Raw genomic sequence first — 202,248 nt, forward strand, 5'->3', positions numbered from 1 at the left:
CTTCTTTTAAAGACTGGCTTATCTTCGATAACAGTTTATTAGTTCCAATGGGGAAATAGCAAGAAAATATGATCACAACCCAAGTCTTGAATTCTTTATTTTCTTTGAGTTCACAAAGTTATCAGTTCAGAGAAGACTGTTTTAATATAAAGATGTTATAATCTTTGCTTGGTCTAAAAATGAGCTGCTCACATATCCCAGAAGGGGGCAATTTAAGCATCTGTCAGGAGTGATGGAAGGAAATATTTATTCTGTAGGATCTGTTACTTTTAATCTAAAAATGAAAGATCTCAAATCTTCCCCCTGAATCACTTATCTGCCACTGATACTAAAGGACCCCTCTCTCCAGATGTGCGCTTGTATGAGATAAAGGAACAGAGCCAAATTCTTCGACTATAAAGGTCTGCCCATCCAACTTGCAAACGTCAGTGGATCCTGGTGCATGACCAGCACACACAAAATTTACTAGCTTCTCCTTTGATTTTCATGGTGATAGGTAATGTTGCCAGCTATGTTGTCCTGCCAGGCAGACCAGAGCCAAATTCCGTGCTTATGTATGTCCCAGTTTGATCAGTGGAATGGCCTGGGGTATAAATCAGCATGTAATTTGGCCCACAATATTTTACTCATATTTATCTTGAGTTGGGTTTCTAATTAAACATGGCTGTGTAAACAATGGGTCTCATTCTGGCTGCAATCGAGACTTTCTAGTTTTTTGTCTGTAATATAATAATGTAATTAGCATAATGGGTCAGATTTGGTCCTGTGCAGAGAGCCAACTTGAGGCCTGTGCACCACTGAAGTCTTAAGAGGTGTAGATGCCTTGTGCTGGCTCTCTGTACAGGGTGAATTTCGACATCTGTGAAGAATAAACAACTCTCAGATGAAAGAGCAGGGTCCAATCAGCTCAGCTAATGTATAGTTTCTGTATATAGGTAAGAAATACCATATGCTTATTGACCCCAGTTCTTACACCCTAGTCATGAGTTCTATAAAGAGAACTTACAAGGGGCTGTAGGGGCTGATCAGAAGTGAGGCTCAGAGTGGAAGGCCAGTCTTCATTGCATTATTCTGTTCTATACCTGACCAATGTGTGTTACAACACTACAAGTAATAGAGACCGCAACATTTTATGCCATGTGCCATACATCTGGGTGAAGTGAAAGGCATGTCATATGAGAGTCTTTTGGCTGTAGCCCACTGACTTGCCTTTTGCTGTCCTGCCACAAAACACTGTAATACCATCTCGCACTTTGCCTAATTCTTATGTTATGTTCCATGGCAGCTGAGTAAAACAAAGGAGGATATTTGTCTCACAGATGAGAACTGTACTGATAAATCAAAAACAGTTGGTTGCCTTTAAAATCTTGCCAATTTTCCCCTTGAACAAATAGGTACCATTACCTCAGTAATTGCAGTATTATTTTGCCTTCACCCAGGTTTGCATAGGGAATGCTGCAAAGACTGCTGTAAAATTATTCGAGGCAACCGAGGTTTTGTTTTGTTTTTTTGAATGGGTGAACATGGTGATCCATTCATGATTTCTGGACTCTGAAGCGCTCTGCAGAATGTCACAAATCAATATACTGGACTAAGCCTTCTGTCTGCTTGCATGGGTTGTAAATAGATGTTGAATTTGGCCTGATGTACCTACATCCTGGAGTTTGCACTTGGCTGTCAGATTTAGCTGCAAGGTATTTGTACTGAAGACCCACTTTTGGCTAATCCTGCCCTGTTTTGATAAGTAGAACCCTACTTTTGCAGAAATCTGAGAATATTGGTGAACAGATACTTATGCTGCAAAAGTTACAGTTAACCCCTCAAATATATAGATAATGCCACATTTAAAAAAAAAATATTTTCAGTGCAGATTTGGTGGGACAATTGACAGTTTTCCCTTCCCTTTCAATTGTTTGGCTTACATAGCATAAATGTGTCATTCATTTTTTAACAAGGTGCTTATCCTATGATAGTTAATGTCACAATTTGCCCCACAGCTTTTGCACTCATACATCCTGTGCAACTTCAATAACTTATCTGGGGTTGCATGCAGTGTTACTGTGTGAAGAATTCAGCCCAGTTGCTTTAAAACTCTTTTGTGTGTGTGCATAATAGAAAATGCTCAAGCAAGTACAGTGGCTCTCTGTTTCAGCTGATTCAAAAAGTAAATTTGAAACAGGTAGGCTGATGGAACCTTTATAATCTGAGACCGATCTTCTCATGTTGACCTGCTGTTCCTCTATAAAGCAAAGTTTAAGCAATAAATTCGTTAACCTCTTTAGTCATTTTCATGAGTCCATCCTATTAGCGTCAATATTCTCCATATAAAATTTCTGCTAACAGAGTATGAAAATATTTCAAAGAAAGCTCTTTCTTCCTATGGTACAAGTATAGTATCAAAAGAAAGCTAAAATATCCAATGAAAGGCAAATCCTTCTTCACTAGGAATAAAATGTGAAATGTATATTAAAAATATGGCACTAGCCCTCTCCTCATGTAGAGAACATGCATGGGAGTGGGACGTTCTCTCAAACTCATGGACTATTCCCCACAGCGGGGGGGCGGTGGGGGAGGTGGGGGTTGCCATCCTATCAGTCAGGAAGGGAACCTTAGTGACTGAGGATCCACAGGCTGATTCCACGCTCCTTAGGGTCTCTGAGTAGTCAACCCCTCTGTTGTGCTGTCTGACTAGTTCCTCCCCACAGCAGCATAATCCCTTTTGAACCAACGCACCTATTGGATTGCCCACCAATGCAGGCTGAGAAAACAAACCGTTCTAATGTAGTGTGGCCATGGAGCTCCCAGCAGCATTAATCCAGGGGTTTCCAATCTCATGGATCTTGTGGAAGGGTTTCAGTTCGTGGCAGAGGAGAGCAATGTTACTGAATCGGAGCACCCACCCCAGTATTGGCATAGCTGTGGGGAATTTCTGACCTATATTATTGTGCTTTGCTCCCCTCCTTGCCTTCCAGCAGAAGGCAGCATCCGAGTGTAAATTCTGACTGTTCTGTAAATCCTTGCCCCACTAAAGTCAGTCGCAAAATTGTAACGACTTTAATGGGAACAAAAAGAAAAGGAGGACTTGTGGCACCTTAGAGACTAACCAATTTATTAGAGCATAAGCTTTCGTGAGCTACAGCTCACTTCCTCAGATGCATATCGTGTAGCTCACGAAAGCTTATGCTCTAATAAATTGGTTAGTCTCTAAGGTGCCACAAGTCCTCCTTTTCTTTTTGCGAATACAGACTAACACGGCTGTTACTCTGAAACCTGTCCTTAATGGGAACAAGATTTCACCAAGCTTTTCCAATCTCACTAATGGCATCCAGCTAGCTGGACAGTGACATTAGTGATGATGCCAGTGTAGAAACTCATCAGAGGAGACTAGTAACCAATTTTCAGGCTGCTTTATACTGATTTTAATGAGTAGATACATTTAGAAATGTAATTCAGATTTTAACTGCTTAAACACTGAATTTTTTATGATTGCTTAAAAAAAGAATCCCTGTACTGCTTTGCTGGCTCAGTAATCTCTTCCAGGGTCTCCTGAATTGCTAAAATCCCAGTCACTTCACTTTGAGGAAAAATGTCTGCCACTGGTAGATGGCTTAGCAATGCCAAATATAATTTAAACTGTTATATTTCTATGTATTTCACATTTTATGCCTGATATGAAACACTCCTCATTTTTCTGAGCTTTCTTGGCTAAGCAGAAAATGGGTAATCTTACCATTCTGTTTGAAAAGCAAATTTGGGCATGTCCAGCCTTTCTTAAAAGAGAAGATCATCTTCAGTCCATTGTTGTATTGCCTGGCTCAGTGTTATGAATAGATTTGGATGTTTTTTTAATTACTCTGTTACGCAATGATATTCACATCTTGTACCAATCAAAGGAATCGCAGACTAAGGCAAATGACTTAGATGCCTTTATCCAATTTCCTTTTTATTTCTGGAACACTGAAAGAAGTAAGATATAAAACACATCTTCAGTTTAGCTGTTCAGTTTTCAGAAGTGCCCTAGTTGGTCTGTTGCCTATTCTGCAGGACAGTCATGGGTACAAATTCAGAGCCATTGATTGTAGTGGACATACAGAACATATTAATTGACTTAACCCATTTGGTCTATACTGCTTAAGTTACAAAACTAAGGAGAGAGTGCTTTCATTTTAGATAAAAATGGCCCTTGCTAGGTCCAAGGAAAACATTGGGTCTTCTCTACACTGGGAAACGTTGGAGCCATTTTTCAGCACAGGTGTAGTCCCACCTATGGGTGAGGTCTAGTGGAGACAGCCTGCAGGTTGTCATTGGCAGTATGACCTGTGCATAGTCTGCACTAGCTCTTACATCTTTGGCGGCATGAGTGGAACTGCACCAGTGCTGAAAAGTCTACAACATGTCCTAGAAAACTCCCACCCTTAAGGCCTTGAGAGTAACAATAGATGCCAAGTGCTTTTAAAAGTCTGGCCATTAATTTGGCCACTAACTTTTCATGTCCTGCAATGGAGCATGGTGTGGGGTGGGAACAACCTCCCAAGAGTCAGCAAATATTAGACATTTAAAAATCAACTTGTTTTTAAAAACAAAAAGGTGATTTGATGACTCGTTTAGATCCCGCGAGATCTTTGTGTGTATTGTGGGAAATCAGAAGTCTTAATGAAAAACGTTTGTTTTTAAAAACTTTTGGGAAGTGTCCTAAACTGAAAGCTTACACCAATTGGGTGAAATTCACCCCTGTGTAGAGAGCCAGCATTCAGGCCTAAGCATCGCTTATGTCTCATTATTTGAAGAGGCTCTGCGGCAAGAGCCATTCTGTTGGTTCTCTGCACAGGGTGAATTTTACTCATTGAAACGTATGCTTCTTTGGTGAGGCCTGATTCCTACCACTCCTTACGGTCCCTTTCTGCAGCAGAAAATGTGGTTTCGCTACTTACAACTTCTTTCGTGCAGTGAGGTGGCATTTTGGACTCTGGTAAACTGTCATTGAATATGGTTTCTGGTCTGTAAAATAAGAGACAATCTTTCGAGCTTACACAGAGCTCTTCTTCAAGTCTGGGAAACGTATTCCGAGTGTCACAGCTAAATACAAGATGAAACAGATGGTTTAGCCAAAATAGTTAACACATTTCATGGGACCATTCAAGGTGAAGTGGCCTATTAACTATTTTTGCTAAACCATCTGTTCCACCTTGTATTTAGCTGTGACTTTCTGAATATGTTTCCCAGATCTGAAGAAGAGCTCTATGTAAGCTCGAAAGCTTGTCTTTCTCACCAACAGAAGTTGGTCCAATACAAGATATTCTCACCTACCTTGTCAGTCCCAGGATAGTAGAGACATGGCTACAACAACACTGCATACAAGTTTTTATTACATTATTTTCCCTTTTGAAATTGAGCAGTGATCTAAATGAACACTCTTTGACGTAACTTCTTATCATAGTATATGGACAAGAAATACAGTTTGCTGTATTTTACCTCTGGCACATTTTAAATAGTCTTTTATTTTCTTCTTGTACCTTCAGAAATGAAGGAAGATTTCTTTTTTAAAACAGGGAAGGTAAAAACTGGATGTGTAGCCCCTTTAACAGAATGTACCACAGTCCTGCTGTTTGCTGTGTTTAATTTGTTGTTTATAATGCCTTGAGTGAGCACATTCACCATGTAATGAAAGTGTGTGTTTGGGGACGGGGGGCAGGGAGGGGGTGATAGAGGGGAAATCTTTTTATGGAAAAAAGTTATGAACATAACAAACTATGAAGCAACATCTAATGAAAAGTTTCTTTTAAAGTGCAATATATTTATTTCTGCTAGAAATATAATATCAATATTATGTAATATTTGAAGCATTAAATGTTTGTAAACAGCTTAAAATTATATATATCACAAAATTGTACATAAGTGCAAATGTGTGGATATCCATTTTCTTTCATTAAAATATTGGGTGTTTTGATATAATCCTTATTTATACAAAGCTTCCTCCTTCTGGTGGTCTCCAGTTAATCACTGATGCACTTCTGTGATGGCATGCAAAATTCACACATCAGCCGCCATGCCTATCTTCTGATTGAAGCCACAGTCCTCATAGAGTGGTAACTCTGCTATAGTTAAGTGTAGTTGAGACTTGACTACTGTTCAGTAGAAATGTTGCTATAATGTCTGAAATCCACCCGCTTGCTTCGACTGTCTGAAAAATTGCTGTGCCTCATAAGGGCCCAGGAGAGGGTTAGTAGCTGATATTTGGGGTGGTTTGAGCAAGGGGTTCCCTAGATTAAAAACCCCTTTGAAAGCCTTGTGACAATCCTCTAATCCTTCTAATGTCTTTGTGCACACACCTGTGGCTCAGGCTAAGGTTCTGATCCTCCCCAAACTGATATCAGCCATGTGGGATTTCTCAGCTAGAGCACAGCACCCGCTGGCCCCTGGGGAAAGCAGTACTGGAAAAGTTATTGAGGATCAAAAGATTATTCCAGGTTTGCAAAGAACTCCCTTGTTGGGTCAGACCAGTAGTCTGTCTAGCCTAGTATCCTGTCTCTAACAGTGGCTAATAACAGAGCTTCAGGAAGCATGTACAGAACAGGGCAGTTAGAGGTCTTCCCTATCTGTCAGTCAGAGGTTTAAGGTTGCCCCAAGCATAGGGTTGCAACCCTGACCATCTTAGCCATTGATGGACCTATTAGCAATCTTCCATGAACTTACCAAGTGCATTTTTGAACTTGGTTGCACTTTTGGCCATCATAACATCACATCATAAACTTTAAGGTCAGAAGGGCCCATTATGATCGTCTAGTCTGACCTCCTGCACAATGCAGGCCATGGAATCTCACCCACCAACTCCTGTAACAAACCCCTAAATTATGTCAGAGCTATTGAAGTCCTCAAATCGTGGTTTAAGACTTCAAGTTGCAGAGAATCCTCCAGCAAGTGACCCATGCCCCACGCTGCAGAGGAAGGCAAAAACAAAAATGAGTTCCACAGTTTGTGTGTTGTATGAAAAAATATTTCTCTTGTATTAAATCTGCTGCCCATTTAATTGGGTGACCCCTTGTTTTTGTATTGTGGGAAAAGGTAAGTAACACTTTTCTTCACACTATTCATGATTTTATAGACCTTTATCATATCCCCCTTAGTCATCAGTTTTAAACGGAACAATCCTAATCTTTTTAGTCTCTCCTCATATGGAAGCCGTTCCATATCCTTGATCATCTTTGTGGCCCTTCTCTAAAACTTTTCCAGTTCTACTATACCCTTTTTGAGATGGGGCAATAAGAACTGCATGCAGCATTCAAGGTGTGGACACACCATGGATTTATATAATGTGATATTTTCTCTCCCTTTCCTAATAGTTCCTAACCTTCCGTTTGCCTTTTTGACTGTTGCTGTGCATTGAACTGCAGTTTTCAGAGAACTATCAACAGTGACTCCAAATCTTTCTTGAGTGGTAACAGCTAATTAAGAATCTATCATTATATAGGTGTAGCTGGGATTATTTTTTCCAATGTGCATCACTTTGCACTATCAAAGTTGATTTTTCACCTGCCATTTTGTTGCCCAGTCTCCCAATTTGGTGAGATGCCCCTGTAACTCGTTGCAGTCAGCTTTAGAGTTACAAAAACATTCAAGATAGTTATTGTGGACCATGCCTGGTGTGGGTCACAGTTGAGAATGCCAAATTCAGGACAAGCTGATAAAAACCAGAACAGGTACACCCCAGAATTGGTGAGTTCACCAAGCCAGTAACAAAAGTGAGCTCCTGTATCACTACACTGATTAACAAGAAGCTAAAACTACAATCTCCTTAAGCAATCCATCCCCTATCACCACCCAGACATCTGGTCTTTATGATGAGAAGTTACTGAAAACCAGATTCATCATACATAAGGTTCTTCTAGTCCCAGAGGATCAGCCACTCCCCCAGCCAATATGTACACTTGAGATCTTACCAAATATCACGCTGTTGCCAATTCCTTTAGTAACTAAAAACAAAAGGTTTATTAATTTAAAAAGAAAAGAGTTATTAAATGGTTGAGTCCTACACATTACAATTGATTTCAGAGTTTGCAGTCAGGATAATAGCAGTGATGTTAAATCTGCTAGCTTGTAATAAATCACCCAAGCAGATTGGGGGTCATTCAGTCCTTTGTTCAAAGCTTCCTTAGAAAATCAGAGTCCAGAGATGAAAAAAAGCAAGAATGAAGATAAAACAGTTATGTTACAGTTGCAATTTATAGCTCAGCCCAAGTGCAATGGAAAGTTATTGGCCAATATGGGATCCAGGGTCACATGAGCATGGAAAGTCTTATCACATGTCTTGTTGAGTTATGAGACATTCATTGAGTACATGCTTCTTGAGCAATTTTCAGGAGGCTCCCTCGAATAGTTGATTGTCCTTAATGGGCCATCAAGCAGGCTGGCTAGGGTTGATGCAGATCTGTCTGGGGGCAGGTGTCACGCAGGAATACAACACCTGTTTTAGACACAAATACATAGCAAATATTCATAACTTGAGATACAAAAATGGTATATGCATATAAACAGGATTATCATACTTAACAATCTAACTTTTCCATTGATACCTGACATGACATACTTCATAAAAGATTTTTTGCAACTTTGTGACAGTGGTGACTGTATCAGTGTAACTAGTTAACTGTGATGCTGTACAAAAAGGAAGATATCTGCAAACTTTGCCACTTCACTGTTCACTCCCCTTATCCAGATTATTTATGAATATGTTGAACAGCACAGGTCCCAGTACAGATCCTTGGGGGAGCCTGAGGTTTACTGCTCTCCACTGTGAAAACCAGACCACTTATTCCTACCCTTTGTTTCCTATTTTTTAACCCGTTCTTAATCCACAAAAGAACCTTCACTTTTATCCCAAAATTTCAGAGACTTTGAGGGGTCTTTTCAAAGGATTTCTGAAAATCCAAGTATACTAGCTCAACTGGATCACCCTTATCCACATGCTTGTTCACTTCCTCAAAGAATTCTAATAGACTGGTGAGGCATGACTTCCCTTGACAAAAGCTGTGTTGACTCTTCCACAACAAATCATGTTAATCTATGTGTCGGATAATTCTATTCTTTACTATAGTTTCAACTAATGCTCTCAGTACTGAAGTTAGGCTCACCTGCCTGCAATTGCCAAGATTGTCTCTGGGGCTGTTTTTAAAAATCAGCATTACAGGTTGGTGCAGAGGCTTGTTTCAGAAATAGGTTACATATTACTGTTAGTAGTTCTGCAAGTTCATATTGAAGTTCCTTCAGAACTCTTGGATGAATACCATCTGGTTCTGGTGACTTATTACTGTTCAATTCTCACTTTGTTCTAAAACCTCTTCTGTTGACAGAGCAATGTGGGACAGTACTTCAGATCTGTCACCCAAAAAGAATAGCTCTGACGCGGGTATCTCCCCCACATCTTCTGCATTGAAGACAAAGCAAAGAATTCATTTAGCTTCTTTGCAATGGCCTTCTCTGTCTTGAGTGCTCCTTTAACACCATGGTTGTCTATTGGCCCAGTTTCCTGTTTGGCAGGTTTCCTGCTTTTGGTATACTTACAAACGCTAACAGTAAGATTTCTTTTATCTTTAACAAGTTGCTTCTAAAATTATTTTTTGGCCTGCCTTATACTTAACCTTCCTGAGTTTGTGCACCTTTCTATTAGCCTCACTAGGATTTAACTTCCAAATTTTAAAGCATATCTTTTTTTGCCTCTAATGGTCTCTGGTACTCTACTGTTTAGCCATTCTTTTGGTCCTCTCACTGTCTCTTCTGATTTGGGGTATACATTTAGTCTGAGCCTCTATCACGGTGTTTTGAAATAGACCCCATGCTCATAACAAGCATGTTCATTCTCATGTAGTTCCCCTTTTTAAAGTTAAATGTTACCATGGTGGGATTTGGGCATCATCCCCTCTATAAGGATGTTAAATTTAGATATATTATGGCTGTTATTACCGAGCAGTTCAGCTATATTCACCTCTTGGACCAGGTCCTGTGCGCCACTTAGAGATAGATCAGGAATTGCCTTTCCCCTTTTGGGTTCCAGGACAAGGTGCTCCAAGAAGCAGTCATTTATGGTGTCTAGAAATTTCCTCTCTGTATCACACCCTAAGATGACATTTACCCAGTCAATGTGACATTTACTCATCACCGTCACCATCCTGGTCAGGAGGTTGATAGTATATTCCTGATGCTATACTCTTTTTATTCAAGCATGGAATTTCATAAAGATTCAATGGTAGTGTGTTTCATGTAAGATTTTTACCTTATTTGACTCTGTGCTTTCTTCAACATATAATGCCACTTCTCCACCAGCACAATCTACTTTGTCATTCCTATATATTTTAAACCCTAGTATTACCATGTCCCATTGATTATCCTCATTCTACCAAGTTTCCATGATGTATATTATACCAATATCCTCATTTAATGGCAGGCACTCTAGTTCACCCATCTAGTAGTTAAGCTTTTGGCATTTGTAACATAAGCATTTGTTACTTGTCCATTTTGTCAATATTCAGTTGCTTGCCTTCATGGGTTATATTTAAATAGGACTCTGTTTGGTTTAACTGTTTCTCACTAGCTCCTACCTGCATTTTACCAACTTTCTCCCATTCTCTTTATTCAGGTGTAGCATTCCCCCTTTAATAAATTCATCCCTAATGGGCATCTCCATCTGAACCATGTGCTCCACTGCATCTGTTGGCTTTCCCCCAGGCATTAGATTAAAAATGAGCTAAACTGATGCACCAGAGAGTCCATTATGGTTGGTTGGGATGGAGAAAATCATGTAGAAGCATATTTAATGTCAGTCATAGAGTAGGTAAGGGTAACATGCTGTAGTCACTGAATCTCAGCCCTCTTCATTGTCTGTGAATTGAATTCCTTCCATGAGCAAATAGCTCAGAGTCACTACAAGGCATGGTGCTACAAGCCTGTGGGAAAGGGGCTTTAAATTTTTTTTGGGGGGAGAACTTTGACTCAAGTAGCACAGATCCTTAGGAAGGGTCTATAATTACTTTATTACTGCCTAATACATATGTATAACGTATCATTTTTTGAATTTGGCTTGAGTAGCACAGTTCCTTTCTTAACATTTCAATATGTATCACTGCTCATAAGTCCATATTTATGGACAAAAAATCCATAGAGTTCAGATTACCTAATCATGCCTCATGTCCTTCTAGAACATTGCATTCAGCTACGCTCCTCTCTAAAAACCAGGAAATGAAGAGTTATAGTAACACAAATGTAAACTTTTGAAAACCAGGCAATATAAAGTTAAGGGTCACCCGCACAACACAGCCTTACCTCTGCCCCCTGGAGCTGACAATAGTCCTGGGAATGGTTCAATAAGAGTGAGTATTAGTACATAATTACATAAGTACATGAACAGCAGCTAAGTGAACATGACATCGTTTGTGTTGTGCTCCACAGATTTGGATCCCAGTACTTACCTGCGTGTACTCTAGCTGCGTTCTCTGTTAGGTGTAACTGTATTGAATGGTGGCAGGATTAGTTGGAGCAGGATGGCAGAACTATTACTGTGCTATGAGGAGGGGTGGGTGCATGCGTATGTGCCATGAGGGATCCAGTCTGACTCATTTTAGCCCTGAGTTATATCGGTTTTGTCCACAGCTGCGCCCAGGGGTCTTCTTACCATGGGGATTGTCAGGACTTTCATGGCATCCAGGGCAGTAGTCTCCAGGGCTTAGTAAGGGGTCAGTGAAAACAATGTCTCAGCAGGAATCCTCAGGGCAAAGGTGAAGATAACATTTAGCAAGTCTGGGGTGGTTTGTGTAGAGTCAGTGTTTGAGTGTAGGCCAGGTGAAGGTAGGTAGCTGCTGTTTGCTACACCTCACTTACCTTATGTTTTACCTTATGAAAGAGAAAGTGTTAGTTCTACAGAGCTCAGCTCTGTTCCCAGAGTGTTCTGGAGCAGCTTTAAAGACAGAATGCTGATATGTGTCATGTTGGAATGGTGGGGCATCACATAAAAGGGCAGAGTTAAGGTTGCAGTGTGGGATGGTGTGTACCTAAACTCTTCCATTTCTAGTTTTCAGAGGCTTGAGTGTAGCTGAACTCAGCATTCTGGAAGGACATGAGGTACTACCAGGCAACCTGAACTCTACATTAACAAATATTTTTGTCCATAAATTTAAATGAGAAGAACAGCATGAAATCCACTACACCAGTTGCATGAAGTAATTCAAATACACTTTTGGTTGCTTTTCAGAAGACAAGATATCTTAGAGAGCTGGCAACGGCATGCAGCATCTTTCACATCTGTTGCATTTTTTAATCCTGCATGGATCATTAGTAATAAAACATCTAATTAACAGCTATCAAATATTCAGTGGCCTCCGATTCTTAGGCCCCACTTTCATCAAAGCCTGTGAGCACATACTTAACTTTAATCATGTGCTTGAGGGCTTTTCTGAATATAGATAGACTTAAGTGTCTGCTTCAGTGATTTGCTAAATCAGGGTCAGTGCTATTACTAAGCACTATGTCCCTGAGCCAATGAAGAACATGGTCAACTTTAAGCATGAGTAGCCACACTGAAGTCAGTAGTGCTGCTTACCTGTTTAAAATTAAGCACATGCTTAAGTGCTTAGTATCTTGTAGGATCAAGTCCTTAGTAAGTAGATGTCCATACAATACACTATTGCAGTTGGTACCTTTGTTTTCAGTCTCAGTAGAGAAGCCAAGAATTAAATCAAATATTGATCACTGATCACCGTCTTCAATGAGAATAGGATCACTCTAATTTACATTGGGTACGTGGGTCAGCGTATAAATAGCTCCACTGGAAGGATACAGTTATGGAGGAGATAAATGCTCTGGATAGTGGCATACTGAGTTTCTAAACTAATATGTATACAGTGAACACATTTTAATACTATATGTTAAGAATGCTGAGCAATACAAAAATGCAATGCTGAAATATCAATAAATGTATTGAAATATTAGATTCTACAGCATTAGTTCAATAATTTTATTAATAATAATAAACAATGACAACATTCTATCTAAAAACAGGAAGTTAATTTCTCAGTGGCTTTTACTGTCTAATTTTCTGATCTGCCCCTACTGAAGTGAATCATGAAGTGATAGTCAGTGTTGCTCAATGAGGCTCTAGAGGTCCTTGGAGAACTGTAGGCTATAATATGCAAGCCGGTCTATGTCAATGCAGTGAGGGTACAATGAGTCTGTAACAGGATGGAGGAGTTTGCTAGTGCTGCTTTTCATCTCTCAATGAAGCAGTTATTAGATACTGGCTCGCTAAGCTTTCTCTTGACATTGATAATATTATTCCCCAGTCTCTAACATTCCTTTTAGAGGAAGGTTTAGAGAAGATCATTTCAATGCAACTCTGGCAGTAGCTGAGGCCTCTAGGCTTCTTTATGTTGGAAAATCCATTTGTAGAATGGAGACTGCGCTGGATTTCTTAGTTAATCTCCTCCTTCTAGTTATGAAAGAAAATCAAGTATCCATGCTGATTCTTTTAGCTCCATTAGTTGACTTTGATATGATGAGCTGTTTCTTTTCTGAAAATCTCTCAACAGCTTGATGATGCCTTTCTAGAGGCCTTTGAGAACTTACACATTGGTAGCCCTGTGGGGGGTAACTCTATCACGAATCAGCTGTTTTTGCTCATGCCTGAGACACAGATCTCAAGAGGACAATTCCAGATAAGAACAAACTGGCAGAATGAATCAGCTTAGACCACCAAATGGTAGGGGTTACAGCATAGCTGCTGGAGCTAGGTGTGCTGGGGGTGCTGCTGCACCCCCTGTCTTGAGGTGGTTTCCATCATATACAGGGTTTACAATTTGGTTCAATGACTCTCAGAATCCCCACTATACAAATTGTTCCAGCACCCATGGGTCACAGCATCGATTTTTCCATAGACGGCTGTAAAAGGGTGTGTTAAATGAGGTGATTAATAAAAGTTGTTTAAATTTGTCACTGTGAATGTGGCCTCCCCATACTTGTGTTAGTAAAAGACATTACAACTACAAGCACGTCTACACAGACGGCTCTGTTAAAGAAAATATATTACACCCTGGGAAGTTGGGAGCTTCGGAGGAGCAAACCTTCTTTTTCAAGAAGCCAAAAAGCATAGTAATACTTTGAATAGAAGACTGGTAACAGCCTGACTTTCCGACCAGGATGCTTACGCTTGACACAAACCAGTTCGGATACTTTTTAAAAGAAACAAGACTTGTTTCAGATATGGATGCAGAAAGGCAGGCAGATTTGGTGGATATGCACCAGTTCTCCAAGCACGACAGTGGTTTAAACTATATCTAAACAGTGATAGATATTGTTTCTAAATATGACTGGGCCTCAGACTTAAAATACCAAGACAGGCAGTGAAGTATCCAATGCCCCTAAAGCTATTTTCAGTGAAAGTCACATGCCTCAAAAATTACAAACCAATTGGGGGAAAAAGAATTTTTAAACAAACCTTTAAGCAGATTGTTAAAACAGCATGCTGTCACCATTTTTGGCACCTTAAAGACTAACCAATTTATTTGAGCATGAGCTTTCATGAGCTACAGTATGCATCCGATGAAGTGAGCTGTAGCTCACGAAAGCTCATGCTCAAATAAATTGGTTAGTCTCTAAGGTGCCACAAGTCCTCCTTTTCTTTTTGCGGATACAGACTAACACGGCTGCTACTCTGAAACTTGTCACCATTTTGTTACTACTAATGAAGTCAAAGCCGGAGTTCTGGAGCAATTTAAAAGAACTTTAAAATCTAGAACGTGGAGATATTTTACATCCCACAACACCTGTCACTACATCGACATGTTACCTGAAGTACAAACAGAATTTTCACAGAACTATACATACCAGACCCACTGATGTTAACCCCTCAGATTCTCTGAATGTATGGAAAAAAGTTTGCCCACCCCTGCACTAGACAATTACAAGATCCCTGTTCTGTCACCTGTGGCTATCACTGCATGTTTTTCTTACATCACTGTAGCAAAGATTTATCTTTTGACCAGATTTTAAAATTGTATTGTAATGACTGTGATGCTGTTTTGGAATCTGGGGGATACTTGAGGATATTATGAATATTAATATTATAAAATTGCAATGAGTTATGCCAAGTATGCCATGTAAGGTATCTGCAAAAATGTTATAATTTGCCAGATACGATAACTCATTCATGTGTTTGTATCATCTTACTATTATGAGTTATAGCTATGTGTAAAAAGAAAAGGAGGACTTGTGGCACCTTAGAGACTAACCAATTTATTTGAGCATAAGCTTTCGTGAGCTACAGCTCACTTCATCGGATGCATACCGTGGAAACTGCAGCAGACTTTATATATACACAGAGAATATGAAAGAATACCTCCTCCCACCCCACTGTCCTGCTGGTAATAGCTTATCTAAAGTGATCATCAGGTGGGCCATTTCCAGCACAAATCCAGGTTTTCTCACCCTCCACCCCCCCACACAAATTCACTCTCCTGCTGGTGATAGCCCATCCAAAGTGACAACTCTTTACACAATGTGCATGACAATCAAGTTGGGCTATTTCCTGCACAAATCCAGGTTTTCTCACATCCCCCCCACCCCCATACACACACAAACTCACTCTCCTGCTGGTAATAGCTCATCCAAACTGACCACTCTCCAAGTTTAAATCCAAGTTAAACCAGAACATCTGGGGGGGGGGGTAGGAAAAAACAAGAGGACACAGGCTACCTTGCATAATGACTTAGCCACTCCCAGTCTCTATTTAAGCCTAAATTAATAGTATCCAATTACCAGCAGGACAGTGGGGTGGGAGGAGGTATTGTTTCATATTCTCTGTGTATATATAAAGTCTGCTGCAGTTTCCACGGTATGCATCCGATGAAGTGAGCTGTAGCTCACGAAAGCTTATGCTCAAATAAATTGGTTAGTCTCTAAGGTGCCACAAGTACTCCTTTTCTTTTTGCAAATACAGACTAACACGGCTGTTACTCTGAAACATAGCTATGTGTGTATGTCAGTATTTCAAACTTGGGCTATGCTTCTGGGGGGCACCCCCAGACAGTTTGGGCGTCAGCTCTTCCTAGCCTACTTGATGGCCCATTAAGGACCATCAGATGCACAATTGACCCATTGAGAGAAGGCAGATACACCTTACGACTCAGCAAGGCATGCAGGGACATGCCTATGGACAGAACTCTAAGGCCTCCAAACCATGTGCTGGGCAGCTTTTTGTTTGAAATAAAGGAAGCACAGGCTGCATGGCAAAAGACTATAAAAGGCAGCTGTATCTTCTCCATTTTGTCTTCAGCTTCTGGAGGAACTTTGCTTCAAACCTGAAGCTCTGAACAAATGACTGAATGACCCATCCAAGCTGTGGGTGTATTCCAGAGGGACTTTCAAGCCAGCAAACTCACCAATACTGCTAGGAACCTGATATATGGACTCTGAAGTCTTTGTATGTATGTGACTGTTTTACCATTTAACATCTCTCTTCTTCTTTTTTCTTTATAATAAACCTTTAGTTTTAGACTGTAAAGGATTGGCTGGCAGCGTGGTATTTTGGGTAAGATCCAACCCCATACTGACCCGGTGACGTGGATGACCCTTTGGGGTCAGATGAACATTTTGTATATGTGAGCAGAGTTTTAAAGTAACTTCTAACTGTACTGGGTGCTAAATGGGAGCCAAAGAACTGGAATGCAATAAGTGGGCTGTGTGATTTCTTTTCTTGCTTCTTGATAATCAGCGTGGGGAATCAGAAGCACAGTTGGTGACTGGTTGGGGAGTCTAGCTTCAGTGTTACCCACCAGTCTTGGGAGTATCTGCTCTCCCTTTTGCAGCCTGCCCTGACCTTGGCATTTCAAGTGAGGGCTGCCATGGGTCACAATGACAATGCAAACTGACCAGATGATGATGAATTTTGTAACAAAAATAAACAATGTAAAATCCCTAGTGTGTCTAGGCATGCCCAAAATGTGTTTCAACAAGCCCAGATATATATATCTTGCAATGACTTTCATAACCGTGTTTTCAATAAAGCCCCACAAGTTAGAAATAAAGCCCCCCAAGTGACGGCTCTAAAGACAATAGATGTTTGGTGGGAGTTTTTTGTTTGAAATTTTTACAATGACCAATTCAGAGACAGTACACATAGATAGTTAATGTTTTTTGAAAAGTATAGAAGTGTTTTATTTAAAGCAAAGCATTACCATTTTTAGAATTATTTTTTAAAAGCATGAATAACATTAAGCATTGAGCCATTTGGGTCTTTTAGCCAATCTTTGCTTTTTTCGGAGGCAAAAAGTGGGATGGTAGTGTTGTTTCTTGATCACCCCTGGTGTCGGCAGTCAAGGCCTTAGGGGTTTCAAAATATTTCTGTTGGCTGTGTTGCCCATAATGAAGATGGTATGTTCAGCTCCACCGTGGCGTTCAGAAACACGTCCCATACATTAGGTGCACATCTAATGGGAACTGTGGGTGACACTGACAACCCTAAGTAGAGCATGTTAGAACCATTAACCACCAAGCCTTTGTACACAAAAGCCCCTTTATCTTTCCATGAAGAGGTATTTTTATCCTGGCCCAGTTTATTTAGCAATACTAACTTATTTTTGCATAGCGCCTAGTCATGGTATCCGACGTCTCCTGAGCAACAGAGGCAGAGTTCTTTGGTGTTTCTGGGAGTTTTGCAGTCATGCTCTATTCATGTTCCGGTAGAAACAGACTTATCTTCCCTTTATTCACATCACCCTGTCTCATGTGGATTAGTTATCTCTGAAGCATGGCGGAGTAAAGTTTAGCCTTTTCATATTCAGCTAAATCAGTCCTTTGAAGCGTAGACTTCATTTCAGTGTCCAGTGCGTTGCAGTCATTCTGATGTTTTCCTCTGATGGAGGAGAAGCCCTTAACTGCTCCAACCTGCTGGATGCCAGGTACATTTTTAATGCATGCCTCATTATTGATTAGTTAAAAGTCCTTTTATCAGAGGGATAGCAAACTTTAACAGTGGTCCGATAAACCCCCTAGTCTGCTTCATCAGATGCTTCTTTCTTTTAAGTGAGACCCTTTTATTACACAGAGTTCTTATAAATTTTCATATTTTTCAGCACACACACTTGATTCTGTGTCAAAAGTATGTTTCCTTTTAAGGTATTGAGTGCTATTTCTGAGATGGCTGCTACTAAATTGTCAGAGGCCCAAACACAGTGTAGCCTTCCTTTGCTGTGGGGGTGATTTGCTAAGTAATTTTAAAAGGACCAGATTTCTCTTCACACAGCTAGACATATTTTTGGTTGGATATTAAAAAGGAGCTGCTGATAATTCATCTCTTTTTATATTCAGCTGTTGTTTATACTTTGAAAAGAACTGCCGGCCAGTCTGTAGGAAAAAGACCAGTTCTTAATCTATAAGCCTCTGGTGCAGTAGCATATAAATCCACCACTATGTACCTATAAGATCTTTTGGTGGCATCCTCAAAAGCTTCCAGGAAGAATTATGTCTTGTTTGGGTACATTTGCAGAGCAAGCGTAGCGATTTGTAATTTATCCCTGGAGTTTGTGAACAGAACCAGATACTTTGTGTTTAGGTTAACTGTATGACTTTTTCCCCAGACAAAATAAGTTCTGAACTATTTACATAATTTTCAGGTTCCTGTGATGCACATACTTGATTCTCCTCTACATCACTTTCACAAGTGGAGTTCATCAAATCGTCTGCAATAATCATATTTACTTTATTGGTAGGAAACAAACCATCATTGTTAAAAGCATCAGGCTACCCATCCACAAAACTGATAGAAGGGTGTTTACAAAGCAATTCTTTACACAAAGGCTGCCAGCAACTGCAACACAACATACTATTCTTAGGCGTAGCAGGCAATGGTCACTCCACATTATCCAACACATTTTTTATAAAGTAACTTTTCCCACAGGTGCTAGGCCCTGCAAGAATTACTGGAAAAGGGGTGTTTTCACCACGTATCCATTTACAAAAGCCGTAGGATTTTAAAGCCTTCTCTGGTGATCCTCTTGTTGTAAACTACTTTCTGTGTTTTCTTAAGGGTCTTTGTCGCTATTTGTCACTTATTTTTGTTCCTTACAATATAGGGCTGCTGTACCCCTAACTTTTTTTTTTTTTAAGTTCTCTCATGGGGTCTACATTATAGTCCAGGACTAGATCTTTCAAACTGTCACAGCTGATCTTTTCACAGTTTGCTATGTTCAGGGTAATCCCTTTGACTTTCACGCAGGCCTTTCCTCCTGATAGCTTGTACCCGTATGTTTTTGAACCGGTGACACAAACTCTAATGTGTTGATATGGTGGGATCTTGCTTGTGAGGTTCCCTTAAATAATCCTCCAAAGGGGGAGTTCCAGTCACTCTGCCTTTTCACATATAGCACCTAACCTGTGTCAGGATAGAGTTCATGATTCGAAGGAATGGTAGGAGGGAAAACAGCACAATAAAGAAAATGGATTTCAAAAAGGCAGGTTTTAGCAAACTCAGGGAGATGGTAGCTAAGATCCCTTAGGAAGCAAGTCTAAGGGGAAAAACAGTTCAAGAGTGTTGGTAGTTTTTCAAAGAGACATTATTAAGGGCACAAGAACAAACTATCCCACTGCATAGGAAAGATAGGAAGTATGGCAAGAGATCATGCTGGCTTAACAAGGAGATCTTCAATATCTGAAACTCAAAAAAGAATCCTACAAAAAGTGGAAACTAGGTCAAATTACAAAGGATGAACATAAACAAATAACACAAATATGTTGGAACAGAATTAGAAAGGCCAAGGCACAAAATGAGATTAAACTAGCTAGAGACGTAAAGGGTAACAAGAAAACATTCTACAAATACATTAGAAACAAGAAGAAGACCAAAGACAGGGTAGGGCTGTTACTCTCTGATGGGGGGGAAATAGAAAATGTGGAAATGGCAGAAATGCTAAATGACTTTTTTGTTTCAGTTTTCACTAAAAAGTTTAGTAGCAATTGGATATCTAACTTAATGAATGCCAGTGAAAATGAGGTAGGATCATCACCTCCCACTCATGCTCCTAGACATACCCATGTCTTTACAGATAATCAGTCTTGAGTTGTGTCTTATAATAAAGAAACCTGAAAGTTGTCCCTGTCATAGGGTTCTGTGCTTTTTCATGATAACAGGTGACACAGCTGTGGAAAAAAACCCGTTAAACTCAAAGGCCATTTGTTCCCAGTCAACAAAAGCAGAACAGTCTAGAAAGTAGTGTCCTACCTGTAATTCCGCACCCTTCTGTAATGCATGCCATATCTGTATATTTTCTTTGTGAGCCATATCCAATAGTCACTGAATAGCCAGGGTCAAACATCTCTTCTTCTGCCTGTGATAATTGTCTGGAGGGAGAAGAGCTACGGTGTTAGACTGTAAAAACATAAACCTGTACATAGCCATGCAGACGTGCCAGTGTTATGTCCTGGAAAGGAGCTATATGCAATTTTACCTCTATGAATTTATTAGGACCATTCTCTACAATATCTCTCATTCTCTGTCATTTGCAGGATCTCTTCTCTGTACAGGATACAGGCCTGTCTCAAAATTTTGACATCCTGCTGACAATAATACGTGAGCTCTTTCTGCAAGTCAAATGTCTTATATGGGTATCCCAATACCAGTCTAGAAATTCTGCTTTCTCACCAAGCATTATACTGTCAATGCCATAGTGCTCCACCCTGCGCATAGGCCCCACATAATTTTGTTTTCCTAAAGTGTTAAAAAATGTGGTAAATAAATACCTTTTATGACCTTTAAATCCCATTGCCTGTGGGAGCTTGTTAAGCTTCGAAGGCAAGAAATTTAGAGAGTCTATAAAACGAATGCCCAGGGCCCTAACTTCCACATACATTAGTTTACTACCCTGAGTTATCAGTTCTATGCACATCTTTTCCTTCAGTAACTGTGGAATTGCTATGAATGTGTAGTCCTGGAACTTTTTGCCAATAAAGGTCTTAACAATGGTAGAAAGACACTTTTCATCCTTAAATTCCCAGGATTTTTCTGGCTTTAGAGACATAGCAAAAAATGTAATTTGGCACATACATGCCCTCCGGCATGCAGTCAAAATGGTAAAAAATATGCTTTTCTGATGATTCAAGCTTTCTAATGTTGTCCATACAACACAGATGATTGTCTACAGCACCAGTGAGCAAACCCTGCTTAAAGACATGCTTAAAGTGCTTCCTTTTGCATTTGTGCCCCTTGTCCACATAAAAGCACATAAAGTTTTAGACAGATATTCAACTTTTTTTTAAATGAAAAATCTGCATGTCTGACGAAACACTCTTTCTGGAGCAGCAATACAGCCTACAGCTAGGACATCTCAGCTGCACCGCCATACTGTGCACAAGCTCAAGCAGAAACAGCAACAATATCGGCAAGAGTGGTTGTGGCAAAACTCACTGTACACTGTGTGGCAAAACTCACAATAATTTCTCACACCAAACAATTTTTTTTTCACATCCAGAACCCCATAGTAGTGTTCACTGTGCAGCAGGGTGACAAAGTTTTCGGGTACACTGGGTTCCCTGTTTAAAAAAAATACCCCCATTTTTCCACATAAAGCCACCTGTATGTTGACTTGTAAATGCTGTTCAAACACTGCTATGTCACTGAGCATAATCTTTTTTTGATCTGACCATCCCAGTTTCTCATGCAGCTTTCTCGCCCCGTCTAACAATTCTGTGTCTGTAAGTTTAGAGTCGGACATGACAGCCAAGAGCCCGCCTGCAAAATACAGATTAGTACTGGTGTAAGGCAGGTCTACTAAATACTGTCTCTTTTTATGGACATTTTGACGATTGAGGATGCAATTTAAAACTTTATGGCTACCCCTGCCCATGTATTTTTACAACTGTCACAACAAGGCGTAATATCCCATTAACTTGTACCTCTCTATTACTCTAACAGTTTAGAGACCTGATTTAAAAAATCTTCAGCAGACAGCTCATCCCTAGTTCTTCTTACTAAAAACAAAGGATTCGTTAAATTATGACTCTCTAAACATAACTAAACATATTCATCCGAGGGCTAGCCTACCATTAATGTCATCAAGAACTAACATGCTGGGTTGAATTTATTCACTCAAGTTTGACAAAAGGAAATTCCTCACAATACTCCTCACCCCTAAATCTAGATAATTCCCATTGCCAGCTTCTCACTCACTCCATATTCACATCTGTTTGCAGGGGTCTGCATCTGCATTTCCAGGGTTGTTTGAGGGTTCCTCTACAGAACGATCAGACACTATTTGAGAGTCAGCCACCAGAAGGATCATCAGAAGTAGATAGGAACCCATCTACAGAGTCTTCTGGGGAATTTCTAAATCAGACTCTGTGTGAGAGTCACCACCTTCCCACAGAAGCCTGGCTCCAGATCCTGCCTCCCCATTCTTAGACACAACAGTCTGAGAGCCTCCACTAGGGGGCATCTCTCTGGTTCTTTTTCCTCATTACCTCTTCAGACTTTTAAAAAAAATTTATGACGATTTTGGCCCATAACTTTTTGGTAGCAGTCTGTTTATCCCCCATATGCTGACCCCCAGTTTGTTTACCCTTCAGCTGATGTGTACCCTTGAGGATGCCCCTTTTACCTGTCCCCCTTTCCACGAGTAGTCATGCCATCTCAGAATCAGAACCATCCTCCTGCAAACTGAAATATTTTTCAAAGTCACCCACAAACTCTTCAGCATTTCTGATGTGGTTTCCAGTCATCCTTTCTTTTAGAACCTCAGAGGAAACCGTGGCCATCAGTTTTCTGAACAGTGCACTATGTTTTTCCCAAATCTTTTCAGAATACTGAAGAGCTATGCCTAGTTTATGGAGGCAGGAGAATAGGTCGTAACAATTTTCAGATACTTCATAAGGATATATCCCTGCATTGAATGAGCTTTAAGTCCTTGATTTTTTTTTTTTTTTTAGTTCACAATCCCTAAAGTGTATCCTCTGGGTTTGTGAATGTGTGTTTTCGCTCAGTTTTCTCAGGCTTGGTGTGGTGTTGATCGCTGAGGAACGAGATTTGTGTTTGTATTGGTGCTTTTTACCAGAGTCTTTTGTTTTGCCCTTTGGCTTGATATATCTGAGCTTTGGACAGTTCTGGTGCTCTGTCTGTGGATTGCTGCTGTTTTGTGTGGGCTTTGTTGTAATTAAAGGTCTCAAGAGCAGAGTCCTGGTGCTTTAGTGGTTCTGCTGGAGGTGTCTCTCTAGCTCTGACTATGGCATTGTCAGAAGAGCTGCCCAGGCCTGATTAGGAAAACAGAGATGTTCCAATTTAGCATCAAATAAACATTTTACAAAATTCATCAAAAACACAGAACTTAACTCTACAATCTTTCTCACCAAAACCCACCCACATCTATGTATTTGCTTAAAATACAAAACTGCTTAAGCTACAAAACAAAAAAATAAGCAAAATATATGTACTAGGGAGGCATTATAAAAAAGGCATTAGTATTGCTAAATAAGCTGGGCCAGTATAAAAATACATCTTCATGGAGTGATAAAGGGGCTTTTGTGTACAAAGGCTGGGTGCTTAACGGTTCTACCATGCTCGACTTAGTCAGGGCTGTCACCCAGACATGCTCTGTTCCCACTAGTCATGCAACGAAAGGATGGGATGTATTTATGAATGCGATGGAGGAGCTGAATATATCATCTTCTGCCATGGGCAATGTGGCCAATAGAAATCTTTTGGAATGCCTGAAGGCCTCATCCATTTCTGTTTAAAAGTTTTATAATGCTTCTAGGAAAGAACACGCTGTTTAGGGGGCATCCGTATGAGTCAAAAAACTCTTTGCAGTTGCTCTCCACCAGGTACAAGGCATACCTGTGTTCACACAGTTGGTTGTGTGGATGAGTGTTGACCACCAAACTTAGGGGTCTCTGCGGCGGCCTACCTCCTGGAAGCCAATCGCAAGGGAACACATCTAAGAAATTCTCTTTTGTGTAAAAGTTCGCTGTTAAGACACATGATAGTTGTGTGGTGTCCATATTCACATGTAATCATACAGAACGTTTCTCCTCTGATTTATGTTCGACAGTATCAAAAACTCTATACACAATCATACTGATGGTGACTGTCAAAGCCTTCCCAAAATGTATTTCAGCTCTGAGGTTCCCAGTTTTAATCAGGGAATAGCAATTGGTGCATTCCTGGTTGGGAGACAGGTCAAAGGCAAACAAGGTGTAACCCTGTGCAAACTCCTCATGGTTGATTAACGGAGAATGATCTTTCATGTGTTTACCAGCCATCTGTACCAGATTTATGTACTCTCTCACACAGCTCCCAACCTTGAAGTTTGGTTGCAGAGGCTTGACTGGCATCTGTTCACCATCCACTTACAAGGCCACAAAATTACTATTGCCATTCAATAAAAGTTTTTCTTGAAAAAACAAGTCTCTGTGTAGATGACCCAACAGTTCTGTCATCCCACTCTAGATTGTTAGGTTTGCCCTCCTCCCAAACCCTTGATTCTCACCATCCAGCTCATTGCTTCTTGTCTTTGTAGAGCAGGCCAGCGGAAAATTGTCTGATGAGGGTGTCATAGGGTAACTGAGCACCAAATCTATAAAGGCGCTGTAAGGGTAACAGTTGTTGCTTTGGCTTATGAGACAGTCTTCCAATGTGACATCCAACTGATTGAAAATAAAGGCCCCAAGGTAATTCACCAGGCCCACTTCAGCCCCTCCAGTGCAGGCGATTCCGTCTTCTCTTACAATCTTGCAACAAAGGTACATCAACCTGTTGTTTAAATCCATATAATCTATGCTATTCCCTGCTATAAAAAGGGTGATGGGGGCTGCCTCTGTAATGGCTGATAGATGTAGATGCTTTTCTTGATGCTGGTCTGTGTAGGGGCTATTTGGAATATGTCTAGTTTGGATCTGGTGCATTCCACAGTGAAAAAAGCCATGTTGATTAGAATATATCTCTTTTACCAGGTGGAGAGCATCCCCTCTTTCTCCTGGGCTTCCTCTTGGTCTTTCACTTATGGTCAGTTCTGTGCATCAAAACCTTCTTTTAAAGGGTTTCGGGGAACCCATGCATTGCTGGTATGAAACATTTCTCTTTGCCTTCCTCCTTTTAATGTACATCAGCCCTGATCCCTCCTATATCAATGGATTATCTACCTTCCCCAGAGCAGCTCAGGAGATGTGACCTACTATGTCTATGTTTTGAAACCTGTTTTTACTTTTAATAATCTCTAGCCCCCTCCTCAAAAGTGGTATGGCTTTTCAAAAAAGGCTATGGAATATTCCACCCACACCAGCCCCATAAATTGTGGGGGCTCCATGATATCCAGGAAGGGTGTATTCAGCCTGGGCTTTGTAATAGTTTCTGTAGATGGTGGGGGTCCCCATAACTTTTTAGGGTCACCGTAGCATTTTGCTTTTTAAAAACCTCGCTCTCTCAAGGAACATAGGTGCAGCTTGATGACCACCTTGCTGAGGTGAAATGAGATGTGTCTGTTCTGATAGGTCTTCACTTCCCTGTCAGTAATCACCACACAGACACCACTACCACTGAAATAATGTGGTTATTGTAGGTGATGGTCACAAACTTGTTCCTGCCTCAGATGGGGAAGCAGTATAACAGGGGAACAGAAAAGTCCCCCATTAACTCATATTTTACAATATCTGTCTATAGATTCAAAGTGGAAACCCCCTTGTAATGTCTGATGAGAAGAGGATTTTTTGGACACTGTGATTGGGGCCCAAATCCAAAATATTACTGAGTTCCCTGCCGGTAGAAAACGTATAAGTAGCATCGGGGGATTTAAGTCTAACTTTTATAACCACAGGGTCATAGTTCATGATCACCTCAGGCGGTCCAGGATGACTAGCCATGGCACTGTTCATATGATCCAGTAATTTGGGTATGGACAAGTAATGGCCCTTGTGACAGAAATTCCTCACTTTTACAAGACTATGATAAATGTTGTACAAAGTATGCCTTGTATCATTTGAAAACTCATAATCTACTGGAATGGTAAAATGTGTATAGCAACATTGTATGTAAAGCTATAAGATTTTACTATATGACATTGCTGAGACATGCTCCAAGTTTAGAAAAGCAGCCGAGATCAGTTCCTCAGAGACAAAAGGATAGCCAGCACCTCAGCTAGGTGTCAACATAATCAAGTGGACTATTACTGGATTGAGTGGCCATTCTTTGGTAGGAGGAAGGGTGTGAGCAAGAAATTCACATCTTGGCAGACAGACTTGCTGTCACCTGAACCCCAGCTGGAGATGATTCTCAAAGAAGAGAAATGTTATAAGAAAGGAGAACAGAGGACATAAATCACCTCTCTCCCCTCATCTCTACTCACAATATCAACAATGTTTGAAAGGCAAAGGAAGCATCAGTGAACTGGGGGAGTGGTCCTGACTGAAGGAATTCAGCCAGTAAAAGCATGTGGTAAGAAAAACCTTTGCTTTGAATTCATTTAGCTTGTTAAGTTAGTATTAGTTTGCATTTTACCTTTTATTTCTTTGTAACCAGTTCTGACTTTTATGCCTTATTACTTGTAATCACTTAAAATCTATCTTTCTGTAGTTAATAAACTTGTTTTATTTAAACCACTGTGTGTTTGGACTGAAGTGTTTGGGAACCTCCATTTGAGATAACAGGGGTGTGTATATAATTTTCTATTAATGAAATGATGGACTTTCTATGGGCTTGTGTTGTCTAGAAGGAAAGAGCTGAGCAGTACAAGATGCACATTTCTGGGGACAAGTCTGGGACTGGGAATTTGCTGGTGTCATTCTTGAATACAATTCAGGAGTAGCTGGCTAGGAACACTCATATATATTCAGCTGGGTGTGATATTGCATGCTAGAGGCTGTGTAAGAACAGACCAGGAGTGGTTGTTCTCAAAGCAAAGCAGTGTAAAGGCACCCCAGATTGGAGAACACAGCTGTCTGTCAGTTCAGATTGTATCATAGGGAACGTCATGACCTTGTTGTAGGATGAAACTGCATTTCTTAGCTCCAAAGGTGATTTTGAAAGGGGTGTCTTCATTGATACTGTGTGGGTATTGTATTTCCACTAACCCCACGTCCCAAGCCCCCAGGAGATCCAGGGGCTTAATGAGCTGAATTGTGAAGTTTGAGCTGATGTTTTGGGGAAAATCCCAGAGCTGGCATTGCTGGGCAAAGTGATGTAAAAGCTGCCATCGCTCTTTTCTTTTCATTCTCTCTTTGCAGAAGTAATCGTTTTCTTTCACATCTAAATTTCACAGAGTTGGGAAGCTTCCACCCAGCTGTTGAACTTATTGGGCCACCCCAACCATTTCACGAGTAGTCAATTTTTATTTCCTTTTCCTTTCTCAGCTAGAACTTTTTCAATCCTGTAAATCCTGTCCTGTTTAGGGTTAACCTTCTGTAATTCTTCAGGGTAAAAAGATCCAGTAACTGTCTGACCCCTGTAATCTTTTAATTGGTAATAGAGGTCTCTGGCCCTTGGTTAAGGCTTCATCCACTATGAATATCTCATCAGTAAACATTTGTTCATAAATGTTTTCGAAAGCTCCTTGATTTTAAATAGGCTCACATGGCCACCTTTTCTAAAAGGAGCAACGACCAGGTTTATTTTAAAACTGTCTCAGTACACCATTTTCCATATTGTTATGAGGTGTATGTACCCCAGGCTACCCCAGCAACCAAAGGGTTAATACACGCACCACCAGCCAATGCTGATTGGCAGCTGCACAGCAGCTGGGAGGATCAAAGGACTGGGGAGCAGAAGGGCGGGGAGGCTACAAGAGTGAGCAGGCAGAAGAAAGGAACTCCTGTCAGCAGACTGCTAGAGAGCCGCCCAGGGACAACACCCCAGAAAGGGACAAACAGGCCAAGAGACTGAAGAGCCTGCAGAGGCCTGAGGGAAAGTAGGAAGGAGCTCAGGACGCTGTCAGAGTTGGCAAACCCTGACTCTCCTTGTCTAGCTTGAGAGCCCTGAACTGAAGTGGGTAGGCCTGGGTTCCCCATTAACCCCCTGATGGACTTGAGAACAGTGTTTCCAGATTCCTGGACATGAGGTATGGACTGACAGTCACGCTGAGTTGAGTGACTTGGAGCCCTGTTTGGCCACCGGTGAGGGGCACCGTTGCACTGACTCACACGTACCTTCAGAGAATTTGAGGGATTAAAATCTGCAGGTGTGGTACACGTAGTTCTGTGAAAGCCCTGGTTGTAACTCTTTATAAGTTCAGGTAGCACATCAACATAGTGAAAGGTGTTGTGCGATGTGAAATATCTCCATATCCTAGATTTTAAAGTTCTGTTAAATCGCTTCACAACCCTCACCTTGACTTCATTATTAGTTACAAAATGGTGAACATCATGCTGCTTTAACAATCTGCTTAAAGGTTTGTTTAAAAATTCTTTCCCCCCACTGATTTGTAATTTTTGAGGTACCCCTTTTACAACTCACATATTAGTAATACTGAGGAGATACATGGGCCTGACTATTTACTCATTCCCATTTATGTAGCCACTCCAAGCAGTGAATTTTGAGATTATTAGACTTTTCAGATGGTTAAAATGTTTGGCCTTCTTCACTCTTTCACTTCACAACACACCAGAAATGCCATGCATTATTGTATGCAACTATTAAAGTCTAACATTTGTGCCCCTGTTTTAATCATTTTTAGTTGTCTTTAAATGAATTAGTATGTACCATATGAATTAGTATGTACCTTACCTAGCACTCAAGACATCTTGGCATGGTTTCCAGTACTGCTGGACAGGCAGCTACTTGAGTTTTCAGTCAGTGAAAATGTCTTCTGGCTCAGATGCCCTCTGAGGGAAAAGACTAACAGATATATAGGCTAAAAGATATATAGATGAGTGAGATCATATCTTTTATTGGACTGACTCCTATTGGTGAAAGAGACAAGCTTACACAGAGCCAGAGGCTTATGGCTGGAGCACCCACAGAAAAAAATGAGTGAGTGCTTGGCACCCACTGGGAGCCAGCTCCCCTCCAGTGCCTCCCACCCACTGGCATCCCCACAGATCAACTCCTTCCCCTCACTCCCAGAGCCTACTACCCTCTGCAATCAGCTGTTTTGTGGTGTGCAGGAGGCTCTGGGAGGAAGGGGGAGGAGTGGGGATGCGGCACACTTGGGGAAGGGGGCAGAACTGGACAGGAAGAGGAGGGACAGGGGTGGGAAGGGGAGGAGTAGGGGGTGGGGACTTGGGAAGTGGGGTGGGGGCAGGGCCTGGGGTGGAGCAGGGGAGGGAAGAGGTGGATGGGGGTGGCATCTTGGGGGAAAGGGAGGTTGGGGCGGGATCTGTAGTGGAGTGGGGAAGAGTTGAGCACCCCCTGGGCCCAGAAGAAGCTGGTGCCTATGCACAGAGCTCTTCTTCAGGTCTTCTTCAGCTCTGTATAAGCTCAAAAGCTTGTCTTATTCACCAACAGAAGTTGGTCCAATAGAAGATAGTACCTCACCCACCTTGTCTCTCTAATAGCCTGGCACAAACGCCGCCAACAGATATATAGACTGACTTTTTCAAAACCATCTAGGGCAGTAGTTCTCCAACTAGGGTCGCCGCTTGTTCAGGGAAAGCCCCTGGTGGGCCAGGCCGGTTTGTTTACCTGCTGCGACCACAGGTTCGGTCAATTGCTGCTGCCACTGGCAGCGGTTTGCCTCTCCAGGCCAATGGGGGCTGCAGGAAGCAGCATGGGCCGAGGGATGTGCTGGCCACCCTTCCCGCAGCCCCCTTGGCCTGGAGTGGTAACCGTGGCCAGTGGTAGCCGCGATCGGCTGAACCTGTGGACGCGGCAGGTAAACAAACTGGCCCAGTCCGCCAGGGGCTTTCTCTGAACAAGCACCGGCCCCAGGTTGAGAACCACTGATCTAGGGAATTTAGATGCACAGCTTCCACTTATTTCAATGGGAATTGTGCATCTAAATCCTCTAGGGCAGCTTTGAAAATGTCAACCATAATATTTTTCAAGGGACTGCTATGTAGTTTTCTGGTTATAAAAGCAATGTTGGGAAATTGGTGGAGTTATGTTAAGGTGTAGTCAATCATTGTAGTGCTGTCTTATTTATAAAGTGGATCTAATGCAGAGTAGATCCAGCAATGTTAAAGGTCCAGCAATCACACAGCAATCATTTCTTGAAACTAGCATTTTGTTCCCCATTTTCAGTCATTAGAACATAGGAATGGCCAAGCTGGGTCAGACCAATGGTCCATCTATCCCAGTATCCTATCATCTGACAGTGGCCAGTGCCTCAGAGGGAATGAACAGAAGAGGGCATGGGTGATGGGTATCGTAGGCAAGGGGAGGCCATGCCTTCCCAAACAGCCTACGGTGGCCCTGCCCCCAGGCCAGCTTGCCTCCTGCAAGGACTCGGGCTGCCAGGGCAACTGGTGGTGGGCCATGCTGCCTGCCCGGCACTCTGGGGCTAGCCACCTGAGCACCGGGACTGGAGGCCTCCTGGAGCCCCGGGGCTTGGGGTGCAGCAACCGTGCTGCCCACCTGCCTGAGCGCCAGGGCTGGGAGAGCTATGGCCACGCTGCCCAGGGGCTATGGGCGCTGAGACTGCGGTGCACCGATGCTGGGGCCTTGCCTCCCCACCCCCAGCCGTCTGGTGCTGGGGCTGGGGTGGGGGGGGCGCAGTGGGGTTGCTTGGGGCTCTTGTGGGGGAGGGGGAGGGAGGAAAGCGGGCAGAAGGGGAGGGGCCGGGGGTTAGCTTCCCCAGGCGGCGGGGTCACCAGCTGCCCATGGAAGAGGGCAATAATTGAGTGATCCATCCTATGTTGTCCAGTCCTGGCTTCTAGCATTCAGAGTTTTAGGGACACCCAGAGCATGAGGTTGTGTGTCTCACCATCTTGGCTAGTCGCCATTGATGAACCTATCCTCCATAAATGTATCTAATGCTTTTTTGGACTCAGTTATGCTTTTGCTCTTCACAGCACGTTTGGCAACATGTTTCACAGGTTGACTCTGCATTGTGTGAAGAGATTTTTGTTTTGTTTTAAACTTGCTGTCTATTCATTTCTTTGGGTGATCCCTGGTCCTTGTGCTATGTAAATGGGTAAATAACACTCTCCAATTCATGTTCTGCACATCATGGCAGGGATACCCACCTGGGAGTCGACCTCCTTACCTTTCTCTCCTATGCCACATACAAAGTTCCTATTGGAGATTCTGGCTGAATGGTTAGGAGATAATGTTGAGGCGTCCAGACCATGGATGCTTTGAAAACCCACACCTAACCCCTACAATGGAAGGTGCCAGCTAACATGACCAGCAACAAGGAAATATGAATAGGAGCAACTTTTCCCCAAATTTTATGAAATTTTCAGTGTTTCACAAGAAGCTTCTCATGTTTCTTCCTGCAGCAAAACTACTACAAGATTTTGTTAGCCTCAGCAGGAGATACACACCACCTTTGTGTCACGTAACCCAGCCCCATAGAGGATCCCATGCAGGCATTCAACAGCTATTTGAGGACCTGGGTAGGCAAGTGGCTGTGCCCGTGGACCTATTATTGCACTTGGAGAGCTCCTGTGCAGTTGAGCTTCAGTGGAAAGAGCAGGCTTTGCCCTTAATGCAAAGAATCAGCATATAGTCCAGACACTGAAGATTATTTTAATTATTCTTTGGTTCTTTGGGCCATTTCATAATTTCTATCTGAGGTTTCTAGAGTCAGCTAGATACTCACCAAAATCACCTTCATGTACCAGGGCATCTGTGGATTTTCAGGTTGGTTTATTTTTTTAAGACACCATTTGCACCTGACTCACCAAAGTACAGCTATAGAAAAAATATTTAATAACTACATGTAATAACATTTTAAAAAAAGGAAAGAAGTGCAATGGATCAGTCGTGAACTCTATATTCAAGTCCTGAGTCAGTGAATCACTTAATCATGCCTCAGGGCTTAATGTGAGCCATACTCCTTCCTCAGACAAAACTCACACTGAAGATATGGGAAGAGTTTCAATCATATTGGTTCTTTTTTAAAATCTAAACTTCAGAGCAAATTTGTTAAAGCAATATTTCACAAAAAGGGAAGTCTTGTTTGTAAAAGAAGATGTGAAAAAATGAATTGTGAGTTTTTTAAACTTGAGTTACTGGAAAAATGAGTCACCAATGTGAATCTCACGAATGGAGACTTTCACCAAAATGGAAAAAATAGGCAAAAGTCCCCAACTGAGAGAAGGAAAAACCCAGATTTTTACCATACCACTATGGAAATAAATCAGAAACACAGCATCAGAGCCAGTGTTTAGTGTGAATGTAGGTGTAGATACTAAATTAAGCAAATAACATGCCATTCCCACAGGAATACTTTTGCATGCCAACAGCACATAAATGTGTACTCAGGGAAACTGGAAGGCAATGGAGACATTTATGTAACAGAGTCATAAGAAAACAGTGGGAAGAAGAAAAATTACAGAAGCCACATGATTATAAACAAATTGTAAGTTGTCTAAAGAAGACAACAGTAGCCCAGCAAGAAGACTTTTATAATAATGTAACCTGAGAAGAACCAGGGCATGCAACAAAATTTTAGTTGCACCAGTTATCATGGCTCTGATTCAGCAAAGTACTTAGGTTCATGCTTAAGCTGACTCAAGACTCAAAGGCAGGAAAAACTAACCGTTACGAACCTGATTCTGAAAGTTACAGTGTGCTGGTGGATCCCTATTGATTTCATTGGGATGCTGCACAGATGCAGGGGTCTGCCTGCATGGAGTTATTTGCAGGACTGCAGCCGAAATCAATGATTCAAACACACAAAGATAATTAATGGGGCCAAAATAATGGCTTTCTATCACATCCATGTTTCACAACATGAGATGAGCACGCATCCAGTGGAGAGATCATTCATACAGACAGAAATACAAAGAGCCCCAGAAAAGGAAGTAGAGAACTGTATATCATCTTAGTTTAAATAATGAAAACCATAAGAATTAATAAGTGCAACAAGATGTTGCAGATATGCAGAGAAAAGAAACAGACCCCTGCAAAACATCCACTAGCAGAGTACATGAAATAAATAAGTTTAAAACAAATAATGACTTCACTTTTGTTCTGTTCTAAATGTCACTGATGTTGAATTAATGGCATATTTTTGTAAATAGATTTCTCACGTGAAATGACTTTGCAAACACAGTGCTTACAAGAGCATATGGAAGTAGTGAGGAGATTCTAAGTGTTTTGTAAAAATCTTACAGACCATGCTGCACTTAATTAGGGAAAATAATTCTTAAAGAATAAAGACACTTTGACAGAGAAGACAGCAACCTGATTCTCAATGAAGAAATTGTTCTTTGTTTATGTAAGACAAAAGTACAGCTTAAAAGGTCTCTCAGTGTCTTTTCTGCAGCAAGGAAACCAGTTCATGAAAAGTAAGTGTAGCTTCAGCTCTTCTTACTGGGCTTCCAGCATAACAATTCAAAGAGCATATGAGTTGGTTGATTTACTTTGCTTGACCCATGGTCACATGACTCTGTGATCCTCTATAGTTCTGAACTGTTGTGACTCAGGAAGCTAATTTTAAATCTGAATTTGAGATGGCTACAATAATCTAAATCTAATCTATAAACCAAAACGTTTCATTTCAGAATTAAAGCAACATTTTCAAAAGCACCCAGTGTTTCCAACTCTTGTGATTTTTTTCCCAAGTCTTGTGATATTTGGTATGTTTTCTTAAAGCTGCAGCTGCTGGAACCAAGACTTTCAGTTTTCATTAAAAACTAAATTTCTAGCCTCACAGGTGCAGAGAAACGCTGAAAAATGTGGACCACATGCACCCTAAATGTTCAGAAATGAGAAGGCAAATAAAAGTACCCCCAATTTATTATTTTTTAAATCTTGTAATTAAGATAATCTCATGATTTTTGGGGGCCCCTGACTCATAAGTTTTGAATGCTTGGGATGCCAGTGCTGAAGTAGAAAGGGTTTGCTGATATAGTTCAAACCAGTTTCCTGAACAAAATAAGCTGTATCAGCAAAAGAATTTTTTCTCTTACATGTCTACATCACTTTTGAAAATGGGGTGGTAAGCTCCTAAGTCACTTAGCCAAGTTTGAAAATTTTGCGTGTAGTCTGCATAGTAACAGTTTCTTTATAATATTGCAATATACAATATAATACAAAAATTATACTAAACTACAATTTTGTTTTTTGCAATATGTGTCACAATAAATGACTGTTTTAGTGTTCTTGTTTGTAATTCTAAAACTTATAAACAGTAGGAAATAAAATCTTGGTATGGCATTTTTCCTTGCCTACTAATGTTTTCAAATTAACAAGTGCCCCCTGAAAAAGAATGAATACATCCTTTAAAATTACTATATTGTGTTTATGCAGTGTAATTGTAGCTGTGTCAGTCCCTGGATATTAGAGAGACAAGCTGGATGAGGTAGTAGTATCTTTTATTGGACTAACTTCTGTTGGTGAGAGAGAGAAGCTTAGAGCTCTTCTTCAGGACTATTTATTTAACAGACTCCCAGTGCCATCTGCTGGTTGCATAATGCCATTTTCACATGTAATGATTACTGACAGACCTACAGAGGCAGTGGAGCATATATTATGTGAGCTCCATGCACAGGGGATTAGGTGTGCAACTCCTATTTTTATTTTAAATTTTATTGTACACTGTTCAAGGAGGAGAGTGGGTAAAATGTGTGCAAATAGGGGTGTTCCTGCACCTGAGCTCACCAGTTTATTACTTTAAAGACTAACAGATTTATTTGGGCATAAGATTTTGTGAGTAAAAAACCCACTGCTTCAGATGTATGGTACCATGCAAGGCACCGAATTTAGCCGTATGAAGTGGAAATCCATCAACTTCATGAAAAAACTCACACAGATACAGACAGACATGTTTTGGAGACTGTAAACAGGCAAAGAAGGCAAAACATTTTTTTCCAGACAAAGGGGAAGGCAAAGACCACTTTGACTCAGGTGTAAACCGAGCCAGGTGTGACCAGACACAGAAAATGGGCTATTCATTTGTATCAGAGACTTCAGGATGATCATTTGCATCGAAGACTGCAGGACAATCATTTGCCATGTAAATCACAGGAGACTGCAATATTAACATGGCGTCAGCTCCCTGGTGGGCAGAGCAAGCTGAGCTGAGCTGAGTCCCCAGGAGAGCGTCCTGATTTTGAAGTCAAAGATAAACTTTGGGCGTATAAGGAACTTTGGGGCTCCATCTCCTGAGGGAACAAAGAAATCAGCTCTTTGATTTTGTGATGGCTGGATCCTGGCTGGAATAGCCAGTCATGCTGGAGAATGCTAGTGACTTGGTATGAGAAAGCAGTTATGTTAGATAAAGCTATATCGTGCTATAATTGTTTTAGGCTCTGGAAAGTGTGTTTGATGCTGGTGATCAGGTGCCAGCGCATGTGCTTCTAAGCCCCCTGAGTTTAGGTAGTGACTGATCACTGTTCCTAGCTCTAAGGGTCTCAGGCTCACTCCCAGCTGCAGGCCCCATGCCTGACACCTTTGTTGGGCAGGGGGACCATGCAGTCCAGCCAGCTAGACCTGGTACCCATGCCTCAGCCTTCCTAAGACCCCCAGTTGATTAAAGCCATTCTCCCAGAGTGATGGAAAGTGGGTCAAGTTGTTTTCAATAATGAATGTAATAAATGGGGGCAAGAAAACCAAACAAAGAAACTAAATTAGTCCAAACAAAAAGACACATTGATATAATTCAAGGACTATGCTGAAATCATGCTTAGCAAAAACAGAAGATGTGGAACCAGCAATTAATGAATGAAAATTGGTGTGTCAAATATGAGGCCTAATTGATGAACAAAATAATAAGAGAATGGGCTATTGAAACCATCACTCCCGTTTTTGGGTCCTTACAGAAGGAGACTTTGGGGGGATTATTCAGAAGAACACATGGAGACTAGTAGAGCGAGTTTCACCCTCAGGGCTGCCACCCTCACCATTTCCTGGGACTCCAGACCTTCTTCTTCTTAATCCAGAGAGATATCCTGACCAGACCAAGCTAGAAAGAGAGACCCAGATGACATCACCACCCTTATCAGCTCCCGCTGAATCCCAAACAGCACCTGAAATGAACTGGGATCAGACTTTAACAACAGCAGCAACAACAGCTTCAGCTCATCTCAACTAACTTCTCTTTTACCCAAAAGGAGAGTTATTACCGTCTTTGACACCATCTAAGAGACTGTCTAACAAGGGGGCTTTTTCCTTCTAAAATTCTCTGAGCAGTGTAGTTAAGCCAACTTAAGTCCCTGTGCAGACAGTGGTAGGCTGACAGAAGAATTCTTCTGTAGGCCTAGCTACTGCCTCTCAGGGAGATGGATTACCTACATCAACAGGAGAATCCCTTCTGTCAGCATAGGTAGTGTCTATACTGAAGTGCTGTAGCATTTTAAGTGTAGATAACACCTAAGTAAATGAGATGTAGGTCTGACATATTTGAGATCTGACTTCTATCCCAGCAGTGCTTTATATAATGTCTCAGCTATTTTCTTTATAAAAGCTGTACAATGTTAATTCCCTGCCATTGAAGTTGAGGTATGAAGTTTAGTCAATTATAATTGCTATGAGTGAGGTGCGTACAAATACTCAAAGAAGTCAGATGAGTATTTTCCTTAAATATTTTCCTTTGTTGGTTTAATTTAAAGTAGCTGCAATTCTGGCAAAGCATTCTTACTAGGTAGCAAATAATCTCCCCCCCCAACATCCCATTTTCTGGACAGTAAAAAATCGATAATGCTCTTCAAGTCAGGTACATAGTCGCATGTAAATGTGTCTTGAGACAGATATGGATGTTTTGTCCTAGAAAATTTTGTATGCTCCTACCTGATTTTCTTTATTGAGTACATTGTCTCAAAAGCTGCAGCACTCTGTTTTACTTGTAAAATGATGTATAACACAGTCTCAGAAATAAAGAGGATGCCTTTATCAGGAAAGGGCACTCTAACTTCAAAAGAGCCCCTAGAAAGCAGCCAAAAGGCTCTTTGTGATAGTTTAACAGTTCTGTCTGTCAGAGCTCATCTGCTGAGGCATTGACAGAGATTATCTCTGCTAAAAGAAAACAATAGATGTTTGGTTCCCTGTGGTTCAAGAAATTGCTTTATTGGTGGGAGAAAAAGAGAAAAGGCTGAATAGGCAGTAAATTGGCAGACATTTGGACTTCATAAGGATAATAAGTAAGCTAATTGTTCCATTTAGATACCATAATGAAAGTGACAAAAGTGAAAATAGAAATGTTGTTCAGACAGCTTTTTAAGTATATGGGCATAATAATTTTTGCAACCTGGCTCTAAGGGTTTGAATTTTTCAGGTCATGGGACTCATAATGAAATAATCAGCAAGACAATCCAGACACAGACTACCAGACTAGTGAAAAAGATAGAGGGTATTTGTGGTGATGATGGATGAAACTGCTGACATTAATCATCAAGAACAAGAGTTCAATGTGTGTTTGATTTGCAAATAATGAATGGAAGGTAGAAAAAGTATTGTCTGTAGTCATAGTAACTGAGGCAAAAGCAGCTGCACTTTGCAATGCCTGGATCAATGTTCTTGGAAGGCCAAGATTATGATAGAATCATAGAAATATAGGGCTGGAAGGGAGATTGAGGGGTCATCTCATCCTTCTCCCCATGCTGAGGCAGGACCAAGTATACCCAGAGCATCCCTAACAGGTGTTTGTCTAACCTAGTTTTAAAACCCTCCAATGCCACAGGGATGCCACAGTCTCCCTTACTAACCTATTTTAGTAATTAAGTATCCTTATAGTTAGAAAGTTTTTCTTAATATCAAACCTCAATCTCCTTTGTTGCAGATTATGATGATTACTTCTTATCCTACCTTCAGTGGACATAAAGAACATTAGACCATGGTTCTCTGTATAACAGACCTTAACATAGCCAAAGACTGTTATCAGTCCCACTTCAGTCTTCTCTTCTCAAGACTGAAAATGTCCAGATTTTTTAACCTTTCCTCATTGGTCAGGTTTTTAAATTTTTTTAAATCATTTTTGTTGCTCTCCATTGGACTCTCTCCAATTTGTCCACATCTTTCCTAAAGTGTGTTGCCCAGAACTGGACACAATATTCCATCTGAGGCCTCACAAGTGCTGCGTAGAGTGAAATAATTACTGCTTACTTATGACATTCCTGTTGATATACCCCAGAATGATGATAACCTTTTTTGCAACTGTATCACATTGTGCTGCAATGAAAGAACAATGTGCAACTTTTAAAAGTTGCATATACAGCATAGAAAATAAGAATACATAACAAATGTATATAACAGTTGTACAGATTTGGATTGTTTCCCCCTACTCTGTCCTTAATTTGTTGATTGTCTTAGCTGCCACTCAGTTCTCCCCCACAAACAAATGGAATTGAGAGTACTGGTGCCTATTCATCTCCCTGTGATGGTCTGACAATATCCTGAATAAATTTTACTGAATTAAGTTAAACCTTATTGAATTAAGTTTAATACCTTTGGGGTCCATTGTATTAAAAATGTAATTGTGTATGTGTTATCATATGTACCTTCTCTAGCAAGCGGGGATGCTAATATAATTTCTCCAGTATGAACACTTTGAGGCTACTACCCACCCATGGAGAGGTGTGCATATATTAGTTCAAACTGGATTCTCCAGGGACCAACAGATAAAGAAAGGATATTTGGATAAATAGCAAGGTATTAAACTGGTTCAGAGCTGCCTTCTTGACCCAGCAAATGGACAAGACCCCTAATCCTTAGAGAAGGATTGGAAGGATTTGCCCTACAGAGGCCCATAAGACTGGGTGTTTTTTCTGAGCTGTGGCTATGATGAACTTGTGACCACAAAAGAAACCTCTTGAAAGGGGTTTGGAAGGACTGTTCCAGCCAGAGCCCATGTTAGGGTTGGCGTGATCTCTGGTAGGCTTATTAGCATGTAGGTCTTTTACTGTTTTTAATATGTTTTCTCTGGAGAGATTTTACCTTAATAAAATAGGCTTGTATAGAAGAACTGTGTGGTATTTATAACTGTTGACAATCCCTCTGTTACCAGTTTATGAAGAGAAAGCAAGCAGGTGTGCTTGCTTAGCCTGTCTCTCTGCTGGGAATGACACGATGAAGACCGGGAACTGTGCAGGATGGAAATACTCTGGCTGGAAGGGAGTGAGGTGCCAAGAAAGGTAACAGTTGAGGAGCTGGAAGCCTGGAGCGGGTGCCCTTGCTGGCCCACCAAGGGGAAATACAGGTGCAGTTGCCCTGAACTGTGATACTCCCAGACTACTTTACTTGTGTGTTGTATCCTACTCTGCATCTTTTTGTTGGTTCCTTGTTCGTTGTAGATTGTAAGCCCTTTGGGGTATGGACTATGCCTTATGATGTACTGTGCCTAGCACATTGGAACCCCAATCTTAATTAGGGTCACCAGTAACCCCCACAGTTCAGATAAATAATATCTTCTTATCTTTTGTATCCATGGAGCTTCAATGAAGCTCAGTGAAGCTACTCGATGACTTAAATGAAGTTCCTCCTGATTTGTACTGGTGTATGTGAGTGAAGGGACAAGTGTGTTCCCCCTTATTCTAGGTATGTCATTGGATTTTTATAGTTTAAATTGTTTTGAAATCAGCTTAGCTAAAGGACCATGTGGCTCTTATTAGCCTTTTGGACCATTTGTATTTGCTAGAATCACTATTTTTAAAAAATCAACTTTGGATTAAAAAAAAAATAAAGAGGTTCCATCCAACATTACTTCTTGGGAATCCCAGAAAAAACATGTAATGATTGGTAAGCCGTTTCAAGACAATAAGATGCAGCGGGCATTGGATCAGGTACAGGAGCAGTACAGTACAGGTGCTTCTCAATTTCGACTGTATAGAAGAATGACAAAAATGTCATCTTGCTCAGATCTCTAGAGTCTAGCTGTTGTAACTTGCACAGTTCCCCACTGTAGATTATTATATACAATGGCCTTGAGTCTGCTGGTTATATCTGCTTAATGTGAATACAATTTTAGCAAGCTGACTATTACTAAGACCAGGTTTTAATGGTGTCAGTCGAGCATTAGAAAGACAAAGTGGGTGAGGTAATAAATTTTATTGGACCAACTTCTGTTGGCGAAAGAGATAAGCTTTAGAGCTACACAGAGCTCTTCTTTAGGCTAGTAGAGCATGACATTTCTACAAATTTGGATACTTAATGCACTCACAGATCCATTCAAACCCTGAAAACCTGACGCTAAATAATATTTTAATATATAAAGAGCTTAAATGTAGAAAATTCATTGACATGTATTTCAGTCAGTTTCATTTCCAGCTTTCATCCATTAGATTTGATTTACTACTGCAGGTTAGGGTGCAAATTACACCTGCAGTAGTAAATCAAGAGGGGGATTCACCCTCCAGGGAAAGATGCTAATACAGGGAAATACAGTAAGTGGCATTTTCCCCAGTTACTCTTTTCTTGACTACAATGGGCTGAATTCATTCCTGGTATAACTCTCCATTGATCAGTGTGGTTGCACCTGGGAAGAATTTGACCTAAATTCTATAATAGCTGGAAAATCTGTGACTCAGTGGATTTTCATGCTAAAGGTTAAGCCTGTTTTATTTACTCATTAATTGAGAAAAACATCAGCTGCAACCCACAGATGAATTGTTCTTGCAGCTCCGGTTTCAAAAAGGTTGGAAGTCTGGATCAGGAAGAGCACAGCTGGGTGGAGGATCCCCACACAGAAGAACTAGGGACCACTCAACTTCTAAGCCAGGTAAAATCAGTACAGCCATCTTTGTTATTAATATTAAGGATATTACAAGATAATTGGGTAGGTTTAGCCTATCACTCATAGATTCATAGAATTTAAGGCCAAAAGGGACTATCAGATCATCTGGTCTGATCACCTGTATATCACAGGCAATTAAATTTCACCCTGTTACTCCTGTATTAAGCCCAAGAACTTGTATGACTAAAGCAAATTTTCCAGAAAGGCATCCAGTTTTGATATGAAGACATCAAGATATGGAGAATCCACCATTTCCCTTGGTAGTTTCTTCCAATGGTTAATCACCCTCACTGTTAACATTTAGTGCAGTGATATGCAAACTGAGGCTCAGGAGTTGCAAGTGATTCTTAAATGTGTCTCCTGCAGCTCATGATATTAAAACACTGATTTAATTATTAGCTAATCTAAGTTATTAACCATCTACTATGTTATTAAGCAACTGTAGAATTTTTGGTCTGTCATTTTGCTGTGAGAATATATATATGTATGTAAATGAAGCAATGAATTCCTGAGACTATGGCTCTTTTAGGTAATGTTGATAGCTAGTTTGGCTCCTGAACCACTGAGGTCTGAGTATCACTGATTTAGTGCCTTATTTTCAATTTGAATTTGTCTGGCTTCAGCTTCCAGTGATAGGCTCTTGTTATGCCTTTCTCTGCTAGGTTAAAGAGACCCTATAGTACCTGGTATTTTCACTTTGTTAAGGTACTTATACACTGTAATTAAGTCACCTACAAATTTTCTTTTTGATAAGCTAAACAGATCAAACTCATGAAGTCTCCTTTCTCCAACTCTCATTTGTGACTCTTTCCTGCACCTTCTCCAATTTTCAACATTGCTCCTTAAACCATAGACAACAGAACTGTACATCATGTGCCAGTATCAGTCTCTCCAAAGCTGGATATAGAAGTAAAATTACCTCCCTCCACCTGCCCTTTTTGCCACAGCATTGGATTGGGAGCACATATTGATTTACTTGTCCACTATGATCCTGTGGGACAGTGCATCAGTGCAATGACTCTCCCTCTGGACAAGCATGGCACAGCCCTTAGGCTCACATAGCCTAGCAGGACTGTCAGTCTATTCGTGGTTCTCAGGAATCTAAAAACTCGTTCTTCACTCCCAAGTCCATCAGGGGGTTAGATGAGGAACTCAGGCCCACCCACTCCATTGCCTTCCAGTTCAAGACCCTCAAGCTAGATAAGTAGGTTCAGTGTTCTTCGACTCTGACAGTGCCCTAAGCATCTTTCTACATTCCCCTGAGTTTCTGCAGACTCTCCAGCCTGTCTGTCAGTTCACTCCCTTCTGGGCAGCTCTTTAGTAGCTTGCTGGCAGGGGCTCCTTTCTCAAACCTGCTCACTCCTCTGGTAGCCACCCATAGATGGCCGGTGACCCAGCGGTTGAGGGAGGCTAGCCCCTGTCCCCACTCCTTGTATCCGATGCTCTGCCCCTTCCCCTCCCATTCTGTCCCCCTCACCCGCAGGAGCCCAGAGCACCCTCCAGCCCCAGTCCAGCGCTGGGCAGCCAGGTAGTGCGGTGTAGCACCCCCAGCCCTGGTGCACCGGGTGGCCAGCTCCAGAGCACCGGGCAGTAGCCCCGGAGTGCCAGGTGGCAGCGCCCCCACCCCCAAAGCACCAGGCAGCATGGTACGAGTGCTGGGCGGGCAGTGCGGCCCCGAGTTCCTGAGGGAGGCAGACCAGCCAGCCCAGCCCCAGCCAGCCTGGGCCAGGGCAGAACGCCAGGAACTACAGAAGGAGGTCTGGGGGCGGAGTGTGGGCAGGGCCACACCAGGCTGTTTGGGGAGGCACAGCCTCCCCCAGCCTATGATACCCGCTGCCCACGTAGCCACCCCATCTGTCTGCTTCCCAGCCCTTTTTTTTCCCTCCCAGCTGCTGTGAGACTGCCAATCGGCAGTGTCTCACAATGCCTGTATTAACTCTTTGGTCGGCAGTGTCTCACAATGCCTGTATTAACTCTTTGGTTGCTGGGCTAATGTAGGGTACATACACCCCCTGACAGACCCCTTAAAAGCTTTTTAGAATCGCTGCTTTCTGGATACACTCCCCCTACTCTGTAGATGTATAATTTTGTAATTTGTCTATATTAAACACATTTTGTTTGAATTAGTCCAACTTAACAAATGATCCAGATTGCTCTGTGTAACTCATCCTCATCATTATTTATCATTCTGACAATCTTTGTGTCATTTACAAAATTTATTAGCGGTGATTTTATCTTTATTTCCAGATAATGTTGTACAGTGTGAGGCCTGGTACTGATCCCTGTGAAACCCCATTAGAAACAGCCCCATCTTATAAGGATTCCCTAATGACAGCTACTTTGGGATGTCATTTAATGTTTGCTTTATTGCTATTGTATAGTGCTAATTTTAAAATCAGAATATTGTGCATTGCTAAGACAAACACCTTACAAAAGTCTATTGCATCTAAGTAATTTCCTTTATCATCCAAACTTGTAACCTCAAAGAATGAAATCAGTAATTGACAAGACCTATTTTCCATAAAATTATATTGACCAAAATTAATTATATACCGTTCTTTTAATTCTTTATCAACTGAATCCTATATCAGCATTTGAGTACTTTGATGTCAGGAATGATTTGAGACTGATGTCAGGCTAACCAGCTCATAGTTACTTGGGTCATCCTACTCTTCCTTTTTGAATATTTGCACATTACATGCTTCCAGTCTACTGGAATTTCCCCCAGTATTCAAAGATTTATTAACAATTAACACCAGCAGGCCAGCGATCTCTTCAGTCAACTCTTAGGTCTTGCATGTAAGCAGGGGTGATGGATTCTTCCTAAAAGTGTGTGTGTGGGGGGGGGATGTATCCTGCTCCCTCTGTGGCCCCACACCTGTCCTGCCTCTTCCATGGAGGCCCATCCTCCAGCCAAGCCAGAAGGCAGACCTGGAGCCAGGTCATGCAGTCCAGGCCCCTCCACCTGCCTGGGGGGCCAAAGACCAGCCCCCACCCCTCCCAGGACAGGTGAAGTGTCTGCAGCTCCCCACAGCTGCCTGCACGGCTCTTACCTTGACCTGGCTCCAGCTTATGGCCTGGGAGTGGGGCCTTGGGGGCCAAAGAGCCATAGCTGGGCCATGGTAAGAGCTGCCGGAGCAACTGTGGGGAGCTGCAGATCTCCACCTGCCCTGTGTGGGGACTTGGGGGGTGGAGACATGGGCTGGGGGGCTGCTTTTGGGCCAGTTCACTCCCTTCAGGATATGAACAATTCCAACTGATTTAAAGAGGAGTTATTTGTATCCTGAAGGGGAGAATTGAACCCCAGGTGAATATGTAAGAGATCTCTGCTGTCACAAATATACGTAAAAATTGCATCTCTCTCCTATCACTTTTTAAATAATAATTGTGGTTAGATCTATCGACAGATGGCTATTACTTTATTTAAAAAAAATCTGGCTCCCATTAGAAGCTGATGGAATAGTGAGAGTGAGTGTATGCCAGCAGGCTGACTCAAAACACCCTCCAGCTAGAGGATTCCAGGCCTCTTTTTATCATGACTTCAATTTTAATTCTTCAGAATAGTACAATGTCAATTGTATCAGACATGTCCTTTTCCCTTCGACCTAGTCAGTCTTATATAAACTGGGTTCTATCCCCTGACCTAGGAACTCCCGCAGGAGTTTGCTCCTCCCTACAGTTCAACTGAGCTACTTGCTGGTTTTTATGAGGACCAGGTGATCTGGTCAATAGACAAACATAGCTATGGTTTAAGGCAAACCAGGATGACAAAAATCAGATGACAGGAAGAGTAGAATAGAATTTCACAATATTCTTTTTAGCTGTTTGGTCTCATAAATAGCCTTGTTTTTATTTCAGACAAATCAAAATGCTTTAATTATTTTTCTTTTGTATAAGCTTCATATCTAATAAGATGCAGCCAAAGGGCAGAGAAATCTATCTTTTGTGTTTGATTACCACAAGTACAATTTGGAGAAGAGTTTATTTAAAATCTTAGGCTTTAAATAAGAGAAATCATTTAAAAGTCCTGGATTCCCATTTCTTGTTCCCCATCTCCTATGGTACACACTGCATAGCATATAACCCATATTAGTAGTTATCAATGGACAGATAAATGCATGTACGCAGAGCTAAGACTACTAGAATAAACAAGAAGTGGACAGAGATATAGGGAAGAAAGGACACAAGGATTGCTGCAATCGTCCAGGAGGATTTTTACCCCCTCTTCGGATACCCCTTACGGCACAAGAAACGTAAGTCCTTAGCACTATCTAGGTACAAATTTAAGAATAAAGAGCCAGGTTGTTATTCTGGGATCTACTATGGCCCCATAGACTGCTGTGGCAGTACATAGGAGCTGTAAAGGGCCTGGAGCGAGCAAACAGAGAGTTACCCCAGGACAGACATTGCATACGGAAGCTGCAGTGTTCTCTATGTTGCCTTTCCCGTAAGCTCCAGTGATAGGTTTGTTGGGGGCCACAATTCTAAGGTAATTCTGGGTCGTACTGTTGCTCCTAGGCTGGGCTGCTTAAGTTACATTGTGGGCCTAGAGCAGTCCAGAATTGGATGTGCATATATCCGCCTTTGGTGCCTCTTCCCTTTGGGCAGGAAAGTTCATGTTGTGCCTCTAAATGCTGCAGCAGAAAACTGCACTCCCAGCTGGTAAGTAAACTGGTGGTCTCCAATGGTAGGGTCTGACATAGTGTATGGCTGGAGTTGGGGTGAGGGTGTGAAAACAGGTTGCATGGGAGAATGGAATGATGGGAGGGAGGGAATGGAGTGGAGCTGAGGCTGGAGGCCCAGGTGTGGGGGACTGAAGCAGACAAGAGAGCTAGAAACACCACAGAGCTAGGCAGGAGGTCCAGAGTCTGACATGGAGAGGCATGGGTTAGATCAAAGAGTTGCAGAGCAGAGTGAATTACTGCACCCCTTTGATGTTCAGATGAGCGAGGGGTCCAGGAGGGCCCAACACAGGGAAGACTCCAGTTGGCATTTGCCCACTATTAAATCTGCTGCTGCCCATACTCCATCTTTTCCTTCTCTTTGAGTCAGACCCACTGTCTTTTCAATTGTCATGGAAACCTCTGGTCCCATGTTCCTTTACTTATTAAAAAAACATTGCTACCCTCCCTCTCCCAAATATTTTCCTGCTATACAAGAAAAGAGTTGTTCAAAGTGTGGATGCAGGGAGTGTGTGATTTTGAAATTGAAACACAGGACTACGAACCAGGAGAGCTGGAGTTCTGGCTCTGTGATGGATTTCCTGTTTGACCTTGTGTAAATCACATAACTTCCTGAGGCCTCACTTCACCCAACTTCTCATCTTAATCTTTTTACTATTTTTATTGTCTTATATATTTTTTTAACTTACATTATCATTGTATCTTTTATAATTTACCCTTTACCTTGGTAGCTGAGCCTGAGATGCAATTGTTTACTCATGCTGCTGATATTATCATGCATTGATGGAACTTATTGATGAACAATATGATGTTGAAACTCTGAATTCCAACATTAAGATTCCTAAAAGATACTCAGGAAACAGGAGAAGCACATGAAAATTGCAACTGTTTTGGTAGTTTTAGGTTGCAAAGCTGCTGATGTGGAAGGAGAGACGTGCAGGAACCCATGAACAATGTAGGAAGAGAATCAAGAGGAAAGACAAATGCAGAGAAAATGTAGAAAACCCAGAAGCAGAAGGATATAGTAGAGAGAGAAAGAGGGGACCAGAAGATAGACTGAACAGAGATAACATACAGAACAGGACCAAGGAGTGTAAGTGGTTGGAGTAGACGTAAGTTACAGGACAGACAATAATCAGGGACCAGAGAAAAACAATGAAAGGAATCTGGGGGAGAAGCTACAGTAAAGGAATATGTATTCGTGGGTGGGGGCCCTGCCCCGTGTTCTAATTAATTATTCTAAAAATGTAAATTAAACAATATAGATTTTAACATTGTTTTCAGATCTGATACTATTTGGCCTCAGTAGTCCCCTGGTCAGATAAGCACAGTTGGGATGTAGAAGGAGAGTTATGCTGCAACACAGTCTCCTATGACAGTAGTGCCATATTTGCGCCTCTAGAGAAAGAGGAATTGTAATTCTTCCTAATTGTAATTATTGGTGTAGGAGGTGCAGTGATAGCTGTTGTGATTTACTTAAGAAGACTGATTTAGAAAGCTGTGAAATAGTATTTCAGGTTCCAGAGGTACACATACACAACAACCAGACAGACATTATGTGGGATTATCCCTGTTTCCATGCAATCAGTTATACTGTGTGCCGCTGTTATGCTACTCTCGCCATCCCCTACAAAATGAAGGAGTCAGAGTGCTTAGTAAAAAAGCCTAGAACTCAGATATTCTTTAATACAGTCTTCTGGTACCCCAACAAGTGTCCCAGTCCTACAGCACAGTACAGGCTATAAAGCGTTCTCTAGATGTGACAATTTGCATGAGTAAGATTTTTTTTAAAGAGAGTGAAGCTTAAAATGACTCACTGAAACCCATTTGAAAAAAAAAAATCCTTTGCCATGAAAGCCAGAGACTTTAAATCCTGGTCCAAACTCTTAGCTGGTGTAGCTCTACTGATTTCTTTGGAGCTGTGCATATTTACACCAGTTGAGCCTTTGGCCCTCAGAAACAGCACAAAGATCTCAAAGCTGTGGGAGGACATAACTAGGCTGTTGCAATCGCTGTAACAAAAGATCACGTAAACCACAGCCAGCCACGCAGCGGAGGGCCAGGGGAGCCATCTCCGTTGGCTGGGGGGCAATTGACAATTTAGCTCCGGCGAACAAAGCGAGACTGCCCGCCCCCAGGTGACATTTAAAAGCAACCTAAAGCCTAAACCGTCCCAGTTTATTGAATCAAAGAAAAGGGTTTAACGAAATCCACCAAGCAAGAGGGAGCCAGGAAGAGGGGTGGGGCAGGAGGAGAGGGGCAGCCCCGAGGAGGGGCTCATGGCAGCCAGGGGACCCGGAGAAGCTTCCCAGCAGCCCGAGTGAGGCAGGAGGCTCAGGGGAGCAGAAGGGGCAAAGGCAGGAAGAGCCGCGCGGGCTGTCAGGGTCAGAGCAGCGGGGGGGTGGAGCGAGAGGAAGGCGGGGCAGAGCCGTTGGCCTCGAGGGCGGCGCGCGGGCGGGCCCGGCGTCCGGCCGTTGCGGTGACAGTTCCCCGCAGAACGCCCGCTGCCCGTTGCCGGGGGGGGGAGGGAGCGAGCGAGACTCGGCCCCGGCGCCCCGCCTGCTCCACGTGGCCTCCGGGGCGGAGCCGGCGGCGCGGCCCGGGCCAGCGCCAGCGATTGAGATTCGGCAGGGCAGGAGCGGCGGGTGACCGCCCCGGGGCGTCGCCCGTAGCCCGTCCCGCCCCCCGCTCGCGGGGACTATGCCGAGATGGTCGTGCAAACCCGAGGCAGACACAAAGAGTCGCCGCTCAAGCCGCCCGGCGCTCAGCCGCCCCCGCCCCAAGCCGCGGGGGCGCCCCAGCCCGGAGCGAGCCCCAGGAGCGGCCGCGGGCTGCAGCAAAAGCAGCCAGGCAGGCAGCTGTCCTACGGGGCCGGCGCTATGCGGAAGGGAGGAGCCGGGAGGAAAGGGGCCAAGAGCGAGCCCCAGAAGCCCAGCCGCCCCCTGGCCCAGAGGGTGAGGGCGATGCTGGGCCTGGGCCAAGAGGGGTCGCTCCGGGACTGGAGACACGGGCTCCAAGGTGAGCGGGATCGCGGGCGGGGCGGGGCGGGGGGCTGTGCACAAAGCCGCTTCCATCTTGTGCCCCCGTTGGGAAGCGGGGTTAACGGGATTTGCTCCCCTCAGGGGGCATCAGCCTCGGGGCCCCTCTCCCAGCCACGTCTCCGTGCTCCTGTCCCCAGCACACTGGGGTGCTGCTGGGCCGCTGCTGCCACAGCCACCCTCCCCGACAGGCAGCGCAGCCCCTGGGGCAGGAGAGGCTTTAACCCCCCCCCCCCTTCACATGCCCTGCTCGGGGAGCGCTCCCCGCTGCCCAAGGGCCGCTGGCAGGGTGGAAACCAGTTTGCCTGACAATTGTGTTTCAGGGTAACCCTCTAATTGAAAAAGTAGGGGGGAAACGTTTCTATCTCCCGCCCCCCTCCGTATATTTAACGGGAGTTGACAGCAGTCAGAGGTGTGTGGTCAGTTTCACTGTTCCAGCTCTAGAGTCAATTGCCCAAGGAGAAAGGACCCTGAAAGTAGTCGTGAGGAAGCAGGAGAAAAAAAAACCTTATAATGTTGAAGGTTTTTATGAAAACAATACAGGACATCACACACCATTTATACAGCATCAGAAACTACATCTTTTTTAAAAAAACGTTAATTTTATTTAGCCTCATTGCTGTTGGGATAATCTACCTGGCACTTGACTGTGCCTTGATGAAGGACTGTGGGGTTGGTTGGTTCAAAAGAAAAAAAGTCAAAACTTTATGCTAGAAAGTTGTACAATTCAAATGTAAAGCTATTTTGTTAAGTATTCTCTCTTTTGTCCAAAGTGTTTTTAAGGCACTCTGTAGAAATAAAATATTTATTGTAGTCTTGATTTTTGTTTTTAAATAGGTTTAGTCACTCTGCATCCAGTTTATCTCAGCTCTTTTGAAGCTAAGTCAAGGTGGCTGTAGAATATTAATGGTGCAGCCTGAGAACAGTCTCTTTAAATGAGCTTGCTTTTCATTGTTTGAAGTTTAAAACTAAATACTGCTAAGACAGTTATTTTCTTTTTACAGTATTTATTGAAGGAAAAGGGGCCTTCATCATGAGAGCAGATAGCAAGATATGGTTCACTTTTATCCTAGGTAAGGAGGCAAACATACCAGTTCTTAAGGTCTCACTGCTTTATAAAAATGTACTATATCAGAGTTTGTCTGGAATGTAATTTAGGGGGGAAACCTCATGCTTCTTTGCATGTTAGTTATCATTCCTATTGCATTGTATCTCTGGTGCCTGTGCACGCACAACCACTCACTCTCACAAATAAACATCTAGGATGGGATTTGCAATAATGTTTAGTGGTAAAGAGTCCTGTGGCACCTTATAGACTAACAGATGTATTGGAGCATAAGCTTTCGTGGGTGAATACGCGCTTCGTAGGATGCCACAGGACTCTTTACCACTTCTGCAGATCCAGACTAACACAGCTACCTCTCTGATGCTTGACAGTAATGTTTAGTGTTGACTTAAATGAGAGCACAGTTAAGCCAATAATAAAATCCTTTATGCAAGCTAAAATACAAATTAAAAAAAATGTATTTGTATTTGACTGATACTTGTTACTTTTTATTAGGTGTGCATATATATATGAACATGTGCATATGTGTGTACACTTCTGATTTTTCATAATTCCCTAGAAATGCACCTGGAACTTGTAATATATTACTAATTATTCAGTCAGTTAGGTCTTTTGATTCTTAACATACAAACATTCTCTTCCTCTAACAACTTACACAAATTATTACTCTGTTAGTGTACAAGTTCAGTATGTAACTTTGGAAAAGGAGGGGGAAATAGCCCCATATTTTTCAAATTTTTTAATTTAATTTATTTATAACGCCATTGTTCCAGGACACTTGTGGGAGAAATTAATAACTGGCTGAGGTTAATGGTCTAAGATGGAAGTTTAGGGTGATCAGCTTTCTTTTAGCCAGTCATTATTTTCCAAGAAATGCCCTGGCTTGTGACCTTTATTGCTTCAATACTGTAATCTGTGGAACACTTTGTTAGTTAGCATTATTAGCTTAAGAGCATTTAAATATATGTGGATATAATATCAAACTTATTATATTTTGGGGGAGGAGAGGAAGATGATTCCTTGACATACTATGCTTGTGAGACAAAAATTAAATTTATTGCCACACTACTGGAAATCATTGTAAAATACCTGTTTGCTATGTTAAATGAAAATGCTGGATCTTAAAGTTAAAGTAAAATCAACAAACATCAAATTATTTATCTGTTAAATATCTTTAATCTTATTTTAACACCAAATAACTTCAATGTATTGTAAAATTTTGGGTGATATTTACTGATATCTCCTAAACCTGGCTAGATTCCAGAAGAAATTGTATCAGAGAAATAGGAAGAAATTTGCTATTTTTATAAGTTATTACGACGTAATTGATAAGTAAATTGTCAATAAATCGTTTCATTCACCAATGACATACAGCATCCTCTTAGACTGAAACACAACTGTTGTTTAAAAGGCTAAACAACACTAAACAACCAGTTTCAGGCAGGAATCGAATACTTTGTTCAGCTGAAATTTCAGAGGGGATTTAGGTAGGCAGAATATTATTTCCAGAGCTGAAATTTGGCCGTGACGCCAGTGCTAACAAGTGAATGGGTCCAAGTATAAATGTCATACCCATTTATTCCTACAGAATATAAATCCATACTAATGTAAATATGTGAGGTCTACTTCAAAATCTGATTTAAAATGTGAACATTTGACAAAAGCTTGGTTTACAGTTTTGTTGGTTTAATTTTGTAATCTTAATCTTGAAAGGGCCAGACTTTCAAAAGTACTGAGCACCGACTATTGGAGTGAGATTTTTCACAAGAGCTCAGCTCCTATTTAGGCACCTAAATGAAGTTGCAGGACTTCTAAAAGTGCTCAGCGTCCTGCAGCTTCAATTGTCCTTTCTTTGGAAAATCTGGTCATTTCATTTAGATGCCTCACTGGGAGCTGAACTCTTGGAAAACCTCACCCAGTTGAATTTTCAATAAATCTTTATATAGTGAGCCTGAAAAATAGTTCACCCTTATTCTTTTGTCATAATTAAGTTTCAAGACAGAATATAACAAATTACAATATGATTGCTATTCCTTCTTGAGTTCTTGAAAGCATAAGTCATTTACCAGTACATTTTGACACTTGTATGAAGAAATCTCAGCCTCTGTTCTGGAGGCAGATCTGTGCCAAATGTTGTGACTTAAGAATGGCTTCCCTTTTCAATAGTACTTCATTCCCAAATCATATTTATGCTTGGATGCTAACATGTTTATGCTTGAATGCTAGTATGCCATTCAAGTTCTGCTGCAATAGAGTCCTTTTACATAATTATTTCTAAATCTTGAAAAAATGTGTATATGTGCTTACCGTTAAGCATGGATGTTGTCCCATTAAGCAACCAAATAGTTCTGTTGAGCTCAAAGATTTAGTATGTGCATAAATCTTTGAAGAATGGAGCATTGGGTGTTTTTTTAATATTCCAAATAAGAGCATTAAAAGCACTACAACAGGAGAACAGAAAAATGGCCATACTGGGTCAGACCAAAGTCCATCTAGCCCAGTATCCGGTCTTCCAACAGCGGCCCATGCCAGGTGCTTCAGAGGGAATGAACAGAACAGGTAATCATTAATGGTTTACCCCTATCACCTATTTGCAGCTTCTGGCAAAACAGAAACTAGGGACAGCATCCCTGCCCATCCTGGCTAGTACCCACTGATGGACCTATCCCCCATGAACTTCTTTCTTTTTTTTAACCCAATTATAGTTTTGGCCTTCACAACATCCTCTGGCAAAGAGTTCCACAAGTTGACTGCATTGTGTGAACAAATACTTTCTTTTGTTTGATTTAAACCTGCTGCCTATTAATTTCATTTGGTGACCCCTAGTTCTTGTGTTATGAGAAGGAATAAATAACACTTCCTTATTTACTTTCTCCACACCATTCACTATTTTATAGATCTCTATCTTATCCCCCCTTAGTCGTCTCTTTTCCAAGCTGAAAAGTCCCAGTCTTAAATCTTTTCTCATATGGAAGCTGTTCCATATCCCTAATATTTTTGTTGCCCTTTTCTTATCCCATGACAGCTTACTTTGCTTAAGAGCCTTTGATGAGGGACCTTGTCAAAGGCTTTCTGAAAATCCCCACACACTATATCCAGTGGATCACCCTTGTCCATATGCTTGTTGACCCACTCAAAGAATTCTAGTAGATTGATGGGGCACGATTTCTCTTTACAAAAACCATATTAACTCTTCACCAACAAATAGTATCAGAGCGGTAGCCGTGTTAGTCTGGATCTGTAAAAGCGGCAGAGTCCTGTGGCACCTTATAGACTAACAGACGTATTGGAGCGTAAGCTTTTGTGGGTGAATACCCACTTCGTCAAATGCAACAAATAGTGTTCATCTATGTGTCTGATAATTCTGTTCTTTACTATAGTTTCAACAAGTTTTCCTGGTATTGAAGTTAGGCTTACTGGCCTGTAATGGCAGGGATTGCCTCTAGAGCTTTTTTTAAAAAAAATTGGCAACACATTAGCTATGCTCCGCTGATCTGCTACAGAAGCAGATTTAAATGATAGGTTACATACCACAATTAGTAGTTCTGAAGGAACTCAAATGTGAAATTGTAGAACTCTTAGGTGAATACCATCAGATATTGGTCACTTATTACTGTTTAATTTATCCAGTTGTTCCAAAACCACCTCTAATGACACCTCAATCTTGGACAGTTCCTCATATTTGTCACCTAAAACGAATGGCTCCGGTTGAGGAATCTCCCTTACATCTTAAGCTGTGAAGACCAATGCAAAAAATTCCTTTAGTTTCTCCGTAATGGCTCTTCAGTGCTCCTTTAGCATCTCGATCGTCCAGTGGCCCCACTGGTTGTTTAGCAGGCTTCCTGCTTCTGATGTATTTAATTTTTTTTGCTGTTACTTTTTGAGTCTTTGGCTAACTGTTCTTCAAATTCTTTTTTGGCCTTCTTAATTATATATTTACACTTCATTTGTTAGAGTTTATGCTCCTTTCTATTTTCCTCGAGAGGATTCCACTTTTTAAAGGATGCCTTTTTGCCTCTAACTACTTCTTTTACTTCATTGTTTAGCCACAGTGACACTTTTTTTGGTCCTCATATTCTGCTTTTTAATTTGAGGTATACATTTAATTTCAACCTCTATTAGGGTGTGTAGAGAGGTTAGCCAGGGCTTGTCTCTCTCCGGAGCGGCAGGGAACCCCACCGCCTCACCAAATTGGGGAATAGGTCTTGCCGGGAATTAGTCCGACTACATGAGCCTTCCTCCGTGGCCTTTGTGAAGGTGGAAATACAACAGTAAGCCCAGGCCCTGGGTCAGGGCAGGGCACTGGTGAGTCAGGCGCTCAGGCAGGGCTGAGCAACAACAGTATATAAACAGTAGGCCCAGGCCCTAGGTTCCAAAGGGCCTGGGAGAAGGGGAGACTGCCACCCACGAGTTGGGTGGCCGGGGGACACAGGCCCTCCCACTCCACTGCATCCCAGCCCGGTGCCCTAGCAGCGGCAGAAGACCCGCTGGTGTGTCAGTGGGGATCCTGGCCACAACACACTGACATGGGTTCTGGCAGTGCTGCAGCCAGACTAGGGTCGGCTGCCCCCAGGCTACTTCCAGACTCCCCCTCTTGAGGTACCTGGGTCAGGGTGAGGTCCTCAGGGGGGTCCAGCACCATGGGATCCTCGGGATAGCTGGCCAGGGGTAGACTTGGCAACTCCTCTGGGTAGCTGGCGTGGGGCAGGTTGGGCCAGTCCTTGGGCTTTCTGCAGGCCGCTGGGCTTTCCCATTTGCGAGCTAGGCTGGAGGTGTCTGGCCTCCCTGCCAGCTGCCTCCCCAGTGAGCCCTGAGGTCGGGCTTTTATCTTTCCGGGGCAACGCCTGACCCTCTGGGGTGTGGGTTCAGAGCTCCCTGGCTCCACCCACTCTGGTGTCTGGAGGGGCTTGTTTCTCTCCGGGGCGGCAGGGAACCACACCACCTCACCACATGGTGTCTTTAAAAAGTTTCCGTGCAGCTTCCAGGGATTTCACTTTTGGCACTGTACCTTTTAATTTCTGTTGAGCTAGTTTCCTCATTTTTGTGTAGTTCCCCTTTCTGAAATTAAACGCTACCATGGTGGACTGGTGTGGTGTTTCCCCCCTCGACAGGTATGGTAAATTTTATTATGTTATGGTCACTATTACCAAGTGGTTCAGCTATATTCACCTCTTGGGTCAGATCCTGTGCTCCACTTAGGACTAAATCAAGAATTGCTTCTCATCTTGTGGGTTCCAGGACAAGCTGCTTCAAGAAGCAGTCATTTAAGGCATCAAGAAACTTGTCTCTATATCCTGCCCTGAGCCTGAGGTGACATGTACCCAGTCAATATGGGGATAGTTGAAATCTCCCATTGTTGAGTTTTTTATTTTTATAGCCTCTCTAATCTCCTTGAACTTCTCACAAGTTACACTAAGGTGACCTTTTTTATAAATATACTAAGTATATATTTCTGATGTAATTTAAAATATCCTGGGCCAGATCTGTAAATGGAAAACATTTGTGTAAATCTGGAATAATTCCACTAAAGTCAAGGAAGCTACTCAAGTTACAATGGTGTAAGAGAGCAAAATTGCTCTCACCACCTTTTGAAATGCAGATATGGAGGTAATGACTGCAAGCAAGCATGATATTATTGACATAGTTTCATCATAAACACACAATAAAGAATGGCATTTGTGAAGTTGAAAAAAAGAGCTATAAGAAATTATTGTAAAACCTAATGTGAGTGAATGTATTTTTTCTGCTGAATTAAAGAATATGCTTCTGTATGAAATATATATAGTACCTTTGATGGAAGTGAAACACAATTTCAGTGCTTTGTTTTAATATGTAATTAATTTCAGTTTTAAAATTGAAATACTGTAAAATTGGCTTTAATGCATTGTGAAAAACAATTACAGGATGTATGTAACTATGTGCATCTCTTCTCTTTACACTGCTCATTGTAGATGTATGTAAGGTTAAGTTAGTGGGTCTAATTATATTCAAAAACCTTTGCATTCTGCAGCGTCACGGAATCTACTCTTTGTAATAGCTTAGATTCTGAAACAAAATTTTCTTGCCATCATGGTTGAGGAGAAAACATGTTAAGGTTAACTGAATATACAATAATGCAGTGTTGTCTTACTGAGTTTGCAAACAGACTGATGTAGTAGCTTGTGGATTTTGAACTGCCCCATTCCTCTCAGCATAATTAACTCTAAAACATACTGTTGGTGATTTAAATATTAGCTGTTACATTGCTGACACACCTTATGTATAGCTTCCCTTGCAATCAAAACTTCCAGTTTTCCACTAGAATGCATGTAAACATTGTCAGTACAAAAATCTGTGACAAGCTAAAACTGTAAAATTGAATTTAATTCAAAAATAAGACCGGGACTAATAGATTACCCTTATATGTAATTTATTCCAGAAGTATTTGTAAAAATATTCTAAATTTAAGGATGGAGTGTAAATTTTATATGAGCAAACAAATATTTAAGTTTTTATTAAAAGCTGCATGTAACGTCATTGTCAGATAAATGTTTTTTCAGCTGCATTTTGTTTGCTGGGGAAGGAATGTTTTTCTGTGACATTTATATTACAGATTTTCATAGTAATTGTAAGTAACATTTTTCTTCAACATAAAACAAGCACAATGTATATGTATTTTCCTTTAGTCATACAGACTGTTTTGCATCTAGTTTTTGTTCAATGCAAGGTATTTTGTGACATACAAGATGCTAACGGTAGAATATATTACTTTAAAAAAATCTGACTAGTATTGCTGTCTTAGATGTATAAAGTGTACTGTGTCAGCAAGTTAGATGTGACATTTGGCTTTTACAGCTTATTATTTTTCTTTCTTGCCTTTTGAAGTAAATGGCTTGAATTCTAATTGGTCCATTTGAATGATCCATGGTATGTATTGAAGTATTATGTATTAATACTGTCCATTTAATTCCAGATGCTTAAGTGTTGGCCAAAAAAGTTCATCTCAAAAGCAGCACAGGTTACTCCTATCCTTCCTTCTCCTAGAAGCCGAGTTGAGCACAGTGTGCAAGCCCATGATAACTGTTCTGTAATTATTTTAAAGAACATTTTTTAAGTTTAAATGTTTGATAATGAAGACACTTACCTCCCTTTTTTTTTTTTTTTTTAAAACAGCTGCTTTAGCAGGAGTTTTACACTGGTAAGATTATTTTTATTGGCTTAAGGTTGATATAAGTAATTAGAAATATTACCGTTTTAAAACAACGGGAAGCATCATATATATGGATGGATGGATAGATAGATAAGCCACTGGGGTGACTAATTTATCCATTATCGTCATATCTTTCAGTGAAAGTCATCATCTTTAACATAGAGTTGTTCTGTTTTTGTGATTCTGGACTTGAAAGATTTCCCCCTAAACTTTTTGACCAAGGGCGAAGTCTACTGTCTGGGTGAAAAATACCTATATGGCTGTGACCCTCAAAGCCATGCATATTTTCACTGGTACTCCTTCCTATCCTCCAGTCAGTTATGAGGGCCCCCAAATAAATCCTTTCTGTTCCCTATTTAATTCTGCCCATTAATAAATGTACTAATTCTGTATCCCATTTTGCCTCTTGTCAGGGCTTCTCTGCTTCTTCTTGCTCTCTTGTGTGCACAGTAGGCTCTTGGCCTCCCAGTTACTACTGTTTTTCCTAAGACCTCAGCTCCAGGTCTCACTCCCCACTTTTAAAAGGAGCAATATCTGTGAAAGGATCAGTGACTGCTTTTCTACGTATCTGTGGAAAAAAATTTAGCAACTCCAGCCATTCTGCTCCCCTAGCCCTCCTTCTTCCCTCCTCCAAAAAAAACCAAAACAAAAAAACAGTCCACCAAAACCCATAACAAACCCCCCGAAACTAACAGTATCTAGTGCTGTGTTTCTTGCAACCCCCCTCCTCCTAATAAAGGGATAGAGTCACTTGGCTGTTCTGTTCCTTTCTTCTCCCCTCTCTTCCAGAGAAGGAGCCAACCCTACTCAGCATGCTTGCAGAGGCAAAATATATATTTCCTCTGGCAAGTGGGGTTTTTTTTTTCCCCCCTCACGATCTGTATCCTTTTTTAAGATTAAAATCACCGTTTGATATCCTCATACTGGTACATAATTGTACTTTAGTAAAAAGCATTGAGCAGGGAAAACTTCCCTGGGCAAATATAAAGTACTTCCATTTAATTGCAGCATTTGCTCCACTTTTTTAATCTTTCACTGATTTGGTAGGCATACATCAGAATTTCCTTCCCTGAAGTCAGATTTGCTCATTCTAAGAGCACTTAGCTTTCGATCCACGTGTCTCTTGCACTTTATTATAAAATATTTTTTATATATGCATTTGATTTTTAAAAAAAAATCCCTTTTTAATGGTATTGCAAGAGACCCTTGTAGATTCACATTCTCTTTATTTTAGTTAACTCACTTAAAATGGATAGTGTGAAGAGAGGAGACTGGAAAGTAATCATCAGTACAACAGCAGACTGAATTACAAGTAGCTGCATTAGGTCTGCTGTGTTTTCTGATGTGAAAATATTTACTAAAAGTTTCCTAGTGTGTATAAATCAGTACTGGTTTCAAAACCTGAAAATTGAAACTGAATAGGTTTTGTTCATGCAGGTGTCATATTACAACTCTTTTTGAAAATGACCGTCATTTTTCTCACCTTTCAACGCTGGAAAGAGAGATGGCTTTTCGCACTGAAATGGTTAGATCTTTTTTTCTTCTAAATAATTTAAATAAAAAGCGACACTGCAGTCTTTAAAACTTGTCTGGAATAATTGATCTTATAATTTCCAAAATTCCACAGCAAGAAAAAATAACACATACAAATACTTTATAAGTAACATATATTTATATGTTAATTTTGAGGTACCAATTTCATATATAAATTGAGTTCCCTTTCAAATGGGTTTCAAATATATTTTATTTTAAACATGATATTGTGACCTAATATACAATAAAATATGTAAAATTTTAAATACCCTATTTCATAACTTTATAAAGTTACTAATTTAATGAAGCACACATTTAAAAAGTGAACATTTACCCCCATTTACCGGTTTCTCTGTCACTTTGTTAATGAAACATATGTCCTAACTGCATGGAATATTTTTAACTACCTTTCTCTATAGTATTTCATGCTTCTTTTGAGACAAAATGGAAGTTCTCTGGGTGTTTTGCCCAACTGAGTTTCGAAATGGTACTAACATGAAGAAACTTGGAAAATTGTGTAGTTGTGCTTACTAGCTTTGTCTGAGTCTTATAATAATGAATTCCGCTTAAAAGAAGGAATCTTATGTAGGACAATACAAATGGTACTACCTGATTAATTTCTGCTAAATTATGCATCCTTTTAGGGCCTTTATTATTCCTATTTCAAGACGATTGTTGAAGCACCATCATTTTGGAATGGAATGTGGATGATTATGAATGATAAACTAACTGAATATCCTCTGGTGATTAACACGTTAAAAAGGTTCAATCTTTATCCAGAGGTAAGCCATATTTTGAAAGGAGTACCTGTTTCTGTGAAAACTCTGGTTAATGTCCTAGTGATCAGCAACCTTTGGCATGCGGCCTGCCAGGGTAAGCTCCCGGCGAGCCGGGCCGGTTTGTTTACGTGCCGCGTCCGCATGTTCAGCCAATTGCGGCTCCCACTAGCCGCGGTTTGCCACTCCAGGCCAATGTGGGCTGCGGGAAGCGGCGGCCAGCACATCCCTCAGCCTGCGCCACTTTCTGCAGCCCCCATTGGCCTGGCACGGCGAACCGCGGACAGTGGAAGCTGCGATCGGCTGAACCTGTAGAAACGGCAAGTAAACAAACTGGCCCAGCCTGCCAGGGGGCTTACCCTGGCGGGCCGCATGCCAAAGGTTGCCGATCCCTGTCCTAGTGTTTTATTTAGAAAGTAAAAATTGTGCTGAAAAGAGTGATACTGCTATAGGGCAGAAAGAAATCTTCCCTGAAATATACATTTAATTATATTGTAACTGAATTTAAGTATTGTATGGTAACTTCTTTGTTTAAATTAGGTAGCTATTATATGTTTCTATGATTTGGTTTCCTCTGGGGTGTACCCCCTAACTGATTTCAAGCAGGCAGCAGTCAATCAAACTGTAGGCATTTTTCACACCTTAATTTTCCACTCTTCAGTTGCAATCTGTTTTCATTCTTCCCTTGTTTTCTTCCCTCTCCTGAAGACTGGCAGGTTGGTGATGCTGCTTAACTTCAGGGTAACCTGTTTCTTTCACATCACCAACAGTTTCTTTAAGAAACCGTTTAGGAGGCACCGTTGGTGAGCAGGTTGTGCATGTGAACAACATATCTCAAAGGACCACAATTACTATAGAGTAAATAACAATTCTTTATTGGCTTGATGCAGAGATCACCGAGTGAGGATTTTTGGCTGGTGGTACGCAGGAGGTTAGATTAGATTCTGACCTTGATCTATGAATCATAGTTTGACTTCTGTGTTGAGAAATAAATGCAAAACATGGATCTCTTAGGGCACACTGCCTGCTATTACTTTGTATTTACTAATATTTGAGACTATTTCATCAGCTGACTAAATCAAGTTTTTTATGAATCTAGCTTATATACAGAATAGGAACCTTATTCCTCATACAATTTTCCCCCTCCTTTGGTTACAAAATATGCCAGTGTATAACATTTATACACTGTTCTGCTTGAGTGATACAAAGTTCCTTTCATTCTGAAGCAGTAGAGAATTTTGACTTCAGCTAAAGAGTGACCTAGCAAAGTTGAGCCTACCCGATCAAATGTGTATACTTAATCTGCAATTAGTGGTTAAAATGAAAGATGGCAAATAAGTATCATAAATGAGGACATCAAGACCAGGGTCAATCAGATACACAGTGGTGGCCATGCTATAAGAGCATGAATAGGCTACAGTTCAAGAAATGTAGATCCTTTTGGAATCTTGTTGGCATAACCCAGATCCCAAGCTTTCATTGACGAAGTATTTGAATGTGGTCCAGGTAGCTAAGAGGCTATAGATGTGTGATTGACACAGCAGTTTTCCTGCATCTAATTTTCCTCCATTTACATCAATCATAAGTAATGCTGCGAGTTTGTCACAGATTCCGTGACCTCCATGACTTTTGCAGCAGCCAATGCGCCTGGCTCAGGGGCGGTTCAGGCAGTACCTGCGTCAGTCACACCAGTCTTGCCCCCCTCCCCCCAGCAGCAGAGTTTGGGTGTGGGAGGGGGTTGGGGCACGGGACGGTGTGAGGTGGGCTTTGAACAGCCCCCCCCAGGTAAGCGCCACCCAGAGTGCGCCTCACCCTGTCCCGTGCCCCAACCCCCTGCTCTCTTCCCACACCCAAACTCTGCTGCTGTTGGGAGGGGGGAGGCACAGAGCCAGGTACGGAGCCTGCAGGCCCCGCCAGCCCCCACCCCACTCCCAGCACCAGTTGGGGTCCCAGGCTGAGCACCACTGTGCCCCCTCTCCCTCCAGCACCAGCAAGGGTCCTGGCCATGCGCCGCCTGATTCCCCCCCCCCCCCCCCCCCGCCCAGCACCTGGGCTGCCCTCCCGTGGCACCCATGGGAAGCCTCTCGCCCCCCCCCCCCAAAAAAAAAACAAAAAACCAAACCCTAGTCAGGGGTGTATAGTAAAACTCATGGACAGGTCATGGGCCGTGAATTTTTGTTTATTGCCCATGACCTGTCCATGAGTTTTACTAAAAATACCAGTGACTAAAATGTAGCCTTTATAATTAGCCATGTCATCTAAGGAAGCCTTTGACAAGAATATTGTTAGTGTTTAGTACCAGGTACATGAGTAGCTGTGTCTAATAATTAAAACTAGTGCAGCCCTTGAATGGACTCAAGAGTTTATTCCTGATAAAGGTCATTTACAACTTAAATAGAATTTCTTGTGAAGTATTGATGAAACAGCAGGGTCTGTCAGACAGAATTTTCAAAGGAGCCTAACTAAGATACTTACCTCACCAAGGGTGTTTGAGAATCTCCTCTGTAGTATTTATTGAGTGTGCAGTGGCACTCAGTAACATTAGCGGATGACATGCTTCATGACAAAAGTATATCAGTGGCTCTTTAAGGTCTGGTCGACCATTTAGTCCTTTGAGAGACATTAGAGTTGGTAGCTAAGGAATCTAATTCCCACAAGCCTCAGGTTTCTGCAAGGAGGGCTGAAAAAGAGAAATGTCCTTTTTAAGAATGTAAGTTGATTTGTTTCTTCTGGTGCATACAAAGGAGATACAAAAGGGGAACCTGTGCTAAAATCCTATCTCCTCTGAAGTCAGTGGCAGAACTCCTCTTGACGTCAGTGGGGCCAGGATTCATCCCTGAAGTGCAACTTTCTTTCAACTACCTCTTATGTTAAGTCACAGTTCTCATTGTTTGGAACTTTAATTATGAGTGTGCCTGACATTCTTGCACTTCAGAATTTGCTTTTCCTCTAGTCAGTTTAGATGTTCTTTGTGATGGCAATTGGATAAATGATAGCCTTGTGATTTAAAGGTCACTTGTAATTAAAGCACAGATCTCAGTGATGAGTAGCCTAGGTTCTGTTCTCAGTTCAGCCAGACTTTGTCTTGCCTTGACTTTTGTGCCTTAGTATTATCCCCATTTTACAGATAGAAAATCTATTTCTTATCTCTCAGGAGTGTTGAGGCTTAATTCATTCTTGGTTGTAAAATGCATTAAGATCTTTGAATGGAAGACAGCACTATGGAAGTGTGGTGGTATTGCAAATTCTGAGGTCCTTAGTAAGATAAATTCCAATTCACTCTATAGGAATTAGCTTGAGTAAGAAGGGAGTAAAAACTAATACAAAACTTAGGATTTGTCCATTACTGTTATTCTGGCCATGCCAAGAGGTAGCCTTATCGTGTTCTCCTTACTTAGTGATCCATAAAGAACATTATGCAGTTTTTCATGTCTGTGTGATTATTTTCCCTAAAGAGATGTCTCAGTTTCATGTTAACCATCTCTCTGTATCAGATATCTAGAGGTTTCCTGGTCAGATGAATTTGATCTTGTATTAGAGGGGTGTAAATAGGGTATTTGGATACTTTGTTTGACAGCTTGCTCTATGTGTGCTTTGCCAACTTTGTGGGAAAAATTTGGGACCATCTGAGAGACATCTGCTAAGCAAAGTTGGCTCATAGAGCTCCTTCCATAAAATGTTCAAATATACCAATTCCTACATGGTTCTGAATACAGTGGTTCCCAACCAGGGGTATGTAAAGATCTTCCCGGAGATATATCCACTCATCTCGATATTTGCCTAGTTTTACTACAGCCTACATAGAAAGCACTAGCGAAATCTCTATAAACTAAAATGTCATACATACAGACAATGGCTTGTTTATACTGCTCTATATGCTGTGCACTGAAATGTAAGTACAATATTTATACTCCAACTGATTTTTATAGTTACGTGGTACAAATGAGAAAGTAAGCAATTATTCAGCAATAGTGTGCTGCGACACTTGCGTATTTTTATGTCTGATTTTGTAAGCAAGTATTTTTAATTGAGGTGAAACTTTGGAGTACGCAAGACAAATCAGACTCCTGAAAGGGGTACAGTAGTCTGGAAAAGTTGAGAAGCACTGCCTTAGGTTGATGGGGGTATATAGACTTCTGATGTTAAGCAGGTATAGTGTTAAGACTAATGCTGAGCAATAGAGCTATGTTGGGTATTCAGAGTGAATCATCTCAAAAACCCTTAGTTTTGTAGAAATTAAAAATGTAGAGTCTTGGAAACACTGTCATGGCATTTTACTAGTTCCTGGCTGTTTGAAAGGTTGCCGTAGGTATTGAGATAATCTGTAAATCTAAGTTCCTACTTAAACTTCAAATCCTATTTTCTACACAGGTGGTCCTCGCCAGCTGGTACCGCATATACACAGGGGTAATGGATTTTATTGGTCTTCAGACCAAGACATGCTGGACTGTAAACAGAGGAGAAGGGCTTAGTCCTGTTGAAAGCTGTGAAGGCAAGTTTTTTTCCCCTAGTATATTCTTGTGGTTTTGCATGTATTTTGGTTAATGTGTGTTCATCACTGGCTCATTTTCATTTAGTTAAGCCTGTGTTTTAGCTAATTTTGCAACATAGTATATGAAATACATGGAAAAGGAGGGATTTTGTGCTGTGCCTCGTAGAGGTATAGCACAGAACTTGTAATCCAGGTAGTGAGGACTAGGGGCTTGTCTTCACTGCAGCACTAGCTTGAGCTATAACTTGAGTTTTGCCCCTAACCCAACTCTCATCCATGTGCAAAAATGTGTAGCTTGAGCGAATTGCCTGTTGAAGAGGATGAGTTGAAGCTGCAATGCTGCGGACATGGGAGTTGGTAATATAGTGGGCATGCAGCAGTTCGAATTGTAATTCCTCAGCTGCTAACCAAATTAGATTGTGTAAATGGAATGTGTCGCATTTCGGTCCATCTCACTTGAGCTAGGCTAGCTTGAGTGCAGTAAATCAAGTGTACTAACTCAAGCAACTGTTGTAGTGACAAGCCTAAATTGGTTTTAAGCCATCTTTGAGCCCTCCCAATCCTGGGTTGTTCTGAGGGCCACAGTGGCCCCTGACATAATTTAGACAAGCCTTTGGGGCTGTGTAAGTTAGGCAGCCTCCCTGGGTTGCCGTCTGAGTGACAGTGCTACTCAAATATCTGCAGTGCTGCGGCCCTGCCCTCTACATGTTCCATACACCAGTGCTTGTGAGGGAATTTCAGAAGGCAGCCTTCCATAGTGTCTTCCATAGTGATTGCACTGGGGGAATCCTCCCCTGGGGTAATCTGGATCTTTCACCCAGTTTAAATGGGCTGGGATGGATGTGAGGATCTTGTATCTGATCTTTAGTTCCCAGAGCTCAGGCATGACCAAGTGCTATTTCAGATGTGGAGGAACGTGCTTGATAATGTGTGATAAAGCTTTTTATAATACCTTAAGTATAAAAGGTGTCTTGTAAAACAACCTTTTCATTTTGTCTTTTGAAATTTAGAAATATGCTATAATTTAACTGAGCTGTATAAATCAGATTCACATTTAATTAAAAAAATCTTTAAAAACTTTTATGGAACAGACTTTAAATCCAATTTTACCTTAAGAGGTGTATTCTTTGTTTTTAAAATAAATGTAAAGGTTAAAACTACTGGTAATGGAATAAAAAGTTAATGGATTAGTTTGAATTGTAAATATATATTGTGGGATTTGTGCACGTATGAACTGCCCTATATTAAGAGAAACCTAATTCACTTTTGCTGTAACTGTTTTAATGCTTCATTATTCTTAAGCTACCCCAAAAAATAAGGGCTCTGTTCAGAGTCTGCACAGTTCACTTTTTATCTAACTTAATCAAAAGCAAGATATTTTGAATTATTCTCCTAACTTCTTTAAGAGGCAGTATATTGATGCTTATCAGGGCTTCCATACATGCCAGCCAATTCATCCTCAGTTTTGAAGAAATTCCCTCCTATGTTTTCAGCATGTAGGGAATAATGTCTGCAGACCCGGGTGTCATCTTTTCCTTGCCACCCCTTATGGATTGAACATGGCTCTTTTTTAAATTGCCTTTATTGTAGGAGAAAAGAGCTCACTTTTTATTTTTGAATGCCTTGAGATTGCATCTGATTCACACGTTTTTCTGGTGGTGCATTCCTCTTCCCTACTCCCTGTGTTAGCTTGGAGATATCAAAAGATAAATTATTTTTATTTTTCTCGATAGACATGTAGTAAGGTTACATGCTATATAACGTGTTATTCTGACTTTTTGTTGCTAGAATATACACATATAAAATCTGTCCTATTTTAGTATATTTTTGTCAATATCTGTATGTTAATTGCTGTTTGTTAGGATTGGGAGACCCTGCTTCCTTTTATGTTGCTGTGATCTTTCTTTTAAATGGAGTAATGATGTCATTGTTCTTCATATATGGCACATACCTCAGGTAAGACAGTTGAGCAGCAAGTAATTTCAATGGTAACAAGTTTTTCGTAAAATTATAGTGTTTGTAAACATTTTAATAACTCTTTAAAGTAAAAATGTGTTTTTTGGGATACTCAGTGAAGCAATTATTTTGGGGCATTATTTACATGTTAGTATTAAACATATACTGTTTTTGTAGAGGAGCTTGTTAATCCCTTAATTTGGATGACAACTAAGCAAATATGAGAAGATAAAAATATCAAGGAGGTAGCATTTGGAAATCAGTAAGCAGGATAGTATACATTTTTAATAATATTTGACATCATGACCTCAGTTATTAATGTAACACATTTTCTTTTAAAATGTAGTTGTTCAGTTATACCTCTAACCAAACCCAGAGTTTTAAAGTGCTTTGGCTGCAGCTATACTTTGCTCCTTTGATTTAAGCTTCTTATCTAAAAACCTTAAGACTGAGGTTTCTTTCCTTCTCAGTTGGTGCAATCTTACAGAAACAAAGAGTTGCATACATTTCCTCTTGTTGTGAATTTCTGTATTTATTTACAGTATCTGTACTCAATTCAGGAACCAAACTGGACTTGGTTTTGCTTCTGTTTTTTCTGTTGAAAATGATGTTCTTCCCTTTATTCTTATAAGACTGTGGTGCAAAAACAAATAATTGAGCGGGAGATGGATGAATTGGTCTCTTACTTCACAGATACCATACTTCTCTGCTCTTTGCTTCCCCCCTCCTCTCCTTCTGTACTCTTCTGAATATGGGATGGTGGTATAGAGAAAATGACTTGTTACACTCTGGGCACTCCCAACTACAAGTAGCTGCAATGAAGAACAACATTGGTACGAACATAGTAGTGAAAATGGGAAGTTGCCTAGTTCAGCTAACAAATTTCAGGAGTGATATTGTGTCTCCTCTGCTACAGTGGGTTCATCTGATTTTTGGTGTATATATTTGATATTGTAATGGATGAATGCAGCATGTTCTAAGACAACAGATAACCTTTACGTACAGGGGAGGCCTGTCAGGTTGAGGATACTGCAGGGCAGTTTAAAGTGAAATCCACATTTATGTTAATGTCACTCAAAGTTCATTATTGTCTTTTAAGTTCTCAGTATTTTGTCTCCTGAGTTGGACTGTGCTGGATGTAAATTCTCAAATTAGAGATTTAGTAGTGAAATTAAATAGTTTAATTTAAACACAAGCCACCTGCAGTTCAAGTTGTATAGAAGTTTATATTTCTGAAGTGTTTTCTATTGAGACACAAGATAGGGCAGGTAATATCTTTTATTGGACCAAGTGCTGCTTTTGAGCTTCAAAAAGCTGATCCTCTGGACTTTCCATTGTCATCTGTAAAGGAAGGTGGTATATCATCAGTGTTAAAATAATGCAAGAGAGAAAATACGATGCTCCTATTTTCCCTCTCCCATAATATAAGAACAGGAGATCATCCAATGAAATAAAAAAGCAACACACTTAAAACTGGTGAAAGGATTTTTTAAAACCTTCCCCTTTCCCTAATCAACCAACCAATTGAATTCATTGCTACAAGATATAGAAGCTAATAACTTGGTAGGATTCAACATTTTTATTGAGTATGAGAGCATTCATACTCTCATATATACATTTACACATACAAATAAAAAAAATTAAAGGTAAAGATGAATAAGGAAATTAAACCCTTGTTTCAAGGCATAAGCCAACCAGTAGCTACTAGGGATTATGAAAAAAAATTCCCCATGGCAAATGATTCCATAAATGTCCATTCGGGGTTTCTTGTTTTTTTTCCCTGAACCATTTGTTGTTGCCCTTTCTCAGAGACAGTATACTGGACTAGAAAAACCATTGGTAATCTAGTATGGCTATAATTTTTGACTACCTGGAGATTGAGGGGGCTTAGACATCTGCATGAGACATGAAAAAACAAAGGGAATCATGACCATTTTGAAGTGATTAGAATAGGTTGGGTGAGGTAATATCTTTTATTGGACCAGCTTCTGTTGGTGAGAGACACAAGCTTTCATGCCCCACAAAGCTCTTCTTCAGGTCTGTGTGGCATGAAAGCTTGTCTCGCTCACCAACAGAAGTTGGTTCAGTAAAAGATATTACCTCACCCACCTTGTCGTCCTAATATCCTAGGACTACGGATGGCTACAACTACACTGCATAGAATTAGCAGTTTTGGCTAATCAGTGATGGAGGAAGTGAGAGCAGAAGATCACTTAATCACCAGAAAAAGCTTATCCATCTTCCTCCATGCTAAGTTCTGTTCATGAAATAGTTCGCAGGAACCTTCTGGTTGTAGGATGCAAATGATTCTATTTGTGTAGGGTGTTCCAGAACATGAAGAACCTGGAAGCAGTGAGGTCTTGGCTGTCTATCTTTGCCGCTCTTTCAATTGACTGAAGAGTTGCTTTAGGATAATAAAAAGTACCTACTCTAGTGCCTGTGCAGTTTGTGGGGGTTTCAGTCCGTCTATACCTCTAGCCAAAGTGGTGAAGAACAATAAATTTAGGCCTTGTGTTGTACCTCGGAGAGCTACCACTGTTTGCTCTATTCCCTCCGCTACCTCTAAACTACAGCTTATTTTTATATTCTTTATGTACCTTGAATAATTAAATAATTTTTCTTTAATTAAATGTCTCTGTACTTCAGCGTAATGTATCTAGGAAGTCAAAATAGCAGTCCCTTCATTGCTTTAGTGCTGGCTCTGCCAGCAAGTGGCCAGTTGAAACTTACCTAATTAGGTCTTCATTATTTCAGTACAGAACACTCATAAATATGACTTACTTAATTAAACTAAAATTTCTAGGTTTCAGAAGCCTGGAGTATGCAGCTTCCAGCTGAAGGGCCTATTTTTAAGAGTCAGAAAAAACGTAATTTTGTGTCTCTGCTCCTTCAACGCTAGCCAGTGTTTGGTCAAGAGATCCACAGTGTGTATAGTTCCTACCCTTTTTTATGTGCATGTGTGTGCTGTCCCCCTTCTGCAACTTGTGCGTAGTAGTATGACATCGTTATCATCAAACCACCAAGTTAGCAAAGTCTTTAGTATAACCTTCCTTCTCTTCCTCCAATAAACACCTCCAATGCTCTCCCCAAACAAACCCTGTAGTAACTTTTTTCCAGGAAATGATTATGCTTACCAGCAGTTCAATAGTATTCTGTGCTTCAGTATTCTAAACTGTCTTCTCATGTGTTAAGCTAATGATCCCTTTAGGCATATATAATGCTACAGCATGCATAATGCAATTAGGAGTTGGTACTTACACTGCAGTATTATATCATGGATTGTTTACCTTCAGTATATTCCTTAAACTGTATTTATCTTTACTTTGCATAGTTCTTACTTTTAATTTGTTTTTTGAAGGCAGCACAATTGTTTCTTTGTTAACCATGTGTTTTTGATCTTGAAATTTTTAGTATTAATGTAACAGACAGGTTACATCTTAGATGCAGCATTGTGTAGTTCTGTAAGAGATTTATTTTTGTGACTGTTTCAGCACCCCGTTGATTTGTTTAATCCTCCTCACAGAGTTGTACCCGGAACTCATTGACTCTGCATGACTTGTGGTTTTTGGTGGCTGCAGGATCTTTGAATATTTATCTGATTTTTTTTTTAACCCCTAACTGCTTCTACAGAAGTTTTTTTAACTGCATTATTTTACTGATTTTTATTGTAACAGAAAATAAACTAGGATTTATCCTTTGGTCAGCATAATTAGTTTTTGTATTTTAAAAATGTATATTGCATAACTTAAGAGCTAGTTAACAATTGGACAGAAAGTATGCAAACTGAAAACACAAAGGAACATACTTTTACAGTTCTTGACCACAGTTCATGCTTTAAATGTTTAATATCCTGACCATTTTTACAATAATTTCCCAAGACATAAGTCCATGTTGTGGACCAATTTTGCAGCTTGCAAAATTTCATTTTTAAAATCCGCAATTTTTTGAGCTGTTTAAAGACAAAATGATTTCAAAATAACCACTGTTTATTCTTGGGCAGGTTTTATACTCTTGTAACTTCAAAACTCCCAAACTAATATAAATAGTACTGGTTTAAAAAAACATTACTTCAGAGCTAAACCTTCCTGTCTCTCTTTTGACCCACAACACAATTATATTTCTGAATTATAACTCAGTAAACCCTATTTTTTAGCATAATGAAGACCTTATTACTGTACGGCCCCACAAGAGGGCACTGCTGTAGTACTTCCATAATTTCCGGAAAAACAGATCGTACTATCTAGCTGCTTAACACTGTTTTTGTCCACATCAGATTATTTTTTAGTCAGTCTGTTTCAGTACTAGATTTAGTACTAAAGTTTTGGTGTAACAGTGTCCTACTTTAAAACAAATTTGTTTGGTCTGTAGGTTTGTTCAAGTGGTTTAATGTGAAGATGATTTTTGACAAAGAATACCAAGCTAACAGAGTAATCAAAAATGAGCAATGTTAGTATGGTGTTTATTTGCAACAACTTTGGTTTTTTGGGGGGGAAATAATAGAGGGAGTATAGAGTAACAAAATTATAACATAAAAGCAACAAGTATGGGGACCATTCATGGTCCAGATGAAGGTACTGGCAACAACTCACATTGACCTCAATGAAGGAGGCCTGGGCTTCTGTCACCAAAAAGTTTGATCTAGGTATTACCACGCTACTGTAACTCACTGTTCCTATTAATATAATACACTCACATATTAGTCAATTTGTGAGGAAATTCAGTGATCTGTGTGAGAAATTTCTTTGTTTTTCAGCTCAACTTTGTGACACTGAAAGTATTGGTATCAGGAGTCCATTTCAACACCCAGAAGGAAGTTTCCATCTTAGTTGAAACATTGTTCATGTTTGGAGACACAATACTCCTTTCCTTTCTGACTATTCTGCATTAGCAATTTCTTTTGAAATATTAGTGTTCTGTTGGACCCTGGCAGTTCTCTGGGATATAGCAGATAGGAGATACATTGTTCTTGGTGCATCAGTGAACTGGGTGTTGCTCTGTGAGTACAGTTTCACTTCAGTTACACGCTGCTGTTACTCCAAATAAACCACTGGATTTTATTTCAATCGAGTTACTTTGATGTAAAACTGGAGTAGTGAATCAGGCCCTTAAGTTCTTCTGTTGAACAAATGAAACTCTAGAGCCAACAAAAGTCAGTTCAGTCAGTTATAGGCCCCTTCTAAATGGTTAATCACAAAATGTAACTTCCATCTTAGCCTCAAGTTTTCAAGATGCAACATCTAAGAATTCCAAATGTACGTTGTGTACAAGAAATGTAAAAACTAATTTGTCAAGACCTTAATTATAATATTGGCTATTTCTCCTTAAGAGTGAAAATTAGGTACCAGAATCCTAGATTAGGTATAAGAAATCATTGACACAAAAATGCTAATATTGAAATGTAGTTGGTTGTGTTAAACAGAGAAGTTTAATTTTTTTATTATTGTTCCTTTTACCTCCTAGAAGGGAATGTTTGAAAATTATTTGGTGGCTTACTTTCAGATAAGTACTCAGAAAAACTGTAGCCTTTCACATTTTTTTGCTTTCCCTTTCAAATTGGTAATTCATCAGTTCAATTTAGAACACAAAACTAATATTTCAGTTTCTATCCCAGTTTTATAGGATATAAAATAAGGTATCAGATATTTATCAAAACATTTAAAAGCTGAACTTGCATACACTTATTCCCCATAGATAGTTTGTACCCTTCCCCTTAAATTTTTCTAATGTTTGCCTTGTAAGAATAGAATATTAAGCATAGGAAAGTGGTGGTGGTGGGGTGGAAAGGAAGAAGGGTTTTTTCTGTTGTATGCATGTTCTAGCAATATTCAGTTGTGGATATGACAAAATCTGAAGAGCACACACGCAGGTGTTTCATGAGAAGAAAGTGAAGGGTGAACATTTAAAATATTGTAGAAAAAGCATATTTAAGTAGCTCAAATGCAATTTTGTGTTTGGACATTTCATTACCAAATTTAAAAGAAAAATACACTTTCAGACAGCCTTTAATATTTTGGTTATAGTCTTTTTATATTTTATTAATTGATTTGTTTTCATTTACTTAAACTTCACATTATAACAGCAAGTACCCCCAGGTGTTAGGATATGTCAGACTAATGCTGATGGGATTGAAAAATTCACTCACCTATTCACAGCTGGTTAATAGAAGGCTTTTCTGAATGAAGAGGAGGATCATTGCCACCCCCTTTGCAGATTTATGTAAAGCTTTCATTAAAAATAATGTCTTTGCCTTCTGGTTGCAAAGATAACTTTGGAAATATTAACTGACTGAATATATACTTTATCATGCATCTGCAGCCTCCATACTTCTGCTACTGCTCATAGTTCTACTAAGTGAAACCTAATCAAAACCTTTTGTGCAGCGCTAGCAGTGATAATCATGTCAGTTTCACTCTGCTGCTTATCCTTGGCAGAGCAATGAGGAAAGGCAGGTGCTGGAGCTGTTCTTCAGTGAGAAAGATGCAAAATGGGGATTGGAAAAGTCCTGTACAGTGATGTGGACATGCCCCTTGTAACTGCCAGGCTGCTGTGGAAGAAAGGGTAGAGTTGTAAGACAGTGCCTTGGAGAAGTTGGGAATCTCTGATGTGGAGAACAGAAATGGAGTTTATTCTCTCACTCAGAAGCAGCTGTGCTCCCCCACCATATTTGTCCTACTTACTAGGCAGAGGCTGATATCAGAGATAGACAGCATCCTCCTCCTTCCCAAGAGGTAGGGAGAAGGCGTGTGTGTGAGAGGCAGAGACTGACAGATTTACTATTTTTTTGTATGTGTATTCATAAATGTGTCTTTTGTATTTTTATATAGAGAAGCCCAACAGTCTAGAGAGGAGTGTCATGATTTCATTAACCCTCTTTCCCTGTGACAAGGTGCTCCACTCGCTACTAGGCTTGAATGCCTTTGTCCTAGCACCTCTGGGAATTAGCTCATGTGGTCGATGACCCTTCCTACAGTTTCACACTGTCACTCCATCTCTCTCTCTGGTCTGTAGCTCGTTCCTGGAACCACAGTGTCCTGTTCATGACTTGGCCCTCCTGCCAGCTCACTCAGTGTTTTCCCCCCTTCTTGGATATAGTCCTTCATAGTCTCTGTCACTCCAGCAATGACTGAGGGAGTCTTCCAGTTCGCTGCCACACCAGTGCCACTTCCCTAGTAGAGGGTAAGGGAACCCAGGCCTGCCCTCTGCACCAGGTTACAGCCCAGGGTCCCTACAACACACAGCCAAGGTCTGCTCAGTCCCCAACCATGCTGTTTAGTCCCTGGTCTGAATCCTTACCTCCAGGCCCTCCCCACTCTTCTGGGTTTACTTGCTTCTCGACACCCACCTCCCAGGGAGCAACCATGGGCTACTTCTCTCTCTAGCCCCCAAACCTACCTCCCTTCTCCCAGGGAGTGACTGCTGACTACCTCCCTGTTGCCTCCTTCCTGCTATCAGCTTCCTGGTTTTGTAGAAGCCCTGCCTATTCCCTCACAGGTGACCTTCCCCTAATTAGGGCTTTCCTCTCAACCTTCAGCCTAATAGGTTAATTGGCTCATCTGGCCTCCATTAACCCCTTCAGGGTGAGTGTGGGGTGGATACCCCATCACATTCCCCAAAAACTTACACACACACACACGAATGTACAATGTAGTATGTACTTAAAATATTGTATACAGGGTGTTACTTCTGTGCCCAGTATAGAGTTGTGGAAAACTTAGATTTTCCTATTTATATTAAATACATATTGGAATATGCAAAAAGAAAAGGAGTACTAGTGGCACCTTAGAGACTAACAAATGTATTTGAGCATAAGCTTTCGTGAGCTACAGCTCACTTCATCGGATGCATTCATATTGGAATATGGTGACTTAAGTATCCTCAGATGCCACTGCTTTCTCGTTTGTCTTGTTTCCTTTAATCTTCTTTCATTATTCCTTTAACTGGTGAGAGAGAATTTAGCACTAATGAAAAGTACAGAAATGATGGTCCTGAAAACTGAATCCTCCATATAAGAGGTACAGCTAAAGCATTAACAGTACAAGATCCTTAACTGCCCTGTCAGCTTGCTTCAACTCTGATCGGGACAGATTGCCTTGTGATTGAGAGGGTTATTCTGTCTCCATGACCATTCAAACTTTAATCTTTCAGTTGAGACTAGTATCAAGGAGGTTTTTTTGTTTTTTGTTTTTTTTATTGTGGTGGTATTTTCTGAAACTGATACATTTCTGTCAGAATAGGTTGTGACCACAAAATAATTTTTGTGAAGGCCAATAAACAGGTCTTGGTGAAGTGGCAACATACAGCTGGTGTGTTGCAAAGTTCCTATCTCCCATTAACGTTCCTCAGAACCATGCATTGCTTCATCCCATCACTACTGACTATGCTATAAAATGTGAGTGTCTGTGCACATGGCTCAGTTACAAAATCCTAGGATTATTCTTTGCTTCAGTGCTATTGCTAGTTTTTCCTTTGTTTTAATCTTTTACTCATGCTCTATATATCACGAATGACAACACTTTCTTTCTCATTTCTGCTTGTATACCTTGTTTCACAGAAAACCATATGATTTAGTTAACTTTGGAAAGCCAGAATTCAGTGTTAATATCTCCTGAATTACACAATTTTTCCACAAGAAGTTTGCAAAAAAACCATATATTCATAGTGTTGGTAAAGTGCACATTCTAATTTCCATTTCTGATAATTTATAAATTGTAAACATGTTACTCAGGTTCTCGTTAAAGCAGTTTTTATTATGAATGGAAAATTACTCAACATTTTCAACCAGTTAGCTAGGAAAGTGGGGCCAGATCCTTCAGCTGGTATAAATCATCATAACTCCGCTGAAGTCAATGGAGCCACACCACTTGTACCTACTCAGCTGGACACTGCTTTCAGTCATAAATCCTGATGGCAAATCTTGTTGGTTTTTCAGATGAAGTCTTTGCTTTTTAGCGTCTGACTTAAAATATTAAGCAATTGACAGGTTTTGACTAGTATTCTTTCTCAAAATATATCCAGATGCCTTTACAAAGACATGCTATTATTAACTGTAGCACAAATTTAGTGTGGAAGATATTAATGTAATTTATAGATATTCAGCACTGTTAATGTTGTCTTTGTGCTGACTTCTATACCTTTTTAGTGTTTTGTTTGGATACATGTTTGTGAATGAAACTTTGAAGTCATTTAAGTCTTCTGTGAGCATTTATCATGTTCTATGAACTCTCAAATCTGTCTTCAAAGGAAAACTGTTTCCACTTTGCTCAGTTTAGCAGTCTCAATTTTAGAAGGTAAGCAATGCTTTGTACCATGAATAAACCTATGAAATAATTTTCAATATAATTTCAATTGGCAGGTGTTCCAGAACCTATGACTGGTGGGTGGGCATCAAGCTAAAAATGTGGTCTTATTTTTGACAATAGCATTTGGGGTCTTATTTTTGACAGTAGCACAATAGCTCCATTTTCTCTTCTCTCTCCTCTTCAATATTTGTTTATAACAGTCCCAGAAATAATTTTGTTTAAAAGTAAGATTTTATTTTCAATACAAGTTTAAAGCTTAATTTTTGGCAAGCAGGAGAACTTGTGCACCTACTTTGCATGTATGGTTGCAAATACAAATAGTATGTAGGTATATTTACACATGCCAATCCCTGATTTGTGGTAAATGAACATGCAAAGTAGCCACAAATATTTGTGGACCTTAGATCTCAGACTTCTGAGTTTGACATATTAGGCTAGTGTCATATCACTCTGTTATCAAAATGATGACTAACTGAAGCAGGTATAATTATTTATATTATAACTAGAAACTTTTAAAAAAATAAATACATTGTTTATTCATGCAGGCAAGACTTTTCTTATTACCTGAATTTTGACTACTGGATTGTGCAAAACAGTGCAGTTTTTAAGGCATCTGCATTTCTTCAAGAGCCTCTGTGCATTACCATGTGGGATTTGGTAACCCTCCTCTGGAGCTGCTTCCAAGTGCTGTGTCTGAGTGGTTTGGAAATGTTCTCATGAAAGGATGACAGTAGCACGCTACTGTGTATGAGGAAGCACCCTCCCGCCCCCCACCCATCTGCCTCATTTTCTTTGCTGCTGTAGGATTAATCCTCCTGATCCTAGTGACCAGATCTTTAATCTTTTTTTGGAAATAATAGTTTAGTGTAGATAGTTTAGGTAGTTAACAGATAAATATCATTCCCCTTTTCCCTTGGGAGCCTCCAGGTTCCTTTCCTGGGACTGTGCTGGTCCTTGAGCCCCATAAGGTCTTCCAGAGGGTACCTCATGCCTTCCTATTTTACTGGAATCTGACTTCCATGTCTGATACCTGTTGTACCTGCATGAATTGCAGTCTGCTGTGCCTTTATTGCCCAAACTAGAAAGCAAGGGATGAGGCTCCGGGCTCTTTTGACATCAATGGCTGTAGCCTGGGACTCTGACAGATCCATTGCTGGCAATTAGACCATTTCAGTGCTGAGATCCTCAACAATGGGACCCAAGACATACCCCCCTGTTTTGGTTTAGCACCACTTCTACCAATGGCTCCAGTCCTGAATCTCTCAGCTGTGTACAAGCTGTTGGTTTTGTGTGCCTCAGTAAATCTCCCTGAAAGAGACATGAGATTGAGCACTGGAGCAGAAACTGTTGCCACTTGAAGAAGTTGCCATCTCAGTACCAAACTAACAACAATTGACATGGCCACCCTCTGGACAGGTTGCAGGGCCCACAACTGCAGTCTGGAAGACCCATCAAAGGTTTGGCCAGGCAAGAAGAAGAGGAAACAAGGTCTTCCCAAAAAGGGACCCAAACAAAAGAGAGAACACTATCTATTCCCTCTCTACTACTGCTCAAAACCTGTGTCAATGGAATATTGACAGTTTTAAAGAATTGTTCATACTGGATATCTTTTGAGGCTTCAAGTGTTGTATTTTGTTGAACCTTCTCTTGCTACTTTAAGAACTTGCAAATAAAAAAAGGAGGGACTTAATGTAGGATGATGTTGCTGCAACCCCATAAACATTCTTCACCCGTGTTTAGTAAGACTTTCGTTCTACTATATAACACACTAGTTGGGTCATTTAGTAATTTTGAATGCTAAAATGTAAAAGTATACTACTGATTTCAAGTAAGGAATGTGGGTGAAGCTAAGCAGCAACAATTAAGATGTTTGTACACCAATGCAAAGAGCCTGGGTAACAAAGTGGAGGAACTAGATCTACTGTTGCAGGAAGTGAAACTAGATATTATAGGGATAACAGAAACATTGTGGAATAGTAGTCATGACTGGAGTACAGATATTGAAGGGTATATGCTGTTCAGGAAAGACAGAAATAAAGGTAAAGGTGGTAGAGTAGCATTGTATGTTAATGATGAGATAGACTGTAAAGAAAATAGAAGTGATGGAATGGATAAGACAGAGTCTGTTTTGGCCAAAATCATGTTGGGGAAGAAAGCTAGTAGAGGTTCCCCTGATGTAGTGCTTGGGGTATATTAAAGATCACAAGGATCTGATTTGGTTATGGATAGAGACCTCTTTAATGTTTTTAATGAAATAAATACTACTGGGAATTGTGTGATTATGGGAGACTTTAACTTGGCAGATATAGATTGGAGGACAAATGCTAATAATAAGAGTAGGGCCCAGATTTTCCTGGATGTGATAGCTGACAGATTTCTTCACCAAACAGTTGCTGAACCAACAAGAGTTGATACCATTTTAGATTTGGTATTGGTGAGTAGTGAAGACTTCCAAGAAGAACTGGTTGTAGAGGACAGCCAAAAGCAAGGAGTGTGCTAATAAAATGTGGATAACACGAAGTTGGGAGGTATTGCCAATACAGAGGAGGTCTGGAATATCCTACAAGAAGGTCTGGATGACCTTGTAAACTGGAGTAATAGAAATAGGATGAAATTTAATAGTGCAAAGTGTAAGGTCATGAATTTAGGAACTAACAACAATAATTTTTGCTATAAGCTGGGGACGTATCAATTGGAAGTGACAGAGGAGGAGAAAGACCTGGGTGTTTTGATTGATCACAGGATGACTGAGCCATCAGTGTGATGTGGCCAAGAAAAAGGCTAATGCAGTCCTAGAATGCATCAGGCAAAGTATTTCCAGTAGAGAGAGAGAAGTGTTAGTACCATTTTATAAGGTACTGGTGAGACCACATCTGGAATAATGTGTGCAATTCTTGTCTCCTAGTTAGACATAATCTTTCTTAAACATGGAACAGGTGCAGAGAAGGGAACAGATATGATCCAAGGAAAGGAAAACCTACATTATGAGAGAAGACTCAAAGAGCTTGGTTTGTTTAGCCTAAACAAAAGAAGGCTGCGGGGAGATATGATTGCTCTCTATAAATACATCAGAGGGACAAATACCAGGGAGGGAGAGAAATTATTTAACATAAGTGCTCATGTGAACACAAGAACAAATGGATATAAACTGGCCATTGAGCAAGTGTAGGCTCGAAATTAGGTGAAGATTTCTAACCAATAGAGGAGTGAAGTTCTGAAACAGTCCTCCAAGAGGAGCAGTGGGGGCAAAAATCCTAACTTGCTTCAAGACTGACCTTGATAAGTTTATGGAGGGCATGGTCTGATGGGACTGCCTACAATGGCATGTGGCCCATCGGCGACTGCCAGTAGCAAAAATCCCCAACAGCTGGAGATGGGACACTAAATGTGGAGGGCTCTGAGTTACTACACAGAATTCTTTCCTAGGTGTCTGGCTGGTGGGTCTTGCCTACGTGCTCAGCAGTCTAACTGATCGCCATATTTGTGGTTGGGAAGGAATTTTCCCCCAGGTCAGATTGGCAGAGACCCTGGGTTTTTTGGCCTTCCACTGCAGCGTGGGACTAGGATCCCCTACGGACGAATGGCTAGGCAGCAGTTCTGCAGAAAAGGACCTAGGGGTTACAGTGGACGAGAAGCTGGACATGAGTCAACAGTGTGCCCTTGTTGCCAAGAGGGCCAATGGCATTTTGGGATGTATAAGTAGGGGCATTGCCAGCAGATCGAGGGACGTGATCATTCCCCTCTATTCGACATTGGTGAGGCCTCCTCTGGAGCACTGTGTCCAGTTTTGGGCCCCACACTACAAGAAGGATGTGAAAAAATTGGAAAATGTCCAGCGGAGGGCAACAAAAATGATTAGGTGGCTGGAACACATGGCTTATGAGGAGAGGCTGTGGGAACTGGGATTGTTTAGTCTGTGGAAAAGAAGAATGAGGGGGTATTTGATAGCTGCTTTCAACTACCTGAAAGGGGGTTCCAAAGAGGATGGATCTAGACTGTTCTCAGTGGTAGCAGATGACAGAACAAGGAGTAATGGTCTCAAGTTGCAGTGGGGGAGGTTTAGGTTGGATATTAGGAAAAACTTTTTCACTAGGAGGGTGGTGAAGCACTGGAATGGGTTACCTAGGGAGGTGGTGGAATCTCCTTCCTTAGAAGTTTTTAAGGCCAGGCTTGACAAAGCCCTGGCTGGGATGATTTAGTTGGGGATTGGTCCCGCTTTGAGCAGCGGGTTGGACTAGATGACCTCCTGAGGTCCCTTCCAACCCTGATATTCTATGGGGCGCAGGACACTTGCACGTTTAAAATGATGGTGAATTCTCTGTAACTTGACGTCTTTAAATCATGATTTCAGGACTTCAGTAACTCAGCCAGAGGTCAGGAGTCTTTTACAGGAGTGAGTGGGTGAGGTTCTGTGCTCTGCAAAGGAGGTCAGACTAGATGATCATGATGGCCTGACTGAGCTTTTGGTACAGTAATTTCTCGCTTAACTTCGTAATTATGTTCCTGAAAAATGCTACTTAAGTGAAATGATGTTAAGCAAATCCAATTTTCCCATAAGAATTAATGTAAATGTTGGGGTTAGGTTACAGGGAATGTTTTTTCTCCAGACAAAATACTTATATATACACACACAGTATAAGTTTTAAACAATTTAATACTGTACACATCAATGGTGATTGTGAAGCTTGGCTGAGGCGGTGGAGTTAGAGGGTGGGATATTTCCCAGGGAATGCCTTACTGCTAAATGATGAACTAGCACTGGGCTGAGCCCTCAAGAGTTAGCACATTCTTGTTAATGTAGCCTCACGCTCTACAAGGCAGCACGGATGGAGGGAGGAGACACAGCATGGCAGAGCAAGATGGAGACGCAGCCTGTGTGTGTGTGTGTGAGTGAGAGACACACACACACACACACACACACACACACACCGTGTGTGTGTGTGTGTGTGTGAAAGAAAGAGAGAGATGCACATTGTCTCTTCAAGTTGAGACAGCAGCTGCTGCCAGAAAGTTCCCTCTGTCCTGAGCCCTGTCGAGTTTCCCCCTGCTGCCCCTGCTCTGTGGAGATGGGGTATAGGAGCGGAAGGAGGGGGACACCCTGTCAATAGCACCCCTCTTACCATCCTCCTCTGCACAGCAAGCAGGAGGCTCCTTGGAGCAGGTCCAAGGCAGAGGGCAGGAGCAGCAGACGGCAGTGGGGGATGGGACAGCTGAACTGCCAGGCAATTGATAGCCTGCTGGGTGGCTGCCGCACAGGGAACTTAGGGGAGCTGATGTCCACTCTGGTTCCAAGCCCCCACCAGCTAGCTCCAACGGGCTGCTCTTTCTGCAAGCAGTGGACAAAGCAGGTGGCTGCCAAACAACGTTATAAGGGAGCATTGCACAACTTTAAACGAGCATGTTCTCTAATGGATCAGCAACGTAACAACTAAACAACATTAACCGGGACGACATTAAATGAGGAGTTACCGTACAGGTTTTCAGTTAGGTTTTCCTACAATCTGTCATTGCTGAGGAAAGATGTAATTTAGCTTATAGGCTGATGGTTTTCACATGACTCCACTCCCATGGAGCTCTGTGTGTAGTATATTCCATTTTGAAAAAATGTGAAAGAATGATGGGAAGGCTGCAAAGTCAAGCACTCAAAAGTTAGAAAATATCAGTTTTCATGTAGTCAGTGCAATCTTAATTCTGCCCCTTGTTCATTATGGCAATCTAATTACATCATGAGACCCCTGTCTCTTTCAAGGCACAGGATGTACTGTGCTTAGCAAAGGAGGCAGCTGTTAACGATTTATCTTTGTCCTCAACATTCAGTGTGTGGATCCCATGCCTTATTTACTTCACACCATCCAAATGCTGCAATGAATCTGACATTGATTTTTTTCATGAACTTTTCTGTGGTGCCCATTAGCGTGGCCACCTGAGTGCCTCCTACACATTAATGAATTTATCATCTTAATACCTCTGAAGTAGGGGAAGTATTATCCCTCATTTTACAAATGGGAAAATGAAGCATGTCATATCCTAGCAAGTGCCACTCATGAGGGCTGTTGTGAGTAAAATCCAAGTCTCTGCTGCTCTGGATTCTTAACAGGTGTTTCAGGCTTCCCTCAGTCTCAGTAGGCTACAGCCCTGTTTCCTCCTTTGGCTCCTCTGGCACATTTCCTGGGCACAGGCTCAGTCTGCTATGCTTTCATGGAAAGGGAGCATCTCAGCTCATCTGCCCTAGACCCCCAGGATGAATGCTGGCCCCTGAGATAACCCAGTTACTTAAACATACCCTTCTCCAAGGACTCCACCCAAAAGATGTGAAGTTTCTAGTTACATTTTAACTCTCAGGAATGTGCAGCAGTTGTGAAACAGTGAACACACACACATACACTGCACAGGGTGTAATACATTTATGCTCTTTACTTAATCATGTAAAGCACCGGAGAATACAGATCATACAAAATAATAAACATCTGAAACCACAATATTCCTCACTAGCTCTCCCTTCCTTTGTGAGCCCTTGGGGAACCATGCGGGTCCAGAAGGCAGCAGGCTTTCTAGAAGGCCCCTCCACAGACTATCCATATGCAACAGCCTGCATTTCTCTTGTATACCCAGCTTGTGCAACCGTCCTCATTCCCCAGGCTTCCTCTTCCTGTCACACTCTTTGTTCCTGTGTGTGTATGTTTAAACCTTTCCTGGTCATCTGGCCTGTTCTACTCCTGGTAAGTTTGCACTGCTTCTCCCTTCCCCTTCCCTTCTGAGGAGTCAGCTAACATGTTTTTTCTAAGGGTGCAGCTTTCCCATTGTCCCAGGTGTTTGCACCTGAATAGGGTCATTGATAAGGCTAAGATTTAGTCATGGGTGGGTATATGTAGCAAAAGTCATGAACAGGTCACGGGCAATAAACAAAAATTCACAACCTGTGACCTGTCCATGACTTGTACTATATACCCCTGACTAAATCTTGGGTGCCCTGGAGAGGGGGCGCTGCAGGTCATCGGGGACAGGGGGCAGCCTAGGGGCACCGTGGGTGCTCAGCGGTGGCCCAGGGACACTGCAGATGCTCCGGGGTAGGGGGGCGGCCTGTGCTGGGGTGGGAGAGGAGGGAAGGGTGGCCTGAGACTGCCCCAGTAGTGGCTAGTCAGTCACACTGGTCACTGCAGAAATCATGGAGGTCCAGGAAAGCCACAGAATCCATGACTTCTGTGAATGACTCGCAGCCTTAGTCATTGAGTCCTAAACACTCTTCATGGAATCTGTCTTGTGTGTACCTGCTGCAGGACCTGTCAGCAATGGTAGATCTACATACATATAGGTACTAATAATACATCAGTTTCTTGTAATAGAACTTCACAATATGAACCGGTTTCAGAGTAACAGCCGTGTTAGTCTGTATTCGCAAAAAGAAAAGGAGTACTTGTGGCACCTTAGAGACTAACCAATTTATTTTGAGCATAAGCTTTCATGCATTCGATGAAGTGAGCTGTAGTTCACGAAAGCTTATGCTCAAATAAATTGGTTAGTCTCTAAGGTGCCACAAGTACTCCTTTTCTTTTTACAATATCAACCAGAATTCATAAGTTGTACAGAGAGAGTCCCAATTCAACACAAGGCACAGATTCAGACCAAAATTTGCAAAAGTGTCCACCAACTTTGAGTGCCCATTTTTTGGGTGCCCAAACTCAGACACCTAGGACCTAATTTTTTTTTCCCAGAGGTGCTGAGAATCTGCAGCTCCTATTGACATCAGCTGAAGTTGCAAATGCCCAGCAGTTCTGAAAAGCAGGCTCTGGCTGGATCAAGTTTTGGGCCCTCAGAAAATGAGGAACACCTAATTAGTTGCTGCCTCTAAAAATGTTGGTCTAAGAGGGAAGCCTGCAGCAGAGCTAGGTAACCAGATTATTCCACTGGATGTATATTAAAGGAAAATTCAGAGGAGTTCTGCAGGGAAGACATACAATACAAGGGTGCAGAAGAAGGGTGGACTGTTCTAAAACTAATATTGTTTGCCTATCTAGACTCTTAACTGGTTTACATTGTAATTCTCTCTTCTACCTCCTCCCCTCAAAATAAGTAAACAAATAAAAATGTCTGTCACAATGTCTGTTTAAAAGTGAAAGATTAAATATTCTGGGGTGTGGACACATCTTGTGAATTTGGGTTTCAGAAGATATTACTTGAATATTATGAAATTCTGTTGCACTCACTTTTCTTTTTCTTTTCACAGTGGGAGCCGTCTAGGAGGCCTAGTTACGGTATCGTGCTACTTTTTCAATCATGGGGAGGTAGGTCTTTTAGACTTCGAAATTTTTGATTGTTTTAGACTAAATCAGGTGTGTGACTTTTCTTTTAAAAATAGAGAATGCCTGTAGTTTACATCTCAACATGTGCTTAAAGGTAAGAAAACATTATTGAAAAGAAAAAAATGTAGTATTTTGAAAGTACCTCTGAATGTAAACTTTTTGTGGTATTTAAGATGCCATTATAGATAGAGCTTTTTTTCACTGAATTTCAGTTTTAATTTCCCATATACCTACGTGTGGATGAACTCTTTATAGAAATCCCCTACTTTAAACTCCTTCGTTACGAAACATCAATCTCAGTAACTAATATTGTGCACTGATGTCATTTATCTTTCAGCTAACTATTTTTAATGAGGGAAGGTAGAACATATAAGAAATGTTGGAACCTACAAACATAAATACTATTTAGTCATTTCTTGTTTTCTTAGGTTGGCTTAGCATTCTTGGTTGGTTTTGTTCTACTAATGCCCTTAAACTGAATTTAGATGAACAGCATTCTTATTGTCTAATAATATAATCCAAGGTTTCAGGGTAGCAGCCGTGTTAGTCTGTATTCGCAAAAAGAAAAGGAGTACTTGTGGCACCTTAGAGACTAACCAATTTATTTGAGCATAAGCTTTCGTGAGCTACAGCTCACTTCATTGGATGCATAAAGTGAAAAGTACAGTGAGCAGATTTTATATATACACACAGACCATGAAAAAATATACATTGTAAGGAGAGTGATCACTGAAGATGAGCTATTACCAATATAATCCAAGTTTATTTGAATATAATTATGAGAGCTTTCCATCAAAGTGTAGTTGGTGGTTTTTATTTGAATAATAATCTTCTGGCTTCGCTTTTCTTCCCCTTAAATATAAAAGAGATGGTATTGGAAGTGGATTGTGGAGAAATGTAGTCTGATGTATGTGTCAGGTTGAGATTTTAATTGCACAAAAGTCAGGAAATTAAAAACTGATTTCCATCTCCACCCAAGAAGTAAATTGGTTACTGTATATACACTGTATATTATGCATAACTCTGTATTCAGAAGACAATACTATGTGTGAAATCCTAGCCCCAGTGAAGTCAGTGGGAAAATTCCCATTGACTTCTCAGGGGCCAGGATTTCAAACTATGTTTGCATAGTTATTGTTGCTGTAAGAATGAAAACTGTAGCTTTGAACACCATCTCTGGCGCTATTAAAATGTGTCCCTAATGTTGCATTAACTTTCTTGTGCCGAACATAGTTGTTTAATGTATATTCATACGGTTGTATTATTCTATAAGGCACTTAGACCACATTTTCAAAGGTATTTAGGTGCCTAAGGATGCAGGTAGGCACCTGGTAGAATTTTCAAAAGCATGTGAGTAGGTGAGGTGCCTCACCAGCATAGGTGCTTTTGAAAATTTCACTAGGAACCTGCATCTTTAGGTACCTTAACACCTTGGAAATGTGGCTTTGACCCCTCTGGTCAGTAGACATTTCACAAATAAATGTGTTCATTCTGATGTCTAGAATATTTATTTCTCCAATTTGTAAAACTGCACCTTTCAATCTCGAGGTGCATGTACAAACCTCTAAAAATCACACTATCACTGACGCAATGAGAGTGAGTTTGTTTGACAGCCACCACTGTTGCTCATCAGTATCCTTTCAAATACCTCTTCTAACAATCCCTCATAGTTTTAGAAAACACAATATATCTTTCTTAAGAAACACACAAATGGAGCAAGTTTTATATAGATTACAATATCATTTTAGTTTTTGAAAGTAGATAATGAATACTTAATAGATAATTCAGGTTCAGATAGCCACAGTTGAACTGTATTTTCTGTCAGTATACTGATGTTTAGTCTACTATAGCCTCTATCAGGCTACACATCATGTAGAAACTGTCTACGTCTATGCAGAAAAATAATGCTAAGCTTTTGAAAAAAGCTTTATTCCTTTAGAAAATAAACATGGGATTTTTTTTCCACCACTATTGTCATCTCTCTTGTGTTTTGAAAGAATAAATGATTTTAAGTGCCCTTTGGCTGTGTTTTCTGGTTTTTTACTGAGAAACGTGTGTTCTTCTTCGAGTGATTGCACGTATGCGAACCGCTGTAGGTGTGTGCACCCTGAGCACAGTCACCAGAGATTTTTCCCTTAGTGGTATCCATCACGGCAGCTCAAGTGTCCTCTGGTGCCGTGCGCACATAGTGCAGGTATAAAGCGGCCAGCCGATCTTACGCCCCCTCAGATCCTTCTTACTGGCCATGACAATCGCTGGGACTATTCTTGCTTCGGCAAGCTTTCTCAGTGGTCTTCCTTTTCCTATAGTTGTATATAGTTGTAAATAGTCAGTTTTTAGTCAGTTTAGTGTAGTTTGTGTATCTCATTTAGTTAGCAGAGTTTGGTCTGTTACCTGGTGCCGAGGCATGTCTGGTCGCTGGGCTTCAAGCCCTGTGCTTCCTGCAACAATGCTATATCTCCAACTGATTTGTACGCTACTTGCCTGAAGTGCTGGGGAGAGGCTCACATCAGGGACCACTGCCAGATCTGCTGGGACTTTGTCTCACACAAAGAAGGACCAGGAGGCCAGGGTGAAGTTTTTACTCATGGAGGCAGTGTTGAGACCTTCCTCCAAACTGAGGAAGTCAGATTTGGCACTGAGTACCTTTTTGAACCTGTGGGGGTTTCCCCTCAATTACGGGATTGTATTCAAGATCCTGCTATTTGGTGGCCTCCGAAAGAAGAGCACTACCTCCCCATCAGGCAATACCCAATCCAGACTTGGATGCTGAACCCAGTGCTGAGTTCCATGAACTGGTTCTGCAGGACCCTCCAATGTGGAAAGGGAGGAAGAGTGTCCTCAGCTGGTGCTGGCCGCCTCCTCCTCTGTGAGGCTGTGTCAGGAGCGGGCATGTCACCTCCCCAGGATGACTATAGGGCTCACCAAGAGGTAGTGAAGGAGTCCTCCCATAATCTGGTTGACATTTTAGTGGTGGCAGGCCCATCAGAAGTAGCCCTGCCTCTTAATCAGGCCATTTTGGACCCTGTTAAAGCCCTGTGGCAGACTCCTGCTTCCCTTCCCCCCACATTAAAAAGAGCTGAATAGAATATTTGTGCCTGCCCATAGCTATGAGTTCTTGTGCACTCATCTTCCCCCTCCGCACCCGGCTCCCTGGTGGTACCCGCTGCCAATGGAAGAGAAAGGCAGGGTCATCAAGGTACAACACCAAAAGCAAAGGACCCCAAGAAATTGGATTTATTTGGTAAGAAAGGTTTATTCTACTGGGGGGGTTGCAGCTCTAGGATTGCAAACCAGGAGGCCTGCTGGCCAGATCTGACTTCAAGATGTGCAACACATCTTGAAGAACAGCAGGTACGGAAGATTAGTAATTGTTTTTTGCCTGACTTACCTTTGTGTCTTGTTGTTCAGATTGAATCTAGTTGCCATATGGCTCCATCCTGAGTTGAAATTAGTTTTGCCTTTTCCAGTTTGCTCAGCTGAGCTTGGTAAAGGTCTTTGAATATGTTCAACTACATTTAATTGCATTAGCGCTTCTTTAACTGCTTGATAATGGATGTCAGATCTTATTGAAACAGTCTTGGTTTTTAAGATTAATTAAAAACCTGAGGAGCTAAATGGCTAATACAATATCTTTCAAATGGAAGTTCAAAAATAATTATTCTCTGAAGATACCATTTGTGCAGGATTCTCACTTGTGTGGGACAGGCACAACTTCTCAAGTTCTAAAAATGTCTGATTCCTAAGGGTAGCAGACAGGTATAAATGTGCCGCACCCCACCATGCAAGTTAACCATTGTCCTTTGACTTTTCCAATTAGTTCCTTCTACAGAGGTGCACACAGAAATTTTTCACATAGTTCATAAAACCAAACCCCTTTGTGTCTGCCCCATCCAGGCTTCCCCACCACTCTTCTCCTGGCCAGCTCTCCTATGTGGGCACTCACCACATCTCCCTGTACTAGCAGGTCTTGAGGCTGTCACTAGTGAGTCCTGCAGGCAGAGCAGGGGGGACACAGCCGCTGGAAGTGGGACAAGGCTAAGCAGGCCCCTGGCGGGGGAGCCCTGATGCAGGAGCCAGCCCCATGGCTGTAGTGAGGAGGAGCAGTGCTGGTTGCTCAACTGCCCACTCAGTTTTGGCCCTGAGGCCCGTCTGTCATGATAGAGGAGCCATGGGTCAAACCTCAGTGGCACTGTGACCCCCATGCACCAGATTGCAATGCTGCTCACTCAGTATTGGTCCGATAGTCTGCCTCCCTGTCATGACAGGGGCTGCAGGGCCAAACCTGAGTGGGCATTGAGACAGCCAACACTGCTCCTTCTTGCTGCTGCAGTGGGCCTGGCTTCGGTGCCAGGGTTCCCCACTGGCACCTTGCCCAGCCGCACCTTCCAGCAGCCTGAGCCCTGGGTGCCCTGCCAATGGTATGCTCTGTGTGTGACATGCATACAGCTGTGGGCATCACTGTCCTTGACCACAGATTAACACTGTTATAGCTTCAACAAAATGCTAAAGGAGTCACATACGTGTGTGTGGTGTCTGCGTGTTATATCAAATAACTTTTGGCATAAAATAAAATATGCTGCTTTGGGCTATCTTGAAAAAGAAACATTTACCTTACAGCGATATTACATTTCAAGCATTGGAAAATGGCATAACTCATGGTAAAGTCAATATAGCAATAAGGTAAATGCTCCCTTTTTTTGGTTGCTCATCCTATGTATCACTTTTTGCTTTTACAGCTTTTTTCCTTTTTCCTTTCTATATCTTGCAGGTTAGGTACATTTTAAGTGTGGCTGTACTCTGAAAAATAACTAAAAAATGAAAGCACTTAACAGTATTTGTGCTTTTAACATAATATCTACTTACTTCACCAAAAAATAAGCATTTACATGTTTGTGCTGCAGAGCCAATACAGCTGAGCATGAGCGTGATTCAGTTCCTGCTTGCTAATTCTTAAAAGAATTGTTTACTAAGTTCCAGTTGATTACACCTGTTAAAAATCATTTGAAGACTAATGGGGTTATACAGATATTACTGAGGGTTTAATTTGAAGGTAATCTGGATGAATAGTTGTAAACTGGGGAAATAATTTGCTCTAAAGATCCTTTTTATTACTTTGGTGATACAAGAGTAAGAGAAAATCCAGGCTGACCCTGATCAGGAGTTGTTTGCATGGCTGACAGTTAAAATAAATAAAAGGGCGAGAAAAAAATAAATCTGTCAATTGAACACATTTGATTTGGAAATTAAGGACAAACATGGAGCAGCACAGTATTGTGTTTAGTCACTATGCTGAGTGAAACTGCACTTTAAAATGTTTTTCTTTTCTTCATATCTTTTCAATAAACTGTTTCTTATTTTCTAGTTTTGCTTCCGTTTCAACAGCTTGTTCCTATCACTCCATCTGTGTGTGGTTCCTTTTTTCAGCTGATGTTTTAATATTTCATAATCATTTTCATTCCTTAAATCTGGGTTTTGTTCTCTTCCCTTGATTAAACCACTTCCTCTGTTTAAATTCTCTACCTCTCTCCTTCCTCCTTTGTACAGCATCTGTCCCTTGAACTCTGTGTCTTCCTGTCTTGCGTGTTAGCAGGGGACATCTAACAACTTAAATTTGTTCCTCCACATTCTGCCAAGTTTGAGCTGCCTTTGGGCTCGTACTCTGTTTCACTGTTTTCTCTGATATTGGGAATTGCTGCTGTGTGAGAGCACAGCATATTCAGCACTAATTGGCCTCTTAAGTATGATTGGAAAGTAATATGTCAAATTTAGGTGGGAGCTTAGGCCCTTGTTGGTTGCGATACACATACTCTTGCTGCAGATTAAATACTACCATAATCTGTGCAGTCTAATCAGTTATTAATCAAGACAGACATAGATGGGGGTAGAGAGAAAATATTGCTGATACCTAAGTTAACATGAGAATAAAAGTCCATAGAAACCCTTTGATTGCTACCAGCAGTTCCTCAGTAAAAGTCTCGGTACTAGTAAAAGTCCAGCAAAGTCATTCCCCTTCCATTGCCACAGTAAATGCATACAAAGGAGAAATGTTTGTCTGTTCAAGATTACTTTTAAAAATGTTGGATGGGAAAATACATACCTGATAGGTTTAATTACCGACCGACAGCTTTCTTCTAGCTTTGCTTGTATATTTCATGTAGTTATTAAAAGGTTTTATATTTAGATACTGTATTGAATTTGTAGTACATCTTACAGCAGGTTCTTTTCAAACAAAATTTTCTCACACAGTTAAATTGCTTATGTATAGGAAGGAACATCTTTCAAAAGTTGAAGTAACGTGAAGCCTGTTGTGTATAATTGCACAATAACATTAATTTGAAATGGAAAAATGCTGCAAAGAAATATTCAAGTTATATAAAGTTTTAGTTAACTCCTGGGTGGAATTGAATTTTGAAAACCAAGGATCTCATTTCTGCAAATCCTTGTGTAGGACTGAGCCTAAAGGCTCAACCTAGCCCATATGCGGTGGCACAGCTACATGCTTTGCTACCCCAAAAGCATTCTGGGAAGAAATTGTGGTTCAATCACAATTGGTTTGCCTTCTCATCATTTGCTCAGCGATGTGGGGGAGTAATTTACAGCATCCATATAACAGGTACACTTAGTTTCAGCTGCTCAATGTTACTGGCTTATGTGTTGGTGAACAGAGCCAAGTTTCTGTACATTCCACACAGCTGTTGGGTGCACAGTCTCTGCTTTCTTCTCTCCATGCTTAAACCGCAGTGTGGGAGACCTAACAAAGGCACACAAGTGTGTTGGCTTTTCCCTCACGCTGCTCCCCTTATGTGTACTCTTATGTGTAACTGCATTAGCTAGTCACAATCTTGCTGTTTGAGTAGTCCTTATTCACATGCATAATTCATTGATTTCAGCGAAGACTGTTTTTGTAAATAAGGGATTGCAAGATAGGAGAACCTGTGCTACTTTGGCATCTTTGTTCTTGGTGGACAAAACTGCTCCCAAGCTGTCAGATTTTTGTTATTGCAAGAGTAAGATATTGTTCTTGCTTTAGTTCTCTCATGTCAAGAGGAGGAGCCAGTAGTAGTGGTTAAACCCCCCAAACCCTCTCCCCCAACCGTTAGAGACCCGAAGCTGCATCTTCACTCAAGCATGCATGCTCCTTCCTTCCATCTCTTGTGTTTTGTTTTGTGACACACTATTTTATTGACTTATGACTGAGTCTTCATCTAGTTTGTTTTTGTACTATTTCAGTTTCCGTAGTTGATCATTTTAAATCATAAATGCATTGCTTTGTGGGGAAAAAATGAAAATGTAGCAGAACATACTATGAACTAATTTAATTCTTATTTTCAGTGCACACGTGTGATGTGGACTCCACCCCTCCGTGAAAGTTTCTCATACCCATTCCTTGTGCTTCAGATGTTGCTTTTGACCTACATTCTCAGGTACCAAGTATCAGAGGGGTAGCCGTGTTAGTCTGTATCTACAAAAACAATGCGGAGTCTGGTGGCACCTTAAAGACTAACAGATTTATTTGGGCATAAGATTTTATGGGTATAAAAACCCACTTCTTCAGATGCACGGAGTGAAAATTACAGATACAGGCATAAATATATATTGGCACATGAAGAGAAGGGAATTACCTTACAAGTGGAGAACCAATGTTGAAGGCCAATTTAGTCAGGGTGGATGTAGTCCACTTCCAATAATTGATGAGGAGGACCCCACCACACCAGCCACACCATCAGAGGCTCATTCATTTGTACATCTACTAATGTGATATATGACATTGTGTGCCAGCAATGCCCCTCTGCCGTGCACATTGGCCAGATCAGACAGTCTCTACGTAAAAGGATGAATGGACACAAATCAGACATCAGGAATGGTAACATACACAAGCCAGTAGGAGGACACTTCAATCTCCCTAAACACTCAATAACAGATTTAAAAGTAGCCATACTTCAACAAAAAAAAAACCCTTCAAAACCAGATTTCAAAGAGAAACTGCTGAACTACAATTCATTTGCAAACTTAACACCATCAATTTGGGCTTGAATATGGACTGGGAATGGTTGGCTCACTATAAAAGCAATTTTCCCTCTCTTCATATTGACACCTCCTCATCAATTATTGGGAGTGGACTACATCCATCCTGACTAAGGGCTTGTCTACCTTGGCAATTTACAGCACTGAAACTTTCTCGCTGAGGGGTGTGAAAAAACAGTGAGGCAAGTTGCAGCGCTGCAAAGGGCCAATGTAGACAGTGCACCAGCACTGGGAGCCACACCTCGCATGTGTGTGTGCGGTTTTTTTTAGAGCGCTGGGAGAGCTCTCTCCCAGTGCTGCACTGTGACCACACAAGGCATGTTAAAGTGCTGCCAGTGTAGACTAGCCCTGCATTGGCCTTCAGCACTGGTTCTCCACTTGTAACTCCCTTCTCTTCATGTGCCAATATACATTTATGCCTGTATCTGTAATTTTCTCTCCATTCATCTGAAGAAGTGGGGGGTTTTTTACCCACGAAAGCTTATGCCCAAATAAATCTGTTAGTCTTTAAGGTGCCACCGGACTCCTCGTTATTCTCAGGTAGCTTCCAATTTATGTGTGGTTATTAAGAGTGAAGAGTTAAAAAACAGAATCCCTGAGACAGTGCATTCATTTATAGGCTATGGTCTTGTACGTACTAGTTTTTTCCCCTCAGACATTACCCATTATTGCTAACACTAATGGGTCTCCACCATTGGTAGCGGAGGTGATACTACTGGTGTAGGCCAGGCTCCCATGATCACAACATTTTTAACACTGGGCTAGTGGAGCTACATTGGTGTTAGCAACATTGGCAATGAAATAAACTCATAGCTTAGACACAGCCTTACTGTACAAACAAGAAATCATATATATGATTCTTTCAGTGATTGCCCTTGTCATTCCACACTAGATGTGTGGGCACCAGTGCATCAGAGTTGGATAACTTTTTCCCATAGCAATACCCTTTGTGGGGGCTCATGAGCCCGCCGTGTGCTTTTGCTAATCACAAGAGCATAAAGGGGCCGGGGGGGGCGGGGGCAGAGCTGCCCTGCCCCCCCACCTTCTCCGCCCATCATCAGTAGTCATAACAAGTCTGAATGCCTCACACTTCCCCTTTGTGCTTTAGAGACCTAAATTTCAGAACAAGTGGATAAAGTGAACAAGGAATTTAAGGTTTTTATAGTGAGGGTTGTTTGCCCACTCCTCTTCGGGGTCTGTGGTGGATGAAACAGACTCAGCGACTCGTGACAGCTATCACTATGCACCCTGTTTCATGGCTGCAGGTATCGAGCATACCAGCTGAAGTCCCACACCCTCTGAAGGTTCATATTTGTTTTGGGGAAAAGCAGAGGAAGCTCTGAACACTAAAAGATTCCAGGATAACCCTGAAATCAATTGGTATTTATACCCCTGCTATAATAAAGAAGCAGTTTTGGCCTCAGGCCCAGCAGAGGTATCCATACTACCCAGTGAGACAGCCCAAAAGCTCTAGAAGGCATTCTAGGTCTCAAAAGAAGAGACCCCTGTCTTCACCTCCTTCAACTTCTGCGACCTTCAGACAACTTTAAACTTCCAAGCAGTCTTTTTGATTCTTTGGTCGAGGGCAGCAAACCACTCCCAGAGATCTTCTCTCCCTTTGGCAACAGGTTGTCCCACTTCCTAAATGCCTGGACCCACATTACATCAGATACCCTAAGCATGCTGGAACTGGGATATGCCCTGCAATTCATGAATATTCCTCCATTCCTCCTGCCCCCTTCCCTGACCCTTTTCACAGACCACTCTCACAAGGTTATACTAATTCACTAAAAGATGCTGACATCCGATTCCCCAGATGTACATGGGCAGTGGTTCCATTATGCAGCTCTCTAATCAAGTCCAGCAGAGTGGTTGTGACATCTATGCCCTTTAAGGCCTTCTATAGTGCTGCTCGGCCAACTGAATCAAATGCAGCCGTAAGGTTGACATATGCTACGTGCAGGGGTTTTTGAACTCATAGTGTATCTCTGACTACAAGCGGAGAGCTGGTGGCATCTAGTGTGGAACTGTTCCTCGTAAAGCCTGACTGTTGGGAGCAACACAGAGCAGGGGCTCCAAACGTGCCAGCAGAACATTTGCAAACACCTTCCCTGGCCTGGACGATAAAGTGATTGGCCTATAGCTCTTACATTCACTGCTCAGTCCCTTTTCCTTATAAAGTGAGATCACAATACTGTCCTTCCAGCTGGTTGGCAAGGTTCCAGTTCTCCACAACAGATGAAATATGGCCAGAAGATGGCTGTTCCATGAAACTTTAATTGGTGGTCCCTGTCACTCAGACAGAAATCCATGGGGGCATTTTGAAACTTTGACAGTTTTTCATTATGAAATATTTATTTGGTGACTGAGGTAACTGAAAAATGGAGTCAGAGGACACCATGGGTCAGTACAAATTCAGGTGAGCGTATTAGAATGTTTCAACTAGATAGTTATTGCCTCACCTGCCTCATAGCCTCATATATAGTTTTGTCCCCAATTGTCCTCTTGTGGAGGAGTGGAAACATGGCAGCCATTCGTGGGCTACAGGGCTCTGCTCTCAGGCATCACTGGCACCACAAAGGGGCATGTCTGTCGGAGAAGGAGTAGAAAACTTTCCTGCTGACTTGCAGCAGTTTGGGAAAACGGGCAACCATCCAAGAGGCTCAGAAACTTCCAAGGAAGGACATGTGGGTCAATTCACACAAGCGATTATAACTATAATCCTCCTAATAGATTAAATTAAAATTTTTTGTGACATTAGACCCCAATAGAAAGTCTGGCTGCAGCTGAGTTATCTAGTTTCTTTGCTGTCTTCTAGCAGATGGAACAGTTTAGTCTGAATGAGCTGGGCATTCTTCTCTTTTTAGCATTATATCCCATGGAAACAGTTTTCTTCTTTTATGGAACTGATTGTCCTTCTTTGGAAGTTCTTGAACCTCATAGGTGGCTGCCTCCGTTTTCCCAGACTGCTACAAATTGGCAAGAAAGTTTCTACTCCTTTTCCCATAGATATGCCTTTTTGTGATGCCAGTGACCCTTGAGTACAGAACCCTATATACTCCCAAATAATTGCCATATTTTCACTCCCCCATAGGTAGGTAGACAAGTGGAGATTAAATAATTATATATGGTGAGGTCAAATTCTGAACTCTTGTCCTCAAATACCATTGATATCCCTAGTGTTTATAATACGGTACTAGAAGTATTGCACAAAATATTTGTCTGTCACTTGAGTGGTGCATCATTCTGGCTGTCATGTTGTCAATGAGACTGAGGCAGTCTGGGCATCTTTAGAGAAACCTGAAGAGTTGGAACACTTCATAAAGCCTGAAAGGAATTCTAAACGAAATACTGCAGTTTTGAGATGAATGTTGAGATGAATCATGACTTATTTAGTGGGGCCACTCAGCACATTTTTTGTTTACTTCAACTTCTACTTTTATTTCAAAAGGTGAGCTATGAAATAACGAGGGTCAGAATTAATTATTTTAATTATTCTTATATTCTATATTCTTATGGAATTAATACAAAAGTTACTTAGACTGTTTTGTTCACAGTTGTCAATTTATATTGCAAGTCCAGTTACAAAGCAATTTTTAATTTTTTGATACTATTTTCTGCTGCTCTTTTGGATGAAATGCAAAGGCCTATTATAGTTTAACTTACTGGTATCTGTTCTATTTCTTTTTTCCCAAGGACTCCGAATATTAATAGAGGAAGCTTGATTGCACTGTGTGTTTCTAATGTCTTTTTCATGCTTCCCTGGCAGTTTGCTCAGTTTGTCCTTCTGACACAAGTAAGACCATTTTTATTGAATATCAGTGTATTAAACACACCTCTGTTCCTGTACACCGGACAATAGCTTAGTGTGTATGTAGCTTCAGAATAATAAGTTCAAGCTTTATAGTGGGACACTATACACAGTATGTTTAGACAAGTGTGTAGTTCATTGCAAAATTAGATTCAGGTAGAATCTTTACCTTATTTAGATAAATTGATTGCTTTGTACAGGCAAGTGAATTCATAGGACTTCTGATGTTTTTAGCAACCATTGTCATTCTGTAGCACAGTAACCAAAATTAGATTTTATGTTCATTCTTAATATCTGTTCTCTAAACAGAGTCCAGAATTCAGCAGCCAGACTTCTCTTGCTCTCAGGTTCATATTGCACCATCACATTCACTGCTTGTCCTAACATCTCCAAAGTTATTTCAAAATTGTCTCCTTCTTGTCCCACAATCTCAATCACCTTAGAGAGAAAACCCCACAGTTAAAAGTATACCAGAATGTTTGTCCTTATTAGAACATAGGTCTGCCCCTTTTAAGCCCTTCCCAGATTTCTCTGCCTCCAGAGAAATAGAAATAGTCCAAATGTAGTTTTGCAAAACCATACGTGAAAACAAATATTTTTGTGATACTAAATCAAATATTTCAGTTACAAAAATTTTGTAGGCATGGAAATTCAAGTAATGTGCCTTTTAATCCAAGAAATGCATATATTAAGAAAAAACCCTCCATCGTTAGACCCAGAAAGTGAAATTAAAATGTTTAGTTTCACTGCCCAAATTGTTTGAAGTGTAAAAAGTAAAAATAAAAATATCTGAGTACAATAACTTATTAAAATTAAAAAAATATTTTAATAAACTAAGGTGATTAATACAAATAGGGAATTATTTTAAAATGTCTTGGAACATTTTTTTATGTTTAACATATATTCCAGCATTAATTTTATATGGATAGTGTTGACTTTTGGTGTACCTACTGCTACCAGGTACAGTAACTACTGTCTGAGAGCAGCAAAGAGCTCATCTGATTTAATTGGCTTCAGAGTAGCAGCCGTGTTAGTCTGTAGTCGCAAAAAGAAAAGGAGACCTTAGAGACTAGCAAATTTAAGTACTCCTGAGGGAATTCTGTGCCAAAAAAGAAAAATTCTGTGAACTATATTTTAAAACTCTGCCAGTTTTATATGTCAATAAATAAATGTGGAGACTCCAACATGGCAGTGGGAGCACAGGCCACTGGATGCACAGAAGACGGAGATCACCCTGGAGCAGTCCCATCCTCCCCACAGGACAGGGGAAGCAAAGAAATCTGTGGGGGGAATGAATTCTGCACCTATGCAGTGGCACAGAATTCCCCCAGGAGCATATAATGTAGTTTAAAAGAGTCTGTTAAATATATCTCTAGGCAGCACATACTTATCTTTATGCATTTGTATTAGAGAAAAATGTAAGCCCAGAAGTGCTAATTAGCACAAATTAAAAAAAAAAGTTCTGTAATCAGGGGCTTTTAAGAATATTTCAGTCAATAGAAGGTAGATAAGCACTTACCTCTGTTTAGGAAAAGTAAGGGCTTGGATTTCACAACACAAAGCATTGGTCATCATATCTAGCTTCCCCACTGAAAAATTACTCTTTATGTGTAGCTTCTAAGCGCAAGTGCTCTGATTACCTGATTCAAAGGGTTGCTGCAATTCATAAGCCATTAGCCATTAAAAGGAGCTACAGATGCTGAATAATGTATTTATGCTGTATGAATGTATACTTTTCAATTAGTTTAATCTTCTCTCTTTAATTCCAGATAGCCTCGTTATTTGCTGTGTATGTTGTTGGTTACATTGACTTTCTCAAGTTACAGAAGATACTTTGTGTACATATGGTAATACTTCCTTTTAAAAAATCTAGTCAAATCAGCTAGTCAAGAGAAGTTAGTTTTAGATATTTTGATTAGTTGTGTAGTGAGTATAAAGAGTTACTGTAAGTAAGACTAAGAGTGAAGGGAAAAAAGGAATAGAACCCTGTCCATATATAGACCTTGAGATGCACAAAAATGACATTTTAAAATACACCACTGAGTATTTTCTGCCTTTACTAATTGTGTATTGGAAAAAAAAGAAAAAATTACTGGTTTTAAAAGAATACTATCAAACTTGGTAGACCAACATTTTAATCTGTCGTAGAAGTAGATATTTTAGAGATGCCTTGCTAATAAATAAATCTTTTTATGATTTAGACAAATATGTAAATGTAAACCAAGTATTTTAATATCCTAAATCATTAACAGTGCACGGATTTGTTTTCCCTTTATTGTAAAAGCTAAGTTCACTTCTGCTACAATATCATGGCCAGTTCAAAGATGTTAATTGGAACAAGTCATGAACAGGGCCGGATTAAAGCGGGGCTTTAGGGGCTGCATCCCAGGGCCTCTGACTAAGGGGGGGGCTCCGCAAAAATATATCCATAGTGATATACAATTCAGTGGTCACCAGCCTGCCAATTGCGATCGTCTGGTTGATCCTGAAGCCTCTGCCAGTTGATGACGATCTCTGGGCCGCTAGAAGTCCGGTGGCACAGCAAGCTCAGGCAGGCTGCCTGCATGCCTTGGCCCCACACTGCTCTCGGAAGCAGCAAGCTGCTGGCACGTCTCTGTGGCCCCTCGTGGTGGTGGTGGGGAGGCTCTGCGCGCTGCCCCCGCCCACAGCACCGTCCCCGCAGCTCCCATTAGCGGGGATGGCACTTGCAGGTGCGTGCAGGGCATGGAGACAAGCTGTCCCCCTCCCCGCAGGGGTGCACCGCCCTGGACCCTGCATCCCCCTGAAGCTCAGGGCCCCCCAAAGCGTGGAGCCTGGGGTGGTTGCCCTGGTCTGTCCTATGGACAGGACAGCTCTACTTGGACCTGTTCTGGGCACCACCAAAAATTATACAAACCTGGCACCCATGGATATTGGTCATGCATTTACAGGTTTCTGTATTTGTGTATTTTGAGAAACATCTGCTACCACATTATTTTCTGGATTTTTCCATGGTGTTCAGGATCTTCCTGAAGAGTCTAATTGCTGTAATACGCTTCATTGTCTGGGCATACCAAAAGGACAGGATACACTTGATATGGATTTTAATCAGGCTGCAACTTTATTATATAGAGATCTGGGACTACCAGGCAGATAAAGTGTACAGTGCAGGCAAATCGATGTTTATTCAAATCATTATCTGGGGCTTTCTCCAGCCCCACTTCATTTTCCATCCAGGTCCCTCCAGCCAACCCATGGTTTGGACCTTACTATCCACCCCCCTCATAGGAGGGTTAAGGTAGCTATGAGACCGGGGAGTGGGGGTTGGCTCCCTGTTGTACCAATCATAGGAGTCCCCAAACCTCCTTCCCCCGTTCTGTTCCTTTACCCAGCACCTTCTTATGAGTCCTTTACCAGGCCATTTATTTGGTCACTGGATGCCTTCCCTATGGAGTATCCGCACTGGACATCCACCACACACTTACAAAATAAGTTGCGTCATATAGCCTACCACCTTCTCTTATCAGAAAAGGTCATCCCTGACACCCACTCTGGGGAAGGCAAAAAAACCTCACTCGACCGAAGCCAATCTGGTGGTGCAGGAAAAATTCCTTCCCAGCCCCCCTTAAAAAGGAGTGACTAGCACAATGCCCACAGCAGGTCCTAACCCGACTTGAAATTTGCCTCCACTAGGGGAGGGAGGGTGGGTGCTGCCTTGCCTGCTGCATGGAAAAAAGGGGCTTCCCACGCCGGAGCTTGCACCTTTATGGCCTCAGACCTCACATTCCTGGGGGATGAGTCAGCACTGCGAAGCTGACCACCGTTCACCTTTTGTAGCAGTCTCGGACCGCCTCCACCCACCCCCCCCAGCCATAAAGCACAGCTGCCCTCCCTCGGCAAGCCCAGCCAACGTTTGCCCCGCTTTAAATGCGGTGCAGTCATTAAGACTTAAGAAATATCCTATTATGCATTGTTGAACAATATACTGATTAGGAGGAGATTATTGAGAATCCAAAGATCTATAGTTCACCTACTAGAAGAAACAACTTAATATAGGCTTATGATTATCTTTCCCCCATTGGTTCTTTCTGTCCTTCTCTTGAATTCTTTTCTCTCTTCCCAGGAATTGATTCTCAATCTCCATCCTCCACTTCTCCCCATTCCAATATGTGTTAGTGCCTCCCCATCTCTTCTATAGATTTAATGCTTTACTTTGTTATGCCATCCAGTGGGTTTTAATTTATTCTTACAGATTCTTCCCTTGCTGATTATGGTCTCTCACAGTGGGTTCAACTGATTCTTAAGGAGTAGTCTCCTCATGGATTTTGTCCTTTTAACTTCTAATGGATTTTGGAAGCACATCCCCGGGCTATTCAATATCAGCTTCTGAGACATTGGCTGGGCCTGTGAATCCATATGTTTTTGTAAAATCCAGAGTAATTCTTGCCAGAACAGCATAGTTGACAGCTACAACTGAATAAAAAAAAATATTGGAGAAAACTATGATATGGTTAAGTATGCCTATAACCAAAGTGCTGCATCAAATTTTTGGTTTACCAGTTTTTATGGTGTTGTTTATTTGAAATGTACAGCTTTCTGTATGACAGAAATATTAAGTTGTTGTTTGAGTAGTGTCCCTCTGGGTGCTTCAGTTCAGGTGCACATGCATCCCGTGCCTTTGATCAGAGATTTTTGGTTGTGTTGCTTGTCCGGCCTGCTCATGCACCCTACACATACTCCTGCCCCATACCCAGGTTATTTAGGGCTGTGTGGGCAAACAGCCTTCAGTTCCTTCTAGTGGTGCTGGAATTAGGGGTACTGCTACACCCCCTGCTTGAAGTAGTAATAAACACCAAATACATGGTTTCCATCAGCAGCACCCCCACTATAAAAATTGTTCCAGCATGCTTGGTTCCTTCTCAGGTGCCTTTGGCCAGAATTGGAATTTAGTGTGTTCTTGTTTTCTCTTTAGAGTTATTATAGTAAGTAGTAGTTTAGTTTAGTAGTTTATAGTTATTGGAACTGTTGTTCTCATTTTCTTTCTCCCCTCCAAAAAAATTTTTTTTTCTGGTTCTGAGGAGTCCAGTATTTTTTCTTGAATATGGGATGCTGGGCTACATGGGTTTTAAAAGGTGCCTCTCCTTTTGAGGAGCCATTCCTGTCAGTGAGGATTTTTTCCCTAAATTGCTAATGAGAATTGGACTCTCAAGTCTCCAACAAAATAGTCCTAGCTTTGAAACCTTTTGCCACTGCAGGCAACATGGAGTGCAGAAAATTCTGTTCCAGAGGAGGACTCAGGCATCTCCTAGAGATTGAGGATTTTCTCGTTACATAGACAAAGGGTCTTTCTCTATGTGTCTCCACCAATTCCATTGCTTTTAAAAAGAAAAGGAGTACTTAAGGCACCTTAGAGACTAACAAATTTATTTGAGCTTAAGCTTTCGTGAGCTACAGCTGGTGAAGTGAGCTGTAGCTCACGAAAGCTTATGCTCAAATAAATTTGTTAGTCTCTAAGGTGCCACAAGTACTCCTTTTCTTTTGCGAATACAGACTAACACGGCTGCTACTCTGAAACCTGTCATTCCTTTTAAAGGTTCTCAACAAGATCAAGCACAACCAAGCCAGGGTCATTTTGATTATATCAACTTGTCAGACTCACCTTCTGCTCTCTGTGGCAACTCCCCATCGATTCTTGACTGTCTCAGGATGTGAGTCAAACACTTCACCCCAATCTGAACATTCTGCAACGCAAAGCATGGCTCCTCAATGGCTCTCAGGATTAGAGGCATCCTGTTCATTGGGAGTACAACATGTGCTGTTAAATAGCAGGGAGAAATCTACAAGACACACTTACTTCCAGAAATGAAGATGTCGTCATCTTTGGTGTAACCTCTGTTATTTTTCACCTGTCCAGTCATCACTTTCCACAATCTTGGATTACCTATTGGAATTGAAAACATCAGGTCTCTGAATTCCATCAAGGTTCCCTTAGCATTAATAATAGCTTTCCACACACGTTTAGGTGGTTTCTTAATTTTCATACATCTGATCACAATGAGATTCTTAAAGTCTTACAAACCTTTTCCTGCAGATTAGTGATCCTAATCTGCTTTGGGATTTCAACCTTGTTTTTAACCATCCCATGAAACAGCCTTTTGAACTACTAGCTACATGCTCTGTTACATTTGTCCATGAAGACAAGTCTTTTTGGTGACCTTCACTTCTGCACAAAGGGTTGGAGAGATTGGGGCTCTAATGGCAGGTCCTCCATTGACTGTGTTCTCCAAGGAAAATGTATCATTACAACCCCCTGCAAAATTTTTACCTAAGGCGGCTTCTGTTTCATATTAACCAGACTGTTCACTTTCCAGTTCTCTTTCCTAAGCTACATTAGTTTCCTGAGTAGAATATCTTCCATATGCTAGATGTTGAGAGGGCATTGGCCTTTTACTTGAACAGAACCAGAACATCCAAAAGTCCCCATGACTTTTTGTTTCTATTGAGGATAGGTCTGGGGAATACATTATCTCCCAAAGAGACTCTTTGGATGTATTATTGCATGTAATGGTTTGGTTGATGCTCAAACGCCCCTGCAAGTGACTGCATGTTCTATTTGATTGCAGTCTGTCTGTCTAGCCCTACTCAAGAATGTTCCAGTTGCTGAGAGATCTGCAAAGCTGCAACATGGAGTTCAGTGCATACTTTTTCCAGCCGTTATGCTTTGGTTCATGCTGCTAGATCAGATGCTGCAGTAGACAGTGCAGTTCTCTCTTCAGCGCTGGACTCTGTTCTAAACCTCCCGTCTCCTTGACCTAAGGAGTCACTTTGAAGTGGAGCACCCACAGGGACACAACTCAAGGAAAGAGCAGTTACTCACCTTATGCAGAAACTGGAGTTCAAGATTTGTCCCCCTTTGGGTGCTCCACTATCTGCCCTCCTTCCACTTTGCTTTGGAGTTCCCTATGTGGGGCTTTGCAGTAGAGAAGGAACTGAAGGTGGGTTACCTGTACGGTCCTATACAGCCTCTCTTCGAGGCATAAGCATGTTGAGTGCGCATGTGAAGGCCAAACAGGCACTGCTGCCAAAAATCTCTGATCAAAGGTACAGGGTGCATGCGCATCTGAAGTGGAGTACCGAAAGGAACACATATCACAAAGAACTCCAGTTATTGGACAAAGTGAGTAACCTCTCCTTTTTTTTCCTCCTCAAAATTTCTTTACTACTTTGTCCACGGGACTCTGAGAGTCTCTGACTATCAGCATATGTAAGTGATCTAGCAAAATAACTTGACAGAATGAATAAAAACATCAGAAGAAGCTTTTAAGAAAATGAAAAAAGAATATAATGGGGTTGAAATCTATTCTGTTGTTAAATCTTTTATTCCATGTTACTTGTATCATCATAGTAGTTCACATTTGCTACATTGCCATCATTTAAAATCTTTATTACTAACCTGTCTCAATACAGTTCTGTAAACTGGGTCTCTAGCTTAGAGAGTTGCTGCATAGTATGTAGATATTGATATATTTAAAGAAAACCATGGTATTGCTGTCAGTTATTAATTATTTTATTTATACTATATGTTGTATTTGAGAGAATTACTTGATGGTTTAGATATTCTGAGATTTTTGTATTTTCTTATTTCAGGCATCTCTTGCACTGTGTTTCGTTTTGATGTTTGGCAACTCAATGTTATTGACATCATATTATGCTGCCTCTTTAGCAGTTATCTGGGTAAGTTTTGGAAGAACTCATTTCAGATGCTTAGGAATGTACTTCTGCACTATTATCTATGGATTGGCGCATTAAATGGAGAATTGTAACTTCTCTAAATAGTTAGAAAAGATTATACTTCCATGAGATCGATAAGGTTAGTCTTGGGCAATGTTCCCTCTAATTTTTGACAGGCTGTGTGCGCAAAAAATTTCTTCTGGGCAAATTGTTGTGCTTCTGTGCAAATTTTTATGTGCGCGGTGTTTCACTGTATGTGCAGGGTTTAGGGTCTGTGTGCGCGTGCACAGCTTAGAGGAAACAGTGGTCTTGGGAGATGTTTGGGGAATGGGGAAGGGTTAATAAAGTCAGTAAAATGTTGACACATCAAAGCTTTGACACAAGAGAAACTGAACATGGACTTACGCTTTTTCATGTGTAAGGCTAGAACAATCACGTTTTACAAGGTACTAAAAGTTATTTATATGCTGGCAAATTTTGTAGAACATCTGACACAAGGTATACGTGATTAACTGATTGGACTTTAAAGTAAAAGCTGTGGCTTCTGTTTCTGTTTGAAGCTTAAGCAGTATTAAAAAAAAAATCTTAAAACGTATACTTTTTCCAAAACTGCAAATAGTACAGAACAGTATGACCAATAACAGAAGCAACAATAATCAGAAAGTATGCGTCAATATGAAAACAGTCTTGGAAGGCCCACTCACTCAGGAACACTCTACAAGCATTATTTAAACCATTAAAGGTTTGCAAAAAGAAAAGGAGTACTTGTGGCACCTTAGAGACTAACCAATTTATTTGAGCTGTAGCTCACGAAAGCTTATGCTCAAATAAATTGGTTAGTCCAAGTACTCCTTTTCTTTTTGCGAATACAGACTAACACGGCTGTTACTCTGAAACCTGTCATTAAAGGTTTGTCATCCAGTATATTCCTCACCACTATTTTTTACAAAGAAAACTTACCTAAGCAAATCATGTACTTACGCCAGGAAGGAAGAAGACAAAATTATCAATCAAGGCTAGTAGGAGGACACTAAAGAGAGCCTATTTCCACCCCAGTCTCTCTTGATGTTCCATCCTGGAGGCATGGAGGGTAACCCAATGTCTCAGTCTTTTTATTTTAACTTTTTGTCTCTTAGATCTTTTCTGAGAAAAAGGGATGCTGAGCCACCCCATGGCTCCTTTGTTAGCTAAAATGTCCTTAGTTACAAAAAAAGCTTTGTTGTTTAATCATTTGTAATGAAATCTTGATGTCATATGGCCATTAGTCTGGTGTAGAGTAGGCTTCTTACAGCTCTTCAGTTAATGCCCCATTTCTGATTTTTATTGCTCGTAACATCCACTGACGGTAAGAGTTCTTGCTATCATAAGATGGTGAAGAGGGTATACAAGAGGAAAATTTAGAACTTAGTAACAAATTTGTAACTTAGTAACAAAATGCAGGGAAACCTAGTGATTCTGTGTTTAGTAATGTTTTTCTGTCATTCTACCTCATCTTCCCTTGGGGATTTTTCGTGTACATTTTTTATGCTGTAATTAGTAATTATTCCTTACTTTGAAGTTTCTTTTTGCTGGTGAAAATAGGCACGCTTTCTGTGCTTGTATTGCCTTTGATGTTTTTTCAAGAAAACCTGAAACTATATAAAATAGATTCTCGCCCGGAAGAGAGAAGAGTGGTTCTAATTCACTGTATGGAAACTGCAATAATAAGAGTATCAGTTCTTATGATATTCAGTCATGTGATCGACAGGTTACATGGGTTTGAACTATACTTTTTAAGGATGTTCATTTGGTGACATGTCAAGCTCTGTAGAAAAAATACATAGTTTTTTTTTCATGCGTTACTAGAATATGATTGGAAATATCATAAAATAGGTGCATTGATTTTTAATTATTATTTTAGGGTATTCTTGAATTGAGTCCAAAATTGCTGAAAAGGAGTAGAAGAGAAGTCAGTTTATGGGTAAGGATTGATAATCCAATTGAATTTATCAGAAAAGAACTACCACTTATTGGTCAGCCAAATCAGGAAATTATCCATGTATTTCTAATGCAGTGAATATGTGAGAATTGATAGTTTGAAGTAATATTTTGAATATCAATATCCCACAAGGAAAACTGACACAAAAAGGAATAAAATGGATAAGTAATTTGACAAAATTGAACTAAAAGCTTTCACACTGTAAGAGTTGTTAGAAGTTAAAAATACAGGAATTTTCTAATTAGTTACAATATTTACAAAATCATAAGAATTGGACCACTTAAACTAGGTTTATCTCCAAGACAGAACTATGGAAGGAAATTGAAAAATAATCCAATATCTGATTAAAAGAGCAAATTGTATGCACTCTTACTTGAGAACTTCAGGGCAATACTGACAAAGTGATTTAGTTTGAGAAACAGATATGAACAGCAAATTTCTCCAGAGGATTGAAAGAATATGATGATAGTACAAGTTGACCATCATGGAGAGAATACCAGTGGAAAAGTATGATTAAATATTGGCTCCCACCAGAGTTGCAAAACAAAATGAACACAGTAAAATTCTGGAGGGGATACCATGATAAGGGGGATCATTTCCAAATCATAATCCTAATTTTAAAGGAAGCTAGTTAGATTAAAAAATAATGGATGTAAATTCCTTTTACTTTGAGGCTAGAAAAATGTCCCAATTTGTGGAAATTAAACAACTTTGTAATTAAACAACTCTGGTTAATTTCTTATAACTGGAGCCAATAAATGTGATGGGTTCTCCCATCATGCCACCTGGAACTGGGGTACCACTGAGCCCCACTGACCCACCATCTGGGTGCTCTTTACACCGTATGGCTGTGACCAGCCTACCAAACTCTCTCCCAGGCTTCAGCACACATACAGGTAGGGGCACAACCAGCTGCAGTACATACAGACTGCTGTGATCAGCTCTGCATGGGGAGGCTACAGCTTAGGAGCTACTCAAGTGCCCACCCCCCTCTGAAGTGTAAACCCAAAATTATAGCGTCTTGTGCTGCACAGGGATCTGTAGAGCGTAAGCTCATGAAATTCGCCCTCTCCCTCAATGTGGAGAGGAAATATACAACAGCTTTTGCCCCAAGTTAAGACTTCCACACACTGGTTTGTGATAAAGCAAAAACAAATTTATTAACTACAAAAGATAGATTTTAAGTGATTATAAGGGATAGCAAACAGATCAAAGCAGGTTACCTTGCAAATAAACAAAAACTCAATCTAAGCTTAACATACTAAAGAGGTTGGATATGAGTAGCAAATTCTCACCCTAAATGATGTTTCCAGGAGGTTGCAGAGATTCTTAAGGGGCCAGTTGCACTTGCGTCCAGCTTAAAAATCCCAGGTGTTTCTTTTTCAGGCTAAAAATTCCTTCAGCCTGGATCCAGCACTTCCCCCCAGTTCAGTCGTCGTTCCTTAGGTGTTTTCAGGAGTCATCTTTGGGCGGGGAGTCAGTGAAGAACCTCGATGATGTCACTCCCCTGCCTTAAATAGCTTTTGCATAGGGCAGGACCCCTTTGACTCCAAGCATCTTTCCCACACTAGTCAGTGGAAAAACACTGGTATTCCCAAGATGGAGTCCAGTACCAGGTGACCTGGCACATGATCCTGAAGGGTCCTAGCAGCCATGAGTCAGAGATTGTTTACAGCATCCTCAGGAGGGACTTCCTGTGGTAGATTAGCCTCTTTTAAGACCTATTGTTTTCTTCTAATGGCCCATCAACCTGAATGGGCCCTTCCCAGCCAGCTCTATGAAGAATATGGGATGCAGTGTCACAAATATATTTCACCCTTTTGCTTGAAAAAAGAAATACCATCTCTAGAAAGGTGATTAGCAAGAATAAAAAATGGAAAGACATGCTACCTACATTAGATTAACTGAACTATTTCAGGAAAGGAACAAAATGGGATATATATCCATTTTTAAAATTACCATATGTATGCCTCAACTTGTAACTAGTCTGCCTCAGTTCTGCTGTTTTCCATTAGCTTGTTTTTATTCATCCTCTTTTAATACTTACACTGTTAACCATTATGTTAATTTTTTATTAAAAGGAGCTAAAAATAAGATTCTGGAAACCTCATTTCTGCTGACTGCACTCTTGCTGTGATACTGTTTCAATGCACTAGGAGAGAAGAGGGAGTCTTAACTGTAGTGCTTGGAGCAATGTGCATAAAGCAGTACTAGATCTTTCAGTTTCAATAGGAAAAGATTTAATATTACTACTGTGTTCTCTAATTATTGGAATGTACTTTGAGTTACAAATCAAACACTTCTTGTGATTGTCAGTTGCTTTATTCTTGACACTTTCCTAACACACGAGAGAACTTTTTCCACTAACTGTACAACTCCAGTATGCTTTTTTTCTTCTGTTGTCCTCCTTCGGTCTGAATGTATCCTTTATTTTGTAGGCCATTGAAGGATTTGCTTGGTTATTTGGGACAGTCACCTTGAAATATTTGACTTCTCGAATATTTGGAGTAGCTGATGATGTAAGTGCTGCTTTTTTTAATGTTAGTCATTGTTAAAGGTTTTATTTTAGACAGTTATGTTGCTTCATATCTTATTTAATCCTTTAAACATTTTCTTCTTTTCTGAGAAATTAAATATTTAAACTGCACAATATTTAAGATGTTCGCTAATTTATTATTCCATTTTCTTTTCTTCCTAAATGACATGGACTTAAACATTAAACCAAGCCAATAAATGAATGCTGTTACTTTTTGGTAAGCCAATGTAATGTTCCAAGAAATTGAGTTAGCATGGAAAAGTGAAATTTTGTTCAGCTCTTAGCTGACCACTATTCTTGTAGGACTATGCATTTGCTAAGTAAAACTTTGACACATGGCAAACAACTTAGTAAAACTGTCTTCGGAGTTTTAAAAAATTTTAGTGACTTATTTTTAAAGACCTATTCATGCTTTATGGGAAACCCTGGGAAACACTGAATTTATAAATTTTACATTTAGATGACATTGTTCTGCATTGCTACTTTATCATTAAGGGGTTTTGCATGAAAACAGAATCTAAACATTTACATTTTATCTATTTGGCATGTTTTGATCAGAAGCATTGAAGAAGGAAAACAGAACAATGCTGTAATAAATATTACTGTAATACAGTAAAATAATCAACAAGTAACAAATTGGCAAATGTTATCCAGAACTAGAATAAATTGTTAACAATACAAAGAAGAGAGATGATAGTAAGATCTTCAAAAATAATGTTGAAGTTTTGGTTAAGATAATTGTTTCTATTTTGCTTTATTATTCTTTATTATATTATATATTTGGTATTGTATTGTCATGAGATTTCTAGGATTACTTGCACAGAAGTGAGAGAGGAATTATCACTCCAGGATTTCATGATTTCCATAGCTATCCTCCAGGCATTTGGTACAGAAGCTGATTTAAATGATAGGTTACAAACCACAGTCAGTAGTTCTGCAATTTCACATTTGAGTTCCTTCAGAACTCTTGGGTGAATACCAGCTGGTCCTGGTGTTTAGTTTATCAGTTTGTTCCAAAACCTCTTCTAATGGCCCCTCAATCTGCAACAGTGCCTCAGATTTGTCACCTAAAAAGAATGGCTTGTGTTTGGGAATTTCCTTCATATCCTCAGCCATGAAGACCAATGCAAAGAATTCATTTAGTTTCTCTGCAATGGTCTTATCGTCCTTGAGTGCTCCTTTAGCACCTCAATCATCCAGTGGCCCCACGAGTTGTTTAGCAGGCTTCCTGATTCTGATGTACTCAAAAAAATTTTTGCTATTACTTTTTGAGTCTTTGGCTAACTTTTCTTCAAATTCTTTCTTGGCCTTCCTCATTATATTTTTACACTTCATTTGTCAGAGTTTATGCTCCTCTCTATTTTCCTCAGTAGGATTTAACTTCCACTTTTTACAGGATGCCTTTTTGTCTCTCACTGCTTCTTTTACTTCATTGTTTAACCACGATGGCACTTTTTTGGTTCTCTTACTGTGTTCTTTAATTTGGGGTATACATTTAAGTTGAGCCTCTATTATGTTGTCTTTAAAAAGTTTCCATGCAGCTTGCAGGGATTGCACTTTTGGCACTGCACCTTTTAATTTTTGTTGAGCTAGTTTTCTCATTTTTATGTAGTCCCCCTTTCTGAAATTAAATGCTACAGTGTTGGGCTGCTGTGGTGTTTTCCCTGCCACAAGGATGTTAAATTTAATTACATTATGGTCACTATTACCAAGCGGTCCAGCTGTATTCACCTCTTGGACCACATCCTGTGCTGCACTTAGGACTAAATCAAGAATTGCCTCTCCTCTTGTGGGTTCTAGGACTAGCTGCTTCAAGAAGCAGTCATGTAAGGTGTCAACAAGCTTTATTTCTACATCCCGTCCTGAGGTGACATGTACCCAGTCAATATGGGGATAGTTGAAATCCTGCATTATTATTGAATTTTAAAATTTTTATAGCCTCTCTAATCTCCCTGAGCATTTCACAGTCATTATCAATGTCCTGGTCAGGTTGTCGGTAATATATCCCTACAGCTATATTCTTATTATTAGAGCATGGAATTACTATTCATAGAGATTCTATGGTTCAGTTTGGTTCATTTAAGATTTTTATTTCATTTGATTCTACGCTTCCTTTCATATATAGTGCCATTCCCCCACCAGCACGACCTGTTCTGTCCTTCCGATATATTTTGTACCCTGGCATTACTGCGTCCCATTGATTATCCTCACCCATCTTATCATTTAGACTTCTAGCATTTGTATATAAGCACTTTAAAAACTTGTCAATTTTTAGCTGTCTGCCGTTACATGATGTGATTGAATGAGACTCTTTTCCATTTGATTGTTTCTCCTCAGATCCTACCCGTATTTTATCATCTTCCATCTTCTCCTCTTTACCAGGATACAGAGAATCACCATTAATAGATCCTCCCCTAAGGAATGCCTCTGTCCAAGCCACGTGCTCCTCCGCACCTGCTGGCTTTCCCCCAGCCCTTAGTTTAAAAACTGCTCTATGACCTTTTTAATTTTAAGTGCCAGTATTTTGGTTTAGGTGGAGCCCCTCGTTCCTGTATAGGCTTCCCCTTTCCCAAAAGTTTCCCAAGTTTCTAATAAATTTAAACCCCTCCTCCCTACGCCATTGTCTCAACCACACATTGAGACCCTGCAGTTCGGCCTGTCAAACTGGCCCTGCGCATGGAACTGGAAACATTTCAGAAAATGCTACTATGGAGGTCCTGGACTTCAATCTCTTACCTAGCAGCCTAAATTTGGCCTCCAGGACCTCTCTCCTATCCTTCCTTATTTCATTGGTACCTACGTGTACCATGACCACCAGCTCCTCCCTGGCACTACACATAAGTCTATCTAGATATCTTGAGCAATCTGCAACCTATGCACTAGTTGGGCAAGTCACCATGTGGTTCTCCTGGTCATCACAAACCCAGCTAACTATGTTTCTAATGATTGAATCCCCCGTAACTATTACCTGTGACTTCCTAATAACTGGAGTTCCCTCCCCCAGAGAGGTATCCTCAGTGCAAGAAGGTACCACATCATCATCTGGAAGGAGGGTCCCAACTATGGGACCATTTTCCTCTGTCATGTTGGATGTTCTCCTTCGCTGCAGCTTTCATCCTCTTCAATACACAGGGGCTGTCAGACCGGGGGTGGGACCATTCTACTGTGTCCCAGAAAGTCTCATCTATGTACCTCGGTGTCCCTTAGCTCCTCTAGTTCAGTTACTCTGATCTCCAAAGCTCGTACATGGTCTCTGGGGGCCAGGAGCTTCTTGCACCGAATGCACGCATACGCCATCTGCCCATAGGGCAGGCAATCATACATGCTGCATTGGGTGCAATAAACTGGATAGCTCCCACTCTGTTGCTGGACTTCTGCCTGCATTCTCTTTTTACTCCTGCAACTCGTTCCTTTGTTAATGTTTTGTTTTTATTAGGGGGTGTTTTTGGCTTTAAGTTTAAAGAATGTTAAGTGTCTCTCGCCCTTCCTCACACTTCCTCCTCAAAACTCCTCTGTTAGTTGCTCCTGTTCCCTAGCTCCTCTGGTTACTTAGGAGCAGGCTTTTTAAAACCTTGGTCTTCCTGAGTAGCCCTACCCTCTGGTTAAGGGTTGATAGGTGCTAAAGGGCTTAGGGATCAAAGCCTCTTTAAGAAGCTCTCAGCCTTGCCACTAGGTTCAGCAAATGGTCCCCCAAACAAACATACCATGTGGTATATTTCAGCCAAGCAACAAGCACACCACAAACACACACACTACAGATAACAAACCTACCCCAAACATCACGTAATTGTCCTTCCTTCACCTGGAGAACTCCCTTGCAAAGCTCCCCTGTTAGCCGCTGCTGTTTGCTAGCTAGATATTCCAAGATGTTCCCAAAGTTCATGGGTATTAGATGGGGACAGAAGATAGGAAGCATGCATCCCCTAAGTATGAATATGCAAAGTTCTTGATGAACCACAGTTACTTGGTAATCAACTTTTTTCTTGTAATCTTCTGCTGTATGTATTTTGGCAAACCTAACAATTTTGTACCTGAAAATCTCATTTAATCTATCCAAATAATGACTTGGTGCATTTACGCTTGTACTATAAATAAAGGGTTTTTGTTGAACTAAATTGGAAAATGTTTAACGAAAAAAGAACTTTGTTACAGCATATGAGATCAATTTCTTATTTACTGATGGTTTTTGCTTTATATTTCTTACCAGGCTCATATAAGTAACCTGCTAAAATCAAAATTTATTGGCTACAAGGATTTTGACACATTAATGTACACCTGTGCTGCAGAGTTTGACTTCATGGAAAAAGAGGTAACTTATTGAAAATTGATTTACAAAAGAGGTAACTCGTTTATATTTTACCTCAACTGTGATTGCTTCTGCCAACAAATCTGAGGGTCCAATGAAAGTGTTTGTGTGTGTGTTTGTTTTTAAGTCCACTTAACTTCATTGTAGATTTTCGTGAGGGTAGAAATAGAAACAGTATGATTTCAGACTTGAAAGCTCTTAGATTTGGATGAGAGAGTAAGTACTGTATAAGGAGAGATTCTTTAAATTTTGTAATACTGCTTGTTTTATATAATTAGAACTACGTAACAAAAATGTTGAGGGGACAAAAAGTAGGTGAGAACCATATCTTGAGGTCCAATGTCTTGTGGTTTGTCTGTGCAGAGAATCACTTTGGCTGGATGAGTAAAAATGCTTTTAGGGCCAGTAAACTTGTCTTGGCGCAATCATAAATTATGAATGCTAAAAAATGAATTGGTGAGTGTTTGAGATGATCCACTGTTTAGTTCTAGTCTTATGACCGATAACTAAAGAAAATAAGCTGGAGATAAGATTGAAGCCTCCAGAAAGATTCTAAAGGCAATTGTAAAATGGAAAAGAACTTTATGTAATGTTAATGTCTAGCCTTACTTAAACATAGGGGGACTAATTTATAAATGCTGTATCAGTATTAATTTGGTAGCTAGATAGGGCTTGATGTCTTGTATCTCCTTTCAGCTCACCTTGTTTTTGCTATATGTTGAAATTTAAATCTACCCTCAGGAAAAATATTTCAGGACTAAAGCATGGTAGCTTTCAAAGTGAGACTGGTAGTAAATAAAACTAAATTTGAAGGAAATAAAAATTTCTTTGCATTTCAGACTCCAATAAGATATACAAAGACGCTACTACTTCCCATTGTTCTTGTGGTTTTTGGAGTAATCATCATGAAGGTAAGTTATTCATTTAGTGAGTTAACTATTTCCTCTTTTGGTAGTGTACTGAAAAGGGCAGTACATTCATCCAAATAAGGAAGAGCTAGGTAAATTACAGTAGAAATGATAGCCAGATTTTTTTTGGAAGAAATGGTGTACCATCTTCTGTATGATATAATCTACTGGCCCAATCCTACACCACCTGGAGTGAATTCCAAAACTTCCATTTTGCCTTATAAAAATCATGCCTGTAAAAACAGCCATTTAAAAATTAATGGGTAGTTTTAAACGTTTAATATACATTTAGGACTAATTTGCTCTCCCTTATGTACCCCTTTTATTTTGGGGGCTTGTAGGACCTTTGTAGTTGCTTGGGGCCAGAGTTATTCCTAATTATCCTGTTCAACTTGAATATTTTTATTCTAAACAATTTAAAAATGAAATTTTATTAAAAATATACTGTAGTTTTATTTTGCACGTATTCTGTACCTGATTGACAGACTATATAACTAACTGTTTTTTGTTATTGTATATTGCATTATGTGTAAAACATTGCAGTTTAATCTACTCAGGAACAGACAGGCTAGATGCAGGCTGCTTGTCTAGTAAGAATTCTTTGTTGGCATGTGTATCTAAAACATATTGAATGAAAACTGCCTTTACTAATGTTTTAACCGTACCATCTCAAGCCCTCTTAATTTAATTTTAGAATTTTAAAATGTTCAGAAATGCTTTAGAATGATGCTAATTTGTCCATATTTTGTTAACTTTCATTGTGTTCACAGGCAATTAAATATACTGTGTGGGTTTTATCTCAGAAAGACCTCTGTGAAAGGTAAGTATTGCCTTTAAGATGTTAAACTTAATGATGATCTTCGAGTGGCTCTGCATATTCCCTCTTATAGGTGTTGTGGTGCCTAATGGTAGAACCTTCTCCCAGTAGTGTCCACTAGTGTCCCTTCTACCTCTTCCCCCACCCCCCACATCTCTGAGGGCGAGGCCATGTAGGGATGCACAGCGCCCTCTATCACTTCAGTTCCTTCCAACCATGTGCCTGGATGAAAATGAACCTTTCCGGTCCCTTCAGATCTGGCATTTTACTCCATGTGTTTATTGTGAGTTATTTAGTGATTTGTATAGGTAAGTAGTTAATTTGTTAGTATCTTGGTTCCAGGTTATGGTGGAACTGAAGAGGATAAAGCCAAGAATGGAGAGGTGTGTTTCATGCCCTGCTGTTTTCCCAGCATCAGACATTAGGTGTCTGAAGTACCTGGGAGAGAGCCATTCTCCTTCTGGGTGTTCCATCTGCCAGACTTTTACACTCTGAGATTGCCAGGAGAGGCAGAATAGATTCCAGGTGCTTCTCCGTGAGGCTAAGCCCTGTGGACCTGGACAGTGATTGGATCTAGGGTCTAAGAGGCCAGTTTCGTCTCCTGTGACTTCCATCAAAGCAGTTGAAGGGTTCCAGGAAGTCAGAACCAATATTGGGTCTGGCTTTGGTTCCCACTGCTTCATCCATCAGGCCCTCAGAACCGCCTGTGTCAGAACCAAGGATCATGCTTTCAGTTCTGGGTGTCTTGGTTCCAAAGAGGGAAGAGGTCTACAGAAAAGATGGACACTGTTAGCAGTGCCGGATGATTTGCCTCATCATCAGATCCATCTGATTCCAACAGAGTCTCTATGGCTCCAAAATCAGTCTGTTCTGGTCTCAGCTTCAGGATCCAAAAGGATGGATTTGAGGATTGTGTCAGATTCGTCCCATTTAAGTGTTTGGGCCTGGCCTTAGTCCCAGTTCCAGGTCCATTTTCAGTTCCAAAGAATACTTTGGTGGTGGTAGCTGATGTGTATTGTACAGCAGTGGTTCTCAAAGCTGGTCAACCGCTTGTTCAGGGAAAGCCCCTGGCGGGCCGGACTGGTTTGTCTACCTGCCACGTCCGCAGGTTGGGCCGATTGTGGCTCCCACTGGCCGCGGTTCGACGCTCCAGGCCAATGGTGCTGCACCCCATTTTATGGCCTTGCCTTTAGAACGTGTTCAGAAACACTGAGCGGTGCAGCGGAAGGTGGTGTTGGAGGAGATGAGAGAGCACTCTAAGGGACACTGCTTGGAGAAGGTTTTACCGCTAGCTGGCCTAATACCAGTAAGTGTGAATATGCAGAGCCATCTCAAAGAGCTGTGGTTACCAGTAAGTAGCCTTCATTTTTGCTACAAAAGAAATGTTAGGATTCTTTCTTTTCATTTGAATTGATATATGTCAGATACTTTAGATCCAAAATAGCATATTGACATGTTTTTGGACAGCTGTTTGCTATTCACTAAATGGAACTGGTTTTCCCTTCACTGTATAGCATTCAAAAATATTATTTGTATTTGTGCTTATTGATAAGTTAAATTACCATAGTTTGTTTGTTTGCTGTACAATCTTAGGCTAGTATTTCTACTCCTTTGCCCTTCCCTTTCTCTCCTGCAAATAGTGAATGTAAACATCATCTTCATCCTTCCTTCTGGAGTATCAGGTTCAAGTTAGAAACCCCAGGATATTTGGGTTTAATCTGTAGGAAGTGCTCCTATAAAATGTTCATCGTATTTCCTAAACTGTCTTCATTTATGGTTGGACGGTTCTCCTGTGATCTGGCTCTCAGAATAAAGAATGAGCAGCATCTACAGATACAAACTTCCCCTGCTGAAGAGCTTCTTAACACAAAGTCCTTTTCTGATCGCAAAATATGAACCTTTGCACTCTTAACTTTCTCTTCTGGATAGATAATAAATTTAACATGGGGTTGAGAGGATAGTCAAATCCTCATTTTTTGTTGTGTTGCTGAAACGCTTTGGAGTGCTTCTTAAAGTACTGAGTGCCTGGTGTTTGGCTCCAAAGGAGTCATTGTCTTCCTATCCAGAACCAAGATTAATAATCTATGTCTATTACTATCTGCTCTTTTCCATTAAATCCATTTTGGAACCGTATTTGATACTAACGTATGACAGTGGTGAATTGGGCAACGAGATTTTTGTCACTTCATCCTACACATTCAGCTACACTGAGAGTTTTTGTCTTTTTTCCATAGATCATTACTGGGACTTGTTTATGTTTGCTCATGTGGTCTTTATCAGATTTTTAACAAATATGAAACTCATGAGCTTGAGGATTTTTTTCTCACAAGTATCCTGCAAGAACATTAGGCATACGTGCATCAGTTTATGGAAACAGATTTACAATAATTCAATAGCAAAGTTAAGGTTCTCTGGAAGTATCTTTTTTAAGGTCTCAACAAGCTTCATAAGTTGCTGTAACAACGTTTCGTTTACACGGTTTCCTCCTAAGGAGCCAGAAACCATGCATGTCATAACTAAGTAAATAGTTGACTTGTTTTAACAATACATAGTAGGACATGTTCTGTGTATTTATCTTTTGATAGGGAGTTTCTAGCTCTGTGTCCAAATAGCTAATCTGCTGTAAAGATTGTTTGTAGAAGTAATTAAAGTATTAAAGCGCATTTTCAGCATTGGAGATACGCCAAAACATAAATATGGGACAAAGATATTTATCCAACTTGTAAAGAGCTTTGAAATCTGTGGCTGAAAAGGGCTATATAAGTGATGTATATATTTATCAGATTATTTCATAAATGAAACTAGTGCACTTCTATAGGACATATTAATGATTCTGTGCTATGAACAAATAATGTATTTGTGGGGTATTTCTTTTTTATCCAGAGAGGATCATTTTAACCATGGTGAGGTAAGACTTTCATCTTTATGATTTCATGTGTGACTCCTTAATTTGAATAAGTACTGGTACATTTTTAATATAATTTAAATGAGAATTATCTTTTTATGATGTTTCTCAAAAGTTTATTTTTTTGGTCTATTTCCCTACTCCTTGGTTAGTGTCACCAGAATAACTTCTTTAAAATAACAAATACAAAAGACCTCCTATTTGTAATGGGGAAAAATATTATGCTTTATTTTAATGATATAAATAGAATATCCTGGATTCCAACTTCCATTTTTTTCTTGACGTATTTGAAGACTATGTGTCTATAGTCTTGTTTGTAGGCTTAACTACCACACACAAATCCTATTACTTTACTTTCTGCTCTTTGTCAGTTACGCCTAATATTTTATTAATGCAAGTAATTCAGTTTTTCAGTATTTGGTTGATTTTGTTATTCTTAAGTGATGGCTTTTCTTTGAGGTTTTTTTCCATTTTAAGTTCAAAAAGTCAGCCCCACTTAATATGACATCTGTGTGATGATGGGTGGAGCCATCAAAGTTTAGGTAGACAGGCTTATATCCCATCTTGGCATTCAAATCCCTAAATTCAAATTCGTTTGTCCAGGAGGCCAATTGAAAGACTAGGTTAAAATGAGGGGTAAGATCACTAGAAATTAAGCATTCACTCAGTGCAATTTGCACTCAAGAAGCCTAGACTGAAGTGCAAAATCCTTCCATATTTACTACAGTTAGAAAACTAATTGGAATCTAGGGGCTAGCATGTAGAAAATAGCTTCCAATAAGCCTACGCCCCTTAGACAATTGCTTCCAATTTGGAGGAAGGAATCTCTTTCAATGCAAAAAAAAAAAAAAAAAAAGGGGGGGGGGGGGGAGTGGAAGGGGGAAGCTTCCTAAAGAGCTGCCTGGCATCCAATTATTTATTTTTCCTGATTTATTTAGGGACACTGTGCTGTTTTGCTCTTTAGAAACATCTTAATTCATCCAAAAATATTTAAATGATTCAAATAGGTAGAGATATTGATTGGAGTGGCTGCATTTTTATCACAAGTTCTCCTCAGGTAATGTGTGTCTGAGGTTAGCTGTGTCGAGAGATAAGAGTCTGGCACTGGTACTCTGAGTTGAACTTACTGATATTTGATTTTAAGAGTATCAGAGCACTATGTTACAAATAACTGGCCTTGTCACTAGATGCACAATTTAGTAATGGTGACAACTGTATTTGTCACATCTTTCATCTCTGGATCACTAATTATTTTAGATATGTTAATAAATAACCGTCTCTTCCAGCCTGTGAGGTAGGAGACGGCCATGCAGGGAATATTGCATCTATCACTGCCTGCCTGCCTGCCTGCCTTCCTTGTAGCTTGCCCTCCTGATTATCCAGCCATCTCTCCAGCTAGCCCTTCTATGCTGCTTTTCCTCTTTCCTTTCTCCTTTGTACCCGCATATAAGCATACTTAAAACAAAAAACCTCACAATCCTCAGGGAGGACGAGTAACAAAACCTACTTCTCCATTGCTGTTGCTTAAATTTGGAAGATTCTTTTACTTTGGCAGTACATAAAAACTCTTATTTAAGTTTTGCATTTTTCAAAATGTATTTTGAATATTAAATGAAAATGTATCAAAATGTTAGCTTATGCTTTTGTATACGTGTTTTTTTGTTTGGCAGCTGGTATACCATGCATTGCAGCTATTGGCATATACTGTACTTGGTATTTTAATTATGAGACTGAAACTGTTTCTGACACCTCACTTATGCGTTATGGCTTCCTTGATTTGTTCAAAACAGGTAAGATGTTCTTTAACGCTGCAATTCTCTCAACCCTTAATGTTACCGTAACACATTGTTCTCTGAACTGTTATCCAAAATTATATAAACTGCTCTATTGTTCATAACTGCTGAATCTTTTAACTGTAATATTTATTAGTTAAAAGGAAAACACAAGTTAATTTTAAAAAATCAGCATTCCACTTATAGTATTAAAATTAAAACAAACACTTGGAATTGTGTAACTACAGCATAAGTCTGTCTTATTGTGCCTTGTACTGAGCTTAGTTATAGGACAGCACGTGTTACATTTTGTTTTTAAGTATACATTTAATTGCTAGTGCTGGTTTTGTATCACTCTAATTTTATCAGAAATTAATGTTGGTGTATAATCACATTCCATTTTTCCCTGTTAGATTCATTGTCCACATATCAATTCTCAGTGGAAGTTTAGTTTTAGATAGGCTTGAATGTTGAAAGCATATTCTTGCTTTGAAGTTGAACTGGGATGCAAAACAAAGATAAGATTTTTCTAGTTTTAAATCACCTATAATGGAAAAGCAGACCAGATTTCTCCAGATGTGGAATATTTGTTGGAACTGGCTATTCATACAAGTATTCTACATTTTTGAAGGGTGATCCTCACACCCAAAATACAGATTGAGTCTTTAGAACCACAGCTAAATATCTGTTAAATGCATTCTGCCTGATTGTCATTATGTACAGTACACACAGTACTGTAGTATACAACAATATTGTTTTTAAAGGTGTGGTCTAGCAATTTCCAGTGTACACCCTGTTTTCACTTGCTTATAACTTTGCCAAATTTTAACTGTTGAGATGAAATCTTCCATGCCCGAGTGTCTGTCTCAGGCTGAGTTTTGAAAATTTTCGACCAAAAGAGTTCAGCTGTTTACAAGAAAAAGGCTAGCGGAAAATACATTTTGCCCATGTTTAAAAATTCTGGCAAGTTGTAGCACCGCCATGCATTGAAGCAGGGTATTGAAACGTGTCCATTTTGGGGCAGAGTTTGGGGATAAGCCTTTGTATCGGGGATAAGCCTTTTGCCATCTGTCACTGAGGGGCTGCCGCTGCACCCTATCTTCAAGTATGCACTGCCACACCCAGTCTCAGTTAAGGAGATTTATTCTTTTATAACAAAGGTTAACAAACAAACAGAAGGCAGTCTTGAGTCAATACCTGGTCCACAGACTTCAGGGCCACCCCTTCCAGGGGTCTCTGGCTCTCTAGTTCCTGGCAACTTCTTTGCCTCCTCCAGCTCCTCTTGTTGCTGCAGCTATTGGGTTGCTCCTTAGATTTTTAGCAGCAAATCTCCAAAGATTTCATCTTCACTGAGCATGCTTGAGCCTCTGTCAGTTCTTTGTGCTGACCAGAGTGCACACTCCCTCCCTCACAACTCGTGTGTGTGACTGGACTGCACGTGTGCCATTTCCACAGAACAACTAGACATGCCCCAGCTCCTCAAAGCTTCTGTATGTAACAGGATTGCACATACGCCAGCCCCATAGAGTGACAGAATATATTTCAGTGCGTGGTAGCAGGGGCAAAGCCAGACTTTCCCAGTAATGGCTGCTCCCAGTGCTCTGGGCTGGGCACTGGAACTAAGAATGGAGTGTCTGTGCACCTGTCCTATCAATGACCCCCTGTGGGCACTCAGGCAGTGTGGAGAAGGAAGCTGGTCTGATTCAAATGCAGAAGGGACAAAAGCCGGACTGGGGGTGGAAAGGAATAGGAGTCTGGGACTAAGGGTGGTGGAGGAAGAGCAACTATGACTGGGGGTTGGAAGGGAGAGACTGGGACTAAACCTTTGTGTGTGGCGGGGGGGTAATGGGCAGAGGTGATGGATCTGAAAAAGTGTTGGGGTGGAGGGGGAGAACTGGAATTTGCTGGGTGAAGAAACTGGGACTTGGATGTGAACCCTGAGTAATGGAGACAGGGACTAGGATAGACAAAGCGAATAGGACTAGAGCAAGGAGGTGGGGTGGGAAAGGGAAAGGTTGGAGCAGATAGGGCAGGAAAAGCATCAAGCTTGAGGGAAACAGGTAGAAGAGTCTGTGCCCATTAAAGCGCACACACTTCCAGAGCCTGGAATGGAACCCAAGTTTCCTGAATCTCACCATTCCACTGCTGTAAGCAAATCTATGTGAAACGTACTGGCAAAGTGTGTATCTCCTCCCGCTCTAGTGCTGGTCTACATAGTGATTAACAACCTAACTATTTTTATCAGTTCCTCTCTTAGCTTAAGGGCCAGAGGTCTGTGTAGTGGATCTACATGTTCCAACCCTGCTGATGAACCACGTGGGTGTCAGTATGGTATCACATTTGGAATATTTTTCAGTTTGTTTTTTTTAGGAAACCTAGGAAATTAAACAGTAAAAACTGTTAAAAGAACATAATTCAGGTTTCAAAGTCAGTCGCTCCATTAGGAAGTGCCAGTATTAAGGTTACTTATAATTTTAATTCAGCCCCATTGTGCACATGCATTATGATAGTCTTTTCTTTTTTGAGTGATTGCGCATGTCCATTCCACTTCAGGTGCGTGCGTGTCCAGTGCAGTTGTCAGAGATTTTTTCCCTCAGCAGTGCCTGTCAGGGCAGCACAGGTGGCTTCTGTTCCCTCATGCTGCTGTGCAATGGTATAAAGGGCGGCGCCATGCCCAACCCCATGAGACTTCTTACCATCTATGACGGTTGTTGGAGAGTGTGGTCTTACTATCACAAGTCTTTTCCTTGTTTTAGTAGTTTATAGTGTTAGGTAGTTATAGAATTACCTATTCTTGGGTACTGCTACCTCAGCCGGGGCATGACTCAGTCACTGGGTTTTAAGCCCTGCCATTCCAGTGAGTGACCCACACTCCAGTTGTCTGAAGTGTCTTGGGAAGACTTAGGTCCATGTTTTGGTGCCTACCTTGCAGGGATTTTGAGCCAAGGAGGACAGGGAGGCCAAGTTTCTGCTGATGGAGATAGCCCTACATTCATCCTCGGAGCCGTCTCGCTCATAGTGGGTACCAAACACATCTGCATGCATCAGAAGTGCTTCTCGTCATCTTGCTAATTCTTGGGTCCATACTCCTTCTCCAGTACCGAGAAAGAGTCACAGGAAGATGGCATCTAATATCAACAGGGCTGGTGCCAGAGTCAATGGTCTTGCCTGAGCAGATGACTGCTTTGGAGAGTGCAGCGTCTCAGCGTCTCGAGATGATGCCAAGTTTGAACATGTGGTCCTTCAATCTGAGGGTGGGATCGGAGTCTTCCTGAAATGAAATGCACATGTGCAATCGCTCAAAGAAGAAACAAGTTACTAACCTGTTCCATAACTGTTGTTCTTCGAGATGTGTTGAATGTGTCCGTTCCACCACCAGCCCTTCTGTATCGGAGTCTGACTGGTAAGGACTTGGGGAGAGTTTGGAGCAGTTCCACACTTTATACCATCATGCAGCAGCATGAGAGTAGCAGAGGGCACGTGTGCCACCCCAACAGATACCGCTGAGGGAAAAATCTCTAACAGCTGTGCACTGGGCATGCATGCAGCTGAAGTGGAATGGGCATGTGCCACACATCTCAAAGAACAACAGTTATGGAAGAGGTTAGTAAATGTTCCTTATTATGTGACCACTTTTTGTGTTCTTTCCCTTCCTGCATTCCCTTTCCTTGTTCCTTAAACAGGATAGATCTGTTCTGGGGGTTGTGTAGAAAAGGAGGTTGTTGTCTGTAAGACCCTTGCCTTGTTTGTTGCCGAAGTTGGAAGGTGTGTAGTAAGAGTCAAGGAAGATAAAAGATGATCTCATGATTACCAGTTTCATGGAGCCCTGGAGAATTGGCTTCTTTTCTTGCCTCTCTCACAGAGTTCCCATGTGATGCTGGGCAAGTCACATAAATCATATTTTTCACAGGTGGTCACTAATTGTGTCTTTATTTTCTGGGTGCCTGTCTTGATATCCTGGGGTCTGATTTGCTTAACTGCTGCACACTTTCAGCTGGAACTGAAGTTGGTGGGAGCTGTGATATGAACATAGAAAGTGCTATATAATGCTAAGTACCCTGAAAAACTAGGTCCTTGTCTCAAATTGGGCACCCAAAATGAGTGCAAAGTTTTGATCTTAATCTCTCTGTGCCTCTGTTCTGCATCTGTAAAGTGCACTGGCAACATAAGTTTTTTTAAGTTTTTTTGTGAGTAATAGTATTTTAACAAAACTTCCATTAAGATTCTCAAAATAGACATTCTAAAGCTGTATCTTCAGGGGTCTGTAAATTAGCAAAACAAATGTCAGTGTATTGTAATTTGAAATAAAAGTTGCCCTTTGAACCAGAAAAGCAATAAAATAAATATTTAGTCTTTTTTTTTTCTGTCTCTTCCTACTTCTAATGTGCCCATCACTGTGATATGTCTGTGGTGGTTAAAGCATTGATTCATAGTGAATTCTGTACAAAATAGGCCTAAATTCTTCTTCATTCTTCCCTTATTTTAGTTGTTGATTTCTGTTACCCAGGAGAATGCTGTTGGGCTCTTTTGCTGCTTTGTTATTGTTGGAAAGCCTGTGTAAACGGATGGATCTTTATATCTTGCTCAAATCTTGACAAGACTAGAACTCTTCCATTACAGCATAGGAAATGTGTGCCACAGTTTAGGACCTTCTGCTACACCTTAACCCAGAGTGCAACTCAGGGGCTAGTCTGCTGTAGCCCTCTGGTCAATCATAACTACTCTGGTAAGTCATGAAGGGAGAAGTGGTCTCAGAGAGAAAAAACAGTACTTTGAAATGGATGAAGAGTTGAATGAGGAGCTATTTAGCATGCAAAGTACTGGTGAGATGTAGACTCTTTAGCCTTTTTGATTTAGTAGGTGAGTTGATTTAGTAGTTGAAGTTTTCATGTGATAGTTGCCCTCAGTACTAGAGCGAGAGAACTACAGTAATTCAGCCCGGATCATTGTGGGTTATGTTACTCCACCAGAGCAAAGATCTCCTTGTCAGTTGAAAATGAAAGATAGTATTTCTGATACCATTTGACTATTCAGGAGCAATGAGTCCAGCAGGAACACCCCCACACCTTCACTTGTTTGAACACTGGGAGGATGAGCTTAATAGTATCTTATTAATATCAACAGCTTTCGTGATTTAGTTTATGCCGGTGGTTTTCATCCAGTTCCAACTTCCTTTGAACACTGAGACAGCTGGGAGCTAGCATTGTTTGCACTAGATAAGATGTGCCTGTAGAGATGTCATCAGTTTATTGATGTAGTCACTTACTGTTTCCTTCACTGGTAATAGTAAGAATGAAGCCTGCAATGCTCCACAGGTGGTGAGAACCACCAAGCAGCTGCCCATCATGACCATCTGAGATCTGTTGGAGAAGAATGAATGAAGCCAGCAATGCAACCCTATCAGCTTTTTAAGTTTTTCTTTTTCTTTTTTTAAAAATTTAATGGTTGGAGAAAAGACCAAGATTATTTATATTCATACAAGTACAAAAACATTTCTGTAGAATCATCTTCCCCCATTTTCCCAAAAACTTGAAAATGGAGACAAAATTCATGACATGATATTTTTTTCATATTTTTTAAAACTCTGTAAGTGCCTAATATATTACGTTCTGCCCTTTCCTTTCCTTGTATTTTGCTCATACATTTGATAAAATTATGAACAACCTCTTAAAAAAATAGCATAAGAAAAAAGAGTTCAGATACATAAAGGAGACCAAGAGAAATTGGAGTTGGGGCTGCGGGAGGAATAGCTATTAAAGCCATGAAAATAGGGTACATATTGTTTTCTTAGAATGTAGTATTTCATTTTACACTTAAACAATGTCCAGTCAGTTAGGACTTCCTTTTTCTTAAATCCACACTCTATACAAAGAGTGCTATTTTTCTTTTGTCAGATTCACAGGAATAGTTGTTTGGTCTTACTGTTCCACATCTTTAAGAAATTATTAACAGATCTGTTTAAATTAGGGCTGTCAAGATATTAAAGAAATTTACCGCGATTAATCGCACGATTAAAAAAATTAATCGCATTAAACAATAATGGAATACAATTTATTTAAATATTTTTGGATGTTTTTTACCTTTTCAAATATATTGATTTCAATTACAACACAGAATACAGAGAGTATAGTGTTCACTTTATATTTATTTTTGATTACAAATATTTGCACTGTAAAAACAAAAAAATAGTATTTTTCAATTCACCTCATACAAGTACTGTAGTGCAATCTCTTTATTGTGAAAGTTGAACTTACAAATGTAGAATTATGTACAAAAAATAACTGCATTGAAAAATAAAACAATGTAAAATTTTAGAGCCTACAAGTCCACTCAGTCCTACTTCAGTCAATCGCTCAGACAGACAAACTTGGTTACAATTTGCAGGGGATAATGCTGCCTGCTTCTTGTTTACGATGTCACCTGAAAGTGAGAACAGGCATTTTCCTGGAACTGTTGTAGCCGGCGTAGCAAGATATTTACATGCCAGATGTCCTTTCATCTTTAACCACCATTCCATAGGACATGCGTCCATGCTGATGATGTGTTCTACTCGATAAAGATCCAAAGCAGTGCAGACCAATGCATGTTAATTTTCATCAACTGAGTCAGATGCCACCAGCAGAAGGTTGATTTTCTTTTTTGGTGGTTCGGGTTCTGTAGCTTCCACATCTGAGTGTTGTTCTTTTAAGACTTCTGAAAGCATGCTCCACACCTCATCCCTCTCAGATTTTGGAAGGCACTTCTGATTCTTAAACCTTGGTTTGAGTTCTGTAGCTATTTTTAGAAATCTCAGGTTGCTATCTTCTTTGCATTTTGTCAAATCTGCTGTGAAAGTGTTCTTAAAACAAACATGTACTGGGTCATCATCCAAGACTGCTATAGCATGAAATATATGGCAGAATGCGGGTAAAACAGAACCGAAGACATATAGGTCTCTCCCAAGGAGTTCAGTTGCAAATTTAATGAATGTATTATTTTTTAACGAGCATAATCAGCATGGAAGCATGTCCTCTGGAATGGTGGCCAAAGCATGAAAGGACATACGAATGTTTAGCATATCTGGCATGTAATACCTGCAACGACGGCTACAGAAGTGCCATGCAAATGCCTGTTCTTACTTTCAGGTGACATTGTAAATAAGAAGCAGGCAGCAGCACCTCCTGTAAATGTAAACAAACTTGTTTGTCTTAGCGATTGGCTGAACAAGAATTAGGACTGAGTGGACTTGTAGGCTCTAAAGTTTTACATTGTTTTGTTTTTGAGAGCAGTTATGTAACAAAAAAACTACATTTGTACGTTGCACTTCCATGATAAAGAGATTGCACTACAGTACTTATATGAGGTGAATTGAAAAATACTGTTTCTTTTATTTATCATTTTTACAGCGCAAATATTTGTAATAAAAATAATAATATAAAGTGAGCACTGTGCACTTTGTATTCTGTGTTGTAATAGAAATCAATATATTTTAAAATGTAGAAAAACATCCAAAAATATTTAATAAATTTCAATTGGTATTCTGTTGTTTTAACAGTGCGATTAATCACGATTAATTTTTTTGAGTTAATTGCATGAGTGAAATGCGATTAACTGACAGCCCTAGTTTAAATCAAATATTCTCTTTCCTGCAGCAGTTAGCTAAATGTTTGTTCTCTGCAAATTTAATTGAACTGTAGCAAAACAGATTTTTTTTAGACAAACTTGTGCATGTGTTTCAATTTTCTGTAATTTCCAATTCACTCCTAAGCCTTGCTCTCACACAGTATGCTCATGTCTGTCTTATTTAAAGTAGATGTGAACACAGCAAAGTTGAAAGCTTAGGTACTGTTGTTTGTAACTGGTAACTAATATTGCAGTGTGTTACAATTTAATTACCAAGCAAGTATTCCTGAATTTTAAACAACTGCCTTGTTTCTGCTTAGGAGTTTACAGCAAGATAACTATCATGCATTAGTTATCTCACTGTAAAAACCCCCCCACCTTTTGAGGTTTTATCTTCACTGACAATCTCCTTCCTACTACTTATCTTGGGGACTAGATTAGATGGTCCAGATCGCTTGCTGTTCTGTCTTATGTTCCTAAATCTTTGTAAACTGTTTTCACCCTTACCACTCTCATAATTGCTTAATCCTGACATCCATCCCACAGATATCAAATCCTCCCAGAACCTTATTCTAGACAAGGCTGGACAATCATTTAGTCCTGACTCCCCTCTAATCCTAGTCGGACCAAAAAGCAGTTATTCCGTCCAGTTCTTTTTATACATATACAGCCAGATTCTTGAGTTTGCCTGAGCTATTCTTGGCTGAGAACCCAATGGGGGAGGCTGAAAGCCACTCTTACACTTCCTTGGTCTTGGAGGTAGTGCGAGGTCTTCTCATCCCCTTTGTGTAAGGTAGGGCAATCTCATGTCTGCTCTAATCTATGCTGGATGCAAGAGCTCCTAGGGCCATTCCAGTCAGTGTAAGGCATGTCAGCCATAATCTTTTATAAGATTATGTCTTATCTTTTATAAGATTATCATAATCATAAGCCGCCTCCTTGATGCATGAGAAAAATGCTCTAGGAAGAAGCTAGACTCCATCTGTCAGACTTACGTACTAAGCCCCAGTACCCTTGCTTTTTTAATTCAGAAGTTGCCAATAAAAATTAAGGGATATGTTTTGTGGGTACTTGGGGGGTTAGGGAAAGTGTGGCAGGGATTGGTTGTCCTTGATCAAGCAAAACAATAGAGCAGTAAAACAGAATTCCTGTTTCCCTACACAATACTCATTTTACTGAGATGTGCACTTCAAAGTCTGCTTCAAACCATTTGCACTGTTGTTCAAACAAAGCCTATCTCTTTCAGTGTGGGAGAGGGAAAGAATAGATGTGATGTAACAGTAAATTTCTAACCATTAACTCTTTCCTTTCTGATTTGCTTCTGGGTTCTTAAAAAAAGTTGACCTTCCCTGTATCTTTTTATGAAATACATTTAAAATGATCATAAATATACTGAACTGTTCATTTGACAAGAATATAAAATACTACATATGTGAGATTTAGATGACATTGCTGAATGAACCTTAACTGCTGCATTCCCTGACTTTATGATCACTGAAAATTTAAAGTTGCATTAATGCATATTTTCTTATTTTATAGTATAAGAAAAGTAGGAGCAGCATACTCCAGTGGAGTCAACTTAAGTGAATACTTAAGGTCTTAATCCTACTCTCACTGAAGTTAATGGCAGAATTTCCATTGACGTCAATAGGAGCAGGACTGGGCCCTAAAAGAACATCTGTGATTGATTGTAATATGTGTGACAGGTTCTACTGGAGAAATTAAAATCATAAGACATGAATATTGTATAATACTGTAGGTATTTTGGAATTAACTGGCTTTTATATTTCAGTTGTTTGGATGGCTCTTTGGCAAAATTCAGCCCAAAACATTGGTCTTTGCTATTTTAGCAATAATGGCAATAGAGGGATCAGCAAACCTTCAGAATCAGTGGAACATAATGGGAGAATTTAGCAATTTGCCACAGGAAGAACTTTTAGAATGGATAAAATCCAGTACCAGACAAGGTAAACTATTTAGTTGTGTGTGATGATGTCCTTATTTGAGCTGTAACTGAAGGAATTTTTAGCAATAATCTGTCAAAATGCAGTCAGTCAGGAGCAGTTAAACCTTATTAGATGCTGGAATTGAATCAAGATTAAGCCAATTAAAATGCTAACTGCATTTTTCAAAATACTATTGTGCTATTACACACATGGTTTTTGACACAGATTAAATTAAACAATTTTTTTAACTAACATATTTGGAATGCTGGGATACGTTCCTTGTATTTCACTTATGTTTAAGTGAGAATCCTCTGTTCTGCAAGTGGCAGACATGTATTCCACTCAGGTGCACCAAAGCCAGAGAATTTTTCTTACAGGTAACTGTAGGTGCTGCACTTGTGTCCTCTGACCCCTTAGCTCCTCCTCAGGTTATTTAAAGGTGGTGCTACCCTGACCACCATCAGTTCCTTCTTGCCATGCATGGCTAGAGTTGGAGCAATCGGTGTGAGAGTTTACTTCAAGCTTCTTTATCTCAGTCTTTCTGGGATTTTGTTGTTGATATCCAGCTCCAATCAGTCGACATCTCACCGCATGGATGCCGCATGGTTAGATCAGAAGGAGCACTGTTCCACAGCTGTTCAACAGGTTCAACTTAGTAGTAGAAAGTCCTTTCGTAGGACTACATATTTGGCTAAGTGGAAATGTATTTCAACTTAGTTCTTGTCCCCAGGGAGTTCAGTTGAGGCAAGCCTGCATTCAGGACATTTTGGAGTTCCTATTATACCTTCAGTCCTGTGGTCTGTCTTATCAGTTCGTTGAGGGTCCTCTGAGCAGCAATTTCAGCATTTCATCCTCTATCCAAGGGAAATCAGTTTTTCAAATGCCATTGTAGCCAGATTCATAAAAGGGGTCACTCGTTTCTTTCCATTGGTAAAGGAAGTGATTCCTCAATGGGACCTTAGCACTCTGTTGGCTGCCCTCATGGGTTTTCTATTTGAGCCCCAGGCAATTTGTTCTTTGTCTTTTCTACGCCAAAAGACAGTGTTTCTTGTGGCCATGACTACTTCAATGAGGTCCCAAGTGACATCCGTTGCATTTCTCAGTGATATTTTAATACTGGACATTTGCAGGGCTGTTGTTTGGTCTTCCATACATAATTTTACAAAGCATGATGATATTCTGCAAATTTTGGGAAGGCAGTCTTGCAGTTGCTCTCAGAATAGACTGTGAGCCACATGTCCTGATAGTGCTTGTCAGTCACCTAAGTGAAATACATGTCTGCACTCACTCAAAGAAGAAAGGACAGTTATTTTAATGTGCTGTTACTGTTCCTTTTGATGTGGGTGCAGATGTGTATTCTATGACACACCCTCTGTCCCCTCTACATAGGAGTTTCAATTCTTGATGTTTGGTGTGCTGAGAGGGAGGTTGAGGCAGCACTGCCCCTAAATAACCTGCGGGGGGGGGTGGTCTAAGGAGCTAGAGGATGTGTGCACCGCCTCTACGGGTACTGCTAGGCAAAGTTCTCTGGCTTTGGTATACTGGGTGCATGTCTGTACCCACATCTCAAAGAACAACAGTTAGTATAAGTTAGTAACATCTTGTATGCCTTTTTTCTTGAAGACAATCACATTTTGGCTAAAACCTCAGTATAATTCTATTCAGAAGAAAAAAATTCCTAAAGGAAAGTTCATTATTTGTCTCAAAAGTTTCTCCTGAAATATGATGAACATACTTTTTGAAAATGCTTGTGTTCTTAAGTGCAACAGCATTCACGTACTTGGGTATCGTTCATGCAGTTGGAGCCATGTTTGTGGACCTTTGTACATATACAGTGCTCAGTTGACTGACGCATCATGATCTAGTGGATAAAATACTGAGCTGGGACTGAGGAGACCTTCATTTCAGTCCTAGCTCTCAGTGACGTGCTGCATGACGTTGTACAAGTCACTTGGTTCTGTTTCCCCTCTCTATTAGTTTTATAAGCTCTTCTGGACAGAGGCTGTTTTTTACTATAATTTTGTACAGAGCCTAATACTGTTGGGCTTCAAACTTGTTTGGGACCCCTAGGCACTGCTGTAGTATCACTAATAGACTTAAATGGACTCAACATAAATTGTAGGGTTCTATCCACATGGATCCATATGCAGACTTGGGCTTTGCTCTTCATTTCATCAGTAGAGCACGCCCTATTCATTCTAGGGCATGTCCCTGTTTGTTCCTCTCCTGTTGTTCAAAGGTAGACGGATAAATCAGAAAATGAGCTGCTTCTCCGTAAATAGATAGTTATAAAAGTGAAAGTATCTGCATGCACTAAGGACTTATATCACAGTCAGGTGGGAAATACTTGGGTGTACATGCATCAGAAATCAAGTAAAAATCGACACTGGCATGAATGTGTCAATATACAGATTCACGACCAAAAAGACTTAATAAAATATATTAAGTCCACAAATTTAATAGTTTAATTCCTTAAGACTGATACAGTACTCAAGACTTTCCAAAATGACCAGTGATTTTTGCATGCCTCGTTTTGGGTGCTCAACTTGAGTTGCTTTAATAAGTCAGATTTTTTTTTCCAGAGGGTGCTTATCATCCCAAATAAATAGTTAGTTTTGAAAATCCTTGGCCTTTGTCTTTTGAGCATCTCTTCACAGGCTATTTGAACCAAGCTTTCAGAGCAATTAAATTTAAGGATTTATTTATTTATTTATTTTTAAAGTGCAACAGATCTCTCCGTCCTTACATTTATTCTGTTGTATTGTCCTGGTTTGACTATTTGAAACTGAATCTCTTCTCCCCTTTTCTTAATTATCCCTGCTTTAAATAAGTCTTTCATTATATATTACAGATGCTGTTTTTGCAGGAGCGATGCCTACAATGGCTAGTGTCAAGTTGTCTGCCCTTCGACCGATTGTAAATCATCCCCATTATGAAGATGCAGGGCTGAGGTAAATTTCAAAGTTCAGTTTTATTCCTCTAACATTAATTATTTTAGCCTTGCGATGTACAACAGGAATGATCATCATGTTGTCTAGTACAATCTTTTAAAAACCCATGAAGTTCTAGGTCATATTTTTATTTGACTAATCAACATTGTTTTAAAATAGTCATCAGCAAGTTGAAGGACAGTAGTCCATTGTGGGATAGAAGTAGTAGACACACTGTAATGGTTCAGACTTAAGGCTGGTCTATGCTAAAAAGTTAGATCGACTCAGCTGTGTCGCTCAGGAGTATGAAAAATCCACACCACTATATGGCATAATTAAACCAACCTAGTCCCCAGTGTAGACAGCTCTAGATCAACAGAAGAATTCTGCCGTTGATTGAGTTACCGCCCGTTGGGAAGGTGGATTACCTACACTAACGGGAGAAGTCCACGCATCAGCATAGGTAGTCTCTACGCTGAAGTGCTACAGTAATGCAGCTGCAGTTGTGCCACCGTAGCATTTAAAGTATAAATATAGCCTTAGTAATCAAAAATATTGTGTAATTATGAAGTCTGAAGCAACATCCTGCTACTAAATCTACCTCTTGTTGCTCTGTTTTCCCATGGCCCAGTGAACAGACAAGTTCTCAAGATTGCAGGTTTTACTTAGTTATTACTGGAAGCAAGGGTTGTGTTTTCTTGAAATATTAAATCCATATTATTTAAATGTTGATTATTAAGTTAAGAACTTCTTTTATTAAGACTGATTGAAATTCAAATTTTGCACAGACTTTTTTGATCAGTTCATTTCATATGGCATTTGACGGCTTAATTTGTTTTCCTTGCAGTTTTCGGAACCTGAACTTTTTGTGTAAATTGGCTTCTGAAATTCATTTATTTAAAAAGTTTTAACATCTTATCCACAAGTATCATTGCAACAGTCTTCAGCAACTCAAGTTTGTGGAAAGAGGGTAGGGGAAGGGGAGCACACAGATAGTGCCACATGTTTATAGTATATTTCTAGTCACATGTAAGATCCAACTATAATCATGTTGCTCTCTGTCTCCAGACAATCCCCTTCAACTGTACTTGGTATCAGAGCCTTAATATTTTGGGACAAGTCTGCAAAACAGCTATTTGCCTTACTTCCCCATCCCACAATCATATGAGCACTAGACTGACAGGATTTTGTAGAGAATATTCTAAATGATTCACTGCATGTCTTCAGACTTTCACCAACCTTCTCTTTTACAGGACAAATAGAATTCTATTAAGGTTATTATATGATTATGTACATTGCTTCAGTGCATTGACAGTAGATCACAATGCCAGGCTTTCCTTTTTAGTGATTCTGCTCACCCTTTCTTGTCTTTAAACTAAAATCATGTTTTGTTCAGGCTAGTGGGAAATGGAAAGAAACAAGTTCTGTTTTTGAAGTTTCTCTCTTTACAAATCGAAGGAAGTTCACTTTCCTGGGAGGGCAAACGGGTCCACCAGGAAATTCATCTTGTTTCTCATTAAACCAGAAGAAACATAACCCACTTCAGTCAAAATCTGTGGAATGAATCTGAGTGAAGTTAGAACAAAATGTCTGGAACTGAATCATCTAAAATATAAATGTGTCTTAAAGACCAATTCAGTAGAAAGTCGTTGCTTCTCTCCCACAAGTGATACACAGTCAGTATGAAATAAGAAGCTGCAGTGTTTCCTGGTGCCATGTCTTAAATAGGAGGGCAAATAACTTAAGAAATGTTAAACCCAAGTACTCTAACATAAATATAATTTTATTACATGCTTTTCTTACAAAGCGGTCTGCCTTTTTTATACAATCCCCCTCATTATGGTATCTCAGGCTGGCTATTTTATTCATCCTAAATAATTTGGTTCTCCCCACCCTCCCATCCTATTTCCTAACAGCTTTTATGGATTTTTTATTTTCAAAGGGCCAGAACTAAAATAGTGTATTCCATGTATAGTCGAAAACCAGCAAAAGAAGTGAAAAAAGATTTGTTAAAACTAGGAGTGAATTATTACATCTTAGAAGAGTCATGGTGCATAAGAAGAACTAAGTAAGTATTAGTATTCAGCATCAATAGTCTGTCCAAAGTATAGCTGAGGATATACTGGATCTTGTCTTTGGATTGTGGAGATTGATGAGAGAATTACGGTAACTGTGTCATTAGAACTTGCAGATTTATTTCACATTTAGCACAAGTTCTTAAACTGTATGAATTGAATTAATACAGACAGAGCCAGGCTCTCTATCCACACAAACAAAATTAGGATGTGTGAATAGAAAGATAGACTTTACAACCTTTACAGTCACTGAGCCTCTTTATGTCGGGGTATGTTGTTCAAATATACCCACAGGTATATGAACATTAGGTATTAGATAATTTGTGTTTGATATGCAGTTTGAATTTACATTTATCCTTAACCATAATTAAGTACCAGAAACAAATTTGGGCCCAGATCCTTCAAATACACAAGTAACTCTACACACAGTAGTTCTATTGACTTCATTCATATGTGTAAAGTTAAGCTTGTGTGTGAACCTTTTAGGATTATAACCTTAAACATAATTGTAGAACACAATTAAAGTTAATGCAGAGCAAGCAGATAGCTATGCTGTGAAGGCAGTTGCAGATGTGTATGTGTAAGGAGGTCCAAAGATGTTGAATTTTTTCTGCAAAATGCTAATTAGGCATGGAAATGAAATAGATGTTACAAAACCCAAACAAGACTTTTTCTGACTATACGCTTTTTTCTTTGATTTTGTAATATAATTTCTTCTTTGAATGCTTGCTCATGTCTGTTCCATTCTAGGTGTGCGCACGGTTGTCGGATATTTTTGCCTTACCGGTATCCGTAGGGTCGGCTGTGGCGCTGTCTTGAGTGCCGTGCTTATGCGTCGGTATATTAGGCACCGCCAGCTCTACACCCTTTCAGTTCCTTCTTACCACTCATGGTGGTTCGTCAGAGTGCCTTTTCCTTGCCTAGCAAGAGCTATCTGTTTCGTTTCTACTGTCTTCAAGCCTTAGGGCCTTGTAAGCAGTTTGTTTATAGTAATCAGTGTTTAAGTGGTTGTTACGTAGTGTAGTTAGAAGTTAGAGTCCCAACGGGGACTTCGCCCCAGGTGGAGCGTGCCCCAGTCTCCAGATTTTATACCCTGCTCTGACTGCAACAGGCCTATGCTTGTAAGTGACCCCCCATAGTAGCTGCTTGAAGTGCTTGGGGGAATCGCATGTGTCACAGCTGTAAGTACTTTCGACCAGGACGCAGAAACAGCATGACATCCATTGGACGGCCCTCCTCATGGAGGTTGCTCTCCGCCCGGCGTCGGAGCCTTCCTGGCCAGACTCTGCCCCTAGCACTTCAGCCTTGGTGCGTAGTGCATGCCCGGCACTGGGTTCTGCCCGGCATTGCTCTCCATCACCGGTGCCCAAAAAGAAGTCCAAGAAAGACTGCTCCCCAGTACTGAGCAAGAAAGGCCATGGGGTATTGTGCAAAGGACCCAGTTCGGGCCACCCACCCACACCAGAGCCACATGGATGTGCCTCCCCAATGGGGGGCCCTAGCCCCCCAAGGGATCTGCCACCAACTCCCAGGAGCGGTTGGGGACCCAGGCCTATGGCACCTTCCAAAGCTCTCCTGGCACCCAGAGAGCAGAGGCCTCTATCAGCATCGCTGGCACCATGTGCATGGATATCATGCTGTTTCTGCGTCCTGGGTCGAAAGTTCTTACAGCTGTGGCCACAGTAAGCCAGCTGTCAAGCCCCCCAGAGGGCAAGTGAGTGTCGCCAATCGCCAGAGCCAAGACAATGCGCTCTGTCTCCACGCTGCAGATCTCCAGCTTTGCAACGCAGGTGCTTTGCAGGTCGCCTTAGATCACCGGCACCATGATTGCGGTCTCTGCCCTCTCCACGCAGATCCCCTGTAGGGAGGCGCCTGTCACCGTATCGTTGGCATCGTTCATCCTCTCACCGGTCATCTTCTTGGCACAGATCCCCGTCCCCTGCACCTTGGGAACAGTCTCCATCGCAGTACCAGTCCCCCCATCCCCGGTCCTCATATTCAAAATGCAGGCATCGACAGCCCCACTGTGGTCACCGGAAGGGGATTCCTCTGGCACAGAGAGGGAATTCAGTCCCTCACCGAGGCATCACTGGCGCGATTGGGCACCCGAGGCTTCATCGACCTCTGCGATGCCATCTTGGCCACACAGACAGTGGCCGGCACAGTGGCCCTACTGGAGTGCGTGGGGCATGCCTGTGATGCCGATGCCCCCTTCGCACCATTAATTGGCTGCCACCTCGGAGCAACAGCAGGCGGCACCAGGCTTGGTGCGCAAAGTGCACTCAGAGGGCAGGGGAGAGGAGCGAGTGCCCACCCCAAAACCCTCTTCCCCCATGGAGGATGATGTTCTGGAGCCTCCCTGGTGGTCCAGTCATCATCGTCATTCCCGGATGAGGTGGTGCAGGGTCCTCAAGTGCCAGGCTGCCGGACAACTTCAAAGAGCACCAGGCCCTGCTTCAATGGGTGGCCGAGAACTTGGGCCTAGAGGTAGAGGAGATGCTGAACAGGTGGACATCCTATTCAGTGTGCTCTCGGCATCTACCCTTGCCCGTGTTACATGACCAGTGCCCCATGGGGTCTTAAAAATAGCCCAGGTCCTCTGGCAAACCCTGTCATGCATCCCTCCCACCTCCAAGGGGGCTGAGAAAAAGCACTTTGTGCCAGCCATGGGATTCGAGTACATGTATACCCACCTGCCTCCAGGCTCGCTGGTCGTCGCTGACCCTGGCCTCTGATGCTTCGGATCTGGGCTGGGGAGCCCACCTGGGCAAGCTCAGCATGCAAGGCCACTGGTTGCAGGATGATCTGGCCCTCCATGTAAAAGTCAGGGAGATCAGAGCGGTTCACCTGGGCTTTCAGGCTTTCTTGTCCCACCTGAAGGGCAAGGTGTTGCAGGTCCTGACTAACAATACTGCTGCAATGTATTACATCAACAGGCAGGGTGGAGCTATGTCGTTGGCCCTTTGCCAAGAAGCTCTCTGCCTTTGGGACTTCTGTGTGTGGCATGGCATTCATCTGGTAGCCACATATCTGCCCGGGACCAGGAACGTGTTAGCAGATCACCTCAGCAGGACCTTCTCATCTTGCCACGAGTGGTCACTCCATCTGGAGGCGATCAGTATGATCTTCTGGAAGTGGAGGACTTCCCAGGTGGACTTGTTCCCCTCCTGTCAGAACAGGAAATGCCACGTATTCTGTTCAATCCAGGGGATGGATAGGGGCTCCCTGTCAGACACCTTTCTGTTCCCATGGTGATGTATGCCTTCCTGCCAGTGCCGTTGATTCACAGAGTCCTTGTGAAGATCAAACAGGACAGGGCGAAGGTTATCCTGATAGCCTCCACATGGCCTCGATAGCACTGGTTTGGCACACTGCTGGATCTTTTGGTAGCTGCCCCGCTGCAGCTACCTCTCTGGCCAAACCTGCTATCCCAGAACCATGGCAGTCTTCTGCACCCAAACCTGGTGGTGTTGCACTTGACAGCATGGCTACTGCATGGCTGAATGCGGAAGAACGGGAATGCTTGGCCCGGCTTCAACAGGTCTTGTTGGGTAGCAGAAAACCTTCCACCACACCGACTTACCTGGCCAAGTGGAAAAGGTTCACATGCTGGGCCTCGGAATGATTTATCCAGGCCTCGCTGGATTATCTTCTGCACCTCAAGCTCCAAGGGTTGTCCCTGTCATCGATCAGGGTCCACCTGGCCGCTATTTCAGCCTTCCACCCTCCACTCCAGGGCAGGTTGGTCTTCGCTCACAACATGATGGCCCGGTTTTTGAAAGGTCTGCAGCGTGTCTACCCTCACGTCTGGGATCCTGTCCCTCCCTGGGACTTGAATCTGGTGCTGTCGCGGCTCGTGGGGCCTCCCTTTCAGCCTCTGGCTTCCTGCTCTCCTCTTCTCTCCTGGAAGGTTTTGTTCCTGGTTGTGATAATGTCTGCCTGCAGGGTGTCTGAGATCAGGGCACTTACTTCAGAGCAACCCTATGCAGTATTCTGTAAGAATAAGGTCCAGCTGTGGCTGCACCCAGCATTCCTACCCAAGGTAGTTTCCCAATTTTATACCAGCCAGGACATATACTTACCTGTCTTCTTCCCAAAGCCTCATAAATTGGAAGAGGAACGCAGGTTGCACACCTTGGCTGTCAGGAGGGCGCTGGCCTTCTACATCGACAGGACAAAGCTGTTTCGCAGGTCAATACAGCTGTTCGTTGCGGTGGCAGATAGGATGAAAGGTCACCCAGTGTCTACTCAGAGGATTTCATCCTGGATCGTGGCCTGTATCCGCTACTGCTGTGAGCTGGCAAAAGTGCCTCTGCCAGCAGCTGTGACGGCACACTCGACTAGAGCGCAAGTGTCATCAGTGGCTTTCTTGGCACAGGTGCCAATCCAAGAGATCTGTAGGGCCGCTCCCTGATCATCTGTCCACACGTTCACGTCTCATTGTGCACTTACCTAGCAAACTCGAGACGACGCTGGCTTTGGCAGAGCAGTGCTGCAAGCTGCAAGACCGTGAACTCCAAGCCCACTTCCATGGATACTGCTTGTGAGTCACCTAGAATGGAATTGACATGAGCGAGCACTTGAAGAAGAGAAATGGTTACCTGCCTTTCGTAACTGTTGTTCTTTGAGATGTTGCTCAGGTCCATTCCATTATCCGCCCTCCCGCCCCTCTGTCGGAGTTGCTGACAAGAAGAAACAGAGGGCGTAGGGCCAGTGGCGCCTAATATACAGACACGTGAGCACCACACTTGAGGGCGCCGCAGCCAACCCTATGGATACTGCTAAGGGAAAAATCTCCGACCGCACATGTGAGTGCGTGCACTCCCAGAATTGAATGGACATGAGCAACACATCTTGAAGAACAACAGTTACGAAAGGTAGGTAACCATTTTTTCACTAATTCTCCAATATGACCTGTATTTCCAATATAAAGACAAATGAAAAAAACCTTTAAAGAAGACCTAAGTGCTTTCCGTAATTCATCATAAAGGAGCAAGAGTTCAGAAACCCTTTTTTCCCCTTTGTAGGTCAGTCATTTTAACCCTTAGTTTATAAAACAAACTTGCCATATGTTTCTTTCATTACATTTCCTTACTTGTCCTTCTTTATTTTTGTTTACATATTCAAATATTTTCTAGGCCCGGTTGCAGTATGCCTGAAATTTGGGATGTGGAAGAACCTGCCAATGCTGGCAAAATTCCTTTATGTAACCGTATGAGTAAGGACCCCAGGCCATATTTCAACACAGTATTCCAGAACAGTATTTACAGAGTCTTGAAGGTTACTAGGGAATAACACTTCAGTGCAAAGAACTGTCAATCTTTTTCAACTTTTTAACTGGTAACTGTATAAAAAATCTAAATCAGAAACACCTTTTATACTAAACTTAAAATTAGGAAATGTGTATTTTTAAATATTTGTCGTTTTAAAGGAATTCTGATTATAGAAGTACCTTAACCTGACAGTTTGGATTTCTATTTCAGAGTCAGTCTCTTGAGGTTTGCTATGCAAATGATTATATGTTTGCACACTCTTTAATAAATACTGCTCCAAACAAAAGTTAAGTGGCTGTAGAAAGTAACTACAGTTCTCAAAACCAATCAAATTGTTAAAAAATGCTGTCAGTCTGTCTTAGCAAAGCAAGGTTATTTAAACCATTGGTGCTAGTAATTAGGAACTAATGGATGGTGCTATAGCACCTAGCAGCAGACTTCTTAAATCACCATCACAGTATAATGATCCTCCCAGTATTCCTCTTTGGATAATGTGATACGGTTCACACATTTCTGAAGAAGTGTCACAATTTCTTTAGCCATATCTGTCTGAAGGATGGTTTTATGAGAAACTGAAGAAGGGTTGCTGATAAATTTTGGATCACTTTAAAAACATGTCAGGCCTTTAAGTTTGTCTTTTAAATGGAAATAATTTTTAAACAGTCTTGAAACTGCACATTTTAGATGATGTGCACTTTGCATGTGCAGTAACTTCAGTATTAATTTTCAAAAATAATTAAACCAATGAGAGGAATATTTGCAACTGAGCGGTAGCTTAGCCTCTGATTGCCCAAGGATTTTTAACATTCTAGTACATTCAAAACAACCAGACATGCACATGTGAAGTTTAATAAGGGAAAAAATATTTTATTCAGGCAAAATCCATCATTTATTCTTGTTGTTGTGTAGCTTTAGTAAGGTAATAGAATAAACTCTGCACTGCCAGATGTGCTAAAGCTACACCTTAACTCTGTAGGAGATGCTATTAAAGCCCGTTTAAGGATTCTGTTGTACATTGGACATCTAGCTTTATTTAACTAATGCTGGTTTTTAAAAATATCCAAATAATACTGAAAAAAACCCTTGTAACAAAATTAACCTGACCTTACTATGATTATGGTCAAAAGTTTGTTTAAATGTAATCACTAAACCAAATGTTAGATATACTTTCCTTGAATTGTCTGACCATGTAGAGTGCAATTATCCTTCCTGCTTTGAAGTTTTTTCTTATTTCTATCACCATAATGTGGCCCTGACATTGTGGATGGTACAGGATTTAATTTCACAGAGGAATTCACTTCCCAGTGTACTGGAGCAAGGATATTGTACAGACTATTAACAAACAAGATGTTATAAATTCTATATGTTACAGCCACTGGAAAACATCACAAGTAATCTAGATTTGTAACTGTTGAGACTATATAAATGTTCAGTCAGCAGCCTAATGACATGACAGTGGTCTAGGTGGCTGTACTGGATATTCAGCCCAGACTGCATCTAGCAGTAATAGATGCTGTAGGAATAAACCTCTTTTACAGTAGTAATAAAATGTTGAACATATGTGAAGACTGTGGAATAAAAGCTGATCAGTATTTTATGTATTTGATTTTTTTAAAAATTTGCTTTTTGGGAGGGTTCAGATAAAGGGTTGAAAATACATATTAACTTTTTAACTTTTACAAAAACACATTTTGGTAAAGTTTCTATTAAGGAAACAATCACTAAAAAGGGCTTAAGAGAAGAGAGAATTTTTTAAAAATATGGTGATGAGTTTCAAGAAAGCAGTAAAATGGATATCTTTCTATATAAACATTGTGACTAAATAGTGTTACAGCTCAAAAAAGTACTGTATTTTTATGGGGTTTATTTCAATTGTTCACATGTACTTATATGTAGTTAAATAAAAAAATTCATGGAATGTGTTTTTGTATTTTTACTCATTATAAACATCACATTTTACAGAATTTATTATAATGATTATGTCAGGTACAGGTATGACGACTGCATAGATTAATAATCTTTGCCAAATGATATGGAACAGATCAGGAGTCTCTAATGCTTTAAAAAAATTCTGTCAACCTCCATTTTCCTTTCCTTACAAATGTCACTTAGTAATGTAGGTACAAAACATAATCATGAGCCTAACCCCCAAATGTTGATTGGAGTGGAAATTCATTCCTAAATTTCAAGTTTCAATTAGTCAATTTACTGAGATTTGTTCTTAATAAAAAAAAATATTGTAAACATTAGTCTTCAAAGAGGAACCTGTAGAGTGTCAGTGACTATACCCCCAGCCATTATTTTGAGACTGATTGAGGCACATCTCTCTTTGAAAGTGAGTAATGCATCTTGAAGGTGACGCTATCTTGTCCCCTTGACCTTTCTTGAGTGGCAAAGGGATTTTCAATTTCAAAGCCAAAAACATCTTTTAATCTAATACTAACAAAATATTAGTGTAAAAGTATAATAATGGTTTTGGGGTGCAGGAGGGGATGGAGGAGGTGCTGAGAAGCATCGCAGATTGTCAGCCCCCCAGAGAGCCTGTGCCAGTATGGACTGGGGCTCTACATCAGGACTTAGATTTTTCACCCAGGAGGAAGAGGGATTGTTCCCCTTCCTCTGCTCCCCCAAGGAAAAGTAACCTCGCTGGATGCAGTGGATGCCTTGTCCATCAGCTGTGAGAATGAGGAGGGGCCTTGTGGTTACAGAATTCTGGCACAGCTCCTGAGGTTCAACAGATCATAGAGGATCAGTTTTTGTTTTCTGAGAAAACTGATGAGACATTGCATTCTTTTAAGGACTCCCAGGCTACTTTACAGTCTTTGGGGGATTACACTTGGGCCTCAGAGAGACATCATTTTGAGGGTCAGCAGCAACACCAGCAAGATCACCCCCAGCAATACTTCTTTCAGCCATCCTACCTTGATAGGCAACAGAACTTCCCTAGAAAAAGGCATAGATCACAGAGATCTTCTGGTTCTAGTTTTACCCAACCAGCCCGTCTTCCTCCATCTTCAGGCAGGCATCCTATTTGACATTCATATCAAGAGCAGCTTCCCAGTTGTGAATGTTTCAACCCTGTCTCCTCAGTTCCAGGAGAGGCTGGCTCACTTCTACAGTGCTTGGGATACTATAACAATGGACAGATGTATCCTAAGCACTGTGGGATCAAGTTACGCCATACACTTTCTCTCCATCCGACGCCCTTCCACGTTGCTTTTCAAGGGCCCCTCTCACAAGTCACTGCTCCTTCACTAGGTCCAGATTCTGTGTGCTTTGGAGCTATAGAGGAGATTCCTCATCAGGGAAAGGGATTTTACTCCTAGTACTTCCTGATCCCCAAGTTTCAGGGATGGATGAGACCTATCCTCAATCTCTGCAATCTCAGAAAGTTTATCAAGTACATGAGATTCCACATGCTTACCCTGGCAACTGTTCTTCCCATATTGAATCACAGCAACTGGTTTGCTGCTCTGTCTTCACGATGCCTATCTCCACATAGCAATTTTCCTAGGTCACAGGAAGTTCCTGAGATTTTTTTTTTGTCGCTGGCCAGCACTATCAATATACTGTTGTCCCCTTTTGGCCTGTCATCAGCCCCGTGTTTCTTTTAACAAATGCATGACAGTGGTAGTACTGTGTCTCAGAAGAAGGGGAATTCATGTCTTTCTGTACCCAGACAACTGCCAACTCAGAGGCACATCCAAGGAACAACTCTTCAGTCACACTGGACTTTTTGGATTGACTGGGGCTGGTTTTGAATGGAGCAGTCAATTTTGAATCCAACTCAAAAAATCAAATTCTCTGGGGCCCTACTAGAATCTACAAATTCAAGGGCCTTTTTTCTGTTCAAGTCATTCCAAACAATTCGGCACCTTTGTCTAGACATCCTTTGACCATGTCCATCTATGCCTGAAGCTACTGAGCCATATGACCACATGCCCTTATATGAGTCAACACACAAGATTGTATCTTTGTTCTTTTTAGTCATGATCGAAGTTGGTCTATTGCCCAAGTTACCAGACATTGGACAGATATGTCCAAGTGCCTCCAGAAATATTGCACTTGTTAAAATGGTAGGCAGAACAAAACAACGTGTGCAAGAGTTTCCCCTTTGCCTGTTTTTCTGCTGACCAGAACAGTAGTCACCAGTGCCTCCACGGTAGGTTGGGAAGCACATCTAGGGTCTGTGGTCAGAGCAGGAAGTGTCCTGTCATATCAGCATATTGGAGCTTTGGACCATTTACAATGTGTATCACGCCTTAAAGAATCAGATCAGGGAGCAACAGTTCACATACTCACTGACAGTGCCATCACAATGTAATATCAGAGGAGGAACCCATTCCAAACATCATTGTCAGGAGGCAGTGGAGTTTTAGAACAAGGAAGATATGCCCACAGCGGCATATTTATTGGAATCTCAAAACCTGTTGGCCAACCAACTCTGCAGGACTTTCTCAAACAACAGCAAATGATCTTTAAAGAGCACCATAATGAGGTCCGTTTTCAGGGAATGGGATATTCCATTGGTTGACTTGTTCTTAACAAAGGATAAGAAATGTCATCAGTTTTGTTCCTGAGCAAGACTCAGTTCTGGGTCCTGAACTCGATGCCTCCCATCTGAACTGGGGAGTTGACTTAATGTATGCCTTTTCCCCTTATTCCTCTCATCCCTCAGGTTACCATCAAACTCAGGTTGGACTGTGCCAACCTGATACTTATTGCACCAACCTGGCCAAGACAGTGTGGGTTCTCTGACCTTCTCAGTTTGTCTGCTTGACCTCCCAAACCTCATTCTCTCCTTTCTAATTCGCTGACTGAGCGCCACAGCAAGTTGTTCATCTGGTGTTGCACAGTCTGCCCCTCACAGCATGGATGGTACTTGGAGAGATGAGGAGGAAGGGCAATGCTCAAAGCAGTTCAGAAAACCCTGCTTAATTGTAGATCTACTAGGTCTATTTGGCTAAGTGGAAACATTTTTCAATTCTGTCATCATTTGAAGATTATAGGCCATGGGGGGGGGACAAATGTTATGAACAATTGAGGATATGGGAATAATCAAGAATCACTTCTGGGATCTATCTGGAAGGGGTATTAAACACTGAGTTGATACTCATGCTCTTCTCTAAGATCTTTGCGGATCTAGTGTAAGCAAAGAATCTAGTACTGGAGACTAGCTGGGTGAGTACTGTATTCAGTTCTGATACTTTATTAACACATAGGTAGTATGGAGAAGAGCAACAAAAATGGTTATGGGACTGGAAAGCTTGATTTAGAAGCAAAAACTAAAAGGCCTAAGTATAGCCAGCTTTAGAGATGACTAATAAGATTGCAGGGGCGGAGGAAGGTGTAAAGATAGAAATATATGAATAGTGTAAACATTAAGGAAGGATCATTATTTTTATGATGATAATCGGAGCAATGGGATAGAATGAAATGGAAAATTATGCTACATTTATTTAAAATCTCCCTACAATGAGAGCTAGTAACTGTGGAATAATCTTCCAAATAGTGGACGATCCTTCTGCATTTCATTAAACCCAAGCCTGAATAAAGGACCAAAATGGACACTGTGTAGAGTCAAGCACAGGAGTTTATTATGCACTGCACTGGCAGAGTGTCACCTTGTTTATCAGGCTCAGAGACACTGCAGAACAATTAATTACAATAGATTATATAGGGCGCTCATTGGGTGGAGAGAAGCAACGAGGATGGGTTTTCCCCAATTCCCTGGATAGGTTCCAGCAGCAAGACAAGATAAGCACAGTAAGCCAATGGTCTAAAAGATTACATTATGTCTCTGTCCAAGGACCAAATTAACATATTGCTGACACACAGGTAATTACCCCCAAGCTATGTCTATTAAAGTATACAGGTTAAATCCTAATTTTGGGATCCAGGGGAATGAGGTAGCAGCTCTCTCGGTTGACCAACAGGTACATTCCTAGAGATTTAAAGCAAAAAAGCAGTAATTAGTACTTAACAATAACAATTGTTTAGAAGTTTACCCTTGCATTTCTCTGGGCTAGGATTGGCATACATCTGTGAGGGGAGGGTGTCATAACTCATGTCAATCATATTAGGCCTCTCCCCAAACTCTGTCTGGGATCTGAGGGGTATTGTACCACTATCTCCTCCCTGCATTAGGGTGTAACCATGAGGCCTTTCTCAGTGCTTCATGTGGCTATAACTCACAATAAGGACACCCAATTACATTTGAAGTTATGCTGACTCTGCTCACTGACTTGAAACACACAAGGTTATCTGATGACCCCAGCTTTCTCTTAGCTATGTATTGTTCTTTGTCAGCTAGTCCTCATCCAGGCCTATATAAAAAGTTCTTAGCAGAAACTGTAGTTAAGATCTTACATCCACAGCAAATGGATTTGGGCCCTTCACTGAACTAAGGACTCGGAATTATATTGCAACGTACAAAGTTGCATTGGCAGAGAATGACCCTAAATGGCCAAAAGTTCTTTTTCATCTCTATTATGGCTATTTAAAAGCTTTTCTACAGTATCCTAAAACATCACAGAGGAGGTATAGATTGTACTTCGGACACCATTTTTATGTGATATGAAATATAATTCATGGGGAAGTGTGATCAGAGAACATTTTATGACTTTAGGCAATGGTGATGGGAAATGTTAGCATCTTATTGACTTAAGTTTGAATATGCAGTAACTTTTTTGTCTCCACAAAATCATGTGATGTAGGCATGAGGGACTAAATTCATGCTTTTATAATGCAGGAAGTGGTGGTGGTGTTGTGTTGGTCCTGGATATTGGAAAGACTGGGCAAGGTAGTATCTTTTATTGGACCAACTTCTGTTGGAGAGACAGACAAACTTTTGAGCTTATACAGAACTGCTCTTCTGAATAATACCCAATGGGTATTATTTGTTTGTATTACAGTAGTGCCTAGATGCCCAACCTGAGTGTACAAATACATGAGACCATCCCTACCCTGAATAGTTTACAGTGTAAACAGACCAAGGATTGGGGAGACAGAAGGACAGAGAGATTAAATAACTTGCCCATTTTATCTAACAAATCAACGGTGTGGTCAGATGTTGCTAGATGTTCGGCTGCGCGTGTGTGTTCTCTATGTGTGCCGTCTCAGCTCTGCGCAGACAGCTGGTGCAGCAGACCTTGAGCGAACTGCCCAATAACCACAAGATCAGTTAAGGTACGAAAGCATCCAGCCAGGTTTATTGCCGATGAAACACAGCCCTAGCTCCCTGGATCAATGCCTGCAGTTACACTAGCATATGTATGCCCGTGACAATGGATGCAGCTCTGTCAGTGGCAGGACTTTCCACTGCTCCCTAGGCTGGCCAAAGATACTCCCTCTGAGACTCCATTTCATACATGAATGCAAACAAGTTAGGTACTGCCCCTCTGACGTAGTGAGCTGACATTCTCTGACCTAGCCAATTACCACTCATCCCCTTGTACATCTCTATCCATCACACTGTCATTCTGACTTCATCTTTAGGATGCATCACTGTGTTCCTGTTATCTTTAGGGACTGTGTTGGTATTGAGATGTTCTGGTATCACCCTTCTGGAATGTGCCTAGCACCTCTTAGAAATGTGTTTCTGCAATATCAGCCCTGTTCTTGCAAGATTCTGAGAGCTTGTAAGCAGGCAGAGCCTGACTTCTTCTCATTTTGCTTTATATCAGCAAAGCTTCAGTATTACTTTAGTTCAGGCCTTAGGCCTCACACCAGGCCTCTGATACAAGGCCTTATGTTTCAGGCTCTTTTTCTACTATACCAGAAATAGAATCCGAACCTTCCAGTCCTAGTCTAGAACTCTACCCACTGGACTATGGTGCTGGGGAGGCCCTAAATTCTAGCCCTTCTTAAAGTTCCATAGGCTAGATCAGGTTCCTCTTATTCCCCCTGGTAAACTCAACAGGAGGAAAACTGGTTCTGTTTATGGAGTGTCCTCCAAATTCTTATGCTGGAGAGCAGGCAACTTCCATTTGTCAGAAATAAACCACTAACTTGGCCCCCTGAACCTCCCAGATTCTTCCCTGCCCCTTTGCCCACTTGAGATCTATAGGCGATTAGGACATCTGTGCCAACTCTGAAACAACCTATAAGTCTGATCTGTTCTTCACATTATTTTTTCCTGTATTCTACGTTGATTCAGCTACACTTTGATTTATATCATGGCTATTGTGTTTGATATACTGTCTATTCATCTTATATTGTTAAAAGCCTGGCATGTTATGTTTAATAGGACACATGCTCACTGTATTTGATCATATAGAAATATACTTCATGGCTCCTTGAAAATGAAAGGCTTACACATAAGATTGGGGGTTTTTGTATGTTTTAATACCAAAATATCAGAGTTTAATTTTGTTTCTTGGTCGAAAAACTCTTGCTGATCCAGCTCTGTTTTCTCCCTGGGGGGGAGGAGGGGTGAAGGAACATTATGTTGAGTAATTCTGAAAGAAAAAACCTTATCAAAATAATTCTCAAAATACATCTGCCACTTTCAAAGACTTCATCTTCCCTCTGAGCAAATTGGCAACTTTTTCAAAACCAGCACTTTGTGTTTTTAATTCTAGATAAGATTCAAGAAATGTGCAAAACAGACAGACCAGCTATTTGAGAGTGTTCATAATTTAGCAGTTAAGCAGCTTTGTTACCTTTTATTAAAATATGTGTCTCTGCCAAGAGCTCCTCTGCTGAGTAACAAGTAGAAAAACATGCTGCAGAAATTGTGGCTGATTTTATATATGATTTAAAAAGAGAGTGGCTAAAGCCTGGAGACTGGCTAACCTGCCTCCGAGCTGTTGAAGTCAGGCCCTAGGAGCAGGTTTCTTCTAACAAAAGCTTATTGAAGTCTATAAAAAGGCTATCCTGGATTTTAATGAGTTTTGGATTAGCCCTCTAGTGCTGCAGCTGTAGCTTTTGAGCTTGACCTCACTGACCAGCCATTGTATGGCAGTTCCCTCTCCTTTTGCTGTTAAGAGACTAGAGGTGGTTAGATTAATGGATACATTTCTGCAACTATGGAACTGTTGGTCTAAAGTTTCAGTAAAACCTTTTCCTGCAAGATAACTGCAGCAAGATTTTGTCCTTTTAAGTCTAATTTGTATGTTACTGCTCAGTTGAGGTACAAGGGAGATAAGATTGAAAAAAAATCTTAAAAATAAAAGGGGAAATCTAGCTTTTGTCATCATATACATTTTCACCGTTAAAAGTCCGCTAGACACCTATATTTCACCAGCTGAGAATGTACACAGCTGCTTGAGTTCTGATACCACCCAGTAATGCAGTGCCTAACTGATGCCCAAACCTCATCAGGATTCACAAACTAGGTGTTCCCTCACCTACCTTATCTTCCGGGCCCAGACCAATGAATGCATTCAAAACAAAACAGGTGGTAGTAATTAATTTTCATCCTAATGCTTAGAGCACTCCCCGAAGACATGGGACACCCAGGTTTAATTCCCCATTCTGCCTGATGTGGAGAAGGGATTTGAACTTGGGGTTCTATTCTCCCAGGAGAGGTCCCTAACCACTGAGCTAGGTCTCAATCACTTCTGTTTGAAGCTGTTCCACTGTGTATAAACAAATACTCATTGGAGCAGGGGGACTAGAACCTCAGACTTCATCTGGGATGCGGTGTGCAATTCTTGTCTCCCACATTTAAGAAAAATGAATTCAAACTGGAACAGGTGCAGAGAAGGGGTACAAGGATGATCGGAGGAATGGAAAGCCTACCTTATGAGAGGAGACTCAAAGAGCTTGGCTTGTTTAGGCTAAACAAACAAAGGCTGAGGGGAGATATGATTGCTCTCCATAAATACATCAGAGGGATAAATACCAGGGAAGGAGAGGAGTTATTTAAGTTATGCACCAATGTGGACACAGCCCTCCAAGTGGGGGCAAAAAACTGAACTGGCCTCAAGACTGGGTTTGATAAGTTTATGGAGAGGATAGTATGATAAGACTGCCTGCAATCGCATGTAGCCAATCTGCGACTGCTAGTAGTAACTATCCCAATGGCTGGTGATGAGACTCTACATGGAGAGGGCTCTGAGTTACTACAGAACATTTTCTCACAGGTGTCTGGCTGGTGGGTCTTGCCCACATGCTTAGGGTCTAACTGATTGCCATATTTGGTGTCGGGAAGGAATTGTCCTATTTGTCAGATTGGCAGAGACCTTCAGGATGGGGGGTGTTTTGCTTCCTCTGCAGCATGGGGCACAGGTCACTTGCAGGTTTAAACTAAAGTAAATGATGGAATCTCTGTAACTCGAAGTCTTTAAATCATGATTTGAGGACTTCAGTAACTCGGCCAGAGGATATAGGTCTATTACAGGAGTAGGTAGGTGGTGTTTTGTGGCCTGCAATGTGCAGGTCAGATTACATGATCATTATGGTCCCTTCTGGCCTTAAAATCTGAGCCTCATCAGTGAATGCCCTAACCCCTGGGCTATACACGGTCTCTTTCTGTTGCCCAATAAATATTTTATGTGCAGTGGAATAGCTCCACCAGAAGAGATTGAGAGGGCTCTGTCCACCATAGCCCAGAGGTAGGTGGGAGGTAGGTGACTCAAGTTCAAATCCCTTCTCTGTATCACATAGAAGGGGAAATTGAGCCTGGGTCTCCCACATCCTGTGGGAGCGGTCTAGCCATTGGGCTACAAGTTACAAGGGAGACCCCACCTCATCCATTTTTCTTGAAAAAAAAAAAAAGCTGACCAACCATAGGTGCCTAGCTCTGGGAGAGGGCACACAACTGTGAATCCTGAGTGGAGAGAGATGCCTCCCTCTAACCTAACTTCCTTTTGGGGGTTGGAGCATAGGTGGCTCCCCAGTCAGCATGCTATCTTTTGTAAAACCCATTTTTATAGGCACATGCATTGTATAGGGAGCCTGCATGCCTAACTCAGGACTGTGAATTCCCGTAGGCTGTAGGGCACCAAAAAATTAGTCCCACTTGTGTATCCCACCCTTATTGCCTATGTATGTAGTTAGACTGAGATTGTGGATTTTGGGTATTTTTCAGTGCAAACTTTGAGGATTTTGATTTTCAGAAAGTAGTGAGCACCCAAGGTGACTCAGATTGAGTACCTAACAATTGACACCTAAAATAATGAGTCATTTTTGAAAATCTTGCCCTTAGACTAGCCTTAGGATACAGTTTGGAAAATCGTGGCCTTTACTGTTAAACTCTCTCTGGAAAGATTTTGATGAGCCTCCCTTCAGATAGCCGAGATATTTAGAATATCCAGGAATAAGGTAATTCCTAAATTTCTTGGTAAATTAGTTGGCTGGCACTCATTGTTGTACTCTCATCCCCATTCAATTAGAAACGCGTTATGCAGATTGTGGATGGAGGAAATATTTAATTTAGTAATTGGAAAAATTCTTACATTCCTGTGGTATTTCAAGGGCCATTCAAGCTAGTCGCAAGAAAATATTTTTGGCAGATCAAGTAGTAGCTTTAGCATTTCTGCTTCAGCATTTTTTCAGCAAAATCCAAGGCTGTACAAAGAATGCACCTTCGTTTACTATGGCCTTGCCTGCCCTCGAGACCTTAAATGCACTAACCATCGTTTGGTGACCTTGTTCCACGTCTTTTAGCTACATACACACAAATGCTTTTAGTAGGACACAAGCATCACAATCAGCATTTTGGTTAGACTTCCTTCAAGCAAGGCTAAGCACTGTATTGTGTTGCTATGACTATTTGGAAGAAGATTTCTTCACTGATTGTCAATTTAAATTCATCAAATATACTTTTGAAAGGAGAGAGAACGTGCTAAATCCGTTATCAAAGACACTTTTTTTATATCGTAATCTTTATGCTTCTCTAGTGACTTGTTCTCTTTGCTTCAGCTTCTGCTACCCCTAAAGTCTTGAAATCAGTGGGACTCCTTCCAGAATGAATGTGATGTCTGAGTAATGATGTCAGAATCTAGCCCTTAATTGATGAATTCACATCAACACAGCCCTGTGTGTTCGTATTCATAAGCTCTTGGTCACTGTTCCCTCTAAGCTGTGCGCACGCGCACAGATCCTAAACCCCGTGCACACTGCGAAACACCGCGCACACAAAAATTTGCACAGAAGAAATTTTTTGTGCACATGGCCCGTCAAAAATTAGAGGGAACATTGCTCTTTGTGATTTACCTGGAGAATTGGCGGTTTCCTCCATTAGGTTTGTGCTTATGTAAACTCACAGCCTCCTTCCAAATGCCCTTTGTGGCCGCAAGGCAGCCCTGCAAGTGGCCCCTTGCCTCAGTTTCCCTCTTGATTCCTCAAATAAATTCAGGAAACCCCTCAAAGTATATAAATAGCTATTTGGGAGGGGTTGCTTTGTTACCAAAAGTCTCACTACCATAAACTAGAATCCCCACCAGCACAATCCAAACAGTACATTTGTCCCAACAGTCCAACACCAAGTACAGTTCCGGCATCTCTCACCATTCCCCTCTAGCTGGAATGTTTCTCTATCCTGTTTCGTTCCCAGGTAGGGTTCTAGCTCTTGCCTGGAGAAATCAGCGGGCTCACCCCTCCATCACTCCCCAGCCCTTCTGGCCCTCCAGCTTTGGCTCTGTGATGTAGAGACATCAGCCCTCTCTAGCTTGGGAAAGTTTGTAGGTGACCCCCGACTACTTTCATGCCATCACCAGCCTAACCTGGCTCCACTGCTCAATCAGGAAACTCTCACCACTCCCTCCTGCAGGTGCATCCCCTCCCTGAAGTTCTCAGCCCAGATCTGCTCTTCCTCTAAGCTCTCTTTATTTTCAGGACTCCAGACCCTCTCCCTCTCTAAACACTGAGTTCTAAGCTCTCTATCTCAGGACTCTGAGCTCCCCTCTTAGGCTTCTGAACTCAGCGCACCCTCCTCATTACAACAAACGTAGGCACACCTGGACTGGAACAAGAGAGCTGAGCCCAGTGACATTTAATAGGCCAGCTTAGCTATTACAGCTTGACATGAATTATTCAGAAGAAACCATTGAATGTGGAGCCTCTGACTTTTGCTGCTGTGTTCCTTGGAACTTTGGTTATGTGTAACCCTAAAAGCATCTCAATGCCAGAGGGCAAGTGGCTCCCTGGTTCTAGCAGATAGTCTCAGCTGATCTGGCCAGCTCAATGTACCCCAACTCACTGTTGTCATAATCTGTATCTAATGTGAACTGGTAACACTTTGGACTCTAATATTATCGTGTGTGTATGTACAAGTGATATGAACAATTATATATACGTGCTGGAACTATGTTCTTAAAATGTTTTTGGCAGGTAGGGCTTAGGGCCCACTTGACTGGTTCCACCCACTTGACCGTGTCTCCAATGTAAATTAAGCAAGAAGAGACAATGGCAAATAAAGGTAAATAAAGCTGTCACACTTGGGGGGGCAAGGGAGTTGTGATAACCATGTACCTATTCTGTTGTGAGGAGGAGACTGCAAAAATTAACATGGAATCCGCTCTCTAGTGGACACAGCAAGCTGAACCCCCAGGAGGGCTTTCTGAGTGTAGCGAGGGGGCATGGCTCCTTTGGAGACTGACAGGCAGGAGCCAACACCCACCCAAGGGTGGGCGGTGCCGAGACAGACATGCCCACCCTGCCAGAAACAGAGGGATGGGACAGGAAGAATAAAAGGCCAGCCCTGCAGTTCAGTTGGGCTGGAGCCGGTGAAGGAGACAGATGCCTTCCCCCTGCAGCTGGAGTCTGAAGACAACCTCTGCAGCACTGAAGACTCACCAGAGCTGCCAGCAGACCAGGATGCTGAGGAGCTGCTGGGACTGCTGCTGGCCATATACCCCGGGGAGATGGAGGACACCCATGGAGTAGAGGTACACTGGAATGGGGATGTAGGAAGTAGCCCAGGGAGACCAGACTTTAGTCCGGTTGTGTTGTTACCAGAATCCAGGTCAGTGTGTTTCGGCCGGATCCCTGCTGACCCAGTGGTGCAACCCTCTGCCACTGTCAGGGCCCTACCTGGTGGAGTAGGGTAGGCCCGGGTCCCCCCACTGCCAACCTGCCCCACCCCCTTCCTGGGGTGGCAGCCTCCCCATCTTAGGCCAAAAGGCCTGTGTTTGTCTGCCGTCTGCCAGAGACAGGATGTCAGACCATCTGTTTGGGGCTCTGCCCTGCCTAGAGGGCCAGGGCCTGAAAGGCTGCTAATTCCCCAACAACCTTGCCTAGATTGGGACTTTAGAGCAAGGGGGCATGGCCTCTCATGCACTCCTAAGTCATTTTGGCATCCTTCACCTGAGGAGACAAGGCAACCCAGTGCTTTGGTCTCTGTGCTGGAGCCTGGCTAAAGACGAACAAGCCATGTTGGAAGAACAAATGTGGTGAGAGAAACTGCTGTGAATGAAAGGCTATAGTTTGTTGGTTTTAGTTTTAGAAGCGTATTTTTACTTGTTTGTAACCATTTCTGTTCCAGTGACTTTACTTGGTATCATTTGCATTTCTGGTATCACTTAAATCTCTGTTTGTTAATGAACTTAATCTTGTTTTCGTACACAACCATCTCAGTGCAGTGTTTCAAACTGAAGACTAAAATCCTCAGCCAAACTAACAGACTGGCGCTGTGCACTGACTCTTTAAAAGAGCAGAGAACCCAATAAGGTTTTGTGAGTGCTACAGTGAATTGGGCTGAGCACTAAAGAGGAGACGGTTTTGGGTAGGCTCAAGACCGGAGTGGCTGTTGGTGTCACCCTGCAGAGAAACCAGGCTGATGGGAGCCAGGGTGAGGTCACCATGCTGTAAGATGGCTGTTGGTATCAAGGCTCTGAGCCAAAGCTGCACAGACGCACCCATGGTTACACAGCAGGCAAGAACACAACCCCTTACTGGTCTGGGTGAGCCCTATGGGGTCACGATGTGCCACTGAATGGATAATGGAATGTTGTGAAATGCACAGGACAGCAGTGATGGTATGTTGTGTCTGATTAACCTGGTACACTGGACAGCAGGGAAGCAATAAAATCCCCATTGAAATAAATCCTAAAGCAAATCTGAGGTCCAGTAGAACTGTTGAAATGAAACTTGGTCTTAATGAACTCAGACTGCACTTGGAACAAGATTGCCTTCCGCTGACTGTGTGTCTCGTGCCAACCACCCAAAAATAAACTATGGAAATAAGAGGCATGTGCAAAACAATCATTGCAAACTTAGAAGTAGGGTAGGATCTTGTTCTCTAATAGCATGGCCATGTCTCTTCTACAATCAGCTAATACACTTGGTTTACGTTGAGGAGCCATCTGTTGGAGCTGTGCACACTAGCTAGTATACATATACCTGGATATTCTGTCACAGATTGGTCACACTTGCTGCTCCTCTAGGTAAACTGGGCCCTTTAAAAACTATTCTCCATGCTAGACCTTGTTAATTGGAATTATTTGAAAGGGAGAACTGAAATGCACGTCAGCATCAGGATGTAGTGACTTGGGGAAAGCCTGCACTTCAACCTCCGCATCAGCGCAGCTTCAGTGCTGTAGCACTTCAGTGAAGATGCTCTAGGCTGATGGGAGAGAGGTCTGCCATCGGCGTAGTTAATCCACCTACCCGAGGGGCAGTAGCTATGTCGGTGGGAGAAGCTCTCTTGCCAACAGAGTGCTGTCTACATGGGGTATAGGTGCTGGAACTAGCTGTGTGGAGGGGGGTTTAAAGTGGTTTCCATCATATAAAGGGTTTACAGTTTGGTTCAATGGCTCACAGCACCCCCACTGTACAAATTGTTCCAGTACCCCGGACACAGGGTGGGATGGGGTGGGGTGTTAGGTTGGTATATCTACGTCACTCAGGGGTGTGGATTTTTCACACCCCCGAACAACGTAGTTACACCTATATAGACCTGTAGTGTAGACCAGACTTTACAGAAAGGGAGGCAAGCTCTTGTGAAGGAAACAAGATTGAGTCCATCAGATAAGGCTTATCTGGATATAAACCTTGAAGGAATCACTCCAGGTCAGTAAAGTGGCCATATATTGCACATTTCTTGAGTCCCCTCAGATTGTCTGTATTAGACACCCATTATAGTAGACTGTCGTAAATGCATGGTATCTGATGATTAGAAGAGGAACATGCATACTGATTAAGACCAGTGGCTCTTGCCTTCTGTGTGTCTCTTAGACAATAAGCTCTATAGGGCAAAGTCTGTCTTTATTTTGTGAGTACAGTACACTGCTGATCATGTTGCTGATATTGAACAAATAATAAATATCAGATGTGTTTTGGGTAAGCATTATTCCAAGCCTTACACATTAGCTAGGCATGGATGTCAGAGCAGGAATGTCACCAGTGTTCTACTTCTAGAGTGGGAATTCTGTTTAAATCTAGAGCTCTGAGTAAAAATCATATAGTATAGCGCAGGGTTTCTCAAACTTCATTTCATTGCGACCCCCTTCTGACAACAAAAATTACTCACGACCCCTGGGAAGGGGGACTGAAGCCTGAGCCCCGCCACTCCAGGTGTTGGGGCCGAAGCCCGACCCCCACTGCCCTGCAGGGGAGGGAGCAAAGCTTGAGGACTTCAGCCCTGGGCAGGGAGGCTGTAATCTAAGCCCCTCCGCCCAGGGCTGAAGCAGAAGCCTGAGCCCCACCACCCAGGGCTCAATCCCTCTGGCTTCAGCTTCCACTCTGGGTGGTGGGGCTCGGACTTTGGTTTCAGCACCAGCAAGCCAGCCCTGGCGACCCCATTAAAACGGTGTTGTGACCCACTTTGGGGTCCCGACCACAGTTTGAGAACCGCTGGTGTAGTATAACCCACATGCTTTATACTCAGGACTTGACTTTGGCTCTCTCAGGGAGAGGGAGAAAACCAGTGGGGAGGAAACATGGATCTTAGTGGATGTTCCGTGTTTCTGCACATGTGCAGAGAGCATAGAAGAGCACTGGCAACTCAGCTAGAAGAATCCAGAAACATCTAGAACAGGGTGTGACAGTTACTAGACACACTAAGTCGCTGTTTCTGCAGCTGTGTACATTTTGCTGGCAACCCACTTGGCAGGTCATGCACTAGTCACCCTCTCGGAACTGAACCAATCAGAGCACATGGGGCAAAAGGTTACAAATTACAGGCGCTAAAGTCAGCCCTTTGGACTCAGTGGCTAATCGAGGCAGGACTAAGAGATGTGTCTGATGTCCTAATCCCTGCAGCACTTTGGATACAGGACAGTGATATTCTAGCTTTTATTTACTAGGTAAGCCCTCCATGAAGATAGTGTGTGGTCTACCAGGATATTTGACGGACCGAGAAGGAGAGCTTGGAGGGAGCATTTGTTACCCTGGAGGTTACAGAGCCTGTGAAACTCACATTTGTTTGTCCGATAACTGCTCTAAACTGGGATTTTGTCTCTGTTAGTAAAGGTTTGTGAATTCTTGCCTATCTTAGTGGGTTTATGGGGAGAAGATGGTGCCATATAGCATGACAGCCTTATAGAGATCCAGCAAGTGGATATTTTATGTGCTGATCCCAGAACCTGGACCACTTTGGATACAGACTACAGACTTCTGTTTCACCAGCAGCTGAAAGGACCAGTCAGCAATTAACCCGAGGGCTGGAATGCTGCTAGCTGTGGAGATCCCCACACTGTTTGTTTGCTGACAGGGTTATGATGCGTTTGAAAGGACTCAGATGCTACCATTCTTCTCCAGCACTGTAGAGTCCAGCTGACACACACTACATATTAGGGTCACTTTACAAAGAGTGACAGGTTTCAGAGTGGTAACCATGCTAGTCTGTATCAGCAAAAACAACGAGGAGTCCTTGTGGCACCTTAGAGACTAAAAAAATTATTTAGGCATAAGCTTTTGTGGGCTAAAACCCACTTCATCAGATGCATGGAGTGAAAAATACAGTAAGCAGTATATATATTACAGCACATGAAAAGATGGGAGTTGCCTTACCAAGGTGTGTGGGGGGGGGATTAGTGCTAACAAGACCAATTTGAAATATAAAAGGTGAGAAATCATCTCTGAGAGAGAGAGAGAGTCAGAAGGGAATGTGTTTTGACGCATCTGCTAATGTACAGAAAATATTACGTTGAAACCTTATACAGTAGAACTCCGTTTATCTGACCCTCCATTATTCGGCTGTCTGTATTAACCAAACAACCAGTGCGCATAGGTCCAGAAATGGGCAGTCCCTGCTGTGGCCACTGGATGGCACTGCAGCCTCGCACTTTCCCGTTTTCCGGATTATCCAAATTTTTGATTATCCAATCTGGTCACAGTCCCAATTAGATCAGATAAATGGGGTTCTGCTGTATTTTAATGTTTGTAACAGAAGCAAAAGGGGGGAAGTCAGTATATGGAGCCCCATGACATGTACCGTTTAATAACTTTTGTTTAAAAGTTATTCACAATATTCCAAATATTTACAATATTTTATACACTTTACAATGTGTTGTATGCATTAAAAGTTTGTTTTACGAAGGAAGTGTGTAGTACTTTCACTTTGACATTAACATCCATTTATTGGAGATTTCCTTCAAGAGCCCCGTGTCTTAACGCTGTGTAATGCTTTTTGAAAAATCCTGAAAAGATGGAACTCTGGCCTATGATCCAGCAAAGACTTCGGCTCAGGGGCAGGAAGAATGGGAGTGTAACAGTTATACAGAACGTTGCCAGAGCAACCTGTTACAGTAGCAGGGCAATGATCCAGAGAGCGGTGAAGAGTAAACCCAACCACATGATGCACCAAACCAAGTTAGAGCGACAGGAGTGCAGTGAGGAGATATTTTGGTGACCTGATGAATGTCTCATATGCATCAGTCACAGCAGGAAGTCATTACAAAAAAGTGGATGAGTTATGGCTTAGCTCTAAAATGGTTTCCAGCGTGAGCTATTTCTTGAGTCTTTGGGGAAGAAAATACCCTTGGAGCTGTGGATTATCAGGGAGTAAGGGGAACAGACCTCAGGGGACAGAAAAGACAAGGGCCAAGATTTTCAAAGGTGACTAATGATTTTAGCTGTCCAATTCAGACTTTCAGAAAGTGCTTTGAAAACCAGGCCTCTGTAAAGGTGTCTCCAAGTTGGGTACTCAAAAATCACCACTTACTTTTGGCCAAGAGTTCCAGAACCCTGTAAAAAGAAGAAACCAACCGCCTGCCACTGGTCCACTTCACATCAAGGTTTTACCACCTTGGTTACAGGAAATGTCTGAAGAGTTAGAGGTGGTGATGATAGTAAAGAAACATGGGAGTAAAAAAAGAAAGTGCTTGATTTAGATTTGAGTATTAAGTAAAGATCAGAAGGTAGAAAGCTGAAAGAAGCATTCAGGATATTTTTGTGTTCTGCCCATCTGTTTCAGCCTCTGAGTTGGTGGTATTTGTGACACAAAACCAGCACATTCATTTTCCACTGGATACTCATCCAGCTTCCTCTTCACGTGCTGGTATTTTGCTTGATGGGGTTTGGGGATGTTGCCATGGTTTTAGATCAGCTCTAAATGGCAGACCTCTCAGGAATGATGTTATGGCATTGGCCAATCATCCATAACTCCCTCAGGCACAATTATTTGGAGATTAACATAAGATCAGATGGGGAATAGCCACTGGTGCAGAAGCAAATCTGGTTGTTGTGTTGCTGTTCCAGGTAGTTGGACAGAGGGGTTAGTACTGCCTAGGTAAACTTTGTATTAGCAGAAATCACAAACTATGTCAACTTCCCTTGTGGGCTCATTGTGTTGAAGTAGAAGATGAAATGTATGAGGGATGTGGTACTAAAGTAAGTTATGTTAGCTGTTGCTGGCTGGGCAGAGTTTTGTTTTATTTTACAGTAGCACTGTTGGCTTGCTTAGTCATTGCATCGGTATTGAACCAGTCTGCTATTTAAAATTTTCATAACATCCCCAAAATCCTGTTGTCCTTGCTGGGCAAACATAATCATCTCATGGCCATTGGTGCTGACACCCTCTATTTCTATATAGTTTTGGGACCATTCCACCTTTGTTGTTCCATATATTACCTGGCACAATGTTCCACTGCTTTCTTAATTATCTTATTACCGTCAGGTTGCATCTCCCAAAGCCTTTGGATTCCAGACAACTCAACCCACGGTCCAGGTGGCAGGAGTTTTAAATTCCAGGTGTACTAAACAAATAACTATGATTGAAACTATCTGCTCTGTGCACTCCTATTTACATTTCACGTTATGACAGCAGTTCTTAAACTATGGGTTGAGACCCCAAAATGAGTGATATCCCCATTTTAATGGTGTAGCCGGGGATGGCTTAGACTTGCTGGGGCCAGGGCCAAAGCCGAAGCCCGAGCCCCGCTACCTGGGGCCGAAGCTCTTGGGCTTGGTCTTTGCCCCCCCCTCCCACCCCACCCAGGGTAGTGGGGCTTGGGCTTTGGCCCCTCCCCACCCAGGGCAGCAGGGCTCGGGTGGGTTCAGGCTTTGGTCCCCCGTCCTGGGGTCCGGTAATAATTTTGTTTTTGTCAGCAGGGGGTTGTGGTGCAATGAAGTTTGAGAACCTGCTATGTCTACGTTCCCCTTCCTGACCCTCTCCTGGGAATTTGTGAGAAAACAAATACGAGAAAGACCCAGCTAACTTTTACCAGACGTTTCCCAGATAAAGGCAGTTTTCTCTGATGGTCTTTATGTTGAAGAGATGCAAAAAGGAGAGTGTTCATTACAGGCCCACGGCCAGCTTCAGCACTGACGTGCTTTTGCTTTGATGGTCTCAAACTGTGTGTGTGTAAAAATTGGAGGTGATGGAAAAACAAAAAGGTTTAGAGTGTAGGTCATTTCAGATAACCTCCTGAGTATGGGAGACATGCACATTTCTTGAGTCCACAAGAGCAGAAAGGAAATCTCAGGAGAAAAGATCCTCTAACACGTAGTCAGGTTGGAAATATTCAGAGAGCTACAGAGGCAGTCCGTGCTGTCAGGAGGAGGATGTAGGCGTGAGGGACTTTACACCACTCCCTGTGTAAAGGTGGGATGAAAGGACGGATACCCATCAGCTATTTTTCTGCCCTGTTGATGATCTCTTCCAAAATATTCCCTTCTTTGTGTTGCACTGTCATGTCAGGCCAACCTTTGCTGCTGTCACCAGAATTAATTAGAGGGAGTAGAGGAGCAAAGAAGGACCATGTGAAGGTGAATAAAAAGGAAGCCAAAACCCCCTCCTACCGGCTTATGTCTGTTGCAACTTAAGCTGTTAATGGATCCCTCTCCATCAATCTCCACGCCACCATTCTCTCTCCCTCTGTAGGATCAATCACAGATCTAAAAGATTAGGGGTAGCCTTAGCAGCAGATCCTTCCCAAAGTTGTTTGTCCAACTTGGAGTGAACCCTGTAAATGTAACGTCATCCCCCTGTGACTCCTGATTCAGAGCTGAGAGAAAAGGGCAAGATGTAAGGAGCAACCTATAAGGAGAAACACAAAGCTGAGAAGTTTATGCAGCATACAAAAATGACTGACCACATTAAGCTTCAAGTTTTTGTTATAGAGAATGTTGATGAGGAGACATCTGGTTCCCTTATGGTGCCAGGGGAAGGAAAGAGGTCTGGGGTAATGTGACGTTATTGACATAATCTGGGACCTTGTAGATCATCGTTGCAACCAAGGTCCTGTAGTGGCACCAAATCTTATATAAAGGGGGTCAAATGAGGTGTGTAAGGCAAGGTTATGGTTTGCTGATTATGATTATGTTGTGTATATGTGTGTATCATTTTCGTAGTTGAAGTTATGAATATTGCCTCTATACTGTCTGTAGTTCAAACTTGTGCTATGCTTCTGGGTGACACCCCAGATAAGTTAGTGTCAGCTCTGCCTAGCGTGCTTGATGGCCCATTAAGGACCATCAGCTATACAATTGACCCACTGAGAGAAGGCAGACTTGCCTTATGACTCAGCAAGGTATGCAGGGACATGCCTGTGGACGGAACTCTGAGGTTTTTCCAGGCCATGTGATGGACAAGCTTGTCTTTGGAACAAAGAAAGCAGAGACCACATGGCAAGAGAATATAAAAAGCTGCTGCAGCTCCTCCATCTTATCTTCAATCCTGCTTCTTACCTCTGGAGAAACTTTGCTACACTGAAGCTTTGAATGAAGGAGTGAATGACCCATCCCAGCTGTGGATGTACTCCAGAGACTTGATTTGAACCTGCAGCTTATTCCATCATTGCTACAAGCCTGAACCAAGAACTTTGCCATTACTGTATGTAATTGATTCATTTAACCAAGTCTAGCTCTCATCTATATCTTTTTCCTTTTATGAACAAACCTTTAGATTTTAGATTCTAAAGGATTGGCAACAGCGTGATTTGTGGGTAAGATCTGATTTGTATATTGACCTGGGTCTGGGACGTGGTCCTTTGGGATCGAGAGAACCTTTTTTCTGTTACTGGGGCATTGGTTTTCATAACCATTTGTCCCCATAACGAGTGGCACTGGTGGTGGTACTGGGAAACTGGAGTGTCTAAGGGAATTGCTTGTGTGACTTGTGGTTAGCCAGCAGGGTAAAGCCAAAGTCTTCTCTGTTTGGCTGGGCTGGTTTGCCTTGGTGTGCATAGAAACCCCAGCCTTGGGCTGTAACTGCCCTGCTTTAAGCAATTTGTCCTGAATTGGCACTCTCAGTTGGGTCCTGCAAGAATCAGCATTGTTACAGGTAACAAATGCAGAGGAGGAAACAGGAGAGATAGAGAAGCATTCAGAGGTCTCATGAAGAATTGTAAAGGAAGAGGTACAATATGAAATATCTCTATTGGCCTCAACATGGGTTCATCCATCCATAACAAAATTGATTGATTTCTCTTACAGCAGGGATATGATATGAAAGCAGCAGGTCAAATGCAGTCCTATGAGTAGCTTCCCTCATCTTGACAACACCAAGGCAGCTTACAGAGAGAACCAGTCAACTGGGCAATATTTGCATTCTCCTAAACTAGACCATCAGGTTTGGATGGGTTTGTTTCTAGGGGAGTATAAATTAACTCTTTCCAGATGTGTATATTCCCAGCATCCCTACAATGAAAGTTTCATCCCTAAGGATAACTGGAAACTGAGTAACTGTAGAAGCTATAGTCCTGAAACACTGATAGAAATGGGACAATTTATAAGCATATATCCTCCCGGAACAGCTGCCTTTCTTAACAGAGTAAGTGTGGAAGGTACAGCAACCAGACTAGCATATTGGGACCAAAATAGTTATGAATTGTTTTTCCTAAATGTGTTAAGTGCTAAAGGCAATTAAACAACATGAATGCAGAAAATATTTGTAAAACCCTGCTAATTAGCGAATGACTGACATGAAATGTACAAGCATTACACCATTAAATATAGTGTGCTGTTTTAAGTCTTTTACAATTCAGTAAATTTAAAGTTATAGAAAGATACAATTTTGCTAATTAGGTAGATTTTATTCCCTTGTAAATGAATACATGATTTTGCTGAAGCTATTTGTTTACTATTGTCACAGCTCAGCAGGTAGGTGAGATGCATGGTTCATATAAATTAGCAAGATTGTTGCAACATATAAATAGGATGTAAGCATATAGCAAATCTAGTGCTTCAGTGTATATAAGGCCAAATCCTCAGCTGATGTAAATCATCTCATGACAGTCAGTGGAGCTACAGTGGTTAACACAAGTTGAGGACATGGACCATTATGTATGGCAGGTGTGCAGAGTGTGAACGTATATGTTTATCACACAATAACTACATTTAAAGAATATAAAGTTTGCAAAGATAAGCCCTGAAAAGTTAGGAAATGACAGAATTAAGATTGCCCCTGCAAGTGGGTTTTGCAGCTATTTGCTGATGACAGAGGAATGTTATGATTCAAGAATCTTGGGTTCCATTCTGCGTTGTGGAGGGGAGTGTGTTCTAGTGGTTATTGACTAGTGGCCCTCAAGCTTTGTCACCCCGCCCACCCCATAATCTAGTCTGTCCACACACCCCCAGGAGCTGTGGTCCGGAGCCAGGGCCATGGTCGGGGGCCAGGAACTGTGACTGGGGCCATGGGCAGTAGTGAGGTCGGGAGCTGCAGCCGGGGGCTGAGGCTGTGGCTGGGAGGCCCCGACCCAAGTCCTGCTGCAACCCCTGAATGTTCCTCCACCTATGGGTCATGCCCCACAGTTTGGTGACTACTATTATAGACTTTTCTATCCCAGCCTCTCTCAGTCCCTTCTTCTTTCCCCTCCCCATCATGGTTCCTTGGCCCAGTCTCCTCCTCCCCAACTCCTTGGCCTAATCCCAGTCTCCAACACTGAGGTCCCTGCCTGAGTCTCAGACTTGTTCCCCACCAACACATCCTCTGTTTCCCTCCTCTCCTCATCTCAGTCTGCCCTCATACTCTTTGTCCCAGTCTCATCAGCACCCTAGGCTCCTCATCCAGTTTCATTTTCCCCTTGTTCCAGTCTTCTTGCCCAGCCGGTCCTAGTCCCTCCCACCAAGTCCAGCTCTTATCCCTTCTGCATTTGACTCAGACTGCTTCCTCCTCCACATGCCTGCTGTGCTCCTGCATGGGGAGCAACGAGAGCTTGGGAGCACAGGAGAGGCAGTCTGCTGGCTCTTAGTTCCTGGGCCTGGCACTTCAGCAGTTAGCAGAAGCTGGGATCAGCAACTGCAGGGGAAGTGCTACTCCGCTGCTACAGACAGTCTTCAGAAAATTTAGCTGCCAAATTCTAACAAGACCCTACTGACCATGTGTGAACTGAGCTTTTCTGGAGATGTGTAACTTATCCCAAATTGGAAAATCTTCACAAAAAGCCAAAGAGCAACAGGGCAACTTCCCTCCCTGCCCATTTTCAGGTCCCTGCTCCAAAGAATGGAGGTGCCAGAGCCTCTACAGGGAAATGGTTATAGGAATGTAACCAGGGTAAAGCAATATATTATTTCTTAATCTTGTTCTGATGAATTGCTGACCCATTTTTGCAGAAATTTCCAAAAGAAAAAAAAGTCAGCTGAGGCAGACTCATTCGCGCCCGCCCCCACCCCCTTGCCCCCCCGGAAAATTTCAGTGCCAACAGTTAAATTTGGCTGTGTTTATGTAACTGAAAAGAGGTTCTTAAAATGGGAACGGACCCGACAATCTTAACTGTAAGTGTTGCTACCTACCCTGGAGAATTAAAGCATATCCCTGCCTCTATCCACCTATGGCATGATGGTCAAGTCACTTAAACCAGAGCTTTCTAATTATGTTACTCATTTTCTGTGTGCCTAAATTGAGACACATGAGTCTCATTTCCAAAGAGCTGAGCACTCATAACTGCAATTGAAGTTCATGGGAGATGCAAGCAAACTTTAAATGTGTCACTGGTGCCGAACTGACGACTGAGCATCCCACACCTCACGCCAGAAGTCTGATTTGCAGGGAAAAGGAGAAGAAATTCCACATTTAGGGGAAAAGAAAACATTTTTTGTGACAGGGTGATTTCTTGTTTTAAATGGCAGTTTTCTGAGGTTGTTTAGAAGTGTGGAGTGTTTGAAGTTTGGTGGTGATGGGTTAGGGGGCAGAGTGCAGGTGAGATGGTCAAAGGTGCAAGATAAATGCAGTTTATTCCATGACCAATCACCAGCAGTTGTACGGGTGGGTGTAGGTTGATGGAGGGTGTATAGTGGATGTAGATATATTTATTTTTGATAGACTGAGTATAATGTAGATGTTTTCTTTGTGTTAGGCATCCTCCCCCCACATTGTGTGACAGAGAAAATGAGTGCCTGTAAAGCACAGCTTCACACATAATGTAATCAACCTTTAGAAAAAAGTCTAGGGATGCGTGAACATGTTCCAAAAAGAATATGAATCTCTGTGAGCCTTTGTTTTAGAAGTGAGCCCAAACTGAGCCTCTCTGGTCAGATTTAGCAGACTAAAAGACTTACAGACTATCCAAACGTTTGGATATTTATTCAAAGAAAACATAACCCCTGACCCATATGTCAACTTCACTGCAATGGCAAAATAAAGCAAATTACAGTTTGATCTACTTACAGTTCAGAGCAGAAATCTAAGAGCTGAATAATAATAATAACCGCTTAATAGATAATAACCGTTTAAATAATAACAACTGCTTAATAGAACTGACACCAGTTGTTCTCAGCTTAACATGAAACAGAGTTCAGTAAATTCAAGAGCAAAGCTCTTGGATTTATGGAATGCACATCAGAACATACTGAAATAGGGTTGGTTTCTCAGTTATGGGTCCTCTTAATTTTTTTTCATGTGCCAACAGCAAGAATGTTTCCTAAACAAGATGGAATAAAATATTTTTTTGGAAATCAGTGACTGACATCAAGAACCCAGAAGCCATCAGCAGACAACAAAGCAATCACATCGAATGCTTTGCCAATAGGCTACATGGCAATTGCCCTGAAAACTCAGATAGAAAAAACAAAGTAGACAAGACATCTCTAACAGTGTAAATGATCATTTCATTTTGGAAAGGTCAGCAGCCAATCAGAGACCTGAATAGATGCACAGTCAATGAAGCAGATGTTGAAAGGAGGTGGCAGATGGAAGAAATTCTTTCTTTCTCTCAGAAGAATAACAAGCTTGTCTTAAATATAATTTTAATTATTTGCAGCGTTGTTGTAGCCATGTTGGTCCCATGATATTAAAGAGACAAAAGGTGGGTGAGGTAATAGCTTTTATTGGACCAACTTCTGTTGGTGAAAGAAGTCTCTTTCCCCAACAAAAGATGGTCCAATAAAAGATATTACCTCACCCAACTTGTCTCTCTAATAATTTTAATTATTCCCATACTAGTTAAAAACTAGACTATATAATAGATTTGTGGTACAAGGTAGGAACCACCAATGTGGCTTCACGGTAAAGTCTGCAACGAGACAACCGTTCCAGGGTTTATTTTTTATATCCTGACGACTCTGTGCAGAAAGGACCTTTTGCCTTAAAATTTTTGGGCATAATTTCCAGCTACAGGAGAAATTTTCCCTGAGATTCCAGGAAAACAAACAAACCGTTCTGAGTTGTAGCAAAACTGCACAGAACCATGGTTTTCACTTTGGACAGTCTAGTGAGTGTACTTTATTTGTAGCTTATGCAGTCTAAAGAGGAGTTTCGAGTGTTCTGAACTACTTATAGTTAAAATATAGCATAGTATAGCCCAGACTGTGGCCCTGCAGTTTGACCTGTTTTTCATTGTCAGGGGGAAAAGGCCAGCAGGTTATTGATTCCCCAGTCATCTGAATGTTTGTAAATAAGAGGAGTCATGAATAAGCAGCAAAGCAAATAACAGGTTTTGTCTATAAGAATATTCCCAAATGCTTCTTGCTATGTTCATTTAGCTCTAGCCGATGCCTATGAGAACCGAAACTGGTAGGTTTTACACCAGTCTATTTAGGAGCCATACTATATAGGCCAATGTAATGGTTATTTGAGACAAGATTTGAAGAGAGTCAGTAACTCAACTCTTACATTGGTGTAAGTCAGGACTAACTCCCCTGAAGCCAGTGGTGCTTCACAGGTATAAAGCTGGCTAATTCCATTGACTTCAGTGGAGTGACTCCTGATTTACACCACCCTGACTGATATCAGATTCAGACCCCCAGAGACTTTTCCAGATGGGTCACCTTAACCATTGTAAGCATTTTAAGAGCAAAAATCACTTTCCTGAAAGCTGGATCATAGATTGAAGGAAGCGTGGCTTTAAAGTGGTGACAGATCCTTCGTTAATGACAGAATTGTGGGTCTCAAAAACTCCACTGAAGAACAGTTTAATATCTCTTTTATCAGAAGATCTTTTGATAACCACAGAATCGGCAATCTCGATTGTTGTTGGACTTTTTAAAGGTATCCCAGATGTGAAACAATGTCCAAGTCCCCTGTAAGGTCTACGGTAAGGGTGAAGCATTTCTGAAGGTGTTGAGGACATGGGGAAGTGGCCCAGAGAACAGAAACATAGTTTAGTTAAAGGGACACAGCAGGAGATGGCTTTCTATAGGGTCCCTGGGACTGGAGTACTGGGTGGGCCTGGGTCTGTCATCCCCTTCTTGCCTCCCATTAACCGCTGGGTATTGAATTGGGATACACACCTGGAATGGGAACTGAACTGTTTAGTGGTCTGACTGGAGAGCAGGGCCAGAAAGGGTCACGAGATTCCAGGAAGGAAGCCCTGGGGGCACAGCCCCATACCCGGTTTGAGGGACTATTTGAAAGCTAGCCCAGAAGGGGCTGCAGAACTGACTAAGGACTGAGCCCAGGGAGGACGGCAGGAAGATGCAGACCAACAGAGGAGGGGCAGTGTGTGAGGCCCCTATTGGACTATTTACCCCGGAAGGAGTTTGTGTTGCTTCACAGACTGTGCGTGACTCGGCTGGAGGGCTGAGTTGCTGAAGACCCACTGCAATTAGAGAGCGAGAGTCCAGGCGCATGCACTCCACCAGGGGGCGCTCATGAGAGGTGATTGCCACTCTGTTACAGTGCCCAACTTACGATGACTAGTTTATTCAGAGTACTTAGTGTTATATAGCACTTTCTGTGCTCAAAGCACAGCTCCACTAACTTCAGTTGCTGCTGTGAGAGTTCAGCACTTCTGCTAAATCAGACCACAGGGTATCAACATGAGGAACGCGCCATTTATGGACACCTCAGAAAAGTTTGGTTTAAGTGACTTGCCTATTGTCACATAGTAACTGTGTCAGAGATAGGGATTGAATCCAGTTCTCCAGGGCAGCATGAGACTGTCCTTTCTCTTCCTGCAGTCCCCTGCCTCATTCTGAACCATTAAGGTTTAACAAAGGTACAAGCAATTGAAAACAGGATGTTATAATGGAAAATGTCAGGCAACCTTACTATTAGGCAGTGCTACCAGGCCTGCTTATAATAGTAATAATTTAGAATGATCAAGCTGTATACACCGTTAGCTTCTGTCACCATGTCAGTGTGGTTGACAGGGAATAGGAGTCTATCACTGCTACTAGCTAAAGAAATTACTCCTTTAGCTCAAATGCTAGAACTCATGTTTTTAGTGTAGAAGGGCCCAGGTCCAATCCACTTGTGATAACTCATGATTGTAGTGAGTACGCCGTGTGGCATGATCAATATTATGAGAACACTGTGCTCATGATCTGTCCTCTTCCTCTCCTAATTAAAATGCATATCTGAAGAAAGAGAATATATTGGTGGTATCATGGGTGGTGGGTGAACCCCCATTCTGGGGGAGGCTAGCCTACCTGCCCCACTCCTTCCACCCGAGGCCCCATTCCCCTGCAGCCGGAGAAGCCCCAAGACAGCCCCCACCATGGCCAGAGGATCCCTGGCCTGTCTGCTCCAGCTGCACCCATCAGCCCCCGCAGTGCCAGGCTGGCCCTAGTGCACCACGAGGCTGGTTCCAGCAATGCCCTGCACTGCTGGCCACTGGGCCAGCCTGAGCACCACTCCAGGCTGCCAGTGGGTCCAAGCTCCAGGCCACCAGCTGCAGCTGAGTGAGTCCCCATCGGCTTGAGGGTAGAGGGGGAGGGAGGGCAGGGCCTCGGGGCAGAACATGGACAGGGCCATAGCCTGGGTCAGGCCATAGCCTGCCCTGGCCTTTGATACTCACTGCCCACGGTTGGTATCAAATGTAGCTACTCTCGCCTGCAGTACTATACCATACCAGTTCTCAAAAAGAAGGTCATAAATTCCATCCCCCTACAATTGAGCTCCATGTTTGCGACCTCCAAGATGGATTATTGCAATGCCTGCTACTTAGGTCTGAGCACTATAGAAAGTAAAACTTAAATTAATCCAAAATACAACAGCCCTCCTCCTCTGCTACGCCAGCAGCTGAGAGCACATCAGGCAGGTATTCTGCTACCTACATTGGCTTTGCACAAACAATGGGGTGTTGGTGTTTTATCCCCAGCTGCTGAAATCAAGAGAATGATTTCGTGAGAATCTCAGCTTTTTTTTTTTTTTTTTTTAGAAAAAGCAAATTTCCAGGCCTCAAGGATTGCAGCAAAAAGGTTGAAAACATGAAGTGAGTACACCCTAAAGGCAGAGTGCATCCTAAACCCAGAAAGCAAATCAAAAGAACCCCAGATTTATTATTTTGAAATAATCTCATGTTTTGGGGGCCTGATTCATTTTTGAGCTCTGGGAGTTGGCAATACTGAGTACATCAGCCCTCTGGAAGCAGAAAGTATTGGAAAGCTTGTAAGAATGACCCAACAATTCAGACCCTTGTGAATACATCTATGAGATCAGGTATAAATAATTGACCACGGGGGGCTTGTAGTTAATATTATTTTAGTAGAAAACCTATTGGCATGCAAATATTTTTCACTAGACAGATGCTTGGCCCACCTGCTTTTGTGACTAAGATGAATTCTTCATAATATTTTTCCTAATTCACCAGATATTCCATGACCTAGTATTTTACAAATGGGACTAATTAGATAAAAGTTTCTTCTCCTTATGTCCCTCCACTTTTCCTGTAACATCCAGAAGTTCTCCACACGGAAACCCTCATATTCTTTTTTGGATTCTTTCCAGCAAAGTGCTGAAAAGGAAAAAAATTCCCTTAGCGGAAGCAGGACTTTCTTATGCTGAAGGACTAATTTAGCTGACTGGACAAAAACATTTCAGAGGGAAGCTTTCCTTTTAGTTCTGTAATCCAACTTGGTGCTGCATTTCTTGTACAGCCCAAACTCCCAGACCATTGTCGGGTTTTCTCAGTAAAATGCTCATACACAACAAATGAGACTGTGTTTTGTTTCCATGTGCCCAGCATGCTACATTTTTTAGGTCTCAGGAACAGTTTGAGGAACCTAGTCTCGGCACTTGCATCATATAGAGCCTGTTTGCCTACTATCAACAGTCTTGCAATGGATATGTGTAACAAACTATGGCTGCCTAGTCATATAGATACCAAGATCATCTGCAGGGATTGAACCAGGTACCTTCACAAAAATAATAAGACTCTACCACTTGAGCTACAGGAGAACTCCTTTAGCTGTGAGACAGTAGTCAGTTGTTCCGTGATTCAGACCACCCACTAGCAGAAGACATGATTATATATGCTAAGACCTTGAATTATAAAAATCGTAACATTACATGGTGTGATATCTTACCACAGGAGAGAGAATACTGTTGGTATCAGGTGTGGCTGTTTCTGAGGAAAGCAAGTATTAAGTGAGGGAAAAGACATATCACAATTATAGTGCTCCCATTCTTAGTATGAATTACGCCAATGCAACAGCTACTATATGGGTCATCATGAGAGACAGAACCTGAAACTTCCAGTGCTAAAAACTAGGCTGTCTGAACAACTGAATATTCAGTTTGGGTGCAGGGCTGAAAAATTAATTAAAAAAAAATTGTTTTGGGCACCACAAAACAAAACTGTGTTACATTTTTCAGATAAATGAAAATTTTGTTTCACATGGACCAACACGTTTCCATTGATCTGAAATGAAACATTGCACTTTGATTTCCGGGGTTTTAAAATGTGATTAAATGCTTCTTAAAGAAAGCTGAGGGAAATTCCAGAACGAATCCCCTTTTAATATGAAAAGTTGAAACATTTCTGATTTTTAATTTTTTTTTATCCCAACCAAAACAATTAGCCAAAATCGACTGGCATTTGTGAATTGTTTTGGTCAACCCAAATCAGGATTTTTCAGAAAAACACAAAACAAAAAAGGTTGGACAAAAAAGCTGTGTCCAAGCTACACTAAAACCGCAAGCCACTGCCAGTTAAACTACGGTAGCAACTCCTCTAGCTGCTATCAGTCAGGAACTCATGTCCTCTGTGCGCCAGCTACTAGAGGGAGATGTGTAGCACACACTGGGCAGAGAGTCAAAATAGGTTATGGCCATCTTATTCAGTAAAGAAGGATGGCAGTAAGACAGTGCAACTAATAATGTAAAATGGAGGGAGAAAATGAAAAACATTCCCCAAATGTCTGCTATGTCTTTGTCTTTTTTGCCGGCTGGTAGCCAGTGGGAACGGGTGTGTTTTGTTTGTGTTTCCGTAGCCCAAATTAAGTGATTAAGGAAGACATTCACAAACCTGTGTGTGAGAGAGATTATAAAATCAGTAAGTAGGATATGTACCATTTCCATTATAGCTCCATCCCAACAAGCGACAACTCTTTCTACTGGGAAAGAGGGAGAGGGTAGGCACAAGGAAATTAATGCACTAGATTTTTATCTCTGGAGACCTACACACCAATCTTAGCTCACAAGCGATAATGGATTTCATTGTCTAAACAGAATCTCTAGTGGATTATTATCTACTTTAGAAAAATCCCCACATCATCTGGCATAATTGGCAGCCTCTGTTGAGGAAAATTGCGGGGGTACTGTGGGCCAGAAATGAGGTGCATCTGTGGGAGAGCTCTGACATGCCTGCAATTAGCTGATCAGATCAACATTGATGTATCTAGATTCACTGCCACAGATACAGAATAACGGAACTAAGACAAGGCTACTAGAGCTGCCAGTTAAATTTCATTAAGCCTTTTATGAGGTATGCAATAAATAGCTCTTTATTGGAGTTTATCGATACTACTCTTGTAATATTACATCACTTCCTGTTTGGGAGGCAGAGGAAGGCAAAAAAAGAGAATAGAGAAGAGTGAGATAAATAGACAATAATAAGGAGAGTGACTTTTGAATAAAGCTGACTGACACCCCTCCCCCACCAAGAAAAACTTTAAATTCCACCCCACAGTAAATTCTGACATGTTGATATTTGTTTTTGTCCTGACTTGGGATAAAAAGTGGAAATATTGAAACTTTCCGTGGAATGAAAATGTCAGAACATTTTGTTTTGATATTTTGAATTGAAATGAAATTTCTCTGCATTCTCAAATTACACTGTTTTCTTTTGGATCAACATTAATCGTTGCATCCACCTGAGCTGCTGCAGTGCCTCATGGGAATTATAGTTCCTGGTTCTTCAAGCTACCATTTAAATCCAGTATACTCTCTTGAATGATGAAGTATAATAGGAGTTCAAAACTCAGGATAAGATTGCATTTTTGTCATCAATGACACAATCAAATTAGAATTTAACCAATAGTAAATAAAAACATAAATGACTTTTTCGAAGGTCGAAGTCTTCTTTAAAATGGTATTTAGCACTTAAACTCTTAGTACTGGAAAATATTTTTTAAAGCCACTAGTTTTTCTGCATTGTTTGGTAGCAGTTTTCATCTGCAATCAAAGTAGATGGACCTGATTTTGTTGCCTTCTACCTTGTGCAGTCATTTATAGCAGCAGTGCAAAGTGAATACATAGTTGGTGTAAGTGCTACCAGACCAGAATCAGTCAATGGAACTATTCATGCATAGGTAGGCACACACTAAAGTGTCTTGCTGAACTGAGTACTTATTTTCCAGCAGACTTCTATCCCTGTTGTAAGTGAAATTCCATCAGGTAATGGCATCTACATTCAGGTGGGTAACACTTGTTTTGCTCTGGAAAAGGATTAGATCAAGGCTCACAATGTGCTTGAAGATGCATTCTCTCCTTTCCTCACATCTGGCTGCCAGGAGGAGAGTGAGTGAGAGGGGAACAAAGTGCCTAGATGTAACTTACTTCCGACTTAATAAGGAGCATGGGAGGTCTTAAACTGCCAGCAGCATTCTGACCAGAAGGATGTAATCTAACAGAGCTGTTCTGTGGGTTCTTTCCGGTGAAGATATTTTTCCTTTAGGAACATGTTTTCAGAGGGTAGAGCCCTGTTGGCTTTCCAGTTTTAAGTTTTCTTTCTTTGTGTGCAAATTTCTTAGTCTTTTTATTGCAGGGTAATAGTGTGATGTGTTTTGTATTATATGTTATGGTTGGAATATACATATGTAGTTATGGCCCATTGCTTAGGGGTTTACTTTTATCTATTTTGTGACGTTTTAATAAGTACTTAGTGAGGTCTGAGTAATTTTATTAGTCCTTTAATGCTTATTACAAGGTTTTAATTACAGAGCTACCATCAGCCACTCTTTCTCTGGAGCTATTGCTCTGGCAAAGTTGTTTTAATGTATCTTGTCTTATTTTAAAGTGTGGTTCTACTCTGAAGAGAGATGCCGTTTAACAAAACAAAATAAAAGGCTCCAAATAAAATGGATCCACCTCCTTCCTTATAACCCCTATCATTGAAGCCATCTGCCCTCAGATTGATAGATCAACCTGCAATACGGGGGGATTTTTTAGATTCTTCAGTGTGATTAGCTACCCAAATAGCCATGCTGGCAAAGAACACCCACTTCTAGGGCTGGTTGGAAAAAGGCATTTTTTCCTGTGAGAAATTTTGAATAAAAATATTGGTTTTTCTATCTGGAATTTTTGAAATTAGTTGAATCAAAATGTTTGGGGGGGTTGTTTTTGTTTTGAACTGATATTTCCAAAAAAACCCACCTTCATTTAGTTTCAAAATGTTGATTTGAGACAAAATTTTGTTTTGAAATTTGCTGTGTGAAAACGTTTGTTTTGTCAGAAGTGACATTTTCCCACCAACCCCAGCTCTACCCCCTTCTGTCTGTGGCTTTCTGCAGATCCTCTTGGACATGGATATGAGCACAGTGATTCATGTATTTGCAACTGTTACAATTCCTTATGCCAAAGATGGAAATTCAGTGCCCTGAGGAAGCTACAACTAGTCCAGAACACAGAAGCTCATCTGTTCATCAACCAGGTTATCAGGAGCACATAACTATAATTCACTACTCTGTACACTGACTCCTTATTCAATAAGAGTTCTGTTCAAGGTCACTGTTAAAGCCCTGCATTGTATTGGCTATTGCCACTTGAGAGAGTCCCTCTCTCTGGGCAATGATGACCTTGCGGAGTAGCTCCACTAGAGAAATGAAGTGTAAGACTTGATGCACAGGTGACAGAGCATTCACAGGAGCTGGGCCAAAACTGTGAAATTTACTGTCTTCACTGAATTTATGCTATCTGAGAATTTGGCCTTTTACCTATGGTTCTCAGGACTCATGCTCATACATGCTCACTTTGTTCCTCGGGTGTTTCCAGGAATCTCTTTGTGTGGGGAGTGAAGAACAACAGATGATGTCACTCCCTGCCTTATATAGCTTTAGCATATGGCCGTAACCCTTTGTCCGAAACTCAGTTTGTGGGGAAAAAACTGACATCCCAATATAGAGGCCAGAGTTATGTGGCCTAGTTACATGTCCTTGCATACCTTGCAGAGCCATAGCAGCCATTACTTACAGGCTCTCTGGAGTATTCTCAGGAAGGTTAAGTTCTTCCAGGGTCCACCGTATTTCCTGATGGGCCACCAGCACTGTCTGGCTTCTTCATTTTTGTACCAGAAAGGCTAGTTGTGGGTGTCACCCAGAGTAAGCATGGTTGAAATACAGTTACATAGTCAGTATTCCTAACTTTAGATACAAAAATGATACATGCATACAAATAGGATAATCATATTCAGCAAATCATAATTTTTCCAGTGACACCTCACATGACCTGACATGTAGAAATGGCATCATAATTATGCCATAATCATATCATAATAATAATATCACTGTGAAGAATATATAGTGCAGTGTCACAGTGGGGTCTCAGATCCTGGGCTCCAGCCTGAGCCCAAATGTCTATACTACAATTTTATAGCCCCGAAGCATGAGCTAATAATAGCCATATTGCGCATCTCTTACTGCAGTGTAGATGTACCCTTAATCCATTGCCTTGCTTAAAGAGATTCTGAGCTATTAGATTTAATCACTTCAAGTTACGTTTGGGGCACTCCAGTTGATTGTTCAGATTGCTTCAATACACAATGTTAATGGGTCGCTATTCAGGCCAGTTAGCTTGCTGCCCTGCCTTTCCAACCAGATCAAATAGCTAATATAGCAGTATAGTTAATTACAGAAATATTGCCCTACAAAATTGCTTTTCTATTTCTATTTCTCTAACAAATAGGGCACCTCTTAGTCACTATCCAATGTCCCAGATGATACAAATAAAGTATCATCTTCATTGAACTGCATCCAGGCCATAAATGGCTGAAATATCCTGTTCAGATAATCATAGAAGTTTCCTCTGGCCTTAATCTGTCACACACACACACACCCCATCTGACCTGCTGGATAACACAGGCCTTGTACCCAGTGATTACTGCAAGTGAAATGGAAAGGAACAACTTTGTATCTGATTTACCTATGATTAACCAGGTATAGTATCCCTACCGGATTCTTACCTGATGATAATCAAAGGAATGAAATATACCAGGAAAGCAACCACAGTCATGTAGGGTATCCAGTAGGAGTCATCAGGCCAGACGGCCCAGCACTGCACTTCCGCATTGGATAGCTGCCGTTTCCCAAATATAATCAGAGTCAGAATCGAAAACAGGAAAGAGAGGCTCCATGCCACCATGCTGAGAATTTTTGCCTGCCTTTCTGTTCAACAAATCCAAACAGATTTTTGTTAGCATAGGTCCTGGCCCTTCTGTGATGTTTCTTTGGACATATACATCAGCCTAAAGAAAAGATGAGTAGGGGGGAATTCTAATTTCCAGGCTGATGCTGAAAATGGAAGGAGCTTGTCAGCTAATTTTATGACTGAAATTTTTGATTTCTTTGTCACTTTTGTGACAGAAGTCAGTTGATGAAGAAGTCAAGTGCTATGTCAAAGACCCAGGTCACTGGCAACAAGTCAGAAATATAAGCTTTGAGAAATACCACCTAGACAAAGAAGTTTCTTCGATGGTATGGACTTGTGCAGAAGTGCTCACTTGCCTGGGCAAAGCAAGGTTGAGGTCAACACCATGGCATGTCAGAAACAAAAGAAGCCTTCGCCCCGCAGGTGGCAGAGGAAGGATGTTGTTACGACTTTAACCAGCACTGCAAGATGCAGATACTGAAGTTAATTTTGAGAGACTGGGCCAGCTAGTCAATGGAGCTACACTGACTTACAGCAGCCAAGGATCTCACTTACTCAGAATGCTGGAGGATTGCAGGAAGGAAGTTCTATAGGAAAATCATATCTCATACTGCCTAAGCACTCACATATTTTGACAAGTGTTGTTCTAAATCCCCAGATGACTGATTGTATGCGGAAGTAGAAAATCCCATTACATTGTGCCCAGCAGGAGGCTATTTTTAAAATCTATACTCCTTGAAGCTCAATCGTTTCAAAAGAGCACTATAAAAGTAAATAGAAGCATTTAAAAAATTTTTGGAGGCCGCCAACATCAGCTATAATATTTACCCTTACTTTTAAATGTTACACATGATCAGCACAATCGAAGCTTGGTTATCTAAAGTGCTTTGAGACAAATTTTCCACAAGCTCTGTTCTCCCTTCCAGAAAGTGACATATTTTAAGTAAAAGTGCTTCTAACTCACGACTGAGTAAGGACCTCCTCAGGATTTGGCACAGAGTTTGGGCTCAGATCCAAAAGAGACAGAGACTTCCTGAGTGAACGCCCTCTGATTTCAAGGAGGTCACTCATGAATCCAGCCATCACTAGCTGATCCACGCTTATCTGTTTCTCGCATACAAACATAATCCCCTGCCTCCCGTTAGCAGATTTGTTCTAAAATAAGGCACAGAGAATAAAAGCTTGAAAATTGAGTGGGTTTGTGTAGCGGTAAGCAGCCAAACATCATCTCTCTCCTGCACTTCGCTACAAAGGTGAGATCTACCAGTATTGATTAGAGCCTAGTGTAGGACAGGTTGAGTATTTAAAAATAGCCTGGACGTTACTCAAAAATCACTCTGCTTTTACTACAGAATAAATCAGCCTCAAACAACCAGAGCAGGAGCTGTTCAGCCAGCTTCAATAGCGGACTAATTTAGAGGGAAAAGTCTTAGACATGCCAGAGGTAGCAAATTATATTCTCCACAAGTCTCTGAAACTCGTTGTTTAAAAACCAGAAACACGGAACTTAAATATGTATTTAAAGAAAACGGAGGCAAAAAACCTGTTGAAAATGGGTCTAGGCTAGTAAGAGCTCATTCTGTTTACATGAACATAGAGAAAGCAGGGAACTATATTTGTCCTGATTTTCCACTGCTTTGCTCCTTGTATTGTACAAAGGAGGTGTACAGTGCCATCAAATGCACTCTGCATTCACTTTGCACATACATAAATGATTATGAAAGGTGCAAGGCAGTGGAGAATCATCTGAGCTCCTGCATTTTAAAAGGTTTTCCTTTTATTGCCCCCTGTGTGTTTATTTAGATACCTTTTAAAAATGCCAAACATCCAGTTTGGTAGAACATTTTCCACTAAAATGAAAACAAGCTGTAGGTGCTCCCCACACTGAAAGAAACCCACAACCTTTATTTTGGTGCCTAGTTCCAGCACCCACGTTTTAAAATATTGTCCTTTGGCTGACCAGTGATCCAGCAAGTCTGTGTCTAGTCAAGTATTTTAACATCACAGGGCTTTCAGAAGCAGCACCATCTACAACCTGGATCTGCAGAAACATCTATGTAAAGTGTCTTAGACAAAGAAGAAACACCATTGTAACTGTTAATGTTTCACTTCCTTATATTCTCAGAAGACCTGCACTCATACATTCATACAGGGTCTTTTGCAATGCCCTTATTTCCCAAAATAACAAGCATCTCTCCATTAACATCTGAAGCATATAACTTCCTTTCAGTTGGAGTACAGTTTGCTGCCCTCCTGCTCTAAATTCAGAAGTATTGATATGTGGTTCAAGCTGTTCCTGACCAATGTTCTCCTGGGTCTAGAAAATAGAACAAGAATCCATCTTGCCTTGCCATGGGGAGTACTTCTGTATTTCCTTTTAATGATGTAACTTACACTGCCAACCTGTTTAGGAAATGTAATTAGTACAAACTGCTTTCTTGGTCATTTCTAGCAGCTTTCCCATCACAAGCACTGACTTCCAGATTTCCCCGGGGGTGCTCCACCCCCCAGGTCCCACCCTCACTCTGCACGGAGGCTCCTACTGTAACTCACACATTGTTGTAAGTGCCGCTTCCTGATGGACCCAGCTTTTCTGTCACTTGGACACGTATACTTAAAGCTGTGTGCAGCCACCTAGCACGTGGCTTGCTGTCTGCTGTGGATTGATGAGACTCCAGCCCCTAGATTCCTTGTGACCTCTTCAGTGCCAGATGCATACATCTCCCATCTGTTGTCAGTTCTTTAGTGTGGGCCTCTGTGCAGGCGTATTTCTGTGTACTACAAAGCACAGGTGCAACAAAAGGTGCAGTCAAGTGTCACAGGGTCAACTGCACAGAACTGTTGGCTCATCACTTGTGATTGGGAGCCACAGATGGCAAATCACAGCACTGTTGGCAGAACTGGAGTTTCTGATTTGAGCTTTTACTGAATGTATGTATGTATTTATTGTTTTGGTAATGACTGGATTCCTAATCTTTGCGTGAACCCCTGGAAAGGGGACTTGTTCACTTAAGACATTCATCTCAAGACCTACAGGTCTCCCGATTACTCTTTTTCCTGGTAATGACTGCTGTGTTTGACAGAAGTGTGTTTTTGGCAGCACTTGAGAGGATCCTTCAGGGAAATTATAATATATACCCCGTGCAGTTGGTCCTTAATTAATACTGGATGACTTACTTTTGCACACTATGAGCCTCAAAGGCTAATGTTGAGGCTCATGGTGTGCACTTGGCAAGTCAAATGAGATTCTGATTGAGAAGGCTCAATGAGAGTTGCTGCTAATACCTCTTCAATGCCAAGAGTCATAGTTAGTGTATTTCAGAAAGTTTTAGTGGCTTTCAGTAGCAACAGCTTGGGATGCAAACCAACATAATTGTTTGGGGGACAAGGAGTTATTCATGCATTCATTCTTTCCCAATCAGATGTTCAGGAGAGAGATGCTGGCAGGCTAAACACCAGCTGTTGCCCAGGCTACGGGCATTGGCTAAAAACTGACAAACTCCTAGCTGGCAATCAGACCAGTTCATCTGTCTGTTAGTTTTGCTCAAAACAGGTATTAGTCTTGTAAGAATGTATTTAGGGTTTAGACTCTAAGGAATGCTTGTAAATTGCTGCTTGTGTTAATCTCATTTGTAACATCAGTGTTCCCTGCTATAATAAAATATGTAAGTTTTGCTTTCTAACTTTGACATTGTTTGCTCTGAACTTGTGAACCCTGATCCCCCTCCCACCCTCTGAACCGCTTGGTCCCAGCCCAGAGCACCCTCCTGCACCCCTAACCCCTCATCCCCAACCCCACTGCAGATCCTGCACCCTCAACCGGAGCCCTCACCCCCAAACACACACCGCAACCTCCTGCCTCAGTCTGGAGTCCTCTCCCGCACTTTGAATTATTTCTGGCCCCACCCCAGAGCCCACCCCCCCAGCCAGAGCTCTCACACCCTCCCGCACCCCAGCTCCCAATTTTGTGAGCATTCATGGCGTGCCATACAATTTCCATACCCAGATGTGGCCATCAGGCCAAAAGATTTGCCCACCCTGGTATATACGGTGACAATATTTCCCTATGCTGAGTATGGGACACCTGGGAAAATTACTCGTATTCAAGCAAGTTCAACAGAGATCCATCAGAAGTATGCAGTACAAATGTTCAAATTAACAGCAATTTGACTGAGCCCCAGTTAAAAAGAAATACTGCATCATTGGATTCTTTTTATTTTCCTTCTTATCTTTAAGGCTTTAGGGTTCACGGGGGAGAGGTGACACACACATTCTCGTACACCTCTCTGACACGGCGAGGGGGGTGACCGACTGACCCGACCAGAGCTGCTTCCAGCCACAAGGGGGGAGTGATGACCTGGCCTGTCTCTTTGCAGAGCTCATCTTCTTTCCCCCACCCTCCGCTCCCCTGTGGCTGGAAGCAGCTTGACCCTTCCTGCTCCCACCGTGTTGAAAGGCAGCTAGCCCTTCCAGGCTGCTGCTGACCACCAACATAACCCAGTCGCCTCCTGTCCCCCAGCTACAGTGCGGGCAGGAAGGGGTTAAGGCCGCATTGTGCACCAGGACCCCTGACTGCAGGGGCTTCAGCCAACCAGGCCAGAGAGGTGGCTCAGCAGGGGAGGGCACAGCCCCCCAGTTCCTGGGGTGAAGAGGGTGCCAAGCCCTTGCCCATGGGGCTGCTGTGGAGCTTGTAGGTTCCAAGGCGTGAACAGGCTGGAAATCTCCCACCACTCCAGAGCTTAGCTGAGCTGCAGAGAAGCTTCCCCATGCCAGCACTGTGCAGCGCCCCAGGCTGGAGGGTCTTGGGCTTTCCTGGGGTGCTGGCCCCGCCAGAGGCAGTGGGGGAAGGAAGGAGCCTACCGGCCAGGGGCTGGTTCTCTGCACAGTGCTGGGAGTGGGATACGCCCCTCTGGGAGGGCACATGGAGGAGCAACAGGGTTGGGGGGCAGGGCGGGGAAAGGAGCTAAGCAGGGAGAGGACAGCAAGGGGGGAGCAAATAAAGGGTCGATGGGAGGGCAGCAGAGGTGACATGTAACCAGCTGCCGCCTGGCACCTGCCTGCACTAGCCAAACAATGCAGCTCGCAGCCAGTACCAGCCAGCAATGGGACTGGGGGGGTGGGGGGCAGGGTCCCTGTTGACTGAGAGCTTGCATGCAGGGAGGGCTGCAGGGGGAGTGGCCGGCCCTGCACACAGCATCTTCACCCTGTGTTGGGTTTACAATGGCTCCCTGGAGCCGGGCCCATGCTCAGAAGGGGCCCCGGCCTGCTCCGCTTGCACTGTACCCCGAGATCCCGCAGGCTCCCCCACCCAACCTTTGCTCCTCTCGGCCTGCCCGCCAGCTGGCTGAGGGCTCCTCTCTGCCCCCTGGCGGGACCCCAGTCTCTGCTTCCCACCACCTAAGGGGCCCCGCCTGGCTCCCCGGAGCTGAGCCACCTGGGACTGGTGCAGAAGCCTGACCAGTCTCAGCCAGGGTGTGTTGGTGGGGGGGGAGGGGGAGACAGTGCAGAGGGCTTGGCTGGGCCCCTCCAGGCAAGTGTGTCTTGAGGGAGCCCGGCCGGGGCAGGTCCTGGCCTGGCGGATTGCGCCACTGCCAAGTGGCCGGAGCGATTCCCAGCCCTGGCTGAGCTGCTGGCTCAGCCCGCAGACACAGTCGCCTCCCAGCAGTGCCGGTGAGTGTGGCCGGGAGGCAGGGCTTGGGGGAGTGGGTCTGTGGGGAATATGGGGGCGTGCTGGGCTGTGAAGGGGTGGAGAGGAGCTGTGTGTGTTGGGGCACTAGGGAGTGGGGGTCCTGTGGGGGGGGGGTGTTGGGCAGTTGTGGTGGGGCTGTGGGCAGGGGTGGTGTTGTGCAGGGCGCTGGGGGTGGGGGGTGGGGTGGGGCATAAGGGGCCTGGGGGGGCTCTGGCTTGCTTTAACCTGTAAATAATTCTTAGTTAATACACGTCTAGCTAGTTTATAACAGGAATGGCTACAGGTGTTGTCTTTGGTGTACGATTTGGGGTAAGTGACTGGTCTCTTGGGAATGGAAGCAACCTAAACATACTTTTTCTATGGTGTAAGGCTATCAATGAACATTTGTAAAGCATGTTGAGATCCTTGGGTGTAAGGTACTATAAATATACAAAGCATTATCATAGCTATGCCCTTCCTGATTTCAGAGTGACAGTGCTTTGTTGTTTGTGTGGTTTTGGGCTGGAGCTCTGGCTCTGAACCCACCCTCCGCCCTAAGCTTCCGAGTTCAAGTCTGAATGTCTACACATCTATTTTTAGCACCCCAGCGTTAGCCAGTAGACCCGGGCTCTGAGACTTGCTGCAGCAGGCTGCTGCTTGTTGTGTTGATGTACCATAAGTGACTTGCCACAGCTCACAAGGAATTGAATCCAGAGCTCCCAAATCCCAGGACAAATTTGCTCTATTTTTTCAAGCTGTCCTACTTTTCTTCCCTGATATTATTTTTGCTCTTGGTACATTGATGCTCAGGGGGGGCATGGAAGGGGAAGGAGTTTTATCAAACCTTACCCCTCCCTTTCTTGCAGCAGAAAGCTGGATATAACCCATTGCATTTTTATTTTTTTAGTCTGTCATTTAATCTGCTATACAGAGCCATTAGCCTCCTGGTTGGATTTTTTGGGAAGCAAGGCAATAGTCACTTTATGTTAATGGATACCTTGATTATTTGTTCTGGGATGGAGGTTTGTGCTTGGTTTAAATTAAGAAGAGCCACGGCAGTAAGTTAAAACTTAACATGAACCAAAGATGTTCTCTTCACTAAATGACACAGAAAATGCATAACTGCTTATGTGCTGAGTTCTTCTACCATGTTCTAGCCCTTCATAACTGAAGAAGTTGGCAGTGTGAGAGAGGGACCTTTCCTTAATATCTATGAATCTATAAAATATCTTCCCTACTAATTATGAAGCCATCTCATAGGATTCAGTACTTAATTTGAAATTCAACGCAATTCAAGACAAAGATTTGAACTAAATCTCTGATTAGAAGAAGGATCCCAATAATATCACATTTGGTAAAGGGAGACTCACACCTGAGACCTGAATGTTAACTCTTATTTTATAGTAATTAAGATGGAATTTAATGCAGAATTATTTCATTGATACACCATGGCCATTGAGTTTCACTATCTTTTGTAGCTAAATATTTTTATAACTCTTGACACCAACAAAATGAAGCTTGCATGGTGCAGTTCAGGAGAAGTGGTAAATCTATGTTCCTGATTCTGTATTGTATTTCTGTATTTGGTCATGGCTCTGATTTTCAGGAAGCAAGCTAGCATGCAGGTAGCACCATTGAAGTCAATGAGACTCTGGTTATCTCCACTGCAATCACAGGGTGTAATTGCAGCATGTGTAGACATACCCAAGCTAGCTCAGGTACTGGAGCGGTGAAGCTGCAGCAGCATGTGCTTCAGTGCAGGCTAGACATCTGAGTAATTACCCGGGCTTCAGGGTGGGCTTGTACAACCTGCACTGGTACCACAGCTAGCTAGATTAAAGCTAGCTCCGGCAAGTCTACGCCCTGGTCTACACTAGGAGCTGAGGTAGAATTTAGTAGCGTTGAATCGATTTAACCCTGCACCCATCCACATGACGAAGCCCTTTTTTTCGACTTATAGGGCTCTGAAAATCGATTTCCTTACTCCACCCCGGACAAAGGGATTAGTGCTGAAATCGGCCTTGCCAGGTCGAATTTGGGGTACTGTAGACGCAATTAGACGGTATTGGCCTCCAGGAGCTATCCCAGAGTGCTCCATTGTGACCGCTCTGGACAGCACTCTCAACTCAGATGCACTGGCCAGGTAGACAGGAAAAGGCCCGCGAACTTTTGAATTTCAATTTCCTGTTTGGCCAGCGTGGCAAGCTGCAGGTGAGTGCAGAGCTCATCAGCAGAGGTGACCATGATGGAGTCCCAGAATCGCAAAAGAGCTCCAGCATGGACCGAACAGGAGGTACGGGCTCTGATCACTGTATGGGGAGAGGAATCTGTGCTATCAGAACAGCCTCCCGGACCCGCCAGGTGGAGAAGGAACCTCTGGTGAGTGTACCTTTTAAAATAATATACATAGTTTAAAAGCAAGCACGTTTAATGATTAATTTGCCCTGGCATTTGCAGCTCTCCTGGATGTACTCCCAAAGCCTTTGCAAAAGGTTTCTGGGGAGGGCAGCCTTATTCCATCCACCGTGGTAGGACACATTACCACTCCAGGCCAGTAGCATGTACTCGGGAATCATTGTAGAACAAAGCATTGCAGTGTATGTTTGCAGGCATTCAAACAACATCCGTTCTTTATCTCTCTGTGTTATCCTCAGGAGAGTGATATCATTCAGGGTCACCTGGTTGAAATAGGGTGCTTTTCTTAAGGGGACATTCAGAGGTGCCTGTTCCTGCTGGGCTGTTTGCCTGTGGCTGAACAGAAATGTTCCCCGCTGTTAGCCATGGGGAGGAGGAAGGGGCTAGCCACGTGGTGGGCGGAGGCAAAATGTGATCTTGGAACGAAAGCACATGTGCTATGTATGTAATGTTACCAGCAAGGTTTACCGTGAAAGAGTGTACCCATTGTTCTATAAAATGTGTCTTTTTAAATACCACTGTCCCTTTTTTTTCCTCCACCAGCTGCATGTGTTTCAAGGATCACAGGATCTTTTCCTTCCCAGAGGCTAGTGAAGATTAGAAGGCAAAAAAAAACACACTCTCAATGAAATGTTCTCTGAGCTCATGCTGTCCTCCCACACTGACAGAGCACAGATGAATGCGTGGAGGCAGACAATGTCAGAGTGCAGGAAAGCACAAAATGACCGGGAGGAGAGGTGGTGGGCTGAGGAGAGTAAGTGGCAGACTGAAGAAAGGGCTGAAGCTGAAAGGGGCGGCAGCGTGATGAGAGGAGGCAGGATTCAATGCTGAGGCTGCTGGAGGATCAAACTAGTATACTCCAGCATATGGTTGAGCTGCAGGAAAGGCAGCTGGAGCACAGACCGCCGCTACAGCCCCTGTGTAACCAACCGCCCTCCTCCCCAAGTTCCATAGCCTCCTCACCCAGACACCCAAGAACGTGGTGGGGGGACCTCCGGCTACACAGCCACTCCACCCCAAAGGATTGCCCAAGCAACAGAAGGCTGGCATTCAATAAGTTTTAACATTTTAAACTTTTAAAGTGCTGTGTGGCCTTGTCCTTCCCTCCTCCACCACCCCTCCCAGGCTACCTTGGCAGTTGTCCCCCTATTTGTGTGATGAATTAATAAAGAATGCATGAATGTGAAGCAACAATGACTTTATTGCCTCTGCAAGCGGTGATTGAAGGGAGGAGGGGAGGGTGGTTAGCTTACATGGAAGTAGAGTGAACCAAGGGGCGAGGGGTTTCATCAGGGAGAAACACACAGAACTTTCACACCGTGGCCTGGCCAATCATGAAACTGGTTTCCAAAGCTTCTCTGATGCGCACTGTGCCCTCCTGTGCTCTTCTAACCACCCTAGTGTCTGGCTGCGCGTAACCAGCGGGCAGGCAATTTGCCTCAATCTCCCACCCCACCATAAACGTCTCCCCCTTACGTGCACAGCAAGCAGTAATAACAGCAGGAATATTGGTTTCGCTGAGGTCTAACCAAGTCAGTAAACTGCACCAGCGTGCTTTTAGATGTCCAAATGCACATTCTACCACCATTCTGCACTTGCTCAGCCTATAGTTGAACAGCTCCTGACTACTGTCCAGACTGCCTGTGTACGGCTTCATGAGCCATGACATTAAGGGGTAGGCTGGGTCCCCAAGGATAACTATAGGCATTTCAACATCCCTAACGGTTATTTTCTGGTCTGGGAATAAAGTCCCTTCCTGCAGCTTTTGAAACAGACCAGAGTTCCTGAAGATGCGAGCATCATGTACCTTTCCCGGCCATCCCATGTTGATGTTGGTGAAATGTCCCTTGTGATCCACCAGTGCTTGCAGCACTATTGAAAAGTACCTCTTGCGTTTTATGTACTCGCCGGCTTGGTGCTCCGGTGCCAAGATAGGGATATGGGTTCCGTCTATGGCCCCACCACAGTTAGGGAATCCCATTGCAGCAAAGCCATCCACTATGACCTGCACATTTCCTAGGGTCACTACCCTTGATATCAGCAGATCTTTGATTGGCGTCTGCACAGAAAAAAGGCACGGAACGATTGTCTGCCGTTGCTCTGATTTTTGTAGAAGGGATTATTGGGAAGACTTTGTTATGGGTTCTGGTTCTATTCTCACTGGAGTATTTTTTTTTAAATACCTGCAATCCAGTCATTCCAAGGGCCAAGAAAGAGTGCTCTTTAGACACAGGTGTGGACCATATGTGCACTTTTCATTGTTGTGGTTTGATTTCATTCTTATCTGGCATGATTACTACTTTACCAAACACCAATTTCCTATCAACTTTCTTTATACATTTAGGACCTGATGCAAAGCTGAGTGCAGTCACTTGGAGTCTTTTTCCATTGAGCTGTGGATGGGACCTCTTTTCTCCCAGTCTAGAAAACAGTACCTCCCTCCTCCTATTAGCACTTCTACATACACATTTTTGTGACAAACCAGAACCCCTGATCTTGCAGATAGGAAGCTGTTTTCTTGCAGCAGTGCAGGCATGCATTTAGGGATATTAGTCTTTTAAAAGGTTTTAGCAGAAGAGCACTGAAGACTCATTCTACTCCAGTGTAATATAAATAGGTCTGTGATGATACCTGGGAACAGGGAAGTGGCACAAATTTATACTCCCAGATAAGCCTCCATTAAGCTGTCAAATGGGCACCTGTGTCCATCACAGCTAGAGGAGTGTCTTTTTAGATCAAGGACCAAATTCAAGTCTAGTTCAAACAGATATTGCATTGAATTCAATGGAGTTGTACCAGCTTTCTCCAGGGCTGAATTTGCCCTCAAGAGAAGTCTTTAGTATAAATGGAAACTCAATTATTGACCCTTCATTTTGCATTTGCATATCAAAGTAATGAAAACTGCTGGTCTTAACCCTACCCTTCACCCCAGTCCATATCCCCCTTCCCAGACAATACCTGTGATGGCTAACTGTGTCACAAAAAAGGTCATTTGGGATTTCCTCTTCCTCTTCCAGATAGAGAGCAGCACAATGGAGTTTCCAGCAACTGTGACAATAAAGAGAATCCAAAGAGTAACCAGCTGTTCTGTCTGCATGGGGGGAAAAGAAACCACGCAAATGGATCAGTGAAAGTGACTTGGTTAAACAAGGTGATGCAGACTTAGCTATAACAAGCAGGATGGGAATTAATACAATGGGATTTAAATATGAGTTGACAATTGATTTGTCACTTAATCCAAAAAGTCTATTTTTCATGAGAAAATGTTAAAATGCAGCAGTGTTTTTTTAAAAATAAAACGGAACAGTGAAGTCCTGGTTTTAATTTGATAGCAGCTAAGTGTGTGGGGTGGGAGTAATAATTTCACAAAGCCATCAGAAGTACATCATCAAGTATCACTGAAATGTTTTAGCGTAGCAGCCGTGTTAGTCTGTATTCTCAAAAAGAAAGGGAGGACTTGTGGCACCTTAGAGACTAACCAATTTATTTGAGCATAAGCTTTTGTGAGCTACAGCATCCGATGAAGTGAGCTGTAGCTCACGAAAGCTTATGCTCAAATAAATTGGTTAGTCTCTAAGGTGCCACAAGTACTTCTGATCACTGAAATGGGAAGCAACCTTCAGTTTTCTTATGTTGCTCTAGTGGACCATTAAGTCTGTCTGACTACAGAAAAGAAATTTCCTTGAAGAAACTAGGGAAATGAAATGCTTTGCTTTCTAACCCAAGCAAGTATGGGTCATGCAAGTACATCATAAAAATCAACTAATTATGTAAGAGGCGGGCACTAAGTCTAAAAAAAGAACATTGCCCTATGGTACTAGTGGAATCTTGCTGTTCAGCTAAATACATAATGGCAAAATGCCCCCAAGAGGTAGTATGTGTAAAAATAATAGAAATGAAAGAAAGGTTATTCAAACCTTTCAATACCTCAAAGATTGAGCAACAAAAGTGACGGAAGGGTGAGGGAGAGAGAAATGCTTGTGTATGCAATCTGTTTTTTTTTAACCCATTTTCTCATGCTGAGATATGGATACAATTTCTGCACCCACCCCTACTTTTTAGTAAAATGTCTTTCAGTCCCTGGGGAGCACAAAGATCATGTTTTCTTCCTTTAATGGCCATGCCCCTCAGTTCTTAGTTTTAAGAAGCACTGAACCTGGTGTTTAATGGGATTAAAATGGAGAGCAGACATAGTATTTACACAAACAGTTCATTCACAAAAACCTTGCCACTTATGACATTGCCCCTGACAAGTAGATTGTACTCCAAAGGAGGATTGTGCTGTTCTTTGATAGCTTCTCTTAATACACAGGCTGTTAACTGCAGTCCCATTCATACTGGAGTGAACTTTTCGTGGTATATAACTTGTCTGGTGGGAATGTATTGAAGGATCTTGAAGAAACAAGGGATTAAAATGTGGTGACAACAAAATATAGTGATCTAACCTTCCCCAGCCTCTCTACTCACACAATTCCCATTGTTACAAAAGTACAGCTGGTCCGGATTTTAACCCAAATGACAATGTTAAAATTCAGGCAGTTCTTAAGCAGTAGGACAAGTTGAGATTTGGTTTTTAACCTAGGCAAGAGAAAGAAAATGAAACACGGGTTTTCCTTTCCCCGAGTCACTAGCTGCAACCCCAGAACGTAGGGCACTGGCAGCTGGAAATGAGGTGATGAGCTGCAGATGAACGAAGAGCTGAACTTGTAGCCCCCTCTGGTGAGATTGAGGAACTGCTGGAGGGGAGGGGCTGCTCATTGCCTAGGCTGCACGGTGGGGATGGGATACACGAGGTTGCTGCTAGTGTTAGTGGCTCTCCTGAATTGCTTGGTGGGAATGGGGACAGGAGAAGGTCTGCAGGAAAAAAGTTCTTTAACCAGCACAGAGTAGAGGGGAAACATCTCTTTGACATACCTCTCTACACCACAGCTGAGCAGGGAGGAGCAAAGTGGGAAGTCAAGCCCTGATGACCACCGCCAGGAAGTACTCAGCCATGGGAGTGGAGATAGAAGTTTAGAAGGGAGCAAGGCCAGGTGCATCTCACTCCACGGAGCAGTGCTACAAAAAAGGGGAAGTTTTGCTCCTTCTAAACTTGTGTCTTGGGGTTTGGCTTGCATCTTGTGTGTCTGAACTGATTCACTATTCACTAGATAGAACACAATAATCATAGGACTGCAATGGACCTTGAGAGGTCTTCTAGTCCAGTCAGTGGCTCCAGAACTGGGGGTGGAGGGGGGGGACATGGCACTCCCACTTTTTGCCAAGGCTGACCCTGCCCCCTTTCCCTCCGCTCCCCCCGAGGCCCCACCCCCCCAGCCAGGCCAGCGTGGAGCTCGGCCGGGGGGGGGAGCCTGGGCCAGGGGCTGAGAGCAGCCCCCGGCCTGTATCCCTGCCCCCAAGACTCTCCACCCAGCCCAAAGCAGGTGGAGGGTCCGCGAATCTGTGCCAGCTCCCCACAGCTGCCGGCATGGCTCTCCCTGACCCGGCTCCAGATGGGGAGGCGGGGGCAGTGCCACGGTCAGCTGTGGGGAGCCACGGACTGTCCACCTGGGCTGGGGGCCTGGGGACATGGGCCAGGGGCTGCTCTTGGCACCCTACCCCCACCCCAGGATGAGGGGGTGGGTTCCCTGACCCTTCTCCAGCTTCCAGCTTGGCAGGGGTCAGAGCCTCTGGGGGAGGAGGCGGGGCCTTTGTGGGCGGAGCCCCAGGGGGTGGGAGCCCCTGGCCCCCTCGCCTTTGGGAAGGGTCCAGCAGCCCTGAGTCCTGTCGCCTACTTTTTAATTCCCTAGTTCCTGTTTGGTTTCTTTATGGCTTGCCATGATGTTTGTTGGTGAAAAGTAACCTTTACATATTAGTTCACATTTGTCACTGAGGACAAGAGATTGCCACAAGGGGTGAGTTCAGGATAGTGTTTCTTGCTGGGAACTGATATGAACTATGACTGAGACTGACTGCCATATGAACTATGAATGAGACTCTCCCTTTCAGTGGTGCAAGTCAGGAATATTTCCTCAGAAATCAATGACGTTATGCTGGTGATGGTGAGAGCAGAATCAGGGCCTTTGTTACTAAAATCTTCTTGAGGTTTTGCCAAAAGAAATAAATGTGGATTTGAAGATAGAGGGGGCCCGTTCATCTGGAGTACAAAACTCATTGAGCATAAGAAGAACAAATGCCATATAAATCCTATCCTGCTTAATTAAGGAGCAATACCTGACTGTTTGTAATTCAGTATTCTATGGAAATGGACAACAGAACTACCCCCACACAGATAATAACTCAGTTAAATGAAAGATGAATACAAGAGGGAATGTTTGCCTGACATTAAGATTACACAAAGGAATCAAATCAAGAAATAAAGCTTCTATTCTTCAGTCCAGCAGGGATTTACATCACTGAAAGAAAACAGAACAGGTACACTAATATGAATTAAGGGTCAACAATGTTCTGTTTTAATTATCATAGCCTTTGCAGGCTGACTTCAGCCTGCATTCAAAACTGCATCCCATTGACATCAGTGTGATCCAGGGAGGCATCTGGCTCTATGCTTACCATGCTAATGATGTATAAACATAGACGCTTTTCATGTAATTCACTTGTTTGCTTTTTAACAAAAATACTTGTACAGCAACTTCTGGCTAAGATTCTGAAAATTATTCACGCATCGCATAAATGGTCTCCATTAAAAATTAATTATTTCCCAACAGATGTCAATTACTACGTATTCTTCCAAAAAAAAGGGGGGGGGGTTGGAGGGGCTGTCTCCCATACCACAGCATGACAACTCTTGGCAAATGGTGATTTTGTAAAAGGTGACTGCTGTAATTAATCTGCACATCACTTTGAGGTAGGTATGTATTATCAGCCACCGCTTACAGATGGGTACACAGATTAATTAAGTGACATGGCCAAGGTCACAAAACCAATCAGTGGTAAAGCTGAGCATGGCAGTCAGGAGCTCACGGACATTTGTAATCTATTGTAACTACTACTGCTCTATGAGATGGAGTTAGAATGTGGCAGTATTTGTCACCTGAAGCTGCTATGAATATTTTGCTAATTTACTTTATGATTAAGAGCAACCTTTGCCCATGAACCAAATTAGAAAACTGCATCGGAAACAAGGGGGAACGCTGCAATTGGCCTTGTCCTGCATTTTGTATTCAGGCAAAATTCCATTTGACTTCAGGGAGTTTTGCCTGGATGAAGACTGCAGGACCAAGCCCCATATGGATCTCTGTGGTTATTTTGGAAGTATGTTAGCTCTTCCACTGTACAGCATTTGATTCTGCTCAGTGTGTTTTACAAGGGGGAGTAGGTATCATTATCCCCATTTTATACTGGGGACACAGAAGTGAAGCGACTTGCCCAGGGACCCACAGCAGATCAGTGACAGAGCTGGGAGTAGAAGCCAGGGCTTCTGCCTGCCAGTCTGGTGACCCACCCATTGAGCCAGGGTGCCTCTCAAAAGTAAAATGCATAACTTGATTACTCTAAGTTGCCTTTTGGTGATGCTCTAATTAAAATGAATGGTCTTCGCTCTATTTGCCCCCAGCATGGTCTAGGCAAAGGCAGTACATATAGTGTTGGAGAGCTGCTGCTTTTTCTCTAACACCTAAAACAGCGCCTGGCCTTTTGTCTCACATAACAGATGTGACTGGAATAGAAAGACAGAAATGGCTATCAATAATAGATGTCAACAATTTCATTTTCACAATACCTAGATCAGAAGTACCACTCTGCTGTGTTTGGGTAGGACGGATGGTAAATGGGGACAGCCTTACTCCAGCAAGATGATTTACCCATCCCCACCCCTCCTCATAGGCACCCTTCAGGAAAAGGATAACTTGTTCCATTTCTGAATGTCAGCAACTAAGCAGCATTTCTTTTTCCATATGTATCTTTTCATGTAGTGAGTGTTCAAGGAATAATTACATAATTTCTGCATTTTCGAAAATTAACTAATAGAGATATACTGGATCAGTCGCTGGTTCATCTTACAGTTACGTTACCGATGTGTGAGTAAGTATAAGCAGGTCTGAAGTGTGTAGATTAGTATAAAGGAATTTAGCCCACATGTCACAACTGCACTTAACCTTAACCTTAACCTGTAATGAAATTATCAATCCTGGTTAACACGTGCACTCAGAAAAATTCCCTTGTACCTATTGCTGCTGCAGAAATCCACGTTCACATGTATGCACAAACGTACACAGCAGCATTCATGGAAATAAAGTATTTCTAGACATCAATACTTTCATTATTACTTAGCACTTTCTAAGTGCTGTATAAACATAAACTAATTTATTCTGACAATGCCCATGAACTAGGTATATATGTCATCGCCTCCATTCACAGACTGAAAATCAAAAGTGACTTGACAAAAGCCACATCAAGTGACTTGACAAAAGCCACATCAAGACTGATGGTCAGAACCAGGATTAGAACTCTGGAGTTCTGGCCCCTGGTCCAGGGTTCTGTCCATGAGATAACACAGCCTCGCAAATGTGTTTCCCCCACTCTTTTACAGGGACACAGTGAGTACATTGGTGTTGTTTCTGGGCACACCCATTGCATTTGACATTTTAGCACTTCACTGAAATTTGTTCCTGAGTCAAATTGTTTAGTTTTCTTTCCCCAGCAGGTCACTCGTTATTTTTGATGTGGTGCCTTACCATAGGCGGATTGGGCCTATTGATTTTTAGCTCATGCTAGTAATGTTCTATTACTATTATAATAATTGAGGGATTTATCAAATACTTAGGGGACTCTTTCCTTGTCTTCTTTTGAGGTCGATACATGCTTCAAGAGAGTTAGATCAATATTAAGGAAAATAAATTAGATGATGAATAAACCATAAATGATTCAGTGATTCATCTAAATTCATAATTCAAAAACCAAAATCTGTGCCCAATCCTGCCCATCCCACTGTTGGAGCAGTTCTCACTAATTGACTCTGTTTAGGTCCTTCTCACGGAAGTGAAGCATATTCCTGCCCACATGGATGACATAAATAACTTACCAAAATCACAGTAACAATGATAGAACAAACATAATGCCACCTAGCTCTTACAGAACACTTCACATTGAGAGATCTCAAAGTACTTTATGAAGGAGGTCTGTATCATTATCCCCATTTTACAGATGGAGAAACTGAGGCACAGAGAGGTGAAGTGAATTGTCCAAAGTCACCCAGCAAACCGGTGTCAGACCCAGGGTCTCCCAAGTCTCAATCTAGTGCCCTATCTATATTATTTTGTTTCATTTATAGCCCCTGGAAATGATTTGCATATTTCATTGTTTATTCTGATTTTCATAGATTCCTAGATTCATAGATATTAAGGTCAGAAGGGACCACTATGATCATCTAGTCCGACCTCCTGCACAACTCAAGCCACAGATTCTCACCCACCCACTCCTGTGAAAAACCTCTCACCTATGTCTGAGCTATTTAAGTCCTCAAATCATGGTTTAAAGACTTCAAGGAGCAGAGAACCCTCCAGCAAGTGACTCGTGCCCCATGCTACACAGGAAGATGAAAAACCTCCAATCTGCCCTGGAGGAAAATTCCTTCCCGAAATGGTCTGCGAGACTGTGACTGTTTTGATGAAATTCCAGTGCAAACCTTCCTCGTTTCTGGCCCACTTGCCTGCCAGACTCTTGAGCAGCCCACCTGGTAGACTGATGGTGAACCTGAGCTCCTGGCTGCAGGGCAGCCCACCAGGATGTACAGGAAGGATTACAGTCCAATCTCTTGTACACTAATGGAAATTTAGAATAATTCTACTGACTTCACTGGAGTTACACCAGCTCTACACTGGTCTGTCAACAATCAGAATCTGTCTCTGAACATATCCATCTATATCTCATTCATCATTATCTAAATGAGTACCTCAATCTACTTGTCTGAATTCATGATGGCACAGAGATCACTTTCAAAGGTAGAAATACCCTGCCATCCACAATACTGCATATATTTCTACTTACGTATTTTAAACTGGGAACTTGAATGGTACCACATAGCTATCATAACAGAAGCAAGGCATGTATGCAGCCTGAACTTAAGTGCTATATAAAGGATGACAGCAGCCAAAGCAATCTAAATTAAGGATGTCATTCATTATCTCACAGACACCCCAACCTGTTCCCTACATTCACATGGTACAGCACTGGAAAAAACAGAGCTGCACTTGATAAAATGCATTCATTCTTATCAGCTCCATTCTCAACATCCCTTTCACTGCCATGCTTGCCACATTCTTAAAAACAAGCTTTCCCTCTCCTTCAGAGCCCCACAAAGTGCAAAATCCAGTCAGCACCACTCCTGATTAAAAACAACTTTTTTTTTTTGTCTGCGGAGAGACGTGGCCCCGGGCCCACAATATTCCTGGATCCCGGGCAACACGGGCCCATATAACTTGCTTCCCTAATCGCTTGCTACCCCAGTGAGCATTTACCTGCTGCTCCTCATTGTGCTCCCTCGCCTGCGCCGCTGATCGCTGCTGCCTCTTTAAAACACTAATTATTAACGTAAGTTATTAACCAATCAGGAGGCTTTTACTACATTATTACCCAACTGTAGTCGATAAAAATAATAATACTTGGTCAGTCATTTTGCTGTAAGAATAATTTTATATATTAAAAAGCTAAATATGAACATAGTATTATAGGAAATGAAACAATGAATTCACACGACTGTGGCTCTTTTGGGTAATGTTGGTGGCTAATTTGGCTCCTGAACCACAGAGTTTGAGGATTCATCCAGGATGAGGGAGATCTGGGCTCACTTCACCCCCCTCACACACGTTTATTTGATGGGGAGATAGCTGTTCATATCCTATCTCCCACCTCTCAGGAGAATGCCATAACCACTGGGCTATGGGATATTGTGATGTGGGGGCTCGCTCAATCTCTCTTGAAGCTGTTCCACTGTGGGTAAACAATGACTATAGCCTGTTGCTTAGGGCACCCACCTGGGAAGTGGGAGACCCAGGGTCCAGTTCCCCACTCCAGTGACTATACACAGAGGAACAGCCTCAACAGGAGAGACTGAGGGAGCCCCACTTCAGATTATCCCATAGCTTTTATATCACCAAACGGGGGCTAGGGGGATGGAGAATCGAACAGGGTTCTCCCATGTCCCAAGTGAATGCTCTAACCACAGGCCTAAAACATATAGGATGGGCAGCACCACCACCACAGGCCATTTCGGGTATGTGCTCAGTGGTTCAGAAACTCCTTATCATAAGAAGTGACAGGTGTCTAACCTGTCTCATTCCAGGACAGGGGTTCCCAGCTGTGAATGGCTAGCAGAGAGAGGTGCCTCGCTGCAGCCAAGACTTAGGTGACTGTCTCCATGAGAGGGGCAGGGCCTCGGGCACACCCCTCTCATCAACACCTCCTCTTGCTAGTTTAGGCGACTCCCTGGCTAACATGCTGACTTCTGTAGATCCTATTCTTGGGCACATCTCTCTCCCTGTGCATTGTACAGGGAACCTAGGCACCTAACTCAGGCTTTGGGGTTTGCAGTGTTGTTCCAGTGATTTCCTGGGTGCCTAAAAGTTAGGCTTTGAGACACTCAGCATCACAAGGTCAAAGTCCCTTTTTGGATCTGTGCCTCTACCCACAGATGAGATGGCAGGGGCCATGTGACCTTTTTAGAACCCCCAGACCTGAGCACCTATGATCTCTGCTATGAATGTATGGCATGAGAAAGTGCCTGTGTAACCCCATTGGGTGCTGCTGACTAGGAGGTTGCCAAAGCTCACAGACACCCACAGAAATATTGTATTCTTTGAAAGGGATGATTTTCCATCTTACAGTGGGGGTGCTGAGAGCCATTGAATCAAACTGTAAACCCTCGATATGATGGAAACCATTTCAAGCCAGGGGGTGCAGCAGCACCCCTAGTTCCAGCACCTATCATATAAAGGGACGATAAATAACAAAATTCATTAATGCTGATGGCTTGTTGTTATCCTATTAACTGAAAATTGAAACCATGATAACCTACAGAGAACAAATGTAGAGGAACTTGTATATTCAGTTGGAATATTCATGCTGTCAGATATCTGAGTACAGTATTATAAACTCATTAGGCAGCCAATTAATACAAGTTCCGTTATATGCCTCCTCTACAAAACACAAGATCTTGACAGTGATATGGGCATATATAGCCACCTAACAGATGGAATGCATTCACATACATCACACATGCAATCAAGAAGCACTTTCTTTAATGATTCTCCACTCCCAATTCCACAGACATTTTATTATGCAGCTCAACCAGAATGGAAAATATCCCAAATATGATCTGCCAAGTGGAAAACAGTTGCAGATACCCTTCTCTCTTTTCCATTGTGGATGGCAAAAGTCGACAGTTAAAGCTGATAAATCCCACTCAACGGGGCTCAAAATATTTTTACATCATGAAGCAAGAATATCATTTGCAGCCTGTCTATGCTGCAGGGGGAGGGGGAGATGCTTTTCCTCCTCTCCCCACCTTACAGTAGTTGCACTTAAAGTGTTGATTCATTTTCAAAGATTTGACTGGTTTGACAGATACTTTCTGTACTTTCAGCAGGGGCCAGGGGTGTTGGTGGACTCTCCAATGGCATGGTGAGGGGGAGAACGGTCTTATGGTTAAGGCAGCGGGCTGGAATTCAGGAAGGATCTGTTGAGTTCCTGGCTCTGCCACAGGCTCCCTTTCTGACCCTGTGTAAGTCACCACATTTGTCACATAGTTTTCCATGTGACAAAGGAAGATGGTCAAGACGGGCTGGGAGGAAGGAAGTATTATCCTATTTGGACAGTGAGCTGTCTGGGGCAGGGATTGTCTTAGTATGTCTATGTGTAGCATAGCAGAAGGCATCCATGATCTCTGCTATGAATGTGTGGCAATGCTTGTATTCCTCCTTTGTAAAACGAGGATATGTTCTGCTATAGGGGTCAATCAGAATCGTTGGTCTCCAGCTTCAGAATTGCACAAACTTCAAGGAGCCAAGAGCATGCGAAGATGCGATAAGAGACTCCAACTCCTCATTCTAATTTGAGGAAGACATAAAATCCATCTTTTTGTGATGAGAAACTGAAAGCCGAAGTATAGATGTGCAATGGAGAAGGGGAGCGATTAGATGAAGTTGCATAACTTTCCTACTGTTTAGTTATCATGCATTAACTAGAGAGGTTATATATCCACTGTATAAGGCTACGGAAACTGTGCCTACCCAGAGCACCAATAATCTGCAGTACTAAGTATGTTACCCTCCGCTGTCACAGTTCCCAAAATAGCAAGAATAAGCGTGCTTGGACAGAAGGGAGCAGGTCACGCTCAATCCTCCCTTAGTAAAACATAAGATAGTAAAATAAATGTCACCATACTTCTCTTATGAAGAGGGATGTGGGATATAATGTGATGTGCACAATTTGCTTACCTCTTATTAGCAGAGTGGGAGAGGCCTTCCAGAGAGAAGGATGGCCTGCTTATAATGGTATGCTCCACGCCACAAACAGTGCATAAACAGGGAACAAGCTGTGTGCAATTTAAATCAGCCTCAGGGTAGGCTGGAACTGCTCCTGGACATCAGAATGTGACCTATATTGGCAGTGGTCATTTCTCTTTGGGGGACAACTTGTACTGGCAACAAGCTGACATGATTTTTGAGATATGACTGTCGTAAGGACTTTGTGTTCCACTTAGTGGCGCTCATATGCACTGGTTTGTGTAGCAGGAGTGGGGAAAACTGAATGAACACGGACTGATGGATCCATCTGAAATGCAGATATGGCTATGGATGTAGTCTCTGTTCCTGTGTGTTTATGCTGGGTATGTGCAATAGCATATTTCCACAGACTCTTTCTAGTTAGACACTTTCTGTCCAAGAAACAGATCACACCATTCCTATCTATGGAAATCTGAAATGGGCTCAGTACAGGAGCCCAACCAGCTATTGGCCTCAATACAGGAGTAACTGGATGAAATTCTATGGCCTGTGTTATACAGGCGGTCAGATTAGCTGACCCAGTGCTCCCTCCTGGCCTTTTAAACAAAAAGCTATGAACCGTGAGTACCAGTGCTCAAGAGAGCACGTTGTAAACCGTCCTTGAAGATAATAAGGTAATGGAGGAATAGTATGAGCAGAAACATGAGGTTTTTGAACCCTGGATAATCAAGTGTTCATGCTTGTTCCTTGTAAGATGTGTTATGACTAAAACCAAACTAGATATTAAAAACATTTCAAAGATGATTAAGGAAAATTCTGTTTGTAGATAATTGGAAGTGATAAAAAAAATCTCGTACAGTAAATAGAGTAAAACCAAAAGGGTTCTCAGCATAAAGTAATAAAAGGAAAATCCAACACAGGAAAAAGGATACATTGTTTTGTTAAACAGTTTTAGAAATATAATTTGAGCCAATGTGTTGCTTATCCTGCCTTGAGCTAAGTTCTCAAAGTCTCTCATATCACTGAAAGGGGAAAAGCTGCCAGAGATTGATGCAGCACGATCATGATTACTTAGCTTTTCTTCTCGGTACAGACAGGATTTTTTAGGGAGGGAAATTGAAGATAAAGAAAATGTTTTTATTGCTATTAGGTCACAGGTCCAATCAGGGACATATAAGGTGATGAAAAGTAAATGGTTTCTGTAGCGGCAGAACTTGTACCCAGTATAGGTTACAATTTTAGGAGAAGGGTTTTCTATGATTATGAAAATGAGAAAACTTTGAACTCTAAATTGAAGTACTGCTCTGGGATAAGATGAGAAATTAATATCCTCCTCAGGAAGAGGATTCATTAGACATCCTTGACTTCAGAAGGGAAAAGGGGTGGGGGGGAAATCATGTGTATATAGAGTCTTTGATTTTTCTCTACGGTTTATTCTTTTGGACGTACACATTGATCAATGTTGTTTAGCTATTTCTCATGACTCTTCCCTTTTCTTGAGAAGATAATCATCATTTTATTTTATTAATTTATAATAGACCTCCCCTTTGAAATGCCAATTTAAGTTAGATTTGGGCAACTGTAGGCAACACTATGTAAAATATTTAAGGTCTGCTGATAGATTAATTGAAGCAGTTCTTGTCAGCATTTATGTATATGTTCTTTCACTATTTCCCCCTGCCCTTCACCCCAGTATTCTAAACCGAGGAATTCGTTGGAAAGCCCTTGTTATTTCAGGCAGGGCCTGGCCATGCATGTTGTGTGAGGCACTTCAAGTTCTTGACAGAAACAGGAAACCCTCCCCCGTCAAAAACAGGAATAACTGCAACAGATTATGTGTGTTGTAGCTATTTCATAGCACAACATACCACTCTTTCACACTATCCACTATTACAATAGACACAGCACTGAAATTCACCACAGACACAGTAATGAACAGCAGAGGGCAGTTTCCCCTAATATAGATGCCTTATGTCCCTAAATGCAACAGGAAACTGTCTTGTTAATAGTCCTCGCTGGATTTCTTCCCCCTCCCACACCCCACATAGAAAATTTCATTTATGTTTTCAGTGGAAAAATTGATCCATCGTCAAAAAACTGAGATCTGAAAATTTGCTCATTTGTCCCCCCCAAATTTCAGTTTTCTGATTAAAATTGAAAGGAAATCACACTTTCCATATTATGTAAAAACCGTAACAACCTAAAAAACAAAAAACAAACATACACACAAAATAAGTTTCAGTAGAACAGATATGACCAGCCTTAGTTGTTAATGCTATTTGCCACACTATAGGCATGGCACAGTGGAGTTTGGGTAATTGTTAGCTAACGTGTTAACTAAACCTGACCCCAACCATGTCTTTTTCCCTAGTGTTGACTCATCTTACCATCTTTTACCTCCTAGGCTTGATCCAAGCCAGTTTGATTGAAGAAAAGAGAGTTGATCAATGTCTACACTAAGGAAAATGTTGTAGTAAGGTTGGGTTTAGCCCTTTTCCTAGTCTAGATACATCCTCGGGCACTGGTACAGTGGCTCACAGATCATCGGCTCCTTTCGGCGTCACAATGAAATGTGAGTATTTCACTGATAATGCTCAATAATTCTTGCAACGAATTTTCTCCTTAAGAAGCAAATTAGATACTTTGAGCGCAAGTGTGAGGATTATGGTACTCTAGATTTGGCCTCAGTGTGCTTTACAAAGCACTGAGGCACAGAGAGGAGGGTGACCTTGCAAGTCACTTCAGCAGGCCAGTGGCTGAGCTGAGAATAGAGCCCAGGTCTTGTGAGCCTCCACTGTCTCTCCCATACAGATCATTAGCATTTTCTAAACATTGGAAAAAAGAGAAAGTGTATTTAAGACAAGATGTGCACTGGGGCAGATCTTCAGCTGGTGTCAACTGTCATAGCTCCACCGAGGTATGAACTTGCACCAGCTGAGAAATCAAATAGAAAAAAAATCTGTGCAGAGATTCAATAGAGTTAGGGGGGTTTTATGAGAACAGAAAGTACATACATTTAGTGAATTTATGTTATGTAAGCAAGGCATGATTAAAAGGGCATCAAAACTGACATGTATATGGTTATCAAAAACTGTTTGAAAGGCTTTGAAAATAACCTAAACAAATCTCAGTCCTTGACAAGGTATGTATAAAACAGACTGTACAGGGTATATCTAGTTCATATTGACATGTGCAATATTACAAATTGGGAGTTGGAACCACCTGACAACAAAACATGGTATTTATTACAATCCATACAATACTATGGAACTGTTACATCTATAATTACAAATAGGCCTGATCCTGCTCACTTTGAAGTCAATGGCAAAACTCCCATTGAAGCCAATGGGGATAGTATGAGACCTATCAATTTGAATGGGTGTTGTAGTTTCTTAGAATGTGGCCAAATGGAAGATGCTTGTAGTCAACAGCTCTGGGGATTTGTTCCATTGTGAAGTCCATTCTCCCCAACCCCCACCCCCCCAAAATAACCCCGTGTTTCTATAAGTGGAATTTCACTACAACTACAATTATGAATTGGCACACTGGAACAACTTGGGACTTCAGTCCTACTACACTGAAAAATGGAGTTAACTTATAGTTAAGTTAACAAGAAATGGATTGCACAGAAATACCCCTGTGTCTCTAAGGTGTCTCATTCCTGAAGCCTACCCAATATTTCTATTGAAAATATCGTGCAAGAAGCAACGTAGAAGTGACTTACCAGCAAGCTCACCCCCACCCCATGACTAAGTGGAGCATTGCAGGACCTTCCCCTCAGAGGCTTCCTTCTGATGGCTGCTCAGGCCCTCTGGTGATTTAGTTCTTCTAGTGACTCAGGTCACACACAGGCTCAGTATCCAATACAATACTAGTCATCAATATCCAATACAATACTAGTCATCCATACAAAATCTTGCACTCCTCCTGGGCTCATCTTCAATCCCACTCTTCTTTCAGTGAAACAGGCTGCCAATCTTCTCCCGAGAAGAATTCAAAAACCTACATGAAACCAGGGCTGGATTTCCATTAGGCACAGTAGGGGCACTAGCATTCTAGGGGTGCCTTACCTCTCTAAAACAGTGCGCAATGCGAAGGTCAGCTGTAGGCTGGGGGCGCTGAAAGTGCTGTGCCTAGGGGCCCGTAAGGTGTAAATCTGGCCCTGCATGAAACCAAACGCATCTTAAAGCACTGCTGCCAACCCTGGGCTTCTGTTTTTAATCTCCCTAAGTTCTCCCCAGCAACTTGTTCTTCTTCCAGAACACCAACCCATAGTCCCACCTCCCTGGAGCCCTGCCCTTCACTCAGGGCCCACTCCTGTAACTTTCCCCATAGTTCTCTTCCTAGACAGCAGGAAGTCTAGACCCCTTCTTTCCTTGGTCTTTTCTTTCATTGCTAAGCTCCTTCCTTACATAAGTCTAACTCCTCCCCAGCTGGGTCTGATAAGAAATTAAGCCTGATACACCATCCGGGGTAACAAGGTGGGCTAATTGAACCTTGAAGTTCCTGTTAACTCTTTATCTACCAGTGTGGGGTTTATACATGGCATCACAGGCAGCTTGAGCCATTAAACTTAGGCCCCGTTCCTCAACTGGTGTAAATCAGCATAGCTCTATTGAAGTCAATGCAGCTACTGAGATTTACATCCGCTAAAGGCCTGTATCACAGAATTCAGTGGGGATACTATAAAGATTCCTCACTGTAAATGGCCTTTGCCAATTAGTAAGATTTTTGTGAGGCACTGGGGATGAGATGTTGGTGATATTCTGAAGTTTAATGGGCATATTCCACATAATTTTATGTTGGGAACATGCCTGCTGCCAAAGACACCTGGCATGTTCTACAAGCTTTACCGAGGGAGAATTAAGTCACTCAAGCCTTTCTGAGTGGAAGATTCTCCTGGGATGGTTATAGGCAATTTCTGAGTATTCTTTGACACAGGAGTTAAAGAAACAAAGTTCTAAAAGGTGGGCTGGGCTGCTCAAGCATGAATCACTCCAAGTTGACTTCCAAGCTCAAGCGTGGCCTTTCGGGATGGCCATACTTCAAAACATGGTCATGCAGTCAAGCCTCAGATGGGTTTAATCAATGAAGTAAAAAAAAAAAAAAAAAAAAAAGATTACCCTGAAGCTCAACACCAGGGCTCAAACTCAGGAATATGTTAAAATACAAGATTCAACTAGCTGTGCTAGAAAAATATCTGAACATTTTCTGATTTTACCCCATACAGCAGGATCCTGCAAGATGCTGAGTGTTATCAACTCCCACAAACTCCCATTCAAATAGAGGACACTCAGCAATTACTAGAATTGAGACATACATGAATTAAATTAAATAACTACAGTGAATGGTCACATTTTCTGTTTCCTTTCATAATCTTCCTTTCATAATTGTGCTCACAAGGCAAAGTAACAATAGGAGGGGAGGCTAGAGGAAAAAGAAATATGCTACATAGGAAATTACACTGACAGTCATTGAAAGTTAATCTTTTACTGTGCAGTCTTCTCTTTTTGTTTTGAATTCTAAACTCATCCTGATATTAATGAGTCATATTGTCACTATGAAGGAAGAAAGTTAAACCCAGGTAGAAATGTAATTGGTGAGGTGATGCCAATCACTCTTCATATCAGTTACTAGGGTTCTGGGAGGTGGTGTGAATAGAGTATTGTGAAGACTGTGACATCCCGATTCTGATCACAGGTTATGAAGTGTACTGATTCTGAAGGAAAGGTCTTGCGTAGGGCTGGATGGCTAATGTAATTTGCCCAATTCCAAACTCATTCGTATATCATTGGCTTGGAGTTAATATGAGCATTTGGAAGTAACCTCAGGCTGGGGAGAGCAGTCTCTCAAGAAAGAGACAAGCAGGTGCCATTCAGTAGTCTGTGAGCCAGAGACAGTTTCCAATACTCTTGAGCTAAACTAGGGAGAAGTGAAACTCGCTGGGATACGAGTTAGTGAAGGGTGTTTCAAATTCAAAGCTACTAAAAAAAGAATTGAAATGTCTGTTATGAAAAAGCAAACAAAACAATAGCCTTACACTAAGTTTGTTTTAAAAACTGCTTAAATTTGAACAGTATCCCTGCAAGACACAGGAACAGTAGGAAACAAAATATAAAAATAGCCTATTAGGACCAAATACAATGGGGACAAACCCAATGTAGTTGAGCAGTTTGTGACACTCTGTACCCCAAAGCAGCACCCTGGAACCCCCAATTCACCACTGTCATATGATTATGATATTTTTGCACAAAGTAGGCCTTGGGAGATCATTTTTAAAAGCTTAAATCTGTTGAACATAAATATCCTGTTGGATTGTATATGTTATTATTGTATGGGAAGTTATGAAGTTTTAATATGAGTGTGTTACTGAAATATGTTGCGAGGTTGGGAACACCTACAACCAGCCTTTCAGGTGCAACAGTGGAGCAGCCAGATGCTGATGATGGCCCATTAAAGGGAGTCCACACGCATGACTCTCCTAGGGACTGTGTACAATGGAGACTTCTCAGAGAGAGCACCTAGACAATGGAGATTGCTTGACTCACATCACAAAGGATCTTTCCAGCAAGCTAGAAAAAACTATAAAAGAGGGGAAGTGACATCATCACTTGGCTTCTCTCCCTCCACAACTCAACACCTGGAAACATGTCTGGAGGACAAAGACAGAACTAGAGAGGTGGTCCCAGGCTGGAAAGGAGAATCCCAGCCTGTGTATTAAG

At 41.8% G+C, this 202,248-nt stretch overlaps 1 protein-coding gene across 8 annotated transcripts; it reads left to right on the forward strand.

The window, feature by feature from the left end:
* Window positions 1–47,976: 47,976 nt before the first annotated feature.
* DPY19L1 (dpy-19 like C-mannosyltransferase 1) lies at window positions 47,977–183,258 on the forward strand. 8 transcript variants are annotated; one of them, XR_012157446.2, is made up of 25 exons: window positions 47,977–48,481; window positions 49,506–49,574; window positions 56,720–56,744; window positions 58,194–58,281; window positions 58,934–59,071; window positions 63,437–63,557; window positions 65,420–65,513; window positions 83,037–83,094; window positions 90,448–90,539; window positions 94,837–94,936; window positions 96,721–96,798; window positions 102,578–102,664; window positions 104,562–104,621; window positions 107,078–107,158; window positions 111,383–111,484; window positions 112,321–112,392; window positions 113,160–113,209; window positions 116,090–116,114; window positions 117,782–117,901; window positions 127,278–127,452; window positions 130,283–130,382; window positions 167,577–167,630; window positions 168,381–168,548; window positions 181,630–182,048; window positions 182,628–183,258. XR_012157446.2 is itself a non-coding variant. In XM_073332900.2 (23 exons), the coding sequence occupies exons 1-23, from the start codon at window positions 48,172–48,174 to the stop codon at window positions 168,541–168,543; spliced, it is 2,262 nt and encodes a 753-aa protein (XP_073189001.1). In that variant the 5' UTR covers window positions 47,977–48,171; the 3' UTR covers window positions 168,544–168,932. The 8 variants fall into 8 exon arrangements, 7 of the variants coding, with proteins under 7 accessions (XP_073189001.1, XP_073189006.1, XP_073189007.1 ...); XM_073332900.2 differs by lacking the exons at window positions 181,630–182,048; window positions 182,628–183,258 and having other exon boundaries at window positions 168,381–168,932; XM_073332899.2 differs by lacking the exons at window positions 167,577–167,630; window positions 168,381–168,548; window positions 181,630–182,048; window positions 182,628–183,258 and adding exons at window positions 132,304–132,429; window positions 137,575–139,301 and having other exon boundaries at window positions 47,983–48,481.
* The last annotated feature ends 18,990 nt before the right edge of the window (window positions 183,259–202,248 follow it).

The sequence above is a fragment of the Lepidochelys kempii genome, chromosome 2 (assembly GCF_965140285.1).
Source record: "Lepidochelys kempii isolate rLepKem1 chromosome 2, rLepKem1.hap1, whole genome shotgun sequence".
Lineage (NCBI taxonomy): Eukaryota > Metazoa > Chordata > Testudines > Cheloniidae > Lepidochelys > Lepidochelys kempii.

Excerpts from the sequence above, each read along its gene's own strand:
- DPY19L1 (XM_073332899.2), top strand. The coding sequence starts at position 48,172 with ATGGTCGTGCAAACCCGAGGCAGACACAAAGAGTCGCCGCTCAAGCCG. Across the intron at positions 90,540-94,836 it reads CTTTTGACCTACATTCTCAG|GACTCCGAATATTAATAGAG; the intron begins GTACCAAGTATC and ends TTTTTTCCCAAG. Across the intron at positions 116,115-117,781 it reads ATCATTTTAACCATGGTGAG|CTGGTATACCATGCATTGCA; the intron begins GTAAGACTTTCA and ends TTTGTTTGGCAG.